We start from the raw sequence: 288,358 nt of genomic DNA, 5'->3' as shown, positions 1-288,358 counted from the left end.
AAGTACCTGGTATCAATCTGGGAAGATGTTCCTTTGAGTTTCTACGGCAGGATGCGACAGTGCACACTAAAAAGACAATCTGGCCACAGACATGGATCAGAGAGTCATAGAATTATACAATTATAGAATCACAGAACAGTCTGGGTTGGAATGGACCTTCAAAAATGATTTAGTCCTGCTGGCCCTCAACATCCATCCACTCATGGCTGGTATAATTCCTGGCTTTACCCTTAATATCCATAAAGCAAAGAAGAATCCTACAATTAAGAATAAGTGCAATTATGATGAATGATGACAGCATTGAAACCTGCCCACTCAAAGTCTGGTTGGAAAACACACATCACAGACCCCTTGAGTACTTATTTCTTCGAGAAAATCTTTTCCTACCTGAGATTCCTGCTCTTTAACCGGACGTGTCGGATGCACTTTGTCACATTATGTGGGGCTTCTCTTCCCAGCACTTCAAGATTAATGAGTAACAGGAACGGGTTCCCAGTTCCGCCGTGTTCTGCTATAGATCACCCTGAGAATGTCCCCAGATCTGTGTGACAAGCTGCACATTCAATTGCTCCTCTTCAAAGTATTTGCATCTTTGAAAGCAAATATATTGTGCATAGCAGGAGAAAACCCAACTTTTCTGGCAAGACATGCACACTTCATTCCATCAACAGAGGCAATTTAATCAAGAATGTCGGCTATTTATTGCAATATACACCTTCTCTGGAGTACAATTCCATTAAATATCTGAGTCCCCACCTCTCTAACTTTGTTAGTGACTATTCTGGATTGTATTGCGACCACAGTTTGGTGCAGATGGAAAATGGAGAGTTCTGCGATTAGATAAAAGCTGGATCTAAAAGAAAAGAAATGTGGATAAGATAAAGCAAAATGTGCACCTGGATAAGAGAATGAAAAACGTGCAGCAAGAGGATCAATAAGGGAATTTGCACAAAAACACTCCGGGTAAATTAGTGCCCAATGCGAAACAGGCCCCACTTGCCCCAGCGCCTCTTCAGCTCTACTTAAGCCCTTAAATCTTAAGCTTTCCCAAAAACCTCGTTTTTTTCCTCAAACGCCGAATGGGATTTGGAGCGATCCTCTATGCAAAACTGAATTTCACCCTCTAATAAATAAGAGGGGACCAGACTCATCTCACTCATAGCGGTGAAAATCCAGGACAACCGCCTGGATAATTATAATTTTCTCCTGGTTTTAGGATCCGCGGGATCAGAATTGAGCCTTTTAATCATCACATAACTGCAGCGAGGGTACGTTCGCATGTCACATCTTATCTTCGTATCTGTCTTTAGATCTATAAATGGTTCTGATGCAACTAATAATTCAATACGTTCATCAGAGTAAAAAAGGAAAAAAATAGTATCATCTTAATGACTCTGTCCCAGTGATAATTATGGATTCAAGTAGCGTCTGTCAACTAAGAAATACTTTATCTTCTCAAGGCGTTATTTGTTTCTTCTGGGAAGGGCACAAGCTCACGGGCCAATGTTTCTCTGGAGAGAACAATGACAATATTTTCACAATTGGCCGTAGTGGTGAAATGTATCCTCATTTCTCCATAAAAACCCCCAGAAAATAACGAAACACCAGCATCGACAGATGGACAAGCCAGCAGGAGGATCTAAAAGAGCCACCTGAACTACGCTGAGCTGATAGAATTTGGCACTTCTATCAAAACAGATCTGGAGCAAAAGCTTCTAAATTCAGCGTGACACACGTTTACATTTCTTTGACAAGGTTTTTTTCAGTCCATTGCTGCACCTGAACAATAATATAAAAACAACGTATTGTTATAGCCAGGATGGGACCGTGCAAAGCGTCAGTCAGCGCTCAGCCCACCCAAACCCAAATTAATAGCTTATATATTAAATAATGTCAGCTTGGGGTACTACACCATGTGGTATATGAAGACACTGGGTCCTACCATAAGCTCCCCCCCAAAATATGGCCCTGTGGTAGGAATTGTGGATTCTATACATCTGGAACATCCTGGATTAGTAACCGCTCAACTTCCTCATCTACAGACAACAACCAAGCTCCAATTTCTTTTTGATTAGGGCCTTTCAAAGAATCAAAAGGGAAGAATATAACATTATTCTCTGGCAATTCCAGCATAAAAGCTGCAATATTAGACTGTTTAAAACAAAAAGGAGTTGCCTTTTTTCTTCTTTTTCCTCATTCCAGAATAGAAAGCAGCTTATAAATATCAGAAAACCCAACCATCTCCTGATGATAACGACCGAGCCAATTCATCGTAACAAAAGGCCAATGTCACCCATAGAATAATCAGGCAAGAATATTTCAAAAACAAGAAGAAAGAGGACAAAAAAAGAAATGTACCCATTTCTGGTACGACTGTAGGGGTTGCTTAGGAAAACGATGAAAGTCAGGGACTCAAGTGATTAAGTCAAATATATGGCTCATTCATTTGCAATTTGATTTTAACCAGGGACAAGATGAGTGAAAACAAGAACGGGAGCGTCTGCATCATAATATTAATAAAACATAATTAGGAAAAGATTAGCATAGGAGAAAGAAAAGCATCTTAATACACCTTCCCTTTGCCTGCCAACGTGTCTCTTGCTGTTGATCATTATTTTCAGGGAGCTGTTGTTTACAAAGGTTTGATTAGATTGGAAGAATGCAAATTAAGATGGAACTTGCTGACAACGTATTTCCCTCTGTGTGCAAGATGGTTCTTATAAATCGCAGCAGAAACCGCTGCCAATAGCCCTGGACTATCCGGAGAACATGGACGGTGCTGGATGTTGTGCAGTTCCATGGCCAAGTCCCAGCTCAGAGACCTTCGTTGGGTTTTAAGGTTTTAGGCTCAGTCATTAAACATCGATTTTCTCTTGGAGATCATGGAATAGTTTGGGTTGAAAGGACCTTCCAAGCTCATCTAGGCCATGGGAAGGGACATCTTGACCCAGATTTCTTCTGTCTCCTGGCAAATGAAGGACAATACAAACATCTACAGACACCTGGGATCTACACATCTGCCAACAAACTACCAACCACATGCAGTTCCCATCACACAGTTCCACGCAAAGGCCACTCGGGAAGAGGTTTCGGGCTCTTTCAGAAACACCAAACAGGGAGAAATAATGTGGGCAGTGCTGGAGAGGGAAGAAGATGCAGATACAGCAATGGGAAGAGGCCACAAAGCCCGGTCAGACGTGGCAAAGCTGAGCAAAGCAACCATAGGAGGGAAAAGACAATATATTTATCACAGAGAGAATTAGAATAAAAATGAGGGGACGCATCGTGTGTTTTCGCTGTTTCCTCAAGGGGAAAACACGCTTTTCCTGCCTGCATTTATTTAAACACTTGTACGCAATTTGCCTTTGGTAATACGGTTTAGTTTCCATTTAAAATACTGTTCCTAGAACAAAAAGTGTTTCCTGGGCTTCCCGTAGCCACTTGAGGGGCTGGGGAGAAAAGCAGCTTTCAAGTCCAACAACAGCCTTAGTGAATAATGAAAGGGGCTTTTTTCTCCAGCGAGCGGCAAGAGCAGAAGGGCTGGAAACGATCTGGACTTGTGCACAATGGCACAAACTCAAAAAACCCACTGGGATAAGGGGTTTAGAGAGTGGCAGTTCAGGTTCCTTTATCCGTCCGGATTCCTCCTCTGCTCTAACACTCAATTCTTTATTCCCGCGTGGATTCAGCAAAACCTTCAAGGACAGAAGAAAGAAGACAAAAAGAAAACATTCTTCTCCAGACTCTACCCTGCATCTTTTGTTACAATATAAAGGCACATCATCTGTAAAAATCATTTACTCTCTCCAACCGAGACTGGCAAACCGATAGCTTAGAGAGGAAGCCACTTGCACATTTTATTCAGATAATATTTTTAAATTATACAAGCTCTGTTCGAGTCTCAACATCGAACACAGCCTGAGCCAGTCAAGGAAGAAATCTCGCTTTTCGTACCTGCTCCAAATAACTTGGGCATTTGCTGCAGAGACGTCATAACAAAGAGCATCAAATGGTTATTTTTACACCTAATCTAGAGCACACATTCCATATGAAAATGAAGATTAAACTAGTTTACACACCAAAACTGTTTACAAAGATTAACAGCCATCTTTGACCTCAGTCTAGAGAGCAAATCCAAGCCATTAAAATTAGAAATCTGACCTTTACGGTACCTAGGTTGTTATATCCTCCTTCTGACCTGCTGCGAGCAACAGTACAGATAATTACTCTGTTATCCACCCCACCACGTTTTCTCTTTTCCAATCAAACACATGGACGAGTTCTTTCCCTGCAATAAAACTACGGCTTAATGAACAGTCCCCCCTCTATTCATACATGATATTCCTTTTGTTTGAAAAATTCATCTCCCACAAGTATTTTCACCTGGCTTGCACAATTCCTTCGGGTGGGCATTTCGGATCGGCAGAACTCACTTGTGCTTAATCACACCCATCATTTGAAACGTTAAAAGAGCTTGAGAGAGGAAACAGCAAGCGAAGCTCCAGTGGGTTCATCATTACTAATCCTTTTTGGTACCACTTTGAGTTGGCCATCGTTTAAATTGCAATTTTTCAGTATGTTTAGGAGGCAATGAGAATGACAAAGCTCCGGCCAGCCCGATGCTGAGGAAGGAACAGCTCCCCATGTGAATCCTATGGGCAAAATGGAGCAATTAATGGCGCCCACGGGGAAGGATGGAACCGGTTGCTTCGCGTCTGCCAGGACGTGTCGGCACTGTGGAATGTCTGAAATGAAGCGCGGCATAGATACAAGACACACATTTGATCTGCAAGTCAGGGATGACTGATAAACACGCCAGGTTAGAAAAACACATAAAGCAAATTAATACCCCTCCAGGGATTAACATGCAACGAGGCAACCTTTGATGTTAACGAGCTTCTCTATCGGCCCCAATGCGTCAGGTAGACTCAAACACATACGAGCTTTAAAAAGATGTGTTCTGTGTTTGATGTGCTGCCAGGATGACGTTCGGTGTCCTCCCTGGAGGGCATTGCCACAGGTGGGATCCCTGCTCAGATATTCCTAGGATGCTCCAACACGGGCAGGTCCCACCAGGTAAACCACCTCTGCATCCATCGCTCGCCAAGCAACTCCTGCCTGTCAGCACCTCGTGGGACCATAAAACAAAGAAGTAATCCTTCACAGACCTCAAAATTGGACCAGGGATCCTGGTATTCCATGGAATCAGAGAATCATTTTGGTGAAAAGCCCCTCAAGATCATGGAGTCCAACCATAACCCACCCCAGCACTGCCCCATGTCCTGAGAACCTCATGTCCGTCTGTCCAACCCTCCAGGGATGGTGACTCCAGCACTGCCCTGGGCAGCCTGTTCCTATGCCCCACAGCCCTTTGGGGAAGAAATGATCCCAAATTTCCAACCTCAACCTCTGCAACGCGACAAACGCTCCTGGTTGAGCTGCCAGAGCTTCCCCCAGCTGAAGGATGCTCGGTGCTGGGAACAGCAGCAAAAATTACACCCAAAGCTGAGAGGTTTTAGCAGCAGTTTATCATCAAATCATAACTTCTCGATATCAAATTTGCACACAAATTTAACAGGACAATTACTGTCAGGAACTTTACTGGAAGGGCCTAAATTTGTAGCTGCTGCTGCCTATAAAAGAAATAAATACATGAGACAGCGGCTACTGTCCCTGTCTCGCACATGCCGGCCAAGGCCTGGTATTAGCACTGAAAAGTCACTTTCTGTAGGGATGGGCAAGGTGGGGAGAGCAGCAATTCCAAGGGGCACAGTTTCAAGATCCAAATGTTATGTGTGTGTAGGCAACAGAGGTCTCTGCACCTGGGAACAGGGCGTTTCATCCTAACAGGCTTGGATGATGTTGCCCAAAATTAAACCACAGCATTAACAAGATCTGCAACGGAGCAGATGGGAAATATTACAACAGGAGCCGAAACGCTGGCAACTCCAACGCTGATTCCTTGCGTTACCCAGTGAGACATAAGTTTACCTACAGCCCCAGAGGTAATAAAACACCATGTCATCCGCGAGGTATGATAAATGAGGTCCCCTTTTCCAGTAGCTGTGTTGCCAGTTGCTGTATTTAATGAGAAATACGCCTCGCTACACTTGTCTTACTCGCGTCTTCGCTCCGCTCGTGGGTGTGCGTGCGAGGTGGGGGATGTTTGTTAACCCTCCGCTCCTCCAGCAGCATCGTGATGCTGATTGTGTTGGTGATGCAGACAAAGCTCCAAATGCAGCGTGACCGGAATGAGAGGATCACGTAGGACTCAGGGCGTAGGGACATCGCTCTGAACCAAGAAATGTTTTCTTCCTAAATCCTATGTTGGGACTGCCAGCCAGGAGAGCAAGACATTTAACAGCATAGAACAGTTGGAAAAGAGCTTTAAGATCATTAAGTCCAACCACTGGCCCAGCACTGGCAAGTCCAGCACTAAACCGTGTCCCCTAAGAACCTCTCCTTAACCCTGGAAAAGGATTTACATGCGTGTAAACTCTACAGTAACACTTCATTTCTCCCCTGCCACCAGCAGCAGGACACTAACGAGCAACAGAAATGATGGCATTAACTTTGGGCTTTGTTTCACATTTAATTAGGCCATAGAATGGAACAGTTTGGGTTGAAGGGACCTTCCAAGCTCATCCAGGCCATGAGCAGGGACATCTTCACCAGCTCAGGGTGCTCAGACCCCGTCCAGCCTGGCCTGGGATGTCCCAGGGATGGTTCATCCACCACCTCTCTGGGCAACCTGGGCCAGGCTCTCACCACCCTCAGGGGCAAAAAATTCTCATATCTGGCCTGAATCTCCCCTCTTTTAGTTTAAAACCATCACGCCTTGTCCTATCGCACCAGGCCCTGCTGAAAAGTCCATCCTCATCTTTCTCATCATCCCCTTTTAAGTATAGTAAGGTCACAATAAGGCCTCCCCAGAGCCCTCTCCAGGCTGAACACCCCCAGCTCTCTCAGCCTTTACCTTTTTTATAGGTCTGCTATAGGCTTAATTAATTAGAGCCATACCAGTTGAGATGTGATGGATGTTACGTGGTGATGCTCGAGCAGGAATGAGCTACGGCTGCATAAGAAAGCGGCTCATCCCAAGTGGTCTGAGTCCTCTGAAGAAAGAGAAGAAGAAAGAAAGAAAGAAAGAGGTCCTGCCCGCTGGAGAGGAACGCTCCGCAGGCTGCAATCTCCCCAGCACAACCTTCCTCGGAATAATGAGGCAGGTGAAGGATGGATGACTGCGGCTTCAGAGAGAGCCAGAGATGATGGATGGGCCTGGAGAGAAAGATATGATCCCTTGATTAAAACAGAAACTAATTGATGGGCCTGGAGATGCAGATGATGGCTCTAAGCTTCCGACCGGTGACACTGAATGGAGAGCCAGGAAACGCTGGTTCAGCAAAAAAGGTGAAAGAAAATGAGAAACCGGGGTGTCATGGGTGTCAAACGGCAGCAGGAGACCAGAGTCAGCAGCGCTTCTTCCAAACGTCCTGAGGGACTTGGTGATCGCATGAAAGGACTGAACAAAGACTCTTCGAGGATGCTCAACACTTCAGGTTACCAGAATTTATGGCGTGTTCGGCAAGGACAAGAGAGGCCGAGGGGAGGAAGGTGCAAGATGTGTTGGGGGGGAGGGATGAGTTTACAGCCAAAGCTACGCCTGAAAAAGCTTCTCTGCTTGTCTTACTTCATGTGTGTGAGCAGAAAACGGATTTTGAAAGAAATTCTGCACTTACAACCGCCCCAGCTCCCGAATGAGCCAAAATCTCAGTCTCTGCACACAGGAATTAATGTCCTGCCATCTTCCACCATCTCCTCCACCACCATGGTTTTCTGGCCTTCTCCACGCCAGATCACAACGACCCAGTACAGTCACACTTGTTTTGCCCAATTTAAGCCAGTGGTGCCTAAAGGTACAAGGTTAGACTTGGTCTAAGGTGATAATCCTGCTCCGACAGCTCTCGGGCACTTGGCTGGGATGCTGGAGGCTCCAATTTTCAGTCTGGCGCAACATCCCCTTGGCAAAACATTCCAGTTCCTCAGGCACAGTTAGAAACTACGAATAATATTCCCTTTTTCTTCGTTATTTAGATGATTGAATGACTCTCCTTGAGCCGGTTCAGCAGCCTGCACAATAGCGTCCTGATCTTCAACACACAACTAACATAAATATTAAACTAAATTACCCCTTCATTAACACAACGCATCCAGAAAACTTCCTGCAATTTCTGCTGAAGAAGGTCCCGTGTGTTTTTATAGCTCTCATCATTTATCCCCAATGGCTGTAATTTTGAAACTATTAACAAACGTAATGCCAAAATAAGGATTTACTAAAGTTTCACTGAGTTCGCTCACAAATTCGGCTCCAAGAAACTTCAATTTAGGTCTAAGACAGATAGTCTACAAAAGCTTTTGGAAACCTCAGTGGGGGGAAAATCCATTATGGACTCGGAATTAATCTCAACAATCTTACCTATTGATTTTTTGCCTCTTATCAATTGAACTTCCTGTTCCTGAATAACTCATTTACAGGTAATAGACTGAAATAACAAAGTCCTACACAGTTATAATTGACACCATTTCCTAGAACATGTTCATCAGAAATTATTGGTCTAATAACGATTCTTTCAGATACCAGGGTAGGCTAAACAAACTCCAGGCTGCCATAAAGAAGCAGAAAGCTTAATTAAATCTCATTTCAGACATCAGACTCCTGCATCTTTCTTCTTGATCCTCTTTAAGAATAAGGCAAAGCCCTGAATCATGTGCATGGAATGAAATGACCAATTATAGAATATTATAGAATCATTTTGGTTGGAAAAGCCCCTCAAGACCATTGAGTCCAACCATAACCCACCCCTGGCACTGCCCCATGTCCTGAGAACCTCATCTACACGACGATGTAATTAACAGAGAAACGCTGCTTTTGAAGCCAGAGTTTGCACAACCACCATTCTGTAAAACACCATTTTAGATAGCGGTAAATAGCAAAGAGCGGACAGTTTAAAACCCGGATTTTCTGCCTATGAAAACATCCCTCTGGGTCAAAGTTTCTCGGTTTTGAATTTTAAATAAGGACTTCTGAGATTATAAAAAACCACCATGAATAAGAATTCTCTATTTAGGTAAAAAGGGTTCCTAATTGATTATAATAAATTCAGTGTGTTCGGCTATTGTCATTAGATATAAGTCTGGAATATATGTAGCAAAGAGTAATTGCCGCTGATGAATGCATAAAAAGGTAGCCCGTGTTTCACTTGCACCGTGTCCTTTTTATTTGCATGAAACATTATGAAACTAGACAATCATTAAAGAAATATGAAAATCACCAAATGGACTCTCTGCATTAGAGGCTCATTTTCCTTTATTTCTCCCCATTTTCCCAGAGCTTGTCCTTAGCTTTGCATTCCTATTCAGCAAAAGGCGTTTCATGTCAGTCTCTGCCACCAAACGGAGTGACGGCAGAAAAAAAGGATGAATTAATAATAAGAAGAGGTGTTTATTCATTTAACAGAGACAAGGTGAGAGGTGACTACACAAATAATTCAGGTCCTGACTGATGCTGCCTGGGGCAATGATCTCTTGGGTTTAGCTCATTCTAAAGGAAACGCGAGATTAAACTTTGGAGAATGCTTCCCACCCATCTGCTTGTTTAACCCATCGCCAGCTCCCCAGAAAACAAAATAAATACAAATATGTATCATCTCAGCAGCCCTGCTTCTTATTCCGTTGCCGACAATACCTAATGAAGTGGATAAATGATTAATTAAGAAACAATATTTCTTTATAGAAACAAGCTCTTGGGGAAAAAGGCAGAAAGAATCCCTTGATGCTATTGTTCACCGCTCTGTTATCCGCTGGTTTTAGAAAGCGGAGAAGCCGAAGCGGCACGAAGGGACCGTGTTTGATCAGTGGGAGCAATAAACAACCCTCCAAACACATCTCCGGGCGTTGTTTAATGCATCGCTCCCCGGCTACGTAATTAACTCCTCTGCCACTCCTGATAAACACGGAGCCCCGGGAATGGCAGAATAATTCACTATTAATGGCAGACTCTGGAAAAACGATAAATCTAAGAGGGGGGAGAAGAAAAGGGGTCACTTTTTGTCATCTATGTACAATATTGAACCTTTCTCTCAAAGAAAATAACTTTACAGCCTTCCCATACCAATATCCACCAGACTGCTCCTGTGCCAATTGCATCTCTTAAGGTATATTTTTTCCTGAAAAAGTCCTGATTATTATTAAAAGACACTCAATTAACAGCTTGAAAAGATGCACGTGAAAGTTGTGGTTACTTTTATTCCAGTTCCCCCCGTTAGTCATCTGTAGCGCTCCATCATCTCTTTTAATTAAGATATTCATAATAGCGCTAGGCGAGTATTTTGGAGAAAGACATTTTAGGCTTCTCATTCCTATTTAGGAAGGAGATGGTCAAAGGCAGTAGTACAGCTATTAAGAGCTCAATTAACTGTTGCTTTCTGATATCCAGCCTTGCTTCTCTGTTCCAGCAAAGTAATTATTAAAAATATAACTCATACGTCAAGCTGCGATAATAGGAATACTAATAGAAAGGTCAAATCAACCCAGCAACGGAAAACAAAACATTGGATGTTAGCTTGGGATTTTTGACCCTTAAGTCTTGAATATTTTCATTAAGTTTGGCAGACTAGCACCAAAGCAGAAAAAGCAATGAAATGTCTCAAAGAAACATTGATGCTAGTTAGTTCAGTTTTTATCTAAAAACCCTGATCAACCTCTGATCATTTTCCCATTCCTGACGCTCTTTTTAGAGATGCTCTTCTTCAAAAACGCACGCTCGCGTTTATCCCATTGCAGCTTAACCTCTGCGACATCCTCATGAAAAATATATTGCAAATATATCTATTTTCCCTTTATGTTTTAAGAACTTTTAATATGCCATGACGTGCTGCCTGTACGTGCTTAAGGTGTCCCCTGGCAGCATCGATTCATCCGAGTTTTGCTTTTGGAATCGTTCCACTTCCATTTTCTCCGGGCGAAAGCGCAGAAACCAACCTGCCTTGGCCGTTTTTCCTCCCTCCTTTCTCATTTCTCTTTCCTTTCTTCCCAGAGATGGAAAACGCCATTATTTTGGGATGACTTTACACTTGGTATTCCCTCCTCGCCTCGCCGGTGCTGCCATACCCAGCTGCCTCCCAGCTCCCCGCCCCACAAAGCTGCTTATATTTTGAAGATACCTACTCCAAAATTAACACATATTCTTTGCTCTTACATCGCTACTGAACCTCAGTGGCCTTTATCGCTTTTCTCCCCGCTGGGACCCAACAGAGATGAATTCCTGTCGCATCCTCGTCCTCCAGCGCTCGTTCATCTTTCGCTTTGCTGGAACCTATTTCCCAAACCACAGTTTGACTCCTAAGCACAAATCCTTGGGGTTCTTCTATTTCTCCCCAGCCACCCATCCGGGCTGTTTCCCTGTGTGTATTTTCATCCTAAGAGTTCCGAAGCCAACAGCTCTGGATAGGGATCATTAAGCCTTAAACGACCTATAAATTCCTATTAGAAGAAAGTGATATTTAATCCATTTCCCAAATGTCCACCCGGAATCGCCTCTGACTGTGTCAAACTCCGTAAGGATCGATAACTCCAAACCTGGTTGCTATCACCTCCCTGCACAGGAACAATTAATGTTTATCTTGGGATTTTACGCTATCTCATTGCTATAGTTTTGAATGTTTTCTGCATCAAATCAACCACAACAATAAAGTCCTCGGAGGATATGAGAGACTCCCACAGCTCTGCCCTTTGTAGAGCAGTTTCTGCTTGAAATTTGTTTGTGGAAATAGGAAGAAATAGGTAAGCAAAAATTTCTCTTGAGAAAAACATGCAACGTCAATAAAACACACATTTCCCCCTCAGGTTTTAAGCAACATAACCCCTTGCCAACTCTTGGAAAGTAGAGATTTTCCTTCTCAATCACCATCTGTGAAGTTTTTATTTGCATCATCGTCCTTTTGCTCGTTGCTTCTTGTGTTCCTTATGGACGTGGGTCACTCAAGAACAGCCACCAGCGATGACACCCCATTTAAAAATCCTGTACCCTCTACACCTTCCCCAGGGGGATTTATTAAGGGATGTTTAATCAGCTCAAAGAAAATCTCTGCAATAAAATGTACTGGGGTTCCCTCAGTTAATACTATCGTACCTCTGCTTTCTGCCACTGCCCTGGTTCAACACGGGGCTTATTCACGGGAACACAGGAGAGCTGCTCGTCTCATCCATGGACGATCAGGGCCCTGGAAATCCCCTCTGCTGCACCGAGCGCCATCGGTGCGGAAAGTCGTAACTCAAAACCGAACACAACAAGCTCTGCGGGACTTTATCGGTGTCCAGCACCGCTCAGAGGAGCCCACCCTGAGCAACAGAATCACAGATTATAGAATCATTTTGGTTGGAAAAGCCCCTCAAGATCATGGAGCCCAACCATAACCCACCCCAGCACTGCCCCATGTCCTGAGAACCTCATCTCCGTCTGTCCAACCCTCCAGGGATGGTGACTCCAGCACTGCCCTGGGCAGCCTGTTCCAATGCCCGAAAGCCCTTTGGGGAAGAAATTATCCCAAATTTCCAACCTCAACCTCCCCCAGCGCAACTTGAGGCTGGTTTCTCTAAACCTAAAATGCCACCGACTCCAACAGTTCCTTCTGCCAACAAGTGCCAAGGACCAGACCTCAGCGCAGCCCTCACAGCTCCAGCCCCACCACCACTGGAGACCAGCGGTTTTGCAAATCCTAATCCCAGATGCCGGTTTGCTAAGCCCTGGATTAATATTTTGGATGCCTGCACCGGATCGTCCGCCCTGCTGTGGGTTACCCTTGGCCACGGCCGAGCAGCGGGAAGGACAGTTGCTCATTTGCTTTGCGCCTGCAAACACAAACCCATTCACCCGTCAGGCAGATGCAATTCCCAGCACGTCCTCTCCCCGCCTTGCTCTGAATCACCCGTGTCCACAGCTCCCAGCAAAACATCTACCTGCAAATAGCTCTGGCGAGCTGACAGCAGCCCGGGCTGGCACGATGTCTACTGGAATATAAGTAAATATAAAATAATACATATAAAATACTGGCCCAGAGAGGCGGTGGATGCCCCGTCCCTGGAGACATCCCAGGCCAGGCTGGACGGGGCTCTGAGCAGCCTGAGCTGGTGAAGATGTCCCTGCCCATGGCCCGGATGAGCTTGGAAGGTCCCTTCAACCCAAATTATTCTGTGATTTTATGATACAACTCCTGAGCCTGTCCCTACATTATTACAGACGCCAAACCGGCTGCTTCCGTGGGTCAGTTTAAAGTGTTTTCCCCCATTAACTGCACATTAAAAGCCGCCAGTTTTTCCATCGGAAAGAAAAAGAAACAAATGAAATAATAATATATTCCATGTGGAATTCTGTCTTGGGGGGTGGTTGTGGGGGGTGGGAACCACACAGGCAGCACAAGAATGCAATACAAGTGCGGAACGGATCATCTGTTCTCTCAGTTCAATGAGCAGCAGCGGCCCATTAGTCAAAAGAAAGCTTTTATATGTTTCATTATTGTTAAACATCTGAGACAAAGCAATGTTGACGTGGCGTAGATAACCTCCCATTCCTGCTAGCACATTAGATTCACGCTTTATTACTCAGGATCTTCCCTACCACCTCCAAAACGCCTGGGGAAAACATTAAGAGATTAAAAGAAAAGCTATTGCTCAATATTAGAATGAAATGGATCCAAACTCACTTGCTGTTTATGTAATAATAATTACAGCTGGGTGCGTCGAGCCCGGGAGAGCCCCAAGTCCTCAAGCAGGTTTGTCTTTCTAAATGAATTTGTCCCTAAACATGTTTAGTGATCTCATTACCAGTCTTGTATTGTTAATAAAAGTCATTAAATACGACACGGCCAAGAAGAGTTTGGGAAGAAGGTTTAAGCTCAGGTTTGAAGTTCAAGTTCCTGCGCTGCTGAGGTGACCTTATCCATATTGTAACATATTGGGGGAAGAAAAACCTAAGAAATCCTCAATCCTGACTTGTACAAACCTGGTTTTGGGGGAAATGTAATTAAATGCTTAGTGTTTTCATCCATCGCTGTGTTTTATCACCACGTCACTTCCATCTCCTCCCTTCCAGTCTGGTCCCCGGGACTTCACTGCACAGAGAGACTGGAATAAATGTATTGTTTACCTGCGCTTGGACCAGAAACACCTAAATCTTTCACAGTTCTTCAAGGGGGCCTGGAAATATTTGCAGCCAGGCATCCATCTGATCTAGTTTGCTCTGGGCTGACTCTGAGCCATCTTGAAAATTTAATGTAATTGGAAAGGCAGGAGGTGGTTGCTCTGTGATGAAATGTCAGGATTGCACTGGAGACAACAGCCCTGTAAACGCCGTCCTCAAGGATGCCTTTGCTTTTCCTTCCATAAAAAAAGTGGGGAGGCAGGAAAAGGGAAAAGAAACAGATGATTTGTGTCGGATGATCATTTTGATGCTGCATTCAAGAATGTTTCGTTAGAAGGAGAAGCCAATTAATTTGATCCTTCCCTTGCTGTGCTCTGGGTGTACGCAGATTTATTCAAGTAGAAAGACCTCTGACAGATGACGTGCTAGCACCGATTCTCAAGGCTTTTGGGCTTGATTTAAGACAGGACTAAATGCAGTTGCTGCGGATGGAAGCAGAGGCTGCGTAAAGGACACACTTCAGTACTCACATTATCTAAATGTCTCTGCGGATAAACGAGCAGAAGCAGCATCTTGCGGCTGAGGTGCGAGGGCAGGAGGGATGCGGCTCAGTCCGTGGTTCTGTCGCTCACACTCCGCAGGACATCTGGCAAATATCATAATTACGCTGTGTCTCAGTTTGCGAGGCTGAAGATGATTTCTCACCCATTTGGATCAGAGCTCTTCAGAGCAAGGACTGGAAAAGATACAATACATCTGGAGATAGCCCGGGTTTTGACACAGACCACTGATGAGCTGCAAATCGGGAAGTGCCGTGGAGGGGAAGACACAAATCTTGAAATAATGGACCTAACTAAAACCATCGCTGCCAGGAGCCGCTCAAATTTGTCCTTAGTTCTGGATTTCGCGATGAAAACACTCGGCTTTTTATATAAAGCTTGACAATGGATTTGGGCATCACTTCACAGGTGGGGAAACGGAGACACAAAGAGGTGCAGAGGTTTGATCTCCAGAGGTCCCTTCCAACCCCAACCATTCTGCAATTCTGTGCCCACTGAAGATAAAGTAGGGATAGAAACAAAGACTGAGCACCGGTCCACGCTGTCCTACCTCCCACTAAGCCAAGCTTAGGAACACTGGGCTCACGTTGGGCATGCCAAAATACTAAGGAAAGATTGCTTTAGCCAAATATTACGTCAAGGCTCTCAGGGATAATCTCAAGTAGAGGTCTTAAATTCTGCAGCACAACTCGCTGTAGCAGTAGGAGGAAAGATGCGTTTACACCTGACATGGGCACAGATTTGTACGTCATGCTCGGTGAATCCCCTCCAGCTTCACCCCATGCGGAGGGGGCCCCAAAACCACTGAGAGAAGCACAGAAACATCTGCGAGGTCGCTTTGTGCTTGCTTTAAAAAGGTACAAATTTCCTCCAAGCAGAGGACTTGTATTGCTCAAGTGTCTGAGAATGCCACAAACGTTTATCAGGTCCGCCTTTCCAAGTCAGCATCGCTTCTGCGTGACTTTGTGCTGCTTAAAAACACACTCGAAGATAATCCTTGTTGTCAAGAATTCATCCACAAGACACTCAAAGGGGACAGAGAATGTTAATATTTTATATTTCTACAGACTATCCACAAGGAAAGCAAATGTCTGCTGGGGATGAAGAGCAGGGCAGGAGTTCAGGGCTGCGCTAAAGATCTTGGGCGATTGGCTTTTCCTCTGGATGCCTCATTCCCCGCATTGTGTTCTCTTCCACGAGGATCTGATGTGAATTAAAAGCTTTGAGCTGCTGCACTGAAACGTGAAATGTTATTTATCGTATTAATGGTTTTGCCTTTGACCATTACTGCAATCTTGTCAAAGCTAAACCTGAAGATAGATGTTGCGTCGTATATTTATACGAGTGTAACGACATGCACTGGAGGTCTATGATACCCGTGTATTGTCTACGGAACATAAAAAGATAGATCTAGATGCAAGGCAGATGTCTTTTGGGTTGCACGATTTCAGGTTTTTACGGTTAATTAACGGCGCTCATAATGAGCCTGATATTTTTGCGGATCGAAATGATCCTACCACTTTAGCAGATGATGTAGCACATTAATTTTTATCTCCACAAATCGAGGTTTCTGTTTTGCGAGCGAAACTGCCGTCCCAAGCAACAGTAAACGTGGTGTTTGGTATTTAAAGTACCTGGAGTTCAAATGGATTAATAGATTTCTGACCTGCTTCTAAATGCAAAAAGGAGGATGATGCACCCGGAGCTGCCTGCGGGTCTATCACAATTTCAAGCATTCCTGGTATTCCTATTAAATAGCCTCAATTTATCCTAAGAAACATTCCTTGTTAAAAGAAACCCCAAAAAATCCAAGTCAACCATATGAAATGTCCTCAGAGTGTTAGTGACACCAAAACCTCGTCACAGTTTCCTCCGACTCCCTCCTGACTCTAGAAATGGGCAATTTTAATGCAATTACAATGAGGAGCCCAGATCTTCTTTCTAAGTGAACAGCAGGAAGTTCAGTCAAATGAAACAAATGGGCCAGAGCCTCCCAGATCTAAGTTTAGGTAAAATTTTAGCTAAATTATGTAGTTTTATAACCCTTAGGATGCCGGTTGTGTCACTGTTAAGTAGTTTCTGTTACTCTTGATGCCTCTGAACAAAACGATTGAAACAGCCAGTTCTTTTCCTTCTCTGGGCCCCATCCAGAGCCATTCGTTGCTGTTCACACCTGGTTCGTACCTTTACAATTTTAGAGGCACGTTTTGTTTCCCACCTGCCCAATTTAGTATTGAACTCCCGAGTCCCACAGCCTCCCCAAATAGCCACCAACTTCTACACTAAGAAATGGGGTACGGTGAAACTCCTCTGAAGAAAAAAACCAAGCCAGGACTAGGATATTACAGAGTTCACGTGATGCAAGCAGTATATACAATTTAAATCCCTAACTCCCTGCTCAAAGGCAGGTCTGAGTTTTACGAGATCCGACCACAGGTTTATGACATAAAGAGACTTTCTGATTAAAATCCCCACTTGTAAAGCAAAGTGCGAGTTGGATCTGAAGCCAGTTCTGCTGCCCGTCCCCATTGCTGTGCCCACCTCTGCAAGCTGCTCATTTTCTGCACCACTTTTGTCGGGGACTCGTGTGCAATTAGTGTCAAAAAGTCAATAAATAATACAGAATAATTAGGATAGAGTATCAAATCATCCACGCTGGAGTTTCAAAAACCCAACAGAGGTTGGTAAAGGCACAGAGCGATTTAAGAATCCTATGATTTTGAAGCAGAAATGACCCCAAGCCGCAGTGTTTTACATCCTTGTCTTCCATTTTCACCTGGTTTGTGCAGCTGGGTTTGCAATGCTGCTCAAGTCTCCTTTCATCCGTTATATTTCTTCCCTTGCTTTTCACTAAGAAGTAATAAACTCTCTTAAAGTGACAAGGGTGTCGGAGCTTTGTCTGGGAAGAGGCTCATCCAAGACTGACAAATGTTCTCAGCCTTCGTGTACCTTGTCCGGCGCATCGATGAATTCACACCATCAATTGCCCGCTACTCCAGGACTGATAACAAGTGTCTAATCCAGAAGAAATGCTCCTCTGACGTACTTTTGACAGCACCGAACGGTACCGACTCATCCAAATGATGGAGAAGATCTCTCGGAGCCGGCTTTCTATAGTCCATCCATCTGACAATGAGAGAACACTCTCAAGAGCATTCTTTATATCATTGTCTGGTCCAAATCCCACGGGAGACTATTTCAGACCTCGCTTCTTTGAGATCTTCCTGGTAAAACAATCCAATTCCTTTGTTTACTGCCATCTCGTCAGCGTTCTGGACGCTTTCTCGACTGAAAGTTGCATTTTGTGGTGTTTGGAGCCTTCAAATTTACAGGCTGCCATCAGATGATATGGAACCCGAATCTCGAGGAAAAGCAATAACATAACATTCATTCCTAGATATTTATTTTCCTGCGCTAACCTCACATAGTATCCACGGCAGCTTCAAGGGCCCAGGTTCATGATTAATTTATGACACCTTAGCAGCATCAACTGACCAGGAAAGGTGCTCCAGACCCCCCCGGTGCCCTTGACACCAGACCTAAGTGATACTACAAGTTTTGCATCTGATTCAGTTTTGTCCCATTTTAACACTTAGGGACGAAGAACTGTGCTGATTTGCCTAAACCAGACAGCATGTTTTCCCTCCTTATCACACCAAGCAGCCCTTTGGAAGGACTGTTTCCCAAGTCAAACTCTCTTCTAGGAAACCACAAGCCTATTGTCAGACCAATTTTTTCAATATCTTACTCCATAAAGACAAAAGTTCTATGTAGAGACACATCAGACAGGAGGAAACTGCCTAAAATAACCACCAGGATGTTCTCAGTCATAGCAAAAAATTCCTGGAACACGGTTTGGGCCGCAGAGGTGAGTCCTCCGGCTGACACCCCACCACCATTTGAAGAGTTCTGATGAAAAATTCCACCTACGCTCGCTCTGTTGAGAAAGATCTAGAGTATATTTTTGAGTTTTTTTTCCAGGCGGGATGCCTCCCCATCTTTTTGTCACGTCGGATGGGTGTGAGTCACCCGAGCGCGCCTGACGCGCCTCCCCCGGGATGGTGGCAGCTCGGGCGGGCGATGGCGCCAGCCGGGTTGTGTTGGCAGCTCCGCCTCTGAGCGCCGATGCCAACCGTGCTCCTTCCTCCTCCTCCTGCCTCTCGTCTGCCTGCCAAGCGGAGCCTGAGCTTTTCAGGACGGGAACAGCTCCCTCTCGGTGGGTGCGAGACGTGATGAGGTGAAGACGCTGGGTGCTACATGCTGGTAGAACAGGAGCTTTCCCTGTGCTCCGTGTGACAGAAGATTGATGGAATAGAAGAGATTGTGTTGGAAGGGACCTTCAAAGCTCATCTGGGCCATGGGCAGGGACATCTTCACCAGCTCAGGTTGCTCAGAGCCCCGTCCAGCCTGGCCTGGGATGTCTCAGGGATGGTTCATCCACCACCTCTCTGGCCAACCCGGGCCAGGCTCTCACCACCCTCAGGGGCAACAATTCCTTCCTCATATCCAGCCTAAATCTCCTCTCCTTTAGTTTTAATCCATCAGACCTCGTCCTGTCACAACAGGCCCTGCTGAAAGGTCTGTCCCCATCTTTCTTATCAGCCCCTTTAAGTATCGAAAGGAATCAAAATGCCTAAATTCAGGTGTTCCCATCTGAAGGGGAAGGCAGCAGAACAGAGTTCACCAGCAAAGCACGTGCATAAGAACTTGTACATGGATAAGAACTTGTACATGGATAAGAACTCCCACATGGATAAGAATTCCCACATGGATAAGAACTTCCATATGGACAAGAACTTCCCCATGGACAAGAACTTCCAGGCTTCCTGAAACAGCAATAGGTTTAGACTTTAAGCTACACAGAAATGGAATAGTTTGGCTGCCCAAAGAACATCCCTTCTATCCTCCAGACTTTTGGCAATCATCTTAATTTATTTCTAGCCATTGTTGGCTCTTTTTCAGTCTTGCTGAGTGGTGTTCAACTTCGCATCTAACAGAATGCAGAGAACAAATAAGAGAGGAGTAACTTGCTACGACTTTCCTCATAGCAGAACCAGAGCAATCTATTCACTACGACACTTTTAATATTGCAGAATCCCGTCAGAATCACATCTCCAGTCCATCCCGCATTGAGAGTTTTCTCAAATTACACCTATTGAAAACCCAACTTTCTTTTGCGCTCAGCCTAACAAATGGCAGAGTGTGCGCGGAGAATAAATAAACACACATCTAAAAAAAATGGTGAACCATGTCAGAAAGCCCACAGTATTCTATCTTAAATCTCTCCCTTTGACAGACAGTGGATTAAACAGAAAATGAGTTACATCTCCCCAAACCATATAAATGTGAGTCCCACATTGCAAGGTAGCATGACAAATAGCTGCTGATATATAAGAATAAAAATAAAGCATGTCTGAGATCAGTGCGGGCGTCTCTGCTTGTATCTGCCATGAAAATCAACTCAAAACCTTGGATAAGAATTTGAAGTGTGTGGTTTCAATGGCATAAAAACTATGAAAACTTAAAGAATAAGTAATTCTAAAAGGAGATGTGGACTTCTTATACGGCACTTCGAAACACAGCCTGTGCCTCCCAGATCATTCAAAGCCAGGGATGGAATGATCTTCTCATGATGACAAACATTAAGCAATGATAAATCACATCACCCAGCAATAGAAATAGCGAAGTAGAACTTGGGGCTCCTGAATGTGAGATGCTGCGCAAGGGGCTGGTGGTGAGGATGCAATGAGATTGTCTTAAAGCACCTTAAATTAGGTAGCTAAGAAACGGCATCGCTTTTGATATCAATTTAGTTGAAATACACTCATTTTCTTTGCAGAAGAAAATACCTGCAGTATCAAGCAGCAGAACCTTTGCAATTTTATGATTAAAAAAAATTATATATATACATATATATATATATATATATTTAAAATGTAAACTTTACTAACAAGGCAGTTCTGTGATGCAGAAAGCAGTGGCACAGTGGGCTTAACCGTCATCTCTGGCCACCAGCAATCTTTTTCTTAATTCCATGTCATCTTCCCTCTTCTAATCTCCTCTGACAGGTGCGAGCTAAGCGCCCGAGCAGGGAGAAGAATCCAAACGACAGTTTTCAGTGCTGGAAAGATCCTTCTCATGGTGCGACTTCTCACCCCCTGCTCGCTGCTGAGCTTTGGCAGCTCCCCCTGCCCGCTGCTGGGCCACAGAAGAGCATTTGACACCTGGCAGGATCAGGCCCTTATGGTCACACCCAAGTACTGTGTTCATTTCATTGGGGTATCTGTAATGCGTTAGAGCGTAAATAATGTTTATAGCCCGTTTGCAGAAATCTCAGTGTAACGCTCAGGGTGTTTTAGGCAAAAGGCTGTTTGTTGTTTTCTGAGATGACCTGAGATTCGCAAGACAATGCCATGCCCAGGAAAAGCCCAAATTTCTCCTTTTTCCAAACAGTAGATCCTTTTACAATTCCCAAGTAACTCAAAAAGGAGTGAAGTTATTAAAGGTACCGTAGGCACAGCACAATTATCCCCAGTTACGGGAGGGCATCCTTTCCCCCCCCGAATAATTAAGCCACTTTCCATCTCTGAGAGAAGGGGATGGGATTTGGGGAGAAACGTTTGGAGGCAGAACAGCAAATCCTCCGTTTCTCATTCCCCTCCGTTATTGCAATCTCCTCTTGCTATCTATCTGGGGATGCTGCTAAATGAAAAGGTTTATGACAGCTCTTCAGCACTCAATCATATGGAACACTCTCTCAAAGATGTTCAGTAAGTCAAAGGAACTGCCAAAATCATAGATTGGGACTTTCAGAGAAGTAAAGAAAGTTTACATGCCTAAATTCCGCCGGGTGTCAATGGGATTTGGGCTCCTAACTTGCTCAGTCTTGCTCTGGATTTGCATTTCATCTGAGGAAAGAATAGCTCGCGGTTAACGCGCCGAAATAAGGTTACGAATGTTTCTAAATGAGCGAGGATTTGAAAGTCAATGAGTTACTCCCAGTTTACACCGTGGTGTCTAAAAGCAGAATTTGCATACCCCTTTTTTTTACATTTTTTCCCAATAAAATGAAGTTTCTGTTAGAGAAGCCAGCTGACATTTCTATGGAGCTCGCTCTCCGGCAGAGACTGGTTTTGTCTAAGCAAAAATAACTCTTCTGGAGCAAATCCTCCTCCCACATCAGCCACTGGAAACCTGCAGAGACTGCAGTGCGGTTGCTCTGGATTTATCTGGATTTACCTGCCCTGATCCCTGATGATGAAGGGAGGAATTTCACATTCCTGGGACAAAGAGACGGTCTCTCCGCGTGGCTGCTCTTGCCCTTCGCGTAGTAGTGAGGAAGCGGCCCCAGCAGCTGCACGGGCTCAAGAACACAAACCCCTACTAAGAGCTGATGTGAAAACAGCCATTTCCCATGGCATTTCAGCTCAGCAAACAAGGTGGGGAAGCATCTCTGTGAGATGCTCCTGGTTTCAGCAAGAAATCGGGAATTAAAGAATAAAAATACAGCAGGGTTTCTAACTCATTTTCAGCACAAGATGGAGAAATCGTAGGTTTTCTTCTCTCCAAGACAGGTCTCTGGGGGCTGAACTCTCACATTTACACTTGTATCAACCTGGAGTCATTTGTTTAAGTCACTATTTAATCTGTAGGTTCTTCCAGGAAGAGGATCTGATCTACGGAAAATCTAAATCAATATCAGCTGGCTTTAGGTCAAAGACCTCGAGCATTAAGTATACCTGTCAGCTAGATATATACAGCCATATATCACAGCCCGCGTGATAATTACCACTCATTCCCCCAAGGAAACGAGTGGATAAGTAAAATATCATTAATTATTGTATTTTTCTGGCCTTTGCTAACAAAGGGAGCCAAGGCATTTATTTGTGCTCGGCATCCCTACTTCATGAAGAAAGCAAAATTGCTTTGTTTTCTTTGCACGGTCGGGTTTATTCGCACAGAACGGGGAACGGCTCCGGCGGACGCGACCAACCGCAAGAGACACGGCGGCCTGTCACAGATCTAGAGAACATCCTGAGCTGTCACGCACCTCCTGCTCTCCCATCCGACGTGTTTTCCTCGACGCTGAAGGAGATGCTGAATTAACTTCATCAGCTTGGAAATGCACAGAGTTTTGAAGGCCTGTCAATGGGAGGATGTTAGAAGCGGTGCCTTGGTCTCTGAGATCTCCCCTCTGTGCTGCTGTGTGGCTGTAACTCGGTGTCTTTTCTATAGGTTAGATCTGGTAGTTTTACATATTTACACCAATATTACCCAGGAAACGTCTCAGAACTACGTCCTAATGATTAATATATGAGCCAGGGACATGAAAGAGTCCAGGTTTGGTTGCTGCCATGCCAAGAATTTCCTCTGTCAATCTGGGAAAGGCTTCAAACAACACAAATATAAACCCATCGTTTGCCCTCAGTGGAGCCTCCGTCATCTTTAGCATGGGTATAAAAACTTCTGCCTGTGTCAGACAGTTATTTTGTTGGAGGAAAAGCACACCGGAGCAAAAGATGAGTCAGATAATGGCAACACAAATACCTTTGTCAGATAGTTTTTGGCTCTGCTCAGTGCTTTGAACACAATCCGCCGGATTATACCAGCGTCCAACCGTGACTCTTTGCATTCCAGCTCTGCCGTGGAGTTACGCGAGGGATTCCATTTGGCTTTTTGGTCGCGAAACACGCCTGGTTGTGTTTTACGACTCGTTTCGCGTCCCGGTTTGGAACGGGAGGCTGGGGGCAGCGGGGCTTTGCACCTGGCGCTGACGAGTCCAGAGCACCGTGTGCCAAGAGGAAGAATGTATTTTGTTGACGATTGTTTCTGACTTTCACGTCCCCCAACTGGCTAGAGATGCAATTCGCAGAGCTGCCCGAGGCGATCCTCTTTATTTAGAGCAACAACAATAAAAATCCCCCATGCAAACTTAACTGGTATATACGAGCTAGTTCTGGGAGCGCGTATGACTTGCGACTAATGCAGTTTTAGGGAGCTCGTTGACTAATTATTTTCAGAAGCTAGCAAGGTTCATTAGCTAAAACGGACAGCGGTAATAAAGACTTGGAGACTGCTCACGCAACATTTGGAGAGGGGAAAGAACATCTCCGACAGTTTCTGGACAGCTAACAAAAAGCTTGAATTTATTCTGTTCTTTTTGGATTTTACTGTGGGGGTTATGGAGCTGGGATGGGACTGGATTGTCACCGAATCATAACAAAGGGCTGAGGTTGGATGGGACCCTCTGGACATCGTCTCCATCCAACCCACCAGCTCAAAGCAACGTCAACCACTCCAACCCTTTAATCATCTTTGTTTGCCCCACTATGGCCATGTCTCTGTTGTACTGGGAAGCCCAGGACTGAACACAAGGCTCCGAATGAGTCTCACCGGCGCTGAGATAACAGGAATAATCATTCAGCCACCTCTACCTCTGCAATCACGCTTCAGGGTGCAGCGTCTGCAGCTCATTTCCCCAGCAAACAATCCCCAGGCAGTTTCTGTCATTAAAAGTCCTGCAGAAGATTCATTTTCTGCCCGTCGGGAGCTCAATCTCGCACCTTCTCATCTGCCGCGGGACCACGGCGCACAACATGCTGAACCATCACAAGGGGATTGGATCTCAGAGAAGGTTCCGGAAAGATTACTGCCTGCTTGGGCTATTTTCACTGCATATTTCCACCAAACCATTAGTCACCATCACAATTCCCATGCCTGCGGAGATGTCCATATTTTAGCGCATTATCTAATTCGCAGAGGTCTATCGATTCCCAGTTTTGCTCTGAAGGGCAGTGACTCATCTTTCGGTGCAGACAATACAAGAGCTGCTAATAAAAAAAACATTTAACATTTAGATGCAGAGTCTCTGGATGAGAAATGCTCCTCCGCTGCAGACATCCAGGCATCGTGAGCTGGGTTCAGAAGCAGATGGTTTCTTCCCCCTGCCCCAATGCTCAATGTGCTCCTGATAGTCTCATTTTTCTGGGGAGCTGGATTTATCTCGGATTTATAGGAATGAACTTTGTGTGTGCGAATGTTGAGGGTTTTTGGAGGGGGAAATTCTTCCTTGCTCACAAAAGGACACGACCACACTGATTTTATTCCCCCTAAACATTCCAACTGGGATGTGAACAAGAACCACACAGATCTCATACCAGACTGATTCCTCCAGAGTGAATCCAACCTCTTAAACCTCCAGAACCAATTTTCTTTTAAAGCCAAAAGGATGAGAAACGGATCGGAGAGAGAAAATTTCCTACACAAAAGGGAGATACCGCTGCCGAAAAACACAAGACTCATCTATCAGTCGCTAATCAATAATGCCCGAGAAGCGTCACTCGCTAAACTCTCATTGATTTCAATAGGAATCTTTATTCAAAGAGACTCAGTGCCACCTATTGTGATGATTTCTCAGACTCAGGGCATTTTTTCTTAATAATTATTAAAATATCTTTCATTCTTTTTTTTTTTAAAGGAACCATGAGATCAGGTGAGAAAAACCTCAGAGGACTCGCAATAAAACTGCATAGGGCTCAACCTGGAAAGCAAACTATGTAAGAAACAGCTATAATTCCTAAAAAATATGTATATACACCTCTTTTTTTTCTTCCCATGACCTCATAAGCTCTTCTGCCCAACCTCCAATCCCGCCCTGATGCACACAATATGAATTAAAAGAGATTAAACACGTAGGTGCGGTGACGGGGAACGCAGAATTGCTTCTCTCTGTTGCAAGCAGAAACAAATAATTTGACTCATGTGGCACCTCAAATCATCAAAAAAAACAGAAGTAAACTGGTTTGGTACATTGTAGGAGATGGAGACCACAGCTTGATGTGTAATTCATCATTTCCTTTTGTCTTGATATTTTTTCAGCTAGCGCAGCTCATTGGAGAGCCACACAAATGTAAGTACAAGGTAAGGATTGGTGCTTTTGCAGCTGTTCAAACATTTCTCTATTATAGTTATAGCAACTTAGTCTCCACTTTGACCTCCCAATAGTGCTGGGGAGGTTTAAGACTTTAAGACCTGCCTACTAACGGTGACTTTCTATCTGAGAGCACAACGCGCTTAATAGGCAGGGTTTAAGTGATGCACAAAAGTTCTGAAGAGGCTACGACCAGTTCAACCTGATCTGGGAAAGAAGGGAAAAACAAAGAAGAGTAGGAAGGCAGGGAAGCAATTTTGCTCGTTTTTCCGCAGGACTGAATTGTGTGAATGATAAATTATATATTACAACGCCGATGCTAACGCATCCAGTTGAGGACAAGGGGTGATGGGTTCAAACTGGAACACAAGAGGTTCCACTTAAATTTGAGAAGAAACTTGTTCCTGGTGAGGGTGGCAGAGCCTGGCCCAGGCTGCCCAGGGGGTTGTGGAGTCTCCTTCTGTGCAGACATTCCAACCCGCCTGGACACCTTCCTGTGTAACCTCATCTGGGTGTTCCTGCTCCATGGGGGATTGCACTGGATGAGCTTTCCAGGTCCCTTCCAACCCCTCACATTCTGGGAATCTGTGCAGAATCTCACCCTCTTGCCATCCCCTTCCCAAAATACCACAGAATTTGTGCAGACAGCTGGGGGACAGCGTTTGCTTCCAAGTTATCGGGTGGATCCGTAAGCCATTCCGCAAAGCTCATTTTCCAGCCAGCGGAGCGAACTAAACATCTCCGCATCTTTAGTTCTGACACTTGGTTGTGCTTCACATGCTGTCAAACGGAAGCCTCTGTCACGAATAAACCAAGATTTGTTAAAGGAAATGAACCTTGATAGGGTGAATGTGCTGTCTCAATCCTTCAAATATTTCTCCTGTTCTCATTTCCTTTGCAGAAATCTTGCTGCTCTAGTAGACTTTTGATTCTTCTCGACTGTAAAAAAGTGACGTTTACAAAAATACCAGCTCCACTAAAACTGTAATAAACCAAAGTGCAATACCGACCAAGGCTTCTTGTTCTAATAGAGGATGTTAAGTGGAGTTTTTAAGAGTCAAATCAGCTCAGTAAACTGGGGACCATTATGCAAAATTTTCCCAATAGCTCCACCTTATTTAATCAAATACTTAACTCCACGCCTCTCCAGGCCAGTAATTAAGCGTGGCAGGAACAGAATTAAGCATGGGCTTCAATACATTTTTTAATGAGGTTGTTTTCCAGTTTTGGGGCCAAACAAGCCAAAATTCATCACTGCTTAGAGGTAAGCATAGTGCCATACAAGGGAAAGCAGAATCATGACGTTTCCTATCTGGACTAAACCTGAAGCATTAATTAGGGCATTAATTTAATTTCCTGTCCTATGTCAGCTTTTAATTAAGCGTTAATTTACTCTTCCCTATGCTGGCTTTGGGGATTGCGTGGAATTGCAATGGATTCCGTGGGCAGAGGGAAACAGGACCTTCCATCCCCAGGGCTGGATGTTCGGGCAGAAGGAGAATGGAGTCTCCAAGGCCTTAATCTGGCTCCATATCCGAACGCATATTCCACTGGCATCAATCTCTGCAGATGCACAAATTTAACTCCTGTTTCAGATCTGGCTTTAAAATAAACGCAGAAAAAAACCCAAGTACTAATAGTGTCTTCGTTAAATTACCTCTCACTTAAATTCAGCTCTTTAAAATGTAATATTAAACTAACAGTGTCTGGTGGCTCTTAATTCATTACTCCTCTATTTCAACTTTTTAAGACTTTCTTTTCATTTCAGGTTATTAGATTTGATATAACAACAATGGACTTATTAGAGGAAAAAAAACTTTGTCCTAAATAATCTTGTAGGGCTGCAGAGCGATAGCTTTTCATGATATTCATTTTCATTGTACGCTCGATTCCATTACTCGTTTCCATTATGCATTAGAGTTCAATGAATAGCCACAGCTACTCAGAAATACAGAACGACCTCTCGTTTAGAGGCTTTTAGGGAATTAAGACCTTGCTGTGGATAAGGAACAAAATTGGGTTGGGTAATCTGGACTGTAATCCTGTTTCTGCCGTTGTTTCCCTGGATGAGCCATTTCATGGCTTCAAAGAGGATCCATCCGCAATCCTTGTGGAATGTTGGAAATAGTTCTGCCTCTTACACAAAACTATCAGTGCAATCAGGAAACAGAGAGGACGCCGTATGATCTAAGAGAAAAGGTTTGAGAATTGGGAAATGGATCAACGTCGCCGTTCCTACAGCGTTACTGCCGGAGTCGGTGCGATGTGCTGGAGGGATCGCCGCCCTCGTTTTTATGGGCTGATTTGTGCCTAAATTCATCATGAAAACAGTTCAATCAACCTTATTTACGTGGTGAGAACAGGATATGGGTTTCAGAAGGACAGAGGGCAGGCAGGAATGCAGAACGGGCCTGTTGGGATGTGCAAATCCCTGCAGGATTGCAGCCTGAGGCCTACTGGGAACAATCCACAGGATTACATTTCACCACAGAAATTACCAAAAAGCCTCTTTGCAGCCAGCAGAATAAGCTCCAGAGCACAAAAACATCGCTCACATTACTAAAAACTACTCTTTTCATCCCAGAAGAAATCAGTCGATCGTTACTGAGGTGTTTTGTCGCCCCGTTCAAATAATCAGGAATCCGTTTCTGAATTTAACGGGGCTGGAATTTCTCTCGTCACATCTCCACGGTTTTAGCAAAGAAACCATTGAAGTGCAAAGTCCCTCCCCATCGCCACCCTATTTCCAGCCAATATGGCCAAACACAAACTTTGGCAGGGGGGTTCGGGAGGATATTCAAGTGAATTATATTTTGTCGTATTAAATTAGGAGAAGAATCAGTTAAAAATCATTTTAATCAAGGAAATAAATGGGAAAAGAAATGGAATGATCCCTTGTAGACTGCTTTTGACATTTGTGGATTTGTTTTGTGTTCCCTCTCACTCAATAAACTGAAGGATGACTGAATTCATTTCACAGAAGATGGATTGTATTTTCTTCCCTCAGCTCTCTCATGTCCATCCAATTCAACCAGAAAAAAATATCACTGTGCTTTAAAAACTCATGATTCCTACATTATTAAAGTCAAACTGCACACCTGGGGCAAGGGGAGGAAGCGAACGCAACCTCCATGTATGAGATCAGTGATTATCTAATAACGGTGGTTAATATTTGGGGGAACTTTTCATGCAAACATGCACCAAGACGTATTGACGACGCCAAAACTAAAAAGCTTAGTTTATATATAAACCGTCACCCAGCGCAAATTATTGATTATTTTGGGTGAGTCGGTTTGAGACTGGGCTCTATGGCTTTGGTTTGAAGAGGCTATTAGAATAAGTATTCTGGGGAAACTGGTTTTCACTATGTTTCGACATCCTCTACTGGCACAGCAGCTCCTATCAAACCTCTGCGGCGACGTGTATCTGCTGAGCATCTGCCTTGGTATTTTCACAGCAGAGAAGGGAGGTGAAATTAAGAGAGAAAAAAGCAAAATAAAGAACAAAAAAAGGAAAAAAACACATAATGCTACAAGCGAAACCTGCCTATTCATGTCAGGGACTGAAAGCAGAGAGAGGGAGAGGTTGCTCCTACACCCGGGAGGTCCTTGTGTGTAGTAGCACCTGTTTACAACGCCCAGTAAATCTGCAGCCTGGATAAGAGATGTGCAACGCAGATTGTACGAGACGCGTTTTCCCTTGAGGATTTGGGCCTTCTTTTTGGTAAATGCACAAGATAAACCTTAACCCTCTATCGGCAGAACAATGCTATCTCCTGGTTTTAAGCTTGTGTGCTTGTTATATTATTTTAAGTCCTCTGCTGTTTCCAAGATTTCTTTATTATCTCATAGGTGACAAGTGACCACCTACGGCCGGGTCGTACCCTACAATGCACACGCAATCCCTCATATAGGAATCTGCAAATTGGCTTCACTACTCAATAGGAGGGAAGGTGCTTAAAGATTTAGTGGGTCTGGTGCCAAAAAACTACTCTGGGAAATTGGTGGTTTGTTTTTTTATCCAGTCTGCCTTCCATAAAGTCTCATTTGAATGCTGTTAACACACATCACAGACACTGATGGCGATGAATTATTTAATGCTACACACCTATCGTAAATGAAATGTTGTAAAGCAAAAGGAAATGTTTACTTCAGTTGGGTGCAGTTTCTTTATACACAATATATGGTGATGAGACGGGCACTTGAAAACATTACAGGAACCACGTATTAGGAAATGAGCACGAATTCCTTTCAGCTGCTGAACTGAAGGTTCAGCTGGTTTTAACTCCAGCATTGTACAAACACTTGTGACCCTCTCAATTCATTCTTCGGGCAGATAAAAAACACGACAACAACGTCCACGCAAAAAGTAAATGGGAACTGTATCCTTTGACGCGCCATCTCAGATCTTCAAACAGAGGAGTTTCAGAAGGGATGCTACAGTGTGGGAGAAACCCAGTTTTGAGATCGCAACAAACGCATTTCCTGATGAAAAATGCAGACAAGTGAGCTCCAAAGACTTGAACAATTAATAATTTCAGTACTCCAGGCCATGCTTTTAAAAAAATTAGGATTATGTATTCCCAAAGGACACACTTTTCACTGCAAACAGCCATTTGCAGAAGTATTCGACAGCTGCCGCAGCGACATAGTGAGAAATCTAACGTTCTTTTGTTGGTGTGAAATTAAGCTGGAGACCTTGGCTCCAACATCTTCATGAAGGCAGATGCGAGACCAATAGACTGACGCACACAGGGATGAGTGTTAAATATTCATCCTCATTGTCCACAGTTGAAAAGCATCTGTAGAACACACGTTTGCACGAAGGAGCCGCTTTTATATGTTTTGCGAAAAACTACTATCATATGGCCTATCTTTGGATGGCTCGTATCATCGAGCAGAATCCATGTAAAGCCAATTAAAACCTATTTGTCAAAGGGCAGAGCTGACATCATAATACGCATGGTCTGCTTGCAGCTCACTAGCAGTTACTCCAAGTCACAAATCACAATAACTCTTCTGTTGAAATTGTAAAAGAGAAGCTAGAAATCCTGCTAAACTCAATGAGCCATTAAATAGTTGACAATATTCTTTATAGGAACCTAGAATAGTTAATTAGTCTCAAAATACAAATGGTGAGCATGAGTAATTACCGCCATAGATTCCAATCAAGATATCCAAGGCTAGATCTGCAGCTAGCATCAATTGACGTTGCTTCATGTGCGATGCCAGCTCACCGCAGCTGTGAGACTGGCCCTAAATTGCGCTTAAAATATAGGGGTCCTAGTTAAAAAATGCGTTGGTTCTGTTCCCAACGCTGCCATTGACTTTCCATGAAATCGTCACTTTTTTTCCCATTGGCTCCCCTGCTCGCGGTGCTTTTGGCAGCACAGTTCTCACCAAATCCTCATTTGTTCATTCCTTCATCTTCCTCGCGACAAGAGCTGCTCTCTGGTTATTCCTTCACCTCTGCTACTCAAGGTGCTCCATTCCCTTCCCTCTTCTGTCCCCTCATTTGGGGATTTCCAGTATCAAACCAGTAAGGCTGAGCTTATTGATGGGTAGAACATCCCCCTCAATTTTTGTCCTGATGAGATTCCAAAGTTATTACATTATATAAAGAAAGAAATCAAGTTGAGTGCAGGGAATTTCTCAAGCAATCAATATTTGCATATCCTTGGCCGAAAGACATCAGCAGTATTATTATTATTAACATTTAGATGCGACTGCTCAACGACCTGTCGTGCATCTTTGTCTTCCGAAACGAAAACAGGTGCTTGCGCAGGGAATATTTGAGGACTCATAAACTTCTTCTTTTGCTGCCGCGGTGTCCGCAGAGAACCAAGCGCCAGAATGTGCTTGTACAAATAGCTTTGCTCCAGTAAACAGCCCGAGGCCATTTGCTGCACCCAAGGTCCTCACGTTGCTGCCGCACCGTCCCTTGGAGGATTCGCTCCTCCTCGCACATTTAAACACGTGAACCTGGGAGGGACCAGAACCTTGTTCCTGTACATTTGCTGGCCTGGGGGCAGCCATGCAAAATGGATTAATAGACGCTGACGATTTTCTACGACTGCGCCAAAAAGCCACCCAGAGTGATGAAAACATCTAAAGCAAATAATACAGGAAGAAAATGGGAAAAAGGACCAAATGTTATTCCTTTTCAGGGGTGCCCTATAGCATCACGCTCTAAGAAAGACAATTTGGTGAATATTTGAGGAAATTATTATGAAAAAATAATCTGCAGCAGCACTGACTTACTGCCCTTAACTTGGAGCACACGGTTCTCAGTCATTTCAATAGGAGTATTCATGTAAAGAGGGGAAAAAAAGCCCTCCCACTCCACAAGAAAAATGCACTTAATTAGGTAGCACAAATCTAATGCCTCCAGCGCTCTTTGGTTTAATCTTCCCAGTTGTCCACTTTTGATGGAAAATTTGTGCTGATTTCATGGTGGCTGCCTGGAGAAAAGTCACCGCACTTCATGGTTATTTCACGGCTTGGGGGGAGGGAAGTGGGAACAATGATTTAATTCACTTTCTGTAATAACATCTCCATTTCCAAACGGCTGCCCAGATGTATTAACAGGGAATGATCTCCATTACTGTATTTTTTTGCATCCACGTGCAAAAACTGTGGCCGTATCTAATCAGTGCAAACACTGATATCAGATACAAGGCTGCTGGATCAAGCCCCTCGTTAGGATCACAACCCCAAAGAAAGGAGTATCCTGATGCACGGACCAGTTCAGATAATTGAGCTTGCAGACTAAAGAAAACCTCAGCCAAAAACCTTGTGGTATCCCGTCATTTTTGTGTAGACGGTGTATTTTCACTGCGAATTTCAGGAGACGGCGCATGTACAATTTAACAAGTCTTGTGGGTCTATCTTGTTCATAGGACTGGGTCAGACTTTATAGATGTGTTACTGTTGACATAAATAACAGGGCAAATATAATAAAACATAACTAGACCCCAAAGAAAAACCCAATCAGTAGCGTCTGCCTTCTAATTCCTCATTAGATAGAGTGTCAAAGCCTTGGCTAATCTCATCTTACTGTACAATCACTCCATCTGTTCCAGTCTCTAATTTCAATATGAATTGAAATAACCATAATTCCTGAAAATGCGAAAAAAGCATCTCAGATTTCCAAGCTCCTTTTGTCTCTTTGCGAATTTTACGCCCCTCTGTTTGGCACGGGGAGCTTTTCAAGTGCTACCGAGCGGGTTGTATTAGAGAAGACGACAAATGGGATCACTCCGAACCCTCCTCGAGAGCTCTCGCATCACCCCACGGTTGGATGGAAACGGGAACAGATGGGCGAGCTCCGCCAGGCGCGATATTAACCCCGCTGCTCGCTGACTGGTGGCCAACGACACATTCAAACAGTACCGATCTAAAAATACAAGTCTCCGAAACACGGGATGATCCCAAGCTTTTCGTACACGACGGCAAGACGGATGACCGCTTGGTGACATGCTTTCGCTGTGATTGCAAACAACTTCTTCCACGGAAATACAAGCATTTCGGCATCTCGATGTCTAAAAGAGAGCAAGTATTGAAAAGGGAAAGCGTGTTGCAAGGCAAATTTGTGGCCATTTGCCCAACGGCAGCTGAAATACTTCAACCATCACCTCGTTACATACAGAGTAACAGCAAAGAGAGCGCGCCGAGAGCGGTCATTGGAGAAATGGAGCAGGAGACTCGCGATGCTCCACGCCACTCTATGAAAATACCTCTGGTTTTGCTGCTGAGTACACAAATTCCCATTAGACTCCAAAGGAGCTTTGGGTGCCCAGAGCCTTTGAATCTCAGCCCATCTGAAGTTTTAAATACCCATTTTTTCCTCCGTATCACCAGTGAGCTGAATGACACATTTTCACGGTCGGTCTGTGAGTTCTCAGATACCAAAGGGTGAAGATTTCACAGATGTCCGAGGAATTCGGGCAACCCCAAGGTGCTCTGAAGGGGTTTGATGTGGAAAATGAGGCCTAGTCCCAGGGCAGGGGAACCACACTGCTGAAAAATCCATTTAAAAATCTATTGCTTTTCCCTCATTAGGTATCAAAAAGCCTCATCCAAACGAGCAGATCCCTGCACTTGTTTGTAGGGTGATCATTCCCCCAAATGAACAAAACAAGCTCTATTCTTCGTTCTTGATGCCGACGGGCAGGAGGGCTAATTGTTTCGAATTGCATTTCAAATGTCCCAGATGAGCTAAGTGCCAGGAGGTAGAGTTAAATCACACAACTACCCACTTGCTGCCTCAGAGTTTAAATAAATAGAAATTCGGGGCTAATTAATATTTAGGAAATGCAAAACTTGTCATCTTAAATCAGGCCGAAACACAATAATCACATTAAGTGCTTACTTCAGCAAAACACCGCTGAAATGCTAAGTGTTAGTGAACTATGTGCCTATTTATCCACTTAATTGACTCCTGGCTCTGACAGAACTCTATTACCCAGGAGTTAGGAGGAAATCTAATTCTGATCTGCATGTTTGCACTCAAGGACTTCTGTTTGACTTCAGCTTCTTTTCGGTGGCAGAACCGAAGGGCTACATTTCTACAGCTGTAATACGACTAAGTGGAGCAACAAATGTGACATTTAGCCTTTTGTGTGACGACCATCCATTCATATTCGGGACATTTTTCATCCTGCTCTACTTCAGTTTCACTTCCAGATGTCCTTTAAATAAAGAAGCCACTCGGTGCTTGAGCAGACAGAGTCTGATAGGAAGTACTGAGGCAAATCGCCAACTAGAGCCGCTAAATAAGCAGCGCTGCTGTTATTTGATACCTACATTTTGTAATATATTGTGCCACTGACATACAGACATCACCTTGTTCTGCACAACTTATAAAGGCCGCACGGAATAAAATCAAAAGCGTTACAGACCTACACAATAACTGAGTGTTTGAGCATCATTTCCCGCACAGGCCGCAGTTATAAAAAGCTAAAAGCCTTTGTTTTTTTGCAGGGTGGATGGCGGCTCTTGTGCGGACGCCTTCGAAAGCCACAGCTCAGTGAGAGCCTGACACAGCAGATCCTGCTCTCAAAAGCCAGGCTTAATAAAGGAAATGTGATAATCTCTCTGCTGTACCAGGGTGAAGCGCGATCGCATCTGACGGCCACGCGTTTGCTGGGGTTTCACGGCAAACCGGGAGCCCAGTTTGCAGCAGCAAAGGTTCGCACGTCAGTGCTGGGAGCGCTGGGCAGTGCCCAGGGGGGTTTTCCACTTTCGTCCTGCACATGATCTGAAAATCTGGTTGGTTTTCCCCACGAGCACTGAGTTTGAAGGGCTGTGCTGCTCCTTTCACTTCTCCTACATGCGACACATTTACGTCTTTACCAAGTTCACAAGGTATTTGTCCTCACCTTTCCTGTGCTAATACAGCACTATGAGAATGTTCACATTTCACCTTTCAACACGAACCGACACCAGTCAAGCTAATTACACCTCTCAGAGTGAAAGCCGATTCCAAGAGACATAATGCTGAGATTTACTGGAGCTGGGATTAAGCAGAGGAATGTAAATAAACTTACCCGTCTGTCAGCACTTCACAGATTAAAGAGAGCATCTCGAATCGCATCAGGAAACAAAACAGAAACTCACGGAGAATCAATGTTGACTGTTCCATGCAAAGAAACCTCATTGACATCAATGGGGCTCCTTTTGCAGACACAGTGTTTGTTGAACCAGGTCTTATTTTAGCATCTGTAGCCAGTTGCTGAATGTTTTCAGTGAGATAACCTGGTCTAGAGGTAAGAAAGTTGAGAGCAGATCAACATTGACAATTTCCAGCTCAGGTAATGGTGTTAAATACCAATGGCAGCCCTTGGGTCAAGAGAATCCCCTATAAATGAGAAAAGCCTGTGGGTGCTGGAGAAGCAGCAGGCGATGGGGACAGCAGGACCACACTGACAGCGAGCGTGTGTGCCCAGATGTGGAGTAAGGGATTCCTTGTCCAGCTCCAAAGCCCCCAGACAAGCCAACTGCAACAAACCTGCTCTCCTGCCCCGCCGCAAGGAAATGAAATAAAATACAGGGGAACTGTTCTTTTTTTTTCCTGCTCAATAAGGAAACTGAGATAAGGTTTGTGCACAAAGCCAAAGTGACACTCCTGCTTCACTTGACAACAGAAATCGATGTTTTCAGATCCCTTTTAGAGACCTTCAGATAAAGGGAGCGCCTTTGATTTCCACTCTGCAAGGACAGGTATTGGAACAACGGCTTTGATGGATGGGATGCTCCAGGCCGTGCCAGCGCCTGCTCCTTCCTGCAGCACCGAGAGGGCTTTGCTGGCACCATCCCGAGGACAAACGCATCCTCTAAATGCGGTGTTTTCGGCTCTGGCGGCCTGTAGCAGACAAAGCAATCACCAGGATGCTGGGGAGAAAGAGCAGAACGGGCTCTGTCCTTGTTTTGTGCTCTCGCGCGGAAGGTGATGAGTGCTGGTGTTGGCCAAAGCTGGGAAACGTTGGGGTAGCGAAGGTCTGGCAGAGGGGAGGAACCACAGAATCACATTAGAGAATCATTTCGTTTGGAAGAAACCCTTAAGATCATCGTGTCCAACCATAATCCAACTCTAGCGCTAAACTATGTCCCTAAGAACACATCTATACATCTTTTAAGCCCCTTTGGGGTGTCACCCTTCCAGCGGTGGAGATGCAGCCACCAACGGAGGCACCTCGGTGAACTGGACTGCACTGGAGAAGCAACTGTTTGTAACTCCACCAGTGTCCCTTGCTGGTGTGTCTTCCAGAGACGGGTGTGGAGCAACGCAGGCACTAAAGCACCGCTTCAATAATCTTGCTCAACGTGCTTGATCTTTTTGGTTTTCATAAAAAATAAGGCGCAGAAAGAGCCTCGTGGAGTCGCAACCTGGAAAAAGCTCATTAAAGGCAAAGCCTGGCTAAGCCATTATTATGGATATGTCAAGCTTAATTCTGCAAAGAAACAAAACGCCATTAGTGCTCTCTCCAAGTAATCAATACGCACCTTGTATCTGCCTAGGACATGGAACACGAACCAATGCGGGGGACAGCGCTGAACAAAGCACCCCACACGTTCACGAAGTCTGAGTACTCAGGCTCCTTTATTTCCATACCATTCCTACTTGAGTCATTACGAGACATGTTGTACTGTTCTCCGCCACGAGGACTCGCCGCAGGCCAGGATTAATGAGTCTGACTTCTATTGACTCCCTTGCACCCGGATCAGAAACGCTGGAGCTACAGAAGTTGCAGACAACACTCAAATAAAAGCTCTTGGCAACGGGAGAGAGGACCAGACCCACGAGATGCGAGCTACCCAGGGCCCCATCATTTATTTCTGTCTGTCGCCAACCAGCTGTGTGACCCCATGAAAATAGCTCTGTGCTTTTGTTCTGCAGCTCAGAATGATTCACAGGAGGATGAACAACACAATTCCACTTTTTTATACTCAGATATGCACGTGTGAATGTATAGAAACACAAACAAAATTTATATATCTCTCTGTAAGCCTGTGCTGAATTATACGCACATGGAAGAGAGGGGGAATGGAAAATAACAAAGCGCTTGTTCGTTCTGTAACATCAATTCCAAAACACACCCACCCACGCCACCTTGTTTGCTACAGGTTCGCTCTTACAAAGCAACCAAAACTCCTACAGTGCCAAGGAGGGGCTGCAATTCCCGGATTGCCAGTTAGTCCCTCTGTTCTTGTTTTCTTCAAATCAACAAATGCTCACCCACCTCAGCAGGTAAAAAGAGTTGCCCCAAGTTAAGGGCACCAGTCTGGGATTGGGGATCAAGTCTTTGCTAAAATCTCCTGTGGGAGCTAATAGGAACTTTGTCCTGTGTGCCTCAGTTTCCCTGTAAAGCTGAGCTAATTCTTCCCTATGTACACAGACACTGTGAACATTCATGTACTGCGTAGTGGCTATGAACGGGTAATATACCCTATGTTTAACATATGCTACTAATAACCATTGTTCTTTTAACTGCACATGCCTGGGAACACCTGATTTTATTCCTTTGTTCTAAATCGCATGTTCTAATACTTTCAGTTCAAAAACTCTTACCTGCAACTCAATTCATCAGTGAAGGAAACGCAGTTGGCTTCATCCCAACAGAAGTTCCTGCCAAACAAGGGAAGCTGCCTGCTCGCTCTATACCTCTCCTTTTCAAGAGTCAAAAACTGCCTCTGAAGGTAATTAAACTGAATGAGCTTGATTATAAACATGACATCATTCCACACTGGATCTCAGATGAGCTCCAGACAAAACCCCTTGCACAGTAACTGCCTCGTTCCACGCACCTGTGCACTTTGTAAATGGCTCCATATGCTTAATCGAAAAGAAATCTAATTACCTTAATTTACTTCGTCCAAAAGTAGAAGAATAAACTATATGTTTAATTATAAACTTTCCACTTTGGGCAGCTATAATTAATGAGTCAAGGAATCATGCAATATGCCTAGAGCAACCTTTATTACTCCTGAGGTACTCGTGGTTTAGAGCAAGTCACTTCCTATTAGTATTAGGAGCTCAAGTGCCTACCTAAAGCATTAATCACGGAGCGCTACAGCCCTAAGACTTTTAATTACATGCAGCGGGTATGCTATACATGGATCGCAGACATAGTGTGATGTTAATAAATAGCATTCCCTGGGCTGTCGAGGGCCGCCGTTCGCTTCAGCGCACGTTGTGAAGTTTGATGCGGACACGGACAAGGCTCTTGGAAAAAGGAGACGGGGATTTTTGAGCCCAAGGGTGGTGAGAGCCTGTCCCATGTCACCCAGAGAGGTGGTGGATGAACCATCCCTGGAGACACCCCAGGCCAGGCTGGACGGGGCTCTGAGCACCCTGAGCTGGTGAAGATGTCCCTGCTCATGGCCCGGATGAGCTTGGAAGGTCCCTTCAACCCAAACTACTTTGTGACCTTATGATTTCTATCACAGGTCCAGTACAAGCCATAGATCACAAATACCTTAGAGTATGGAGAGCGGGGTGCTCGTGGAGGGTGAGGGAACTCGAGCACCGTTCCCTCTTAATTAACCAACTTTCTCCCCTCTCTGAGGAAGCTTTGCCTCCAATTCCCCTCGGCGACGGACTCCTCTGGAAATATCTCCTGCCCCCCAAAATTTCAGGATCATTTTATCCCTTGTTCCAGTTAACATGTCAGATAGCACCAAGATAACGGCGTCAAGCAAATTAAAATTCCCTCCGTGCTCGAAGGAAAACGCTACAGAGGAGACGAGATGGGTTCCCAGTTTCACCGCTTTTTGTCCCTGGATGGATGGCTTTTACTGAGGTCATTTTTCTCCAGTGCTCGGGCTCTGCTTGAGCACATCTAGGAAGGCTGAACTCTCCAAAGCTATCGGCATGGAGAAAATAAAAATCTTTAACAGTATAGACACAAACAGAATGGATAGGAAAAGGGATAATTGCATGGTTTGTATTGCTGCCAAATGGGAAAAGTCAGGGTGATAATAGCTGAGGTTATTGCTAGTCCAGAAGAGAAATAAAGCGCCTTTGGTAGCCATCTTTGAACATGGAAAACAAACATGATTTAAAAAAAATCTGCAAGATGAATCGGTTCAATATCTTCCCTTAGTAAAATAAAACAAATTAAAAGAATCTCGAGAGTGCACGTTGCCTTCCTGTCCTGCTGTTTCTGCTGGATTGTGGTTGTCCTACGCAGCTTGAGGACAGACAAACGCTGCGCTGAGATGAGGAGCCAAACAGCCCAGGTCCCCAGCTGGGAGCCGTTGATGCTCAGGGCACGTTCACCTGCGTGACTGCGGATGCTGAAATCAGTGGGAAATAGGTTTCCAGGCTTGTAAGAACCACCAGGACCCATCGGCATCTGGGCACAAGCCGACTATAAACATGGGACATGAGCCTTTAAAAATTTAAACACAAGTCTCTCCATTTGCTTTTAAAATGCTACACAGGTGTTATTGGTCCCCATTTATGCCTGTTGCTGCTGTAACACTCCCTGCAATGTCTGCCTAAGCATGCGTTAACCTATACTGTATAGAATTAATTACAAAAAAAATCTGAATCTGCATGTTTAAGAGTGGCCTGGACTAATCCTCAAGTCTTGTTTCATCAGGGCATGACAATACGTACAAGAGCTCAAAGGATCCCTTTGTAATATTTATACCCTGCTCCTCCTCCTTGCCCAGGGCTGCTGAAATTTTCATTTAAGGACGAGACAGTAAAAGCAAAGAGTTTTGTAAACTGGGAGACTGTGCACTGAAAAGGAAAGGGGGGACTTAACTCATTTTGGTCTTGTTGGAGCCTCAGCATAGAAATAGACACAATTCTTCTCCTCTCCACAGGTTCCTGAACAAAACAGTCGATCAGTCATTCGCTCCGACGCTGGAACCTGCCTATAGACTGTCCCACAAGTGGCTGCGACTGGAAAAATCTCCCCTTTGAAACTCTGGAGATTAAGTCCCTTTGTTCTACAAGTGCATCATGTGCTATTCCCAGGTTCAGGACAAATGCCTCTGAAGAAAACCTCTCCAAAATGCGCCGTCGCACCGCTGATGCTCTGAAGAGCTCTTCAAGTATTCATACAATCATGTAGAGCATTTCTCAGGCAGCCTTTACATATCTGCTACTCGAGGCCACCCATTTTGTTTCAATTATATTAAGTTCCTCAGGTTTTAGGTGCAATACTACCTCTCGTTTTCTTGTGCATTCAGGACATACAGTCCCTCAAACTGAGATGGGAATGGAACGACATGGTATCATTACAGCTGCCAGGAACAAACCTGCATCACTTACATCTGTCCTTGGCTACTCCCAATACAAAAATAATAATTGCAGATACTCCTGTCGTTATCACAAGCACAGGATGCAAATCCTCCTGTGAAAAGGGGGATATTTTCATCCCTCTTGCAAGAAAAGAACTAAATGACTTACCCAACATCACAGAAGAAATCTGCGGGAAAGCCTGAAGCAGCGTCTCACATTTAGGACAGTCCTGCGCACACCTTTGCTTTGTGTCACTTTGGGAGTGCCGAGGGACACCTTTGCAACAGCCAAGAACCGTGTTCGTCCTCCTTGAGCAGCAGGACTCATTTTGATGAGCTTGGACCCCGTTGAGCTCTCAACAGGAGCTCCCTGCTCCCCAAATCTCCTGCATGAGCAGCCACAAAACCACCCTGACTCCTGTTTTCCCCCTTTATGCGCTCAGCTGCCTCTGTTCTCAGCTAATTAGGCAGCTGTGAACCCTCCTGCCATGGAGCAGCAGAGGGCCCGTTCGCAGGATCGGGTCCCTTTTCCTGTAAAAGCATCCAGACAGGCAACTGGTTTATAGCTGCAATATACAGTAATTCACATAATAACTCTCAGGAAAGACTTGGTGCCAGGAAAAATGACTACCACTGGCAGAAAAAATAAAGTAATAAGCTAAAGAAGACGTTTCGCAGGTGATCTTTATGAGATGGGTAGTCTAGAGAAGCCCATTAAAGAGAACTCGAGTGTCTGTCTGTACTAACACGCCTGAAATCTTTCCATCTCAGAGTCTTTTACTGGCTGGCAATTTGTTCCAAGCTCAGTCTAACTGTGCTGGCCTCAGCTTGCCCTTTGCAAGGAAAGCTTTGCTGGCTGTGAAGTGAGAATATCAGCCCCCTCGGGCTTTGCTTTGGGGTGACCCCGCTCACCCTCGGTCCGATGAGCTGTCACCGTTGTGCTCCTATAACACGTCGCTCACCCCAATTGTTTGAGCGCTGAGAAATTGTGTTACAACAACGGTCGGGGTCACTCACCGCTTTCCGTGGGACGTGGAAAACGATCTTCTGGTTTTATAGCTTCATTTCCAGTGCTCCAGGCTGCTTTTCCTGCCAGCCAGGGTGTTGCTGGAGTTGGAAATCTCAGCTGGGATAGCGCACAAACTCAGGGATGGTCCCTATTCCAAAAAATTAACTAAATAAGACAGCTAAACAGTGTGAGGAAGGATTCTTCTCGCTTGAGGGGACTCAAGGTGGGACGGAGAGACTCAGGCGCAGTCGCAATGAGTCGTGTGACAGATCCAAGGGCTGAGCTCAGACCCCAACACGTCTCCATCAACCAAATCATGGAAAAGCCCATCAAGGGGTCCAAGCCAAACAGGTAAAGCAAAAAACCAGAATGACTTGAGGAAGAGAAACCTCAAACAAGCGAGATCACCGTGTTTCATCCAAATGGAAAGGGGGGCTGAGCACCAAACACCCGGACACCCCCAAAAGCTGGTGTAGGGAAGAACCAGACGCACCATCGTGTTCCCAACACGGCTCCACAGGCTGAATCGTCTGCTTGAAGCAACCAACATGGACTACAAACTTCAAAGGGAGATACGCTACATCGGATGAATTGAGACTTCAGTTATTTCCAGGCTGAAACAGAGAAGTTTCCAAGTATTTCTTAAGTGCCGGGCATCGCTCCTCTGCTGGGAGCATCTCCAAAATGACGCTCGCCAAAATCCAGCCCTCGCCCCTCGGATGGGTGCTCACGTCTAGCAGCTATTGCTGAAAATACAAGCACTTCAGTGGGGCAAATGTCAGTGTAAACTGGTGCAACTCCTGCAAAATCAATCAGGCTGCTCAGACCTCCATCAGCCGTGCTCCCTCCCACGCTTCTTTCCCACTTCCAGGAACAGACCGACGTAATGACAGTCTATAAATGTAAATTAGCACTTAAACGCTAATTATTATAATACTATATTTGATCGTCTATAAGGAGCTACAGTTATATTTCTGGGTCTTGATGCAAAGGAAAGAGAGAGAAAGATCTTTTTATGCACAGTTCTTCCTTGCTAAATTTATCAGAGACTTTAAGGTTGCAGAGAGAATATTTGGAATAGGAAAACTTGATAATTCTTGATAAATCTTGATTAACTACGTCCATTTACGATATTTACAGGGGTGGGGGGGATTGTGACGGTGATTCTCTGACATATTAAAATACATCCTCTGCCTTCTAAAAAAAGCCGTACTTCAAAATGACACTTAATCCTTCTCCTTCACCAAATGTGCTCAATCCAAGCAGGATCAGGACAGCCCTTTCCACCGGCTTTCTACGCTGTCTCATCTTCACCCCCTCCCGAAAAATCCGACTTAGATTCTTCACGGCCCGTAAAATCCGTCTCAGTTGAACGAGTACATTTCCACCTAAGGAACCATCTCACCAACACTTTGCTGTTAAAAAACCCATAGGCAATAACTGATTATACGCCAACCGCAGCATGCTGGTTTGTTGGTTTGCAGAAGACAGGCCCTGGTTGACTTTTCTGCTCATTTAGAAATGTTACAAATGCAGAAGAATGAAGCAAAAAAATAAGAAAAGGACAGGGAATGTGGAGATGAAGATATGAAGATTAATTTTGCATCCTAAGGTAGAACACGGAATGATAGTGATTTTATCTCAGGGGGCTGTGCTGCAAACACCTCAAATGGGGCCAGGGTGTTGCAGCAAGTTTCCAAAGCAGAGCAGCAAACTCAGCTCACAAGTGTTAGAAAAGCCTTGGTCATGTTTTATCAACCTCCTTGATTCTGCCCAAAGGGAACGCACAGGGAGAGGAGGATGGTCTGAAGTTATCGGGCGGTTACTCACAAGAACTGGACTCAGAACCGTATTTGATAAATTCAGACATATAACAGACTGCTCACACCGCTTCACCTTCAAAGCCTAAACCAGCCAAACGCTCCCCCAGACCCTCTAGAATTCCTCTTTGCCATCCTCTCCATCATCTTTTTAATTAGACTTCAGGGTCTTAGGCAGAAGTTCTGCACCTCCTGCTCATATCTGAGCTAAAGACGACATGCACAATATTTATTGACTGTAGAATCTATTTAAAAATACTTTTATTAAAGGCTGAGCCTCAAGTGAGTGCTCGGTGCCTTTGTGCTGGGCTTTGCGCGCTTGCATTCATTTCACCGGGGCCAGAGATTAATTCCCTTCGCATTATCATTGCAGTGGTGACCTGCAGTAAATGCTGAGTTATGGCCCAACTTATCACCAGCCACTGTTGCTGTTCATCACACCTCGCCATAATTCTCATTCCTACTCAACAGCTCCACGCGGGGAAGCGGCGAGATTCCTACAGTAAATCTCACAAGATATTGTCTGTTAACATTTAACGCACGTCACCGCGGGGCAGTAAATAATTCGTTCCGTAAAAAACCTCAAACTTAGCCCGTTTTGTTATTCTCTGAACACTGGCAAAGACCAAACCAAAATCCAACCTTAAGAAAAAGGTTGTGATTCTATCAAATTAGCATCCTCCATCTGAAAAGCGTTAGCGCTGAGGGATTTTCGGCTCAAGAATGTGCATCACTCGGCGCCAGGGATGGAAGATCCACCACCCTGGTTTATGGGGATGTGTTTGGTGGGGAAAAAGAAGCTGCAAGAGAAGGGTGACTCAGCCTTTTGCGTCGTTTTTACAAGCTGAAAGGCATCATTTTAATGATTTTACGGAGCTATCGTATCATATACCTTAATGGCTCTTTTGGGGAGATATGGGTTTGTTATTTTCACTTTAGGATCAAATCGCCCCCTCCCAACTATAACAACACACTTCTGCTCAAGTCGTTATTTGCTCCTACGACAGTTTTTCCCACAACATTTTCACGTGTGCGTTTTTTAAAAATACATTTATAGAGATGAACCAAATTATCTATATTGAGACATATCCCAGAGACAAAACTTGACACAACACCCCCGGTCCAGTGGCAGCGACCGGTTCTGCCTCTGATGGCAGTAAAAGATGCTTATTTAGGCAGAGCTTCCAAATTAAGCCACTTCTGGTCTGTGCCCTCGTATTTCCAGAGCATCCAGGACTCCGTACCCGCTCCCTATGAATTCGGCATTAGCAAATTCAAGTGTTTACTTCACCAAGTCAATTATGCCGCTTCCTTTTAGTCATACCCGACAAAACAAACACCCTTCAAGCATTTTAAGAATGAACTGTTGCTTCTTATATAATTTCAGACAGAAAAATGAAAACCAATGGAAAGGCATATAACTGGAAGTCGGGTACGACACAAACTGCAACCGAAGTCTGATTGGGAAGGTTTGAGGGGAAAAAATGGTATGGAAAAGGAGCATCAACATGGAATTCAGTAACTAAAGTCACACAAAGTGTCTGTTTTACAAGTAAAGTGAGGGCAGGAGGGAACAGGACACAACGGAACCAAACCAAGCATCAAAAATCACGCTCCAGCACAGACTGGTGATGTGCATCTTCCTTTTCTTTGGGCCTTTGCTCCTTTAAAACCAGATAAATATATATTGTGCTAAATGCACACACAATGACTATGCTGTGTGCTGCTTTTAGCCACGTTTTCTTGTTCTCCGTGTAGCACTCCAGGTCCCATCTCATATTTGAACATACATTTGCTTCATTAGCACTTGCATGGGAGTGAGACTGAATGCAATCTCTGTGAATATTGCGAGAGATGGATGCCAATATATATGAAAATACTAATGCCCTGTGGTGACAAATCACTGTCTTATGCTAATCTCAAACTTCTTTATGATAGATTGAAATAATCCAATTATATGTGAAAGATACCCAGGCGCATACAGATCTAATCAGCATAATTGGCCAGAATAATTTTGTTGGAAGGATGTGTAAAGACTGATCAATAAGAAATCCTCACGGTAGGCCGCAAACCAACCGGTAGCAGCAGGAAATTCCCATCCTAAAAAGCTTAGGACCTAAGGATGAACATGTCAGTGATGGATCCAAAATAGGAAAAAGACCCCACCAAACTGGAGCCAGATGGGCCCTGCAGTGAGAATTCCGGAAAGGAATCAAACCCCCACAACACCGGCAACTTGAAAATGCCGCTGCTTTCGAAGTTAAACGTTTGGAAATGGATACGACTTGCTCTCCTTGATATCATAATGTTCACCAACAGAACACCGAGGCGTCCAAAACCACAGCAAATTTATCGGTAATAAACCTCGATAAAGAAGTTCTCGGAATGCATATGGAGGGACCGGACCTTCGCGAGATGAGAACAGAAAATAGGAAAAAAGACTCTAGGAAATTGGAAAGGACTTTAGTGGAACATTTTCCTGAGAAATTAGATAGTTATGCAGAAAAATATCAACCAAAACCACCAAAACTGAAAAATTCAGTTGAGCCGAGATGAACCCAAGAGGTCTCCCAGTGCCTGAAAAACTTCTGTTCCTTGCTAGAAAACAATCACAGGTGGACCTTCCACAGCTCTAATGGAAAGTCAAAGGCTGAAAGGCCTAAAGTTCCGTCTGCATTTTTGGAAGCGTTGCCCCAATGCTTTGTGTTGGCCTCCGATCCCATAACGCAACCCCAGACCTCCCGTGAGCTTCCTAATCCTTCCGCAATCACGACTACAAGTTGCCAATGTAATTTTACTCTTGATCCCCCTTGCTCTCCAAATGAACTCGGGCGGCGCTGACCATGAAATCGCTCGCTGCCATTTGTTTGCATATATATTGAAAAATCGAGCGATGTTCGGTCGGATTTGTGAAGAAGCGGGTGGGGAAAATATCTCAGTCGCCTACAATTCATAAACTGAATAACCTGCTGCTTAACGCTGCGGGGGCTCTTGTTCTTTCTTCACACCTCGTGCCTAGTGATGGTTCACATGGCAATATCTTGTAAAGCGAGGGGAACTTGGAGCTAATGCAGTGGCGAGTTTATTACAGGAATAAACAAAACGGTCAGAGAATAGGTCAAAGAAACACAACGAATGGCATAATTGAATTTTAATCTGAATGGGAAGAAAACCACAAAACCCGATGCTTTTGCACGTGACCCTTGTTGTTTAATCCCTTCTACTCACGGGATGTTTTTCTATACAAAGGGCCCAGATTGCTGGTGTAAATCAGCATTAGCTACGCTGGCGATGCCAACCGACGGTCTGGCACGAACATCCTAATATGAGGCCAGGAACGACAAACGCTAAGGAGGACAAAAGAATTCAATCCAGGAGAAAATGAGAAATCAGTATTGCCTGCACCAGCTGATCCTTCCAGTGCCATGGAGAATAAACTCTGGCCTCAGCAGAGTCCTTGTAAATCCAGACTGCACCCAGCTGTGTTTATTTTGTGTTTTGGAGTGGTCCTAGCAAAGGATTGAAATGGTAGGACTTGGTCACTGAGGCATCCAAACCCACCGCAAATTTACCAGTAATAAACCTCAATACAGAAGTGCTCAGAATGCATATGGAGGAACTGGACGTTCCCAAGATGAGAAAGCACAAAAAAAGGACTCTAAGCAATTGAAGAGGACATAATGGAAAGCGTCCCCAAGAAATTAAATAGTTATCCAGATAAAACATCCACGTCAAACCAACCAAAATGGAAAAACTCAGTCAAGCTGAGACAAATTCAAGAGGCATCTCGCTGCCTGCAAACTTGTATTTCTTACTAGAAATAAACCACAGGTGGAAAACCAGTCTGGTCACAGTGCTACAGCTTAAGTCTAACACTAAGGTTGGGCTCAAAAGCACTTACATGGTTTCATAAAATACCAGGTTGGATGGGCCACGAAAGCCCAGTCTAGACAAGACGGCCCAGCACCCTGTCCGGCTGAATCTTAAACTTGTCCTAAATTCTCCAGTTTGTCAGCTCTGAGTGACTAAACTACGGGTAAGAATTAGGAGGAGGCAAGGTGCAAAGACGGAATCGAGGCAGCAAAATGGCCGTGAAACCTTGTAGGTGCTACAGGGCTCCAGACGGGATGTTTTTCAGCTGCCTTCTCTCGCTCGGAGTCCAAAAGCTCAGAATTAAAAAGCACCGTAGCTGCGAAGGGTAATAATTGACAACGGCCAGTAAAGAGGAGCTCAGCCATCTCGTTGGAAGTCAACGATGCTGAACGCATAATTGTCCGGTACAGCTCTATTTGTTTCGGAGAGAGTGCAGAACATTTTCTCATGCCCAAGGTATTATTCTCCTGCGATCGCAGGAATATCTGAGCCAGATCAGCCTGCAAATGCTTCTTGAGGAAATTGGGTTTCTCTGCTCTATTAGGAGCATTTCATTTTTATGATTAAAATCAGAAAACAATGTTCTTCCCAGTTAAAGCGAAATGTGCAAAATATGACTTTCCCATAACTAGGTTTCCAAATACTTATCTAAAGTGCTCGGGAAAGGCATTAATAAATAAGGATGAAAAATGAAAACTGCATAGCTAACATGTTTCATAATCTATATTTGCTGTGAGTTATGGACAACTTACTTTAGAGAAATAATAATCATACTTTACACTTTGGTACAGCACCTTTCAGTAGAGAAACTTCCATAAATAAAACACCAAATCTTAATCAGAAAAGGCAGCATCAGTTTCTCCATCACACAAAATTAGGTAAATCAAGGCAAAGACTAATGAGCAACCAACAGTTAAAATCACAGCAGGCAAATTTCTGTGTAGGCCCTTATTGACCAAAGTACTGTGATGTGCGCTCACGATCCACTCAAATCAGAGCTATATCGGACTACGGCTAAAATTAAAATATCCACAGAATTTGGTGTGGTTGTGACTCATTGAGCACACGGTGGGGACGAAAAACTCTGTTTTCACTCTACTATGTGAGCTCAGATTGTACAACGGCAGAAAAAACCATCCAAAGCAAAGTACGTGCAGAAAATGTGACGCAACAGACAAATGGAGGTAACCGAGAGGCCTTTTCTTCAACGCAACCAAAAAACGCCTGGATTCCAAGGCTTTACGCCTTCCGGACCGTACAAAGGGGGAAAAGCAGCAGGTTTTCGCAGGTTACAAAGGTCTAAAAATGTGCCCCTTTGCTTGTGCTGAAGGACAGCTGAGAAGAAAGGAGTAGAGTGGAATTTTGATTAAAAAACAATGATAATAATGAAAGTCCTTGAGGCAAGAATTAAGAAAAAACAAAAGAAGGATTCCTCGGCATCTAGAGGTATGTGGAAAGTTCTGAAAGACCAGAATCAAAACATAACCATTTGTAAAAAGTACCTTTTCTTCCCTGCTCAGGTTGTCGCCTTTTGTTCCATCTCATTTCGGTCACCATCAACGCATCTGTCTTCTCCCTTCTCCGCTGGACGAGGTTGACAGTAATCCAATTGGATCTAAGCCCAGATGCATTTCTTTCTCTCTTCCTTGTGATCTGTATAAAAAACAAAATCCACAGAAGACAAGCATTACTTACAGTTCAAAGTCAACCTCTATTTCAAACTGAGCCCCCACCTTAAGCAGCAAGAAAAAGAAAAATCAGAGGAAATTCATTACAGAAATTAACCTGATAAGAATTATTTCCTTGCGCCGTGATGCCTGTACTCTTTTAGCATTGCAGGGCGACTTGACTTGGATAATCTAATCCACTAAATATAATGCAAAATATAGTTCTGAGGCATCTTTAATTAGGTAAGGACATGGAACTCAACGGTGACAGGGTGGACGACTTCACAGAATCACAGAGAATGGTTGAGGTTGGAAGGGCTCCACTGGAGATCATCTAGTCCAACCCCTACCCAAATCAAGGCCAGATGAAGCCAGGGCTCATACAACCACAGAATCACTTTGGTTGGAAAAGCCCCTCAGGATCATCAAGTCCAACCATAACCCACCCCCAGCACTGCCCCTTATCCTGAGAACCTCATGTCCGTCTGTCCAACCCCCCAGCGATGGTGACTCCAGCACCGCCCTGGGCAGCCTGTTCCAATGCCCCACAGCCCTTTGGGGAAGAAATTGTTCCTAAATCCAACCTCAACCTCCTGTGGCACAATCAGGATCAGACTCCACAAACCCTCTCTGGGCAACGCCGGTGTCACAGCACCGCTGAGCACACGGATATCGGCTCCTGGGCCCTGACCCTTGCAGTTGACCCTCGCTTTGATTAACGGCTTTTGCAAATCTTTCTTCCTATGATCATATTTCTCTGTTCAAGAGAGGAAACTTCAATGGTGCAGTTTTAGAAAAGGGCAAAGGACAAGCAAAGGGATCAGAAGCGGACCCCTGAGAGGAGCTTTCTGAGCTGCTGTACAGTCTCAGCCCCCGCTGCAGATGCTTTTGAAGGCACAGTGAACTATCTGGGGGCAAAGGCCACCAAGCTATTCCTGATTGCCTCCTGAGGGTTCCTCACATTCAGTAGCTGCCTTGCCAATTCAATACGGCCACGTTTGGTGCCTAACGAAGTATTGTTGAGGATCCCACCCCCTCTTTTTCTTTTTAGATAAACACTGGCTGCTAAGTCTGTGGAGAAAAAGGCTGAAAATGTAATTTTAAGTGTACCTTAAGTGTCAAAAAACATTTCTCCCCCCCTGCTCCTTTCTCTTTTAGCACACCCGACTGCAGATTGGTGACTACTCTTCATTGACAATGCTCTTGGATGCTTTTCAGCGTAGGGTACACAATCCTACTAGATTTTCTTGACATACTCGTACTAGGTTTTAATAACGACTGGCCATAGACAAGTTATCAGCCCAGTAGAACCTTCCGGATTTTCCTGAGCATCTTTGCTGTGCCGTGTAGCAGCTGCAGAGCCCCGGGGACATGGGGACACGGGAGCTTTGCATTCGGGAATTGTTCGCATTTTGTTTTCCTCAAGTCTGCGGCACTTGGCACTGATGTGAAAGGAGTTCAGACAGAATTTAAAACCTCTGGCTCTGCCTCCTGTCCATTTAATCCACCCTGTTCTTGTGCTCTGTCTGCAGGACATCGCTCTGGCCTCGCAAACATCAGGTAGTTGCAAAAACATTTTATATACATCTCCTCCTCTAGCATATGTATTACAAAATGCATCACTTTGTGCTCTGCAGAGCCAGGTAGCAGCTCTTGTTACAGAATATTGGTCAGAGAGGGCAATACTTGTTGAATTTATTCCTCTCCAGGAGCTCAAGTTGACCGAGGTTTCCAGTTCTTCCTTCTCTAATTGTGTCTCACTTGAATTTACCCTGAAACATGGGAGGCCAGAGCGGTCCAAGCAGGAGAGCTGAGGATGACAAAATGGTCTTGGGTAAAAGGAAGAACTCAAAACAAGCTTAGGAATCGGAAACTGAATCTCCATTTCTTCCACAGATACATTCTCATGGCTTGAAAGGAATCACACAATCTTTTTACACACTATATTCTCACAAGTAGTTTTCCATCACTGTCCATCAGTTTTGCCTCCAACACAGGTTTGGTCAACGCTTGTTCTTGCTCAGGGCCTGACAACATCCCAGCTCTGTTGCTAATGAAGAAGAAACCAGGAAACTCCACCATTAGGTTCTCATCACCTCAAGTTCATTGATCTTCTCGCCAGGACCTGTAACCAGCAAGAAATTCCCTTCCCCAATTTTCCGGTATCCTTTAGTAACCACTAATGTATGTGACCTGCCAGCTACCACAACCACAATTAATAAGTCTGCTCATTTTCCACCTCGACAACACTTAAACCCAAATATTTTAATCAGAGATGGTTAAAACCCAACCTGATTATTTATGAAGCTGTTATTTTCCCCTCTCCTGTTGCCTCTTTTGCTCCGCTTAATCACCGCGGTTATTAATTTTAAATAGCACTATTTAAATAATAGCCCATCTTTTGGCCTTTCGAAGCGCATCTCGCCCATCTGCACTGGCAAGACCTCAACACAATCAATAATAAAACCAAGAAAACAAACCAGGGCTTGAGTCTTGTCAAAGCCAGGGAGAATGTGCCAAGATACAGCCAAGCTGGTGAAGAGGAGGTGTAAAAGACACCATCTGGATATCCCGCAGCGCAGGGTGGGTTTGCTCAAAATCAGGATAGACAGCGTTGAAATGGCAATATTCTTACCCGGCCATGTTTAATTTTAGTGCTTTGGCCAGCTATTCAATGGCTATATCGGGTCAAAAGGTCCATCCAGCCCCACATTACCACGTTGGTTCAGGAAATACAATAAAGAGCAGATGAAGCAAAGCTTCTCCATGTACCCTCTCCCAGCCTCCGGCACCGCAGCTTTCAAATGTCGCATCCTATCTGATTAGATATGAATAAGCACCCGCTCTGCAGCTCTCCTAAAGACCCCCATGCAAAAAGAGCTTTTGTTTTCACTGTTCTGCAAACATTCTGCAAATGTGCCTATTTCCAGGCGGCAACCTGAACTAAGAAAGCCTAGTAGATGCTTCTCTATGGAGACAGACGCGCTGAAATAAAGATATAACATCCAGTTAGAGGCCAAGGTGGGTAACAAGCGGGTAATGTCCCATCTCAGTTATTCTTATTTGAGGGGAACGGAGCCCAACATATTGTAAGACAAAATCCCCTGCCCAAAGTCAGCTGGACTCTGGCTCACGCTAAATTAATACAATTTAGGCTAAAAAGGAATTATTAGGTCCCCTAATGTGACGTGCTGTGGAGTTGCTCAGTATCCGGGCCAAGCGAAACCAATCCAGCCACAGGCTCAGGAGTCAAACCCAAACCAAAATGGACTTTGAATCGTGTCTTTGTGCCTGTGTCAAGTTTCTCCTTTTCACCTTTGGTCATTTCTTTGTGCCAATTAGTTCTAAACGAGGGAAGGGGTAGAAAACGGCAAGAATCTGTCTTCTGTTAAATTTACAGCTCCGTTTTATACACCTCAAAAACTGTCACACTTCGAGCAAGCCAAGGACAAACTCGAATATCTGAAATGAACCTCCAAACCTTTGGAATCCTCCCCAGCATATGCAAAAGGCGGCAGCTGCCAATCTCAGTATACATCTAGTTAGGCTGCTATTCAGAAATATATAGTAACTATTTTACAACACAGCCTTGCTATGATTCAACTTCAGCTTGAGTTGCCACATTCTGTGACTAAATATTGGTTACACAAGAAAGATTTTGGCCCAGTTTTCCCAATGCTGCTCATGGCGTCTATTTGCTCCATCACCTAATAGTGATGATTTGTCTTTCGTTTCCTCATCTGTTTCATTCATAAGATTGCTCGGAGAAGCTGAAGTGTGTTTGAAAAACACCTAATCCTGCTTTTACTTACGCTGGTGGGATAAATGAAGTTTGGGACGAGATCAACTCCAGTCCTGACTATTTTTTGGTCTTAAGACCTTTGCTTTGTTGCAAAGCTTTTCCTAGTGAAATTCAAGCTCAGCTGAAGGAACAACGCAGCTTTTCTCCTTGTGTTTCTCTGCACAGGGCACCTCTGCAAATAAACATTTCAGAACCACAATCCTCCTCCCTCTCCCTCTGTTCCTACTGCTGTGATTTACAAGGTGAAATTAAAAATACACGCATCCCGGTGCTCGGGGTTTTACATCTTGGGTCACTGATTTATAAAAGCTGCCAGTGAATTTTAAACGCTGCGTTTTGCTTTAGAAATCATGGCTGGAAAGTCGCGTTTATCTCGAATATTCAGCTCTATTGCACGTGACTGAAAAGCTGATCTACGGATTGCAAAATGCATGCAGATAGACTTCAAAATGTACTTAGAGATCGCTCCCTCTGATAATAATATATGCAGCTCACCCACGCAAAAGATACACATGTATTCATACATGCGTATATGTAGATATATCTGACGTATTTATATTAAAACCTTCTCTCCCTAACCACACTTTTGATGGCAAAAGCAGGTAGCATGTCAGTATATAACGAGAGGCTCTGTGATGTCTTCCTTCCACCCCCAAACCTTATCGCTGCCGCTAACACGTGGAACATTCAGCTTTTAGCTCAATTTCCAGCTCCCCAGGTGCCTCTTTCTCCCGCTGCCGCTGTCAAAGGATCCCAGCACGAGAAACTGCAGTCGCCGATCGCAAAACTGATCAAATGAAGGATAAAGGGACCGGATCCTTCATCCCATCCCTTCGGTGATGGGGTGGGATTGCTGCCGGTGTCCTCTGTCTTCCCACCGGGCTAAAAAGAGATTAGAGATACAATGGAACCATGGGGGCATCGCTTTCCTTAAAACTGAAAGGAAAAGACCTGCTCGTCCTTCCCAACTCATCCCACGAGCACTGGAAGAGGAGGAGGAAGGTCGGAACGACCCCGAGACGAACACGTTTCACAACAGCTTCATTTTCTTTGCCCAATTTCACGTCTTTAAAAGCCAGCGATTCCCGGTCTTTCATACACAAAGCGCATCCTCTGCTAATGGCATCACACAATGCCTCATCACCTGCTGATTTTTATTAAATAAGCCCAACGGCTGTAAGAAGTTGGGTCCTATTGTGCGAGACGCTCTGAAAAGCTCTTTTCCACCGAACGCTCTCCATCTAAATAACCGTTTGCAGGTAATGGGGCACGGGAAGCAACGACATAGTTAAAAACAATGCATAAAGTAGATAGACGTGCTATTTTAGTCAGTCATTAGCACTTATTACAAGCTTTCCCACCTCCCTTTGCATCTCCTGCCCGATTGCCACAAATTGACCAATAGTTCATTAGCGAAAACACTCCTGAGGTTTTATCCCTGGTCTTGAATCTATGTCATATATGGGAACAGAGCAGAAATAAATCCACCACAAATCTACCTTCATATTTTTCAAGCTCTTCCCAGCTGTTAGAAACTTGGATCTAAACTAAGGAGGAGGTTTCGTTGTCCTCACTCCAGAGCTGTCACAGGGAAGCACAGTTAAGTTCCTAAATAGCAGATTTTAAGTGATTTTAAGGATGAGCCGGCAGGGCACGACGTGGTCTGTCCCCTAAGGAATTTGTAGGATTAAAATTGGGTTCGTCTTTTCTATAGGCTAAAGAGATGGGGCTTATTCATGGCTAAGGTGTGGTATTCATAGTTCTCAGTGCCGTCAGCCTTAGAGTTTCCTCCATACGTGAGAGCTGAAAAGGCTGAAGAAGTCGTGGAGTTTGGGACAATCTTTAAAAAACCTGATATTGAACCTCTCTGGATGCAAATCCAGAAGTTTCTATGGACCACACAACCATCGGTGTCTTCTCCATTCTCTTCTAACAGAGCTGTGCAGAACACAGGTTACTAATTGCAAAATATGGGTGTCAATGACTATAGAGATGTCAGGGAACACTACAAACCGTTCCAGAGAGAAAACACACACATGGAGGGAAGGACGGTGAAACAGACATTTCCAACAGCTATTTGCTCAACTTTCTGTACAAATGCATGACGTACGCTATGTTTAGAGAGCATTAATAGGTGTTTCTTCAGCCAGAAGGCAGGTTTATGAAGATACTCTATAAAATTACAACATTGGACAGAGATAAATAACAATAATGAAAATATAATATACATGAATCCATCATCTGACTTAAATCGGGGTAATTAAAAGCTACATATTTCAGCTGCCAAAAGTGGTAATTCAAGTCATACAGCAGCTTTACAGACACATTTCCATTAAGGCCATCAGTTATGAGTAATGTAATTTCCTCTTTGCTGAGCATTGCTTACCTAATTTCACCTTTTCCTTAATAATATACATGACTTCATTCTCCAAACAGCTGTGTGATTTAACCAGGCGTGGTAAAACCCACTGATTAGCCTGCCTGCAATTCCCAACATGCAAAGCAATCTACAGAATATGATTCTTCAAAAAAGGTTTCAAATTTAGGACAACAACAGGATTCGGGGCAACACTAAAAGGTGCAATTAGGACAATATGCGAGGAAGGCAATAGATTTTCATTATTCTGTAACATTTGTAATATTTTATTGCCAATAACCACACAGGTCTCTTTTCTATTTTCACTGCCTCAACATCTCCCAGGTTAATGATGTTGTCAAGATTGTGTCAAAAAGTCACCACTAAAATGATGATTCTCATTACACCACGATCTAATCAATTTGGTGTGGTCGTTTTGGTCCAACCTATTCTACCAACATACACATCCTGTACATGGAAAAATCTATTTCTCTGTCACACTGTATTATACTGTTGTTCTTGCGCCACGACAGCGAGGAGACTGTCAGCAGTTCTGCTACAACCTCTTATATCCATGGTTTATAATATAGACATTTTAAAAAAATATAATTATTTCTGGATGACATTTGATAGGCATTTTCATTATGGAGGACAATTAGATATATTTGGAATTTTGGTTGCATTTGAGTAGAGTCTTGAGTCTTACCTGGTACCCAAAGAGCTGTTAAAACAAGGGACTGAGCCACGAAACAGAACCACAAATCTAAACCATTTGTGAAAAATAGAGAGTTCAGCCATAGGTGAGAACATGAAACCACAGAATGTTTTGGGTTGGACGGGACCTTCGAAGCTCATCAGGTTGCTCAGAGCCCCATCCTGGGATGTGACCAAGGATGGAACATCCACCACCTCTCTGGGCAACTGGAAATAAAAATACAGAAGGAAATGGGAGAGGCTGGAGGTGGCCAACCCAACAGAGGCAACGCCAAAGGAACTCTTCATAGAACACTTTCTCATCGCCATTGGTTAACAGATACGTTTTGGTCCTGCCTGCGCGCCCACATCTTATGTTTGCTTCCTACAGGCGTTGCAGTGATTGGCTTTCGCTGCCAAAAATGTCGCGGGGAGGGGAATTTTACAACAGTGTGTGTGAATAGGCACAGCGGGAATGTTTGCAAACATCTCCACGCTCGAGTTCTTGCTCCAGAACAGCTCGCACGGTCCGTACTCAAAAACGATGCCGAGTGGTTTTCCAGGTTTAGAGCAAAATGAGTGACAGAACTTGTGTCACAGACTCAAAAAATAAGAGGGATGTACCTAATCCACTGGAGAAAATCAAACAGTGCTCATGGAACGGAGCTGCTCCTAGTAGTAGTGAGGCTGAATTTCATCCGTACTCAACATCCAAAGCGTCACTGCAGCCCCACCAAGATCCGAGCTCAGCAAACTGCACAGAGAATTTGTGCCACTTCAACTGAATTATTCAGCACAAAAGTATTTTCCAAGATGTAATTACCTTGGCACGCTTTGTTCAGAGAGGGATGCGGGCGGAGGAGACATTAAAACCCTCAGCTCTTTGATCACGATGCGCGAGGCTCTCACAATCCCTGAACAGCACGCGGAACAATTGAAAACACGTGTGATTTCAAAGCAGAATTCAATATATATACAAATAAGAAATCAGGTGGTACCATTAAAGAGATGGGTCAGATCTGCTCAGAGCGGCGCAGCTCAAATGAATTCAGCACAAATATCAATATTAGCCAAGGATCAGGCACAACTAGAAATGAGTTCTAGTGCTGGCAAGACACAGATTTTAAATGGGCTTTGCATTTAATAACACATTTGAACTCTGCTATGAAAACAAAGGCATTCCCTCCTTGTACCACTCAGAATGATAAAAAATCAACTTTATTCACCACCTGCTCTGAATTCTTCCAACCTGCATCGCCATTTATGTAAAAAAATAGGAAAAACTGGTCATTGGAAAGAGTAACAAATCATTGCCTGTTCATTTTTAAGTCGTGCACATGATATGGGCTGAGAGACCGACCACCTCCCGACCTCCTAAAAGCCAGAAGCCGAACTTTAACTCCGCTGAGGTTTGACACAGGTGATAACTGTGCTCCATGCAAACAAGCCAATGGTATTTTTTTTCTGTTTAGCCAATGCCTCTAATTTTTCAACTGATTGACAGTCACCAGCGAAGTGTAAATAGGTTGCTATGCGGATTGGCTAAGCTACCTATTAATCAACCAGATTAAAAAGATGATGGCAAATCTCCAATAATTATGAGGCATAATTAAAAGGATGGGAAGCCTGATTTAGGGCTTATTAGCCCTCTAAGTCCTTCATTAGCCATATTAGTTTCCTGCCTCAGATCCCTAAGGGAAAATATTACTGTTGTACCACGAGTCACAAATGTCTGACCAGTACATTTAAATATTACACTGACTCCTGATTTTTCTGATTTTTGGAATGTCAGTGTATAAAATTAAATTTTTTTTGCCCTCCTCTTACACTCTCTAAGTGGCTGACACGCCAGAGGATGTGCACAGTCCCTATTAGCATGGTTCTGCTCGTTAGTTGTTAATGAACTTTGCTGTTACAATCCCGATCTTGTTTGCGTTTGGTGAGAAAAACCTCACTTACATGATCAGATAGAGGGATGCTCTCCTGATAGAACCAGCCAAAACGGCTGAGGATAATCACCCAAGTCCATCTCTGCCATCTAAATCAGGGCAGGATCCATCCCCACGGCATCACACTTACAGAATCACTGCCTGTCCTCCAGCACCTGTAAAACAAGAAGTTCCTCCTGCCTTCCTCTTTAACGGAGCTTTCCAAACCCTAGGAATTATTATTTTGGCTGGGCTGGCAATAAGCTAATCAGAGCTGCTTGTTTCTAAAAGCCTCTAAAAAGCAAAATCCAGATTGCTCCTTGTCTCCACGGTGCTGAGGCACCACTCTTCCAGCACTACGCGTGATGCTTTTCTACAAAACAACATCCCTGCTGCAAAACGTGAAGGGATCTGCTAATTAAGTCCGATTGCCAGCGGCTCCTGGCGGGGAGGCAGCTGCACCGCATGTCCCAGGGTTTTAAAAGCATCCCGGTGCTCGAGAACATAGTCATTCTTTTCTGTACGGCATCCTCTGAACACCATTAAACACAGCGAAGCGACGCGTTTGCTCGTATATCACGTTGCAGGTGATGAGGTTTCAGTGGAAGAAGACTGCGCATCGCCTCTGCTTTGCACGCATCCTGCCCTCCCGCTCCTCCCAGTGGTTTTAAAGACCTTACAGCCTAAATGCGTGAAAAGAGGAGGTAACATCAACAGCGAGAAGCACAAGGTAACAACCGGAGATTATTTTCAGTGTTTCGAGCAGACGCAGCCGGCTGCTCCGTCATTACTCACACTCTCACACTACAGCTTCATCCCCTTTTACTGATGCACGAAAAGGTCAACCCCCAAAATAAAAAGCCCCTGAAGCCACCAGTTCCAGCTGTAGAAGAATCGTTGCCAACGTCATCGTGGAAAATAGTTGAAGATTGTGTGAAGAAAAAAATTTCACAAGTCTGGCCAGGCTATAGGGTTTTGTGGGGGGAGTCGGGGATTGCAAAACCACATCGGTTCTAAGCAGCAAAGCCCAAAAGGGTCTAAATTTGCTCCTCGTCCTCTGGCTGAGCAAATGCACTAACTGTGCATCGAGAGAACACTGGCAACTCACCCTGACCTGGTCAAAGTGGTGGGAACAGGGAGCTGAGAGCTCCGATAACGACCTGAGAGCTCCAATAACGACCTGAGAGCTCCGATTACAACCCAAGAGCTCCGATTATAACCTGAGAGCTCTGGCAATGACCCAAGAGCTCAGATTACAACCCAAGAGCTCAGATTACAACCCAAGAGCTCCAACAACCTGAGAGCTCCGATTACAACCCAAGAGCTCCGATTACAACCCAAGAGCTCCGATTACAACCTGAGAGCTCTGGCAACGACCCAAGAGCTCAGATAACAATCCAAGAGCTCCAACAACAACCCGAGAGCTCCGATTACAACCTGAGAGCTTTGGCAATGACCCAAGAGCTCAGATTACAACCCAAGAGCTCCAACAACAATCTGAGAGCTCCGATAACAACCCAAGAGCTCAGATTACAACCCAAGAGCTCTGGCAACGACCCAGGAGCTCAGATTACAACCCAAGAGCTCCAACAACAACCTGAGAGCTCTGATTACAACACAAGAGCTCAGATTACAACCCAAGAGCTCCGGCAACAACTTCCCGAGCTGCTGGAAACCAGAGAGGTGCGAAAAGTTGGGCCAAAGTCTTTCTCACCCACCTGGGGATTGTAAATGTGAGAACAACGACGCATGCACCATCCCAAGAGCTGTTGAGAGCGAGTGGAAGGTGGAGCGGAGTTTTAGGCGGATGGATGACTGGGCGCAGCATAAGAGATGACAGAACAAGCAGGACCAAGTCGCAAAGACCTTTGAAAATAAGGACAAGTAGTTCCCATCACGGGGTATCCACAGCCCGGAGCGGAAGCCTGATCATTCTGCTCTGGTTTACGTCAGTAATGGCAAAACACGCCTGCCCAGCTGTTGAAAAGACAAAAACCAGGTTCACTTAATGTCTTCACAATTGCAGAGATAACAACAGATCTCTTGGAGCACCTCATTAGGATCCATTGCTTTCAGTTTGCCTGATGAAAGTGACACCAGGGCGCAGGTAATTCCAGTTTTATCTTAGTGAGACTGCTGTGAATTTGAAATGATGTGTATATATGATGGGAATAAATACACCTCCTTCAGCTTCCAGTCAACAGAGGAAAAACCACATGCGAGAGCTTTTAAAAAACCACACAAACAGCTGCACCTTAATGAATCCTCATCTAACTAAGCCCTTTAAAGCTTTAAACAGACAATCACCTATATAAACTAAAAATCCCAAGTATGATTGGGTTCTTACACATTCTGGGATTCTATATTAAGCAGGACAAAGAGCTGAAGGCAGCTCAATGATACGGTTAAACCAGGGCTCCTTTCTTACGCCATCCACTAGAAAGGACGAGGTTAATCCGCACGGCGACAGTGAATCATAGAATCATTTTGGTTCATGGAATCACAGAATCATTTTGGTCACGAGACATGAAATCTGGCACCAAATAATAAGGATCCCTCTGGCTAAATAGAGGGTAACGCAGGAAAAGCTGCTTCTGCTTATCCCAGGCCTATTCTAGGCAGAGCACCTGAGTTTTCAATTAATAAAGCAGGGCCAAGAGATAACTGCTACTATCACAAATAATTGCCAGGGAAAAATAATGCATTAGGGCAAGAAAACACAGAGCACATAAAAGCACTCGTTAACATTCTTTATACATGCTTATCATGAATTTTATACAGGGTTAAAATATATTTTCTGGTGACTAACACTGCAAGGCTGAGGATTAAAAAGGATAATGTACAATGTGATTTATGAAGTTTTAATGGAAAATCCCCATGGGTTGTGTATAAATCTTATTTATAGCTTTAAAAGTATGTAATATACTTATTGAATATTTTAAAAACTGTGGGAGTGCAGTCCCTGTCATAGTTAATCCATTAAAAAAAGCAACTCCTAGGGGGCTCCTAGGGATAAAGCATTTGATATTTTAGAGACTATCAGTGTGTTCAGCGTGAAATGTCCAATATGATTTAGTTAGTGGGGGAGAAAAGGGGAATAAAAGAACCCAAACTGTCTTGAAGGAAGGAACAGAAGGGCTGTTTTGGAAGTAAGTTCAAACCATTTGATAAAGGTGATGAGTCTGGGGGGGATTAAATAACTCGCCGTGGGCTCTGTCCTGATGCCTTTGCAAGCTAATCTCTGCCAGAGGCCTGAACTTTGAGCTCCGCCTTTGTTTTTAGATTACAAAAGCCACTACAGGGCCTTGGATCTTAGTTGTCAAACGACGCACATCCTCCTAGATAATCGTGTGAAATCGAACCCGCAGGAGCTGTATTTGGGGAGGGAAGGTGTGGTATTGTCTACCTGCTTTTGTTAAGTTGCTTCATCACATCCTTGTGAAAGTGATTTTCTTTCTTTTCCTACAGGTTATGGAATCAATCTTTTCATCAATTCGGGATATTAGCTCATGGGCTCTGTGCTTTAGACTTAAAGGGAGGCGGGGAAAAGGGACTCCTGTCTGGAAAACAACCTGTTGCTCCAACGTGGATAAGCCTAACTAACAAACAAAGACTAACTAAAGGACTAACTAACAAATTTGCTGATTCAGACCGCGCAGGTTTGTTCTTCTCAGTGGTGAATGTCCGTCCTTTGGGCATCAGCCCAAAATAGCCGTGTAGCTCCTAATGAAGAAGTAGAATTATCATGCAAGATCAAATCTGGCTTTATGAAAGATCCTGACATATACTGCGTTAGGCTCTTGTTGTTAGGCACATTTCCAGTGTGCCAAAATGAGCTAGCGTGGTACTTTGGATGAGAATATTCCAAGAAATATGATTTTTTAAATGATATTTCTGAGAAATGATGATTCTTGTCTCCTAACACACTCCACGCAAATTTGTTTTAATTATGTCATGTTGCTCAACGTTACTGCTGGTGCCTCAATAACAACGTGAGGTGTTCAGACATATTTTCAACCTACTCAAGAAATAAAAGAGAAGCATGTGCTAGACACGCTTACCTTTTGAAAGGGACATATTGCTGCGTCTTACATCAGGTCAGCTGCTCATTTTCTACTTCAAATGAGGATACAAAAGGACTTGCTGCTGTGGAAATTATAATAAACACCCTCGCAAAACTGGATGTTTGATGAAATCCATTATTTTGTGCAGTTGTAATTAATCTGGTCTTCAATGGAGCGTAGACATTGCGGGGAAGACTGGGGCCCCCCGACGCCAAACACACCCCATGGGAAGAAACAGTCCCCACCTGAATCAGCCTCCAAGCTAAATCAACTGGGTAAATAGGAAACATACAGATAATGAATTATAGAAAGAACACAAGTCTTCCCGGTCTTACAGCGCTGCGTCTTATCAGTGCGTCCCACCTTTGTATCCCAAGGTAAGATTCTGATCCCAATCTCTCTTCTCCCTTTCAAGTTCACACATACAGATATGAATCATCTCTTCTATGCAAAAAAAAAAAACCTGTTGATGATGCCAAGATCGGGAGCATCAGATGGAGTTCCTATCTCCACTAAATGGACTGGAATCGTATAGGCTTGTCCTCACCTTTCTCCTCAGGGAATAAGCCAGAATGATGGGAATATTACGGAGTTATTCCCTCTTGGAAAAATAAGTTGTCCAGATCGTTCTCCACCATCCCTTTCCATGGTGTCTTCATTGCCACTGTTTTTAACCTTGATAAATTGGCAGGCGCAGTCTGCTGCTTCTTCGCACAGTAAATTACCTGCTCCAGCGACGGTGCCACATCCCAGCTGCGCTCGACATATGGCACAGGGAGGGCGCCCAGCCAGCCCCTCATCTCCTGATGTTCGCTTCGTTCGTGTGGTGTGAGCCCAGACAGAACCCGCCGCCTTCAAGCTGTGATTGCTGGAGGAGGCTTCCACATCGTGGATACCTCCGGCATCTAATGTAGGTGAAACCTGGGGGATTTGGGCAAAGAGCCTCAGGTGATGCTGCTGAAGGAATGAGTCAGGGAACAGAGCTGGGGAAAGGGCTGGAGAACAAGTGTGATGGGAGCAGCTGAGGGACCTGGAATAGGATCAGAGGAACCGGCCTCAAGTTGCACCAGGGGAGGTTGAGGTTGGATGTGGGGAACAATTTCTTCCCCAAAGGGCTGTGGGGCATTGGAACAGGCTGCCCAGGGCAGTGCTGGAGTCACCATCCCTGGAGGGCTGGACAGACGGACATGAGGTTCTCAGGACATGGGGCAGTGCTGGGGGTGCGTTATGGTTGGATACAACCTTAAAGCTATTTTCCAACTAAAATGATTCTCTGATTCTATGATTTAAGATAGATCTAAAGCAGTCTACATGGATCCTGACCCCATTTCCACAGCTTGGGGCACTTTGAAGCTTGAGAAAGAGGTTACATCAAGCCCTTTGCTACCAAAAGAAAAGGGATCGACCAGAACTTGCACCACAGCAAGGAAAATAGCAAAAGTCACCACCTTCACCACCTATGGAAACACCTCATTCAAGGGATAATTCAGGCCACCACTCTGAAACACAACATAAAGCAAATTTCCATTGGATGCTGCGCCTGTTTCCGCACCAGAAAGGCAGATGTGAACGCAGAACCATCGTGCTGGTACAGTAAACGACAACGTTTTATCAACCTGGCCCAAAAGGTTCTAGGGGACTTCAAGAAGTGCTAATTTATTGGAAAGCCAAATCATCACCTCTAAAATATTTACCCTTCTGACAGCCTTATAATCTGAAAATTCAGAGAGAGAGATCTCATCATTTTTCAGAACGGGAAAGACAGCTGAAAATTAAAGAAGGGGGATGAGGTTTTACCGGATAATTGCGAAAAAGCAAGCTTGAAACCAGCCCAGCCGAAGATACATTACCTAGCAAAATGGTCTCTTGATGTTATCAGAATAATCCTCAGGGGCATCTTCAGTCCTACAGAATTGAACAGGAATGAAGCCCAACGGGATTTTGCAGAAAGTGCATTAAAAGTCAGTATTTGTTATAGAAAATGATAACCTTTCTATAGGGTTTTAGAAGCTCTCCAGCAGAACTATTAATATATAGCACAGTCGACATTTTCTGTTACATTTTATAGGATGATTTTAAGTTGTGGGTTTTTTTAATGCCAGTGATACAGTTAATGAAAAGATCACTACTGGTTATCGTACAAAGGAGGAAAATACCTACTCACAGAAGAAAAGCACAATGAAATAAACCCCAGAGAACACAAGATTAACATTCCTGTACACCCCTTAATAAAGTATTAGGACAAAGTCAGGGTTTTCCTTAGTATTTAATAGGAAGCTCTGCGACCCCAGAAAGTTCTTGTGTGTACCAAGACGTGCCCCAAATACCATTGAACTGGGAGGGTTAAAACCCGCCAGAGCCTAAAACATTGGCATGAATGGGAAAATGGCCCCCAAAAGCACAAAATTCCTCCTTTCTTACTAGTATATTGTTACTACATTAGCTCCGGGGGAGTTGTTTCTGATTTGTGGCAGAGAATAGGAAAAGTGAGACCTATTTATCTCGCTGTTGGAAACTCTCTCCTACATTAAAGAAAATCTTCTTAGCCCTTTGCTTTTCTATTGAGTTTGCAAAAGCAGAACAACTAGAAAAGCATTGCACTCACAACTGAGGGGTTTTTTCAGTCTTTCTCACACGATCATCATTAAAGCAGCAACAAATTAGGTTTGAGGATTAAGGAATGGCAAAGATTGAAGGGTGCTGTGATTTCTCCCCAATTTGCGCCTCAGAGATTTCACTTCACAACCTTGTGCAAGTGGTGGAGATTCAAGCTGGAGGTTTGTATGTATATTATTCCAGCATCAACAGCAGAAATGTTATGTAGGAGGAGCCTCCCCACCCCAGTTTCCTCCCATTCTCAAGATTCAGGCAGGGAGAAGAGGAGAAAAAAATGCTTAAACTCAATTAAGTGCAGGTATTTGCTTCGTAAAAATAAGATCCCGCTTTCTTGTAGCGCTGACTGCGCCTAAGCAAAACTGAGACCAAACACATCTCCATAGGGGCAGTTACCGAGTCTGTAAATCTCAGTTCAGGCCACCCCTGCCTTCTCACCTCTGGTTGAGCTGGACTTGAAGCCTAAAAGCGCTGAAAGTACTAGAACTACAACCAGTATCAAACCATTTGAAAGTCAAAATAATTCCAGAAGCAAATTAAGACTACTTAATCCTGAATTAGGGGGTCTAGGCAGAAGTTCAATATAATTGAACTTGGGTCACGTTAAACGAGGTCAACTTAAATTCACGTTTACCTGAGAGTCCCCAATAAAGAAACCCATTGACTAATTTAGCTATCAAGGAGGTGACTTTCCAACAGCAGGTTTATTAAAGCATGCCACTCAAAAATCTAAATGAACTGTTCAGAAAATGTCCCGATTGTACCAGCTGCCTGATTCCTCTGCCTGCCATTAACTCCTTGTCATTGTCCAACGTGCGCAGCCAAAAGCCGGTAACTCGGCGTTCTTATTAATGGCAGCTGTAGAACGGGGTCACGCCTGCATTTCTTACTGCAAACAAGTTCTAAACCGCAAAGGAAAGGGGCTTTTGAACAGGATAATAGATACAGAAGTCCCAGCTAAACAGTCACCTGGACATGGGCTGCAATCCGCAAACTGAAGAGCTGGAGATGCCCAGATGTGCAGAAGGGTCGGGGGTTGGGGATGTTTGTGCATTTAGGCAGCAGGAAGATTTTCATTGACTCTTGACAACAATCTATCCCGATAATTTGTTCCAGATGTCCTCCAATCTGCACACGCGGCCCCTCCTGCCATCTCGTTTTGGATGGGGCGCAACACCAGCCGTCTGAGCGCTTGGGATCATTAAGAGATCTGATGGCGTTTAACGGCCCCAGAATCGTTGCCAGGCTCCAATTTGCTTTATCACCTCCTGCCTAACTAGAGTCTTTTGCACGTAAAACCGGCGGATGGTTTTTGACGCGACGCCAAGTGAAACCCGAACTGCAAAGTTGTGCAGACTCTGGACCGTTCTCAAAGAAATAAAATGAATCGATACCAGGGAAATCCCAGGCTCCAACAGCATATTAATAAAAACAGAGTGAAGGAAGAGCCGTTTCTCTCTAAAATCAGTGCAACAAAGACTAAGATAAAGAGGATTCTGATATATTTGTCAAGGCAAAATCCACCAGGAATGGAGCCAGATGTTCAGAATCGGTCATCTTAACCACAAACTAGCCACGTGCAATTAGTGTTGTAGCCATGAAAATAATTCAGTAGCCAGAAGGTCAGCCCAGATTACCCCAATTTTAGGGCCAGCCTAAGCAGGACAAGTTTCTTGTACAAGCTGACGGGTGTCACGAAATTTCCTGATGGTGCCTGTTCCGATATCAGGCCTCAAATTCCTGCGCTGAGCTGAGCTTTACACCACAACATCTCTGCAGCACCGGTGCCCACGTTAGCGCTGAGCTGAGCACCATCCGCAGGCAAGCCCGGCCTAGCTGAGTCAGCATTGTGTGGCAACCGGCCTAATTACCCATGTTAAGAAGATAATTATCCCAGGCAAAGTACCGTAACGATGCTGCTTCTGGGACTGGAGCTGCTATTGCTGAGATGGGTAATGCTGGTTCGTGTCAGGCCGGATAAACGTGCTCTGTGCCCTGCTGGAAGGGAGGAGAAGGTGGGGACAGCATTTCCACCCTCATCAGAGTATTTACAAAATTAATTTGCTAAGAAGGGGACTGGCAATGAAGTTCCAGCAAGTTCTGCAGCCACGTAGAGCTCCCGGATTAAAAAAGTCCCATCTAACTGGCGGGGACCGGCAGTCTGGGTTGGTGCTCATGGCCGGTCCCCACGTGAAACTAAATAGAACAGCAGCTTTAAACAAGAAAACAGCAGCAGCGACTCTTTCTCTCTGCATTAACGTTCCAGAACCTGCAGAGAGACCCGTGGTTGTGTGTCTGCATCCATTAACTTTTGCTTTATGGGTCCTTTTTACTCATTACGACTTCATTCTTCCAAAATCTCTATCAAAGGCGTTTTAATTTTTGTTTTTAAGCAGATCAGCAACTTACGGCAACAATCAGATGCAAGAATCCACGGAGAGGAATAAAGTGGATACGTGGGGGTGGAGAGGAGAATGGAAATGATGCTGCTTTGTGGGCGGCTTTTATCTAAGAAAGGAAAGTGGGTCACGGTGGCAAAACTCAGCGAGCGAGAGTTTGAGATCCATGTTAACGAGCCATCCTTGATAAAATACGGGAGCAGAACTTCACTGTCAAACTGTCCAAACCAGCTGGGAAACAAGCAGAGGAGTCAACGATCGCAGATGTGACAATGACAACAATGTCACAAACGGCAGCAGGGGCCTCTCCTGATGTTTTCAAATGGGGAAACTGAGGCAGGGGTGCGAAGCGACTTACAGCTCAGAGACAGCAACAGCTCGTGGATCTCGGCTCCTTCTGCTCTTTACATTGAGTTCGTTGCCAAAAATGAAGCAAACCGGCTACGGGATTTTGGTGCATCTTTCAAGGGATGGATAAACCGCAACCGTAGCAATTTCTCCAAATAGTTCCTCACTTTGTAAGAGTTTGCACCTGATTTCTAGCACAAGATGGGGTTTTTTTTCTTCCTAACTATCCAAAATTGTTAATTCATTATCTCTCAGCATAAGAAGCCCTTTTTAATCACATAACACCTCCCCGGGGGGACAGACTGTGATGGAGCTTCCTTTAGCAGTATTTTGATTAACTTATAAACTGAACTCCTTAATACTTTTGTTGCGAGGGGTATTTCCACCTCTTTTCTCTCAACCCGACCCTCAGAAATGGTGATATCCCTGAAGAATAAAAACCCGGTTTGCTCTCAATCACGGGAGGATGATGACAAAGAAAAACCCGTTACTATTTGTGCTGCACATTTTACCTGGAGAGAGACGCACAAAACCCACCAGTGCCAGCAGAATGAGAAAAAATAGAAGAAATTCAAAGCTGAGATGCTCCGGGAAAAATAAACCAACAACCAGTTTTATCAGCAGGGGAATTTTCCTTACAGATCTCAAAGTTTGCCAGGGATCTGTGTTGCTTTTGTGCTTATTTGTTTTGGTCAGCAAATGTGCGGCTCCTCAACTTGGTGTCATCCTGTAATTGAATAATGGTATTTTAATGACCTCCTTTTTGATCCACAGACTGCAGCTAATCCCAGAGCTGCTAATTCCGAGGTCGCTCGCTGCGACAGCAAAGAGAACAGGAATGGTTAGAAATCGCACCGTTAAAATCTGAGTTTTCCCTTCTTAGGTTTAACGTTTTCTTTCCTTGGGCTGATTCAGTGAACCGCTCAGATTGCACAGGGTTGTGTTCTCACGTGGTTCGCAAGTACAATGACTTTCCTGTTCTCATTCTTTGTATTGGAAAGTAATAATCACCTGATACAAATAATAATTAAAACAAACAGAGAAAACCAAAACACCCCCCCCCCCCCGCCCCGAATAATAATTAAACCCCCAAACAAACGAATCACTGCCATTGACTCGGAATGCTAAAAAGACATTTAAAGGGGAAGGTTTTTCCAGCCCGTTTCACGGGATGCAGAAGCCGATTATCAAATCGATCCCTTCTAGGATAAAGGAAGAGCTCTGAATAAGAAGCCACAGACGAATAAAACCCAGAAAAGAAGCTTCTTTCAGGAATTGGAGAAAGACAGCCTGAAAATCCACATCTTGAGGTAAATCACGACACGACTCAGAGTTCATGAACAAACCATTGAGTTGCAGGTTGAAAAAATCAGATCACAATGCCAACCCTTGGGGGAGCACAGTGCAGCCAAATTCCTTTTAGTTTGAAAAACATGTTGGCTAAGGGCTTTTCTTTATATTTTTATTAAGATCTTGGTGGCATATACTAAAATAACCAGATTTAGGATGTTCCAAAGAACATCCTAAAAGAACGAGCGCTGTAGAGCTCTCCCCAATTACCACAGATCCACGAGGAACTATATTAATAGGAATCTTTTATAAATAATAAGCATACTGTGTACTTAATATTTTGCCTGGTTTCTAGGTGCCGCTTATTGCCCAACAATGTCCCGGCTGTCAAGACGCATCCACAGAACTACTCATTAGCGCTACTGAAGGATGGTTTATAGAAGGTCAAATAATGGGCCATGACAACGCAATTATGTTCCCTGCTATAAAAGGTCACTTTTACTCATCATACTAATTATCTTGACAGGACTACATTCACTTCTGCTGATTTCAATGCAGAAACTTCTTCGGTACCTTGGCCTTTCTGGTTTCAACACAGCGTTTGCCCTTATTGCTCTTTTTAATGCAAGACAGATAATAAAAACAGTCTCCTAGGAAAAAAATAAACCCCACGACAACAACAACAACCAGGAAGCACCATAATTAAAAGCGAAATAAAAAGTTAGCTTGCAGTTTGAAGGAGAGACATTTCACACATTTAGCCTTTGGAATCATTACGGTGCAAAAGGCAAGACACAGAATCACAAATAACTTGGAAAATGTGGGCAGTTTCATTTTTGTGATCCAGAGGATGTTGCAAGAAAGGTTTGGAGAACTGCTGTAAGACACGTTCTCAGACTCTACACATGTAAGTCCCACATTCTTTAAAAAAAAAAAATTATTAAAAAAACCATCAATCAGTATCACAGAATCACAGAATCCCAGCATGTCAGGGGTTGGAAGGGCCCTGGAAAGCTCACCCAGTGCAATCCCCCCATGGAGCAGGAACACCCAGATGAGGTTACACAGGAAGGTGTCCAGGCGGGTTGGAATGTCTGCACAGAAGGAGACTCCACAACCCCCTGGGCAGCCTGGGCCAGGCTCTGCCACCCTCACCGGGAACAAGTTTCTTCTCAAATTTAAGTGGAACCAAAGAGAAGTCACTTCACGTAATCTGTCAATTACAATATTCATATTACTTTGCAAAGCACTTCAAGGCCACATATGTAACGAAAAGTATTATTAATGAGCCGATAACCATCTCTTTTAGGCAATAAACCTTTTCTCTCTGAATTAGAAGCTGACTTGCCCGTATTAAAACGCGTGGAATAGGGCAAAAATGCAAAGAGCCCCCCCAGACACAGTGATGATATGAGCATCATCCTCAGCATCCTTCATCCTGCCGGGGGATCTGACATCAATCCATCAGAGGAGCCCCCAGGTCAATGGTTACACACCCATTGAAAGGTCAATTATTTGTTTACAGCCTTCCTGGCACCGCACCATAAGACAAAGGGGAAAAATGGTTATATGTAGGGCTGGTATAAATCATCTTAACTAAATTACTGGCCTGCTTTATTCCATACATCACGAAGTAGACTTTATTGAAAGGAGAGCCCACTCTCATTTACCGAGGGAAAAAAATGAAGGAAACAAGCTCCTTCTCATATCGGAGTAATATGGTCATGATCCCATAAATATGTCATATTTCAGATTGTTTTTAAAGTAAACTTTATAGGGAGTTCACCCCCTGATTTATGGCTGTGCACAAAAGGGAAAAGGTGGCAACGTTTCTCCTGATGCTTCATAGAGCAACAACAGAACTGGGTCAGAATAGATAAGCAGGTTATTCAGGAGAAACGAGACAATCAGAAATAGCCCGTCTTGTACATTTTGAGCAATGTATAATTAAAGCAGCCAATTCCCAGCTGGGCATTAAAAAGGCCAAATTAAAAAAACAAATAAGATATGAAACGCAACCAACCCCAAGTCCAGCAATCTGAAAATGTGGCTGCAGATACCATCAAGGGGATTTTTGAGGATTGATTTTAGAAAATCCATTACTAGGTTGTCACCAGAACCTTTTAAGACGCACTGTTGGTCACTATGAGATAAGCACTTGCCGTCCATCCTCCCTTGGGGGTACAGAGGTGGGAGAGGGTCCCATTTCCTAAGAGCTAAAAACCTTCCATAGGAACAAACGAGGCACTTTGAAATCCACCCGGCAGGGAAAGAACTTCAGAACAAAAGCAGCACGTCAGGGGAAAACATCCCGTTTTGATTTTTCAATGAGTACTAAAAATCAAAGAGACTTTAAAGGGGAAAAAATGGGTAATAAATACTGCTTTCACACAAATACCCAGCCACCCATTTCATTCCAGCGCTGTGTTCCCCGTCTTTCCTTAACTATTATTACCTCGATGAACACATTCAATCATTCCGCTGAAAACTCTTCCCCACACACGCACGTATTTTTAGCTGAGAGGGAAGAAAATCTATCCGATTTATCATTACCTATTTCTGAGTCTCCATCAATTTGCATTTAATGCCAACTATAAAAGGGGCCTGAGGAATATGGAAGGCTGTGTAGTCATCAGTTTAAATCTGCTTTGTATTTTTTTTTTTATATATAAAATCGGTGTTTTAAACGGTAGCAAATGTAGGACACTTTCCTACCAAAATTAACAGACCTTACAGTTAATTTCACCAAAGCAGCGCGGCTCTTAAGTATTAATTAAATCTTGAATTGCTTTCTGGGCTAGAATCACTGGTCTAGTTTAGGGCCACAGAAGCGTCACCGAAAAGTGACTCCGATGTGCCCAAAGCCATTCGGTGAACAAACGAGATCCAGGAGAAACGATGAAGAATCGAAGAGTCCCCTGCAAACACTCCAAACTTGACAATGAAAAGACTGAAGCAGCCAGAGACAGCAAAGTGGGGACAAGACAAAAGCCCAGAGCTCACACTGAGAGGGCAAATTATTGTTTGTCCAATTATTTGAACTCGGGGAAAATGAGATGGGAACATAGTATGAAAAGGATGAGAATGATAACAGATAATGAGCCTGTTTTTCATCTACACCAAGACCTCCCTGGAACACTTTAAGCCTGAAAATGACAGAAAAATAGGCTCCAATGATTTATTTTTTGCAGCTCATGTAAGGACCGGCCTCTTGGCACTGTTCCCGCTTTCAAGGTGAAGTGAGGAGCAAACCAAAGACACGTTGACAAATTCATTTCAAAGGATGGAATGTGCGTCCATTGTTTTCTGAGCCCAACGCCAACCCCAGTTCATTACAAAATTCCACGGCCTTGAACTACGGGAAGCACAACGATGTCTCAAAGTCACCTTTGATCTTTCCAAACAAGTGCTAGAACAGTACCTGGAGATGGGGCCAAATACCATTCCAGCTACGACACCAGCCTCCCAACAAAGGGCCAAGGAATACATTGTGGAGCAGATGTCTGGCAGATATTTTTCAGCTTTGCCTGAATAAATACCATTTCCTAGCACTGAAGGACAGGCCCGCTTTCGAGACCACAATCAGATCTCCCCCCGGACAGCAGACTCGTATTTACATGCTAATTAGGACGCAAAAAAGAGAAACAAAGCCACTTTTGTTTCCGATCATACACGCCACCAGCGACCTCCTGGCCACGCTCCTTTGTCACCCGTGTCCTGCTACACAGACAGGAGGAGTTTGACACATTCAGAATTAGCCCACTCGAGCATCTTTCCAAAGGCACTTGCAGAAAACCCAAGAACTCACCTCATCTTCACTCATCTCCAGGCTTCCAGCAACCTCATCGTCATGGTATTTCTTAATCGGAGCTTATTTCCCAGGTCATCAATTCAATTTCTCAAATTCTTCTAGGTTTTGGTACTCTTTGTTAAATAATGTCAGGTCAATCAATCATTATCTCTAGGGCTTCAATTTTTCTTTCCAACTGCCATTTAAAACCCAGTTTTCCGTCCCCCTTTTTTACTCCTCGCCTTAAATTCACCTGCTTCAACTACTCGGTATCTTCACTTGTCACCTTTTTGATGTTATTTTATCTCTGCATGCTTGGTTGGCAGCGATAACGTGCACACAAGACTGGATATAATAAATCCCACCTGTACCTCTGGGCATTCTGCTTCTAACGACTTATTAAAGGTCCAGAAACAAAAAAAGAGAGACTAAAAGTAATAATTGCTTTCCAAACAAACAGAAATGCTTGATTCAAACACTTGAAGTGTGAGGAAAGGAAGAATATGCTTGAAATAAAGCCTCAAATTCCATCAGGCTTCAAATGTAGGACTTGGTTAAACTCAGCTCTTGCCTACGAGCTTCAAAGTACTTCAAAGAAAGACTCCTCGAGAGCACACGGACACATTTTCAAAGCCTCTGGAAAACATATTGACCGATGAAAGCCGATGAAAACGTCCCTAAGTGCAATGACGGGACATGGGCACTGCATTTTGAGGCTTTTCTCAGCTGCCAGACGGACACAAATCGCAGCATTCGCTCCAGAAAACCTCCCAACAGCGGTGGGTGAGATTCGGACTCTAGAAATAAAGGGACTGAGTCAAACTGCAAGGGGCTGAATATCTGCGTTACAGATACGTGCACGTTTTTCAGAAAGATTAGCTTTGAAAAATCCCACCAACCTGTGAGTTCGCTACGTTTCAAAGGGCTGTGGGGGCCTTTTTATTTCGGTCTTTCACCAGAGATTGGGGGAAATTTGGTGGACTGAGAAGGACCCACGTTTGCCTGGTGAAAACTCCATGGAGCCACTCAATAAGCAATGAAAACCAAGTTAAATGGAAAACACTGTTTGAACAATAACCGACAGCAAGAGACTGCTATTTAGCAATACCCGAGATAATTAACCCATACGTCATTAATACTTGGAGGCTTTTGGTGTATCTAAACTTCCAACATGTATCTTTCTCCCATCATCAACAATCACTTCACGTGATGTACATCACACCATGCTCCAATTTTTGCCTGGTAACATGGAATCGAGTGGCTGATGCTTCAAGTTTGATCCACAAGCACACAGAAAACCCTCAATTTGTACAAAATAGTTAGTCAAGAAACCAGGCCTAAGCTATGTCAGCAAACCAAAGAAATGTAACACCTGCATTAGGGAGGAAAGAAACCAAAACGATCTAAATATTCTCTGCCTTCCTCCAACCTTCCCTCCCCAAATCACCTTGATTTAATATTTCAGTGGTTTCAATGGATCCTGAAACCAGGGATTAACTTGAAAGTAACGTGTCTGAATTAGACTGAAATGCATGAGTGCTGCCACTGCTCTTTTAAGCGAACATTGTTTTGTTCGCTGCATCATAAGGGTGTTTTATTCAGAGCTATTGCAGCTTCCTTGAAATACACAGCCTTGCCATTAATAGCTTCAAAATTCTCAGAAGATTTTGGGGTCCACAAGAACTCCAAGTATTAAGTGGTTTTCAGAAAGATGGTGGGTGAATTATTACATCGGATAGAGCGTTTTATCATCTTTATCCATCGGGAGAGAATTCAAGAGTACATAATAACCTTTGCAAAAGAAAACCTGCAATGATAAAAAGCATTTCTAAGGCTCAAATAAAACGCCGGTAAGTATTTAATTGATTGCACGCTGTTCCAAATGGGATGGATTTGTATGTGTTCTGCTGAGCTGCTCCTTTCCTATAGTCTGCAAGACATGAATTGCACGAGGAGGAACCTGGAAATATTCCAACACCGCGCAGGGCAAACACAAAGTTCACCCATTTGTTAGTGAGCTGCTGCTATTATGTTTCAAGTTGATTAGCAGCAAAAATTAACATTTCATTAAACCCTCTGACAGGAGACAGGACCCTTTCATTAAACACAAAGCATATAATTAGCAATAATAACTGTACCTGGGGGTTCTTTGTACCGAGTTCCTTATATTTGAGACGCAACAGAAAAAAAACAGTTTGGACCCATCATTGTGAGCTGGAAGACACCAGTGCATTAAAAATTACAACCTATTTTGTAACTGGTACTGATTTTCTTTCCTTTTAACATTCACAAGGATGAAAAAATAATCAGTTTAGGTCTGAGCTACATGTATCTTTTGTCCTTAAACAACTCCAGGGCAGAAGGGCTTTTTAATTGATGCGGTTCTAACGGTGAGACTTAGCAGTGTGTGTGTGAAGTGACAGAAAGGCTCTGTAATTCAATGTGTTTTAATGAACTCACAAAATAAACCCCACACTGAGTTTATCGGTGAGGCTGCACACTGTTTAGGATTGCTGAGACTCTTCATTGATTTAAAGCAGGAGGTTTAAACAGGTAAATCCAGCAGTGTTTCATAAGGGGAAACCCATGCTGCCTTCAGTATAACCCAGGATGTCTTTGCCTGCACTCAGAGGGCCCTAAATAATTCCAAAATTTAAACAAAAATTTATTGGCAGAGGCCAAACCTCGTCAGGGTGGTGGGCTCAACAATCCAGTCCATACCCAGCCACCCAGAGGCTCCATTTCTTGATGTCAATGTTCTCCGAGCGATGCCTCAGGAACGGGATGTCAAGGAGACACGTTATCCATCTGCCCAGTTGAAAACGAGTGTGTGTTAGCAGGTGTCTCCCTTTTTATCCAATTCTTCCCCACAAGGGCTTATCAATTTCGTACCAGATTCAGTCACAGTTCATTCCCGTCACCGACTTATCAACACGGTAATTCAAATTTTGCAGGTGCGGTCGCACCCACGTGAATACCGATGAGCTCCAAGCCTGGGAAGAGTTGAAAGATGTGGACTGGTTGCAAACTGCTGGAACTACTCGGTGTTTCTTGGCAAATTTAACATGCGACAGGCACCATTTCAGAGAGGGAGGGCAGAAAAAGGTACATCAAGTACGAATTTTCATTTAGGACATGGACTTGATTTTTGTTAGATGGCAAATAACAAACCAGTTGCAATTCCAATTCATTTGGAATGATGGGATGCCCGGTGTTGCTGGCAATCCTGTCATAAGGTTTGATTTTGGAGATGATGTAAATAAAAACAAGACCTCGGTGCCAAGTTTTAATGAGTCCCAGAGAATATAATGCCATCCAGCGTTTGCGATTCATCAATCATCTGTCTGATCCAGGGTAAATGAGAAAGGAAACAAGGCTAGAATTCAAATTTCTCTGAAATCCTGGAGCTGTGGAATTGAAAAGTTCATATTTTTCCATGCCAAACAGAAAACTGTTATAATAATAAAATGAGGGATAGTATGAGAGTAGGATTTGTTTGGTTCCTCTCACAACAGATACTTTGCAGAGCAGGAGTCAATAGCAGAGATTTCCAAATGAAAACCACTGAAACACTTTGTTATCATCGCACGTAACACAAACACCATTTTTCTTTCTCTTGCTGATCCCAGGGAGCGTTACCAGCGTAACTGCTGTCTCACTATTTAGACACAGTGCCTTATAACAGAACCATTCGACAGTTGTTCTCACCAAAAAATGCTGGTTATGGGTCTATTTTTCACACCCTAGACACAGAAACCCCACCAGTGACCTCAACAGAAGCTCTAAACCTTCAACCGGTCGGATCCAGAAGCGATCGCTGCCCAACTTCTGACAGCAATACCTGTATTTCTCTCACAGGAGACCTTGGCTGGGACAGCTGACCTGAAAATTAATCCTTCTGCACCAAAATTTATTTATTCAGGTTATTTAACCGGTAGAGATTGTAAGATGGTCACCTCATGCATCTCCGCGCTGTCTTAAGGGAAAGCTGAGGCGAGTAACCAGGTGAAAACGCTGCCTGGATTCCTAGGAATTGAGCTCTGACGTCCTCCGCTGCTTCGTCCTTCGCAGCTGGATGCTCCCAAAACCAGGAGCCCACAAAACGAAGCTGGTCCCACAAATTCCAGGAGGAACCTCCCCTTGACTGCACCGTTCTCCTCCGCGTTTGCCTTTATTGGCTTAGTTAAGGATTCGCCGCACGACTCCGGCTGCTCTTCCAGAAACCTGTTGAGCAGCAAGGGAACGAGATTTTTGCCAATGTTTTCTCTGCGCTGACTGACAGCTTCCCAAGCTCACAAAAGACAGATGATGGGACTGGCTTACAAAACAATCCCAGCACTTCTCTTGTTTCGCCCTAAATCCCATTGATGTGCGGCAGGAGCCATCGCCACGACGCGCGCAGCAAAGCGACCGATCCGCGGGAGGGAAGCGCTTATTTCAAAACACGGATGCAGGGATAATGAGGCAAAAAACCCCACAGGACAACGGAATAATAACGGCAAGTGGATGCAGCATTCAAGCGATGGGTCTCTAGCTGGGGGTACATAAAGCTCGTGGCAAGTTCACGTGCCAACCAGGTCTTGGCAACACTCGAGTAGGTTTATAGCTCCAGGAGACGCTGGCGCTAACCTGACATAGAAAGAAACTCCCCCTTCATTTCTTTAGGACAGGAGCCTGTCTCAAGTCTGATTACGCTCTCTTGTCTAACGAGAAATCATAAAGCATCATGTCCTTCAAAACCGCACTCCTCCGACGGTCTCTCAGTCCACCTTTTCCACAAAATAGGCACCCTTGCTATATATATATATATAAAATAGGCTCTGCATCATGTCAGGTTAACAAGGTACCTCCAGATCGTCCTTTAACAGCTTCTCTCAAGGATACTGGCTACACATATTTCAAGACAATCCAGTGTAGCTATTAATTCCCAGCAATGTCCTGTGTTTGCTTCACCTTGTCCTCCCAGCACCGCGACCCAACCGCACTCACCGCGGCCGCAATCAGCGCCGCCAACTCCCCCAGGACTCGCTGCCTTTATTCTCCAGCTGATGGATACGTGGAAATATGGAATAAAACTGAGGCTTGATTTTTAGTCTCTGCTTTTCATGGTTTAGCAGGTGAGAAAGATGACCTGAGAGGACTGAAAAGGCAAATAATAAGTTAAGCATCTGAGTTTTCCATTCCACCTAGATGGGATCAAGCCGCATCTTTTGCTTTAAGCAGTTAAAACAACAGGGAACACAATCCCAAGCAGAATTAATATATTAGGAATATGTGAGAAATGGAATTTGTTTTAGGCTACCAGAAATAAAACCCATCGTCCCTGAAAAGCCTCTGGGGAGGAGAGGAGAGGCTGTTCTGGGGTTAATCACTGGCTAAAGAAAAGCCACACAAGTGAACAAAGAAACAGTCCCCTGCCGCTTGATTCCTTCTGTACTAAGGGAAACAGAAGTTCAAGTATATACTGTAATAAGGACAGAATCCAAAGGATATCTGACCTCAAAACTGATTTTTTGTCTGAATTAAAATAACCTACTAGACCTCAAATTCCAGTTTTTAGCTCCCGACAAGCAGGGTACAAGTAAATCTTAATTTATCTTGTCTATTAACTTATACTCAAATGACCTTTTCTGAATGTGCATCATTTAGGTTTCATTTCATGCAGTCACAAAAACACATCCTTGAGAAAATGTTCCATGGTAAATAGGTTTTGTCTACAGGGAGACTCCACAGGTTTTCACACCTGCCGGTGAGCCTGCCCAAAGTTCTCATTTTTGCTTCTAACATATTGTACGGCATAAATTGCTTAAATATCTCATTACCAGGATGGCTCCATCAAACAATTTTCTTGTCATTAAGTGCTCCGGAGATGCACTTAATGGGCAGCACTCAGATGCGAGTAGAGAAAGAAAACCAAACCCTTCTGAAAACTAATCCCAAACTAGTTATTCATTAACTTAAACCACCTCTGCAATAGGCAGTTATTGAAAGAGCATTATCTAATGCTGGGTGTATTTTCACCCAAAGAAATAATAACTAATTGAGAACGGTGGTGTTGCTAATATTTGTCTCTGGAAGCTTCACTGATTATTCACCTTTTACACCATCTCTTTCCCTTGAACGACTCGAGCAGCAGAGAAAAAGCTGTTGAGCTCCCTGAGGTTTTCCATAGGGATCACAAATTTGGGTTCCTGCTCATCCAGCATCCATTTGAGAATCCAAACAGAAATACTACAGCAAATACAGTTTTTCCTGTGACGTTGCTTCTGCAGTTAAAGATGAGCAAGGTCTTTACTTTACTTTTCATTAGGCTGTTCAGTAAAAGCTTTACGTTCAGAAAAAGCTTTAAATGAAAAAGGAAACCAAACAAATAGAAAAAGCATCTGTAGGAATAGCAAAGATTCCCAGGTGGGAGCATTGTATTACCCAAATGGAGTTGGGTAGGAGGTTGTGAGCCATGGAGATTTACCTGTATTAACCCCTGGAAATGATGTGCGACTCGGCTTAAACGCCTTTCTGTTTAAATAAAACAAGTGTTGGGATCTCTCCATTTCCATTACATTTGTGTCAACTCCTCTCTCCAACACCACTTTACATTTATCACTAGATTTGCCTAAGAGCGCTGTATAACATATTTTGTGTGAAGAAATTTTGCCTCAATCACTTAAAAATTAGTCCTTTCTTCCCCTTGAACACTTATCTGCTCATGTTTATGAATAAGTTACAGCTATAAAGAATTTACCGGCATTGGCGAGCACATGTTGTTATTCTTTTCAGCTCTTAGTATTCTATTTGAAACGTTTGTTCTGTAGATTTGCAGCTTGCAAGGGCATAAATAGGAGGGAACGTAAGCAGATAAATATACGTGTTAGTAAATACTGACCATTAGAAAGGGAATTGCAAAAGTTACTTTTCGGAAAAGACAGATAAGGACTCGATAGCGGAGACAAGGAAACCCAAACTGTTCTATCACTGTAGCACCGTGCTGATGTTCTGAACTCCCTTTCAAAACTTTAACCCATTTGCATTTCATTTTTCAATATTAAATACATGCAAGAATGGCAAAATTAATGCTGTTCTAGTTTCTTAGCTAATACGCTCTTAATCTTTTTGGAACTTTTGCTCACAGCTCAGTTATGGGGTAACCGGCACATCAGCTTCCAACTTGCTTTGACCAACACATGCAAAAAGATCCTCACATGTGGCAACGCTCCAAAAGGGTCAATTACCTCAATTTACTTCATTAGAGACCTACTAATTCATGGCAACCAACAGCCCAGGCTGTATTTGGGGAGATTATCGTCCAGGAATCACATGTATGATGGTCTGTCACAGGCATGAGGATAATTTTCAACTGTTTGCTTCAAAAATGCAGAATTTAAACCTAATTAAAATAACTGAGACTGTCAACCTGAAGTTTGGCTCTTTATGTATCTTGTATTCTGACAGAAGCGCAAAAATGAAGCCAAACAAAGACGACTCAGCTCAGTAGCTTCAGAAGTTATAATCATTTCAGTTTGCCAGTTTTACTGGTATATATTAGGTATGTTCCATAACATTTAATAATTCATATTTTTGGGTTCCATTTATCAGCATGTCAAAAGGTAACGGGTTGAATTCATCACGGTGCGAGCCTGACACCTGAGTGAGAACGCTCAAGGATTCAGCCCTTTAAAACTTCCAGGAAAACAGCAGCGCATTAGAACTGACAGATGTTACTTTGATGTGACAATCATGACTGTAACTCACGTTGAATACTGAATATCAGCTCCCTTTCAGTTCCAAGAAGAGCGGATACGCACAATGCGGTTTGCGCATCTCGTCGTGTAACAACTGACAACGCCAATAAGCTTTCTGGAAGTCGAGTGTTTGGAAGAACTCCGGATTATTTTGCTTTATTTTGACACCCACATACTCAACAGAATATATCTGAAGATATATTAAGCGTCACATGCATGGGCAAAGATGCCAATCTGTCACTCACCACGAGAACTGTATCTTCTCTATAAATACTTCTCTTGCTGATGCAACAAAGGGAAGGGGGTTGAAGCAAGAAGAATTTTCCATTTGCAGGTTCTATACTCTGTGTGGTTTAGACCGGATTGTTTTCAGTTAACAGACAAGTGAAAACTCTATGCAGTGTTACATTAGCAGACACTGAAATGCCATTTTCTTATTAATAAACGTCCTGAAATCAGCTCTCCTGCCCCGCTGAGTGGCGGAAAAATGTTACCATTAGAACTACCACCGTTTCAGGGACTAAAACAAGCAAGCAAGCTTTCGGATATTAAATTCTTCCTAAGTAGGAGTGAGATGATATTTTGGAAATGACATTTTGGTGTCCTCGATCCAACAGAAACAGCACTGCTGCGATTTACGCTTTCTTGCTACTGCAAGGCCACATTTAAGCTATTCGTGGTGTCACCTCTACACAGCCCTTTCAAACCATGATGCTTAAATCCATCTGAACATAAGAAAACACTTGTTTTTTACCATGCGGATGGCTGAACATTGGAATAGGTGGCCCAGAGCAGTTGTGGAATCTCCATTCGTGGACATGTTGACCGGACACGTTCACAGACAAACTGCTCCACCTGACCCTGCCCGAGCAGCTGAACATGGTGACTTCAACAGGTCTTATCAAGCACTGGACATGAAAATGATGTTTCCATTCACAAGCTACACAGACAACATGAAATGTCCCTTTAAATACGTTAAGTCAGAGCAAACTTTATGAATTAAACAGGCAGCACTGAGATCATTACAGGGTTTCTTGACCTGAAGATGTATGGGGCTCTAAACACAACACTGAGCACTTCCAGACGCAACATTTAGACCTTCCAGCATTTGTTCTTCTCTTCCTGGTGCTTCTCAAGAAACACCATCATCTTCCATTTGCAACACACAACAACCAGTTATCCACATGGGGTAATTTATGTCTTTATTTCTTACTTTTTGATAATTACATCCTTCACACCCAGCAGTGGCATGGTAGGTTCTCCCAGCCCACGTCGACCTCACGCTTTGAAGTACAAGCCTTAGGAGTCCTGTATCTCCCCATAGTGCCTGCTTGACTTACTGGATGATGACCTGCTAAACCAACCACATTCTGACCTGCTAAACCAACCACATTCTGACCTGCTAAACCAACCACATTCTGACCTGCTAAACCAACCACGTTCTGACCTGCTACACCGACCACATTCTGACCTGCTGAACCGACCACATTCTGACCTCCTAAACTGACCACATTCTGACCTGCTGAACTGACCACATTCTGACCTGCTGAACTGACCACATTCTGACCTGCTACTGCTGCCAACGAGTGGATTCTCTTTGCACCTAATGGTTTGGAACGCGCAGGATTCAGAACTTTCACAGCAAAAAACTCATGGAGATCCTCGCCCAAGGCACGGTCCTTTGTGTTGACTATGTAGGCTACAGAAAACGCTCCCAAAAAGTCAATTTTGGAGGCAAAGAACTGAAAAAGCTGGGAAATATCAGCTTTGCTCTTGCCCGTTCTGAGGTATAGCTGCATTGCTCCGACGCAGATTGGTTCCATCTTTCACGATCATATTCTTCTTTCATCTCAGCCTTACTCTCCCCAGACGGAGGGTCCATGATGTACAAAATCAGGTTCTCCTCGCTTAACCAACAGCTATTCAATACTTTGTCATGTCCTTTATTGTTCACTGAGAGGTCCTATATCTTATTTACAGCATATTACTCTAAACCTTCCCTGAAGATACAATTAAGCTCCTCACTGGGCTTTTTATTGCTCTCAGCACTCTATTTTTGAGATTTTTCAGAAACAATTTATTCTTCGCAGCATCTCTAAGAGATAAAAGACATAATGTCCAGAAGATAAACGGCAAACGAAGAGAAAAAGGGGCCTTTATGGTCAGGGGAGACCACTAACTTCAGGTGTTTAATTTCCAGCACCCTCCAATCTGACACAGAGAGTAACACACGTTTGGATGGGGGTTTTCCATCACTCCCAAGCCCGGCTCTGACCGCTCAGCACTTCTGTGCCTAAATACGCAAACTAGGCAAATTTTTGCTGTGATAATTGTGAGCGTATGAATCAAACTACATACACCAGGAGAGGAATCCCGTGTAATATTAGTTATCCCCCAACAAGTGTGTTTGCTTCCAGGCACGCCAGCTCCCCAAAGCAATTTATTTCAATCAGGACGGGCATTGCTCTAAGATGAAATTTATCCCTATAATGACTATGAACAACTTAGATCCCGTTTTGAGGCATTAAACAGTACCCAGGCCACATGATGACAGTTAAGGCAGTGAATTTCATCTCCATTATGCTATTTTCCGTTCAGTGTTACCACATTTCCTATTGTCCCTCAATACAAAACAACAATGCTCTTAAACATTTCCTAATTTAGTGCATATTTAGACTATAACCTTCTGAATTGTTTGCCTTCCCGGTGCATATAATCATATAAAACCAACCTGAAAACGCAGGTATACAGATTACACCACTTCTAAAAGCGAAGGAAAGCACTAAAACTCATCCGTTGGTACCAACTAGAGATATAAAAAGGCTGGGAAAAGGAAGCAGCCATTAATCACATTAATAACCCCTCACAATTAGTAAAACTTGGATTTCTATTGCACTGAATGGAGCTTTACAGACTGTCAGCAGGGAAGAATTATCTGCATGAAACTCACTTTCTGTAGCTTAAGTTCGCTGTTCACACACATCCCAATTGCAAAGACCTGGCAGGAGACAGAGCAGCAGCCCTGAGTTCCAGTAATAAACAGCTTCTTTTTCATCTCCCTTCGCAGGGCTTTCTACAATTTTCCATATCTGTTCATAAATATGGAGTTTATTCAGATGTGTGTATGAGACTCACTTTTGCAATCTAGTGCTTCATTGAGCTATAACCAGGCAGCGCTTTTCTATCCATTTCTGACACTCTCTCCACCCAAACCGGGAATTCACTTTATTAACATCCCAGGTTCTCATCACAAGGATGCGCCTGTTTACTCTGACCCATCCATCCCTAGAGAAAAGATTTCCCTGCTTTTTCATTCCATGTGGATCACACACGGGCACATGTGTGTTCCACAAAACCCACCCGCCAGCTGGCTTAGCAGGGGAGCTAAACAACAGTTTTGGCCACTAAGGCGGGGCTTAAGGTACTTGATTCAGGGGATAACAGATGACTCGAGGGCTTTATTAACCCCCTCCACCTACCAGCACCTCCCACCACAGCCCTCCCCTCTGCATCTCAGCTTCCTCCAGCTTTTGACATTCCTTTTATTCAGATCAACACACTGCTTTAGCCAAGTTGGTCTAAAATACGGCTGAAAGCTCAATTCTGGTATTTTTTCAGTTCTTCTTCCAGTCCTGGTTCTCCTCCTCTCCCCAGCCACCTCCACTGCTCTCCCACCTCTTTCCTCTTTTGGCTGCTCTGCTGATAAAACCAAATGGTTATTCTGAGTTCGCCAGCTGAGAGCTCTTAACCATTTATTGCGGAGGTGGGAGGGAGGGGAAGACCCAGGCATTTGCAGCGCTAACTGTTCAGCTCACAGCATCAGAAGCATCATTTTTGTCCCCACAGCCACGGGCACAAACAGCCCAGCCCGGACTCCCGTCCTCCTCATCCCCAGTGGAATTTGGGATGGAATTTCCAAGCCTTGCCACGTCCCTTCTTGTGATTTCCTTGCAATTTTCAGTCTTCTAACACCATGGAGTTTTGGTTTGGAGAGATTAGCTCAGAATACGCTGCTGAGATAAACCCAAATGCTTTGCCAGGAGCAGCGGCTTTGATTTCCACGTGCCATGCGAGGCTATGGAGATTAATCATGAATATACAACAACGCAAGTGTGTTTTTCTAAAAAATATAAATTAAAAAAATAATTTCAAAGCAAGCAGAGACACAAGCAAATATCAAAGCACAAATTCAAGAGTCCTCGTGCTCTCAAGGGAGACAACTCAATCTCAAGTGTCCTTTAGGTAGAGCCTGATGTCTTTGATAGTTCACCATATTTGATCAAGTAAAGCTATTGATCCTTAGCATGAAAGTTCAATACAGGCTATCAGTGCTGTAAGAGTAGTACAATAAAATCCTTGGTCTTTTTGATCTCTGCTGAAGCATTTCATCTTGACATTTGTTAAATGTATCAGTAGATTGCTTAAAATGAGAATAGGGTTTTAAAAGCTTACTGGAAAAGCAAAGCTCACATAAAAAATTCAACTTTTACATTGGGTAACTTTCACATTCGGTGCTTTTCATTAACTGTATTGCCCAGGCAGGTATTATTATCCAATTCCATTTTAAGCAAGATGGTGAGACCTAAATGGATTTCTAAATATATATTCTTGACTTCATTCTTACAAGTGTTTTTTATGAGGGGTTATCTGCTGCTGCACCTTTGCAGTTAATCATTCCTTCAGACCACCTTCTGACCCCAATCCAGCAAAAGAAACAGGGGGTTTGTATCAGAATATCCCTGAGCAAGATAGAAGCCAAATGGCAATGTTAGCAAGCAAATAAAGAAGAGAGAGGAACGAAAAGAACGTTTTCAATCATCTGCTCCTCCGGAATAGTCAGGACAGATTGCCATCTCCACGACAGCAGTGCAAACCCAAAGCAAATGGCAAAACCACGGATTTTATTACTGTTGCTCAGGGCAGGATCTTGTGAAACTGGGTATACACGTATAACCCCGCGCAGGGCATGGAGGTAACGTGTTCTGAATCATAAAGATTTCTTTATCATTTGGAGTTCCTAAGTTCTAGAACAGGTTCTGCATCGTAGTTACTGCATCTGCCTCCTTCAAGGAGGATTTTAAGAACAGCAGAGGAGGCCTTTGCCAAGCTAACCCAGCTTTAAGATGAGCTCTGGTCTGAGGATAAAGCTGGATTAATTGACGTGCAAAGGCCTAACCTTCTACAAGCTCCTGTCTTAAAACTCTAAAGACATTACAATGGTCACAACGCAGCATTAAGTCGCTGCAAATTTCTCACTCCTTACCTCAGCACCTGTCCAGAAGCCAGAGGATAAAGTCCACGTCTCAGATATCTGGCCTAGGCTGTGCCAGATTTGAGGATAATCTTCTTCGTAGGGCCAGGCTGCTGGGAAATATGGAGCCAAGTCCAGCATTTACTTACTGTCTGGCTTCTAAAGTTGTATAGAAAATGAAATGTTCACACATAAAAATGGCCTATGTATCCTCAATTACAGAGGCATAGGAGCAGCAGTATATATTTGGTATATTATCTCATATATAGTCTTCCTACAAGTTGTTCTCTGCTGAGGTGATCTCAAATGTTCCAAAGCTGGTTTGTTATTCACAGATGCACACGCTGCTTCTTTCCATTAAAGCACAGATCACACACACAAAAAAGGTCAGAGCATCTCCCGACCCGGCGTTCAGTTCTGCCTGTAATTCACCCCAGAATATCAAACCTTGAGTCCGTCATGAATCCTGAAGGCTGGGAATACACAAACTCAGGGTTGGAGTCTCAGCTGGAGTAAACCGATGTAAATACACACAGGTTTATTAATTTATACTCCTTAAGGCGCTGACACCTAATCTGTATCTTTTGAGAGGATTGAGATGTCAGAGATGTCTTTTTGTTTGATTTTAAACCCAGTCAAAGTGCTGTATCTGACATTTTGATCCCGGCTGCATCATCCCTGAGGAAGGCAAGGTGAAAGTATTCCGGAAGAACGGGAAAAATAAATGGAGATGGGAAAAAAACAGAAGACAGCAATGATGTTCTTCTGAGAAATCAATATTATTAACTTGATTCTTCAATGATTAACCTGATTCTTCCCTGCCACACCAGGCCCAAATCACACACCAGGCCCAAATCACACACCAGGCCCAAATCACACACCAGGCCCAAATCAAAGAACACCTGGTGAAGGAACAGTTTTAACCTATGATTACCACATCCACAAACATGCTGTAGTAACAAATGGGTTTTGCTGTGGAGAACAATACAGCCTGATGACCTCTAATGCTGTTTCGTATGTTAAATTAGCAAAAAAAAAGACTTAAATGTTTGTTTCAAGCACACGCTTGCAGCTGCTGCCTTCCTTGAGAGGAGTCACCTTTGCAAGTAAATGGTTTAGAATTACTAGTAGGTCTGTGTGGATCGGTCTGTGTGATTTCAAACACTATTTCAAAGCCTCCAGAAGCATTCAAAGCCGCACATACGCAACCTCGAGCTCCTGATGTTCCCTCGCCATTAGGCAATTTTCTGAGGCGATGGAGAGAAAAAGTTCGTGAGTAACTTCAACTCAAAGCGTTTCTTTCTGTTCTTTGTGGTCAGCATCCGAGATGCCCTGCTGAACAGAGATCAGGCTGAACACTGAAAACAGAAGCACTCAGGGGAGCAGACCAAAAAAAAGGCTAAAAGAAAGCTCTTTTCCCCTTCCCTTTAAGCTAAGTTTATAACTGTGTTGGAAAGAACAATCAAGACATTCCTTTTGAGATGAGAGGGCAGGGAACTAAGGGAGAAAGGGGCCAGAGTATTTCTTTAAGGGCTTTCTTTTTCCTCCAGTAATATTAGTATCAAAGAAACCATTGTTAGATTTGCTTAAATGCTGGGAACTGGACTGAAATTTGCTACTAGTCAAAGGCGGATAAGTGCACCTCCTGAAGTAGGAACGGAAGAATTCTGCAGTTAATGAGGTTTATCTGATACAAGAGTCCAGTAAAACCTGATGACAAGCTGTATAAGATTTCTGCACAGACCTAAAACATCCATATATGGGCCCAAGTTCTTCTCCGAGATCATGTAAGTCCTGTGCTCGTATAGATGACACGAGGGGAGAACTCTGCTGCTGTTTGGCAAAGAGACAGGCAGTTGTCAAGTTAATATTGGTTAGTGTCTTCTGTTACTGGAATGGAAGGGCATCTCAACAAAAATGGTATCTGGGTACCAAATAGTCTTTCCTAGTGAAATGAAGGACACACCATAGTCAAACAAAAAGGGGGAAACTCAGAGATGGGCAGGAAAACACGTGTGGAACCACACAATGCATCCAAGTCCTCTTCAAAGAGAGCACACTGCCTGGAGGTAACACAGTCTGCACCACAGGGAAAAAAACAAACACAGGAAGACCAGCTGAAGCAGAAAAACACAAATCCAGGGGAAAGAATCTGCTTTGCTTTGTTTTACAGTGTTTTTTGCACAAGAGGAAACAAGGCTGGACCAGATCATCCAGCTGCGGATGCCCCATCTCTGGAAGGGTTCAAGTTCAGGTTGGCTCTGAGCAACCTGGTCTGGGTGAAGATGTCCCTGCTCATGGAACTAAACACCACAAACCATTCTATGAAACAAACCTCCCTGCAACTGTAGTTCTATGGAAAGGAACACTGAGCATCAGTCTCTGCTCTGGAATGAACTGGACCTAATGCGATTGCTGAGCAGCCCCGAGCGCAACGGCAGCAGAATCAGCAGGAAGGAGTGAGTGTCTGGAGGCTGCTTTATAGGATTCGATAAGCTCTACTGCATGTATTAATAGTACAGCATCGCCTAGAGAGGACATCCGAGATGCTCACAGGGGATGGTAGAAACAGAACGACCAAAAAAGATTATCTGCGCTCCCCAAACTTCCAGATAAGTGGGGAAAAGAGGGAGATAAATGAACCAGAGTGTTTCCACAGCCCAGTAACAAAGCAAGAAATATACCCCAGAAGGCCCTACCCCAGTCCTCAGCCTCTTCTTAACAATCGCTTTGTGAGAGAATAAGCTGAACCAAACTAACTAAATGTGCCATTTTTTTGCACTGGGCTTTTCTGCGGCTTTAACCTCTCTCCATTCTTGCCTGGCCGGTTTTGAAAAGCTTAATCAGAGATGATACTCTAAATCTCTTCTTGGCAATGTTACTAATCTGTTTATTATTTTCCTGCAAAAGCACAGCCCTGATATGGAGCCGAACACAAGTAAAATGCTTAATTACATTCTTTCCCTTGGGATGGGGAAACCATTTCTGCCTATGTGAAAAGCTGGGGAAAACACCTTTATTAGAGAAAATGGAACAGCACATTCCGGGAGAAAAAAATGGAATGCAGCCTTTAATCTACCATCATCCCTCAAAACAAGGTGGTATATGAAAGATGAAGTCTTCTATAAAACTGATAACGTACTTGTTAAATGTCAGTTTTGGCTGCAAATTTTTAATGTTCGAGCTATTTAATGAGTTCTCTGTTTACTTGTTTTCTTTTAAACAAGTAAATGAGAAACCGCACCGCAAAGTTAATAATCATAATAGATTTCTTCCAAGCGCCTGCAGGAAGATGAAGGATTCCGTGTGGAAAACCTGTCGAGAGGAACCATACAGGGATCCCCAGACGAGCCTCCAACTCCTGCGCACTGACAGCCTCAGGAACTGCTTTTGTCTCTCCCCTGGCCACACATGCACCATAAGGCAATTTTACTGCCCCAAATGAGACGTGGGGCATCTCTGGAAGTTTTCGTACAGCTACTCACACACGAGATGTGTGGTGGAACAGAGAATTCAATCCAGGCTTCCCAAGTTGGTATTGCAACCACGTAATTTTACTACCCAGTGTAGCCGTTGGCCACGATCTCACTCCTGTGATTCAACCCTGGGATAGGTGTTTGTTTTCAAACACTCCAGAGCTCCCTACGGCTGCTCCTGCAAAAGGAATGGATAAAAATTCCCCATGTTTTGGATATTCCTCCCTTCCTTTGTAATAACAAACACCCTGGGGCCCGGTTCTGTCTTAAAAGCATCGTATACTCCAAGCCACTTTCTTATTTACTTCAAGTATTAAGTGGATTAACAAACCAAGAGGATATTAACTGTATCTACATACCTGTTATAACTATTAATTTGTGTGCCATTGTGCAGTGTAGAACAAGCCGATATTAAATAAAATGAGGAGCTAATCCCCCAAAGGGCATAAACCTTTAATAGCCCTGTCCCCTTTCCTGGAAACGTGCCACGTGCATCACTCATTTTTCCTTCCAGGTGTCACAGTTTTGCCAGATCCAGCTCAGAAAAACCCTCTGCCTCAATAAAAGGGATAAAAGGCAAGAGAGCACCTTTGGGACTACGCTGCAACAACAGAAGGTCCATTAAAGCCCCTCGGTTGACAGCGCAGGGCAAAAAGATGTAAGATATCGAGCATGCTATTAAAGGAGTTAGAACTGCGCTTTGCCAGGCCGCGGGTACCGCCAGCATCGCTCATTACCAACGCGACGGGGGGAACAAGGACCTCGTTCACACCCGCATAAACCGGGAGTAAAAGCACAATTATACCAAAGTCAATGAAGTTAAGATGAGAACAGGTTCAGTCTCTTTGAAGAAGGCATTTGGATATATTACACAGGAACCTTTACGATGTGATATTCGGCCTTGGAGATGACACTGGAATTTCATCAGATAATTAAAAGGCTGAACCAAATGCTGCTTTAGAAGACACTAAAAAGATGCCCCTGCACCTCAATGGTACTAATGTTAGCATTGAAATAACATTAAAGGGAGAGATTTATTCTGACCTTACTTTAACTAATTGAGAAAACGTTCACCAGATGGTTTTATTAGGCAACCAAAGGTAGAAACTGCTGCATCAGCCGTCCCTATATAACTTAATTAAACAATGCGCACAACTCCGACGGACTGTAGAGAGTCTTTGGGGAGAGGGAAGGAGGAAAAGGCCACGGATAACAAAGGTTAATCACATTTCCTAATGTACTCGCATGCTCCAGCGGCCAGGAGGACAGCAACAATAAATAATAACCCCGACAGCAAATAGACATCGCGGATCAATGCAGGACAGATGCAGTGGAGTCAGTCAGATGGTAACAACTGCTTTGTGGATTCCATATGGAACCACTGGATTGCCTTCTAAAAGACATTAATGTCTTTAGATACTGGGGTTCCAGGAAGATAATTTAGACAAGCAATTGAGTTTATGGAGCAGAAAGACTGTTTATGATGAACTGCAGCCAGTCAGCTTGAAAACAAATCAGGACGAGAAAGCTGGGATTAAGACAAAAAAAGTCCATGAATATTAGTAATATCAAGGAGAAGCCTTAAATACAGATTATTATGCTTATTATTTTAAAATCAGTGGCCACTCAATGACACCTGAAATGAACAGGAGCAAGGTGGGCGGGTAAGAGGGACTGGACTGGGAATCGCACCTGGGGATGGAATTGTAGGGGCTGTGCACCAGTCCAAAGTATCCCTGTGTACAGCTGGACATGGACTGTGCCCTCAGCCTCACCAAATTCCTTAAGACCGACATTTTCTTCAACTTTCCAGAGTTTGAAATATATCCCACTAACCCTAATGGGCCCAATTTTCCAGTAGTTACAGCGGCGCGTAGTAAGGCTTGTGCAAAGTAACATCTAAGTGGATGAAAAGCTATTACCGTCATTTGGCAGCATTTTACATTCATTTAGCACTAAGTCTGCATGGGTTTAAATGGCTATGCTGGGTGTGAGGCAGGAAAAAACCCAAAACCACAACCATACTGAAGTCAATACAGTTATTTCTGACTCCAAGAGGATTGAGTTTGGATGGCAGAACTACTCCCAGCTTCCCATCCACCCCCTTGGAACACCAGGAGACGGGGAACTACAGAAAAACCCACTACCCAGGAGTAAATCCTGATCAATATTAGACACGTTTCCTTAGCAACAGGTGCAAATATTCATCTGACGGCAAATAATTGTTGGGTCTTTCCAACCCCCCCACAGTGAATCACTGAACTTCAGAGAAACCAAGTCCGTCAGAGACAGATATGATCCCAGTCAACCCCAGTTTTTGCTGCGCTGAAGGCACTAAAGTCGAGAGTTCCCTGTCTCCAAATGTCGCTCAAAAATGCATCTTTGAGATGGCAGGAATTCATCCCAGCCTGGATATTCTGGATGGGGGGGTGTGTTAAAGATATTCTCTTTATTTTTTGGTGAGTGGCTGCAAACCCAAATGAGAAGCATGGGGATGCACACAGCTCCCACATCCAAACCAGGCATGAATCTTAACCAGTAAAGTTATATAGGAAAAGAGTTACAGCTCTGAATCAAGTCTAAACTTATGACCCTCATTCTTTGCTGCACTTTATGGAGTAATTCATGTTGAAGCACAAAGAGTGCTAAATGCTACCAAGTCAGCACGGTGGCTTTTTGTTCTAATGGATGAATATTACTCCAGGGAAGCAAAAGATGCAGCTCTGCCATGGTTCTTAGATACCCTGGAGCATCCTCATCCTTTTAAAGTAAAGAATGCGAATGAAGAGCAATGAATTTGGCTGCGGGTTGAATTAAGAGCACATATGCAACGAGATGAAGTATGTAGAAAATTAAGTACAGATCATCTTTCTCTGGGCATTTGCTTTTCGAGGACATTAAATATCCCCTTGTCCTGTCAAAATGATTCTCCTTCCACAGTTATTAACCCGTTCGGCAACTATTTTATTAACAATTTCCATAGGTCTCCATGACCTACAGAATCAGGAATGGCTGCCCAGGGAGGTGCTGGACTCACCGGTCCTGGAGGTTTTTAAACTGAGATTGGACATGGCACTTAGTGCCATGATCTAGTAAACAGACTGGAGTTGGACCAAGGGTTGGACTTGACGATCTCTGAGGTCTTTTCCAACCCAGTCGATTCTGTGATTCTGTGATTTAAGCCTTGATCCAGCAGCATTGGAATAGAAGCCTTAAAAATTACATCCATATATGTAAGACAAAATAATAACTATGTGCGTAACCATCTCCTTCCAACCTCAGAGTAATGAATTTTTTAAACTATCCAACCACTGTTATAGTGTCTGCTGGAGTTTTGAAATATGGAGAAAATTAACACAAAATTACAAGGAAAAAAAAAAATCAAGGTTTGAATAAACGTCTAGTAACTTCTAATATTTGCAGTAATAGGATTTGGTGCAGTAATTTATAATTTTTGTACAAGCAACAGCTAAGATTAATGTTGCTAGTTATTATATGCAATAATTACAGGGTTTTTCGAAGCTGCCTGGCTGGAGGGACACTGCCTGTTTGTACTAAAGATAATTATGGGACAAATTTAATTTTCCCATTCCCCTAGTTAGGCAGCAGATAAACACATACGTCATGTTCGAGTGCTTGTTCCTTATCGCTGCTTTAAAGTGTCACAACCCTCATCAAAAACTGAATTTTTAGCTGCTGCCCAAATTGAGCCGAGTTTATCGCGGTACTCGCACAACTCCTATCATTAGCCTTACGTTAGTACGTTATAACCTGGGAGATTGTTAGCCTGAAAATCCCCTTTTTAAAATAAAGGGTCGCTCCTACCAATTTTCTAAAGCCTTGTAGGAAATATAGCGCTGATGTCTGGCTACGACAACTTATTTGCCAACACGGCCTTTAAGCCCAACTCAGACCAAGAGCAGAACAACAGGAAAAGATGAAGTTATGAGTAACCATCATTCTTTTTCAAACAGAAATCAGGGTGGACACAAAAGCTGCTGGGTAGGGTAAGGGTAGGGTAAGGGTAGGGTAAGGGTAGAGTGGAGTAGGGTGGAGTAGAGTGGAGTAGGGTGGAGTAGAGTGGAGTAGGGTGGAGTAGGGTGGAGTAGAGTAGAGTAGAGTGGAGTAGGGTGGAGTAGGGTGGAGTAGGGTGGAGTAGGGTGGAGTAGGGTGGAGTAGGGTGGAGTAGGGTGGAGTAGAGTAGAGTAGAGTGGAGTAGGGTGGAGTAGAGTAGAGTGGAGTAGGGTGGAGTAGGGTGGAGTAGGGTGGAGTAGGGTGGAGTAGGGTGGAGTAGGGTGGGGTAGAGTAGAGTAGAGTAGAGTGGAGTAGGGTGGAGTAGAGTAGAGTAGGGTGGAGTAGGGTGGAGTAGGGTGGAGTAGGGTGGAGTAGGGTAGATGATGCTAGTGCTGCGTTCTATATAGAAGCATCTGGAAGACCATCATTTGCTGTTTTAAATCACAAGGAAGACCAGAGAGTAAACCACGAATGTCACATTTTAGTGAACTCGGGAAGAGCACAAAGCACTTGCTGGATTTGGGTCTTTAATTTATCGATATGTCCCAAATGGGAAGGGACCTGCAAGGACCATCCAAGCCCAACCCCAACCGTGGTTTATAACCCAGAAGAATCTTGAAGGAAAGACCTTTTTGCACCATTTGCTCAGCTGGTTTGATTTCGCAATCCATCTCAAGCATCTCCCCTCGCAGAACTCCATTCTCTCATCAAAAGCCAAAGAGTTTTGCCATTGATTTCTTGGATTAAAAGCCGGACGAGGCTTTCAGCCCAGAACTCTGCTGGCTGCTGCAAGAAAAGCCTCCAAACATCCCTCTTGCTGCTACACAATTAATTTCTTTTCCCGCAGGCTTTCAGAGCCTATTGAATGTTACTTTTCTTTTGTTTCCCCTCTGCTGACTCTTCCCCCCTCTCTGGAAAGTGCTGCTCAGACGTTCACAGGCACAAAGAGCATTAACGAGATGAAAACAAAGAGACTCCAAACCGTTTCCTCCTTCCGAGCAAACTCCATCCTGCACAGGGTTGCCCATTTCCCGGAGTCAAAATCAATTGTTAGCAAAAAAGTAGCCTTTGAAACCACTAATTTCCTGCTATCTTCCTTTTTGTGTCAAAATATTTACTTTCCTTATTTTTTCCTTTAATTTTTCTCCAGTACCATCACCCCGATTCCGCTCTTGCTGTTCACATTTACAGCTCATTTTGGAATGAAAACCACCTCTTTAGCTCAACTTCCCTTGAGCCCTGTTGGTTTAAAACCACGAGCTGCCAATAACTCCCAATTTCATCGCCAAGATATTTAATTCCCCGCTCTGGTTCTGCCCCCTTTGCCAAACACGCGTGACATTTCGGTGGTTTTTTCCTTAGCTTTTCTCTATGTTGCTGAGGCGGTTCCCGTACCAAAGGCTGGTTCTCACCAAATTTCTACAACGCCAACATATTGAGATATTTGTTTGAAACAAGAGCTCGAAATTACAATCCAATTAGTTTCCAGGGTATGAATATAAATAGCTGGGACCTGTTACATGGGAGTTAATCATGACGTGCTCTCCGTGGCTTTTCCTCCCAGGAAAACATCTGTTCCCAGGAAGGAACCAAACCCAATTTCCATGGGTGTTCTTGTTTATTTGCTTCCTCGGCCGTTTCACAGCACAGAGGAGCTACAGCCGATTTACCCTTCTGAAGATTGTTCTATGTACATTTATCCTTGAACTTACTTTAAATAACATACACTCCAAACTATGCGCTAAATTTGTCCTTCGAGTTAACAAATCTATAATTTGGAGGCGGTTCAGAGGAAGATAAAGAACATTAAAGCAGCTGGCAAGAACAAAAATTCAAGAACAAAACTAGTCTCGATATCAAAACCACATTTCAGTATAATGGACCATATAATTAATCCATGAACGAGATGACAAAGTCCCTAATCATAGAGAGACTCAGCTGTTTCTTTCTCGATTTGGTTACTAACTCAACTGTTTCATTTAATACTCTGAGTTAATGAGGGGTCTCATATCCTAACAAGCCGAACATTAGTGGATTTCTACACTGAACCGAAGAACTTGAGAAGGTTTAGTGACAAACAGAAGCGCTAATTATTAAAATTAAAAGGTGACAATGATGTTGGGAGTTTGTGTGAGTTCACGGCATGTTCGGAATAGGACTCACTGACTTGGAAGTTGGTTTAACTTGGAGATTTATTTAGTGAGAAGATGAAACTCATTAGAAACTGATGTCAGTGCAGAAAATGAAGACTCAGGTGACTGTGGTGGGAAAATCCCTCCCTGGGAAATACTTGATATAAAACAAAGTGAACACCTGGAAACGCTTTTCAGCAAAGGCCTTGGCATGTTTCTTTTTCTTTGCCCATAATAAGTCTTCCCATAGAACTGACTCCTGCACAGATTAATGACCGGGAAGCATTAAAATGTTGTTTAACGTTCCCAATTAAAAGCCCTTTTTGTAATATCCATTTGCATAATTACACTGGATGTTCCAGGGCCCAATTCTCCTTTACTCTGGAGTCTCTATACATCATCTTGCTAGCACAAAGCTTTACACCAAAGCGTTACACCTGAACAGCTTTTCATTTACACATTTTAACTATGGCCTTTGTTTCCACGCTTTTCATTCCCCGTCTTCAGCTGCTGCTGTTTGAGATGCGGAAAAGTCGATAATTTACACTAATATTGGTGAGAAAAACAAACCAGCAAAATGTGTAGCCGTGCGGAATGTAAATCTAAGGAAAGGATAGGGACAGCTGTCCTTGCGATGTGTTGTTATTTGGGATTTGCTAAAACATCATTAGTTTAATTGAATATATATTTAAATGGAGTGGCTCAACGGTTATTCTGAATGTACAGCTAGTTGGAGAAAATTAACACAATCTATTTACTTCAAAAGGCTTTGGAATGAGTAAATCAGCATCATTTACAAATTATATTATAGCACTTGTAACAATTTATGTCATTGAATTCGTGCTGCAGGGAGCACTTTGGTTGCAAATGGTTTGGGAAAGAGCTGGTTTAGGACTTGGGGAGCTCGGCGAACGCCGGATAAATTCTAACGACAGCTCCAGCACGTGGCCTTCAAAACACATCGATCCTTAGGGAACCGGGACATCATCCACCATCTGCTGAGGGTCGCAGCCCTTCGGATTTGAGGGCAAAGGAGAAGAGTTGACATTGTGGCCATTCAAAAGTCACTGTGTGCCAACCATTGCCACGCTGCGGTAGCCGCGACAACCGGAATCCGTCTCTGCGTTGGCCTGAGAAATGACAGCGGCAGTTGGGCGATTTATTTTAAATAACCACCAGCACGCAAAGAAAACCACGCACGTGGGTTTTCAAGTCAAAAGCGATGGGTGGGAGAGGAAAAAATAAAGGAAACTTTCTTTTTTTAATAGCAGTTAAATGTCACCATATTAATTCTTGCAGGGTTGAGAACACCCCGCAGGCTTAACCTTTAGGATTACTTAATTCCTGAAAGCAATAATAACAACCCTCTGCGTCTGCCAGATAACCAGGAGAATGAAATCCCTGTTTATATGTTTGGTATCGAGACGTATCACTTGGATTGGGTTGCAATGCCACCGTCCCGAGCTTTTTCACCCAAAAATGGAGACGAGCATCGCAAACGATGCCCCGAAAGCGAGTTGGGTGAAACCTGAGGTCCCCACCAGTCGTCTCATGATTGAGCTGACACAAGAACGGCATGTGAACCGAAATAATTCTGCTGTGCGCCGGTCCAAGAATGTCACGGTCCAACACTCGCTTTCCAACACACATCAGTGTCACCCCCATCACGCCGAGGCCGGTGACGAAGCCAAGATCCCGCTCCACCTCTCGCTGTCAGGCCAATTCGTCTGGCCGCTTTGTGCGCTGTGTTTGCCAACAGAGCGGCTGGAAAAGCCCGCGGCAAACGGCACCAGGGACGAGCAGAAATTCCTCCCTCACGTTTGCTCCTCAACAGGTTGTGGGAAGGAAACGCGCCAGATGCTCCACTAACGCTAAGTTACATCCCATTTATACAGCTGAGCATCTGCTTTAGTACCTTTTAAGATTTCTTTAGGTGGAGCATACTGAAAAAGGCCATTATTAACCTAAACACGTGCAAATCAACAGAGCTTCAAGGTGTCTTTCTGCCTGCACACGTCCGGGATGGTTAACGCTAATTAAACGTCTAACCCAACAGCAGCTAATCAACCTATGAAGAGACCAGTGAATCAGATAATGCTGCTGCTTTGCAGGAGCTCTGACACAAATATAAGAGCTAGTGCAACATTTTTGGCCTTTGGGTCACGCAAAACATGGGATTACTACAGACTGTACAAACCATGCAACTCCGGCATTGCTTTATTATCTTTTCTGCATGCCCATTATTCTTTTATATAAGACTTATATCCATGGGACAGGACTAGTTTTTAAACATCCTGTATAGAATAAGAGAAAAGAAGGCGATAACTCCGAGCTATACGGAGAATATAGGGGAATGGAGAAAGCTTCGTATCATTTACTACACCCTGTTGAGGGCCGTACCCTGTAACCATCTAATTAGTGACCCAGTTGGTCCAGAGGGGTCAGAAAAAGAGATTATAGGCACATTTTGCCTTTTTCCTAGTGACACTGAATCCCCGAGGGCAGAACAGATGAGCACCTGCTGTTATTCCGCAAGTTTAAGTCATTATAGCGCTGCCCTAGAGCAAAAGAATGATTTATTACTGCTGCTCACCGGCATAAGAGATGGTCTAAATTTAATCCTAAACTGAAATTAAGAAGTGGTTGATCTCAGCAAGACGTCAGACTGACAGGAGAGCAGATATCATATAAAATAAAAGGCTATTTTAGAGGAATTTTATATAGTAGCTATGCACACGAGCTTCCTCCCGGAGCCCAATGCCTCTGGAGCTGCACGTTTATTAATACTCACACGTTTACTATAATAACATATTATATTTGCACGAGTATCTTGCTGCACAAGTGAGGATACGCGTTTCCACCTGGTTCTATAGGGGACTAGTCCGTTCATACACACTCAGTTCACCAGCCGCATTTTTAAGGCACCAACACTGACTTCTCAAGAGCTCCATGCGCTTCATCTAAACCGACATTAATCCACCAGGAATAGACACTAAATCCCAAAAAAGCCTTTAGTTTCTGAGCAAATCTGAAAACGAAGGGGACAAGAACCGAGGTGGGATGGTTATTTGGTCAAAGGGCCTGTAGCTCGGCTCTCGCCCCCATCGCAAACACGTTAATCAACCAGATGCAAAATCCAGGGGATGGATTTGAACGTGCCAGGGTAACTCCTGTTTTTGCAGGGTTCCTTGAGTTTCTTTTTCAATTCATTCTGGTAATGCAGTCAATAGACGTACTGCAAACAGACCACAGCGTTAAGAGACCATTTGATTTCCTAATTCCAGAGCTTTTTGCTGCCGCAATTTTGTTGATTACTGTTATAAACCAGAAACATTTGATCTATTATAAATGCTATACACACGACAGGTTTTTCTCCTGCGTGTTTTTTTAAGTGCTAAACGACTGATTCAGGGACTCCTCATGAAGTGCCTGTCTGCCCCATCTTTTTGATTTATTGCTCTTATACAACAAGATTGAAATCGCTCAATGTTTTCGCGACTCAAAGATTCTCATTAGGAGTTATCAACAGAAAACTTGAAAAAGTGGCTTATTTTGCTCCTCGGTATTTGAAAGACAGATCAGTGTTTAGCAACGACTGTTTCTTTCCAATTCTCTTTGGGGAGATATGTTTATCACAGACAGTGTATCTATATTCATTCATAACCGTTTGGAGAATCAGCATAATATTCCCTTCCCTCCATTATCTTTTCTTAATAACTTTTTTTCTGCTTAGCGCTTTTTTTTTTACTTAGGCGGTAGTTTAATATTCTCTTTGGACAGTAAGAAATAACATCCCTGAATAATGATTGCCATTTACTAACTTTGTCCCTTTATCCTTGACTCCATTATTATTCATTCTGGATTGACTCCTAGTACTTGCAGTGAACATTTCTATAGTTTGGGGGGGAAATTGCACCAATTGCTGTTACGGTTGCAGAAGCCGCTAACGGGGCGACCTCGGCTCTACATCTTTTATCAGGTTGAGCTTTCTCTACCCAACTCTTCCCATATTTCAAGGTCAAACAATCCGAGAGCTTCTTCCTGTACGTGCATGGATTTATCATCAGCCTTTTTACAGCATGCAAAAGTGATTATTTCTCACCCAAGCAGGGAAAAGGTGGAAGACGCTGGTCCGGAATACGCAATCACCGGGAGGCTTATGTCCAACTTCTATTCAAACCCGAGACTTCCAGACTGATAAGGGGTAAAGCTAATTGAGGACAGGTTGAAAATTGGATGGCAACCTCCCAGCTTTAAGCCTTGAAAAGGTTTCTGCGGCTTGTCCGCGCCTCAACTCATCTCCCAAATGGACTCGCAGCCCGTTTCCAGCCAGCGCTTTGTCTGGGGTTTCTATTTAGAAGGAACAGAGTCGCTTTTCCTACGGGCTGCAATGCAAATTTCAGTTACCAGGTTGCGGCCGCCTGCTGCCGTGAGCGGGGAGCAGCAAAGCGACACCCTAGGAACTAGTTAAGGGCACATTTGGGGATGCAGGAGCATCAGCAAGTGTTATGAGCTGCCACTTGGCATCTTTTTCCAGCTCACTTTGAGTAACCGCAGCCTCCCGCGCCATGAATTTCTCCGCTGATTTAACCAGAGGTGTTTCTCGCATCTTAAAAATATTTGCATTCTAAAAATTACCTTTCATCCCAAAGCGACACATTTTTGGGGCAAGAAATGACGTGCCTGGATGCTAAAAGAAGTAGAGTTTCTTAGGGAATGCAAGACTGATCATCTGAATGGTCCAACTTCAGCGTTTAGCGTTGACCCTGCCTCGAGTAAAGCAAAATACAGACAAATTACAGAACGCTCCAGTGCTTTATCAGTTATACGCAGGCGGACTATGGAAACAACAGGAAAAAATCTGCCCAAATATATATATTCAGGGGGAATTGAGGTGCACTTGTGGTGTTTTAGCTGTGATGTGTGAAAAGGGGGTTTTTCAGTGATCTGCTGCTACCCTGACCAAGCCAAAGGAGCCTGGACTATGGGCACTGGCCAGATGTTGAAACCAGCAGCCGAATGGAAGGTCTGGATGTCACACCAAGCGTTGAGATGGGAGAAGTTTCAAGGTCTGACTAAGGAAAGAAGCCTTTAAAGGGAATATCTGGGCATGCTTCCTGTGCCCCTGCTATGTGGACATAGAAATGGCAGGTGGGAAGGCAGATCTGTATTGTCTCGAGAAAAAGTCTAAAAGAAATATCTGCTTGTTCCAGCATCCGCTGCCTTATCTGAGACGAGATGCGGGCTGACGTGGACCCAGCCTGGCTGCCCGGTGACGGCAGAAGCTGAAGAGATGAGAAAACAGCTGTAGTCAAACCGTAACAGCTCCAAAAGGAGACGTCGGAATAGCTCAAGACAAGCTGTAAACTAAACAGAAGCAACGGCAGGGAAGATATTTCAACAGCTTCCTTGGACCAAGCGCAATGTGATTCCGTCAGGGGGGAAAAAACCCTTCTGTTTTCACCAACCAGGGCACCGGTTCTCAACGACGCGGTGTGATGAAAAGGATACAAGTTTAATGCGTTAAGTAAGTGAGCACAGAACGGTCTGTGGCTATTTATGATATTTATGATAAAGCCACGTGAGAAAGAACCATTTGGAGAAGTGATGGGGCACTGATCACCAGGATATCGGGGAATAAACAACAGCAGAACGCTCTCATTCGTCTCTGGATATTTACTGTGGCCCTTAAATTCCCAGTTTTAGCAAAGACTACGGAGAATAAGCTACGTAACCTCATTAATTAACTTCTGCTAATGGGCCCAATTAACCTTAAGGAAAAAGGTTAAAAATCTCCTCAAACCAAAGTACACTGGGTATTTTTCTCCCATTCTGCAGTGATAGGGCAATGATTAGATAGAGAACTTGGAAGGTTTGGTGAAGGAGGTTTTATTAATGAAAAGCTCGTGCGTTAAGAGTCCCAATATTCCATGGAGGGGTCAAAAGAAAAGCACTAACGTTTGTTCCTGAGCACCCCAGGAGACGCCTTCGCATCTGCAAGCAGAGAAATCAATATTAAGAAAATCTCTGCAGCCACAAATATCCTTTCTGGTTGTAGTTTGGGTCATAGGATGAAAGAAAACAGGCCCGAATTACAAAGATATGATTTATCTGCTGCAAGAGAAAATTGGGAGATAGGAGCTTGCGAGTCATGTGGCTCCAATACTAATTAACCCAGAACACCCACAGAATAAACTCAACCAAATAAAGGTACTTTTACCCACCCAACTGTTAAATAAGCACAATGCTGATTATCAGCTAAAGCCAATATATTATTGCCACTTTCAGCACAAATTGAGACCACGCTTACGAACATTCACGTCTATCTACGGAGCAAAAGGACGGGGAGACTCTTTTATTTTTAAAGCTTCTTTAGCGTTATCTGCTGCCATTTTAATTGCACTTATTATTTATTAAAATTCCCAATTCTAAAGTCACACGATGATGTCAAAAGCGCCACATTTTTCAGCCTCCCAGCCATAAGGAATGAAAAGCAGCAAAATCTGTCCTAGAGGGCTCCACATTTATTTTTCATGATTTCCAGGGGACAGGGGAAAGTGAAGATGATTTATGATTTTTCAATGCTTAAGTTGTCACAGCTGCTTCACTTTCCTCTGTTATTTGGTAACAAAATAGAGTGATCCATTCTTAACGCCTGGCTACAACGCGGATTTCCATGTTCTGCTGTATAATCCAGAGCGACAGCCTCGGGAAAGGAACCAAGAAACTTCTCCTCAACTTTTAACGTGTTCCAACCTTTTTAGTGCGTAAAGGGGGAGGATCGAGAGCCAAACCTGCGTCATCCAGGCAGCCACCACGCACAACGCAATTACAAATGGAACAGAAGAAAGCAAAGCCATTGCGGTTGCCTCCAGCTGAGCTCCTGGCAAAACAACCCGGTTTCTCACGTCGCTTTGGCAAATTATATTCTCCTTGTACAACGAGGTGGAGATGGAGGTTCTCCTGTGTGTTTATTCTTGATGTTCATGATGAAAACCATGATGAGTTTCTGTTTGGTGTGAAGCATAACCAGGAAATTCACCCTAAAGATGTTTGTAGTCTGATGGGAGTGAGGCACAAGATGCATCAGGTGGGAGGTTTGGTGTATAAAACCCACCCAAATAGGCGGATTTCTTCTGAGTCAGTAAAAGCACAGATACCCCCTTAGCAGGGTTTCCCCATACCCCCCTTAGCTGGGCACAATTCAATATTTGGACTATTTATTTGGACTAACATCCCAATATACACTCACAGCTACACCATCCTTTCAACCTTCCATCGAATCTCCTTCATCAAACCTGCTTTAATTCTATTATTTCTGGCAGCAATAAAGTCAAATCTGAGTATAGAAAAAAGGGAAAAATCCCCACAAAAAGGGCCAACCTGTCCCTTTATAATGTGGTTAAATGGTTAAAGAACAGCACCGGGCGCAGAAGCCGGCGGTGACTTTCCCGTTGTGTTGTAAGGTCAAGGGGGGAGCGCTCGCGGGGTTTCCAGCTCAAAAGTCGACGTCGGTGTCAAACTACAGCAGCAATCGGAAAAAGAATTAGAGAGACACGGTCCCCGCGGAGCTGGTGCGAGGAACAGACGTTGCAAATTCCATTTATCGGGATTACGGCAACGCTTTCCGCTCTCATCGTGATACGTGTTGAATTCACAGCGCCTGTTCCACTCCAGCGCTTCGTCGTCTGTTTCGAAACCAACGGGACTTGTGGGGAGCGATGGGAACTGTTCTGCTAAACTGGTTTCTGCTCTCAGGAACACAAAACCTGTGCGAGAGGATCAGCGGCAAGTGGCACCTTTTTCTTTTGTAAAATTAACAGCGTGGGCAGCTCCTTATGAAGCCAAATGCAGATGGAAAACCAGGCTCGTCGCAGAGCAAAAAGACACTTGGAGCTCTACAAGAAGCCATCAAAAGGTACCACACTGTTCCTTTTTGAGAAGCTTCCCACACCCTTTTCAACAGCATCAGACGCTCGTTGCTGTTAGATATAGGATGCAAGGCGATGGTCCATCAATGTTCGGGTCTGACTGCCATAGCAACCCGGCTGGTCCCGAGCACAGAAATTCGGCACGGACCCAAAGAAAGGCTGAAGAACCATTCCCAACACCATTTCCCATCTCCCGGGCAATCTGCACAGACATCTTTTGGATCTGTGAGCAGAGAAAACGTGATCCGGGAGTCTTGGAGAGAGCAAAATTTACGGCGCTCTCCAGGTCATTTATTTTTCCATCGCATCGTTTTTCTGACCTTAACTAAGTTTTAAACGGCAACAGCAGAGAGCCACTGAAGTTTCTAAATTAAAATGAAAAAGCCCCATGGTTTCTTTCTCCTTCACTGAATAAACATATTTAAAAGCAGAAGTGAGCTAGAAATCACGGGTAACAAAGCACTTTCATCGCCGCTTATTTGTGGTATCTCCAAACAATACGATACCATCTGTACCTCTCTGATCTCAGAAAGCAGCCGTGAGTAATAGCATTTGGTTGTCCGTAGGAGTTGGGAGGAGGAGGAATGAACACTGTTCCACCACTAAACTCCTTGTTTTATAAAGATCAAGGAGCCTCATTTTCCTCCTATTTACAAACCAGTATTAAACTGACTCCCAGTGTAAGCTCTGCTGGGAATTAGGCTGCTGTGGATGCCCAAGAGCCTGATATGGGGAAGAGCTGATCTAAATTTTCATTGAGAAAGTGGGATTCTTTTCTCCTACTGTCTCATTCCTGACTCAGGTCTTGCAGATCCTCTAAAATACATTCTTGCACACATTGTAAAAAATCCTCAGTGTAGTTTTGCCAGTGATATATTTCCAAAAACCTTGAGTAAACCTTAGAATTAAACATTCCTTGTGCTTATTCCATTTCCTCCCACCAGCTCCAAGGCTTCCCAGCTCCTCTTCTGCATTCACCACGTGCATTAATACCAGCTTTTTGTTCGAGAACCTTATCATCAGTGATAACCAGCCCTACAATTCTTTCTCGATGAGCTAATAAACCATCCCTGCTCCCTGTTGCCTTTCTCCTTCTGGCACTAAGCAGCATCAATTCCCATGGAGCAGAAACGGCGCAGAAAAGCAGCAGGAAGAGCTCGGTGGCGACGCGGCCGGTTCCTTTGGGAGCGCGGAATTAAACACCCGCGTGCTCTGCAAAGCCGCGCTTTGGATCAGAAAGAAAAGCTGGGAGCAGATTGTCTTCAACAAACCTCTTGCAGTGGGAAGAGCTGCTCCCGCTTCACAGATGTGCTGAATTGCAACTGGCGACTGAACGAGCGAGTCTGGTTGGCTTTAAGTCACCTATCGATGGATCTTAGTGTGTTTAGGGGATGCAGAAACAGCCAGGAATTCACCTCAAAGAGTTAAATTCAGCGAGCAGAACCAGAAAAGCAGCTGCCACCTTTGCCTTTAGGCAAGGAAGCAATCAAAGATCGCTAACTGGACTTTAAATGGTCAGGGCTGAAATCGGGCGCTGCAGCTGATTTAGAAGCATGTTCGCTTACCTACCTAAAGCCAGAGTGGTTTAACCTCCCTGTGTAAATCCAGAGGTTAAAGAGCGATAGGCGCAGGCAACGCAGCGACTGTAAATCAAGCGACGGAGGGAAGGAAGCCACACAAAACGCCGCCCGTGCGGTCCCTCTCTGCAGAGCTATGATCCCAGGTGGGTACAGAGAGTTTATACACTGCCTTCCATTCGGTATAACCAGAGAAGTGCTTTCCTGATTATATACAGATAAAGGTCGGTCAGCTCCAAATCAAACCAGCCACGGATGCAGCGGAACGCGGCAGCGGCTCTTAGCAAAGCAAGTCAAGTGCTTCTGAAAAGCCAAAACAAAGAAGAAATTATCTTAAAATGCATTTCTTTGCGTTTTGGAGATGCGGAGTAACATCAGCTCGGCAAACACTGAGCTAAGGCAGCGCGATCAGAGCTCCAGGGACACAGCGAGGGGCAGAGGGAATGTGGCTTTACAGCCCTTGTTTTCAAGGTACCCACCTCAGCTTCATACAGCATCAGACCGCGTGTTTCGGGCCAAGAAAACAAACCCAGACCTCAAACAAAACCAACCTGTAGGAAAATGGATCCACAGGATCTAAGCCACTTGAAGTTCTTTGGAAAATTAACAGTCCAAGCCAGCAGCAGATCTCTTTTTAGCTGCCAGATGTCATCCCTGGTGGCCGGGAGGTGGATGGAGGACACCAGGGTTACATCTTGAGCATCAGTCTGTATTTCAAAGGTACAGAAGGGGCTTGAAGAGGAGAGAGCATCTGAGGTATCACTTTACCAACTAATATAGCTGCTTTCCCTTCTGTCCCTGCCACTTGTCGTTCTTCTAGGATGCACACTTTTCTTCCCTAAAACCAATTTCTACAGCAAAAATCCTTAAACCTAAAGGAGTATCAAGGAAAGAAGTGACTGTGACAAGGTTGACTGGCTCCTGGTACAGTCTGTGGCAGGAGTCATATATTTTGCTTAATTAAGATAAGGCTGTTGCTTCTTTGCAGATTTCACTAATACAGAATTTATTGATGCAGCATTACACAGCATTTTAAGGTGATAAAATACAGCTGACACAGAAGCCAAAGGCACCCTGAACTGAAAAGCAGAGCACACGCTAATGGAGACAGATCTCGGTGCTCTGGCCGAGCATGAGCGCTCTCCACCAAATCCAATATCTGGTCCCGATTCAAGGAAGCAAGTACTTCAAGTACTGATTTAAAATTCATCCCTGCCGGTTTTAACTCAAGCACAAGTGTCTGTACTTAGTCCGGGTGTTCAGCCACATCCCTACACACCGTTTGAGTTGGAAAAGACCTTGCAAATCACCAAATCCAACTGTTAACCCAGCACTGCCAAGTCCACCGCTAAAAACATCCCTGAGAACCTCATGTCTGTCTGTCCAACCCATCGATGGGTGGCGACTCCAGCACTGCCCTGGGCAGCCTGTTCCAATGCCCCACAGCCCTTTGGGGATGAAATGATCCCAAATTTCCAACTTCAACCTCCCCTCTTACAACCTGAAGCCGTTTTGTCGCGGCCCGACCCGCACACAGAACCACGGTCACCTCGGGGTTCAGGTTCCCCATTACCGGGACAATGAGCCTTTATAAGGCGACGATTGATTATAGCGGTGAGATAAGTGTCTTCAGAACTGTGTATTAACAAGTCACGCAGAGGTTTTGCTCCGAAGAACTTCAAATGCAACGCGCAGTTCCACAAACCTTCCTCCAATTAATGAAAAGGGTAAAAGAACCTCACAAGCCAAATCATTAGTTTCTCAAGCAATGCTTAATAACAGAAACCAGTTCCAGTGCCCGTTGCAGAAAGGCAGTGATTGCTCTATAACGACCACCTGAACTAGCAGCACCTGCATCCAGAAACCTCAAGCTTTGCAGAAGCCCACACGGGCATTCAGATGTCAAAGCAAGGGCTTGTTTCTCCATTTATCCACCCTGTAGCCCAGGGGAGAGCTGAAACAGATGCAAACATGCTCGTTAACAGAATTATTAGAAGACACCGCACTTCCAAACACACCGTTCACATCGCGTCGTGCCCAGTTTAAACCTGACACGCTGTGCTACCAGACACAGCTCAACAGAGCAGGCTCGTGTTTAATCCAGTCTCCATTTGCTGATTATCTCTGAGATTCAGGAAAACAACTGTGATAAATTACTTGACAAACAAGATTAAAATCCCTGAAGTTCTTTATTGCTCCTGCTAGCTTCCAGGCACTAAAAGTGCTATGTCACATTAATCGAAATCCCTTTTTATTCTCTTAGACTTCGAATGTCAAATCTATCGTGTTACGATTATTTTCTGATGAGTGTATTATTCTATATATGCACATCTCGCAATCCCTCAAACCATTCTCAGGGGAAAGACATTTCTTTCCAGTTTGACAAACCTTCCCGAACCCCAGTATCTGCTCTGCATGTTGTGGCATTAGGGGTGAGCGACCACACACAAATAACCTCAAATAACCACAAATCACCTGCTGAAAGCTCTGCAGAAATGCTCCTGCTCCCTGGGTTCCCTTCATGTTAGTGCTGCTCAAGGTGGGCAATGGACAAACACCACGGCAATGAGATAATAATATTAATTATTATTACTACACTAACAGCTCCGAGTTATTGTTCTAATTATTTACTAGTTAGATGCTATTAAATATACTATTAACAGACTTGTAGGTAAAGTGTTAATTAAAAAAAATAGTAACGTGCTACTATTCACAAAGGATAAGGAAAAAAATAGGGCATTCATCAGCCTTGTAAATAAACTAATAGCTCTGGGAATTTGGGGAGGAAATGAGAAATCAGCTGGGGATTCAAACTCTAATGCCATCCTGAATAAATTTATAGCCCTCTTTACAAATATGTATATGATTTACCATGCAAAATAGAAAAACAATAAAATGTATAAATGAAGATAAAAATACTGCTTAGGATGCCAAGTCCCAACATATATATATATATATATATGTATACATACCGGATTAAAATACACTATAAACCCTTATAAATTAACACAATCCATGAATCTGTGAGCTGCTCCTGGCAGAGCTGGGTCAGATTCCGGATCCCCAAGGGGTGTAAAGACACTGGACACGCACAAATAAACCAGAAAGGTGTTCCCAACGGGTCCTGCTCTGAAACAAGAAACCAGTCTCAAGAATCCAGACTCTGAAAAGTTATTATTAGAGGAGCATTATTACTATTATTACTATTAGAGGATCTACGTTCTGCAGGTCTCAGAAGCGGTTGTGTCACTTGGAACAAACTTCTCTTGCAAACAGCTTCTAGAATTTTAAACAATACCATATACACACCTCAATTTTAATCTTCGTTTTGATCAAACCCAGGAAGCCAACCAACTAAAAAGAGATTCGTTATGATGGGGTCCTCACCTGTATGTACAAATTTAAATGGAAATCAAATCAGTCATCTTGGCTGAGAGTGAACGCAAGTCAAGAAGCATAATCAAGGTTTTCTTGTTCAGCTGACGCTTTGCAACTAGTCTATTGCAATCTCAACAACGCCAAATACATCGTGCCAGCAGATCCCCAGCAATGAGGGACACACGGCATAGGATGAGATCAAGATACGATCTTAGAAAACACAACTTATTATTAAAAACTGGCTAAAAATCATTCTGAGTTTGAGAGAGACGCTTTTTCAGCAGCGTTAACCACACCAGAGCTTTCTCCTCCTTCTAAAATCCTTCTGGTACCTGCTATAAATTCACCATATACCTGCAGCAGATTCAGCTGACGTAGCACAGGCCTATTCCTGGAGGCCGCAATAAACATGATGAACAATAGTTTGGCTAAGCTGCGTTTCCTGAACCACCAACACGCATTGGGAATTACCCTGGAGGGCTCCCATCCCATTTCCGAACATTCCAATGTTGCTGTGGGCAGCACTATGTGCTCAGACCCTGGGGAAGAGGGGGGTTGTGTCCAAAATATTCACTTTATTTCAGAGAACTAGGCCTGGCATGAATTTGAGAGCAAACAAACAAGAAAAGCCGTGTTTTCATTTTCGCTAATTCAAACTGTGTTTTTTCACCTCATTTCGGGTAGCAAATTGTTGTTTGCCAGCTTAACAATAGCTGTTATTGGACAGAAATCCATCTCGGGGTCATACAGCAGGGTACAAAGCATCGCAAAACGATCTCCTTGAACGGGAGAGTCTATCGTACCAACATCACTCCACATGCTTTATACATCTTCTATAAGTTCATGTAAAGTCCAGGTTCAAGAGGGGAAGAAGAAGAACTGCTGTGGGCTGCTTAGAAGGCTCTGGATGGCTGGTATGTTAAGAAAATGGAAATAACACCCATATTCTCCAGTAGAAAATGATGAAAAATGATGCAAGGATGGGAAACACCTGCTCGCACCTCCCTAATGTGAAGTTGCCGGGCTCTGAGGTGAGTTCTACACCCAACGATGAGATACGTGCGTGGGTACACCCAGCAGCAATGAGAAAAGATCCCTCAGATCTGCTTTAATTCAACCTTCTCCTGGATTTATACCTGGGAACATAAGCCTGAGCTGCCCCTTGCCCCGGGGGGCACAGATCAGTCCCCGAAAGCATCTGCCCAACATTAATAACCTTTCCAAACTGTGCCCTTTCCAGTGCTTTATGTGGTTGGGCCCCCGAATGGGAACGGAAAATAGCGGAGATGATGCTGTGTAACCTCACGGCCCCCCCGCACCCCCTTTAACCCAGGTTTTCTGAGGATTATTCCAAAGCACACAGCGCGTCTCTAATTACTGGATCAAAGCTGCGTAGCAAATGATGGGAGCGCCTTCAGGAAACAATAAAATAAGATCCAGTTTAAGAGGAGAGAGGGGAAAAGGAGGATGGTCTGCACGCCTACGGTCCGCTGCACAGGGGCTGGAGGGATGTAACGCGGAGCAGGCTCGTTTGAAGGTGTTACTGCCCTGGTTTGTGTGAGAATTCCCCAGGCTTCACCCACGCACGCTTGCAGAGGATTCTGGCTTCTCTGTACGAATGTATTTTCACCCGGGTTTGCTGCGCTTCTAATGGGCTGGATCCTCGGCAGATGGAAAGCGGCATCGCCGCACTGACGTCAAGAGCCGCAGCTTGTGAGGAATCCCCGAGACGAGGGTTTATCCTGAATTAATCTCCCCTTTCTCTTTACTTGCATTGGAGGATGCAGCTCGTGCCCACAAAACCATCGCGGCGACACCCAGCGACCCTGCCCTGAAACACAGAACCGCTCGTGCACCTGCAAAGCAGCGCTCAAAACATGCCAAAGATCACCTGCTAATAACGTGGATTTTCATATAACTCCTCACCACATTACAAGTTTGTTCCCTAAGGAAAAACTGTAATTTTGGAGCGGTTTTGATTTGTTTTCTAGCTACGAACACAATATACTCAGGGGATACTCAGTTCCATTCCCTGGAGCTACAAGCAGCAAGCGGAGGCCTCTGCATACGCACAAGATACCCCAAAAATCAGCTTTGAGAAGATGGCAAGTGCTGAATCTGCCACAGAGTTATATCACGGGTGAAAAAAACAGCAATAAAAGAAGATAAGACAGAACGAGGCTTAATTACTTATCTCTTAATTACTTATCACTAGGTGACCACGAGCTCATCGTTTCTGAGCGATTGCTGAATAACACACCAACAACCCATCCACAAGATTCCTGCGAATTGCTATCATTCTATTACATGAAGCCATTGCTATGTAATTAAGAATATTTAATAGCCTGGACAACACGTGGCAACCAGCACAAAAATAACTGGGTTTCGTTTTGGAGCAGAAAGCCCGACTTAGAAAAACTTGTGGTATTAACAATGTATGTTTAACTACCCCAGTGCAACCAAGTTATCACTTAAAGAGTGAGTAATGGGGACGGGCGGGTTTTAAACCATCCCCAGCAAGTCCCTGACCCTCTTGTTTCCAGCCATTAACGCGTTTCTGAAGCCTTTGAGCAGTTTCATTTGTTCTCAATCACCAGGAGCTTTAACTATGGAATTTAAATGATTCTCTCCCAGACAGACCTAATTTTAAGAGCCATTCAAGTGACATCCCTCTGAGCTATGGCACTTGGAGAAGACACTCCACGAACATCCACCGGAGCAAAGCAGAATAAATACCATTTATTAGAAGCGGGGTGTGATCTCTGGGATAGAACCAAGGAGCTACGAGCAAAGGGCGGTATGTGCAAAAAGACCCCCCGGCAAATTTGGCACCTGAATTTGCAGGTTTGAGGACCTGCAGCCCCTGATGGCTCCACAGAAAGATCTTCAGCTCTTCTGAAAGATCCATGAGATGAGGAGAGACACGAGTGTTCATACTGAGTTAAAAATGCTTATAAACCAGTCTTCATCTCTTCGGCTCGAGTTCCGATCCAAGCCGGCGTTTCCTTTGCAGACACTAAGATAACGTTGCATAAAGCCTCGTGTACGCGAGGCACACGCTGCGGAGGAACCGCGTGGGAGCTCTCTGCAAAGCGCCGAAAAGAAAATAAGCTATTTTATTAAATATCAGGCCCATTACTGCATCCCCAATACGTTCTTTCATATCACTGGTATATGAGTTTATAAAGTGGACTCGCTTCAAGCAGGTGCGTAGTGGTGTGTTTAACTGACTGAGACAAAGAAGTTGGGATTTATATATATATATATATATATATATATATATATATATTTATATATACATACACACACAGAGCAAGTGAGCTGTAAGAACCGAGCCCTACTGACAATACTGCTTCTTTCCTTTCTGCCTTGGACTGAAAATGAGGAGAGCGCTGGTAGGGACAGAACAAGCCCTACCGACCTCCTAGGAGACATTATAAATGTGATTTTCAAGAAGAACACGGCTGCAGGTCGGGAGAAATGGGCAACAATAAGATTGAGCGAGTGGGAAGAAACGAAATGTGTTTTGTCTTCATTTGTTCACAATGCAGATACTTACGTTTTGCAGTAAGTTTTTTGGTCATATGAATCCACAGACTTGCTGATTTTCAGGATTCGGTCGTTTGCAATGGATCTTCATCGGTTGTCACAAAATGAGCTTAATCACATTAGCAGTGAAAAGATGTTTGCGGTGCAACGCCTCCTGTGCAATGTTCCCCCCTTATTCTCAGAGCAGCGTTTCATAGCGAGGGGATACGCAGCATAAACCAGCCCAGAATATGGCATTTTCTGAGCAATTCTGTCCCAAGTCTCCCAGGACACCCTAGTCAAGGATGAACAATTCACTAAAAGCCCTACAGAACAGCCAAGAAATTAATCATGCATTTTTAAGTGTTTCAAACCTCCTCGTAGGGTTTAATGAAGAACTCTGTTGAGTTTTTAAAGGCAGAGGGGAAAAAAAGTCTTGCCTGGTCTACAATCAAATTCTCAGTGTAAATTAAATACATTAACATAAGAGGAGATATGTTCTATCAATTCGGAGGCAACCCTTGGTTTCTTAGCGGACTTTGTGATTTTTACTTTATTACCTACACGATTGCATCCATTTCCGCACAAGTCAACAGCAAAGGTGCCATTAACCCGGGACCAAATCACTTCCCAACGCTCGTTCCGTTTTTAATGCTCCAAGAGTGGAAGTCATCCGCCGGGCTACTACATAAGCTGCAAATTTTTAGCATCATTAAAAAATAAATGGTTTCCCTACATAAAGCACTGAGTGGTTTGCTTGGGAAATAAACCCTTTCATTTTCTTTCATTTAACGGGTAAAATTGAAAGCAGGTATGGAGTGTTTCATACCTTCCCTGCTGAGTGCGGCGGGTCCAGGCTGTTAAGAACTTTATGAAGTGGCTGAGAAATCGCCTGTACCTTCGGATAAATGTGATTTGCTTTAAAATACCCCAGGCACTTGCATACGACACTAAACCACAGCAAATATCACTGCCTGAGGTTATCATTTCAAGAGGAGAGTTGAGCCAAGGTCACAAATAGGGCTAAAAAACTACCCGGAATTGATGCATATAAAAGCCCAGCCCCAAACAACCTCATTTTCGAAATCATAAACTCCCGTCTTACTTCAAGAAACAGCCTCTAATTAATTGATGCCGGGAGGAAAGTTTCCCTCGAGGGTACTTAATTTTATGACTGCAAACAGGGTATTTTTTGCTGTCAAAAAGAGGATATTGGAACAGCCTGTGACGCGGGTGCTCAGGAAAGCACAGAACAAAGAGCTGCTGCCCACAGTACAGGTGAAACTCCGGCTTTTGAGTCATTATCTTAATTTTTTTTAATGGCATGCAAAGCCTGTGTCAGTAGCACTTTTCATTATCCACTTCAGCAGTCCAGAACTCCCCGGTAATTGTGCCCATCCACTCTCCTTTGACAGGGCTAACGAACAGAACAAGAGCTTCGGATAATACACAAGCTGCTTGGAAAGAACTCGTGTACGAAGGCAATAATGTAAATGGCCAAGCTGATGAGTTTGCACAGCGCCTTGCTCTGGGGAATATGCGTTTTCTCTGGTACGGAGCAAATATCTGATACCTGGGGAGCAAAGAGAGGAACTAAGATATAACTCCTTTAAAAGAGATTAAAATCACAGAATCACACAATGTCAGGGGTTGGAAGGGCCCTGGAAAGCTCACCCAGTGCAATCCCCCCATGGAGCAGGAACACCCAGATGAGGTTACACACTCCCTCAGTTTAGCAATAGAGCTCAGGCAGCCAAACGCGCAATCCAGGCTGTCAACAGAACTAGAGAAATACCCCCAAATAAAAAAAATAATTATTTCAACCTCAAACAATGTATTTTTTGACCTCAAATAATGTATTTTCTGCATTGTTTTTAGATCCTCCACAGAACAGGGAAAACCAAATAAATCTACTATTGACATTGATAGAGAATCCTCTCCCTTGTAACACAGCCCAGATACCTTAAGGGGCGATGGTGGTAGCCTAAGGATGCTTAAATGGGACACTGAATTGGAACGTGTTTAGGAAAAGATGTTCCTGTCCCCTCCAGCCCAGCTCCCGTGTACCTCTTATTTTCCCCTTTATTCTTTAAACCAACAACAGGGCTCCAAAAATCACCCCCTCTACATAAATCTCCCTGCTAGCAGCTAAAAATCCCATTTGCTCACCTTTCCTCCGCCCGTTCTTACAGGAAACATCTCACAAAATGCAATTAAAAACATGTCAAGATAATCTTAAATCTACAAAGTCTCAGGCGCGGCGTTCCCTGCTGGCAATAAAATTAATTTAAAATATGAAAAATATTCTTAGAGCCTTCATTTGTTTCATTATAATCTAAGGCACTCCTTTAAGATTAGCACAAAATCTATAGGAGCTTCAAGGCATTTTCTGCTGCATTTCTAGAAGACAACTTCAGTAAGTTAATTGAACTTGCCAGCTCAGAGATCATCACCATAGCAGCAAAACAGAGAGAGTTCAGACTCGACAAACCGCTGTATCAATCCGTCTCAGTCCTTGTAAGATATCTGAAGATTAAGATTCTTGGCTAGATCAAATACACTAGATTAGCAATAATGACATATTTTAGGCTTTTTCAACCTAGATTCATAGCCCAATCTGCTCAGTGGTGCAGATAAAGCTGCCTCATTAGACAGTTCTCCATACAAAGGCTTCTAATATTTCACTTTTTCATCTTCCTCGTACCTTTAAGCCAAAAAAGAGAGAGATACCTTATTAAAAAAAGAAGGAAAAGGAAGTATTTCAGCTCTTCACTGACACACCTGACAGGATTCTGCACATACGACTTACAGAGACCATAAAGAATTTGTAAGAACCAAAGACTCAGCCTCCTGAAAAGATTTTATGGGCAAAATATCAAGTTCTAATTTTTATACTGTAAACGCTTGTGAAGACTTATTTCCTAATCCATCCATTCACAAAGAAATACAAATCTGTTTTACTCCAAGAACAACTTTGGGGGGTTATCCATATTTTGTCATTGTCTCTAAAAACGACACTGAGTTGTCCCATTATTTAATATGCACCAGTTCATCCCAGTTCATCCCAGCAAACACCAGCGCTTATACCGAGCCCAAGTTCTTCTGCCTGGTGTCAAGGAGAATTCTTTGGTTTCAAATTGTTCACTTCGTTATGGAATATTAATTTTCAGAAAGCAAGTGGGAGACAATACAAAGTTGTGGTTTTGCTTCTTGCCCTGGATGTCTGTCTGTCTCAACTGGTAAGAGAAATAGGGAGAGAATCCAAACCTGAGACAAGCCCAGAGGCTGAGCATCGCTCTGGGTTCCACCAGGTGAGAACATCCTTAATTTCAATTGTCATTTACCTCTGGGGATCCAGCCTTCACTTAAAACCACACCCCGGCACCTTTCTGTTAGTCATCCACATACTTATATCCCTCTTGTACGTTTTATACCATTAGAAGAGTTATAAAGAAATAAATTAGAATCGCAACACATCTCCGGCTTGTTCTGAAAGAGACTCTTAGCACTTGACTCACCTACTCAGGTGTCGATTTAGCACTCTTAGCAGGATTTAAATGGAGTTAAAACCGATCTGCTAAAGACAGAATCTGCATCTGTCCTATCGACACTCAACAGGATTAGAATGAAAAAGAAATAAGTGGAATATTACTACAACCTGGGAACATTCAACCGTTCTGAGTTGAACTCCCCTGCCCCATGGGATCACTGAGTTCATTTTAGATACGGTTCTTTTGATGCAACGTGACCACTAGTTTAAATATAGACTCTATTTAACCCTCATTACCAGTTAGTAATACCAGCTTTTCTAAGTTACGGGTGTCTGAGTTTCAGATATGCCTAAGAAAGTAAGATCTTCCAAAGCAGTCAATGATTATGTCTATGTTCTTTTATTCAATCAAATACCACAACAGAGAAGCCTTAAGATCCTGGTTTTCCAAGCATATCCAACGATTTCCCAAACCAGGCTCTCGCTCTCATCCAGTTTTGAAAGTTGGTCTATGTGTTTAATTATTTGTCCAACAAAAAGCCCGAGCAATCCAATACACGCGTGCAATGTGATGTCTTCAAGGAGAAAAGTGCTGCCCCAGCTTCTCGGAACGCATCAATTCCGTAATTAGGTGTATTAAGAGCTGTGGCTGTCGCATTTCACTCATTTCCACAGACATAAGAAGTCACATTTATAAGTCATTAAGCTGAAATAAAATCTTTGCCGGGCTTAATTAATTTAAATATTCATGGAAACAGGATAGCAGGGGAAAGTGTTGCTCTTAATCAAAACAGACATTGCTGTTCTATAATGCAAATTGCTATTTCTTATGTGGACAATGCCAAGTACCTACAACGAAAGGGAGCAGAACATTAATGGTGAGCATATAGAAAATGCAGCTAAAAAGGATGCACATTGTCCTTTACCTCTTGAATTTGCTGATCCAAACATATGCTTAATAATAATGTCGCGCCTAATACAGTGGTTACTTCCAGGGTGATTTATCACACTTTACTCGAGCTGAACTCAACACCCTCCCCATCGCGCTTTCTAAAGGGAGTTATTCATTCACGTCTCAAGGCCTCAGTACGTTCACAGCTCCCGAGTTGTTCTCCTTTGGTTAGAGCCCTGGTTCCAATCTACAAAGCCATCAACAAAGCCAGTTCCTCACGTATCACGTCTCTGGTGGCCGCACTTAAAATTCCAGCCCCCAACACCACGACCGAGCTTATTCCCTGTCCTCTGCTACATCAGGTCCTTCTGGGACCCCACGGACAAGCAAGTCCTCTCCTTACCCAACACCTTTTCCTGCGCAGGCCTTGTCCAACCCCCCCAGTGTCCTCAGAGGTTAATTCTGAATGTTGCGTCTCAATTAAGCCGAGCTCAAGACTGGATTGAGCTTTATCCAACCGCCTACGTTAACACGGCTCCTCCCTTGCGTACACGTAGACCCAGGACGGGTTTCTAAACCCGTCTTAGCTCCTCCATGGAGCTGTTGGGATGGGTTTCCAGCTTCCTGAGCTGCAGGTCTGAGAAGGATGTTGCAGTTGAAGCAAGTTGAAAGAGGCAGAATTTCTCCTCCTGGGAGCTCCTCCAGCAAAGCCACCAGACGCCCACGGGGACACGCTCAACTGGACAGGATTTGCCTTTGAAGATCCAGCAGAAATAGCAGCGATGGCGCCTCTTCCTACAAACCTTTGTAGTGCGGGCACATGCCCGAGAGGTGGGAGATCAAAGCTCCTTCTTGTCTGCCAGCGGGAAACCCGTTAAACCCCGTTGCTCTGGATGGAAGTTCTCCCTCCTACGGCTGAGCTGTGCTGCTCAGCGGAACAAAATGACGCTACATTTGCTGGTGACGCAGCAGATTGCTGCGCTTTGCAGAAAAACTACTTGAATTTAAAAAAAAGTAGGAAGAAAATACAGTTTCTAATCTTTGCCTGTTAATAGCAGCTTTGGTTTCATTATCTGCCGTCCCTGCGTTCGGCTGTGGATGCAATTAACATCACAGAAATAAAATACTAGATGGAAATAGCAACATGTTTACTGGTAATGAAATGTTTATGGATCAATTTGGTACACTAGTAAAGAGTGAATGAATTTACTTCAGGATGAGAGAAAACAAAGTGTAGATAAGCGCTGAAAATCACTTGAACTCCAGACAGTCACGAAACATTATTATTCCCCCCAGAAAAGATAATATTGATCGCTGAGAATCATTTAGGCAACGACAACAATGTGTTTTCCTGATAGGACGCAACGACCCGTTTAGTAGGTGTCTGCACAGAAAACAGCGCTGACCGAAATCCAAATTTCCAATGTCCTTTGATAAATACCCACAAGAGGAAACCTTGATGCCACCTTCTCACTCCTCCACGTTGTTCTCTCTCCAGGAGAAAAAGCATCAGGTTATTGCTTGATGTGTGACCAATTTTGTCTGTCGCTACTTTATTTTCTGCTTTTAGTATGTAGCGTTTGTATATTTACCCAAAAATATGAAGTTCCTAAGGGTAGGAGCAGATTTACTGCGTAGAATAACAAAAGCTACTGAGAATTTTGCTGCTTTTAACAAGGATTAAGTGCTCTATATTCTTCTGGGTTCAGCCGCTATTAGGAACAGCGACGCATCAGCATCCTACAAATGAATAACAAAGGTTTAGGTGGAACCAGCGGGATTCCCTCGCTACTATTTTTACAATGGCTGGCAAAAGAAGATATTTCTCTAATGTGATGGAAAATAAAGAGTTTCATGCAAATTGCCAGGATTGGAATTGTTGTAATAAAGGTGCAGAGGAGCCACAGCTCCGAAAAGTGTCAGAAACGGGGGAAAACAGGGCAAGGAAAGAAAGGGAGAGAAAGGAGACGCGGCTCGAAACGCGGGGGAGCTGGAGGAGCTTCATTCATCTCGGCAGAACAAAAGGTGATGAATAATAACATCAGATCCCAAAGAGACCTCAGCACAGCGGGCGGTCCCCGTATTCCTGGAAATCGGGCGGCACCAGCCCAACAGCTTTTGCAAAAGCTCAAAAAAGGCTCAAAAAAATCAGTTTATCACACGCTATTTCTGTTGGAGGTGGCAGGTTAACCCCAACTTTTTCATCCATCATGTATAATCCAAACCATCGGATTCTGCTAAAGGCTTCACCGAGACCCCCTGCACCTCACCCCTCCGCTTCAGAACAGGGAAAAGCAAAGTCCTAACGCCCCCCCGACGTTTCTGTGCGACCTGCGAGGCACAAAATGGCTTTGTTAAAATGCCGCTGCACCGCCAAGTCACCGGGGTTTCGTTTCCATTGCAAGCGACAGCGGGGTCAGGTCTCCAAAGAGAAAATAACTCATCCCAATTTTGATCGCAAAGCGCGTTCGCCAACAAAAACGCTTTTGAAAATCCAATACCTGACCTGCCACGGGAGAAAGCAGCACCTCCCAAAGAAACAAATACAGCGAATCTGCTTTTTTTCCCTCCCTGAAGCGGAATAAAGTTGAAAAGTCACGATTCAAACTAACCGGCGACACTTCGGTGCAAGAGCCAAACTCCCCCAAGAATCCTGACGAGCAACAAATGGTGTAAAATACGCAAGGGAAGACTCATCTCCGCCTCAGGACGGGAAAAGATGCTCAATCCCAGCCCACGCACCTCAAAGGAGGTTTGTTGCAAGAGAATCGATGCTGCAGGACTCTGAGCAATGTGGGTCCAGACTCCACAGAGGTTAATGCTCAACACCCAAAAATGGAACTGAAACAGCCCATTAATTAAGTGTTTACCTACAAGTTCATTTAAGTTTCCAGTTTTAGGTGAACTTTTCGGATGATCCCAGAAACATAAGACTTGAGGGGGCTCCGTGCTTGAGCACCCCAGCTGAAATACTTGAATCATACCCAGTTTTCAAAAAATACGCTATTTCAGTTTCCTTTTTAAGGGGTTGTAAACCAACTTACCCAAAGGCCTGTTGTATCTAATATATTGGACTTCTGTACCGCGAGCTGAATCATACGGTAGCGTTTCAGTTCCTGGGGAGTAATGCATAAAAATATTTCGGGTAATAATCCATTAAATCTTTGCTTATGCACAATCTTTTGTTATTTTAAGGATATTTGAGCCTAAACAGTTTACAATTTATTGTTTTTTTCAGTCTGTGAAGAATTATAAAGTAACCACGTCACACAAGCAGGAGCATCCAGCATTTCCTCCAGCAAATGAGATAAACCATCCCATAAACCTTCAATATCATATAGACTTTCAATGATGAAATTTCCACAGACCTTGTTCCCTGGATTAAAACGGAAGCCTAAATTTGCCAGTATCAATTTCTCTATTTTCTATTTATTTTCCATTTGTTCCATTGCCTTCAGGGCAACAAGTTTGATCCTATGAAGAGCGTTGTACCTCTCGAAGAATTTATCAGCCTGTTTATTCATTACTCACTTGATTTGACCTGTACTGGCTCACCCGCCACTTCAAATCATCTTCAGGGGATTTAATTAGTCACCACACTGAAGAAAAGCTCTTAAACCAGGTTTCAACGCAACTCCCACCTTTCCCAAGTGCTTCTTCACGTCCAAACTCTTATATTAATACAAGAAGCTCGAAGTACCCAACAGCTTCAAACCAACTGGGCTCAGGTCATGTTGCGAATTCCAGATCCAGCTGCAAAATTCACTAATAAAGCTGTTACAGAGGGAAAATGCAACACAGAAAGAGGCGGAAAAGATAACCGCTCAGAAAAAACACGCCCAAAATTTCAAAGTCTTCCAAAATATTCGATTTACTCTTCATAGAGTTTTTCCATCAATAAGTCAGAAGAGACTTCAGACTATTTGCACAAAGGTTTCTATTTTATAGCAGTGGAATTGCAAAGTACAAGTTGCATCCATGTGATACTAATCAAACTTTTCCCCCCCCTCCTTTATATTTTGTATCTCCAGCCTGACGCTATTTTACTGAGAGCCCAACAGATGCAAAATGTGCATTGACTTGACAACAAAACGTGTTAATTTTTGCAATAGTAGGAAAGCAAATGCATGCATATGGAAGTAAAAAGGTATTTTACTTAGATTTTTGGGGGTCTTTTTTGTTCCTCGCCACCACCAGCAGGAATATCTGTCCAGCAAATGCAGATTGCACCGTTAACTGCTTTTAAGTGCTCCCACCTTCTCCTAATAAACTCATTTAACTTCCACACCATCCCCTGCACTATTACAAGGGCTATTCAGACACTGGCTCCAGCTTAACCGGGTTAATCTACTCTATCTACAGCTAATGAGAGGAAAAAAAGATCCTTTCAAGAATAACAACACAGTTCCCAATGGTTATTCCCGTTGCTGTGAAATGCCACAGCCAGCACAAACAATTCTGTCCTTCTTTAAAGCCAAGCTCAATCCTTCTGTTCCATCGTGGTTTAAAATAAACCATAACGCTGCAGAAGACGCCCCAGTTACCATTAAACCGAGGCCAAGCTGACACCCCAAAAGCATCTTCACAATTTGTGTGTTTTCCATCCCGTCACATTCTTGACAGGTCAACCCCAGCCTCTCAAGCTGGTTCCATCCCATGCAACAGATGCTTCATCCACCCAACTCAGTTGAGCCTATTGGCGGGGAATTGCTTCCCACCCATCTTTACCTGCTGAAAACAGACAGTAATCCTCCAATTTAGACTGAATTTTGCGTTCAACTATGACAATGAACAAGTAGCGACAAGTTTCAGGAAAAGGAGCGAGTCGACTACAGCTCATGTGTAAGAACACGGAGTTGGCTCTGCTGAAATCGATAAAGCCACAACGTATTTGTGCCAGCCAGGGATACGATTTCTTAATGAGGACCCTAAAATACACAAAGAAATTCCCAACTAATTCCTCCTTCCATCGCCCCAGCTCACAAAAGAACTAATAGCTTAACATCGAAAGAGCACTTGAGCTCCAAGGAGGAGTAATCTCTAGCAAAATACTTTTAATAGAGTAATTTCATGGAATTGGTTCAGGAAACCTGTCAATTCTGGTAGAATCTCGGAATGGGAATTCATTTCCAGGGCAACGCTGGTAGGAGGTGAAACATAAAAGTGAGTGATGGCTTAATGAAAATAAATGGTCTGAAATAACGCTAGTACAGTAAAGCAGATATTTATCGTGTTATCCGAGTTGGCTACATGAGAGTTATTAAGTTAAATCAGCCCTCCTAGAAGCGGAATAAACGGAGACAATTCTGATGATCCCAATGCTTTAATCTCACCGTTCAGGGTATATTAGTCAGGGACAGAAAGAGCAAGAAACTGTTTTAACAAAACCAGGACAAAAGAAATACCTTAATTTTTAATGCAAACCTTTTGCAGAAAAGTCACTTTAAAACAGGTCTATCTCTTCCATTTCTAATTAGGACACATTAAAGTTATTAGGAAAGGAATAACTTAATCTTTCCAGAACCTACTTGCCACTCAATACTTGATCGCGTGGGCAAAGAGGAAAAGCTACATATCAAAATTCTGCTGTTTGCTCCTTATCTTCCAAGGACATGGATCCTCTGTTATCATCAACATCATTAAGTATCAAAATAAATCAGCTTGCCCAGCAACAGGGAAAAGCTGATGGCTGTACGAGCGAATAACGTCGGGAACTTTGGATCTTGAGAGATCGGTCCTGCGACTATCGCAGGAATAAATCAATCAAATCTCCATTTCGGCTCGTGTTTTTATGAAGGTGTGTTACAGGAATGCTCATCTGATCAAGCTACCGTGTCAAGATTAAAGGAGCTATGATATCAAGATTGAGGGAGGGCTGTGAGTTGGAAAGGTATCAGTCACTGTGCTTGCTTAAAAAATAAGAGGAAAAAAAGGAGAAAAAAGAGAAAAAAAGGGCAAAGAACAAAAAAGCCCCCACACCTTTTCATCCCCCCGCAGCTCACTGAGAGCTCAAAATACACGCACAGGTTCTGACTGAAAGCTCTGAAGGAAAAGAGTAAAGATCGTCACCTCCATTCCCCAAATGAGCACGTTTCACCGCCACGACACGAGAGCGTTTCGCCCGTCCCAGCTCAGCGCTGCCTTCCACACACACGAGATCTGGTGGATGATTTGTAAAGGTGTGTGAGCAACGCAACGATTCATCCCTTATTTTCACGCACCCTTCCAATTTCCGCAGATAGAGCAACCTGTGAATTTTTGAAGCCAGAAGAACTTACATTATCATCTTTGTTTATTGGTCCCCAGAGGCTGTTCTTTTCTCCGTATATCTTCTTTTCTCCCTCTATTTATTTGAAGCTTTTCCTCCAAAACACCCTGTGGCTGTGAGTTCCACCATTGGATAACATGCCACAGGGGAAAAAACTAACCCAAAACCTCCTTTTTCAAAAAAACAAACCCAAACCTGCTGATGAGTTTTTAAAGACCCTGGAAATGCTTTTAAATATGAAAGAAAAATAAGTCGCTCCTGTAAATCAAGAGGAACCAAGTGCACCTTCCATCTGGGAGAAGCACCTGTGGGGATCATCAGCCTTGTGCATTTAGTTCAGAGTCTATTTATACCCAAAAGACTTCACTGAGAGGGTATGCTGGCTCTCAGACTTAAAAAGTCTTTTTAGTGGCAATTCCACCGCAAAATATAATGGCGGTTACAGAGGTCATAAGAAGTATTTTCATAAAATATTACCTTCTGCTGACACTGGCCTCTGTCAGAGCCTTGGTCAAGCGCTTGGGACTGATCTCAGCATTTCCGTCCCTCCTCCATTTGTTGCTTTAGTGCTGCGATATTACAACCTCATAAAGATTCTAAAGGTCAGGCTTGAGCTCCGAAGAACGCGTCAGCAAGAAGTAAAACCTGAGCTACGTCGCAACCGGCTGCACAAACACTAAATATCAAATTAATGCTCAACAGCTGTGTTTTCACCTAAACCCGCAAAGCAAAACCAAGTCAAGGTGAACCTGTCCTATGAGATAAACATCTCATTTCTCGCTCCTTTTCTCTCTCGTTAAGGCATTGCAACGATCTCTTTTTGGAGTGTTGCAGTCAACAGTAGCAGGCAATACCTACAAAATAGTTAAGCCTTATATAAACACGATCACCCTATAACTTAGTAATGATACATTAATCGACTGGAGGATACTGCCGGTCTCATTTTTGATCTGAAATTCCATCCTGATGCAGGTTTAAGTAAAACCTGCATTTCACTGGATTAAAGACGAGTTGTCCAAGTGTTTCAACGAGCTCGGCAGACGCATCAGATCCAACATTCAGCCTCTAACCATCTCAAAGAGCTTTGAGCTCGCTGTGCAACTTCGGATGAAGAAAAAAGGGAGTTCAAGTTACACCAGTCTCACCAACCTTTGCCCTGTTCCTACCCCATCTTTAGTCGGCGGCCCCGAGAGTGCACGCACCTGCTGTTGACGAGGAGGATCTGACAATAGGGTAAATCTCATTATTGCATCTTCTGCCCTCCAGAGCTCCCGAGGTCAGCCGGCTTCTCCTTCTTGTGGCTTTCCACGGTTGATCTAGATAAGCCTGAGGATGAGCACAAAGCCGCAGAACATCTACCGAAGGGTGTGTTGTGCACTCGCTCTCTGAAGCATCAACTTCTGAGCCGCGAGTACCTTTCATCGCGGCGACTTTTAGGTTCTCTCTGTAGTGGCCTCTTCAAGGCCCCTCGCCAAGCCTTTTCATCCAAGTCAGACAGTCACATCTGCTTGCTTGGGCAGCTTTCAACGGGCTGTTGCAGCGGAAGGAAAGGCTCCGTTGTTCTGGACCTCAGCTCTGTTTCATTTATTGTGGCTTTCACAGCTGCACAGCACCCAGTTTTGAGAGGCAGGTCAGGAGGTGAAGGAAATACAGGCACGAAATATAAAGCTTATCTCCCCAAGATAGAAATTAGTGCTCACAGGGGAAAGAAATATTATAGGATAAAACTGGCTACACACACTCCAGGGGCGGCAGTGACTTCTTTTAGTACAAGGCCCATTGAAACTACCTGCAATTGAATTAGCACTCCATGACCAGAAGAAAAGGCAAAACTTTGCCATATGAGTAGTGAAAATTAGGGCTAAAAGTCAGCGCAACTCGTATTTATGACCTCCAGTAACAGAGCTTTGCGCAAAAAGAATAAAATAAAATAAAAAGTCTGGTAAACAAATCCAAAAATACCGCATGTTGGGACACAGCATAAAGCACGTTAATTGTCCAGAGCGCCTAATGAGATTTGGAGTCTGCAGCAGTAACTGAATGAGCGCTGCCCCATCTCTAAAACAAACTTATTCTGTCACCTTCCCCATCTCTCTTTATACTCACACCCTATTAATGCAGGCACCTAAAAATCACTGAAAACCCAGAGTAGAAACTGATTTCCTGTTAGTCCGTGGCCAGCAGGTCTCTGCTCGGTGGTTTCGTTAAGCACCGAGGGATTTCTCAAGGCTTTCCCAAAGCCTGAGCCCTTGTCACTCGGAAGAGATCAGGCAGGGTTTCCATCGCCTGAACACGGCCCTGGAGGCACAGACTGTCCCAAACTTCTGTTACGCTCCGGCTGCATCACCAATGAGCAGCGCTTCTGGAAGTTGGGTCACGGGAGCGTCAAACTTGGATAGACTGACAATTCAGAGCAGGTTCCACGGTGAGATGACCCCTGTTAAAGGGCTCAGACATCAAGACGAAACCATTGCCTCCGACAAGTCAGAGCTTTTCCGTGTTGGGACTGGTTTTACTGCCCCTGAAAGAATCCCCTTTCAGGGTTTTGCAGAAGGCAGGAGCTCATTTTCTTCTTTTCAGTACCTCTGTTGAATGTTAATGCTCACAGACGCTCCGGCGAGACTCGGAACGCGAAGGATCAAGAGCTCCTGCTCTGGAAGCGACAAGATGGTTTTGAAAGTCTTACCCTCCATCTACAATATGTCACGCTGCCTATTTGTAAAGTGTGGGGATAGGGAAAGATTTCACTTTTCAAAGGGTCTTTCCTAAGAACTACAGTCGTAAAATAAAACCAACCTAAAGTTAAAACCCCAATCTACAAATCCCACGTACGACACAATTAACAAAGCTGAGTTTTGAGTTGGTTTTAAAGGTACCTACATTAAAACTGTGCAGCAATCGATGAGTAGTTTGTTTTTTTGGGGGGGGTTGTTTGTTTTTAAATACACTTGCAGAAAAATTAACTATTAGAGAAAGTGCTTAAATAGGTAGATTCTGTTTGCCATCAGAACCGACCGAGAAAGGTCATCCAAGTCCCGCACGTTAAAGCTTTTCATCCCCAGGGTGAGACGAGGGCAAAGCCAATTGGGAGCCTGTGGAGAGCCCGGTTTGTCTTGCTGCTCCTGTGCCAGGTGCATGGGGACAAAGCAGGAATATCGCAGCACAGACGGGCTGGAGGAAAGAAAGGAAACCAGGAGAAGACGCAGAGCAAGGCAGAGAGCAGGACGCCCCGACTGATCTTATTCCCATCTCCCTGCGGGCAGGGCAGCCCTGCGTCCGTCACATTCAGCTCTCTATTCTGGTCCCTTCTCGGCGCTCGGACAGGGGCACGGCGCACACTGGGCACTTGTGTCACGCTTACGCCAGCCGGTTCTCTAGGCTCGGCTCAGCCCCTCGGATCCCCACGGCTAAGTCCAGCCTTAAACACAACGGGCAACCTCAGAATCTCAGGCTATTAATATATAGAAAACCCCCAAATACACTCAAATCTATTCCTTTTTATGCTCCTTAGCTCCACATTATCGTAAAACAATATCGAAATGAATAGATGCTCGGCCAGAGGGAAGGTAACAGGATTAAATTATTACAATGTTTGTTAATTTTACCTGAAGTTGCTCAGTAACTTCCAAATTCAGAGGCTGCTCTCAAATGGAAAGAAGTTTCAAAGGCTGCTATATCTCCCATCACCTTTAACGTATGCTTTGAATTAGAAATAAATTACTATCAGCAGCATCCTGTTGGTCCTGTAATAATGTGCAAGTGTGGGAAAGAAAAGGCTAAAAATGACCTTTTGGAGAGAAAACAAGCAGTGGTACCACAGAATCCTTCACTGTGATGTCTAAACCAAAACCAGAACAGCTTCACCAGGCTCCTTGGAAGTGAAAAATGCGTCCAGCCTCTAAGATAACAGCAGCTTTAAGGCTGCTGGGATATGGGGAACATATTTTCTCTAACAGTTATTTCCAAAGATGTGTAACCACAGCCAGTGTAAGAACAGATAAAAGTCCAGATTTTCAGCAGAGCTCAGCACGTTGACACCAAATGCTTCTGACAACATTGTTCACAGACCAAACGCAAAGCGCAAGCGACACGCTGAGCTATTTGGCAAATCAAGCCCAAAAGGAGAACGCGGCTTTAAAATTATATTGACCCCCAGTTCGGAACGCACGTATCCCGGTAACTGGAGCCATTTACAACTGCCGGTAATGTAGATACATATAGAAGATGAACATACCCTGGACCTGCTTTGCATGTTTTAATCCTGCGGGAAACATAAAGATAACTGGCCATATGGAAATCAACGTTTGATCAACATCTTGTATCTGCTGGCTTGACACAGCTCTGCGGTCTTGACATTTTCATGGACACAGAAGACATGCAACACGAGGAGCCAGTCAACAAGGGGCAGGGAACAACTTCTGCTGCTGGAAAATGTCATTCTGTTGAAATATGCAGCTCTGTAAGAATCAGAACGGTTGGCAATAGAATTTCAACTTGAAACAGAAGAAAGAAACGCAGCAGATATTCATTCTCAAATGGAAGACGTGCAGACGCTCGGCTTTTGTCAATAACTACAGTGTCCATATAGGAATGGTCTCAGTAGTTTGTCTCAGCACAAACCAGACACTCCCCATCTCCATTTCATCTCAGGTCCCCCCACCATTCACAGGAGCAGACAACACCCTGGCCAACAAAAGAGCATATGACCCATTATTTCACTTCATCCATTACACGCATAGATACTCAAAACTCCCCCGCATTCGCATAAACCTAAAAAGGGTCTGAAACCAGAACAACCGACTCCTAATTTATGGGAGACCGCTGACGTCAACCAGCTTACATCCCAAAGATGAACACGGCTCTCTGCAAGTTAAATTTACATGATGTGTTAACAGGCACCGATTTTCCACACTGTATTAATAGATCTGGTTGCTGCAGCGTCCCCGGAGGTGGGGGCGGCCAGATGATGGAACTGAATACAACAACGTCACCGATATTGTTTGGGCACACGTCACCTCCCAGGAGCACGGGGGAGCAGCCAAGAGCGTGAGGCTGGAGCAGCAACTGCTTTCCTGCAAAACAACAGAAGTTTGCAAGAAAAAAGCGACGTCCCAAGGGTTTAAGCGAAACAAGGATTGCGTTGCCATCGCCGAGCACCACTTGAGCAGAAGCACATTTGTCAGGGTAAAATTAATCCATCACAAAAGCGTTCTCAGTATCGGGTGTAGAGACGTGCAGCATATTCGTGAAGCCACGTGAAACAAATCCATTAGATCCAAACACAAAACCCAACCTCTGGTCTTGGAAGGTGTGGGATCTAACGTGGCAGTTTGAGCTCAGGAGGACATTTCAAAACCCAGGTCTAAAGTGGAAATATTGCGCCCGTATGTTGTCAGCAACAAATCTAATGTGGGATGAGTTGGCTCTAGAAACAGCAGCGTGGAACATGGAAATAACACAGACAAGTTTGAAATGACTTCCAGTGCCACCCCACGACTGCAGAAACGTCACAGCAGCAGCTCAGACCCCACACGCTGCCATCTCTCAGGATAGTTCTAGAAAGCATCAATGCAAAGGCTTGTGTGACACACGCTGTCGACCTTCCTGCGCACCCCTCTCCTCTCTGCGTACTTTCTACAGAAACAGAACAAAAGAGAAATATTTCCAACCTTTTTCAAGTCAAGGCAATGAAGCAGTGAAACAACAGAGCAGGTTCCCGACGAGCGCTCTGTGCGTTTCTGGGAAGCCAAGGACCGTATTTGTCGGCTCCACTGGAAAACTAAACTTGACTTTGAGCTGGTGCCATTCCAGAGCGTTGGCTTTCGGCGTGCGCTGCCTTTCCGCATTAGCGAACCTGGCGCTGCCGCTCCAGCGAGACTGACATGCAAGAAATCAACCCTCAGCATCCATAGAATTGATACGGAGGGGATGGAGCGACTTCTCCCAAGGTGCCCATTCCGCAGGCACCCCAGGGCAGTTCCCTGCGATCCGTCCGTTCCTTTTCTGCCCACAAGGCTAAGAAATGTGCCAATTAGCAGGAGGAGAGTCAGACTGAAGTGACAAGGCTGAAGTGACAACCTCAATTAAATGGGGATGGTGTGTAGGTCTCCTACTGCACTTCTGGAAGAGAAGGGTATTTGTCCCCTAAAAACAATACAACACAATTTAAAGGATCATGGTATCTTATCCATGTTGAAGGACTTCAGCGAAATTTATCTTCGATCCTTTTGGCTGCAGGAGGAAAAGCAGAGCCAAACGGGGACAGAAACACACATTTCAGTGGTGAAGTGACACCCATGTCAGGAATTTGATCTCTGAAACGGGTTGGGCGGTTCAAAGAGACAGAACCGTGCAATATCTTAATTTGATAATTCAAAATTGCAATTTTAATTATTAAAATACTTTTTGTTGTAATGTAAAAAAGAGTCTTAAGAAAACTCAAAGTACCTTGATCTGTGCGAAAATAAACTTTGAATCAAAGCAACCGAAGCCGCTGGCAAAACAAAGCGCGTGTTTATCTCCTCACCCACACGGTTCTGCTGCTGGTTAATATCTCCCTGACTTCAGAGGGGCTTTTGAAGACCCATCTAATCGACTTGCACACAGACTCCATTTCATGGGTTTTCATCTACATTGCTTGGATTACACAGAGAACTCTCCAACGCTACATGCACAGACAGGCAAATACTTTCTTATTGACCAATGCAGAAAAATAAGTACATGTTTCTCAAGTTTCCCCTCAAAATGTATTGAGAAAATATTTGCAGCTTCAGCAGAGGTTCCACACAAGCTATGAGGAAGCTCAAGGGAGAACTGGGCACCAATCGCGGGATTTATGAACATCTCAGTCTCAAACAAGTCCTGAAAATTTCTTACATCAAGACCTGTTAGCTTAGTGGAAAAAAAGAAATAAAACAAACCAAAAAGCTTCTGTTTCAGCACGGAGAATCATCACATTTATCTGGACAAACCTGAACTAAGTGCTAAAGAAAAGCTGTTCGAGTTGTCCATATGCTCGAGCTAATCCTGGGAGCGCCCACACCGCGCGCTCTGCCCAAGCGCAGCAGATGCTCCGCACGGCCGCGCAGCTGCTGCTGCCTCCGAGCTGCTTGGTGTGCTTTGGGATCTGAAGGATCCTTTCTGTCAAACCAACCTGTCACGGCAGCCGGAGAGCACACGAGGAGATGGAGACGGCGATGTGAACCCAAGGGAAAATGCTTGCTCCCCGTTCCTCTCGGATTTCGGAGAGCCAAGCCCTGAGCCCCATCCTAATCTTGGCCTGAATCATGGACACAAGTGCTTAGTTTGAGCCACAGTTAAGCATAAAACCATCTGTTCCCGCTGGCACCAGCCACTCCAAGCTCCAGCAGCTTGGTGAGTTGAATCACTACATTTACCTCTTTTTTCCAGAGAACACTCCAGAATGGGGCATCCTCACCTTCAGCTGAACGTGACACACAAAATTATGAGCTCTTCTTAAATTTTTCTAGTTATTTCAAACAAAACGATTAAAATTCTTGACTGGTACAAGGTTTCCAGCGAGCGCAGCCGTTGGCGTTGCCCTGGGGATTCGAGCTCACAGCACGTTACCAAACAAAGATTGTCTTATTTCTCAAGTTTTTCCTTCAAACCCAGTGACCTTTAGGAAAAAAAGAAAACATTCTATGGTTTGAATTTATTAACGCTCGCATTTATGTACTGATACGCTTTGAAACCTTTGGTTCCCCAGATCCACCTGTCCTACCTATAAATTACAGATACCAAAGCAGAACCTACACACTTGGATTCCATCTCTATAAAACTCATCAGGAAAATTCATGGGGTTCAGTGGCAACTGGATCAGATGCCTTGAATGAAAGTTGATTCTTATTTTGTTTTATTGTTATTGCTGCATCAGCTCATCCCTTCTGGTTCCACCCACACGGCACCGATGTCACCCCGAGATAACAGACCAAAGACCTGAGCCTGAATTTACTCCTTCGGGTTCACCAAATTGCCAAGATACAGCATCAAGAGGCAGAAAATACACTCCAGCTGACTCTGGAATCAACTTTCAGTTGAGTAGCTTAAAGCTGCATCCCTGCCCTCACCATGTGGCACTGGATTAAAGTCTTTAGCTCTGAGGAGCATCATCTCATCTCCTCCTGAATTCCTAAACAACCCTTTTTCGGCTCAGCATATTAAGTCAGCCAGGGGACGTGGAGACTGTTGTCCCAACCCACTGGGATGTGGCAGACCCAGATCAGCCAAGGGACACGTGTGTCAATTCAATCACAAGAATTCCAGCTGTGTTTTGTGTTGCTGTTATTCAGCTCTGACGCTTTTCAGGGCTGTTGGTGATGGGATGTGAGTGGCAGGACCAGATGAGACAGATGTGCCATCCCAGTAACAACTGCGTTAGAAAAGCCGCGCGAAACGGTGTCCTGGTTTTGTTAAAAACAAGCTTTTCTTCTAGTGAATTTGCCTGTCAGCTAAAGCTTCATTTTAGCTGCGTTTTCCTGAAGATAAATGTTTTGGTAGACATAGCAATGGAACGCGAGGTCATTGCTAAGGATGGAGGAGAATGGATGCACAGCTCGCGAGAGGGGCAACACAAAACAGGTGACCAAAAAACTGACCGACTGAAGCATTCCATCCCATTCACGTCTTACTTCATATAAAAGTGGGAGATGACGAGGATCTCGTCCCTTTTCCCTATGGCCGACATTAGGAGAGGACCTTGCGAGCCGTCCCCGGGAACTGAGGCCAGTGACAGACCGAATCCAGCTCCGGTTGGCTGCAGAGTCCAGTCCAGGACTTCAGGTGCCGGCTCTGCAGTTGCTGAGACTTTCAAGATTGGTTTTGTATATTTTGTATTATTTTCTCTATTCTTAGTAGTAGCATTAGTAAAACATCTCTAATTTTTCCAACTCTCTCCTCTTCTTTCCCTCCCAACTGCCTGTCCATAGCGAGAACGGGGGGAGAGGGGGCTAACAATACATCTTCCACGGTTCTATTGTCACCCCGCAATCAAACCCCTCGACAAACAGCCATTTCTCCTGCCCTCCCCACAACCGCTTATTGTTTCGCTCCCCATACCAAGATCTTCCGGCCCAATGACAAACAGTCACTCCCTAACAGACCAGAGTGTGTCAAAATGAAATAAATAGACGCTTAAAAAATAAAACACCCTGCTATTTAAGACACTTGAAGTAACCTGGAAAAGGGAAACAGTGCGCATCATTACGAACTACAACAAATATTTTCCCTGCGAAGGGTTTGTCTTCCTGGCGCACTCAGATCTCATCTTTTGCCTCCCTGCATCCACACATGAGGAGGTTTCAAATCAGGAGACGCTTTCTCCCCAGGATAGTCAGTCATCCTTGGAGAGACGCTGCAACGCAAAAACAAAGCTGTCATTTCAACTGCGAACCTGCTCTCCTGGCAGCCAGGACGGCAGCTCCGCTCTTCGGGGTGTTGAGAGTCTTCCCTGTGGGTTGGTTGGCAAAAACACAATAAAACAAGTTATATTTCAGGCAAAAAAAAAGTCATGGTTTGCAACTTATTTCCATAGCACGGCAAAACAAACCGAGACCTTATGACAGGGTTTGAAAAAGAAAAGCGAACAAGCCAGAGAAGGCACCTGAAGTGATAAGGATTGAAGTTCAAATTGTCTTCTCTCTGGTACGGTGCAAGGTGGTGAAGCTGAATCACCGCTGTCCCAGGGGAACGTCCTGTTCCTACAGATTCGCCTTTGGAAACCGGTCCACACACAATGCAGAAGCAGCTCAGAACAACGCGGTGTCTGACCTGACAGTTTGGGATGGAAAACGCTCCTCTGGGCCGTGGGGAGCGAGCGGAGCGGGAACCGGGTACCCAGCTCAGCCCGTGCAGGGGGATTCTCCACCAACCGCCCGCTGCTTTGTGCTCAGTCTGCCCGCCTCAGCCTGCAAATTTGGGCAAGAAAAGTCATAAACACCACGCTTCACCGAAAAGCTTTGTTTTTGAAAGACAAATACTCTGCAAGCAGCACATTTTCCTAAGAAAACTGCCTCCCTCGGGTCTCCAAGTCTGAGACGTGCGGCGTCCATGTGCGCACAAGACAGACAAATACCCTGGAAAAGACTCAAAAACCAGCACAGGGAAGCACAGGCAAAACACAGGCAAATATATCACAAGTGAGAACATAGTAAAATCTCAAATTGCTTTGCAAGGTGGTAATTTATAGCCGGGCTGAGGCCGCGGTTCCACATTAGTAGCCGAGTTTAACACATTCGCTCTCCCGCAGGCTCTGGTTCCCCGTCCCCACCTGAGCATCACTGTCTGCCGCCTCGCACCCACGCGCCACGAAAACCTGACGCTTCTATTCGAGCGGCACTCAACCTGTTGTACAACGAAGACGTGCTCAGCTGAAGCATCTCCGGCTCTGAGCAGACCCCGCCAAACTTCCCGCAGCACATCCAAGACACTTGGGACGCTCCCGTCCCAAACCCCAGCGTATTGCCCCAAAGCGGCACCGCCGAGCTTTATCTACATCAAACAACCACTTTTGCAGAGGCATCCAGGTTACTCTAATCTCATTAGGCCCACTCGCTATTTGCCATCAGTTCTGCAAACCTACAGCATCTCCTCCCTGCACCCACACGCATCTGGTCACAATCATTTTCCTTCCTAAATAAACTTCAGAGCACAAAGCGAAGTTTCTAGGGCTTTTCTATTTTTTTCTATCATCTCTACACTTCAGCTGCTTATATCCCATTAAGCGTGGCTGTTCCACATCTGGATATGCCCTGTCAGGTGTAGCAAATGCTACAGAAGAGATAAGCAGCGTTCAGGCCCCTCTGTTTTGCACTGAAGGATACACACAAGCAGCCCAAGGCAGCAAACGTCAGCTCCAATGAATCACCGCTGTGACTCCACCGGCAGCGGAGCCTTTACAGGATCAGAGCTCTTCCTATCTCCAAACACAAAGGAAATGCTGGTAGCTACATTCTCAGTCCGGCTCTTTACTTAGTCTATAATCCACTTCTCACCTCGATACATCAGAGCCGCGCTCCTCCCTTGGAGATTTACCCCCGTTCAAGCCAGCAGCAGCTGAAAAGCGCAACGCCGGTGCGAGAACTGGGTAAAAACGCTGTAATGCTTAAAAACACTAAATCGCAGAGATGAAACTGGGCTCAGTTTCAAGCAGCAGCGAGTCGCCGTGTGAAAAGCGGTGCCTGCTTCACCTGGGGGGATCTCCCCGCTCCCCTCTGGCTGGAAGCATCATTTCAAATCAGCAGCGGGTCCCAGGTGACTCCTCTCCAAGGAAAGATGGGCGGTTGTTCTCCTGCACCCCAGTCTGCCCACGCTCACCCCGCAGAACGAGCCTTATTGATTTCAAGTAAGTCAATTAGGGTTGAAGAACAAGACGGCTACAGCAAAAGCCCAGGAACTACGGTATGATTTATGCAACATCACAGATTGCAAGTGGCATGGCAATTCAATCCCAATTTCCAGTTATTTGCTTAACAGAAACAGGGCTACGATCAAAGCCCAGTTTATTCTCTTCAGATGCTGCGTTTGCATTTCTGGGTGCTGAGCAAATGCTTGTCAAGGTGTTTAATGGCCTCAAGTTGCACCAGGGGAGGCTGAGGTTGGAAATTTGGGATCATTTCTTCCCCAAAGGGCTGTGGGGCATTGGAACAGGCTGCCCAGGGCAGTGCTGGAGTCACCATCCCTGGAGGGTTGGACAGACGGACATGAGGTTCTCAGGGACAAGGGTTAGTGCTGGATTTAGGTTATGGTTGGACTCGATCTTAAGGGTCTCTTCCAACCAAAACAATTCTGCAATTCTACAGATGTGCAGAACAGCCCCTTCTGAACCTTTGGGTACCTGCCCGTGGGGCGCCTTTCTGCTCCCCAGCACCCATTTCCACTCATTTGTAGGCATTTAATACTTTTCAGGACTGTTGTCAGATGCGACTGGAACTGGTCACTGGGTCCAAACGCACAGAGCGCCATTGCCTGCGTCTTGTTTCCTTAGGAAAGCAAAAGACTATTGTATTTTTTAATGCTTCCCGTCAGTGTGCGGCTTCAGGCAACCCATTCTCCTTCTGCTTATCCAGCTGTGAACGTGAGGGAGCATCCACCTTCCCCACGGTGCCAGATGCTTCATTAATTCCACGGGTGAAACTCGCCCCTCTGCAGACCCACCCGCACCCCATTCTGAGGCTTTTGGTGCAAAGGGAAGAGTGTGCGAGTAGCAGCACATGGGGAGGTTACGGATGTGAAATCCCGCTCTGCTTCTGAAGTCAAGTGAGGCGGGTGCATCTGTTATCGAGCCGCAGGAGGAGCATCCCCATCGCTCGGGGGAACGGCTGAAGTGCAGCCACCATTTCTCATGTTTAACGGAGCTGTTGCTTCATTTCCACCGGCCGCACGCTAGTGCTTTTTAAAAACCACCCGCTGCCATCTCTCTCGCCCTCCTCAGATATATATATATATATATTATTTTCAACATTTCTAAGTTTTTGCAATACCTCATCCAATCCCAGCGCCCTAAGACTCTTCTCTAACACGGCAATGACCCCGAAGGCTCCAACTCAAGCTCAGGTATATGCTTTGTGGATACTAATCCAAGCTTGTTTTACAAGCATATTCACGAGCAAATGCTTCCCTAACATCATCCACTATTTGCTGTACTCCACAGGACTATTGAAACACTTTCCTCCAGAGAGCAGATGCCATATGGGTATGTAGGCTCAATTAGCACATGCTGACAGATAGCAAGACACTTAAAAAAAAAGGAAAATCAAAGTCTTGGCAAGCTTGAAAAGTTCCTGTATCGATTATGTCATATTGCATCTTGCGGTGCCTTAACTTCTGAGCTTTCTATGCTGGGAAAAGAAGGAAAAGAATCGAAGAAGCAACAGCAAAGATGAAAAGGAAGAAGACGGAGGGGGCTCTTTAAGCTTGGGAGCGATCGGCAAGCGACACGGCAAAGAGCATCTTGCCAGCGTCCCTTGCCAAGGGTGGGCAAAGGCCCTTCCAGAGCAGACGTTTTATTACTCACACGTCTCTGACTACCCAAACTGATCTTAAAGCGCTCTGGCATGTCCCAAGGGTCATTAGAGATGACCTCCTCCCTGCATTCAGAACGAAACGGCTCTTAACCAAAATTAAACCGGGGCGGCTTAATAGCATTTCAAAATTGACAAATCTGAAACAGCTAATTTCTTATTCCCCTCTTGCCCGTGCAATTAGCAGCGGGAGAAAACTTCAAGGTTTTCTCTCTTAAGAAGCACTGAAGAATCTTCAAAACCACATGAGACAGAAGAAAGCAGCAGCCCCCCCGCGATTAAAGGATCTGACACCACCCTCGGTGCTGCGCGGGGACTCGGCCAAAGCTCAGGCAAACGTGCCGAAGCAAAGGCAGAAACAGCGGCTGGTTTTCCCAAGTGGAAAATGGATGTTACGGTGAGATGGGGGCTCATCCTCTGCTCTTATCGCAGAGGGATGACTCACTGAACCCCTCCCGACCGGGCGGCGTACGTGTTTGTGTACCTGCTGCTACATCCCGCAACCGCAGCACGCAGGGAGGACCAGCTGGACCCAGCGCTCGACCCTTCGCCTCCTGGTAAACGACCATCTGCACCTACAGACACAGTTACACACTTAAATAACGACAAAAAGAAAGAAATAGCAAAGAACGATACTTCCCAAGCCCACCTACGTGGCTTAGAAGCTGCTTTCAATTTGTAAAATAGAGCAGGAGTTTCGGTATCTGTAGCAACCAGGTAAAGCTCCTGAGTGCTGTGATGATTTTTGAAACATGATTTAGGCTTTTCGTTGGGATAATATTGTCACAAGAAGCGTGGTGGCCTTTGCTGTGAGAGCCCTGTGCCCTGCTTCTCAGCACGTGAATTTACAGCGTGCGAATTCAAAATTCAGAGAGGGGGAAAAGAAGCCACTCAACTAAACACGGAGCAGCTGATGCAGCAAGTCAGAGCAGACCACGGATGCTCTACAACAATTCAGGCTTCTCCATTTCTGATTGACTCATCCGGCAAGAGCAAATGAAGAAAAAGCGACTGCGACAACCAGGGAGGAATCAAATTGCCATCGCGGTGATTTGTGATGAGCTCCAGAAAGAGCATCCAGCTCCGCAATGGTTTTGCTGCAGCGTCTATTCCATCGAGACTCCAACACAACGAACATCTCATCCGGAGAAGTGTGAGAATAGGAGAGGGACAAAAAGGTTCTCCCTCTTGTCTCTGTGTCAAACACAGGAAATAAAGGATGGAAGCAGCTCTTCCATGTAAAAACTAAACCTGATAGAAAACCAAAACAAACATGGGTCATCCCATGCAAGAGTCTGGTGAACAATACGCCAGAATAAGCAAGCACTTGGATGTGTTAATTGCTTTCTGATGAGATCTGTGTGTGCCAGCATGGAGCAGAGGAGGACCTGGGTGGGAAAGAGCACTTACAGCCTTTCAAACAGACCTTCCCGACATGTCAACAACCAGCCCATCCAGCTCAGCTTCCAAAGAATGATGGCACATTTAATTTATTTATATATATTTAATATATCCTGGATGGAAACAAGCTCCGCGGTCAAGACTCAGCACTGAGTTTACAGCGAGAACTCTGCACTAGGGGACGTGGCACCTGCAGGTCTGGTTTAGAGGGTGCTGGGCCCTTCTTGGTTTCATCCCAATTGTTAAATATGGAGCTGGAGGGTGGCACCTCAAAGCTCCAAGTTCAGTGTCCCCAGACAAAGGTGCTGTTAAAACTACAAAGACTCAACCACTTGTTGCCCCAGTACTTTAGGGAAATACATGGGGACTTGCTGATTGAACAGCACCAGCGAGCAACCCACTGCTCTGCTCCCAAAATCACACCGAGAGCCTCCCTCGTTCACCTTTAGGAGCATCAACTCGAGGGAAAAGACTTGAAGATCACGGAACGGTCTCACATCTGAAGGTGGGGACAAATTACCTCCTCCAGTTGGGGACAAATTACCTCCTCCAGTTGATGAACCAGCAAAGGGGAAACATCCTTGGCTGGTTTGAAGGGGGAAAAAGGCACAGTTACGCACAGAAATAGATTTAGACAAGCAGACAAGCATGTTGCAAAGCACACTTCCAGAGTGTTTGCAGAAACCTGCTGCAAACCCGTGGCAAGAACTTGAGCCGTCGACAAGACGCCGGCTGGCAGCCCGCAAGCCATCTATTGCCGTCCCGGTGCTCTCGCTAACGTATTTCACCAGCCGGTTCCATCACGCAGTGCTTGGTTTGCTCACAGCCCTTGGCCGCCGCTGGCCCTGCTGCTTCGCTCGCCTGTCCGAACAAACGGACCCAAACGGGGGCACAAAAAGGAGCAGTTGTTCATCCCAGAGCGGCGCCGCGATCTTGATTCCCCGCCAGCTCCTCTCCCTCTTCCCACCTTGGTTTCTAAAGCGCACAGATGTTCAGCTCCAAGTGCCTCGGTGCAGCAGCTGCTCCCCTGAGACAGGTTTTGCTCCCCGGCTCTCCCGTCTGTCACGGGCAGAAGGACATGGGCTCTCATTTGGGATCGCTGAACCCTCCGCTGCCACACTGACCGCAAAAACCTCGACAAAGAAGGTTGTTTGCCTCCCTTCTCTGGACTTTTTGCCCTCCCAGGCTTCATGTCACTCAGACACCAAAGTCCACTCCGCAGCAAGAATTGCAACACATTGTGATTGCTCACACTGAATATAACTGAACGAGGGCTGAGATTTGGTGTAACACCAGTTACCTCCAGAAGACAAAAGCTACAGGGAACGGAGCGAGGAATAAGGAGAGAAATGGTGCGGTGGTGTCTACGGCACAAGGTAAGACGTGAGATAATTCACATCTCTCCCCGTTAGGCCCAATCACAAAGACTTCGGGCTGCGGTATCCAAGCGATAACGTAATTTAAAGGTAGTGATTTTTTCTCTTCTCCGGGAGAATATTAACGGAGATACAAAGAAGGAATGTTGATTTAAGCCGCTATCCAAAAAACCCCTCTGCTGTTCTTCTGCATTAATAACTTCTGGATAAACTGAACTTTTCTGCCAGGTTAAGTTAAATTTAAGTCCTATTCCAGAAATATCAAATTTCTTCAATTTTATTAAAATTGAAAAGCAGTTTATCAGGGGTGTATTTTCACGACAGACAGTTCTCGGGCACTATATTTTATATGGATGTAATTATTCCAGCTATTCATCACAGAGCCACAAATCCAACCTCCCAAAGTATTGCTGCGCAAGGCTCATTGAATCCAGCTGATATTAAATATCAACAGGGCTCCACTATCAGTTTCTGTATCTGAACGCTGCAATATCAGCTATTACTCTTCTATATTAAAGTTGTATCTCTGGAAAAGAATCACTTCCCTCGGCAACAATGCTAAATGTTAACTACCTTGAATATTTCAGTCACACATACATTATGTATAAGATTGCGATCTGCTAAACAATAATAGAGAAAAACAGAAAGCGACAAAAAGATTTGCTTTGTGAAAGATTTCTTGCTGTTCTCAAAGCACGCGCTATACAAGCAAAAAAATATTTGGAATAATGTGTCAAGTCTCCTCCTTTTTTTCAGCAGAAAGCTGGGTTAGTGTTTCCGAGAGAAGAGAGCTCTGCAAGCACAACAAAGCATTGAAATAAAGTGGTTAATGCTATTTGTAGGACAGAAACGCCTATGGACTCCGAGCGATGCTGTGAGTTATGGATGGCGCTATATGTGCAAACCAGAAGAGCTTCTTGCCTTTCCTATGCGGCTGGATTGTAAACTCTTCACAGAAACAGTGCATACATAGATTAAAGCACTATCATATATATATTATAGTGCCTTGATCCCACTGCTTCCCAGCAGCATATTGCTGGGTTATTCCCAGGATCATGGGGTTTAGGAAAACTCACCAGACAATCTGATTTGGATACCTGTGACTACACCATGCAAATTATTGACCACACTGTCAAGTTACACAAACCAGCGTTAGCATCAGGTTTAAATTAATGTTTACATTGGTAAGGCAATGGAAAATTACATTGTTGCGTGGGTTCCGCAAGCTAATTCCACAACCCTACCTGCAAATATTTGCAAAGCTCCAACTCAAGTCATTAGGCTGGATACTTACAAATCATTTGGAAACTCCCAGTTCCTGTCAATAAACAGTGAAATTAGGCATTAACGGGTGAAACTCCCCGTCGTTCCTTGTTCAGATTCGCAAGGTGGTTCTTGATGCTGTGGCTGAAGAGTTAACTCTGGTTCCAGTTACGCCAGGTTAAGATGCACGTCTGTATTAATCATTGTGTGATGTGATTTTAAAGTGGTTTAAAGTACCGAGGATGCTGCAGAAAAACCCGTGAGGATGTGACTTTTAGGGACAGCGTATCTATTCCCTCCCGGAGTAAGATCAGGACGCCCTTGCTTACCATAAGTACTGCTTGACTTTTTATATGTTCCAACTAATCCCACCGAGAGCACTCGTGCTGTTCGGTGCCGGCATCTGCGCTGCAATCCACAATTCCAGAGCTTCCACAATGAACTTTTAAGCATATAGAACTTTAATATAGATTCTATAGTCACAGGTGGCAACCCTTGCTCATTTATAAACCCATTTTATAAAAGGCAACTATTATGGATCAGTGTGAAATGTTACAGGTGTTCTCAAAACCCTAAAGGTCAGACGATCTTTAGCAATATTATAATTATTGAATGATATACTCAATGATAGAGATTATTTCAGAAAGAAGGGCTATTCTTTAGCTGCAAAAGCATCTGTAAGCATCGTAAAATGGTATCAGAAATGACAAAAGGTCTCTGCAAATTCATTACTGAGGATAAAATCCATGAAGTGCGGCTCCTCCAGGAATGTTCAGTATAAAACCAACCACAAAGCCAACAGTGACAAATCATTTCAAAAGGGAGCTCCAACCACTTCATGGGCACCATAGAAACAGCACAGAAAAGAATTGTTGACGTTTCTTTAGGATCCTTGCAGAGTAAAACTTGCAATAGCTATTGATTTTTTGTTTTCTTCACAAGTATATATATACATTATTTAATATAACTGAACAGTTTATAAACCAGCCTGCTTGTGCTTTTGAAATATTGATGCCTTTCAGAAGGTTGAAACCTCTACTGAAATCTCAATTCCACATATGAAGCCTGAAGTACTGTAGTTTAATCCACACAAAAGCAAAAACTAAGTATTTTTCTTAATTGACGGGCTGCTCTTTATGGTTTTTCAAAGCACATGTTTGTGCTCCGCTTCTCCCTTTCTCTCCTTTTCCTTGTTCAGAAAGGACTTGTTATCTTTGCCAAACCTTCATGTCTTGCAAGCTCAAACATTTCCACGTTAGGCCAGCAACCTTTTCAATTAGCACCATCACTCCTGCTACGGCCGCGGAATCAACTACTTCAGAGAAGAAAATTCCATATAAACAAGTATCAAATAATATCCACAGACAATAGTCAGCTTACCCTAAAAGGCTTTAATAATATTTACATACCTTAATAGGAGTATAGGTGGCTTTTACTGGGGAGAATTCACCCGCGCTGTTGTAATTCACACTAAAACAACCAATATTTCAGGATAAATACTCATAGCCAGCGTGCCAGTCTCCCCTACGCCGCATCATTCTACGACTGAGATGCGCAAGAGATACAACCAAGAGCAAGTATTTGAATCTAAGGACAATCTCCACCCACTGCTGTTACCAACTAGCATTTCTTAAAGGCTTTTCTGCACACACTTTGAGACTAGTGCTGCAAATATGCCAAAATCCTGCATGCTCTGCTAATGCAAACTAGAGGTAAAAGCTTTTAATGTTTGCTACGTGTTATTTCCACAGCAGTTTAACTCGGGCAGGCACTTACAAAAGGGAAACTGAGGCACAGAGCGCTGAAGAGGCAGAGCTCAGAGGAAAACGCAGTTCAATGCATTGATACACTCACAACGATCTTACAAACTCTATGGATTTAGACTATAGAAGGAGGAGAAGATGAAACAGCTTACCCAACAGCACAGATCACAGTTGCTTCCTACCTCTCCATGTTACAGGATCCATCGCAGTTGTTAACAACAAAGTGTATTTTAGCGGTGGTAGAGACGGGTGGGTACCTGTGTGATCACCCACACCTGGGGAGGGCTGAGCACAAACACCTGCTGGATTACACCCACCTGGCAGGAACAACAGCCAACAGTCTGACTGCATTCACACACACACTCTGCGCAGCCCCAGGCCATGTCTGCCCGGCACCGCAACCTCTGCTGCCCAAAACCAACCCTGGACGTACAAGAGACACAGAAGCGCCACGTGAGGTTCCCGCTGCGGTGAAATCTCAGATCCCTCCTTTGGTTTGACTCCCCATCCCAACCCTCTCGAGGTGGAGCTGCGCTTTCCTCTTGCTCTGCTCTTAGCCCCGGTTCAGCCTTCCCCTCCACGCTCTGGTGGAGCTTGAGGCCTGTGTGTGTATTTTTATGTACTTATTAAGCTACCAAGCGTGAATAAAGATACAAATTCACTGTGCATGGCAGAAATGCACAACCGAAGCCTTCAGAAGTTCACACGAGCGCAGCTTTCACCAGCATCCCTTTCTACCCTCTGCATCAGCTCATTTACCTCTGCACTTGCAGATGCCACGACACCCACTAGTTCATCTACATCTCTATCAACCTGGCTTAACCGTCTGGCGTTTCCATTACTTATCAAATAGTGTAAAAGCGCTCCATGAAAAACACGCTAAAGCAGCTGGGCCTTGCCTGGATGAGCTTGTCACCGAAAAGGGACAATAAGGGACATGAGAGGAGAGCCAGGTGTGCACAGAACATCTGCCAAAGGGACCGGACAAGACAAATTCCCTTCCAAATGTATCATACTAATAAGCACAATAAGTAATCAGATAGTCCCATGTAGCTCAGACACAGTTCTACCAGCGCAGAGCCCCTCTCCACAAGCCTGTTTGCAAAGTGAAAGAACAACACAGAGCGACACAAATCCTACCCCAAATTGCCAAAAAAACTGCAATTAGGATCCCTTTACTCAGCTATTTCAGTGTGCCATAATTATTCACCAAAATCTTATTGAATGGGAATAAAACATATCAATTAACTAACCACCGTCAACCAAAAGATGCTGGAGTACCTAGATTGGTAGCTCTGTATTCCTCTTGTTGATAGCAGTTAATACGTTTTATACTTAGTTAATATGTTTATACTTAGATGTTTCCAACACCATCAAAAAAGCTGATTCTACACTCATTTAAGAATAACTTCTTGTCCATTAAGAAGGCTGTTTTATCTATGTAAATAAGCACAGAAGTAGACGAGGATACACACTCTATTAGTACAAGTTATTTTTATTTCTACAGTTCTAAAACCAACTACATTTTCAAACTCAACGAGTTTAAGCAAAAAGACGACTCCATGCTGATCTACCGGACCAGAATGAATTTCAAGCACTACTTCAAAACTTATTTGCATAGATAAATACAAGCTAGCGTGCATTTGCATCTCAACGGGTGCAATTTCAGCTCTTCAAAGACTCAGGCCTCCTTATTTCGGTGTATTTTAAGAGTTATATGCTTTAAGTACTTACTTGGAGTGCACAGAAGGAAGTTCACTGCTGAGATCTGCTCCTACAAAGCCCCTCAGAGCAACTGAATCGGAATGAGGTGCCCAAAACCCCTTCAGGTGAAGGAATTCAACCCTAAACCCGACCTAACCCTTCCCTCAGCTGTGTCTCACCTTCCAGCTGCTGCAAATTACTTTGTTCTTTTTAAATCAAGGTGAAAACTCTTTGCTGAAGCACCAAGTAACTGTAGATGTTCTTTCAAACATGATTCCTTAGTCTGTTGTTTCTACAAAGTGTTTTTTAAGGCCTCTCACCCGCTCTAGAACGCGTCGGACAAGCTTATAAAACGCTTTGTTTTTCAGAAGGCTTAGCACCCCTGTTATTTTAACTTTGAGGCTTTCACCCTGATTCTTTCCAATTCTTCAGAGTGATTAGAACAGGGACAGATTCGGTTCCAGACCGACCCGTGAAGCAGCGGTAGGTCCAGCGCATCGCCTGAGCCAGACCGGGAGCCCAGCGAGAACGTGAGCTGTAAATCATTCCCAAAGCACCTGCACATAAACTGGAAACTAATTAATATCGGAATTATCGATGCACCGCAAATCTTGCCCAAATACTTTATCCGAAAGTCTGTCACCGCTTTACACTTCACAGCACTGATATATAAACCATCGAGCAAACAGCGGCATGTCCAATAAATACTTTATGAGTGTTTGCCAACAATTTATCTTACATAATGTGATATAAATACACTGCAAACACTGCAATGTTTGAGTGTGCTGCTTATAAATTATAACCTGTGTACCATCAAATACAGCTTATAGAAACATTTGTTCCTTTGCTCAATACAAGGAATTTAAACAGGAGTCTTGGGGTTCAGCAGTAAGAAGTACAAGCCTATTTCCAACCCTTTTCACAGCCGATATTCTGCTCACGTGCTCTTTTACACGTTTGCATCCATCTGTTTTGCCTCGAATGACCCTCAGATAAAAAGTTCTCCAGGCAAAATTACCTTTTTCTTACATTATTTACAGCAGCCAGGTCCCAAATCCAGGACGGGCTCACGTGTGCGCCGAGCGCAGCTATTAACACCAAATCATTTTCTTACTACGTCTCTTAAATTCCCAGTATTCCGGTCTGTCAAGCTTCAGAGAATACATGCGAAATATGCCTAAATGAGCCAAATTTTCCTCATGTCTGCCACAACCTCAAAAACATCCTCTAGGGACAGATGTATCCAGAGGAAAGCGCAGATCCCAGGGGTTTACGGTGAGAAGATGCTGCTGTGCTCAGCTGGTGTGAGCTCCTGCCAACGCGCGACCCCGGGGACACCGAAACCACAGGAATTTCCCCAGAAACATGCTGGGCAGCCAGAAAAACCAGGTTGTGAGCAACCCCAACCTCCATGACCTCCAGAGGACCTTTCCAACCCAGGTTGGATATCCTACCATTTAATTTGGCCAGGCCTCTTGCTTTTAATGAATTAAATGTCCGCATGGAGTTAAGTTCAATCTCACCCTAAAAATTCAGCCTGAATAAACAAGCAAGCCGCAAAATATATTTTGTTCTAAATTGTTGGGACGTGCATTTTTTATTTTTCCCAGCAAAACACTAATCGTGTTGCATACGTGAGCCTGCTCGCTTTTTCCATCTCTAAATCCCCAGATGACTTTGGAGGAAAGCGCTTTCTTTTCCCTCCTTCATCAGCCCATCAAGATCCCCTCGCTCCCGCTGTTCTGAGAACACACTTTGGGCAAACGAGAGTTCTTCAGATCACCGGGGAGTCCCGAGCGCTGATTGAAAGTCACGACCTACCGTCGGTTTTTTGCCTTATCAACTTGATTCCGCTTGACTTTTGAATATAACCAATAGCGCCGGGGGGTGGCAGGGAAGCGGGCAGACACAGAGGGCTTTTTGGACTTGATAATTGCTGTTTAAGCGCACCTACAACAAGGCTTTTCTCTGTAGTGTGCAGAGGAATGGACACAGGAATGCAACAGGAATAAGATCTATTATTATACCTGGCTCATCATCTGCATGGTGCCCTCCTGAGAGGCAGAAACTCCTCAGTTACTCAAGGCTGCCCTGCAGATACACGATGTTGCAGCTGCTTCTGAGTCTGGACGCACTCTCCTCCAATTTTGAATACTTCCTAGAGGAAAAAATAAATACAATAAAATCACTAAGAGCAGCATGAATATGTTTAGCAGCTTATTTGTAGCTATTCAGAACACTTGTCTTCTCTGTAGTTCGATCACACAAACAAAAATAAATAAGAAATTATATATATATTGCTTGCTTAATTTTTAAAGTCACCTAAATAATTGTCTAAGGTGATGTACCTAGAGGATACTGAAGCTCATCACGTCTTCAAAACAAGCGGATAATGTTCCCATTCATCTCCGCAGGCCACCAAAAACCTCGCAAGTGCTGAACCAGCGACTCCATTGCCTTCCTGCTTCAAATGTGGGTTTATTTTTGCCACATTAAAATACATCTTAGCACAGTAACGACCAACGTGTAACGTACCCCTTGACTCCAGTCATGACGGATATAATTCTCTTCTGTAGACTAATTTACTTTAACGTGCCTACGTGTTATTCAAATGCCAACCACCGGGGTTTCAAAGCAAATAAAGGGCGCTAAGTACTAGTGCACGAGAAATGAATGCAGGGTTTTTTGGTACCCAACACTGTGTTTTTAAGTTTCCTTATTCTGCATTTGACCTGCCTGCTTAAGTCTTTCTGTTTAGCTCTCTTACCAGTGCAGTCAGGTTGGTCGGGTTTTTGAGGAAAGAGCTGCTTTAATCTTATTTGCCACTGATAATTACACTTGCTAACATAACGCTAATCAAACCTCATCTTTCTGGTGACGAGCAGGACTCCGTGGTGAGGAGGAAGAACATTTCCTGCTCTCGCTGGGCGCTAAGAAGCGCATGTTGTGTGCCCCCCAAGTCTTTCCCCCTGTTTTCTGGGGAAAAAATGAGAGATTTCTTGCCCTCTAACAAGCCCAAACTCAACCCAATCTGTCAGAGCCCTCTTCATTGCTCTTAATGTTATGAGGAATGCTGTGTGTGACCAATAATAGCCGACAGGTAATTTATTTTTCTTAATTTAAGGTGATGTTCCAGCTTGATGGACTCTCAGCCTCATCAACTCCCCTTTGCAGAGGTTTAGAAAAGCAACTAGTGACATTTAAAGGAGCCCGAATGCGAGAGCCACCTAAAAACTTATAGGTAGTACATTAGACTCTCGAATCTATAAAAACTCTAGATTCCCCACATACAACGTGCCAAATTCCTTCAGGGACTCTTTCCAGTGGGGAGTGGTGATCAAATTGTGTTGATCAATCTTCAGGACGCTTGTAATTCATTCCGGAAAAGGGCAGCTCGTTCCAAAAGACTCTGAAATCTCACAGCAAAATATTGCCAGCCCTGGAAATGATTCCGTTCGTTTTCACAGGCTCTTTTTCCTCACTTGCAGCTCCCACTCGCAGCATTATGAGGACAGAATAGTATCAGCGCCCTACTGACATTCGCCAGACAATTATTAACTTCCAGAACCTGTTATTTGGTCGCATCGCTTGTTGCCTTTTGCACAGCACAAAGTTCAAGAGCTCTGGGCTGAAGGTCAATCTGGTTCTTTATTTTTCTTGCTTTTCCGGATACCGCGGCGCTCTGGGGCGCTCGGACACTGCGTGATGACCAGGAAGATGTCACCACAAGCAAATATTCATTTCTCTTTAGCAAGGCCCTGTTTACTAGGAGAGGAATCATTAGGGAGACGGTAGAAAAATGGTATTTTTGGGGTCTTACCTGGGTAGCCAGTGAGTTGCTGCGTCCTCCCTTTCAGAGCACAGTCCCTTCCATCACAAGAACTGTATCAAGAGCAGGAGAAAGACCTTCCCTAAGAAGAGTTTAGACATACTGTTAAGCTGAAGTTGTAATATAATCACACGATTCCAGGAACTGACACTTTAAACCAAAAAACAATATGAAACTCGTACCACAAGACCGGAGATGAAAGTATTACAGTTCTGATTTTTTGGCATTATGGCCAAAGGGCAAGTTTTTCATCACATTTCTTTGTCTTTAATTGCAGCCACGGTAGTTTAAGTTACAATTTCTATTCTATCTAGAGTCCCGGATAGGTTGGTATGGAGCCCTTTTAGTTCGATCACCATGACCAACTATATGAATTAGTTCAAGAGACCGTGCACACAGCTGCATGTTCTGTTCTCCTTGGGCAGCACGATTCCCAAAAATTGCCAAGAAAACCCCCCAAATCACTGCTAATCTGATTTTAGATCAGGAAATGAAAAAAAGGGAGTCTATTGAATCTGACCTTCCCTTTCAGCAGTCACAAAGTTGCTCTTCCCAGAACAATGGGGGAAAGTTACAATGAAGATGATTATAAATCGAATTAAAAACTAAACAGCTCCTCTCCAATAGACACATAACCCCAGCAAGCTTGGGGTTTATCATAGATAGATATATATATATATATATATATATAAAGATTATAAGTAGAATAAGTACAATAAGTACAACAAGTACTTCTGCTTGACATTTCCCTCTCTGGTTTTGCTACAATAGGATAGCAGATACATAACTGCTCTCTTCAAAATGGAACCAGAATTACCCAACAGTCTTTAACGAACCTTATAATAATAACATTACCTTCCTCGTCATTCAGGAGCACGGGGATGCCGTTACACTTCTGAAGCTCATTGAAATGGATCCCAGCGCTGATCCGGAGCCCACAGGAAGCACCGGGAGTTCTTCCATTTTCAGCTCGATGGGCTGTGGGTCAATGTTTTAAACTCGATTTAAAGGAAAGCAGCGTTCCGAGCAGCTCTCTCCCTCTGGCCGCAGCGGCGCTGAAGCTGACGGATATCAAGCTATCGGAGCCGGTGTAAACTCATCACCTGGCCTCTCACTCCATTTTCTTTTCATTTCCTACCCAACGCTGAATTCTAAGTGCATTACCTTTGATGCATCGAGTTGACTTCGTAGGGCCGTGTTTCCCTGCCTAGCGCACACAACGCGGCCATCCATACACACTCCTCCTTTCCTTTCAAAGAAAAATAGATCAGTTTGTCAGGCGAGAAACACATTAGACAATATAACACCATACATGTGATACAAGGCTCAACACCTCCAGGAATTCATTAAGCCCTTAACTTGTGGCCAAGTGTATTTCTCATAAAAACATCCAATATAAGCGCTTGAAACAAGCGTTAAATTCATTATGTCCTAAACCCCGCTGTTATATTATTCACCCTCCAGTTAAAAACTTACACCTTATGTTCCTAGTCTGAATTGGTTTAGCTTCAGCTCAGGTCTGTATCTGAAAAGCCTTCTGAAAGAAGAAACAAAAAATACCTTTAGGAAAATAAATAAGTTATTTCTCCCTTATCCCCCCTCCAGGTTCTGATAAAATCACCTCTTAACCTTTTCTGAGACGAAGTCAAAGAGATTGAGCTGCTTCTGGCTCAGGGTATTTGTTAAACCTCACAACAATCCTTGAGCTCCTTTGTAAGGGGTGAAACGGGACCGAGCGTCGGTCCGTCCGTCCGTCCTCGAGCCGCCCTGTCGCACAGCGAGAGAAATCATTCAAACGGCAGCTCGGCTGTGGTGTCCCAACCACAAAATAATAGCTTTATTTCTTTTGTTTCCACCACTTTTTTGTTGTTGTTGTCATTTTATTGATAAAAACTACACAAAAACTAACTGATCATCATAATTAATTAAAAAAAATAATAATAAAACAAAGCAAAAACCAATGTTACACATTCTCCTGTGGTTTAGAAATTGTGTCAGCCAGTGAGTTTCACCGAATACTCTTGCTTTGTAAGATTTTCCTTCTGCTCCGTTTCAAGCACATCGCTTCCATTTTGGTTCCCAAACGTCCATTAAATTTGCTCACAGCGCCGCTGGATGGTCAAATCTGAGAGTCGTTACTGCGCTGCATGTTCTCCCCTTTTTTAGAGCCCAAAAAGTAATTATAGTGTCAACGATGAAGCACAATGAAGATAGTAAAAATCAGAAGCACCCTCCATAGTGTACAGCCTGTGTCTTAAATGTACATGCACCCGAGTTTCTTTGTTTCTGCTGCATCAATTGCCAATGTCCTTTTGGTTCAACATAAGCTTTAATGCCCATGGCTGGAGTTTGAAATATTAGCGCTTGACCATTAAAATAAAAAGAGGGAAAAAAAATAAATCAAACCAACAGAAAAACAGCCCCCCCAAAAAAGAAAATAGATCTCTATCTTTTGTTTGGTTAAAAAGAACAAAAAATATTAAGCAAATCTGTGAAGGATAATAAACACTTAAGAAGGAAACATGGCTGACCCACCCCCCAAACGTCGCCCTCCCCATCCCCTTCACCTTTTACCTGTGGTTCTCTGTCCCTGGAACCGTGCAATGTAGAAAAATCAAATATACAAACAAAACTCTTAATCCATCCCTTTATGTAGCTAGAGTGAAATCTATTTTTGTTTTTTTTTTTAATAAGAACTTGACAATCTCTCTTTAATATTTACATTGAGGAATTTGTTGGAAAGTTTAAAGCAAAGAAAATCCTGAAGTTCTCAGCGTGTACTGCCAGCCAGCACTTCCACAGTCCGCGGCGTCCAGCCCCCTTCCCTTGGTCTGAGTTGGAACGTTTGCAACCGGAATGGTAGATTGATTTAGTTTCTTGCCTTGGTCTCTTCCGAGATGAAAGGTCCCTCGCAAGAACCGCCGCTCCGCCGCCTGAAGAAGCCGTCCCGGCGTTAGTTTGGTATTCTCTCGATGTAGATGGCCGGGGCGGCCGACCGCGCGATGGTGGCGATGAAGCTGTGGTCTCGGCTCAGGTCCAGGTTGGTGGTCTCGGCCTGGTCCCGGCCCACGGCCTCGTACCCCTTGTTGACATGGAGGGGCTTGTGGGCCTGGCAGTACCCGATCACCGGCTGGTCGTAGCTGTAATAGGGTAAAGTCTTCATGTGGTGAGGAACCTGCGCCGGAGAGCGAGAAAGAGAAAAATACGTTAATAATGGGGTTAGGCGTGCGTTTGTACAGCATTATCTGTGTTCATCGCACAGTTTTTGCAGCAAGATACACCAGTGAGGATTCTGGGCCATCCGCAGCACACACTGACCCCTCGGGAACAGGACTGTGTGTCGGTCCCCATGTGGGGATGGATGTTCCACCTGCCCGAGGCTACGGGATCACAGACCCGCGCTGGATCTGGGTCAGAGGGGGCTGCTCTCCATTTCAACACCGATATTTGAGGGTGGGTTTTCAAAAGGGACTCACGTGCTGAGTTCTGACAACCTGGCTATGGAGGGTGACCTGCAAGCTGCTGGTAACGCAAGCTTTTAAAAATCATAGAAAAGAATCATTTCAGTTGGAAGAGACCCTCAGGATCGAGTCCAACCATAACCCAACTCTAGTACTAACCCATGTCACCAAGAACCTCGTCTAAACGCCTTTTCAACCCCTCCAGGGATGGTGACTCCAGCACTGCCCTGGGCAGCCTGTTCCAATGCCCCACAGCCCTTTGGGGAAGAAATTGTTCCTAATATCCAATCTAAACCTTGCCCAAGGTCACCATTTCCTGGGTTCTCCACCTTCCCACCTCACCAAAACGCTATAGGAGCTGCCTGAGTGATGCTCGCTGGAGCTCAGCAGACCCACAGCCTGGAAAATGCTCACGGACTTGAAGAGTCTGCGAGATCCACCCTGAATCAACATGATTCTGTGATTCTTTACATAAATACCCAGGAGCTGCCAACCCCCCCATCTTCTTTTTTTTTTTTTCCCCCCTTTCCATAAATGTTCTATGCTTGCAAATGTTAATCCTGCAACTAAATATGATTTATGGTGCAACATCAGATACAAATCTTTGCAGATAATTTTATCATCTGCAAGAGATGAGCTGATGGAGTCGAAAGAAATAGGCTCTTAGGGAGACAAACCACGCGCTGCAGGAGATAGAGACAAGAGTTTATTCTACCGCCGCTCGAAAACCTGAGCTCATTACAGCTGGAGATGGCCTACACATAATTCAATCTTGTAACAAACGCCCCTTTATTTTCCACATTGAACTTCAAGTGAAGACTACAGAGCTAATTTATCATAGATTTCCCTTGCAGGGCACACTTCATTCAAAAAGGCATTAAAAAGCAAAGGCATTAGGATAATTGTTAAATTTTGCAGGGTTAGGGTTCCTCTTGCATTCGATTCCTCCCCTGCTTCTCTGCAGAAGGCTGGAGAGATTCCAAACCTCTTCCACCAGCGAGAATTCAGCTGAAAATGTCATTTGACGTGACAGCTGAATGGCAAGATCGCTGAAGACAAGCTGCTCGGGAGAATGTGATGGGACAACTGTGCTCGCCTGTGGATCAAATTCAGCCTTTGCGCAAGAAACTCTAACTCCCTTTGGATACAGCGATATCCGCGCCAATTCGTATCACGGCTGGAATTTGTCCTCAGCCTTTAAGGCGGCTCTTGATGGTTCTATAAAAGCCAAGGGCTGGTTGTGTTCTGGAGAGCGGAGAGATTGAGGTCCCGGCTCTACCGCAATAAAACACAGTCCATTACCCACCCGGGTTTGCTTGTTCTCTCCCCTTCTCCAAACGGGAGTCAAAAGGATCAGGATCTCAACAACAACCCTAAATGGTGGGTAAACACTCTGCTTTTTCAACTCTTTCACAGTAGTTCTATAGAATCTCTCGCTTGTTCAGACAACCTGAAATTCAGGCTAAGGTTTGACACTTGTCTACCAAGTAATGGCAAGAGAATTAACAGAAACCCAAGTTCTTCGTGTTGATCTCAACTCCTGCTTCAGTGTTTCCTCCTGTACCCGCAGCAACAGACTCATTGCAGGGGAGACTCGTCGCGGATCAGACAGAGATTAACTCTCTGTCTCGCTCAGAATCACTTGCAGTTCAGCAAAACCTCATTGCTAGCAGTCCCGGGTTGAAATAATTTCCTGGTGAACCGTTAAATCAGATTTTGGAAAGGCAGGTTTGCAGAACAGATCTAGTTCGTGGCGGAATTATTACGAGTTTCTTTCTTTCTACTCGGTTTTGAAGAAAGATCTCGTACCATGCGTTAACCCGCAGAGAAGGCAGCTCTTCCTTGGGAAACATGAATGGCTGTGGATGTCTAAGCGACTCACGGGACCAGAATTATCAGCCAGTGGACAATAATATAATATTCTGCAAAGCAAAACTAAAGCATGAACCTTATCTGGTTTCACATTTGCTGGTAGTCTATGATCCAGGTAAAGTGATTTATGTGTAAATACTTGCCTAGTTAATGATGACATGATTAAATTACACGCAACTTTAGAAGTCGTCCATAAGGAGTGGAAACTCAGAGTTACAAAATACAGAAGCTATGTTTTCTCATTAGTGCTAATATTTAGACTCATAACACCACGACTCCATCGCTGAATTAGCATCATAGCTGTTGATAAATCAAGTTCCGAGTTCATTTTAAACCCTAGCATAATTTAGAGTAAAAATAAGCAAGATATACTATCACAGCGATAGATTCATCAGGCAGATATAGCCAGTATAAACAATTTCAGCGGATTCCACGCTGCTGCAAACTCACAGTTAACAACGCTGGAACATCCTTTTGGAGCCGCTCGGAAGAACATTCCTATTCAGGAAAATTCACAACCATATACTTCCGATTAAACCCATTAAAAGGAACGAACGCAGACACCAAAGTCAGCTCTGCAATACGAATGGGTACGTGTCGTCTTCTGTTTCCAACTGGAGCGAACACAAAAGCGCCCGGCTGTGTTTTAAAATAAGCCTCTTGTTCTGACATGAGTGGTTCCTGAGGTAATTCTCATATTGACAAAAAGAAAAACCAAACCTCATTTGTTAAGAAATGGAGAACTCAGGAGCCTGAGTGTTGTGTCACTGGGTGCTACGAGGTTTTGACAAGCTCCATTTTCGCTGAGGTTGTCTGTGCGACATCTGAGCTGATCAGGAAACCCCTCAAATTGATTTTCATGTGAAGGTCTTAAAAAACCCCTTTAATTAGCGCAGGATTTCTAAGAAGCACAGATCCCACCTGGGGTTGGGGCGCTGATGTTACGCATGAAGCATCGAGCAAGACTCTTCTGGTCCCACAACCAATTTCGCGCAATTTCATGTTCAATTTCCTTCCCACTTTTTGCCTCCTCTATTTCCCACCAAATCAGATTAACGGTCTCTGCAGCTCCCGCGGGGAGACCACAGAGACAAGACAGAGCTTCAGGCTGTAGCGAAAGGTCCCACCCCACGTGGTGTGAACTGAAAATCAGCAGCGTCGCAACGAGAACCCCAAATCCACATCTACCGGTTCTCCCCAAGAAATCGAGGACATGCTGCTAAACATACACAGGGGGCTGATGTTCCGCAGGGATGTGACTCCATCTCTCGCACACACACATAGAAAATTGCCTATTTCTTAAGTCAAAGTGCTGTACCATCTATGTTTTTCTTCTCAATAAAGCCCAATATCTGCTTTGATCCTATCTCTGCAGTCTTTTCCCTTGCCTTATGTTATGTGATAGTCCCACGAACTGGTCTTAGGAGCACCGTACATCCATTTAGAGCTGGATCTATCGGTCCAGCGGGTTTGTGGCTAATGCAGAGTCACTGAACTATGCTGACGAACATGATTTGGACCAAATCAGACCAGATTTGGACCAGACCGCAGGTTCCTCAGCAAAACACGCAATGAGTGGCCCCAACAAAGCTGGGCCTACCAGAGCTGAGGATTAAATCAAGGTCTTTAGAACCAGGGCTGACATCTTCTGAAGGATGGAGGGGTTGGAGGAGGACGCAGGATGACTCCTTCAATACACAGAAGCTTTTTCTTTGCCAAAAATTAACCTGGAAATAAAAAGTTGTGGCTGGCAGGTTTCAGACCATTTCCTAGTAAAAAAAGAAGCTGGTATCAGTAGAAATTTGGAGCCTAAATACTACAAATCACTGACAGGTGGGTCATTCATCTTACTCAATTCTTGTCCTCCTGGCTGGGAAAATGAGATCCCCAAATCGACACGGACTGTCAGAAGAGAGGCCTTACTATGAAAAATCAGAGAGTTATAGAACCATTTTGGCTGGGAAAGACATTTAAGGCCATTGTGTCCAACTGTTAAGCCAGGACTGCCAAGTCCACGGCTAAACTGGAGGCGCAGGGCAGATTATGGTTTCACGTCCTATTGAAGGTCCATTTATAGCTCATAAAAAGTTACCTGATAATTAATAACTACAGGAATTAAACAAACATCACTGTATTAGATACGATTATAAGCATATTAACCTTATAAATTATATGCTGTGTTCATAAGAAGCTTATGGGACTATATAATACTCTACAAAATTGATTGATTTAATATAAAACAAAGTGAAAGTATATCTATTAATTTCTTATGTGGTATATTCACCGATTTCTTAGACCATCTCTGAGCTTTACAGGGTATACCGTAAAGCCAAAATTTTATGATTTATCGGGTCATGTTTTAAACCCCATCACCTGTCGGTTCTGCTGACACTGTGAACTGGATTTTAAGCTACAGAGAACTTCCTAATCCTTCTCTCTCCTACCACACAAACTCCTTTCCCTTTAAAACCAAACCTCTCCATGGACGGTTTAACTAAGCGTGTTTTTCTAGAGATCAAGAGCAGAAATCACGCGCACCCCACTGCTCCCTCTATGGGCCAATTTGATCTTTCAATCAGCAAATGAAAAGCTCTCCCTGAAGGAAACTCCCAGAAAGAAGAAACCTCTTCCAAGCCTTGTTATTGTTCCTTGGGCAAAATATTTCTTTTCAATTGCTTTCTCTGGTTTTATGGAGTATCTGGCTCCTGACAAAAAGGTCCACTGATGAAAAACTTCAAGCGAGATTCACAGTCGCCTTCGATTTTCCGCTCTGGAGATCCGATAAAATAAACAAACTATCCAGATATTCTCATTGGAAAGCCATTAATATTGCTTTCAGCGCTATTAGGATAATTTCCTATAGAATTCAATAGGAATGGAAGCCTGGTGGGTCAAAAAAAGCTTTTACGTTGCTTGGGGACAGAAGATGAGTTTTCAAAAGCGATGCGGAAGGTTGTAGTAATACCCATCTAGATGCAAAGAAACCCTTTGGGCGCCTCTCCCCATCTTTGGGTGCCTAAATACATATATTTTCCAAAATGCTGTATTTTTTAAGGCAACTCAGTAGTTATTTAATACTTTAACAAGCTATATTCTCCCCGGGAACTTCTGCTCCCTCCGCATCGCGTTAAGAGCCGCAAAGTGTAGATCGTTTGTACTTCATCTGTCAGGACGAGTCAAAGGTCCGTTGGCCGAGTCTCCAAGGGATGGAGAAGAAAGAGCAGAGCACAGGTCAATGATGGGGTAATAACGTCGGCAGAGCATCCTCCTGACCTCCAACGCGCTGAATTCCCAGCATTTCGGGCCTGAAATACCACAGATTGGAACATTCCTGTGTGTTTCGGAGCATCCTCACACACCCCGGGTCCAGAGCGATATTAGGGACATGAAACACGTTGCATCTGTCGAAAAGAAATCCTGACGCTAAGGGAAATGTGGAGTTTTTTAGATGGTAACGAGCTCCATCCATTACTCACAATAAATATGTACAGTATTTGATATGAACATCTGATAATGTTGCTGCCACTGTGACAAATGAAGGTGCTGGAGAATGAGTGAAATAAGTCTTTGTCTCATATTAAAATACGGCTTTTCATTAGATCTGCTTAGAATTTATAGGGTGCAAAAGAGCTATCCAGAAATTAATGGCTTCTCTGAGGATTTTTAAATGCTGTTCGAAGCTGTACATGGGTTCTGTACATCAAGATACCAGAAATGTACTTCCTAAAGCTCAATTTTTGCACAATATTTTGTTCTCAAGACATGAGGATGTATAACCAAGGCAACATGATGGCTCATGATTAAAACCCACAGCAGTGCCGGAAGAAAAGGGATACTGGGTGTCTTATCAGACTGATAAAAGAAATAGAAGGTTTTCTTCTATGTCATCTAGTTATACTGTACCCAAATGGTTTTGTCTGGAATCAGATGACAGACTAACTCATTTTTGCCCCAAAAAACGCTTAGAGCCACATTTATAATTGTGACTAATTCCATTTAATATGGCGATATTAAATACACAGATGGCATCCAGCCCTGCATTGCCAACAAGCTACAACACAAGAGTCCTCTTCTGCCATCATTTAAAACCCAATGCTCAACTTTATGGCGTTCACCTATGAGAGGAGATCATTTGTTTTATTTTTCAGACATCTCAAGACAATTTGAAGGTGTCCTTGACAGAAAATGGGTGCAAAGAATAACTGGCGGAAAAGAAGAAAGAAAAGAGATGCTCGTGGTACTGTGGTTTCAGCGGATCAGATGGTCCCCATCAGACCATCAACATCCAGAGCTGTTTGACGGGATTGTCTTAAACGACAAGGAGAGGAGCGAGCAAAGCATCGCGACTGTAAACTGAGCATGAGTTCAAGGATTTATTCATTTCTCCTGAGAGAACAGTGAGATAAATTCACTCCAGTAAGAGAGAAGAAAGAAACCGCTGGCACTACAGACCTTCTCGGACACGGGAGGGAGCTCCTATTATAGCGAATGTCTCAGCAGGATTCTATTCATGAGAAATTACAAGATTTTAATTGCCTCCGCTGTCTCCCAGCAGAGGAATCGGTGTGGACAGTGCTGCAAACGTGCTGGCGAGACCATTAATCCGGTTGCAGAAGGGACGGGTTTCTCCTCCCGACGTGACTTTGTCACCTCCACGGGCACCGATGGGAACAGGTACCGATAGGGGATTCATATCGGGGCGAGGATTTATAATCCCCATCTTCCCAGAAAGGCTCGGGAACAATCTCCGCACATCACAGGGCAGCGTAGGGCAGAGCTGGAGGGAAATGGTTCATTTAGGTTGAGGCAATAGAAGGATTTTGGGATGAGGAATTGGCAGGAGGGTGCTCAGCTATAAATACATTACTAGTAGGTTCAGCTGTGTCGTTCACCTCCCACCAAACTGCGTCCAAACAAGACGCTACAGAATAACGAGAGGACTTTAATTAAAGCTCATAAAATGCCTTGAGACCCTTGAATTGCTCCAACTCACTGCATTCCCAAACGCATTCTGCCCGTGTTCACCTCTGAGTGTGTGATGTGCAAAGGAGGGAGGACCAGCAGCAGCGTTCCTGCTTTTTGGAATAAAACTGGCGAACAGGGGGGACGGAGAAGGCAGGGGAGGGACTGGCACAGCATTAGGAAATTAATAACAAACACGGGTTCATGCTTCAGTCATGTTCTAGAGAATCTTTGTCCATCAGAGATTAAGCAAGCAGAAAATGAATGCAAGACTGGCCAGCATTGCAGGCAAGGGCATTTCACAATGATAGCATTATTTTTTAATAGTCTACAGGGAACAAATGACTTTTTCATTCCTCTGGGCAAGTTTTGTAATATGCAGGGAAATCATCAGGAAAGACATACTCAGAATCCCTGAGAAAACCGGGAGAAAGTTGGGTTCGAAAATATCCTTGGCTTAGCAACCTTTGCTGCCACAAAACCACGTGGATCTATTCAATTACTCCGTGAAAGCAAAAAGAATGGAAAGAATTATTGAGCAACAGTAGTTTAGTGACACTTGTAAAGCAGAAAGGAATGTCTGGATGACATTCAAAAAACCAAAACTCCAAACATACCACATGCTGAATCCTCAAAACAGCCGCCGTGTAACATGAGAGAGCAGCGACTCCGCAGAAGAACCAGCCAGAAACTAAGGTTGAGTGGTCAACCCACTGAGAACTGGCACGAACTACATGGTCAAGATGATGAAGAAGCAGATGACAGATGCTCCAAGCTGGTTTTTCTCTGGGGAGATGGAAATGAGCGAGTTGTGTTAATTGTGTCCCATTTTAAGTGCCAGGGAGCCGGTGCGACGGAGGGTTGGGTGAGAGCAGCTTTGGGAGGTCTCTATGTCAACATCACCATCCTCCCCTTCCAAACAGCTGCCAAGAGCGAGCGCTAGAATTACCGGCAAAGTGCTCGTGATGTGTAAATCTGAGACCGGCTCTGAAAAACAAAAAGCGTCCAGCCACATTCCAACAGAAATAAAGCGCTCTGGTGAGCACTGTTGAATCCGGCCAGGAGAGGGCTGTCGAGTACACGGACTCTGCTTCCTGGAGCTGTTTAATATTTGCTCTGTACAGACTCTGGCATTTCAGGAAAGCCAAACGAAGCGGTTTTCATACTTATTCTGATGCAACCAACATTAATAAGCAAAAATAGTCATTGCTGCCTTGCACCATCGCTGTGCTCGAGCACAGCGGTAGCGACGGAGTGTAAATGAAAAGAATCGGGTTCAAAGAATCCTGCTGGAGAAGAAAATCTGCCCTGTGAGCGAGATTTTGGAAACCAAAGGAGCTGCTGTTAGAAATCCCCGCGGCTCATGTCGACAAGAGGCGGGATGCCCGAACAATCGCTCAACCAGCCAAAAGGCTTTCGGCTACTCGGAGTTTTATGTAAACTTGTCCTGTTTGGCAAAGGTAACACCGGTGTGTCAGAAGGGATTCAGCTTTTTCTGAGGGTGATATTACTTTGGTGCATGGGATCTTTCCCTTTGACGGGTCTCTACAATCACACAGAATAAACACTCAACATCTTCATCTGTGAGACCCAGGTGATATCACCACCAGATCCCCAACCACGCAAGGGTGAAACGGATTGGGAGAAGAAATACGAAGAGATAAAGAAGCCTCTCAACATGCAAAATCTGTTGTTTATTTGCAGTGCCTAGAGGCCTCGCCAAAAATGCGACCGCACCGTGGTAACCAATGCTCATGTGTTTAGTAAGTCCTTGCCCTGAAGAGCTTGTACTCCAGACAGGCGTGACAGATGAAGGGTGGGAGAAAGGAAAATAGCAACCGAGGTCTCTCAAGTGATGCGCAGACTGAGGGACAGATTTTTCCACGAGCTAAATACATGAATACAGATCTTTTATCCCCAAATGACTTCCCTCGTCATGCGGCCGCTGTGACTGTGTGTATTTGTAAGCAATGCAGCTCAGTATGAGCAAATCTGCAGAGCGCAGGGGTTGGTGTCGAGTACACAGCGTCCACAACATACACACTGCAGAGGATTTACAGCAAACTACCACCAGGCCGGTCCCATAAACCCTCAGAGCGGATCCAGTTCAGCTTCAGCGCAAAAGGATTCAGTCTCTGATCTCTGTGGCTGTGCTGAAGCACCTTAAGGGGGGACAATCTTGAGACTCGTGTCAAAAGTACAATCCTGATCTGAACTAAACCACCAATGTATTAATAAATTATTAATAAATACATCCTTTGGGGACCAGAGAAGTGATTCAGCTCTCTAATATCCCAAGACAGCACAACAGAACTCAAACCTTCCAGTTTAAGGGTGTTTTTTTCCTTTGACATCCACAATTTAAGCTGATGCTGCAGACCTCCACAGAAAGGCTTTGCCTACTGCTATTTTTGAGAGCCCTCTCTCCTTTGGCGCAGTTAATCCGAGATCAACAAAGCCTCTGCAGAGCTGAGCGCTTGCAGAGCCGGATGCTCACACACTGGGTTTCTTCGAGAGGCAGCGCAGCCATCTCGCTGCATCCCGCAACGCCGGGACAACAGCTCTTTGCAGAATCCCCCCAAATTGGGTTTGCGGCCCAAAAAGATGAAGATAACCCATGCGAAGCAGAGCCCCGCACGCACCTCTGGCGGGAACCGGGGGCTGTTCGGAGCCCTCTGCTCCTTTCCTGTCTCTTCGCTCCTAACTCGAAAGAGAACAAAGGAGACATTGTGACTCCAGGCCACTTCTCCGCTGGAGAGACAGAAAGAGGAAGGCTGAAATAAATGACCCCGCAGTAATTGCGGCAGGAAAGAGAGAAAAGATTGTGGAAAAGAGGCTGGATTTCTATTGCACTGGGGCTTCTCAAGAGCGCAGAGCCTGCTCTCCAGGACACGCGCTGCACCGGGGGTTGCGCCACCCTCAGAACCTCGAGGAGAACAAGGCATCGGATCAAATAATGCTGTCCACGGGGTCTCCGGAAAGCAAAGCCAATCATAATATCTCTGAGAAGGTTTTCATTCTCTCCAGGGACCAGAGAAGCTTCCTGAAATACAGAGCAGACTGTTTAAGGTACACTCTTTATCTTCCGTCTGCCCCGAAACAAGGATGGAGCAAATGAGGGATAGCAATAGGTGTATGAAGATGAATGTGGAATGCAAGAAAGGCAATTTATCTCAATGATCTGAGCTCTGTAAAAAAGAGCTTAAAGCACTGGCCATTTCTCCATATCCTTTAACGTTATACATAACAGTGTTTTTCAATCACTAACAGAATGGGTTCATGAGATTACTGGGTATTTCAGGAGCCATATGATCCCGCATCCTCTTCACACCGGTGGAATAGTTCAGGTCTGGCAACCAGAAATAATTCAGATTTGGACGACACGACATCTAATGCGTATGTATCTTCCACAGAGTGAAATGTGGATAATAGTCCTAATAAGCCGTGATCCACAGCAAGGGCCCTGCAGTCCCACCAGGGCTCTGTGAAACCGCAAACCGTTAGGTACCAACATCAAAGGGTTTAACAAAGACTGACACGACTATTCCTACCAAAAAGAAAAGGAAACAGAGATGAGCTGAAGCTGTTAGTCCCCCATCAGATAACTGGCTCTGGATCTTTGGTCTCTAAGGTAACTCCACCTGAGAGTTGCCTCCCAATTTAACAACTAGTATCAGTTCTATGTAGAAACAACCATCATAATTTATTGCATCTTAACGCACCCCCGTGCTTGCTTATTGCTTCAAACAAAGCGAGTGGTGAGTTTTCGACACTAATTAACCATTCAGCTGGAGTTTCTGGTTGCTGTTTCTCACCGGTTTTTGGCACAGTTTCCCTGGGGTCTCACTTCTGCCACAATGTTCCTTGCGGCCTTTTCTGCTCTGCTGCATCTTGCCTGGCCCCAATGTTGAAGATCAAGGGCCATTAAATCAACTAGAGATGATCTTCCAATTCAGCAAAGCGAAGCTATGATATTACTTCTGCAGCCCTTTTATTTCATCTCCATCACATTCAACCGGTTCTATCCTTTCTCAAACCGACAGGACTTTCCTACGAGGTGCTCTACGTGTTCTGGTGACCGACTCTTCCTTAACCGCAGCTCCACACGCTGCAATCACAGCAAAGCTCACGGCACCTCCTATAATCCACCAATAATCACAACACTTAACAGAAGGGACACAAACAATGGGGTTCTTGGGGAAAACTGAATCCTCTGGGTGCCACCTCAGTTTAAATACCAAACACAGGCTTTTTCTTTGGCCTGTGTGTTCTCCCGCTCATATAAACAAAAACATGGGAAGGCTGCTTAATTATCCATTAGTTCCCCAGGAATTATATTGTTCCCCTCTCTATTCTTTACCCTAGAATAAAGCACTTACATCAAAACACAAAACAATGAGCAACACCAACATAGATGGTGATTATAACCAGCTACTCACTGCCTTGACACAATACTCGCTGCTTCGAGGAGGAGCATCAGAACCTTCATCTCATTATAAACAATTAATCGAGGTAAGACGGGCTACGAGGACCATAGTACTGGCTGCCAGCTGGACAAGCGTTGACGTGGTTGCCCTTTTTATTTTATCCTACAGGTATTTAGTAAGTCCACCTTCAAAACCTTAGTACGACGTAGCACAATGCGGCGCAGCCTCTTCCCATGGCCACGGAAGAGAAGAAAGTGCCATTGACAGAGCGCTGCGGCCTTTGAAAGCAGAACAGCTCAGCCATCAAAGCTCCCAGCACTCCTCCGCAATCGCTATTCACCGCGGCTTCGTGGGCAGGAACTAAACCGGTTCTATGAAGTTCTAAGGGGAGGGGAAAAAAAGAAATTAGCTCCTGAAAATGAGTCTCTTGTAGTAAGTGCTGCAAATAATGAACAGCTGCAGCACTTCCTTTGGAAGGTGAAACGAAGGAAACGCAGCCTTAATGGGCATTTAAAGCGGGAACGGGTCAGTCTCCACGATGTTTATTGGGCATAATGGAAGCATTCGGTTGTCAAAGGAAGCATTAAAAAAAAATGGACAGAGGTAGGTAGGACGCATTATTTAAACACATATTTATCCATCAGAAAGAAAACGGCTGCAGATTAGAGGCGAGTGAGATCAACCGCAGCTCAGCTGTAGCCTTGACCATATGGTTTGGTCTGGCAAATCAAGAAACTACCTCTCTTTTCCTGTTACCCTTCACTCTTCCCTTCGAGGGACTGGTCCTCATCCTTTTCCTTCATTATCAAGCCAATGGGTGTTTCATTCCCAAAACCCTTGGTTTCCAGGTCATTTCTACACCTTTTGCTGCAGCACACTCCGCCTGGCCTGCTCTCCATTTATTAATGCTCCGATATTCCTTTTTCCAACAAGTTCCACCCAAGATATCTGGAAAAACAACCACTCCAACTGAACTGCAGCCTGAGCCTACTTAAAGTATAACCTTCCCTTTCTCTTATATACGGTTGCTACAACTTTATGATTTTGGGGAAGAGAAGTTTACAACACAACAAAATAATAAACATTAGGATTTGACACCAATTCGGGACAGAACAGAAGGACCAACATGTATAAAACACCTTATCAGACAGACCCTATTACTGCAGGCTAAACACTGCACAAATAGACAAGTGCATCAGGTAGAAACGACAACAGACAAATACATGGAAAAGCACTTTTGTTACATTTCTGGCTGTGCACCAAGGGAGCGGAGGGACCGCTGACCATTAACTCACGTATATCCATGGAACTGCCTGGTTTGTTGGAATCGTGGTTACGCTGTTTAGGTCAGGCTCAGCAAAGCCCAGATTGGGTGCTCTGAACACCGAGGCCGCCCCGTCAGAGCTCTGATCCAAGCCTGAGACCTCTGGGTAATACAAACCAATTAATTCTGGTCCTGTTGAAGACTAATAGAACCTGTGCAATCGATGTGCCGGGCGACGGGATGCCCTCTCAGGCAAGAAACAAGAACAAATTACTTTTCCCTTTCATTTGACGGAAATCAGACCCTTCAAGGAGAGGTAAATGTAATTATCAAGCTACAGTCTCTCCTGTTCTGACAAGCTGTGCTTTACCCAACCCAGATGGGAGGCAAGATCCTTATTCTGCGACCTTCACGCTTCCCAGAACCGGAATATTCATTTGATGAGCAACCTTAACGATGGGATACGACAGAAACTTCTCTTCCCCCTGCCCATTTATATGCTCTCAGAAGCCAGGAATAATTGTCAATATATTTTGTATAAAAACAGCAGTCCAAAAACGCATCCAGGGAAACCGTGTCCCATCCAGTGTTCACTAGGGAAACAAACTACTGCAACTATCTCCTGTCCCCGACTCGCTTTGTGTCTCTGTTTTCGCTGATATAATTAGTACAGTTGTGGAACCAGAGTTCTGTTGTCTAGCAAACTCACTCCACGGCGATTTTAGCCTGTGCTGGATTATTTTGACTCCACAAACCCCAATCTAAGCAGCGTGTGGAGTCCATAGCAAGATGATGGAGCCTCCGTCTTCTCAAAACCTACAGAAAACACCCTGCTGTTGAAATCTGGTTTTGCATGGACTTTTTCCTGGAGCTGGATAACGTGAGCTCACCCACAGTGAGAAACGCTGGGTAACCCTTCCCTGGCTACTTTGTAAGTGCATTTTATAACGTTAAGAGATTCCATCCCATGTGCCCCTTGGCCATCTCTCTTGAGCTGTGGGGTGTTGTCCATTCCATTATGAATTCTATCTATTAGAGCCCTATTAAAAAATATAATAATAAAAATATATTGGCTACTTCTGTTATTCAGCGACTGATCTAAGGAACAGGCGTTTCCATCGAACATCACTACTGATCTGCAGCTTGGACTGGATCCGGCAATTCCTTTCGACATGTTTCATCCCACCTCGAGTTGGGTAATCCGTTTATCTTTATTTAAAGGAAAGTAGCGTCACTAAAGTAAATTGAGATAACACTTCCCGCAGCACGCAGACCTATTTCCACACATAATATTAAACATGTGTTTACTAATTAAAACCAAACAAGCTCTGACAGCCCAATCTTTCGTGGCACTGAAAAAACGATTTATGTAATCCAACCCATTTAACAGCAACTTTTTGGCACAGTGTGCCGAAAGAAGGCGGGAGATGCCCCTGTTCCTAAACCAACTTTGTACCATTTGATCTCAAACTACTAGTAACAGTTATTTGTTCCCCTTAATGAAAATCCACTACTTTAAATTTGTCCCTAAAAGTAATACTGGCTTTATTTTTTGGGGGGAGGCAAAGGTGAATTTCTTTTTGTTTTAGTTGCTTTTTCCACATAAGTCATCAAACTTAATTGTATTCGAAACAGCAAAAGCAGTTTTAAATCCTGCACCTTTACTAAATCTATGAAACTAGAAATAAATCATATCTCCATATAAATATGTAAAATGCACCTATACTACCCTCTACACACAGGTAGAAGGAAGGATATGTGGCTTATACTCCTTTTAGTGATGTTACTTCTGGTGGTGGCAGTAGATTTACTCCTTCTTTCTATAACTACCAAGAGGACCGTTATTCCTATTTTGATTTGTACAGGGAAAACTGCAAGCAGCGTTAGGTTTCCATCAGGAAAATCCCATGTCTCGAGAAATCCAGTACTGATGGTAAGAAACGGTGTAACCGCTGAAAAAAGAGGCACTGCTATGAAATCTCTTTTCACTCACTACAACCAGCCTCATTGCGTTGCTTTGTTCTTTGCCATGGTAACATGATATTGCTTTCACAGAGCTGATTTTTAACATTGGTTTTTTAAATGCAAAAACATGTCGAAAGGTTGTTCATTCTAAAAATAAACCAAGAGTCCTTTATGTCAGAAGGTTGGTCATTCTAAACCCCAGTCCTTTATCACACAACTACTGTGCCAGAATTTAGCTCATCTCCACCCTTTGTCTCCTATAATAATTTGATTCCCATTCATTTGTGTTCTTTTGATGTCGTCAAACCCACTGAACCCAAGACACCCACCTGTCCTTTATCATTTTAACATCTATGTCCCCACAGCTGCCCTGTGTCCCCTCCCCACGTCTGTGTCCCCTCCCCACGTCTGTGTCCCCAGGCCTTGATCCAAGCTCAAGAATGAGCAAAGTAACTCCAGCCCCAATGCCCTAAACAACCCTGGGAAGAGCTCTGAGGTTTGAGACGGGCAGAATTTAATGCAAGTGGACCACAAGTCATTTAAAGGCTTTCCAAAATTCGATATTCATGGATACCGCACTTCTCAATCCAGCAGCAGCCCCAGCACAGCAAGGCAGTTCCTTATATCTACATTTAGCTCATTTTAACATATAGATGGGAAATACATTTCTGGTTTTGAGGAAATAAAACCAAACTACTAACTCATTGCAAACTGACGCCATTAGTAACTCTTCACTGTAACTTTGACCAGCACAGAAAACCTTGCAGCAAAATCTTTTTTGGAATTTCAGAATGATTTTTTGAAAACTGAAAGGTGTTTTGCATCACAGTTTGTGCTCAAAACTGTTAAAGCGCTTAGTAATTCCTGCCTAAACCTGGCACTGTCTTAGACTTGATCTTAGGCTCGATGCCTGTTCTGGGGCAGCACAATGAGCCGTTCTAAGCAGCAGGGACAGAAGACATCGCTACAACTGTCTTACAGGTGTCAGGACCACATCGCCGCATCCAAAACCAGAGATAAACCACGGCATCCTCTATCACCAAGCACTTGATCTCTAGGGTACGTTACCAAGGACGATAAGCTCGGGTCTCCAGCTCAGGCTGGTCTCAGTCACAGTTTCCTACACGCAGGTGCTCTAACTCCTCTCTCAACCAAGTCTCTCACTGGGATTAGTGACTGTATTCCTGAAAAAGGGGTTATGTGAAGACTTTGTAAGAATATTCTGTAGTGTATAAACAGACCAAGATGAAAACCGCTACCTTCAACTGTTCTGCATCTTTGATTTTCTTCAGTAGAGGAGTCGAAGAACTACATTCCTGCTATGGAGCTGTCAGACTTTTGCTGCCTGTTGAATGACCATCCCATGGGTCACGTTACAAAGGCCGCAAATGTAAAACACCCTGCTCCTGTCCAGCCCCACTCCTGAGGAAAGTGGCTCTACATTGAGCTTCCTGCCAACAGCAGCAAATAACACGCCTAGAAGAAAACCCAAGTGCAATTAAAGAAACCAGCGTGAGACCTTCCCTTATGGCAAACATCGCTAAGTGAAACAGCAGCAGGCGTCCCGCAACCCGGCGCCGAGTACAGCGACGAGCATCGGCCAATCTGTTAGCGAATTAATTCCGTTCTGCTCCTGCGAAGGCAAAACGACGCCGAGCGCAGGCGACTGCTGCCCCGCCAGAGATGGACCCGTTCTGCTCCCGGCACGGCAGGAGCTGATGGGGGCGAATGGAGACCGCGGGGACGCGGCTTCTCTGGATGTTGGAAGCTGCTGCTTCACCAACGCGGCGCGATCGGCTTCTCCGGGTGATGCTGGAGCACGTGGGAGTGACAGGATGGTTCCCGGCGGAGCTGGGCTCCATCTGTGTCGGGCCATCACCGCATCTCACTGAACAGCACTTGGAGAACCAACGCACAGCTCTCGTTTAATTAAGTGAAGCCTCTTACGTTCATCTGCTCCCTAGATTTCACCTCTGAGGGCCTTCGCGAGCTTAGAAAAAGATACATAAAATGAAATCATTAAAGACCAATCTCCTCTATAGGAACTGCTGGCTGTGAGGGCCTAACTTGAAAAACAGGTCTGTTTTTCAGAAAACTGATATTAATTTCTCTCAGTCGCACTTCTGTCGTGCAGCTGGTGCCTGAAGGCCCCGATTCACAAGTCACCGATAAAAACTCAAGAAGAACTTGTATAAGAAAAAGCAGCGGCTCTGCAGCGATGGATGGATTTCCTAAGCAGTGTTGCATAGACCACAAAAGGAAATTATTTCCAGAATTAAAACCACCTTGAAAGTTTAAAACCTGATCCTAGAATTTCTTATTAAAAAGTACAACCTTTTCAAATATGGAATTCTTGAAACAGTAAGTGCACTGAGTTGGACTCAATGATCCTTGTGGGTCCTTTCCAACTCAGGACATTCTGTGATTCTACATTTGAAGGTTTCTGTTTAATTTCTGCTTTCCTGCTTTGAACAAACGGTTTCTCATGGCAGCGCTACCTAGAAATGGTGACGGGGCCTCAGGAGACCTGCCTTGTGTGTCCATATTGCCGAGCAGCTTTGGACAGGTCGGTTCTTTCCCCTCTTTTTCAGTTCGGAGATTTTCAAAACAGCACAATTTTTCACTGAGTGCTTTGGGATATCCAGGTGAGATGATACACATATATACATATACATATATATATATATATATACAGACATATATACACAGTCAGCAGTGCTGGCTGCCTGGAGACTGATATTCATGCAACAGGCACATCCCTCCATCCAACAATGGCTTCTCGACGAACAATCTCCCAACAACAACCACTTTGAGTATAATTAAGTAATTAATTATATTTTCTAATCTATTAAGCCGTGATTGCTTATCAAAGCATTCAGCTGGATCATTTTCCTCTTGTCATTTCCAATTAATTTTGCCTTTATTTTTTTTAAGCAAAGGAAAAAGTCTCTCAAACTTCATGGGCAATCAGGGCTTCAGTGGAGCAGAAAGAGTAGTTGCTATATGTTTTTTACAAGCTATATCTTACTAACAGAGAGTGATGGAACCCTGATTCCATATAGGTGAAGTACCTGAGTGCTAGAAAGTATGAAGTGCTTAATCTTTCGCATCAGTAAAAAACTCATCAAGCCAGTAATGCTTTTATGGCTCTACTAATCCCTGAAGCGACGCGGTTGCATTCGCCACGGTGCAGGATGAAACGCAGCAGCATGGGGTAATTAGCGCCATCAGGAATTAAACTCGTCTGGCATCGCATCTGCAAATCGATACGGACTGATATGTGATGTTCCTAAGTGCTAACTAACCAAAATTTAAAAGACCAAGACGTCGTCAGACGGTTGAAATGCGCACAGTTCCATCATGGGGTGACCTTGCTTCACACAGCGCCGTCTTGATTGTTCAAAAGAGTTAAAACTCTGCAGTTTTAGCCCAAAACAAGGTGGTTAAAGTTATACTGAAGCTGGGAGAACAGGACTGGAAAATCACCCAGCTGGGTACTGATATATCACATAAAAAGTACAGTCAAATGGAATAAACCAGACAAAATTAACTGCATTCACTTCTGAGGATAATGATTTGAAAAGATGCTCCATAAAATAAAACGTAACGCTAATTATGCTTTTATGGAACATGATTATTTAGCCTTACTAGCTATAGGGAGTGGACCATCAAAGCAAATACTCACTGAAGACACGAGCTCTGTTCCAAACCGGCGCTTTTCAGACCTTTTCGAGTCAGCTGCTCTCAACCCTGACGCACCGTCGTGACATATTCACATCAGCTCAGCCACATCTGTAACCTCTTCTACCTGCGTGATTCCACAAATCGTTCAGAAAGGCTGTTGTGTAGCCCTGAGTTTTCCATGCGGACCATTTCTGCCCCCGGGAAAAGAAACACCGGGCAAAATATATAAAAGAGGGAGAACTTCAACATTTTGAGAGGGCAATTTTCCATTGAAACCCACCATTTCTCCAAAAATCCAAGCCTTTCATAGGAACATGCTAATCCTGATTGATTTCTTAATCAGTAAAGTTCAGAATTTTATTTCAATTATATGGTTCTGTTGTAGATATGAAGAAAAAGATACTTGCATTGGCTTTCTTGATATACTAACTGAGTCAAAAACTCTAATTTCTTTTTAGGAGTCTCAGATCTTGCACATGGGAACAATCTTTCCCCTTAAGTGACAGTCACATTTTGGCTGCTAATGACACCGAGATTGGCCCCGTGCCATTCACAAGAAAGGGATACAGAACATATACATCTTTTAAATTGCTTCTTCTAGGATCAACAGTGGAAACTTTACAATCGCAACAAAAAACTTCCTTAAGAAAACTAATCAAATCTATGTCTGAGATGGAACTTGGCGGAGAAATTCATTTCTCTGTCAATAGTATCTGTCTTACCCTTCTCCTTGGGTACTGAAAGTCACTCATTTAAAAATAGATATATAGATGTATTGCCTTTTTTGACTGCTGAAACAATGTGCTAGAAAGACAGTTAACCGCCTCTGGATAGTAAATAAATTTCCTGCCTTATTGAGTGAGATGAATACAAAGAGATGAAGCACTAAATCCTGCCCGTGGCATGCCAGCAAAAATTATATCTAACTCAGCTCAAGTAATTGTTGTCTCAGAAATATTCTTATTAAATACATTGGGGAGGATTTGTGATGGTTATATCTGTCTGAATTCTTAAGCCTGGGTCTGGATCCAGAGTTTAAGGTGTTCTAAAGAGGGGAAGTTCAGCTGATGGCCTGAGCAGCTTCCAATGAGCAACGTCAGCATCGGAGCGAGAGAATCCGTGTGAGCAACTCGGGATGTATCACTTGAACTCTCCCAGGTCATTGTACAAGAGAAAGCAGTTTTAAAAACATGGTTTCAGAGAGTTATAATCCTAAGTGCATTAAATAAATCATAATCACTTTGATACCTGGTATGTCTCTCTACAGATTCGTTCCACTAGGCCTCTCCATCCTCAACATCTGCTGCCAGGCGCACACAAGACTCGCAGCTGCCTTGGACTATACGTATAAAGTAAAACCTGAAAACAGCAATAAATGAACAGAATAATGGTGGATTTTAGGTAGCTGCAAAATAGAACAGGCCCGAATCCAAGTGCATCCAGTCGTAACCAACACATCTTTCCTCCTCACCTCAGCCCATCGCCCGTTCTGCCGCTCCAGCGTGGCATTAAACAGCGCAACCTGATGTTTTCCCTTTTAAAAACAATATGTATTTATATATAAGCGCACACACACCATTTTGAAGAGACTGGACTTGCTCCTGGGAGAACAGCGATGGGCTATTTGGATTTATGTCGCGGAATGGCAGAGTTTTTCAATCACATCAGCTAAGAGCTAGAGATAAGATAGGGCCCGGAAGGGAATTACATGGGATAGACCCGCTGTAATTTGGCTTTATGCCTGGGGAGGAAAAAATCAGAGGCAGCCACAAAAAGCACTAGCGATTGTAAGATTTCATCTTTAAAACAACTTATTTACTGGGAGTCAAAATTGGGATAACGTTTTGAAAACCGACTCTGTGGCTTAAAAGCTCAAATCTGGTTGTCAGACCCGACTTAAGCACTCAAACTCCAGTTTAAATTTTGAGTGCCTTGGAGCATGAAAGCAGCTGAGACTTTTAGGGTTTGGGAGTTCAGAGTGGTTTTGGTTGTTTCTTACAAAGGAGGCTACGAACTGCCTGCGCCACATCTGGAAAGGAACGTTTATCATCCTGAACACTTTGAAACTTACGTTAGGAGAGAATTTCTAAAAGCTCGAGAGCTTTTCTTCCCAAAAAGCTCTGACTTTTCTGAAACAGGCAGGGAAGAATACTCATGGTAGAACCCGACAGAGCCCAACAGGGCCCAACAAAGCCTGAGAGAGCCCAAGAGGGCCCAACAAAGCCAGAGAGAGTCCAACACGGCTCAACAAAGCCTGACAGAGCCTGACAGGGCCCAACAAAGCCCGAGAGAGCCCAATACGGCTCAACAAAGCCTCACAGGGCCTAACAAAGTTTTACAGAGCCTGACAGAGCTCGGTAAAGCCCGACAGGGCCCAATAAGGCCCAACAAAGAGTTTCCTCAGACCTACTCTCTCCAAGTCCCATCCTCTAACCATCAATGTGACAGTTGCCTCCGGCTCAATGACATTTTGGGCGTAGGAAGCGAAAGAAAAGTTATTCACAGCCATCGAAAACACTGAGTCATGGTAGCAGCTCCAAAAATAATCCTTCCACTACTCCCGGCTCCCGGTGCTTCAAGGAAACGCTTTGTTCCCTCTGGCCTTCCCTGACTGGGTGTCGGGAGGTTTGCAGCAGATTGCCAGACTGCAATCAGACAGAAACCTGGAGCAGCACCTGCTACAAGCTAATTAGTTCTTCCCCGCTCCAGAACAGCTGTTGAATTTGGTGTGGGTTTTGTCTTTATTTCGTTTTTTAACTGTTTGCTCAGTGGAGCAGGAGAGCGGGGATGCCCTGAGCATTTGGTGCTCAGGATGTTTGCGAGGTCAGCTCCGAAACCTCCGTCTCAGCTACAAGAAACGTTCCCAAGCGGGACCGTGTCTGAGCAACCAACAATGAAAAGAGAAACCGTACGCTCAGGCTGGTTACTATGGAGAAGATAGAATCTGATTTAATACATACGGAGTGTGCCTGTAGCTCTCGGTTTTGTTTCGGGGTTTCTGAAAAGCGCTTTTCCCTCTTCAACTCCCACACAACCTCACCTAAGCCCGAGTTTATCCAAAGATTTAAGTCCCTTAGCCCACCTGTAAAGCCTTCAACAGAGAAATGGGATGAGCTTATACATACTTATACAAACAGCTGGATCACTAAATGGGAATAATGCATGGTACAGAGGACTGGATTCATGTGTCCCTACCAAATGGAGCCACATCCTTTCCGTGCAAAAAAAAGAGGAGCAGAATATTTTGCACCTAAATAAGCTGCGTCCTCCTGTTAGGAGCTACCAGGTGTCTCCTGTACCTGGCGAGTTACACAACATAGTTGAATGCATATGTACGGTGACTCATAAAACCAGAGCAATCGTAATTACGGCTGATCAAGAGCAAATTCCCGACTAATGCGCTGCCTCTAGTCCACTAAAATCAGCCCCTTTTTAAAGAGTAGTACAGACGTCTTCAGAGTGCACGCTCAGAAAAGTAGCCAAATTAAAACCATCTGATGATTTCATCTGCCTTGGCAATCTAATTTACATAGAGACTAATACAGTTATGTGTTGTCTCCAAGATGAGTTGAATGATGAAACTGATAACGAGTACATGACCATCTACGATTAAAAACCTGAAGCTTTATACAAACAGCAAACCAATCAGCAGATGGCAAACAGATGGATACAAGAGTCAGAGATGTGTACATACAAACCTTAATTGAAATTAAAACTATTATTCATTGCAATAAATTCAGCTTAGGTGGATAAAAGGCAACATCCTTAAGTCTGGGGGAAAGCGGTTTTAAATAATTAAGGCTCTCTTTATGAATGTCTCTTGAAGTATTCATGAGAATCTCTTCACAGGGATAATAAAGAATATATTGCTTCCACATGATGAGTAAAGGTATTTTCTGAGCTGTAACTCCTGCAGATGAAAGGAGCACCCGCCAGGTTTAAGAGACGAGAGGACAGGTACGAAATCCCAGCTCGTGGGGTGGGACAGCACGTTCATGTACCTTTGGTAAAACTGCTGCGGCTCAAACTGCTGTTCAACCAGCAAGCAGCAGAAGCAACATCTTTGACTCCCCCTGTTCGTTTGCCTCGTCAGGCTTTTAAAAAAGGTCACATCATACACATTGCTAACTATCATGCTAATCACTCTTTGCAAATGTTAATTAACAGTAAACAAAGAATTATTTCCTGCGTTTTAGCAGAGTGCTCATTTAGGTAATTGTAGCATTGTTCTGTGTTTTTTTATGCGAGCACAAAGAGCTCAAACTTGGAAGCCAACAGCTGCATGGCACCTTCCAGCCACGCCAAACCGGCTGCCTGGGACCAGGCTCAGTAAAATCACCCAAACTCCCTTTGGTCCAACACAAGCTGTGCGATCCTGGCAACTCGTAGGATGTTTTTCAGCATGTGGGTTCTGGGGTTCTCAGGGGCTGTGCTGGAGGCTGCGAACCCTCAGGGGTTTCGGTGCTCGGCCCCAGGGACGGTCTGTCCTTGGGATGATCCCCACGCAGCCATAAGTGACAAAACCTGGCACCGAACGCCCAAGAGGGCACGAAAAAGCACCCAAAATACCGTCACTCATTTGGGGTTGGTTCTGTTAGTCTGGAAGCCACCTACATACAGATTTGTCCAACCACGAAGCCCTCGTCTCCATCAGGAGATACTTTAGCCCTTCCTCTAGCAATTGAAGGCAAACAATCAGATTTTATTTTCCAATTGAAACTGCAAGCAGGGAAGAAGCTGCAATATTATTACCTGGAACATGCCCAAAAGCAGATTCCCCCCCTTTCTCTTGAAAGAATAAAGCAGGTGCTCATTTTGGAGATGCATATAATGGAGGAGAACTAAATTAGAAATAATTTGAAGACAATGTTCATCTCCTGGATCTTCAGAAGGATACAACAGGTCTCAAACTGCAGGCGGGCAGATATTTCCCTTCCTGCAGGTGGCTGCTGTTGTTGTTGAATCAGGGGAGCTGCATTCCAGTCTGCTACCTAGACGCTGTCTCATTTTAATGAATTGATACCACAAACTCATTTGCCTGCAAGCACAATTCAGCCCTCGGATAAACAAGCCTGAGCTCAGGCTGGAAAAAAAGCAGCTGTTTATTGTAAAACTGGAACCAAAGGAGCTGCCCGCAGAGGAGGCCCCAGGACAGAGCAACACCCCTGGCCTCTTTCACACAAGGAATTTTAGGTCTTAATGGACCGATCTCTTTCTGTTTGGATAATTTAAAAAAAATGGACAACCCGCACGCAGGCTACTGAGTGTGCCTGCCATCCACAAACCCAATTTCACACCGTGACAGCCTAATTAATCTTCTTTTATTTCAATAGCATACAGTCTCCTCTCAACTGTGGAATCTGGTGGAATCTTGCTGCGAACACATCTGTCAGGATTGCGGTGTGAATAAAGGAATACGGCGGGCTTTTGTGGGATTATATCTGTATTTATATAGCTACAGAGTGCTCCCTATACACGTAGGACAGAACAACACATATAGTAACGTCGTGAAGTTCAAGAAACGCCTGTGAGCCCTGATCCTTCAGCTAAAAATGCAACAGGGAAGCTGCTGAGAGTGAAGTGGTAAAACTGAGAGACTTGGTCTCTTGCTGATGACACCAAGTTGGGAGGAGTGAAGACACTGGAGGCTGTGCTGCCATCAGAGACCTGGACAGGATGGAGAGTTGGGCGGGAAAAATGTAATGAAATAGAACAAGGGCAAGTGTAGAGTCTTGAATCTGGGCAGGAACAACCCCAGGGTCCAGTGTAAGTTGGGGAATGACCTATTAGAGAGCAGCGTAGGGGAAAGGGACCTGGGGGTCCTGGGGACAGCAGGGTGACCATGAGCCAGCACTGGGCCCTTGTGGCCAGGAAGCCAATGGGACCTGGGGTGGGTTAGAAGGGGGTGGTCAGTAGGTCAGAGAGGTTCTCCTGCCCCTCTGCTCTGCCCTGGGGAGACCACACCTGGAATCTTGTGTCCAGTTGTGGCCCCTCAGTTCCAGCAGGACAGGGAACTGCTGCAGAGAGTCCAGCGCAGGGCAACAAAGATGCTGAAGGGAGTGGAGCATCTCCCGGGTGAGGAAAGGCTGAGGGAGCTGGGGCTCTGGAGCTGGACAAGAGGAGACTGAGGGGGGACTCATTCATGTTTACAGATATCTAAAGGGGGAGTGTCAGGAGGATGGAGCCAGGCTCTTCTCGGTGACAACCAGTGACAGGACAAGGGGTAATGGGTTCAAAATGGAACACAGGAGGTTCCACTTAAATTTGAGAAGCAACTTCTTCCTGGTGAGGGTGGCAGAGCCTGGCCCAGGCTGCCCAGGGGGTTGTGGAGTCTCCTTCTGTGCGGACATTCCAACCCGCCTGGACACCTTCCTGTGTAACCTCATCTGGGTGTTCCTGCTCCATGGGGGGATTGCACTGGATGAGCTTTCCAGGGCCCTTCAACCCCTGACATTCTGGGATTCTGTGGATCTTGCATTTACACCAACAGAGAACATTACCTGCATCTGGGCATTTTCTAAAGGCAAATGCTCTGCTTTGAACTACAAATTTTTTTTTCTGAATCGGCTGCCTAAATTTCTGATAATTGCTCAAGAAATTATTTGGCTAATGAGCAGCAATACCAACCGTTTTTATTGGGAGCTAGAGCGATAATTAGGAAGACAAAAAAGGGGGAGGGGAGGAGGAAGAACCTTCAGGTTCTTTCGGATAATTATAATTTGTGTCAAGTAAGACAAATATTTCAATATCGGGCAACATGTACCTTCGGAATAAACGTGGGCTGGTTTAGTCACAACATGTCACGGGAAGTTGTCTGATCCGATATTTGCAGTCATGCAATTAAACCTGGCATGTAGTAATTAGGAAGGCAGGTGTACTCCATAGATACTACAAGGTTTCTTACTAGCTGTTGCCTTCCATTAGCCCATCCTTGGTAAAGCGATCGTGGAGACAGAACCGAACTGCTCAGAGGTACCCAAAGGATATAAAATAAGACGTTGGAGAACAATTATTTATGGTAGGTATGATGAAGAGCAATGAGAAGTGACTGGAAGGAACTGGAAACGGTAAGTGAGGAAAACCTCCCTGCCAAAGACCGGGGGATCAAGATACTTTTTCAAACACAATTACAAGCCCTGATACAATTAAGCACCCTGAAAGTGGAGAACGATCTACAGAAAAGCTGTGAGAATACATCGGATGTAGAGCATTCCAGTACATTTCCAAAACGTCACCATGTCTTAAAAGGGATTTTTGCAGAGAGTAAAGTTGAGGTTTTGTAAATCCTCCTGACTCTGAACAGAAAACGCTGAATACCATGACCACTGAAGTCTCTTGAAAGTCTGATGCCTGATAATCCTCAAAAAATATCAGTCAAAGAACAGTTATTACTAAGAGTCATAAACATCCATTAGTGCCAGCTTAGAGAAAATTCATTCCCCTGTTGAGCAAGTTCCAGTATCAGTAAAGCTGGTGCTAATGAGAGCTGTAGTTCACGTGTCAGCGCAGAGTGAACAATTAGGAGTTTTGTCCTACTTCATAAATACCAATATTGATGAAGTAGCAGAACCTTAAAATGCCATTAGAGAGTTTTACAGTTCCTAAGAACTTCCTGAGTTATGTTAAATGGGCCAAGGAGTTAAAAAGGAGCATAAACTTCTGAGCTTTAAGCCAACAACAAAGTGCTCAGAGTCAGGAAGAAAATGTCACCCCCAGAGCGTGTCATTGTACAACTGTCTGTAACAGGAGTTTTTATCATGTTATTGTCAAGTATCTACCCCTAACGAGCGCCATACACAATTCAACTAATTCCAAATGGTTACTTTTATGCCTCCTACTAAAAGAGAAGATTTTTCAAAGCTACCCAGGGCATTTAGATGCTAAATTCTCATAAAAATCAATGGGAGCTGAGCCTCCTAATTCCCTAAGCAGTTTGGAAAATCTCAGACCAAACGTATATCCAAGTTCTATTCATTCTGAAGGCTCCTACAAGTGTTAGTGGTTCTCTACATCTCACTGCAATGTCGCTGCCTCTGTGATGAACACAGGAACCCGACATAAAAGTTTAAAGGCTGGAAGTGAAGAATTACCCAGGGGTACGTGGGTGGAACTTGAGGGTCTGTGTTCCACACAACGACACCAACAATTAGAATAATTACATTCACAGTTTTCCATAGTTACTTATTATCAGACTACTATGAAAAAGTGCAATTGGTGCTCGCAGCCTTGACAGCAAAGGACAAAACGCCTTGACAGGACAAAACGCTTCTCTAAGAATAATTAAAGCAAAGTATGGTGTAAATCCCAAGGGTGCCTCTCCATTGGTAGCATTTCTAGCCAGAATCTTCAAAACCTTCAAGCCAATATGTAAAATGTATGGGTTTCACCAATGGTTTCAAGGTGAAAAGCAACGCTTTGGTCTGTCTCATCTTTTCTTTCAGTCCAATAAGGGAAAATAGAAGAACAAAACTCTCACCATACATAATTTCTACTGGAACAAACACAAGTAAGAGTATTACGAATAAAATACCCCCATAAGCCTGATGGGTAAACATAAATATAGTATCAACATAATTGTCTATACTGCAAACTAAAAGTTATATAAATAGGAGCAAGGTAAGGAACATGTATTAGGAGACATCACAAATAGACAGGTAGAACAGAATGCTCATTATCTTTGCTTAAAAATAGAGAACTGATGCACAAAAAGGCTCAGCAAATTGCCCCCAAATTATCCAGGTTTGTGCCAGAGAACCAGCCAAGTACTGCAACTAAACACCCTCCGTTCAGACTCAAATCAAATATAATTGAAACAAAGATGAGACACAAGAAAAGACAAATTTATCCTCCCAGCTACAGCAACCAGTTAAAAGAAGCTATTCCTACCTGAGCAAAAAGAAGGGAAAAAAGAGGATTTTCAGGAAAATCTGATCGGTTCCTTTAATCACTCTGGAATCATTAATTGATAAGGGCAGGACTGTGGATGCCAGTGTTTGATCAGAAGAGGTTCTGGTTTAGTCCGAAGCACTAACATCCCACACAAAGACACCGATCCTTCGAACAACCTACATTCAAACCTTGAGTTTTGTTTTGACGTGAAGCATTTGCGCATTCTGCTGAATTCTGAACCTCTTTGGGTTCAGCTGTTAATAGCACTGAGAAGAAACCTGGTATCGGGAGCTTTGGGATAAATGCTGGATCTAAGAAACACAACAATTGTTTTCCTGTGCTCACAGTCATTATTCTATTAACCTCTCCCACTTGGATTTCCCTTCATCTGTACATGCAACTTGGAGCCCTTTAAAACGTTTCCTCTGCCCCTCCTGTTCTTTTAAAAGCTCAAGTTGTGCTATGATCTTTGCTTAAGAGAAGTTACCGAAGCGATGGATTCTAAATGTTATAATCCAAATGGTCATGGCTGGATGAAAATCCAGTTTATTCGGTAATGCCACCAGCCCGGCATGGAATCGTGTTCATTTACGAGACCGTTGCTGCCTGATGGGTTGAATAATAAAACCGCGGTAACACCAGCTCTGGAGACGAAGAACACCGGGGCACCAGTTTTGCTGGTTTTAATACAGTATCTGGGACATCATTTAGGAGCAAACCAGCTCCTTTAAGGCAGTCTAGACTAACAACTAAACTTGATTTTCACCTTCAAAGATCAACTCTGGTAGCATGCCGAGACAGTAATTGCTTTTAGACCTTGTCATGTTGGGATTTTGGTTCCCAAAGGCAAACCCCCAGGGACACGGGCTCTGGGGTCACAGTTCTTTGGGGACCATTCAAGCCCAGGTTCTCAGTGTACAAATACTGTGCATTTATCTATACGCACAACCACAGTTTGTAAACTGGGAGTCCAGTCCGTTTGTACGCTGGAACAGTTCAGAGAGACTGGGAGAACACCGGCCTCATCCCAGTAAGCTTTACTGGTAATCCAGTGCATCAAATTTGATTCGGAAGGCAAGATAACACCCTGATTTAATCCATGCTGACGCACAGCACCAGCTCTCTGCCATTCCCCAACTACCTGGGGACTGCGGCTGAGCTCGAAGTCTTATTTTCAACCTCACAGAAGTCAACGGAGAAAACGCAGGAGCAGAAATAAAGCAAATAGTGGAGGAAAAAAGGTTTTGCTCTTCCCCACAAAAGCTTGTAGGTCACCTTGGCTGGGCCCCTGTTTTTTCAGCTTTGTCGGAGCACACGAGGCACCGCGGTCGGGACCGAAGCACCTTGGGTGAAATACCCACGGAAAGATCATACGGCAGCAATTCGAGTAAATTAAATCCCAGAAATGCTGACCAAGCTGAAAGTAATGAGGTATCGTATTTGTAACTATTTAGCAGACACACTAAGACAATTACAGTGATGAAAGCCACACAGGCAGGACCGTGCATCAGACTTGTTTTGCACACGTCCATAAATAAGTAATCTGACTTGGTAAAGCACTCTGGGATGGCTTGGGCTTTGCAAAATGATATAGAAAAAAGAATCCATGTCTGCACATGCGACTTATTATACTGTAGTGCAAGCAATTTCATACTTTCCTTGATGCATTTACATTGCAATACAATACGAAGCAGGCTAGAAATGAATGGTTGATGCCCCCTACCACTTATTATTTGAATAGAGAATACTGTTATTGTCTAAGCAAAAATACCTGTGTTGAGATGGAGCCACGTTCAGAGTCATTCTGAGAACTGTAGGCTCAGTTCTGAAACCATTTCAAAAGGTCGCATGGACTCAGAGAAGCAGCCTACTAGATAATGTAATATATAACATTCAGAATGTCGAATCTAAAGTAAACTTCCAGAAGTCGTTCCATAGGGGATGCCGAACTAGGAAGATGAAAGGATGAACTGACATGTAAATCAAATAAAATCAGGTGCAGGTGATGTTAAAAGTATCTCCTTAAAAGATTACTAAAACACATTAAAATGCCCAGGAGGCATTATAGGAGGTATCTGTAAAGAATCTAAACATCGTTAGAATGTGCTTATCAAAAACTTAAGGGACATGTAGTTTTTGAGAGTGTGTTAAGAAAGCATGTCTGTGTATAGATAAAACACTACCACAGAAACAGCACTAACATCTAATGATCACTCCCTAATCTTTTATACCTATTAATAGATGACCTCTTAATAGAGCCTGTGATCCCAAAACCCAGATAAGAAATACCTTGGGAACTGCTGCAACTCTCAGGTTATCTGTTAATATTCCGTTCACTTTTCTCTCCTCACATCCAAAATATTCCAGAAAGCACAGGCTTGATCCAGAGCTCACTGAGGAAATCAAGGGGCAATTTTTAATCCTCTTTGGTACCAAGGGGGTTGAAGAAAAGACTGACAGAGAACATGATCATGCTCAGAGATGAAAAAGACGTTATATTCCTCAGATCTCCTTTTTTTTTTCCAAGGAGATAACCCTGCGATAGGGAACTTATCGTATGTTCAAATGCTGCTGCACTGAACAAAGTCAAAAGGCCAAATGGCCGAGTGATGCTCTCCCGGGTGAGCTCGTTGGGAGTAACAGCGGCATTTACAGGCTCTGACCGCACACAACACAAAAGAGAAACTCACGCTATTTGTAGCAGGCCCGGGAGAGCCGTTTGTAAGGACAATGCGGTTATTTCCACATTCCTTAGTTACTGGCAGCCAGGGTCACTGTGTGAATGGTAGTCTCTCATTAATTAATAGTTTTACATTATTTAAAAAAAAAAAAAAGATCATGGTAAAGTGACCCAAATTATTCCCAGGTAATGGGACATTCCAACCCGCCTGGACACCTTCCTGTGTAACCTCATCTGGGTGTTCCTGCTCCATGGGGGGATTGCACTGGGTGAGCTTTCCAGGGCCCTTCAACCCCTGACAACCTGACATCCCTAAACCTGCACTGACTAACAGATCCAGTCCCTTTGGAGGGACCCGCCCTGGACTAAGCATCCCTGATGTCACATTTTGGTACTACAGACTACAGCTAAAAGCACGGCTATACATACGTCAGTTAGAAAAGTCCAAGGTTATGTTAGGGAAAAATTAATTAACAAAAGCTACATTAAGATAAAACTGAGATGCTGTATTCAACAATAGTCTACAAGGACATAAAATGATAAATTAAGCAACTTTGAAACAGAAATTGCACATGGTAATGACATGATTTATATTACGTAAATAATGAATTAATATTAATTCATTCCAGAGATCTGGATTCTGTTCACAGTTAAGGCAGCACAGTTCCTATGCAAAAAAGATCTGAATCACTCCATCAAGAAAATAACTTTCTTTTACTAGTAACTGTATAGTGACTTCAGATCGCAAACTTTTAAGGACAAAGACATTTCCTTCCTCTCTGAACTAGCGAAATTCAGAAATGAAATTTTCCATGATGCTGCTGCTGTAATTTGGAAGAAAATGTTGTCAGGTGTGTATATAGAAGAGTCGCGTTTCAAGGTTTCTATAAGAAGTCGGTACAGAGGGGAGGATGTGGATGAGGGATGTGTAAGACCCTCAACAACTCGAGCTGTTTGCAGTTCTAGCAGAAAAACACACACAGCCTGAAATTGCTTTCATATTCACTAAAGCAATACCAAAATTACAAGGATTCTGTTTTCATATTCACTAAAGCAACACCAAAATTACAGAGATTCCCATTTTCTCTTCAGAGGAAGCTCTAACCCTGCCACCCGCTCAACTCGGGCCTGGGGAGGGGCACTGGCGAGGCTCCGCTGAAACGCCAGAGCAGGAGACACTGAGCGCCTTGCACTTGGATTCCTTCTCTCAACAACAATGTGCAAGCACAACTACACTTGTAGGGCCCTTTTTTTTCCAGGAACGGTGGAAAACCTCCACAAGGAATTCAAATTCCACGAGGGCGGCCTGCAGCACCGCGCTCCTCTCGCCCACCGCGCCAGGCCCGACCCCGGGTGCACCCGGGGCCCCGCGTCCCCTCTGATCACTCATCCATTAAATTGGATATCGCTGCCTCTTGGCATCGCTTTTTCTATGCAAAGCATCGATTACCTGCAAAGAAAGTTCAGGGCCAACGGTTTCAACAGCTCATAGTAAGTTTTGGTCTGGAACTCCAGTCACAAAGTTACATTAGAAAATAACAACCAGGATTCGGGTTCTTTTCGTTTCTTGAAAGGCATTAATACAAGCACGCTGTAACTATTCCAAATATGTGATCAATAAGGTACTAGACATCAGTTTTCCAAGTGAATACGCAAGTTATTTACCCAAAATTAAACATTTAAACATCCAATAACAGCACATTCCTCAGCAGGCCTGGGAAGTTGTGACTCTGACCCCAGTTCATATGCAGAGCTCCCCTAAAAACCACAGCACAGAACTTCCAGATTACAAGTCTAATGCCCACTTTGCTGAGAATTAAAGTATTTGAATAAAAACTACAAGAGAAAATTTGCATGTACTAGAGCCCTCAAATTTGTGGAACTTTAATCTAGGGAGATTATGCCTGTCCCACTTCAGACGGTTAATGATACAGACAGAAAAACCTTAAATGCAATCTTTGTGCTTGAGAATCCTTCAAAGCCCAAAGTAACCACTGTAAAGTTAATTTTCTCATTAAAAAGCTATAATTTCATACGTCTCTTTTTCCCCCCCCTTCTGTAGGATTTACAGTGATACAGCTATGCACTCGTGTATATCCAAGGGATAACTTTAGAGATAACAAAAGAATTCCTGTAGCTCATGTGAGATTTATTTTGCTAAGGAATAATGTGAATTTGGCAGCAAAATGCAGGATCAGGATGATGTTGATAGCTGCCTGAGAAAAATTACCAGTGGAAACTTAATTTTACCACTGGAAGCAGATATTAGCAATGAGATGAATAACTGGAAAACCAAGTTTCCATTAAAAACAGCTCCATGGGGTAGTTTTCAACCATCCAAATGATATCTACGTATACACATATGTTCATAAATCAAGTACGTTGAGACAAATACCAAGTATGAAATAAAATGCAAACCCGCAGCACATACACATCAGGATATATGGATAAATACACGAGTTCTGCTTCATGGAAGAACTTTGGAGAAAACTCTGTTTCCATTCAAATATACCTCTATTCTAATTTAAAGAAGAAAAAGGTTATTTTCTAACAAGTGCTTAATTTTGCAAAGAGGTATCTGGCCTTAAAAATCAAACACAGGGCACTTTTCAATGTTCTAATGTGGCTCTAATGGGTTTTTAACACTGGTTTATGCATGTCAAGGTCTTATACTTTTATCAGTAAAGAGACACAATCTAATTTATCTTTCTCCTCCATTGCTTTCAAGTTTGAATGCCTTTGTCTGCTATGAAAGGGAAAAAAGCAAAGGAAGTAAATCCATCATAGAGAAGGATAGCCTGAAGTAAGATATAATACACACGCCATCCGTGATTTAGAGGATTCTGGCATAAGAACTGAACAGCAAGGCTCTGCATGCAGATTCATCGATAATGCGGTAATTTATGTGACAACATTTATGAAAAAAACCCAAAATTATGAAGGAGGAATACACCAAAATAAATTTCCTTCAACGCAGCCTAAATTTAATAAAGCAATCTAGCAACTGCCAGCCAATATCAGAACTCCAGAGCGATTAAATGAGGAGGAGCATAAATTATGCAGCCCGGTTAATCAACGTGTGTGTGGTTTGGATGAGCTCTTCTGCACAGCAATGCCGTGTTCAGGAAGGAGACGTGCCCATCTTATATATATATTTATAGATATATAGAGAGAGATATCGCAGGGGAGTTTTCCCCTTTCCAACAGCACCCATTGCTGGGCACAGGCTTGTGCAGCCCTGCCAAAATGATGCAGTTATTTGAAGAGCCAAAATGCGTTTCCTTCCCCCGCTCCCTCCTCCTTTTGGAAGATTAAGGCTAATCCGAGTAGAAGTCTTGGATTTATTTTCCCCACTCAACTTTTTCCAGTTAAAAGCACCGGCTTGAATTCACGACACGTTTATCGCCGTGTTTAGCACCGCTGACTGGCTCTATTAATAGATTTCCCTATTTCTAATGTTAACATCGGTTTCTGCACATACCTACATGCACTCATTTTTTTTCCTTTGCCATTTTAAAGGCATAAATTTATGCTGGCAATTTCAAACGCGTGTAAATGGCGTTAAAATGGCATTTGGATGAGCCAAGCGGCTCCGTCGCTCCTTCACCCACCTAAGATGCAGGAGATTTAGGCTGGTTTCAGTCTGTCCAAAACTTGGATTTAGCTCCCATCGGCCCTTATGTTCGCAGGTATTTCCACGTTATTCCGTTATAAAAGCACAGAGACTTACATAACTATAATCCTTCAAACACCTGAGCCCGGAAATTACTTTCATCTTCTTTAAAATTCACGTTAGTGAGTCCTAAATTCATCAAGATAATGAAGGATGTGCATGCTAGAAATCATGAGGTGTTAGGATAATTTTAATCGAGCTGAGACTGATAACTCTAAGGCTCCTTTGAAAATCACAGGTTTAAAAATAAAGTCTGTATTATTAACAATTCTGGGTGTGAAGGAATCAGAGCGCTATAATCAAAGCCCTTATTTTCTATTAATTGATCCTGCGCCGCTGCCGTTAACATGAAAAGGATTCAAATACCCTTTATACCAAACTATTATAGATTTATAAGTCCTTAATTCAGGGGTTCTTGCCTTTTTTTAAATTATTATTATTTATTTTAATTCAGTACCAAATAGTTGAATTGCTGAACTAATCCCCACACCGGAACACACAAATTACATCACAAATTATCTCACACCTTTCTTTAGGTTCTGGAAACGAGTGCCCTACAGTTGCTGCTCAGTCCCTAGTTTATCAATTTCCAGTCTTCCTGTTGGGATCTATTAATTATGCAACATGCACAAACAAACAAACAAGCAGTTTACACACAAGATTGCTTTTAAACAGCCACGCGTTACCTTCAGAAACAACCAAGACACGCAGCGGAATTTATCTGTGTGACCTTGAGCGATAATTAATCAGATCTGCTGTGAATCATGACTGATTTATTGCAGGTGACCTTCCGAGACTCCGCTGTCTGAGACGTTTTGCAGGGAGGTGATTAAAGCCAGACCCAACAGCATTCGGGGCTGCGTTCCACAAAGCGTTTTCCTTCTCTTTGGCAGAGGTGAGACTAAAATGATGAAGGGACTGGAAAATCTGCTGTATGAGAGGACGATGAGCTGGGGCTGCTCTGCTCGGAGATCCCATCGGCGTGTGGGTTCATCCAATGGGCTGCTGGAGAGAGGGGGTTTGGTGAAGACAAAGTCTGGAGCCACACACTCCGGTTTGAACGGACAAGAGGCAAAGGGCATAAACTGAAACAGAGATGCTCTCCAGAGGTGCCCAAGCACACTCAATGAGATGTTTCTAAAAGACAGGAGAGCCTGGTGCTACCTACACATGGGTTTTAATGAAAATCATACGGTGTTTGCACCTTTTCTCCAGGAAACACTGCTGTTCTGTGCAAAATGGTCACTACAGAGCATGTGCTGGAGCATAAACTGAGCTACAACTCGCTGCTTACGCACATATCTTACTGTAAGGCCTCCATCTGCTCCTCTGTGCTTCAACTTCGGAAGAGTTGAAGTGTTTCCCTTTACCCTTCGCTACTGAAATTCAGATCCATGCGATAATCAGAGCTTTATTTTGTTCGGTATCGCAGAAAGCCGCGTGTAACTCTCACTGGCAGTTTCCATCCAGTTCGCAGAGCAATCTTCCTAATCACCGTCTGAAGCAAAATCCAATTACAGGCCCACTCTTCTGTCCATTAGATTACTATTAGCAAAGATAAAAGCTATTGCTTGTAGCACTGCCCTCCCTCTCCGCTCTCCTAAAACCTCCCACTTAGACAGCTCTAGAAATAATAGCAACACACGTCGCTATGGAAGGAGCCATCAAGAGGAATATCTTCCTTTCTGCTTAGCAGAAATGAAGGGACCAGCTGCTTTTGTAGCCGATGCTGCGTGTGAATCACGCTCATTACGGCCAGATTTGAGACGAGCTCCGCGCCCGCTCGCTGTCTCCTTTAGACACCTACCAGGGCTTTTCAGACCCCGCAGCTCCCACAAAAGTATTCTGGGGTTTCATGCTTGGTGCTGAGTGCTTTTGATTAGAAACACCATATCCCGCTCACAACCGCGGCTGTTGGAAACTCTGGCCAAGCGTTAACAAGTTGTCGTGGTTTAACTCGAGCTGTGATACAACCACACGGCCGCTCGCTCAGCCCAACACGGGAGAGAATCAAAAGGGAAGGGAGAAACTTGGACTGATCAACATAGTTTAATAAAATAACAGAATACTACCATACTACTAGTAAATATAGATATAAAATAGAAATAAAAGATGCTCAAGGCAATTCATCAGTGTCCTTGGCTCTCTGAACAGTGCGATTAAAAACATTAACTCTGTGCTGGGGTGTTATCTGCTTGGTCTCAAACTAAGTCCAAATAATGGCTGTGCTAGCTATGGAAATAAAGGTTTCTAACTGCACAGAGAAAATGAACTAATTTTCAGTCAAACCAGCACACAAGCACATCCAGGAACGCTCTTCTTGTGCACGTCGCTGACCTTCACCGCTATGAAAACAGAGCGGAATGGATTCACTGCAACCGAGGGACAGTCCCGCAAACACCACAAATACAGACAAAGGAGCCAGCACGGGTGCTGGACGGGGCGCGGGTGACAGCAAAGGGACAGCAACTTCACACCAAAGGCCACAAGCGGCTCCTGAAAGCCGGGGAGCACGTTTGCAGGTGTGCGGCAGGAGCTCCTCGCGCCTGGGCTCTGGCTTTGAGCAGGAGTTCACTCCGTGCCCTTTCAGCCACGCTCCAGCGCACACGACACATAGGAGCTTGCTGCAGGAACGGAGACAAGGGACCGGGCAGCTAATTAAAATGTTAAGCCTGGCCTTGCCACTTATTTCTTGTGGGATCTATCCCTTCAGCCGTCTGTACCGCTCTCCTCTCTGACTCGTCTGTTCGGAGCATTCTCATTAAGCAGCTCTGCCTTAACATCAGGACACCTCAGCATTCCTCTGATATCATTAATAATATGCTTAATTCTATATGTTGATAGACTGAAAAGATTAGATAAACACATTTTACACAACCCCAGCAGTGAATCTGCTGCTTTGAGAGCTTAGAGACTCTCTCGAATGTCTGGTGGTGAATCTGACCCTCTGTATCTGGACTCCCTTGGAAGTTTCCTGATCCTTTCCAATGGAGAGGTGCCTGAGCACTGGAGGAAAGCAAATGTCACTCTGGTCTTCAAAAAGGGCAAGAAGGAGGACCCGGGGAACTCTAGACCGGTCAGCCTCACCTCCATCCCTGGGAAACTGATGGAACAACTTCTCCTTGGTGCCATCTCAAGGCATATCAGGGGTAAGAGGGTCATTAGGGGCAGTCAATTTAATTGTAACTGTATAGCTCAGATACATCCATGGGAAACCCTTTAGTTCACTAAGGTGTCTTTTATTTTCTGTACCTGTCATCACATCCAAAGTGTATAAGAGATGCAGCTCCCTGAGACCTCGTTACACCTGCACAGATGATCCTGGTTTGAGGATCTTAACTAATTTTGCTTGACAAAGATGTCTGGGGTGATATTTGTCCTCAACAGACATATAAGTTCACCCTCTAACAACAGAGAGGTTTGAAGTAGCTCGTTTCTTTTCTTATGATCCTCCACAGGTTACAGTTACTGGGTAAAATAATTTCCTGTCGAAGTGAAACAAAAAGAAATGAAAGAAAAGGACTCACAAGGAAAACTCGAATCCTCATTTAAGAGCAGGTTTTCATGTGCTTAATCAAGCTGTAGGTTTCTGTGTTTAGCTTTGATGCTCCTCCAGAAACTTCAAACTGCCAGAGGTACAAGTCCAATGAAAATCAGGAGCGGCCCTTGGATTTTAAAGCTGCCATGTGAATACAGGCTCGTTTGGGTTTAGGTATTTACTACCTCTTGCAGGATTAAATGTGACATCGCTTCTCATCGCCAACTCACGCCGCTTTTTTCCACCCATGAAACAAAGCGCTGGATGAAATCTCAGTGTCGCTCTGCAGAGTTGTGCTAAATTGCACGTGTTCAGCAAATCCCTGGGCATTATTTTGTCCATTTGCCTACAGCACTTTTACTGTACCCACCACCCAAGGAAATTCCTACACTGGTCAGACTGAAGAATTCATTTCTGCACAGGGAAAAAAGCCATTTCCAAACGGCCTCTTTTTACAGCACATCAGTGTTTTGTGTTGCTCCACTCGGGTATTTTCCTTATTGTATTTTTATGTAAATGTTCATATGCTTTGACAGAATGGGGATTGATAATTTTTTTTCAGCAAAACAAATCTTTAATGAATATACTTGTATATATATATAGTACTATTTAATACACATGCAACTTCATAATAGGGAAGAAATTGCAAAGGATTCTCAACATGCTGTAGGAATTATTCAAGGTTTTAGAACCCTGTCTTATAACAACTCAGCTGAGCAGCTCATTCCATTCAATGGGGACGGGAGGGATTTTTTCAGTTAAAAATAAGGCTAATTTGTTCAAACAAACATTCCTTTACATGCAAGAACACTTGAATTTCTCATTTCAAAGCAGTGTGCAAGGCTCAGACTGTTAGCAATTGATTTCAAGGGCAGGATTAACCTCATCCAATTTTAGAACATACACGTTTGCGGATGCGTGTGTGTATGTCTAAATGCCTAAAATCAGCTTTCGCAAATATTCACTAATACAATTTTGGAAGCCCACGCCAGTGCTGGACTGTGCGCTCTGCCTGCCTGCATCCTTCTACTGTTTGCTAAATAATAAGGAATGATAACGGTGGGATAAAAGGTTATGGTGATCTTCTGAAGTCAGGGAACAAGAAATCAAAGTGGGGGGGTTTGGTTTTGCCTCGGTTGTTTTTCCTTTGACTCTCAATGCGTTCTAACCAGTAGGTTGCTCTTTTATGCTAACTATGTCTGCGAGAGAATGGAAGGGCTTGCTGAGAGAGAGGCATAAATAGCTCGCATATGAAAGGCACTGAAAAGCTTTATTTACATTGACTCTGTGTGCAAACCAGCTCCATATGGTCAAAGCCGTGGATTACAGCTCTGTGGGGGAAGGTGAATAGGTTATCTAGGGCTTCTTGTACAAATTGTAGTCTAGCAGCAAATAATACAGTTCTCAGCTTCTTCTGTTTTAATGGAGCTATCGGAGCTACTTTATCATTCAAATCCATTGTGAGCTCAAGTAATGTGGAGTTGCTCTAAACTAAGTCTATAAAACTGAAAAAAAAAGAGAGTGGAGAAGATTGCGCTGCTCTTCAAGATCATTATGACAAGTGTGTTTTCTCTCCAGTGGGGATTAATGGAGGGGACTATTACAAACAGAAACAACAAGGAGTAGAAAACCACTTCATAGTCCTCGCTCCCAACCTTCTCCTGTGCCGTTGTAACACTACAGAGAGATATGGTGTCATCGGAGAATCATAGAGTCATTGTGGTTGGGAGAGACCCTTCAGATCATCAACTCCAACCGTAACATAATACTAAATAATACTGAAGAGCAGCTGACTGAGAGCAATGAAGGTTCTGCCGCTGTTGGAGTGAAGAACAGCTGCTTTAGTGGAGATACAACACGGCATCACGTGCACCGTAAGAAAGATTTTCTGCTAGACTATAACGGTATTAAATACACAGAAAATTCTCTCATCTATGTATGATGGGACACTCCAAATACCTATCCCAGAGATAAAGATTTAAAAACTAGATGCCTGCAGACTGTCGGTGCCTTCAGAAAAACAAGGAGCTGTCAGGATCCTGGTGGACAGCAGGGTGACCATGAGCCAGCACTGGGCCCTTGTGGCCAGGAAGCCAATGGGACCTGGGGTGGGTTAGAAGGGGGTGGTCAGTAGGTCAGAGAGGTTCTCCTGCCCCTCTGCTCTGCCCTGGGGAGACCACACCTGGAATCTTGTGTCCAGTTGTGGCCCCTCAGTTCCAGCAGGACAGGGAACTGCTGCAGAGAGTCCAGCGCAGGGCAACAAAGATGCTGGAGGGAGTGGAGCATCTCCCGGGTGAGGAAAGGCTGAGGGAGCTGGGGCTCTGGAGCTGGACAAGAGGAGACTGAGGGGGGACTCATTCATGTTTCCAGATATCTAAAGGGGGAGTGTCAGGAGGATGGAGCCAGGCTCTTCTCGGTGACAACCAGTGACAGGACAAGGGGTAATGGGTTCAAACTGGAACACAAAAAAAATTTGAGAAGAAACTTGTTCCCGGTGAGGGTGGCAGAGCCTGGCCCAGGCTGCCCAGGGGGTTGTGGAGTCTCCTTCTGTGCAGACATTCCAACCCGCCTGGACACCTTCCTGTGTAACCTCATCTGGGTGTTCCTGCTCCATGGGGGGATTGCACTGGATGAGCTTTCCAGGTCCCTTCTAATCCCTAGCATTCTACGATTCTATGAATACATACTGGGAACATCTCAACAGCCTTAAGAAATCCACTGGTCTGACAGGGCAATATCAAACATTAAAGCCTCTTTATTTTCTGTAAATTCACATAGTTTTATAATTCACTGATCCTACACATACTAAAAATACCTCATCCTTCCACCAGAACCTTCAACGCCTTATTTACAGACAGAAGGAGCTTTGCTTTGCTTCCATTGGGTGATCAGGCAAAACTCAACCCCAATTATTTCCGTGCCTGTCCGGTTTCCCTCATCTGTCGCCTTGGAAAGGCTGAAGGAATGAACTGCAGAGAATTCAAGCTTTACTTTCTTCAGCAAAACAATCAGCTCGTGGGCTCCTTACAGATAAATGCTTCCAAGTGTCATTCTGAATAACGGCTCCCTCTATGGAGCATCCACACAATAAAATGTGTGGATTGGCAGCGTGTTACTACTCAGCCTCAGGCCAAAGGGAACAATACAGCTTTGGACAGGGACTGCTCAGGTCAGAATCACAGAGCTGAGAGGAGCAGGTGACACGGACAGGGGTAGGACTCGCATTTATTTCGCTTAATCTCTAGTTTAGGAGGTTAACTTAGTCCTAAGGCATAATCGGAAAGCAGATCTCATCTATTCACTGAAAATCTAAGCAATAAAGCAACTATACTCCTAATTTTAAGCCTTTCGTGGACTAAGAATCCAGAGTTTCCTTCAACATGTGTCATTAAGCTCATACTGGAGTCATATTTTATTAACACGGTGCTTTGCAACTGTGAGAAACAGAAACAAAATACACACATAGAATATCTTTTTTCAACTCACTGTTTTTCAGTCAATCCAATAATAACTCCTAATTATTACAGCCTTGAGATTGGCATCGCTGGGAAAAGGATGTTTTTCTGTGCTCTACTAAATACTTGAGTAGCAATTGTCTATTAACCCGGGGACTTCTCCAGCAAAGCAGCCCAACAGCTGATTGCCGAGCAGCTGCGTGATCGCCGCAAATTACCCACAGCTGGGTGATGGAAAAGGATCAGCGACATAGGGGATCAACCGGTGCGGGGATGGAGAGGAGAGGGCAGCAAGAGATATTCCAAAAATGCCAGCTGGGGAAATATGGAAATATGGGACAGGAGGCACAAAGAAGAGAAAAATGGGATCAAAGAGCCAAGATTGACTTGGTCGATTTTCTGAAAGGAAATCCCTTGGTAACGAAGAAAATGAATGAAACCGCTACCCGTTCTAACGTTTCCAAACAAAGAGCTGAAGTTTCATTTTGAGACGCTTCCCAGTTGCCAGTCCAGAGGATAAACCTCAGTGAGAGCAGATGCTATGTGCCAAAGCCACTTTCAAAAACCAGTTTTCACCTTTCCTGTTGCTTTGTTCTGGAAAACCATCTCTAGAAGCTGAGCTGTGTTAACAATTAACTGAAATCATCTTCCAATATAACCCACTGTGAGAAATATCAGAGATCGGCAGAAAACACACACACATATCACATCTATTCATCCATATGCACCATTCTTTGAGTTGCTTTAATAGCTGAAATTCACTGGAAAAACAACCAAACCCATCTTTAAGATAATTTGAAATGGTTGTTCAAGTTGGACTCTGAAGATCCCAAGGTTCTTCAAGACTCTTCCCTTCACCAGAGCAAGAGAACGGTGCCCAATAACTTGTTATCAGAAACAACAACGTCCTAAGATCCTTTTTCAAGCGGATCTGGCTCATTGGGTCCTCTCAAAATGAGCCATTTTCTTTTGTCTCTAATGCTCTAAACACGACGCTTGGATGCAAACAGACACAGCCCTTCACTCCCAGAGAGAAATCCACTGCAATTACGAATTCTCCATTGTTGTTATGACTTTAAACTGGTCTTTAAAGCCACCGTGATCTCTTTCATGCAGTGGAGAAAAAGAGCACTTTAATCACTAAAAGTGCAGTAAAAATTCAACGCTTGAATCCTGCCTAATAGATTCATATTTCCCATGAGCTGTCGGGGGAAGTTTCGCTATTCAAAATTCACTTGTCCACAGGCACGTTTAATCTACCTGAAATGGAGCTCTGCTTCTTTTCCTGCTTCTATCTTCATAGAGATGCCCAAATTCCGATCTATTCGCTATTTAAATAAATCTGATCAATTTATTTCTGTCTTTTTAATAGGTTTTAAGACTAATTTCTGGCCCAAAAGCCAGCAGACGCTCGCTCCTGCTTGTCCTTTCCAAAGTCTCAATGCCGTCTCAACGTCTGTACCGCACCCTTGATAAAGACCATGGGGTGAACATTATTGCACTGAGCTCTATGTTGAGTGTCTTAAACTCCCCAAAGTCTGCTTTTCCACTCCCTTTTTCCACTGGCTGCGATGAGGCCTGAAGGAGAAAAGAGACACGAACATCTGCAGAGAATCAAGAAACCAAACTAAAGCTGAGCTCAGGCAGACCGAGGTTGTATCGATCAGCATGGGACGCAGTCACAACACGTTGTTGAGATCTTTTCTTTGTCTTGTCTTTTGCCCCATAAAAAGGGAAAGAACGCGAATGCCTTGTATCCTGACAATGTTGGACATCTTGTTGCTATCTGGTCATAAATAACTAACGCACCAAATTTAATTTAGAGGAAAAGCTGAACCGTGTTTGCTGTTCTAAGTGGATTCTCCTCTGCCTGAGATTGCACGGATCGCTGTTTCATTTCATGGTATTTCTACCACCAGAAACCACACTGCGAACAATTTGGGATTGAATAGAAAATGATCGTGTCTAGACAGCAACTATGCCTCAAGTATTGTGGAGGAATATAAAAAACAAGCATTACCATCAGCTCTAATAGCCAGAAGCTGATAATGATAATGTTAATTTTAACTGATTCAACGTAGGTATTTAAAAAAAACCCAAAACAAAATCAATGACCTGGAATTGGAATTCTAATTTTTGAAGCTGGACGATTATTAATCATTTATATTATTCAATTAATACTGACATCTCTAATGAATAGTATACTTTATGTCCCCATCTGGTATTCAAACACATCATTCATTTTGATTTTTAAGAAATAAACGGAGCTGCAAAGGGTTTTGCTGCACAACTGGAGGGACAGTAAAATCACGCATCACTTTTTGTTTGTGCTTTTCAATGTGTTAGACTTTTAAATTAATAAAACTGCTTTCTTCTTCAATGGCACACAATGGATAATGAGAACAATCAGCTGGAATCCGTAAAATATTCTAGGACACTCAATAAACTGATACAGTGCATGCAGGACCATGATTTGCAGGGGAAAAGCAGCACGTGTTTCATATTTAACCACTGCAATTGTCAACTCTGCGCACATGCACCACTGAAAGAATAAGTGAAGGAGAGAAAAATACGAAACCACTAAACGTATTTATTTCCAGCAGAACACCAGGAATTCACATAGGCAGCACTGCCTTAATGTAATATGGAATTTAAAGCTTGGGCTGTTATACTATCCCAGAATGTCATCCTAATGCTCCCAACTCTGCTGTTGGCACCCGAGGAACCGAATCCATGCGGTGGATCATTGGCCATGTGGAGAACGTTGTCCCAGAATTAACTGATGCCTTGGGACCACTCGCAAGCAGTCAGCTGGAAAAGGACAGAGGGAAATTGCTATTTTTGCCCTGCTTTTTCTTCCTTCCGCCTCCTTTTCAAAGCCGCGCTGCTCAGAACTTCACAATCTAACTATGAAAAGAAATGCTGCTGCTAAACATAAACCCAAAGACGAATTAGCAAGCCAGCAGAATAACACTAATAATGGGGAGCTGCAAGCTCTTTCCAGGCACGGCACTGACTTGAACGGAACGTCTGTCTGTCCCCGACACCAGTTTTAACATTGTTGAGCCCCACATTGGGCACCATAAAACATTAACATTTGGCACTATTTAGTTTCTGATCTCAAAGCACAACACCTGCATAAGAAACAACAAAAAGATGGTCCGATTTTCCCGCTCAAACGCTGTCGGATGTCAGAGCCTCTGCTGCACATCTCACAGAATGAAGGTTTTCTCTCCCAGGGGTGCGACGCTGCTCCAGTGCAGCTGTAGTTTCAATGTCTCCGTCACACAGAGCAGGGACCCATCTGATGGCAGTGTGCACCCAAAGCCCTTTCAGATGGTTGTATCTACCCTATCTTCACATACAGAAAACAGATTAAATCGCTATAACCCATGTACAAAGCCACCATTAGCACAGATGAACAAAATTATCTATGTTACAGGGTCTAAACTTCATAATAATGATGATAATTCGACTCAGGTTTCTGGCTTTTTCAATACAGGAAAAGCTCCCAAGATCTCACTTCCAAAGTGTTTACAGCCCAGAGTTATTCACCATTCTTATGATTTCAATAATTATCGCTATTGATCGAATCTATTGATCTGCGACTTCTAGCGATGCCAAGTTTCCTTTTTGCCACATTACGGCCAATGGAAATATAAGATTTACAAATGCGTGTAGACAGCGTGTGTATAGATATACAAACAGATTCAGGAGCAAGTACTGAGAACAAGTAATTTTGTTTTTAAAAGCATGGCAGGGAAGCCAAGGCAGTTCAAAGTGAGACAACTGCGGCATCCAATGCACTTCACTTGTTAGGAGATTTACGGTTTGCAGTGCAATTAAAGCTATTAACATCAGTCTTTTAGCTACTTGATAAGCCAAGAAAAGTGACAAGAATACCTTAACTCTAATACAGCTCAGTACATCTCAAGGCACTTTTTAAACTGTTCCCAAATGCAGGGGAGACACTTTCTGTCCTACATCACGCTATTCCACTTGTATCTCCAAATCAATCCAGTGAGCATTAAAAGTATATTCTAGGGAAACAATTCTTGGCACATGAAGATACGTGAGCTGCCAAAAGAGTTTCCAATTTGTTCATTGCTAGAACAAAAGCATTTCCCTGAACTGGAAATGAAATGGTTTAAGACCGCACTTGCCTATCATTTGAAATGAAGGGGAGAACCTCATCAACACAAGAAACAGCCCATCTGTGATCCCCACCGGGAGCTTATGCAGATTTAACTCCTCGAGTGTGCAAACATTTACTCACACGTGTGCTACCCGAGTTACTCAGGTGCCAGCAACAGCCGCAATGTCAATGCTACTAAACGGCAAGTGAAGTGATTTTCAGAGATGCTGGGAATGGAAACCTTTACGAATAAAGAAAGAAATAAAAAGAGCGAGCTGTTGGAAGGGCAAGGGATGCAAACTCAAGATCTGATTTTATTCCAAGCTTTCGCCAGCGACTTAATGAACAATCACAGACAAGCCACTTCATGTTGCTTCTCAATACATTAATTATGAACAACACCACTCGTCTCACATACAGTTCCACAGCCAAAAGGTGTGATGTGGCAAAGATTCCATTTTTGTTTCATTTAAAAAAACCCCAGCAACTGGAGATAGAAACAATTTGCCAGAACCCTCCGTACCAAAACAAACTGCAACTCTCCAAGAAGGCCAAACGCAATAACAACGAGCCTTCTGAACACCGAGTGCCACCGTGCTGAGCAAAACTCATCTGCCATCAAAAGCTACATCTCTAGGGCTACGCTCTACTGAATCAGAAGGAAAAAAGCCTCTGAAAATTCAGTAGGAAATGTTTTCCCATGCCTAACTATCTATCTTGGAAGAGTAGATCCTACACAAAAACTTCAGAGTTGCCGATGCTCCCAATTCTTTCCGAAGGTGATTTGCTCTCCGGGCCCCTACGAGATGCGAAGGGAAGAGTCTCAGAAGCCCAAACCATCTTGTCCTGGGGACACGACACAACAGTTGGCCCTCGTCCACATCTTACAAACCAATTAGCGTACTCATCAGCATGTTTACAAAGGCCTTAATTGAGTATGTCAGTCCAAGGAAGGGATCTGCTTCGGTTCTGTACCGTACATGACGGGTACAGAAAGACGGTTTCACATTTTGCATGGAGCACACAACAGATCTCAAACTGTTTTCCATTCGAGTGTATGTTTTAAAGACAAAGTAAACATCATTTAATTACTGCTACAGTTTTGGTTTGTATACTCCATTGCTGAATATGGTATCTGTTGTAATTTAAGGAATACAACAGCTATAGTTTAACTGGCTCAGCGTAAAGAAAACCGCATTTAAAAGCGCATCTTTCACTGAACAACATCGCCGATATTTAGCAATCAAAACTTTCACCAAATATACATTGTGTCCAATCTATGTTCTGAAAGCATCATCTTTGTTCAAACTGAAGCCCATCCCATTATTTGCATCAACTCCAAAATAACCCATCAGGATGATGTAACATTTCGGCTAAGGAAGGAAAATCTCCTTAGAGGTACCAAACTAAGCCGTAAGCTCCAAAACTCTTCCAAGACAACAAAGCTGCAAAAGAACTCCGTCCTGTCCCCGAAGAAATCAACACTTTGCACATTCATTAGTAATAAGGCTGAATTTTTGAGACGCCCACTCACCATTGCCGGCCGCAGAAGAGCTGGAGCAGAGAGTTCCAAGCCTTTGTGTAAAATCTCAGCGCTGCTCGGCAGAGCCTGCAACGAAAACAGAGGTTCCTCTGCTCTAACCGCTCAACCACACGCGTCAAGTGATGTTAGTTCGGCTACAAAGCAACAGCAACTGCCCCGTTTGCTTTGCTAACCCACAGGTGGCTGCTGCTTTGAGTAGCTGGGTCTGTTCACCGTTACAAGAGCCACCAGGTGCTGTTAATATCGGAGAGGCTGCACTATCGCTAGAACACACACGCCATTGCAGGTGTGTAAAATTATATGGAAACATAAAAGAGAAAATGAATATGTTATTAAAATGTCTCACAGATATAATGTAAAAAGTCAGAGTTTAATCTTAAAAGTCATCATCTTTGATCAGCTGAAGAACTCTTTAACATCCCTCTCTTGAAACAGTGTAATTATATCTAATTATACCTGCAATCTGGAATTTTGGGCATGGAGCACTATGAACCTCTGGAAATCACCGCTGCCACGCGTATCATGGTCACTGGTTATGTATTTGGTTATGTATTGCGGTTACATATTTTCTAGATAAATGGATAAATGAAGAAAAGCCACTAAACGGGAAGGAAATTTGATCACTCAAACAACTGGGGGGCTGCAGGTGATTCATAACTGCACTCGATCTTTCCACGTGGAAAGTATATTCTGTTCTGCAACCGACTGCTCATCTGATGCCGTCCCACCCCCATCTGGTGGGGTAAAACCTGTTTCAGAGCAGATATTTGTTAGTCCAAGCCTGACGTGTTCAGCCTTCTTTAGTTCGGTGCTGTTGTCGCGTTCTTTAAGTGAGCAAAAGCAGGAATTTGCTTTCAGCGTTAAATCTTTTAGTGGGTTAAAATGAGCTGCTCTCCTGATTAAACACTGGACTCTTTTACTCCACCGTTTTCAGGATTATCACCAAGAAGAAACACATAAAAGCCTCACTGTAAATGAGCAAAGTTAATGAAAAAGAGCCACGTGAGGCTTGTAAAGCATCTCCCTGGTTCAGGTCTCACTACAACCTATTGCTCCTGCTCTCCACCTCACTGCGAGAAAAAGTGCTGCAATGGAACCGGACCCGTAAATTATCTGTGTCTAACTCAGGTAATTGGGAATGGTCGGGATGAAGAAAGCACCTTAGTTGGAATGATCTCCGGGAAGAACAGAGAAGGCACCGAGAGGAGGAACTGGCCTGGAATTTGAATGTTCAAGGCCCGATTCTCCGTGTGTCCTGGTCTGTCAGACACTCACTGGGCTTTGGATCCGGCTCCTACACCAAAACAGCCATTACCCAGCGTCGTCAGCGAGGTCTCTGCTTTCTCAGAACTGAATACTCATTCAAAGAGAACAGCCAACAGACACAAAAGGAAGAATAGAATGAAACAGTACATGACTCAACAACAAATCGCCCCCTTGAACCTGTTTACACACGCAGAACAAGCCTCAAAGGAACCAGGCGCAGCCTGTGTGCAAACCGCCTCCAAAGCCAGCTACCTGCCTCAGCTAATTACTCTCCACTTCCCAATTATTCAAAGCAGATTTATTAATTGCATGGGAAAAAAAGCCTACCATGTCCTTGCGTATTTCCTTTTATTAATTTTTAATTCATGCTCTTTTAATTATTAGGACCTACTCTACGATGTCCTGGATGAACGCTAATAATTAAAGTCCAGCTATTTGTTTGCAATTCAATCCGACCTCAGCTCCTGGGGGAGGGTGGTGGGGTTTTTTCTCTCTTGAATAAGGAAAATTGAGGAGACGCATTTGTTTATGACACAACACAATAGCTGGTTCTTAACAAGACAAATACTACACCGAGTTAATTTGGCAGTAGTATACATAATGCAGCGTATCAATTTTTGTATGACATATGGGCTTCTGCCTGCATAATAACAACTTAAAAACAACATTGTGTTACCAGTGACAATTACTAGACTGTAAAGCATTTAAGTGGGGCACACATTAATTCAAGGCGCTGCAGCAGGCAGGTTGGCACGCACACGCACCGCGAGGGAGAACTGCAAAATGACAAATGCTTTACATTGCACGACATAAATACTTCCCTCAGCGCTACAAACCCTGTCATGACACAGGCACCTTCTGGCCTGACTCCAATTTATCAAGTCAGCCCCATGGCAACAAAAAAAAACCAACATGCAAACATGAGAATCATCACCAAATCCGCTTTACTCTGGCCCTCGTACGGATGCAACGGTGGGGAAAGCATCCAGGAGTTTTCATCTCAAAATTGTGAAGAGTACTATGAAATATAAACCTAGAGGCACTGCCCTTCTTTCCTCTTGTAGCCAAGAAGTCACCTGTGAAAAAGCCCTGAAAATCCACGACTCGAGACACATTTCACGGGCTGTTGTGGGCAGCACGCTCAGCTGGGGAGCTCAGAAGAGCTGGATTCATCTCCGTTTGACAGAGACATGCTCTAACCCCATCAAACGGTCGTGGCAATTCTCCCAGCGATGCTAACAGAATAATGGAGAACTCCATTTGTTTCTGTGAAGCTAAAGCCCGTACCGGAGAATATATATATATATACACACATATGTGTCTGTAATACTGCTCGTTCCTCATGTCAATCCTGCAATACCACGTGGCCATTCCGCTGCTGATCCCAAATGTCACCAAGAACGCGTCATTTAAACAGGGAGTCTCAGGCATGCAAATGTATGGCATCCAAACATAGCGTGACCGTATGTTGCTGCGCTAATTTAACCTGACCAGCGCGCGTGAGAGGAGAATATGGACAGTTCCGAGGCCAATATGCTGCTATCACCAAGGGCTTCTTCAGGATGAACGTGCAATTTACATCTCTGGTCTTAGCGGTGACCGTCGAGCTTAATCAGTGTCTTCCAGCTGCTTCACAAGGGTGGGGAGGAACAGCAAAATTAGTCTGTTCAATGAACAATTCAAAACTCCTCTTCTTATTTCTATCTCCATGTGAAATTGGAAGGGACTGTATCACACGCCAACTATTTTTCAAATATACCGGGGAGACATTTGACAGCGTAAAGGCTCTTGCTTCGTGTTTGAAAGCAATGGAAAAGTCAGGAAAATAATAAATAAAATCCCAAATCACAAGGTCTTAAGCCAAAACACCTGGGGGGAGTGGGAGGAACTCAGATTACCTGTGTTACAAATAAATTGTGAATGCCAAGCAACTTTCTACATGCTCTATTGCTCCAGACAAGCTACCGTCTTTCTCGGCCTTTCTATCAACTATTTTAAGCCATTTTATCTGTGCTGGCGTCAGTTGCCGCTAACCATAGTAATCTCCTTTTACATAAAAGTAAAAAGGCTTCACGAGATTATGTAAAATCAACCGAGAATAGAAGTGAATATAAATACCAAGGACTATATCGGCTGTTAACGTTCAAGACAAGATGTAATCTTTGGGAAGGAACAACGGTGAGATGTCTTTAGCAGCATTTACCCATTGTGTAAGATTCACAACAGCCTGAACTCATCTATTCAGGGTTTCAAGAGAGGCCGGTGCGGGAACAACGTGGGCAGTTATATCACAATCCGGCCTTCATGGGGAGTTTACAGGCAGGAGAACCAACCCTGCTCCTGTTACTGCAGGTACCCAGGGCTGCCAATTCTCTTTTGGCTGCAGATCCCAGAGGTTTAATTGCCATCTTTGTGGTACCTTTTCTCCCAGCTGCTGCTGGACATGATGAGGAGGTTGTGAAGAAAATGGAAGTGAAAGGGGCAGAAATGTTGGGTGATGCGGCTCCACAACGCTGGGGAGTTCACGGATTTCCCCTCGGCATTCTGCAAGGCTGAAAAGGTAAATTTTAACATTCTGAAATTGTATTTCCGCTCATCTATTACAACGTTTGGCAACTTTTCTGTAGGAAAAGCTTACAAAAAGAGAATAGCACGACTGACAAACCATTCCACCACCCTCAAAACCTTCAAAAACCAAGCAGTGAATAAGCGCATCTGACAAACAGTTGGATTTCAGGGAGAGGAATGATTAGCACTAATAGCAGATCATGCGAACAGGGCACACGAACGCCTTCCTACCACGCATTATAATGAAACTTGCAATGAAAATTGTTCGCAACGCTTTTTTTCCTCTCTCAATCCTGAGTACATGAACTCCTCTGTAGCTTCCACAATGATATTTCTGAGCATGCGGAGGTTGTACCGCTATTCTCAATGCGGTAACAGGTTTCTGCAACAAAAGATCTCCAATACCGGCCACAGGGCAAGGTATAAAACACAAGATGGGAACAGCAATGCAGAAGATTAAGCAAAATATAGATACGTGCTCCTTAGAACAGCAGCAGTTTCTGGAATGCCGGCCTTAGCGCACAATCTCCTTAGAGCAGACGAAGCTGCGGAGAGGACTCACCTGGCTTTAGCTCCTCAAAATCAGGGTAAAAAACCAAACCAAACTAAAATATTTAGGCACTTGGAGCCCCTGGCTTGTCAGTTAATGGCTCCTATGAACACCGAGTCATATTTGCCGTATTGAATAATACAGATTGCTAGACAACCACAAGCATGTCCGAAAGCAGTCAATGTGAACGAGAAATGAATTTTATATCTATTTTGTTTAGCACTGGATACTTGAGCATTTTCAAATTTGGCCATAAGTCACAACTGAAAATATTACCTTTTATCCCTCCCAAATCCCTTTCTGTCCATTAGATCAACTCAGAAATTCAGAATACTGACTATAAAAAGCCAACGATGTAAATGCCGATGCTAACCCAGCGTCTGACACCGGGGTGGAATTATCCTAAGCCTCACACATGGAAGAGAATAAAGTTTAAACTAGATTTCAAGTCACCATGATGAAGAAAGTTGTGACAATACCCTCTTTGAACATGAAAAGCCAAAGACGCTCTTCCATTTTTAATTCATGCCACTAGTTACAAACAATATAGATGCTTCAGCGCAGTGAATTACAGTCTCTCTCATACTCTGCACACGGCAATGAGAATGAACAACGAGATGTGACTGTGATGGAAAACCAGCCTTTACGTCTCTATTTCAACCCAGCATTTCTGCATCCCCTCCCTCACTTGTAGCACCGCAAACTGCAAGTACAATGCTATCTGGAAAGTAATTAATCATTTCGCTCCTCAGTCTCTCATCTACCAAACTATTATGAAAAACTCCTTGTACCTCTGTAGGATAAGATGCCTCCAAGTTTAAAGCTTCTAATGATTTCCTTTATGAAATAAATCTGTGGGGCTGATAAAAGCGCTGCTCCTGGCAGACGGCGGCTCTATCATCATGTGCAATACACACGACAGAAAAGTGGGTTATACCCTTATGTTTTGCCACATCTGGAGTTGATTCACGGTCCTTCAGTGATTTCAGCAGGAAACTGAAATAAATACATCTGAAATGTGTGTAGGTCTATACTATACATTGAAATCAGCAGGGCTTGCAAGTTTTTTATTAAGAAAGCACAGATAATGACTGAAAGAAAATGGTAATTTTATTTGGTGACTCTCCATTCAACTTCACTGACCAGACAGACAAATTAAGAACGATAGTGTGCTTACCCAGAAGCCATTTGTTAGACATCTTCAAAAATCGATGCCTGACACAACCGAGTATCTTTTTGCAATAGAATTTTATTTGTCATGTTGGGCTAGAAGCGTCAAGTTAATAATTCACTCCACAGTTCCATAAACCTCGATTGCTATCTTTCACACAACCTTGCGGTTTCACAGGCTGTTGTTAAGAGTAGCTTAAAATAGTCTGTTATCAGTCCTGACCCTCACTGTTATAACTCAAACAGATGCACTATCTGTGATCATTCTGACAAGGAAACAAAATCAACAACCCAGTAACTTTGAAAAGGACATATACACACTGAATACATACACGTTTAATGGCTCCCCACTCCAGAGCTCGGGCCGTAAGCAATGGAAAGGTCAAATGGGCGACACACAACAGCTGTATGTGTGTTACTGGGAGCTGGGGACGGCACAGCCGCTCAGTTTTGACTTGGATTTTTCATTTTCCCAAGTTTTTGGATGCTGCACACATGCATCTGGTTTGAACAACAGAGTTCCTAAAGCCGAGCTGCAGGGCAAGGTGGCTGGAATTAGTATGATTGGAGTACACAGGTAAATAGTAGCCAGGTTTAGCGATCTGTGATGTGTCAAAAACATGCAATAAAAATACTAAGTAGGCAAACTAGTTTGGAAATGGAACCTCCAGAGCCGAACACGCTGCTGTTAACTCTGCAGCGTGGAGACACTTCCACCTTCAGTCCCAAACCTGGCTGAGTTCACCTGCCTGATTTTCAAGCTCATACAAGAGTGCGTCAGCTCCAAGTGTTGGCCTGACCTCCACGGCACTGTAAAGGCTACAACTTATACATGTCCTAAGTCCAACAACTAATATTTTTTGTCTGGTAATAGACAAACACACATAGAGAGAGAATCGCTTCCCTCAGCCGTGACACGGAGTCGCAGGCCTGTCCACAGGCCTGTTCGCAGGCCCCTCGCACACACCAAACCCTGTCACGTCCCTCCTGAACACTCAGACCTGCCACAGAAGTTTCTGGATGAAACTATTCCACGTGCTACTCTAGGAAATGGAGAATTTCTGGTACAGGAAAACAAACAATCCGGGGCAGCGCGCAGCAGCCATTTATAAATGCAGAGGGTAGGCCGCTGCTAATGCAACTGAACTTTTAACACAACAGGAGCTCCTCGGATCCCCGACTTTGATGGATTTTATACAAGCACGTGAATACACCTGTAAATTTGACGCCAGCAAGGAGCCTGTTTTGGTGCTACCATGTTTATAGTCTGAAGAAACAAAACCTGGTAGAGTGAAGAAACACTGAGCAAACAGGCCAACCCAAATCCATGATCTCACTATTGTGCTCTGCCTTGGAGACGCAGGATCCGCAGACAGATGGGACTCGGGAGCAGAATCCATATGCTTCCTTGAAAAAGTCTCACAGAAAACTCCCCGAACTGTGTTTGTGGAATAAATCAGATGAGTGGCAAACATTAAAGATTTGTCATGTGCATAAGCAGTGTTGCTATAGCTAACACTGAATTGTTCCATTACAAACTCTGATGTTATGGGTTTAATACTCCGAGCTGTGAAAATAAACACCTTGGGCTGAACGCGTTGGGAATCATATAGAAAAAGTACCTCTCTAGATTCAAACTTTGTGGCACTAACAAAGAACATATTTACTACTGTGCTAAAAATCAATAGGGCGAGAAAGGGGACAACACATTCCCGATCTATGCAAAAATTAAATTAAACACCTATTCATTCCAATTAGTTTATAAGAATATAATTAAAAATTCTAAACGCTGAGAACAACCTGCTGGCAGCGCAAACAAGCCTGGACAGAGAATTAATTACAACTGTCAGCACCACTTCAGAAAAAGATGTATCTCTAGTTTTAAAGCTTTTCAAATTTGTAAATAACCAGATATTCTCAAAGAAGGGAAAGTTAATAGCGTAATTCTGAGAACTACTGGCAAACAGATGTTGCTACGATTAGGATAGAAATTAAAAAGGAATATGTTGGGAACTTTTTTCCCACTGTAATGGAGATGATACTCAACGGCATCTCTAGTTCCAGTGAGGCTCTCAGGGATAAGTGAATGGTGGCTGAACGACAGAAGGTGTCTGGTCCCACACTTCACAGAATAAATGCCCGCGTGTTCTGTACTTAAGCCCCAGGACAGCTATGTTTCCCCATTTAAAGAGTAAAGGAAATCAACTCCGGCAGCTGACTTTTACATACATCTTTATCTGCTGTGAACTAGCTACCTGGGTGTGGAATACCAGGATCGCAGCGGTTGCTCGTTACCGTTGCCTCATTTCCTCTCCCATTGCCTAAAGCGGGTTGCAGCCAGAGGTGGTTCTGTGGGGAGGAAACTATCAAAAAATTAGCCCTAGGAAGGGAGGGACAAAAACACTACTAGTCTGTCAACACACTATTTTTAATCTTCATGTATTATACTAAAATCTCTACTACAGGAAACACCTTTTATCCTAGCAACCACCAATTCTTTATATTGATCAGTGCTTCCTAAACGAGCTCTATCAGAGAACAGTCGCTGTAATTTTACGGTGCTGCCTATGGAAGAGACTCGCAAAACTTCCACCGCAGACACAGCGCCGTGTATAGAACTTGTGCAACAAATAAAACACTTCATAAAGAACACACAGAAAAGCTCCGCGCTCAGCTCCTTCTCATTATATAAAAGCTTTTAATGTATTACCAGTTTTAAACAAATCTGCGGAGGGGATATTGTCTGTGCATAACGGGAATGGATTTAGATGACGCCATCGCCAGGAATCTCCGGGTTTGTGACTGAGGCTTAATGCCTGGAAAGAGGGTTGACCTCACTGATTTCTGAGGCCTGAACATAATTAAGCATCCTCTCATTTACTGTGAAACTCGTGGCTTAAAATGTACATAACATGGTCCTCAGTGGTTCTCTGTTTTATATACAAACATATATAAGACCCATTATACCTGTGTATGTACATTATGATGAAAATCTCAACTGAAAGGATGACAAGCAAATATGTATCATGAGAACTTGGGTACAAGAGGCCTCTCCATTTTCCTCGTTGTTAACTAACTGCTCACCATAGCATTAAAGGCTAAAAAGACTCTCCACAGGACATGCTATGTGGTTATATAAAAGCATTTCAAATGTCAGCAAGTGCCTGATATGATACAATAGCATAATTGGGGAGGAAACGTAAAGTTGAAAGCCAAATCCCCCAATTCTTTCTCCTCATACAAGCAGGGTACCATATGGAAATAAATGCAAGGCCATCCCAGCAAAGAGGGATCTTAAAAAATGAGGGAATGAGTAAGAGCAGACACTTGCCTGTACAGTATACAAGTAAATGAATAGTGAAGACCAGGTGTGGCACGCTACTTACATTGCTTTGTCAGTTAAATTTAATTAATGTCATTATTCCTGGCTGTGTAGTATATCAGATCTGTAATTAAGCAAATGCTCTTTCCTGATTAAAAAATTATTGTAACTAAAGGTTTGAAACAAAGATCACTATAGCTGACAATAGCAGACATTGTAAGTCTGTACTCGAGCTCTGAAGAGACATTATTCCCAGTATCCCAGTCCATAACTGGGCCGTGATTTCCCCACAAGAATATTTATCTATCGAGGGTTGCATGTAATATGAAGAGGTAATAATTTCCCTCCCCTTCCCAGGGGAAGGGTTTGTATCCATCTTTTCCTTCAAGCGTAATCACATTTAGCCTGAAAACCAGAGTTTATCACACTGTACCGCAGCACATACTTTTATTTCTAACATTCTAGAAACTATCAAGGTCAAAACGAGCAGAAACCATTTTAATCTTCATCCCTTTTATGCCGGAGTAGTTTGATCACCTTAAGGGGATTCCAAACAAAGGTCTGAAAGCCATATGGGCCAACACAACCATTAATCTAGTTTGCCCTCCTCGCTCCCTCCCATCTGCCCAGGGATGCGCTGGATTTGCCGTGGTCGGACACGTCAGGACGGAACCGTCTCGCTCGCTTTAATGTTCCCGTGGATTATCCCAAATGGTGAGATTAGAGCAGCGCAGGCAGCTGGAAACGTCTCCCCGTCTCTCCCCCTTGATCCACTGCACATACTCCAGAAATACTCCAGAAATACTCCTAGACATCCCCAGGCTTTCAGGGGGGCCTCATTTGGAGTGTTTAAACTTGACCCCGGGGGCTTCTCTCCTTTTGAAGAGACATGAAACAACCGGATCCTCGGGTGCAAGACGTCAGAATTGGCTCGAAAAAGACCCCCGGGCTCCATCTAGGGTTAACAAGGGAGATATTTCAGCTAGAGAGGAGACTAAACTGGATTATCTAAAGGTTCCTTCTGGCTTTAAAAAAAATACATAGAGAAATCTGTGAAAGGCAGCTGATTTTCTGGCTCAGGATCCTAAGCCTGAACCCTGGGTTACTGGAGAAACAAGTGCAAAACACCAGCTTACGAAAGGAAAGGAAATGGAAATACAACAGTACGTGCAAGGTTTCTAATTGTTCGGTTTTTGCACTGCCAGACAAGCTCTGTCCTGTACGTGTCTGTACGTCCCGCTGGCTCTGCACCCCACGGACATCTGCAGGGCAGCAAAATTCAGTCCCGCAGGTTTAATAAGAGCAGAATGCACTGTGCATCCAGTCTGGGGACCGGCGTGATCAGCTTCTACTGTATTTTAGCTATTTTTTATGAAAAATAAAATCCTCTATGCATATCCATCTGGTATTACAAGTTCTTAGGAAGCTGGAGTTGTGTTCTTGCTACGTGGAACGGGTACAAAAAGCTGGTGAAGCAGAGAAGGAACGTGCGTTTCCCATCCCAGTTGCACAGGAGCGATGGACACGAGAACCCCGGGATAACACGCAGGAAAAGCCACTCAAAGCCCTCGGTACCCACGGAAAACAGCGACGGTATGAATTGTCATCTGTCCGGGGAGATGAGACACTTGGCAACATGGATCTGACACACATAAAAACACTCAGAAGCAGGAATTCCAGCACTGAGAAAGGAGAGAGAGAATAATTCCACTAGACAATGAGATGGATTTCCTTAAATTAAAATATAAAGCACAAGCAGGCTTGTAGAATTTCCTTATTAGCTTTGAAAAACTACTGTGTATTAAAAAGCCCACGGAATGTATTTCATTTTCCAGGCCTAGCAGAGGAATCAACTGCCACGCTGCCATTTGTTCATTTACAGCAAATATTAACATGGAACACAATTTTCTGCCTGACACAATCATTTTAATTTTTACCAAGACAAATGTTTTGAACGGCGACGAATAATTAAATCATGTCGTACCACCAAAAGAAGCCTCGCGGTCTCACTGCGCGCTTGCACCGTTCTGTAAATCATCTAATGATTTTCTGCTAGTTTAAGTCTTACCGCCCCATACCAAACGGATTAGATAACGTGAAATACACAGGGCAGAGGGACTTTCAGAGGCACCAAGTTCCTAAATCATCTCAAGATGCAGGAGAAATTTCACCTCGAATTTCAAATTGTCGTATTAACTCTCCAGTCACCATAAAAACACCTCTTGGTTTGCTCAAGATACTTCCTCTCTAATCCAAACAAATGAGCCGTAATATAATCTTGATGAGGACAAACAGAAAAGCTTATCTGTAGACATAAAATGATATTTTAAGATAATTCAAATCTGATGTACAAGGGTCATAAAAAAGCGAGGAGCTGATGTTCCCTCTTTTTAAAATGTTCGGTGAGCAATGAGTAGCTCTTTTCTTTGTAAATAATATAGTCTGTATTTCGCTTAAAGTGAGAATCATTTTACCTGCGGGATCTACAGATCAGGCCTCTTATTCTTCGTCTTGCTCAAGAAAAGAAGGATTAAGGTGCTCATCTCAAACACAAAGAACCCAACAGGAAAGAGACTGAAGTGCTGGAGCGGGTCCAGAGAAGAGCAACAAGACTGGGGAAGGGACTGGAACACAAGCCCGATGGGGAGAGGCTGAGGGAGCTGGGCTTGTTCAGTCTGGAGAAGAGGAGGCTCAGAGCTGAGCTCAGCACTCTCTAGAACTACCTGAAGGGCAGTTCTAGCCAAGTGGGGATTGGGCTCTTCTCCCAGGCATCAGCAATAGGACAAGGGGCCATGGGCTTCAACTCTGCCAGGGGAAATTGAGGCTGGCAGATGTATTGTTAACCTCCTCTCCCCCTTTTACCCCTCTCTCTCCCCCCTTCCCACTCAGGGAGGGAAAGAAGGACAGAGAGAAGAGAGTTGGAAAAATTAAAAATGTTTCACTAATGCTACTAATAAGAATAGAGAAAATAATACAAAATATACAAAACCAATCTTGAAAGTCCCAGCAACTGCGGAGCCGGCACCCAAAGTCCTGGACTGGACTCTGCAGCCAAGCGGAGCTGGATTCAGTCTGTCACTAGGCCTCAGTTCACAGGGACGACTCGCAAGGTCCTCTCCTAATGTCGCCATAAGGAAAAGGGACAAAAAAAGGGGCGAGATCCTCGTGATCCCACTTTTATATGCAGTATCCACATGAATGGGATGTTATACACAGTTGGTCAGTTTCTTGGTCACCTGTTTCTCGTTGCCCCTCTCGCCAGATGTCCATCCGTGCTTATCAATAACTACGCATTCCATTGCTATGTTACCAAAACACGTATCTGGTTCTCCAGGAAAATGCAGCTGATATCAAGCTTTAGCTGACAGGCAAATTCACTACAAGAGAAACCTGTTTTTTAACAAAACCAGGACAGTGGGTAATTTTTATCAGCAACTAGAGAGCAGGCCCAAAGATTCATTTAACATCAATACAACGATTTCTTTTTCTTGCCATAGTGAAGCTGGTATTCAAGTTTGCTCAATGATAAAAAACTGAATTTTAAAAGCGTGAGGCTAATACGCACACACTGAATTCTTCAACTATTGGGGTTCTTTTTCTGAGGGGGTTAAGGGAGAGTATGACAAGTTAACAATGGTTGCAAATTATATTAGAGTCTTATTGAAAAGAAAAGAGGACTTGCTTGCATTTACATGCAGCAAAACTGTAACCTTCTCTGCCCACGCGTCTCCAAAAGCATCAGCGCTCTTTTCTGCTGGTAAAATGACAAAAAAATAACCCTCCGCCCCGAGAGCTAATGCAATTTATTAGCATTTCAGTGCTGAATGCGCTTGTCAAATATTTAATCATCTGATTCTTTACATTAAAAGCTGTGCAGGGGGAGTGTGCCACCGGGGAATAGTTAACAATCCGCAGAGGTGGGAATATTTTTGGAAGACACTTATCAAGAAGAAATGGAGATATCGATAGGAAAGATGGTACTGCTGCTATTGTATGCCGAGGAAAACATTAGGGGCGGCTGGGGAATAGAAGCTGTGAGAACAGCAGGCTTGTCCATGCCTTGATTCGCTAAATGCACACTTGAGGAAAGCGGATAGGAACGACGTGCACGCCACCACCGAGGAACGGCTGCGCACGCAGAAACGCTGGGATTGCCTTTAAAGGGGCATGGAAGAGACTACGGTGTCCCCCCTAAAGTCTGCTGGTTGTAGGGATCCCAGCAAGGCGGGGATGGGTTATGTGGGACAGGACGGGGGACGAGGTCACTGAAGCGACAGTGAAACAGGACAGGGCGAAAGCTTCAGTCGCACTCCTATGTTTCCCTTTGGCTCCCTCGTCACAACAGCACGAGGTGACAGAACCAACAGAACGGAGCATCGCTCAGAACTGAACGGAGCTGACACTTGTTTAACTGTCTCTTCTTTCCCACCTAATTCTTTCAGTACTTTTGTCGTGTTGCCTCTTTTCTCAGCTTGACCGTCCCCACTTTCCCTACAACATTACCCATGAAAATCATGAGTACACAGAAAATCCAAGGGATAAAATAACTGCTCACGTAGGAACGACACCAAATCCTGAGAACTGACCCATCCAACTCAACCCGTTTGCGCTGTAAAGAATTTCAACTCTGCCTCGTATGAGGAACTGAGCTGGGTTGTATCTACAGGTTTACGTCTACATTCTAGATATTTATCTTATGAACAATCTTCATGTTTTTCCTCACTGTGTAACGGATCATTTTCAATAATCAAAAGTCTTTCTTCAGTTTGAAGCTGGTTACATTTGTTTACATTGGTCATTTCATGTGAATCTATCTCAGCACTGCTTACTTAGCATTTACATTCAATCAGGATCTCAGCCTCCATTTGCACATCAGGATCTATAGATATTGTATGGACAGGTCAGAACGCTGATTCCTCGACAGACCAGCCACAAGACATGAATCAGGAGATAAAAAACAAACCAGAGAATAAAGGAAAACACAAACCAACCTGTATTACAGCTGCTCCCAGAAGATGGAATTTTCCTCCCAGGGAAATTCTGCTGGTTGCAAATTTAATTTTCCTCTAACAAAGGAAGAAGAAAACACCTGCTGCACTCTGCCAAAAAAAGATCCACAGAATCCCAGAGTGTCAGGGGTTGGAAGGGCCCTGGAAAGCTCACCCAGTGCAATCCCCCCATGGAGCAGGAACACCCAGATGAGGTTACACAGGAAGGTGTCCAGGCGGGTTGGAATGTCTGCACAGAAGGAGACTCCACAACCCCCCTGGGCAGCCTGGGCCAGGCTCTGCCACCCTCACCGGGAACAAGTTTCTTCTCAAATTTAAGTGGAACCTCTCCTGTTCCAGTTTGAACCCATTGCCCCTTGTCCTGTCACCGAGAAGAGCCTGGCTCCATCCTCCTGACACTCCCCCTTTAGATATCTGTGAACATGAATGAGGTCCCCCCTCAGTGTCCTCTTGTCCAGCTCCAGAGCCCCAGCTCCCTCAGCCTTTCCTCACACGGGAGATGCTCCACTCCCTTCAGCATCTTGGTTGCCCTGCGCTGGACTCTCTGCAGCAGTTCCCTGTCCTGCTGGAACTGAGGGGCCACAACTGGACACAAGATTCCAGGTGTGGTCTCCCCAGGGCAGAGCAGAGGGGCAGGAGAACCTCTCTGACCTACTGACCACCCCCTTCTAACCCACCCCAGGTCCCATTGGCTTCCTGGCCACAAGGGCCCAGTGCTGGCTCATGGTCACCCTGCTGTCCCCAGGACCCCCCTCGACAGTCACAGCGCTCAGCATCTTATCAAACCATCACTTTCTGATAGTCACACGGGTGCTAAATTTCCTTTAATTAGATATGTATGATCCAAATCAGCTTGACTGTGACTACTCACACATTACTAAGGAAGCGCATGACCCCTAAATATACCGTATCTTTTAGCAGAGATCCTGACTCATCCTGCCCACTCCACACACATTATTAGCAATATACACTGGCAGCACCAAGACTCAACTATTCTTTTAAAATCATCTTATTTTATCAGTTAGTTTAACATTCAGAGTCCCTCACTGCAATTGTAGCCCAAATGCAGAACACAGGGACTGTCACATGAGATTTATCTCCTTAAAATCTGAGAGATTAAACTGCCACAGGCTTCCAATGGACATGGATAGAAGAGGAATAAATAAAAGGAAGGTATGTAGGCTACATATGTGGTGTCTCAGGTAGTAAAATGGTAATATTAATATGAAATTAAGCCAAGTCACTTTATTATGATGACTACAGTATTACTTATATAGTAATAAGGGGAGGGAGGAAGGAAGGTGACAAAAACTGACAATAAAGGCACAGATAATTCTGAGGTATCAGCTAATGGAACTGAAGGGGGAAAGTCAGACACTTCTCTTCCATATTTCCTTTACCATAATCATGGTTTTGATCTATGTTACTGGCATTTACCGTGCTGAAAAGGCCATTAAAACTCACCTGGCTAATTGCACAAAGCCATTGCAAGCAGGACCCTCAAGTGCCCTTTGTGCAGGAGTGCACGGGTCACAAAATGTAAGAACAACAACAACACCTGATGATAATTAATTTCAACTTCATTTGCCTCATGCCAGCCTATCAAATCTCTCCGTGAGAACAGAAGTTAACCAGTTAACAGCTGCACATCTGGCGTGCTGCACAGGCTGTCGGGCAGGGTGTGCTAAGCCGGGCTTAAGGCTTGCTGCACAAGCCAGCTTGGGTTTAGAATTCCAACGGCTGCCACGCTAAGTGCTCTTTGGATATGAGCTCTTTATTTGTGACTACAGATAAATCACATTATAGCCCTCGATTGCATTTTGAACGTGCAGAAGAAGGCAGCAGTTATGTTCTAGTGACTTTTAGTTCTCTTTAGACTCACAATTCTGCCTGGCAATTGTGAACAGCAATTCTGGGATTTCCAAAGTGGGCACCTTTAGCACAAGGGAGATAAGTGACACAATTACATAGCGAGTCGACGATCAAAGCCCTGATGCTGTTTCACAGTTCCAGTCCCACATCAAAGGAGCCTTGTCCTGACACAGCCCCACGTGTGCGGTGATGCAGTTCCTATAAATAGCGAGACGTGAACCTCGGTGGTTGGCACAGGTGACAGGATATTGACTCTTGTGGTTTTATACGGGTTGTAAGTACAGCCAGAGCCGCTACAGATATCCATCCAGGCTAATAAACAGCACTGCACCTGCCTGAAGCCACTGAGAGTAAATCTTAGTCACTCTCCCAACACAAAAGGAAATCAGTGCCTGCCATTCGGAGGGTACAGTCCTCATGTCTGTGTCATATATCTAATTAATATATTTGTCTGATTGCATTCAGGACTCCAATGTTACCTCAAATCCACGCCAGAGTTACTGCGAGCGTTGTGTGAAGGCAGCACTGGGATCGGATTCCTACACAAACCACTTCTCTTCCCCTGATGTTTTCTATAGGATGCACTAAGTTTCTTCTTTGCTGAAGTTCTTTCCTTGTCACGCCCCGATCGCTGTTTCCTTGTACTTCTGCACAGTGTATCTTGCCACGCTTCTTTTAATCTCCGTGAAAATATGTTGTCATATTTTTAATGAATAATGAAACATAAAAATAACAATTCATTTTGTAGTGAGATTTCCCTCCCTAAATTAAACACCCTAATTACTCCCTACTGTCATTAAATAAGTCATTTTTATTAGGCTGTTTTACAATATACCCGATGTGACTTGGCTCCCAACCATTCTGAGCCCAATTATAGAAAAAGGGACCATCTTTATGGCATTCAGTCCATATTATGGAGGACTCTCCTGAGAAGAGTTTTCTGGTTGCAAGAATGGAAATCAGCATTTCTATTCAACCACTGAATCTGGCTAGAAAACCCCAAACCTTTCACCGAGTAACAGGTAAACTGAGCCAGGGGGCGACCCCGGACTTGGGACCTAAATGGGTCTATTTTGTACCCAAAAGGGAAATAATTTCCTCGAAGTTACCACAGATGGGCAATGGCAGAACTAGGAATAAAACCTCATGACATGTTTTAGAACAAAGGACCAGTGAGAATTCTGAAAGTTGATGCTTAAAGCAGAAAAATAGAGATGGATTTCCAAGCTCTGGAAGCACTGGAAGGACCCCCAGGTCCTTTCCCCTACGCTGCTCTCTAATAGGTCATTCCCCAACTTATACTGGAACCTGGGGTTGTTCCTGCCCAGATTCAAGACTCTACACTTGCCCTTGTTCTATTTCATTCAATGTTTCCCTGCCCAACTCTCCAGCCTGTCCAGGTCTCTGATGGCAGCACAGCTTCCAGTGTCACCACTCCTCCAGCTTGGTGTCACCAGCAAACTTGCTGACAGTCACTCTATTCCCTCATCCAAATCGTTGATGAATATATTGAATAACAGCGGCCCCAGCACTGCCCCCTGAGGCTCTGCACTGGATACAGGCCTCAATGGACTCTGCCCACTGACCACGACTCTCTGGCTTCTTCCCTTCAGCCAGTTCACAGTCACCTCACTGCCCGCTCATCCAAATGGTTGCACTGAGGATGATGGAAACCACAAGGATGGCGGGGAAGCATCAGTAGCCACATGATGAACTGTCAGCATCAAGCAAATACCATTTCAGACTTTTTCCAGCCAGCAAGTTGAAAGGAGTTTTGAAAGAGCAATCAGGGTTATTTTGCAAATTACCACGGAAAATCTGCAAGCCCATGGGGAGAAGGCATAAAGCGCTCGTAAATTTAACATAAAGAAACAAACACAATTACCCAAGGCAGAGCCACTCGAATTGCTGCAATACTTCTAAACACCATAACGTGATGTTAATCACTCGGAGTCGGGTGCAGTTGGATAATAACACCTCCCGCAACGCGCTCATTGCTCCACGATGCCAACAGGAACCGCTCCGCAGAGCTGCCAATGTGCGATGCCGTAGTGGGGAAGCGCTACCTGCTCCTCGTTCTGCCCGCGCTCATTGATTTAGTGCAAACACCCTCGCTCGGCCCGTCCCCAGCCAAACTCCAGCTATTCAGCTCGCTGGGCTGTTCCTTAATCCCTTTGCACCTTTACGACAGGTTTGACACTTTACAGCCCTTCTGCACTGCATATGGACGTTTTTTTTCAGAAGAAAGTTGAGAAAAACAATTGGGGAATGGGTAACTTTTTGGAGGATGAGAAATCTTGCTCCTGTGTTGAAGTGGATGGTTATGGGAAGCAGCCACGGTCTGATCAGGTCTCCTGGGGAAAGGTAACTATGGAGATCGTCAGCAAAACCATCAGCGTAACGGGTTTCATTAGCGCCTGATACGGAGCCGCAGACCCCGGGCAGCCTCAGGAACCTTCTTTCTTCTCTTAATTATTGAAAGGACGTTGCTTTGATCTCAAACTGCTAAACTGAACAGTTTGGGTTTTATAGCGTGCACTTGAAAGAAAACTATTCCAAGTATCCCAACCCTGGCTCTTCAGAGGATGAGCACACGTGGTTCAGGAACAGCTTCTTGTCAGAATGTACAATGTCATTAAACTGAAAACACTTCAAGGAAACACGTCTGTACTGGCAGAGCGATTGCATAAGCGAAAATGTTTGGTTCGAGGCTTCCCGCTTCATCGGGAGAATATCCAGACACTTGGGGTTGTTGAGATGAAATGATTTGGTTTTAGCGCTCGCAACACATTCATTTCGGTATTTATATTACGTGAGAACATTGGTCTCATTAGGTGGGATTTTTCTTTTGAAGGTTTGCTCCATAAAAACACAACATACCGTGAATATCCCTTAACGATTTGCTGTATCAACGTTGGGTTTGAGAAGGGTGACGCTGCAGTAAGCAGCGCTGGATTTGTTACAAAGAGAATTATTAGGGGTATATTGCGCGACAAGGCACAAGCGCAATGTTTCTAAATGGCCGTCTCTCCATTCCCCGGCATGAACACAGTCAGAAAAGGGTTATTTGCTTTCCTGATGTGCTCTTAAACAGTAAGAAGCGATAACAAAAGCGCTTCTGCTGGCTCAGACAGGGAGGGAAGCCTAAAGATAGACTCAAAGGAACAGGATGACACACTGAAGGATAAACTTTAAAGATGCTGACAAGAAGGCTAAAGCAATTTGTGCCTTTTACTTCCCATTGCACTGCATTCAGTTCAGGCCGCGTTTTGTATCTTAGACCAGAAAACACGAGAGTTGAAACCCTCTGTAATATTTGGGCCTCCTCCTTGTCCCGCACTCGTGACGGACACAACCAACCAACTCCAGAACCTTCAGGAAACCCAATAGGTTTTGAATATTCTCAGTATTTTTGACACTCCCCTCAGCCAGGGTGGAAAAACCTGAAGCACAACCCGTTTATAGCACCAGACAACTCAAAAACGCCACCACTAACCCCTAATATCACCAACGAATATGAAAGGGCACAACGTTTGCAACTACAAGAAGCTTTCAAACCCAAAACCATTTCAGAAAGAGAGCAGCAAATCTCCGGATAATTAACAACTGTGAACGTTTAGCCTACGGAAAAGGAATGAATTCTAAACAGATGGCCAGAAACACCGAGCACCCTTCCATTTGTAAAGCGCTCACCCAATTTTTAACAATTTCTTCATTATCACCCCTCCCGGAGGTATTATTGGTGAGGATGCCATCAGTGCCGTTTCAGATCTGTCACATATAATCTTCTAATCTGCCACACGTTTCCCAAGGCGGAGATGAGCTCATGTACCGACTGACAAGCCGTGCGGAGAAGTCTGGGCTTTCTCGAAGCTGCTAAAAGTTTCAGTTCCCCCATTGTGTGAATCCTGTCAAAGTTGGCCCTGCAATTTTCATAATGACAGCTGCTGTCAGTTTAAAAGGGTAAATTATTCAGTTCAACTGGGAACATTGACAGAACTGTAAAAAGGGCCTCAGCAGTGGAGAAATGAAAAAGGTTCCAGGTATCTAAGGAAAGATGTAGTAAATTCACTAAGACGCCTTAGAAACGCTCAACTTGAGCTGTTTTCTAATCTCCTGCCAGAAACCTGGGAAGCCATTTACTTTGGCAAGAAAAGAATAATGGAAAATTAAACCACATCAGTAATAAAGTTTAAGAGACCTACGGTCAAGTTTACAAGGATGTTTCAGTGTCTGTAATCGCACATCTTTACACCGCTCACAAGGACACCGTGCAATTCAAACTGTCCAGCTCCTGTGTGCTTGCAATGGCAGATCTGCACTTATTGGAGATATTTTTTTGGTTTTAAAAGCACCATTAGGTGCCTATCTGAATTTTTTGAATTTTTTCCGCTACATCCTATGCTGAAGCGTTACCATATATACTATGAAATTTCTTCTCTGCCCTACAGCAGAACTAGAGATCCACCTTCAGCAAATGCCTTTTGAGGTCAATCCATTTTGGAGATGGACAGCGAGGAATAAGCTGCAATTCTGTCATTCTACTTGTTTGAATGAAAATGAGGAAAACCAACAGAAAACAACGACTTGTGAGCCCGGCCATGGGCACCACTGATGCTTTGTGAACACCAACTATTCCCATCCAAGATCTTCCATCTGCTCTTTCCAGAAATTGTGCGGGTATAAAGGATGAGAAGTGGTAGCAAGAAGTGGAAAACGTCCTCTCTGCCATCTACAATTGCATCTCGCCGTCTCTTTTCTGGCATTGGTGAAGCAGGTATTGGAACTTCTTTGTGCTTTTGCTGGTTGACGTGGCCGAACTCGAAGCCTGAAGCTCGCTGGGATCTTTGAAATACAAAATGCCTGTTGTAATAGATACTGAGTGTTTGCCATGCTCTGTTAATATATGTCTGATTCCTAGCGGTCAAAAAAGGTATAAACCACGGGGGATGTGGCTCTTTGAAAAACTGAAGTTAGTTTAAACTGAGATGCATTAAGTCAGTCTGGAATAAGATAAAATAATATCATTCCTACACCCCATCCTGGAGAGAGCACTATCTAAATCCATTCCAGCTCGCACCATCTATTCTCAATTACAACAGACACTGTGATACTTGTACACGAGCTATCAGAAGCATTAAATTAACTATGAAGTGATACCATCTCCCTCAGTAATCGTAGTCATCATCTTTCTGCTCTAAAGAAACAAGTAATTGCATGAGAGTTCAGAGCATCTCTGCTCACCTGTGTTCCTGCTAATTCCATGCTCTGTTATCCCTGTCTCAGCAGACTCATCTGCCTATTGGGAAATAGGATTTCAGCCTCTAGAAGAACATAAATTCTCTGCTCTGCACATCCTTGCAGAAGCAGACACGCTTTTACGTGCTTCGTAAGGCTACGAGAGGTAAATTACAGAATCCCAGCATCCCAGAATGTCAGGGGTTGGAAGGGCCCTGGAAAGCTCATCCAGTGCAATCCCCCCATGGAGCAGGAACACCCAGATGAGGTTACACAGGAAGGTGTCCAGGCGGGTTGGAATGTCTGCACAGAAGGAGACTCCACAACCCCTGGGCAGCCTGGGCCAGGCTCTGCCACCCTCACCATGAAGAAGCTTCTTCTCAAATTTAAGTGGAACCTCTTGTGTTCCAGTTTGAACCCATTGCCCCTTGTCCTATCACTGGTTGTCACCGAGAAGAGCCTGGCTCCATCCTCCTGACACGCCCCCTTTAGATATCTGGAAGCATGAATGAGTCCCCCCTCAGTCTCCTCCACAGAGATCTGCTACAAACCTTCCAAAATCTGCAGCACGTTCTCCTTCTGAAACCACAACTCTCATAAATCTTCAGAAAATGATTCTGAGTTCAGAAAAGTTTCAGAATGGGCCTGAATTCCAGTTTTGTTTCTCCCTACAGCCAGTACTGAACAGGACTGTGATTTACTGAGAATATCAGCACAGAGCATCCAAACATTCGGAGCAACCAAACCAAAGACACTATTCCCACTTCTTTCTCTTACCAGTGGTTCAGTGGTTTTATATTTTATTCAGATGGCGACTCAGTTTGCACTGTCAGAAAGATTAAGAGACTGATCTTTGACCAGGATTAGAGTGAGGCTTTTAGTATCTTCTTCTTTAGTATCTTCCCCTTCTCTCAGCTGTGACAGCATTAGGAACCATTCTGCTCCTTCTTTCACAATCCTCCAGCCGCTCCTCTTGGGGATGATCAGATGACAGTGCTACATATACAGCACTTGCTTGTGGAGTGATGTTAAGAAGGTATCTGAGATAAACACAGTTCTATGTCTGGAGTATTGTTGCTCCAAATAAGGAGGAGGAGCTGATCTTACACAACAGCGATCTCGCCACGAACCATCGGTGACCTACAAATCACAATTTAGGAAGCTCTGTGTTGTAAAGAGTACAAAATAAGAGCGATGTTTGTATTTTGTCTGTAATGATACCCGTAACTCGGGGCCATTGCACAGCAGATTCTTCTGTATTGCAGACAGAGCTGGAAAACGCCAATATTACCCGCAATGGAGGCACTGCGAATAGAGCCAGGCTCACAGGATCTTGCAAGAAAGTATTATTGCCACTTATCACTTTACAGCATCATTATACATCAGAACGAGCAATTTATGGCTGGGAAAACCAAACAGAAACCCCTCTGTACGCGCCAACACTTCAGATGACTGAAGAACTGATGGGAGTTGAAAACCTCCCCACTGAGAAAACCAGAAGGAAAACTAAAAGTGCTGGTTTTGTAAAACAATCGTAAGTGGTCAGTGCCTTTGAAGTCAGTTCTCTGGTGCCCCGATTCACTGCTTTCGGTCCAAGAGCAGATCCTGGACTTTGATTTCCACCCCTTACCATCGCATGAGCGCGATATTTCATTTAGAGCAAGATTTGCAGACAAAACCCATTTGGTTTTCACTTCCTGCTGCTCTAATTCAAGTCGCTGAGAATAGCGATTGTCAACTTCAGGCGGAGGAGAGCAAGAGCAAAGTGGGATTTCGGAAATCCCCTCTTCAATATGTTCACTATCATGCCTGGCCATCTTATGGAGGTGTTGAGAACATTTAATTAAAGCTGATCCAACTCGGAGGTCCCAGTTGTGAGAGGCAGTAGATGGAGACAAAAGTTAGTTAATTAAAGGCCTTCTATTCAGATAGCTTTCAACAATTTGTCCTCGGAAGAGGACAACAAACAAAAAGTTGCAAAACCTCATTTTTCGAACTAATTTTATCAGTGAACTACTGTAAAGTTCTTTACCTGTACCAGCTTTTCCAAAACATAATTGACTATTAGATTCTTACACTAGCACAGATAAACACTTTGTAAAGATCTATAGAAAATCCAAACAATGAATAAAACCCCAAAGGTAAAATTCTGAAAGAACAGACCCATTTTCAGTGGAACTCACCCTGCAGCATCCCAATACTGAAAGAATCCCGGGCAAGTCTCAGTAGCAACGAGCAACCACAGGATTGGCAAAACTGTTCCTGAGCATTTGTGTTTCCCTTGAGGCATCGAGGCTGTTACACGCATGTCAAATAAAGGTTTTATGGAGGCACTGATACCAAAGCAGACGCTTCTGTGCAAGGGCAATTCCTGCCCTGCCGAGGGCTGGGAACTCCTCATGTGAACGCCACGCCGCACACTTACCTTCCTATATCCAAATAAATACACCTGATATAAACTAAAGGACAATCTGGGGTGTGGGGGTTGTATTGGGTTTTGTTTGTTTTCCCCCAAATGGTTTCCACTTCTCATTTAGCCAGTTTAAAAGCAGACAGGCAAAATGCATTTAGGATACATATGCGCACACTGGAAGCCTTGTTAGCATCCTCCTTTATTGGGTGAGAACAAAGCAAGTATGATTTAAGCTACAACTTCAATAAAAAGAAAAGAAGAAAAGAAGAAATGTTATTACGGTTAGCGGGATAAAACCCTCTGCAAGGGCTTGACAGCTGAGAGAAATAATGTATGTCGGCTCAGAGTAATGGAAATAATTAAAGGGGGAAAACATCAGAAGGCAACAGTGCTGTAAATAAAACCCAGCGGATGCGGCAGTAAGCTCCTGTATATGTCAAAAAGCTCAGAGGTGACATAATGAGCAAAGGGAAATATATTCGAAGGAATTTAAGAATTGTTGGCATAGCATAAAGGTCTGGGCTACACTGAGCATCGTTATCCAGGCCGGACATACCCGACGTGTGAGTGATGCTGAAAGCAGCTGGGGGACCAAGATCCCGAGTGAAGAGATGCTGAGATACATGAAGTGGCACTGGGGGGGCAGGAACGGGATTAGGAAGATGGGAATAAAAGGTAAAAAGTCAATAACACTCCTCTCGCTTTCTCCTCATTGTCCCCCCTCTCCTGCTTTTGCTGAACACCCAGATATGCCAAAGCCAGCGTTCCCAAAGCGGGGATCAGTACATCAGTACCGACTCGCACCCCAAACGGAACAGCCTTTGCTGCAATTCCCACCGTGATGTCCATGTACCAGCCACTGCCACATCTCTGCTGGAGCGGGACACCTCCTCCACACCGGCTTATCATGTAAAACACTGAACCTTCATGCCTGAAAAGCACACAGCCTTCAGGACATATCAAAACAACACTGATAATTAAAGCCCGGAAAAAAAAAAAAAAAGAGGAAAAATTAAGATCAAATTGATCAGCTAATATTGGATGTTTGACAAGAGTTTCTGACCAAAGAACCAATATTAAGTGACTTGTTTTCCCATGGAAAGACGGACTAGAGGAAGCTGAAGTGACAGGAGGGAGAACGAATCGTTCTTCGATATGAAGTGACACAGACAACACCAAGGGTCGCTGTTTTACTCTGCTACTGTGATTAACAATGTTGTCCACAAAGACTGAAACTTAATTAACATTTTTAAATTGCGCTTTGACATTTCTAGCTGGTCCTGTGGAAGCGCTTGTGCAGCTGTGTCACTGAAGCAGAGGAGCTTCACGGTGTGAACTGTTTGAACCACTCACCCGCTGGAGGCTGAGGGCGGGTTTAGACTTTGATGACAGAAAAACATGTGGAATCCAGATGTTAAACTCCTGAACACACATCAGCATTTGAAGAACAAGCTACTGAGGTAATTCAGTGACTACCACAGGACCCCTCCTTCTGGAACAAGATTAAATCACGCAAAAATATGGTATTAATTTGGGTAAAGAGTTTAATAAAATTCACCCTACTGGGCAAAAGAAGTTCTACACAGTGCAACAGATAAACGCTGCCATGTGTCCATGGACCAACTAAGACATGCTACAGTGAGCAAGTGCCATTTGTTCAACTGAATATTTAACAGCTCCATTTAGAAAACAGAGCTATTTTACCTTTTGTATGTGCACTAGGTGTCAAGACACAATCGCATATCAATCTATTCAAATCAAACCTAAACCAGAGCCTCTTACATAAATACACAATGCAATTAGAAGGAAATGGTCATCTCGATATTGCCACGCTAATGAGAACTGCCTCTATGAAATGACTATATTCATTTAATTAAAAAGCTCATTATGGATCCCATTCAAAATGCTGTTCATTGAACTCTTTCATATAAATCTAATTTGCTTTTGTACAATGTTAGGAGTATTACATTGATTTGTACAAACAGGTTCTGAAGAGCGAAGTCTTAGGAACACACAGTCGGCCTCTCAGGAAAGGGCTTTAGGAGAGCGAGTGGTGGATATGAACCCTAGAGATTATTCTCTAAACCACTCGAGACTCGTGAACACTATGGATTCCGAGCTACTCGCATGCAGAACGATGAAAAATGCATCAGGGATGATGAATTAGGGATTAGAATTAGGAATGGATACGAGAGGAAATGACATTTTCCACTGGCTGTGTCCAGTGGTTTGGGTCTTCACTGTAAAAACAGTAGGAGTTGAAGATGAAAGATGCAAAAGAATATGAACCATTGGGGGAAAGCACTGCCATTTTATCTCCTTTACCCCAGAGGTGTAAGTACCAGGGAATAAACCCACCTTCAATGTGCAGAATGGCCACTCCAACAGCCAAGGGAACAGAAAGGAAACCCCAGCACAGGACTATCTGCGAGATATTCGCCCCACATCTGCAGCTCCGGCTGCCCCAGCTTTACAACCACACGCACCTACAGCACAAACCTTTGCGCTTTGCTTAGTACAGAATGATTAATATCCCCACGTCCTTCACCCACCAGGCAAAGGTGGGAGGGGGAGAAGCAAATCTGACACGCACATCTGATCCGTGTAGCTTTTCAGGGCTTTGGAATCCACTATTGCCTGTGCAATGAGTGTCCAAACAGGCCGGGACTCTAGTTTTGGGTAATATCTCTGAGTTCAAGAGGAACATTGGAAAAGCGATGGCCAACACGTTAAAGAGGTACTCAATCACCAGGCCGAATTGTAGATTCCAACATTAAACTTCGGTTCAGACATCACAACACTTGAATTATTTATGTGATTGCTACTGTTAAGACCCAGCGTTTGAAACAAATGCCTCATGGCCCAGGCTCTGGCACACGCGTTTACTGCTAATGAAGGCACGGCGTGCCAACCGGCTCCATTCCGCAGCTCAGCTACACTTCACATTTAGTGCGCTGGAGCCTGAAAATCATGGGCTGCCTGCTCTTCCATCCCATGCAATCCTCTTGAAATTAATAGAGTTCTGTAGCATACAGAGCTGGCAATTTGGCCCAGAGTAAGCAGAAGGCAAAATTTCAGCTTTTAGTGCAGACCATGGCACATTTTGTTAAGCTGTCGAGCACCTCTGGTAAACGGGGGCTAAAAGAATGACAAGCCACAAGTGCTGCCCTTTAGCGCTTCACATTTTGAAGCATTATTCGTTTCCACAGCCCCTCGGAAAACAGGAATTTGGGAGAGCCTCATTAGTCGTAATGTCTACTTGATGTTCCAGCAGATGTTGCGTGGTGTTTTGGATACTTTCCTCTAACCTACAAGTTATACCAGCCCAGGGTTTTGTTGTGTATCACACAGATGTCGATGAGGATAACATGAGGTCTCATGGATAGTTCTGCTTGGGCGTTGCTACTGAATAAGATTTGGACCTTTTCTGAAAGTAGTAAAAAAAAAATAAAGGCAGAGAGAATACAAAATAGTCATAAAAAGGATCATTCTGAATGGAAGGCTTTGTCATAGCAAGAACCATTTGACCATCATTAACAAATACTGCCCGAATTTAGATATGGCCAGATATGCTCCTCCGGACAGCCCCCGGCAGAGCAGACAGAGACAAAGAAGCATTCAGTAACTCTGCCTTCTCTGTATCTTCTGTCAGCAGGGCACCCACCTCGTTCATCAGTGGGCCTACATTGCCTCTGCTGTTAGTTTTATCTGCCATGTATTGGAAAAGGCTATTCCTGTTGTCCTTGAGCCCTCTCGCCAGGTTTAATTCTAAGGAGGCCTCAGCTTTCCTGGTTGCCTCCCCACACCCTCTGACAACAGGCTGATATTCTCCCCAAGTGCCCAGCCCCTCCTTCCATGATCTAGAAACTCTCCTCTTCCACTTGAGCTCACCCAGCAGTTCCTGTTTAACCACGCAGGTCTCCTGGCTCCTTCCTTGACTTCCTACGTGTCGGGATGCTCCGATCTTGTGCCCGGTAGAAACAGTCCCTGAACACCAACCAGCTCTCTTGGGCCCCTTCACCTTCAAGCAGCCTTGCCCATGGCATTTCCCCCAGCAATTGCCTGAAAAGGCCAAAGTTTGCCCTGCTGAAATCCAGGGTTGCAATTCTGCTTGTTATCCTGCTCCTGTCACATGAGATCCCGAACTCCACCATCTCATGGTCACTGGAACCCAGGCAGCCCTCAACCTTTACCGCTTTAAAGGCCTTTCCCAGGAACCCGAGTGCTGAGGCTGCCTTTGTGCGCTTGGCAATCCTGTGTGGACCCGTCTGCGCTGGGATGAAAACCGAGTGGTTTAAAATCGGCTCAAGTGTTTTAAGGGAGCTATTCAGAGGCAAAGGGCTGTTGAAACTGCAGCTGCACTTAGGAGCTATCACCATTGGATTCCAAAATCAACTTGCACTCAAGCAGTTGTCAGTATCAACTCTAAACGGCCTCCACGCTCCGCTCTGTACGGCTCGGACTTCAAATGGCTCTGAAAATAGTAAACACGGAGAATAATTTAACAAAGCCAGAGGGTAGATGGCTTTGCACAGCACCTTTTCGCCTAGAAAGCGCAATCTGTCTGCGAGCAGCACGCAAAGACCAACACACACAAGAAATACTGACCGTTATTTTCTTTCTTTCATTGTTCTAACAGGGCGATAGTCCCACATGAATGGGAACAACCATCTTTTTGTCTGTCTGCCCACTAACAGCATCATTGGTGACTGTATGCAAACGTTGCCAAATGAGCTCCAAGCCTCAACGACTTATTCTGTCTTACAGGTTGTTTCCAAGGAGGTTCAAAGCCTGGGATTCAAAAAGTCAATCAGGAGTTTCGACATGATGCTAATAAGTCCAAATTAAGGTGTGTCAATAGGTTTTGACAGAAAAGTTATTATCTGCATTATATAAAACACATAATTTGATGTGACTATTCCTTAGCATATCATTAAAATACATTGATAATTCAATTTAAAGCATCTTGGATATTGCTGTGACTATCCTTTAAACTACTACTCGTTTTAATAGAGAATATACAGTAGAAGGCAACGAGCTGTGAAAGAACCGTCTCTGTCATCTGCAACACGTTCTATCCAAGGATCACACCGTTCCCAGAAAATTCAGGGATGACTCTGCTTCCTTAACAACTTGATCACTTCCTAAAGACTCTCGTTGACCCTTTGTTGGTGCTGAGTGGTCTTGGAAAAGAAGACGTGGAGGTTATTTCAGGCATTTCCTAAGAGCACATCTGCTTGCTTTTCATTTTCTTTTCTTTACGTACAGCAGACTGAAAAAACAATATAATTCTGCTTATGAATCAGCAACATTTGGTAGCTGAAAATATGACAGACTAATGAAAGCAGCTCCGTTCTGTGTAATTTCTGTGGTTAATGCAGGTTTATAGTTAACGTTGAGACACCAAAACTCATGTTAAAGAGCGATGCTTTACCCTTCCTCTCTGTAACCATTGAGTATCCAGCAGATAACACAAGCAGCTTTCACTTAACGGGCAAAGGAGGAGAAATGACAAGGTCTGGCGTTATATTAATCCGTTGGAAAGCACGTTATTATTGTGTTCAAATGTGCCTTTGGAAAGTCGTTATCAAACTCTGAGGACATGGCCCAAAACCCCATTATTCTCCAGACCAAAGGAATAGCTGCCCAGGAGCTGCATCTGGACATCTGAGTCCTCCCAGCCTGCCACGTTCTATTGTTGAAATACTGCGATATGTGCTTTGTCTTCTGAAACTGTGTTACCCTGGACCCTCGAAGCATGTTAGTGGTACTAACAGGGATCTTCACGAGTGGATCTGGGACTGAAACTGAGGTTGGCACAAGAATTGCAGAGCGGGAAAAGAAAGAATTAAAAATGAAGTCAGCTTAGTGCGACAATCCCGAAGGTTTCAAATGATAAAAGTGTTTCCTCTGTTCCTTGGCGAAATGGATCTTCTGAGTGGCCACTACAAGACGCATTAATGGAGATGCGGATGACACTGTTCTGGTGCTACATGTACACGGAGACTCAAATGTGATGTGAATGACTCCCCCGTGTTTGAATTTATATGCAACTCGGGGACACTGGCTGTAGCGTGTTGCTGCACACAGCTAAAACATTGCAATCCCTGTTGATAAATCCTGGAGAAAAATGCATTTTGCTGAGCTGCAGCTATGGCAACAAGGAGCCCGATATTGAGCCGCGTTGCATAGTGTAATATAGAAAAGATTTTTGTGTTAACTTCTGAAAGAATTTATTGGAAGATCTGGGGCAATTGGACCGCTGTCCATGTGTTTATTCAATATGGATGGCTCTCATATTCTGCAATGTTGTCTAATAAAAAGCGCTGGGTTTTTTTAATCTAAACCCAAACCAAACCAACAAAACCCCGAATTGTCACACATCAAACTTCAAATTCCGAACTTCTGTGAAAATCCGTGATTTCGTAATGGGCGCTAAAGCTTCCAGCTCCTTCAGAAATGAGACGCCTGATTTCATCACCATTCAGAACTTTAGGTAGAACTATTACTATGACACTGTTTTGACACAGCAAGGATGAGGATGAGGTTCTACATTCAGCCAAGGAATCAATATATGCCTCTGCACCTCAATTTGCCCCTTTGTAAAATGAGGATAACTCTGTAAAACGCCTCGAGATCCATGAGAAAAGGTTGGGTATTACTGGCGATATCCAACTGGAACACGAAATCCCTCAGCGTGTCTCCTGCCGGCCCAGGCGGTCACAAAGTAATTGAGAAACCGTCTGCATACAAATAACTAAATAAGGGACTCCAAATGCTTCTGTTTTCTTTTGTTTGCTCCTAACGCTGCTGTAAAAAGCGCAACCTTTCCTGCTTCTGATGTCAAGTACTTCCATTCGCCTTCGCCCCGTGTTTACCCAGCACGTTGTTTTCCCAGCTGCCGAGAACATCATTATCAAAGAAACGACCAGTCTAAATTATTAAGAAAGCGCAACAATTGATGTTTCTATAACACACAGTATCCCCCATCTGAGCCTTGGAATCAATTATGGAAAACATTAGGCACCTCTGTCTTCCCCTGGACCAATTTCAAGCTCCAGTATTTTATCATCATTTGTTCCAACATGCTAATTGTCCATTGACTTTGATGAAGCTCTTTTTAGCCAAAGCTCTTGAGCATGAAGACTCTTTCTGGCCTCTGAATGCATAAAGCAGCTTGATTCCCCACACCCTTTAGTTTTTCTTGCAGCTACATCAGTTATGTTCAAAGTATCCTCTGCAAACTTTGCTCCCATCAGACCCTTTTTCCCCTTTACTCTCAGCCTTTCTAAGCAGAGGTAGGTGCTGTTCTTGCTTAGGTTTCTCTTCCCGGCCAGCAAACCCTCCGAGTTGGAAGCACATCAAAAGACGATGCTCAGCCATCGCACAACCTGCTCTTGGAGCCTCAGACAAGATCCCTTGAACCAAATTACCATCATTATTGACATTCTCTGCCAAGTTACCACTTCCCTGAAATTCTGGGGCTTTCAAACTTTGGTGCAAATTCAGTGTTTTCAATGCAAAGTGCCAACTCATTACTAACAGCCCCAAGCACCCTTTCCACCCACATGTTAAGACAACGTAGGGTGAGCTGAAAACCAGGTTCCAAACCTCCGAGCCCACCTGTTTCCATCACCTGTTGACCTGCCTGCCTCATTGGGCGAGGTATTTAAGCACATACCGTACTCCGAGCAAACCCTTTGGGCGCTATTTGTGCACGCTGAGCAACTTACACAGCGACCATGGACTCTTACCGCGGCGTAACTCTCTGTTCCGAACAAATTAAGTCTATAAAGCTTCAGATGGACGACTGAGAGAGCAAAAAAAGAGCAGGGAAGGCTAAGAGGATTTGGCAGGTTTTGAGGTCTTGTGGGAAACGTTTAGATTAGAGCCCCAAACCAGACTGGCGCGGTGCTGACACAAAACTGCTACAGCTTGGAATTAATGTTGTTTAGCTCCCTTACAAACCTTTTCGCTGGGTGCTGCTGGGAATGAATTGTGGCCACTTGGGTCAGGGCTGGTTTAAAATCGTTACGGCTCCAGCAGAAAGTCCATTATCCATTCAGACATTTGGCCTACTCTTTTTTATATTCTTTTTCCCTTCTTAATACTACGGCACATCAGATGATTGTATTGACTCATCCTCTTACAAAAATAAACATTCTTGGATGTTGAGAGCATATTTGAAATCAATGTCTTGCCTCACTGCTGCAAATATCCAGCTCTTTGGATATTGAGGGTTCTTTCTCAACTAAAAGGCAAAACTCTTATTAGGGATAAATTTATTCCATAAGTCACGCAGATCCCTGAGACTCCATAAGGTCCTGCAGAGGCAACTCCCTTTGCAAACGCCAGTCAAAGCGATGGGAAAAAGGTGAAGAGTTGGTTATTTCATCGGTAATGCACACGTCAGCTTTCTGACAAAGCAGATAGGATGGAAACGGCATGAGCAGAATCGGGGAATGGGTCACCCAGCTGTGCATCCTCACCCTTATTCGTTTTGTTCAACCCACACCCGAGGGATCAGGAGGATATGTAGAAAAAGCATTTATGGAATTGAGGAGAATTCTATAGCAGTGATGGCCAGCTCAGCACTGCAATTTGTAGAGGATATTGGAAAACACGAAAAGTACAGCAACACAGGCAAAAATGACTGGTGGGCTTGAGAAGATGTCCTGCAGCAACACACCTTAGGAGCTCAATCTATTTATCCCATTAAAAAAGAAGAGTGACCAGCTTATCGTGTAGACATCCCTTTTGTAAAGGCAAACGAAGCACAAAAGAGATTTAAAATCTAGTGTAGAAAGATATCAAAAGAACCAGCAGCCAGATGTGAACTGCCAGACTCATACAAATGAGAAGTCCAGATTTATTCAGTTATTTATGCGGTGAGGGTGGTTAATCACCGGAACAAAGTGCCAAGGGAAGCGGAGGCATCTCTGTCCTTTCGAGTGTTCACACCGAGACACAACGACCACCTGGGCAAAGCGCATTCATCAGAGGGAACTTACCGAGTTGAGTAACGCCAGGTGAAATGCACCGCCGCATATTCAGAAAGCACGACGGGATGTTCTAATGGTCCCTTCTGGCCCTGAATGTATTAATTGAGTGCGCAGTGTTAATCATTTTAACAATACATTGTGCTTTCCTGTCCCTTTGTGCATTGCAACAAACAATTCCAAATTCAGTTTAGCTCCCTCTACCTCTAAAATACTGAAAAACGCTCAGTTAGAATAGAATGGATGAAATACAGGTGTAAATCACTACGGATATTCCTATCTTGTGTTAAGAAAGCAACGTTTGAAATACGTGCCATACTAAGGCAACTCTTCCCTTTGTTTTAAATGAGAACCTCATTTCTTAAGAAAAGGTCTCCCTGGGAGGTGCAGATTCATAGAGATGGTATTCGCACTTGTGTTCTGTGCAGCCTTTAGTACACAATATACAGACAGATATACAGAGTTCATGAGAAGAGAAAATAATGTCTTAGAGATGGTAAAAAGCAAAACCAGACTAACTTAACGGTATCAAAGGGCATCTACCTGCTCCTGCACTGTAAATATCAGCTGTTTATCAGCTTTCAAAGTCAGCCAAATAACAGCAGAAATGAGAACAGGAAAACACAGCTCTAAACTGAGGGTCATGCTAGTAAACAACAATTTAAGCCTTTATATTAAAACAAACAAATGAACAAACCACAACTTTCTAGATCATAGGGCTAAGCAAAAAGTTGTACTCCAAAACCTTCTGATCTTTGAAATACTCTGCTTTTCATGGTTATTTTATGATCTTTTCTTCAGTCATCACCTGAGTCTCCCCTACTTGGCCTCTTCTGTCGTCCAGGACCACGCACAAGGGTCAGCAGCAGCCTCAGTAAACCCCAGGAACGCGGATCCTATGGGATACTATTCCCATTTACTTCAATGAGAGTTGGAAGGCATTCAGCAGCCTGTGAAAAGAATCCACACCTCTTTAGGGGGGTCTAATGAGCGGCGTATAATTTACAAAGCAGAACATCCAACCACATCAGCTACAACCGCTGCAGCTACACCGGAGAACGAAAACAAATCAACCCGGCTGTATTGAAGATGTATGTTGGAAAAGAAATAAAGATGCTTTCTTGACCTTGTTCTGCTGGGCGCTGGACATGGTACAAACCCGAATGTAACTCGTGCTCAGAAGGTGGGGGGTAGGAAGCAAGGCTGGAAGAATTAAGATTGTTAATAGCTGCAAAAATACCGTCCCTTGCAAGTGACAAGAAGCTGCCAACCCTCGCAAGCAGGGTGAGGACATCATAACCCAGCAGACGACTCCTTTTACAACTTCTAATGGATCTCTGTCCACTGCAGCCTGATGGAGCCAACGGTGCCGATACCCCAGGGAAATAGGAAACTATTTTATATCTCATTTGCAGGAACGAACACCCAGGAGGTACTTTTCTTGACAGAATACAGAAGACCTACCTGAATGCATTGCATTAGCTCTCTGCGCTGCTCCATACAGCAGATGCTAATATTTTTTATGCTGGACTGGCTTCATTAAACCTCTGGCATTGGAGGGAAACGTAAACCTAATAGAAAATCTTAGTTCTCTTTCGTGTATCATACAAAACACGTTGACTGTGTAGGGGGAAAGCATTAGCAAACAGTAGCAAATAATAAGCTGGGTTTAAGATGAGGAGCAAAGCAGGAGAGTTAAAAATGAGATTACCTAGAAATGTATTGGGAACGGAGAAGAGTATTGTCTGACTTAGCAATGACAGCATAAAAAAGCCTATTCTGTCCCACTCCAGGAAGGAGTTAATGTCTGTCTCAGTCCCAGTTTGTAGGGAAGTCAGCGGAGAGCAAACCAGCTCATTATCAGGCGCTGGTTGGACTTGTTTAGCATAACAACATCACACCTACGGGCAGGGCCTCCAGACATAGAAGACGTAAAGCACATGAACAGGAGATGGCACAGCAGAGGAACCGGAGGGGCCACGGCGAGCACAGCCGAGCTGCGGGGCACCGATGGAGCCCGACGGAGCTGGAGCATCATCCTCTGTCCTTCAGTTGCTTGTTCTCAGATGGTTCTTGGTGTTGAGGACTCTCGTAGGCTCTCACAGTTATTACGTGACCTCTAAGGCACGCGAGAAAGCGGCTCCGGTCCCTAAATCTCTGCATCTTTGCTCCATTGCTATCACAGCGCGGGTTGGACATTAACAGTGCGAGGGCACGCGGGTTGTGTGGGACAGCGAGCTCAAACCCACCTCGGTTCAGCATCTCCAAAGCGGCCACACAGGCGGTGAACTGTTCATTCTGCTCTTCAGCCAAGCTCGGCTGGTTGCGTTGTTACCTCCTCGTGTGTTTCATCTGCTCGCAGCAATTTTGTCGGGTGAGCAGACGGTTCCTGCTCCGGGAAGGGCCCGGATGTTGGTGACAAAGCCAGGAACGCTGGGGCTGCGGCCAGAATGAAAATGTCATATTTGCGTTAACCCAAAATGAACCTACTCTGCACAGCTAAGGGGTTTCGCAAAGCAATCCCAGAGATTTCATAACATGTTCGCACAAAGAAAGGTCCTTGGCTGTGCAGTTTCTTTAGAGGATTGCACATAAATATTTCAGCAAACAAGATTAAAATTCCAGACTGCGCTTCTCAGCCCAAAGGTATCATCTCCACCTCAATAACAAAAACATGCCGAAATGTGAAAGTTTCATTAGGCTGCAAAGTGAGTGTCAAGTTACAATTATTCCAAGGAAAATGTAAGATTGCAAGAATTACCGGAACCATCCTTTTTATTAACATTCCTTGATAAAATGTGAGCGGGATCGTGTTAAAACTATTACATTAATATTCCTTGGAGAGTTGTATTATAATTTTAGCTTCTCTTTCTCACTCTCACTCGCTTTGCCCTGTGAGTCAACACAGGAGGATGGTTGGCAATCAGCTCCTGCAATTATCTTTCTCCCTAGATTTGAATTGTTAACCGTAGCTTCCACTAATAGAGCTGCAAATGAATAGTATCCTTTTCACTTGTATTTACTGGATGAACATTATCCTCAATGACTCTGGTGCTCGAGGCGCGATGCTAAACAGAGGGCAAAAAGGACGAGTTTGATTTCTATTCGCTTGCCTAATGGTGGAAATAAAGACAAGAACAAAGAGCGAAGGGCCAGACTTGTACATCCAAGATGACCCAATGGCTCAGAAAGACTAGAAATGGGTGACATTCCCCACCTGGGGAATTCTTGCACATACAGAGGATTACAAGATGATGTTCTCATCTTTCATTTGCAGGTTACAAGCATAAAAACCGCTCAATCTGGGTCCTCTGCATATAAATCCTTTTGGAAAATTGAATTTATACTCCGAATTTGATTCTGAGAACTGTCACTTGCTGAAATTTCTCTATGAATATAAAATATACATGGTAGCTCTCCACTGGGGGAACTTCAATAAAAGAATTGCATGATCTTTCTAATCTGCCTCCACCCTGCAAGAGCAGCAAAGGATGGAAAGGACTATAAAATGTGCCTCCTCACTCGCTCTTGGACACTCCAGGTACAACATAAAGACCATAACATATAGACAGCAAAAGACATATTGGTAGAAAGCGTGCATCATGTATCTTATTTTCCAGTTTGCTAATAGATGTTTTTAATAATTGGACCTGCAAGCCACAAGTCCATCGATGGGCAGCACCGGAGCTGCTCCCGTGGATCATGAAATTCCACCCAGAAATGAACACTCGGGGTTTCACACCCATATTTTGTTATATATGTTACAGCAGTAATTACATGATCATATGGTTGTGGGATGGTTCTGTTGTTGAATCACGCAACTGAATTCCTGTTTGCAACGCTCTTTGCCGGCACTGGGAATTTGTTCACCAGACAAACACTGCAGGCCCACAAAATATACAAAAGACACCAGCTTTAAACCAGAGACAGCTACAGGACCAAGAATAAGGAGAAGGAGGGTATGAGGATGTAGTTGATGGCACGCTGCTTTCAGAACTCAGGTCATTACCCAGCTCTCAAAAACGTTCCCCAAAGGGAGCCAATGGGACTATAAATCTCTGCGGATCTATGAATTGTACAGCCTATGGAAGTTCTATACCAGAGCTGCCCATCCTATGTCATCGGCTGCTGGGAGACGACACAGCAATTAAAGAGTGTGTTAATGACGTTTTAAAGCTTGGCGCTCACATTATTAACACCGATTCCTGAAGAAAATCCAATCTAATCTGAAAGCAAAATGCTTTTCATTTCCATCCAGATTTTCAGCAGAGGAAAATCATTTCCCTTTCCCCACCTCCTTTCATTTCTGATCAGATCCCCCACAGCGAACTCTGCTGAAAAGCCCACGTGGAGTTACGCGATTCAGCAACTCCAGTCCCATTTGCTTTCAGCCGCCTTCACCCAGAAGATGCTTTTCCCTTTGGAAAATCTGGTGCATAATGACTAAAAACTACCTTCCCTTTCTGCTGTTGGGTTCTATAGCACCCAGGTCTTTCTCCCTTTCAAGATTCCACAAAATTGCATCTATTTCCTACTATTCTCCCCCGACTCTTTCAGTTCCCTACACCAGAGCGTACACGGCCTTTTGTGTTCGTAAAAAAGGAACCGGCGTTTCCCAGATTTACTCATTACTCTGGTATTTAGCAAATCACAGGAGCCACGTTTGCCAAATCGCACCTGAGAAAATGAGCTGATACAATTTAATCCAGAAAAATGATACGCATTGGATCGCGTAATTCCTACCTATAAAGCATTAACAGCAGAATTTGTGCTGTTCATTCAACCAAATCTACATACAGAGCGATGGGGAAGCACCTTCACGGCTTCAAGAGGATGGAGAACAGATCAAACCATGAGAAAAGGTGGCCGGGACTTACACGGTGAGGCCATTGGGTTTAAAGCCGGTTTTCAATTCCGCTTGCTTACTTACAAGGCAAATGTTCAAAGCATCCGAACACTCTGAAAATCCGACGGTTGTTCCAATCTCTGGCTGAGCAGCTCTTTGAACTCCATGTGTGCGTTTGCTACCTCGAAATCACCGCATGTGCTTTGGAGTGTTTCTACCAACACGTCTGCATGCAAGTTCCTGACTTGCTTCTCAAAATAAGACGGACTCCATTTAAACAACAGAAGATGATTGTCACACGTACAATATTCTCTTTTCTATAGCTGTACATACTTCAGCTGCTCTTGTCTATTTAAAATGTACTTCAAGAAGTCTTCATCACTGAGAAAGAGACAGAAACTCTGCTACTAAATGCTCCACCTACTGGTTATGAATTAGTACAAAGCTCAACCGCCGGTGTCCGTCGTGCCAGCAGCTCAGAAATGACGCCAGAACATGATTTAATTCTTGTTCCCTTCCTTCCAATTCTCCTCCCTGTGTCCCCAGGCTAAGTAGTTTACCACTACGTTTACCACTAAGCTACTCGCTGTGCTAAAACGGCTTGGATGGAGTCTGTAAACCGTCAAGGGCAAACTTAGGAAAGCAGGAAATTTCATGTACACGCGGCCCTGACATCATTTAAAACAAGTGCAAATTTAAACACAAAAACCAACCAAGGGCAGAGATGCTTTTACACCACCAGTGACACAGGAACGCAGCCAATATAAAACCAACAGCTCACCAAGTTTCAAATAACGTGGAATTTTGAAGCAGACATTTAAATTCCATGTGAAATACTTGCCTCGTTTTCCACTGCTCGGGTTTCTTACTGCCTTTGCATCATGGTTATCATTGTCTTGCTTTGCTGTTTTTCCATATATTATTAGAACACTAAACCACTAAAGGTCCTGATGGAGCATTCACCAGGTGAAAATGGTGGGGAAAAAAAGAGACATATCAGTGCAACTCAAGGGAGGGAAAGAGCTTTGTGTGTTGTGAGACTACTTCAACACAGGGGTTTTCTTCCAGAAATAACTGGATTTAATACATTACTACTACTCAGAACACCACTTCTCTGCTGACTGGCCCCGCTTTTAGACTTTGCTTGGAATTACCTGATTTTGGCATCGAGCCCATGTGGGGATTTGGGTCAAAAACTGGAGGGTTCGGTGCAATCCGAGTTCAGGAGGATTCTCAAGACTGAGCTTTTGTGGTTTGCTTTGTGAACCAGTTGCACCAGTTCTCAACGGGTTCAGCTCCGGCCCAGAGAACACACGGAATGGTGACACAACGAGTGCTTTTCATGTTGCGTTTCTTCAGCGCCTTTCCCTGCAACACTACCAGGGATTTTACCGGCAGTAATTAAACTGTCACTCCCCTTCCGACCTGTATTTACACTTCATTTAAAGATGCAGCCACTGGGACGTGAACGCACCGGATTATTTATTCAAGGTCGCACAAAGAGCCAGTGACCAAGTCAAAAATAAAAGCAATCCTGCCCCATCAATGCGCACTCTTCTCTTTCTTTACAACACTCCTGTGCTGGATTTCAAAGCTCCGTTAACACAACTTGCCTGTTTTTCTGCTTCCCAGTTTCACGTGTATCCCCGGAATGATCAACACAGTTAAAACTTCAATGTCAATGAGGCATCTTGAAAATCATCCGCATTTTAAGGAATAATTAATAAAGAATGGCATTATTCATTCACAGCGCTAGGAAATCAAGGCTCTGCATTCGGCTGCTGGAGAGATGTATCATTACACAGAAGCCACATAAAGCAGATATTACTATTTACTTGTTCTTGTAACACAAGGAGGAAAAGGAACATTCATTGAAACAAATGCAAACTGGAGAAAATGTAATTTTCTTTTATTATTGATAAATAATACTAATATCTAAAGAGCAAAAGCTCATGTAGCATGAGAGCTACTGTGCAAATTTTTAATAACAGAGCATTTTTTCTCCAGAGAGTTTGGAATCTGAAAGGAATCAGATGAACACATTTGTGAAGGTTTTTTTCCAGGCACATAAGACAGATCAGCAGTAGAATTGGGTACAAACACCCCACTCTTCTTGTACCATCCACTACATTTCCCTCAAGCTTGGGCTTTTTTTAAGTCCTGATTAAAATAGGTATTTGTTTGACCAGCGTAAAACACGAGAGGTTTCCAAAGTCTGCTTAAAATCGCAGGATGTTCCTTCCATACAAACAATACATAAGCAGCAAATGAAACGCATACTTTGGGAAGTTGTGCCTACAATTCTAAACCTTCTGTGTCTCAAACTTCTCCCTCCCCGCTGGCTGAAATCAGAATCAAGACTCTTCCAGGGGATAAACTGTGCTTTGGTGGAGAAACACCAAGGGCCAACACCAAGGCCCCAAATCCCACGGCGGGCACGTGATGCACAGCGACCATTGGTAGGAACTCAGCCTTGTGAGCGCAATTCCATTGCAAAACACCTGATGTTTTCAGCACGCGAGTCTCACGGGCTTTATGCGAGATCAGATACTATCTGTCCTTCCTACCCAGCTTAGGCCAGACTGGCTCCCAGCACATCAGCTGCAATCTGGACTAAGTCCGTGGGCTTTATCTCCAGCTTGACTAAAACACAAACCTGTACCCGCATCTGGTCAAGCACTGTTGATTAAGCAATTGTTTATTTGAAGACACAGATTTCATTTTGCTCCCTAAATGAGTATTTTTATTCCTTTTAATGCAAGCGTTTCTCCCGCAGCTCTGTATTTGGTGAGGACAGCTCTTGTAGCTCAAGTGTTAAACTGCATTCCTGACCCAAATGGACTCCAGAAGGAGGCAGGAGCGCTTGGAACTCCCATGAAGAAAGGTCCTGTAAGTATATTCATGTCACCTTAGAGAAGCTGATTATATGACACTAATACCTTGCAAAGACTCTTCATCCCCCCCAAAAGCTTTCTCCTCTCTGTTGGCACAAACCGCCAACTTAAAGCTTTTCATTTTGTCACTAACAACATTACCATGGCTTAAAAAACCCAATCTGTTTAGCACTTTCTGAATTTCAGTCCTCTCATCATTCTTCTGGCTCTAATTTGTGAAAAGGAAAAAAGAATTACACAGAGTCACCTTGAGAACATATTTGAAATATATGAGAGTGCAAATTAAAATGACTGATGAGAGACTACGGTGCTGTGAACGTGTCATATTTTTAGTGACATCCATCGAATCAATCAGCAATCAAGAAAGATTAAATGATTGCTGGGTAAAATCCCTTTGTTCTGTTTATCTTTCCAAGGATTGGGCCTGGAGTTCTTTGGATACCATGCCCAACGTTCCCTTGAGATTTGTCCGTGCTTGAAGCTGTTTGTTTAGGCCTCAGCATAGAGGTTTGGATAAGAATTAAAGTTCTGTGATGGAGAAGCAGAGCACTGGTTGGATTTACAGCACACCAGATGGCTGGGGACGCCACGTACATCCCAATATCTGACTACAACAAAGAGTCAACTTAAGATTTCCCTCAACGACCTAACACAGGAGAGAGATTACTGGCCATTACTGCATGATCTGTCACCTCTACAACATTTTGTGAAGCCACCACAAATGCAATTGGTTTTCTGCATCATCCGCCTTATTTACAGCGTGCGCTGTTGCGTTGAATTATTTGGCCATTTCCAAAGCAACGGCAGTTCCAGGTGTTTGCGTTTAACGGAGATATAACAAGATCTGGTTAGCTGGTATAACAAGGTCTGGTTACCTGGTATAACAAGATCTGGTTAGCTGGTATAACAAGGTCTGGTTACCTGGTATAACAAGATCTGGTTACCTGGTATAACAAGGTCTGGTTGCCCAAGCAGCAGCTTTGGTAAAATACTTTGCATTTCGGAGGCGTGTGCCCAGTCCACAGGTCCCCTGATGAGATGTCAAAGTTCTGTTCTCTTTATCGCTAATTGTCTTTGCAATTGGGAAAATCCACCTCTCCCTCTCCTTGCTGCTCGTCCATTGGAAGCTGCTTTTCATTAGTGAAGTGTGTGAGCTTCTTGCTACGTGTAACACCATGTACTACACCCTTGGAGAGTCCACAACAACAAAGACTCTTTGAAGTGCTGCAATACAATAATAGATACTGTTTGATAACAGCAGCCAAGTCCTCATTCCCACTATGTCAGTATTCTTATTGCAGTTCACAGATGTTTGCTTTAGCCAGCTGAATCAAATAGCAAACATCTCAAAGCAATAGAAACAACATATAACCTATTAATTAAACATTCAAAGGTCATCTATTTGTGAAGAAAGCGGATTTCCAGTGGATAATTGACCTCAGCTTGCCAACTCCACAGTTTTCAACCAGAACCTACAAGGTAAGACATTCTCAACTCTAAATCAGTGCTGGTTTTTTCCCTTCCAGGACAATTTTGGTGTCTATGAGACAAACGAAAAGAAGAGGAAAATGGATCTCCACAAAATTACCTTTATATTAGAGGTACGACAAACATTTTTCCTGATATGTTGCTGAACACGGGCACAAGCCCATGCCCATGGTAATCTTTATGCTGTCCCGGGTGGGACAACACTAGCCCGAGTGATACGATCACCAACTGTGAACCAGAAAATAGCTTCTAATTTTGCATCTCAAATCAGCTCTTTGCTAGTGGAGCTTTCTCATTTCCCCAACCTATACAATGCAGATATCTTAATAGAAACCTATTTCATGGCTGTGGAGGTTGCTATTCGGTTGCAACATCAGTGAACACAGTATTGCTTTCAGCAAAACACTAAGTCATAGGGTTTTTTCATTAAAACACTTCCAAAATGAAAGAGTATTTTCATTATTAGGTATCAAGGTATCGTTTAAAGCAACAACAAAACTGGAATCTGCACTTTAAAAGAGGCAAATTAACAAAGGGATATGAAAATCTGCAGTTGTGATGAACACTGCGGGATGCATATAAAATGTTCAGGCTTTCTGAAAATACTCCATGTTTCTTTCCTTTTTGGTGGGAGCTGGCTGATGTATAACACCACATTATGTCAACGGATTAAAATCTCGAGGGTATTGGGTTTGGGGTTTAATAGCATTTAGTGAAACAAAAGGCGAGTTTTTCGCACCCTCTGCCCTGTCAGTGCCCAAAATAAATGAATGACGACGTTATTTTCAAAACCTAGAAAGCGCCGGTGAAGTCACAGGCAGGTTCCTATGGATATAGAGAAGATCCGTGCACAGCAATGTATCCCCTTTAGTGGGAACTATGCAAGATCTGTTGTGTTTGTCCCACCAGAGGAACCAGGGGGGCTTCACTCATTACTCAGCGGGGCACCTTAAATCATCTAAACAATGTGTTAATGGATCATCAGAGGAACTGAATGGTTCTTCTAAGTCTGTCATTCTCTATTTGGGTCAAAATCTGTTAAGTTTCTCATCCTTCAGTGTGTCCCGTGTCACCGGAATGACCTTCTGCACGACCTGCGTCCCAACGTGGTGGGTTCTTCCTCCCACTCCCTTGTGGGACTTGGAAAAGCCATGAGAAAATCCTCCAAGATTCATTTCCACATAGTTCGGAGATGGTTCTTGGGCCATCTCTTTGAGCTCTGTCCGTACAGCTTCCACCACAGTGCTTATGATCAGATAATCCCCTTGAGTGCCAACATTGGCATAATAATGAACAACTGACCACTGAGTTGCTGTACAAAGTGTTTTCCATCAGCAACAGCCTATTTCTCCCATGGTTTCAACATCCGATGAACCTTTCCAATTTACTTATATAGTCTCCATTACCATGGTAACCGAACATGTCACAGTCTTCGCTGTACTTATCCTCACAACACAACTGCAAAATATGGGAGCACAAGAATTCTGTGGGTAGATGCTCAGATGACTGGTTTACACTCCAAATCCTGCCGCTTGGAATTCAGTACTACTGTCCTCCAGCTAACTACATTAAAACCCAGTTTGAATGCATATATGGCTCCTGTAAATAGATTTTTTCCCCTTTGTTCTGAAGTCGGTAACTGGGGTACATACTCTGAGGTCCAAGCAAGCTCTTCTAATCCAGACCAAAGTCCAGCTCATGAGAATCCTCTCTTAAAACTGCAATCCGTAAGTACTAGATGGAAGATGAGTGCATGTCTGCCTACCTGCATTCCCATAATAGTCACTTGCTGAGCAGTAATCCCCAATCCGCCCGTCTGCCCCGTGTCCTGCTGCATCTCAAGTCGTTCCGATGCTCAGGCACAACAGGATTTATGCCAAACCAGCCATTCCAGCTCAACTCTGAGCTGGGACAAGAATAGGAAATGACTAATGAACTCTTCTCCAAAACACTGGCTCATTAAGAGTGTGTCCTCATTAAAAGGGGCAAATTTACCATCAACAATCGCATCCCTTCTGCACAGACGTCAGCGGCAGCTGAACAGAACATTCAACATTTCCCCTCCGCTGTGCAGCAGACGGGAACACGGGATGTTCCAGGATTTTGACCGAACACACTATGTGGACAGCGGATCCGAACACAACGGGCTCTTTACCCCTCACTCGGCATGTGGATCACCCCAGCCGTCCATTCTGACATTAGACAATCGGGATACTCGGGTACCTCCACCAGGCAAGCGATCTGAATACTGGAGCACGCTCAATACCATTGAGCAATCAGGCTTCCAAATCCATTTTACGAGTGAGTCGTGGGCACTGAAGTCTCTGCACGGAGTGTCTGAAGCCCCGGACCCCAAAGTCCTTTCCTGTGCTCTACAAACGGCATTCGATGTGCAAATCCATCCGGATTACCGCAATACTACTGACACCACTGTGAGAGGCACTCACCAGTGGATTTATTGTACATTAATATAACAAGGCTTTCAATTATATTCAATCTTTAAGGAAAAGTTAGATTGAGAAGTCAAGCTTACAGAAAGTATTAAAGACAGATAAGTATATAACTCAGTTCCAAAACCCCCTGAAATTAAGACTCTCTTAAATTAATGCTCTATCCACATGATGGCCCTTTTACAAACCGTAACAATATAAGTAATATAAAGGGGCTATTCTATAAGGAAGAATAAACTCCCTTTATTCTTTTTCTTGCCTACTTTAAATGTACATCTTCAGATGATACAGCTCAAAGCTGCTTCATTTCCAGCTTCCCCTTTCTGTACATTATCTGGTTTCTTTTCCTGCAGTTGCCATAAAAAATACGTGACTCAGAAAAAAAAATAGACGGATATATATTCTCTCACCCTACAGTACAAAATAATTATAGCATTCCCTACTGAGTGACGGGCTCAGATAAAAGCCTCAAAGCCTATTTAATCACATCAATTTCTATTAGCTTTTCAACAACAGGTGCCGCTGTGGCCAGATTGGGCTGCCATGCCCGGCCGTGCCACACGGATGTCGGCAGAGATGGAGATGGGCATTAAAAGCTTAACGATGCAGCTCATTTAACTACTGAAGTCAATGAGGCTACTCACATGTGTAAATGCTCACCAGGACCAGTCAAACATCTATAATTTGGCTCCCTATATAGTTATCGCTTTTGTTTCTCACACCCAAATAGAAAGAAACAGATGCAGGTCAACAATTTGTGAAGGGGCCTCCGCTCTGCAGCTTTTCATTATTTCATCCCATACACACCAGTATCCCCATCGCAGTAAAAGCCGATGGACACACAGCACCCCGGCAGATGCAGAAACTACACAAATCCCAGATTTCCTTTTTCCGAGTGCCCCGTTCCAGCTGTTGGGTAACACGAGCACATCTGGACGGGCCTGATTTAGGACAAGTCCCACTGCAGAGCACTTACTAACAACGGGAGGGATTCCAAGACTTCCAGCCTCTTTTGCTCCCGTTTCATTCTTACTCGACATTCCAGCCCCACGCTCCCCACCCAGCACTAAATCCACAGTATGGCCGTGAGTTCACCAGAGGCTCCAGCACCATGAACATCTTGTTTTCAGGGCCAAAAAGAGAATTTAACCTCTTTAAAGCAGTCCAGCTTTTTTGGACCTTCTCCCACTTGGCATAATCACATTCATTCTGCATATGCCTGAGCGATGAATTTTCAGAGAGACGAATAAAACAGGTTTTTATGCAAGTTTTATGCATATCTGAATTTTCTCCCCCCCCACCAAGCCTTCATTCTTCTTCTCCTGAAAGCTCTGCCAAACTCAGGTGCTATTTCTGGTTAGCAATTAGCAAAAGAATCAGTCCCAAAAATACTGCCGTTACCAAGCAGCAGGGTGTAGGGAAGAGGGGAAAAAATAAAATAATAAAATAAAGAAACACATGCCATAGCCCACTGGCATTTGATATTCCTTCAGAGGCAAACAGGATTTCACGCCACATGCGAGCACGTTCTATCTGAAGAACCAGAATGAGTCACTCGAGGTCAGTGGATCGGGGTAGAGACTGATGTGAAACCAAGGATTCCTGAGTTCCAGTTGGACTTTCATAAGGACTTTGTGACAACGCAGTATCAAAACAGACGAAATACAGTCCCTGCTGATTGCAGGAAACTCTGTCCATCTAGCGATACCGTACTGCCTTGGAGAGCCACGCTCGGCCTCTGCCACGGAGGAAAAGGAAAGGGAATATGTGCAGGATGCATGATGTCCAAAACAACAATCAAATTCAGAAGCACTTTGTTGCACTGACAACTTTGTGTAATTCTTCTTTGTTAGCTTATATCACAAGTAAATTGCTCTCTGGTCTAATTCTGGCAAACAGGGATGGAAATGGAGCCCAGAACTGTTTAGTTCATACCTTGGTTGTGCCAGAGATAGATGGCTCTGCCTCCTTCTTCTATGTATTCATTAGCACAGGGAGCAGGTATTCCCAGGCATCCTTTATCTATCCATAGGGTTAAACGGCCTTACAAGCTGGGGGACACTGTCCCTGCAGGCCATGGAGAGCTCTGTGCCAGCTGCACTGCTGCTTTTAGCCTATAGATTTATAAGGAAAAAACCCCTTTGTAAAGATTCTGGAGAACTGTGCTGCATTTCAGCCCCATTCAGACTCATTTCCCTCCTGGAATAATGAGCACACAGGAATCAGCCAGGACATGGGAGGAAAGCAAAGTCCATCAATGAAGGAACTTTAGAGACAACAGTCTGAGAAACTATTAACGAGGTTTAGCAGAGAGGAGGAGACACGAGCCTGATTTGCGGCACACGTGTTTTCTGTATATAGCAGTGGGCATCAACAGGCTGTGGAACCATAGCGCTACCCAGCTGGCTTGAGGGCAGCTGGAGATCCTGGTAACCTCTTCAAATGAAGATCAAGCCATGACTGCTTGCTGACCTGAGATTCTGACCTGCAGATCTCTTCCTAAGATCCAGATCTGGGAATGCCCTGAGGATCCCGCCCAGCTGGTCTCAGACCGATCTGAGTGCCCAACAAATCTTCCAGTGCAAAGGTTCTTGATGCCCCGGCATTGCTGTCACCGTCCACCTCAAATGCACCCTGCCGATCAGCGTCAATCAAAGCAATCCGGGGTGAAGGACAGCAAACAGGATGGTGACAGTTAACCAAGCAAGGTATTGCATGATCAAGGATTAAACTCTGAGACAAAGAGCTGATGGATAGTGGGGTGTTACTGAACCTGCAAAACCAACGACGAGGAAAAACTGTAACATGGCACCACGGAATAAGATAAAGAATAAATAATCATGCATAGGACTGGGGAGAGAACGGTGCATGTGAGGAGGTGACACGGAGGAGCTCTCAGATAGGTCAGGAGTTTCCTTAGACAAGTTAGAAAAGTGAGCCTGCCATCTGTATAGGAAAATAGTTTTAGCCTATTACTCCATACAAACAGACACACAGTACAGACTGCAGGATCTCAGGTGATATCAAAGGTGATGGAAAACCATTAATCCCCGTTCAGCGACTATCTGGATGCTTTTCAACGTCTAGGAACGCTGCTGTTGCTACATGGTGCACTTGACTGCCTCCAAGTATAGGGTGTATGTTGCAGCCACAGCCAGAAAACCATCGGACAAAAGATTTGTTATCGTTCTATATGTAAGTGCAAAAGTGAGAGGATGCATATAGAAGAAAAGTACTCTCAGGACAAACAGAGTCTCTTCTAAAGATATTCTTTCAGAACCATTCGAGGTTAAGTACTTTGTTTTGTTGTTACCGGGCTGGGAGCAGAAAGAGTTTTCAGCATACAAATGACTTCAGAAAAAATCAGACTGTCCCTTCACATTTGCACAGAGGCTGGAGTCACATCGGTTGGAAACTCAGTGCTACTGTAACCTACATTAAGAGCTATAGCAATTCTATTTCAGCTGCTGAAAACCCGACGCAGCTAATCTGTCCTACTGCTTGTGTTCTTTAGGATTTATAGGTTAGACTTTAACTATTTGCGTGAGTAATAACTGATTAAGCGTCACATCTAATAACATATTTTAAGTTGAGGGAGCTCAATGTAGTTTCCAACATAGCGCACGAGCAAAGAACACTCGTATATCCGCAAATGCTGCGGATCCCACCTGCGGAGACCCCCCCAGCTCACACTCCGGGTTCTTTTCGAGAACTAAACCACTTCAGATCCACCGCACGTCCCCAGCAGTTCATCCAGGGGAATTCTTCTGCAACTTGAAAGCGCACGATAAATGAGAGCTACAAAGTATTTTTCAACACCATTAACTAGAATTAGCCCAGTCAAGCCACTGCACATCGACTGCATATATTTTTCATACATAAAAAGCAGAGGGTGGGTAGAAGTAATGCTTGGGATATGCCATGTGGTATAATTTTAGTTGTTTTGATGTAGAAGGCAAAAAAAAAAACCAGAATTAATTCAAAGGCTGATATTTTAGGCTGTGTTGCTGAGCGTGAATCCAAGTGCAGCAAGTTCCTCTAAAAATAAGTCTATGCAGAAGAAATTAAAAGAACAAAAAGGAAAGGTTGGAGGTGTGATGAAATGACTAATGGGGCTATATAATAAGTGAGCAGCTCACTGCTCAGCTTCATCGTACATGTGGCTGTTATTTTTGTCAGTGGATTTTATGCAACCAGCAATGCAGTTGAGAAGCCAACGCCAATTATTAATCTGTGTCTCCAGAACCTTGTTTTGGTTTAGGTATTTCAATTACTACATTTTTATTACTGGAATTACGACGAGTACAAATTATCATTGTATTACCACGTATGCATCAAACAGCTTTGACTTACGTTCCCATTCAAATCTACCTATTGCCTTGGTGAAATATTTTGAAAGTTCGTTCTGCGAGGCAGTTCTGTGTGTGTAAAACACCCACTACAGTGCGGAAAAGGATTGGCCACCGTTCCCAGGACCGGCCGTACAAAAAGGACCGTACCCAAAATGTTCAGAAATGACAGAAAGCAAGTGCAGGCTGTGCAGCACCTGCCTCCTGCGCTGGATGGTTCAGTGGAGAAAGCAAAGCCGATTTAAACGAGGAACAGCAAAACGAGCTCCTCATTATTTCCACCATTCATCAGGTTCGGTCTGAGGCTTTTTGGTGGTTTTGCAGCGCACAGGACACGCGGGTACGCGGAGCGGAGCAGCTCCCTGCAATGTTTGACGCGTTATCTGTTCCAGCGAGCACAGAACACTTATTAACGAGTGCTGTACCTTGAAGGACAGAGATAGCTTCGCTCTTCTTTTAAACTACCTCATTATTTTAAGGCAAGCTTTTTATATGGAGAAGCATTACACGGACAAGATTAGTTTGCAAGGGACTCAATTACAAATCAAGCCTAGAAAGGAAGGATTTCAGCTTAAAACTGGCAAACTGGAATTGTACATATTTCCCAATCGTAGCAAGTGTGTAGTTGAGAGTCCATGTGAGTGTAACACTAGGATTTTTGGGTTCTCCTCACAATGCATAAGTTGGGGAATGACCTATTAGAGAGCAGCGTAGGGGAAAGGGACCTGGGGGTCCTGGGGACAGCAGGGTGACCATGAGCCAGCACTGGGCCCTTGTGGCCAGGAAGCCAATGGGACCTGGGGTGGGTTAGAAGGGGGTGGTCAGTAGGTCAGAGAGGTTCTCCTGCCCCTCTGCTCTGCCCTGGGGAGACCACACCTGGAATCTTGTGTCCAGTTGTGGCCCCTCAGTTCCAGCAGGACAGGGAACTGCTGCAGAGAGTCCAGCGCAGGGCAACAAAGATGCTGGAGGGAGTGGAGCATCTCCCGGGTGAGGAAAGGCTGAGGGAGCTGGGGCTCTGGAGCTGGACAAGAGGAGACTACACTCTGGCCTAGAGCTTAATTCTTTATAATTTTGTAATTTATCATATATCTTGACCTCCCAGACTTCAGCCCTTGTGATCTAGTTTATGTCCTTGACCACCAGACTTGGCACCCCCACCAGAAATCAAGATTCATTGAACAACCATTTTAATCCTGAATATCCTCATTAATCACACACGTCTTTTGAAAACACATTAGTTTTACACCTTGTTGCTTCCTTGATTTCAAAGCCCCGTCGCAGTCATGAGTTCCAAAGAACGCCTTGATGTTACATAACATGAAGAAACCGCAGTGAAAAGCTTTTGTTTTAAATGCTTCTTGTCAGCTCCTCAAAAGGTTCCATTATTCTTTGGGCTTTTAAGTGAAATGCAAGTACTACACAATGCTTTCACTGCCCCCTTGATGAGCGCAGACTCGTTAATTCAGAGCAGCGCAAATTATCTGTCAGCTGAAGAGCTGATTTGGATGCCAGATCTAGAATGTTATCGTTTTTAAAGCAAATTAGACGATACAAAAACCTTTCTATACCCTAGCTGGATTTTATACCTTTTCTATGTTATTTTATACCCTTTCCATGTTATTTTATAAGTGATTTATCATCATTAGCATGTGGCGTTTGTTAAATGTGACTCAGTCTGAACGCAGGATCTCTCAGTGTGCAGGGACAGATGAAGGTACAGCAACACCTCATCTTTTATTTATTGGTGAATAGGAATGAATGTGTGTTGAACTGTAAACGATCAAATTAGGTAATTTCAAATACACCTCTGAACTCAAGCCACCTAGAACACCCCATTTTTGTATTGAGAAGCAATGGCTGATCTCTACCTACGTTTTCCTCTGATTTTTGTGGACAATACCCAACCCAGCAGCTCCACGCTGATGATAACGGATCATTTACAGCCTTCCCTCCAGTGACTAATGGAATCAACTCACTCAGCACCGATAGCGCTGAAAATAAACCGGATCAATGGAGTAGAAAGAATGGAGTTCTATAATCAGATTATCTGACCCCAGGCATCACAGAGAGGCCACTTTGCTTTTAAACCAGACTAAACTTTGGTCACAATCCATCCAAGAAGCAAACGGGGCCAAGGAAACAATCTGCTGCTTCTTTTTCAGAAATAAGCGCTATTGTGATCAAACGGGAAATCACGGGCTCGTCAGGGACATCTCGGGATGGAGAAAAGCATTATTTCTAAAAAAAAAAAATTGTTTCCTTTCAAATAAAAGCAACTGTTTGCCCTTAAAAATGTAATGGGCGACACTGAAAAACAGCGACCCAAGCACAGGCTGGGAAAGAGTCCTTTTCGCTGGATCATTTGATACAACAGCACTTCGATTATATCAGAATTACATCAGATCCAGGTACCAAAGAGCAATAATCCAATTTGGACAAGACAATCTTGCTGTAGCCTCATAAACGCAACTTCGACATCTACCTCTAAATATTTCAACATTTCTATCTCTATGCATTGTATTCTCAGCCATGCAATACAGAATCACAGAGTCACAAAGTGTCAGGGGTTGGAAGGGACCTGGAAAGCTTAAAAATCTTTAAGCTGTGAATGCTGAGCTCACTTTTTTTAATAATAACATTCACGTAGAATAATAAACAACCTTTCAAGTGGAAAAGTATTTTCTTATTAAGTGCAGATTAACAGTGGGATTTTTTTTTCTGTGTTTTGCTTGCCTGGTTAGTGGCGTATCAAGTTAAATATAGTATGTTGTAACAGAAAGCTTTGCTTATGACAAATAAAATATAATCTCTTTGCAATGCTAGCAGCATTAAATATCATTCTCTAAATCACTTCCATGCCAGTGACATTTGGTGACACTGAAGAGGATGTCTCTTCCAAGTTCTATTGAACCTAAGGAGTGACACCTACAATTTCCAGTGCTTGGTGCTAATGTTTGATGTTCCTAATTAACCATGAGAAATCCCCTCGATCAGCCTCTTCGCGTCTCCCAAGCCTGCGTGAGAACATATGGAAAGCTCAGCCCATGCGGCTGGAGGATGGTACTGAACAGATTTCTCGCAAAGCCCGTTGGAGGGTTGTCGTGTTTCCCATCGCTGCTGGAACAGAACGGGAAGGAGAGGAAATTAAAACCCCTGGTAACGACTGCAGTGTTTCCAACACCATCCTGAGGCACCGAGCAGCACATCTGCATCTTCTGGAACGCGGCTTGCCCATTAGAGCAGATTTATAGAGGGTCCCTTTCTGTTCCCTTTTCTTAAAGGGAAAACAGAATTCTAAGTGTTCTTTAAAGGAATTTACAATTCATGTTCACAGCCTTGGAAAGGAACTAATTCCAGAAAGCCTGAATTGACACATGCAAGCTTTCCAACACCATTTGCCTTTTTCTTCATTTAATTCCATTCTCCTCTCCTGCTCGGAGAGACACCGGACTTGCCAGTCTCCATCAACCAAGAGTCCTGCAATGTTAACAGCGCCCATTTTTGGCCCATTATTCAACCGAATTTGACCACAACTGACTCCATTTGTTTCTTCCTCCGGCTCACCCGTGAATGCTACGGATGGTTTGGGGGTTGGGTTTGGTTCGGAGGGGTTTTCTTCCTCGCTTTGTTTTTTTTAAGCTGGCCTAGAACCAAACCACCTCTGACACTGAGCCGGGTACCGACACTGCCAACGCAGAACCCAACACGGGCAAGAAACGCAACCCCAAGGGACATAAAGGGAACCTCACCATTCACAGCTGCATATAGCCACCAATACGTGCTCAAGACTTATTTAATTAGCAACTAGAAGGATATATCCCAACCTCACCAAATACACGAGGACTTTGGCCTCTGCGCTGGCCCGAGTCACCGCGGCAGCAGCCGTGATGATATCTGATTTATTTTATTCATGTTATGCACTGGAATAGACTTTGAGCTCAGTTTTAGCGCTACAAAAACAGGATGTTAATCACTATCTTTCTGACAGAACACATATTTCACCCTTTTTTTCCCCCCTGCTCTGTAAAGGACATCACATCAAGCAAAGGAAAACAAAGAGCGTGTCCTTTACTGGCCGAGTCGAAGCGGCGGTGACTACAAGGTGGGCAAAGCAATGACAGCTCTTGCACCGCAAAGAGCTGCGAGAGGGATGTCAAATCCTGAGCAGGAGCAGGAGCCAGGAGAAGCGAGAAGGCAGAACTAGGCCCTCACTGCTGCCTTCGCGTTACATCGAAATAAATCGCTTCAGACCAAGTTAGGAACCGCGTTCGCTTTGCAATGCGGGTTACAGAGAAATCCGAATCAGGAGTTAGTCTTAATTATAATTACAAGCTAAGTGGTGTGTGCATAAATAATGAATCCTGTGCCACCCGCTGCTCCAGTTGCTGCTCAGAACGTCGCGTTATTTTAAGGCCCAATTACCAGCTGCCCCAATTCCCACTTGAATAACTAAAAACCCTGCCTGGGCACTCTCTGTATACTCAGGTTCACTCAGTTTTGCTGTTTGTAAGCAATCTCACTTCTTTTTCTGTTATGTGATTCAAGATGAGATAGAACCCTGAAATATTAATATAACAGAAGGAATAATTTCATTCACCCCTCAATAAATGATAACCCAGCCCAGGCTTCAGGAAAATATCTATTTTGTTGTGGTGGTTATTATTCCGCTGCCTCCTACTCAAGATGGATGCTTTGTGCTGTTTGCACTCTGATTTTGTAAATGCTCATCCTTTTAGTGATATTTTCTTGATAACGGAATGAAAGAACCAAAAAGAAGCAGCGATGAAGTGAAGGGAATATGAGCTACAAGAGGCACAGGGAGGTGCAAAACCGATGGTCTGACCAATAGCTACAGTCAGCAATGACAAATTATATCTGTGTTTTGGTTAGTAAATGTGTTAACTGGCTCCTCAAGCTTCTGAAATGTAACTTGTTTATCATTTCAACAGCACAGGAGTTTTCTCGTTCATACACCTTGGACACCACATGCAAATGATGGTTTATATTCAGCAAAGAGTTGCTGTAACAGTTCAAGGGCAGCTAGTAGGGAAATCAAGTTTTGCATCTCCTCCTCAAAGGAGGTAAATACAGCTAAAAAACATCCAACAGGTATTGGCTCTGGCTTCAAAAATCACAGAAGCAAGGACAGGCAGGTAATCGATTCCCTTCCACATAAATTCCTTTCACCAAATTCCCTACTGGACTATTAGTGTTCCTCTACTCGCTTCAAATGGAATATTGGTTCCACAAAAAACAACAAAAAAAGCTTCTTCTACACATTATTTCATTTTGTCTTCAGCTTCTGCACACCCAGGAAACACACGTGGATAATATTGTCAAAGGGAAAGCTTCTCTTCAGTCTGTTCCCTGACACACAATCCCAGAATGTCAGGGGTTGGAAGGGCCCTGGAAAGCTCATCCAGTGCAATCCCCCCATGGAGCAGGAACACCCAGATGAGGTTACACAGGAAGGTGTCCAGGCGGGTTGGAATGTCTGCACAGAAGGAGACTCCACAACCCCCTGGGCAGCCTGGGCCAGGCTCTGCCACCCTCACCACGAACAAGTTTCTTCTCAAATTTAAGTGGAACCTCCTGTGTTCCAGTTTGAACCCATCACCCCTTGTCCTATCACTGGTTGTCACCGAGAAGAGCCTGGCTCCATCCTCCTGACACTCCCCCTTTAGATATCTGTGAACATGAATGAGTCCCCCCTCAGTCTCCTCTTGTCCAGCTCCAGAGCCCCAGCTCCCTCAGCCTTTCCTCACCCGGGAGATGCTCCACTCCCTCCAGCATCTTTGTTGCCCTGCGCTGGACTCTCTGCAGCAGTTCCCTGTCCTGCTGGAACTGAGGGGCCACAACTGGACACAAGATTCCAGGTGTGGTCTCCCCAGGGCAGAGCAGAGGGGCAGGAGAACCTCTCTGACCTACTGACCACCCCCTTCTAACCCACCCCAGGTCCCATTGGCTTCCTGGCCACAAGGGCCCAGTGCTGGCTCATGGTCACCCTGCTGTCCCCGGGACCCCCAGGTCCCTTTCCCCTACGCTGCTCTCTAATAGGTCATTCCCCAGCAACTGTGGCATCCAAATTCTAGTCTATTTTAGAGATATTATTAACTTCATATTTGACTAGGAGAGGATAGAAAAAAATGCAAATTATTATCTTTAGCACAAATTTTCATCAAAAGCACAAGTTTTTAACCAGCCCTCATTAGTATCCACGACAGATGCATATAATAGTGAATTTCCATATGTAGAAAAAAAAGAAATAAGCACAATTACTTTCATCTCATAGCTAAGGAAATTAAAAGCATCCATTTCTTTAATTTAACTTGGTCAGAATAAGCCCTTTGTAATGTTCCCATGATCATTTGGAGACTACTGCTGTAAGTGGAAGAAACAAAGCGTGCCTCTGCATACATCAGAACACGAGGAGGTTGTTTCTTGTTACTAATTAGAAGGCACTCGGCTTTAATAGCTACAACAACCGTTAAGGAGCACAAAACTAAGATAAAGTCAATTTAGGTTTAGACGAGACTAGACAGTCTATGCAAAAGCCAGGAACAGGTCTCAGATCTCGAATATCCAATTTGGCACCAGGCTATAAACTGTGCTTAATCTTAAAAATATTTATCAGTTGCCCAATCATCTGTTAGTCTCTGGTTGTCAAGGCAACGGGCAGTTATGAACATCTTCTTCATTTCTGAACAACTTTTGCAGACACACTGTGCCCAAACCAAACCCCCTGACTGCGATGCAGGGCACCCGTCGGCCCGGTGACACTCTGGTGACACTGTTGTCACCACCCCGGCACCGCTCGCGGTTTGCGGGGAATCTGTTCCCCTCCTGATGCAACACACAATTTTCAGCCAGAGCTTCTAGTCCATCCAAACTCGCTCCCTAAATGCACACGAGTTGACGCCTCCGAGCGCTCGTTCGTCACCCTCAAATCCTACTTTTTGGCCGCTAAACAGCAAGTTTTCCACCCACAACCCTCAGAGAACTTGGTGGCGGCCAAAACCTGCCCTGGCTTCTCATTCTGGGATTCCAGAAGTCATTCCTATAGCTTGGAATTTTCATTTTCATTCCTAAAGGAACTACCAGGCGCAGACCCATCCTCATCCTCACTTCCTGACAAGCCTCATGCGTGAGAGCGGCTTTGAGGATTAATTAATGCCTTTTGCTTTGAAATTCTTTGAAGATGAGCCAGCTAACTACACCTGGATGGAGCAAACATGAGTGCTGCAATCGCATCAGACACACTTATTTCGGAGGCATGTCGGCCCTTCCTTTTAGTTTCTCAATAAAATCTATTTTTTTTAATGGAATACCATTCAAATCACTCAGTGTCAAACTGGGGAGAACAATTCTGGAAAGTATGTTCCAGGCAGATATTTATAAATTCACTGCATTTGACAAAAAAACGAGCATTTTCTGATACTCACTGCAAAGAACACAAAACCCCAGCCAGGTGCTGTGGTTCCCCAACCAACCCTGTGCCCACCAGCATAATCCCCGCAGCTTCCACACACTGACATTCTGCATTTGCACCGTATTTGTATTTTCACCTCCTCTTCTTTAAAATAGAGGAGAAAAAAAAATGACAAGATGAAGAAACGAGAGACTTCCTTGCACATCTATTACCCTTCACCTTCTGTTCCATCTGCATTCCACACAGAAAATTCAAGTGGTAATTTTAGTGCGTGGCTTTGAAAAGCAGAGCGAATTAAGAGCAACTGTTAACCACAAGTGTGAATATGGCAGACAGGAGAGGAGGTCCCATAAGAAATACAGATATAGCAGCGTTTTCCATAAAGGGACAACCTCATTTCACACAATGATTTAAGAGCCGGGGCCTTTCAGCTCCATCATACAAATGCGGGTAGATCAGCTGAGGCCACAAGAAACTCTACAAGGAAGAAGATGAAAAATAATGGACCAAACGAGACAGGAAAATTATTCCTCATTATCTGAGACTGCCTTAAATGTGAAGAATGAAATTTTAGATCTGTGCATGTTTTACAACATTACCTATAACATGTTTAGTTATTCTTGGGCAGTCCTCTCTAAAGCAAGGAAACCTCAGTCTACAACTGAGGCACCAACTTTCACAGGTTTCTTTACCTTTCAGTTTCATTATCTTCACATTTTTGAGCACTGAGGTGGAGGAGAAGCTCCAAACAACTCTTCTCCACATCAGTCATTACTGAGAATACTTCAATCACGCCTCATCCTAGTCACCTCTTCCCTGAGACTGAACACTTCCAATCTATCTCATGCTCTAAAAATGCAGGGAAAGCAACAACAATTCAAGAGCAAATACGAATACAGAGCCATTTGCAGAATAAGTAGGGATTATACTTGACTCCTGGTGTACCTATAGATTTACGGATTGTCCGGCACGGAGCCACGGGGGCTATTTGCAAAGAGCTTGTGAAAGCAGCAGCTCGGGGCCTGGACAAGGCCGGGCATGGAGCTCAGTGGGCCCCGCTGTTCCTAAAGTGCTGGGGGTGGGAACAGCCCGTGTCACAGCGGGAAACGTTGACCTGTTTCAGAGAGAAGAGAACAGCAGTTCTGGGGACTTTACGCAGCTACCGTGCCACTGCGATGAATTGTTATGGCCTAATTAGAGCAAAGGCGTTGGCTGAGGGAATGGATTTCAAGAAATGTGCATTTCATTCCAATGCAATCACACGGAATGGATTCGCTCGGCACGCTCCTCGATCACGGGCCTATCGTTTATTCCTTCCCTCTGTATCTATTTCCCTTCTCACCCGTTTGTTCCTTCTCTTTATAGCAATTCCCATTCGGGTCAATGGTATTAACGCACACAACAAAGTCTCCTACGCAACTGGGCCTGGAGGTGCTGCTGCAATATCAATAATAATCACAAACCAGCCTCAAGTGACTAAAGGAATTGATTACGCAGTATATAAAGGATACATTTTACTGTCGTGATGGCAAAAAGAGATCAACTACAACCACAACACCTGGGATTATTTTGCAAACAAATTCACGACAGTAAGGGGGAAAAGGAAAGTTCGCTGGATAATTTATTCACAACGAATAATTCCTCCAGTTTTAACGGTAATACATAATTACATACCATGATGGAGTATTATGTATTAGTTGGGGTACTAATTAGTTAATGTTTGTACAGCTTCCTGAAGATGTAATGTGCTTAAGCATTATTATTAACTGAGGAGCATTGAGTTTTAAATAACTCAGAGCAGTATCACCTACACTCTTCCCAAGAGTTGAACATGGTGTCTGCTGATCCTTTGTCAAGAAGTGAGATTCACGGCACAAATGAGGCACTCGAAGTACTAACAGCTCCCTTGTTGCGGAGCAGATCGGAAGCGAGATGATTTATTGCCGTTTCAAGGGATCATTCTTTGAAATAGAGGCGGGATTTTATCTGACACACGGGAGGTGGCAGAGGGCAAGGCTTATCGGGTAAGATCAGACCGATTCTTGATTTCACAGAGCAGCAGAAGCTTCCAGGGGCTTCCGAGCGTTACAGCAGATGCTCAGTACCTGATAACTCAAGGAACGAAGCCAGACAGGTGCCTCATATTGATATTCCTTAACCACTCAAAAGCCACTAGATAGAGCTGTACTTGCACAAGCCTGAGCAACTTACTATTCAATTCCTGCCAGAAAAAAACACCAAAAACCTATTTGATGTTAAAAGCTTCTGAGACTCAGAAATAAAGAACTCTGAGGAAGTGCAGTACTACCATTAAGAAGGGCTTTTAATTTAATAAAATCTCCACTATACGCAAGACAAATGTAACTTTGCCATAAGCATCACAGGTTAATATGCTCCGAACAACCATGCCTGATAGCGCATTGCTTTTGTTTTTGAGACAAGAAGTAAACCTAGTGGAAATTTGCCATGTCAGAGCAGCCCGCTATCATTTGCAAGACACTATATTGGGATTTATAGCTGCCAAACTCAGCGCAAAGGACACTAATGGAAGCAAACACGCCTGCACTTTGATGCTAAAAGAAAGGAGGATCGGTTCTCATCTGCAAAGGCCAAGCCCTTCACCTCCTGCCTCTGAACTTCTGCAGGAGCATCTCACACTAAGATTCTCGTGGTCTGGACCTCACAGGTGCCTCTGCACATGTTCATGGCCCAAGGAAACGCTGAATAAAGCCAGTTGCTACGCTCAGCTTTTTGGTGCATAAAGGGTTCTGGCGGCCGTTTATGAAGTCAGAAGATTCATTACACAACTCGCAATCACATTCAGTTCCTGACAGTCTATTTGTGTACATACATTACTCTTGACAGATGCTAAAACGAACGCTTCCTAAATCAAGTGCAGTGTGAAAATGAAAATCAAATATTTTACGTTTCGATGAGTCATTGCTATTAACGTGTATCTGGATTGTTCTGGGGGTCTAACTGCACAATCTTATCCCGGTGTAGTTTTATTTGAATCAGATGTGAACCCACCAGAACTGAGTGGTGGATTGTGCTGTTTGGAGTTCAAGTTCAGATGCCAACACAAAGGAACGGGTCTGGTGCAGCTGACGGTGCGGAGCTGTGCAGTTTAAACCATGCAGAGGATGAGTAACAGCCACGAGCTCCAAGATAGAGATGAGCTGGCACATTTTCAAGCCCAAATTAAGAATTTAGGAAATTGCGCTTGCGTAAGTTTGAAGCGAATACATTCCTTTTTCCTCTATATTTTTCATCAAGATGTTACAGCCATTGATGCAGCTTGGTTCATTCAGCAGCAGCGCGGCCACTATGTGCTTAATTCAGTGGTGTAGCACCTTAGCTAAATAACATTTATTGATGAGCGTAAAACATCATTTTAAAGATCCAAGCGACCTCACATTCTCACTAGGACACAATTAACAACAAACTCCTGCATCTGCAGCTCAACAGGCTCTTCCATATGGAACTTCGGTTAAAGACCAGACGCCGTGGACACAGAAACAAGGTTTATTTCTAGGATTATTCTTGAGGATTATTTTTGATGACTCTTTTGACCCAACCTTGCGTTGCCCCAAGACAAGTCGTGCCTTGTGAAGAAACCCAAAGCTCCCGCCCGACGGGCAACAGACACAGCGACTGTGCAGAGATCGCACACGTCTCTCCAGCAGAGATTATGGCACCAAATTAATGAGCTATTTGATTACTCACAATTTTAGGAGCAAAATCACTCCGGAATCCTACACAAACACACAGATGTCGTTCTGCAAGGACTCAGATCGGATGATGCGCATTGCGAGTCACACTTGGCTGCTTCCTAAATTAAATACGAGAAATCCAGAGCATCTCTAAGGAGGTTTCTTATTAATACATTGTCCTGTCACTGCAGGAATACACCAGGTTTAAGGTTGTCCTGTGCCACCTTCTTGCAGTGGTTTCATCTGTTAAATTGGTTAAAAATAATGTCCGGGTCATGCAAATAACTGGCTAAATATATGTACACAAATGCTATAAAACCAGAACACAGCCAACACCGAGACTCTCTTGATGACACAATAACTTAGAGACTTAGCAGGAGACAGGCCTAATTCTAGTACATAAAGTAGAATAAGGTCAATAAAACATACACGATTGTCTTTAAGTGTATTACCTTTCTTTCTCCAAGAAATTTTTCATTAAAGCTTTAATAGCCCAGTCATCCATATAGCAATAACTGAGGGTTTTTTAAATCCTTGGTTAAAAGTTGATGCCCTCTAGCCAAAAATCAACTGCAGCATGTCACTTCTGATAGTATCTATTAGTATTACGAATACTTTGGTGGTTTCCTAGTAGCACTTGTTCACACTTGGTTAAATCAATAAGCAATTTCCCCATTCGGATGTAATATACAGTAGCTGTGACAGGAACCAGATGGCTTATTCTACCTGCAATTGAGTCGAGGATTTTGCAAAAACAATAATAAGAAGAATAAACAGAATGAATTTTGTCTATGGACAAAAAAATTACCCTTTGCTTAACTCCTCTTGTGCTACATATTACAAAACAACCAGTAACACCAGCATGACAAGGTAGTGGAGAACGAGGGACTCTGATGCTCAACCAAGTCTCAGAGCATCTGAAAAGCGGATTTACCTCCCCACTAGTCACCCATTCCAACTCCTAAAGGACTCAGGGGAAGTCACGTTCATTATTTAAAGCCCACACGAGTTTTATTTCTTGAAATCTTTTTATTAAGCATTAAGGAAAACGAGATTTGTTCAATTAAAATATATTGGTCAGCACTTAAAAGAAGAAAGGCCAAAGCCCACCATACAATTACAAATTTAAAAAGCCTTCCTTATCAAGATTCCCTTCTTTTTTCTGTCCTTTCATGACTTTCATAGGCCTGAGCTGTTTTTTATTCTTAAGTGTCTCTTCTTTTCTCCTTAATTTCCCTTTAAACAACCTTGATAGCCCCCTTGTTCAAGAGCGCGTTGGTTTGGTTTCCCTTGTGCCTTTTTCCGAGCCCGTTCCGGCAGCCCCAGCTCCATAATTCCTATTTCCTAGCTGTGTGTTCTTAGCGAGCGTCCCATGAAACCACAGCGAGCACCGGCGAGGTAAATGTTTGCAAATGACATTTTCATATTGTCAGGTGCTGCCTGCTTTGCTAAATGGCAGCAAAAGCTAAAGACTAAAGTGAAAGGGGCAAATTCATTATTATTTTTATTGTGGAGGTGAGACCTCAGAGGGGGAAGCACAGACAGACTTGGGAACATCATTCTCTCCCAACTTTCTTTATGAAATTTGGGGTACTTAAGAGAAAACATCTCTCAGCTGTTGGGCATATGTTGAATAAGTATCAACAGCTTGGGACAGGCTGTAATATTTTGTGTATTCATTTGCATGTAATTTAATAGAGACTGAAATAAACCGCACAGCGTTTCAAACCTGAGCTTGAAGGAATAACTAAGTCTTTAATTCCTGGTATGTCCATCAAAGCTGTTTCTGCACTGGCCTATTTGTGCATATATTGCTTCTTTTTGCTGTTGCGATCCCGTGGATCGGGAACCTCGAGTTCTGAGTGCAACGCAAATGCAGACAAATACTTCCATTCATCCTTTAAGAAACTACCTGAGAATCAGCAAGTGCTTTTCACGTGGCCGGAACACTTGAGCTTTTCTTGTGTAATTAACATAGCTGGATTTAAACTGACAAATTGGAGGTAAGATCTGATACGGTTTTTACCAGATGCCAACGTATTGCAGGAGGTCAGCAACTCACCCCGATACCCTTCCCCTCTGCCTGTACTTTGCTCTTGTTCAGCTCTTTTCTGGGTTGCAATGACCGTTTTGTGAGTTGATCGTACAACACTCAGCACCACACAGCACGGCCAAAATGGGTCAGCACACCCTATACCAGCATTATAAAGAGGTTTTCAAGGTCTCCCTGTAATTTTGGAATGAACGGCACACTCTAATTTTCATTTCTAGGCTCCGTTTCCATAAATAGTTCTTGTGTCCCATTTCTGCTATTGCACATATAAAGCTACAATTTTACGATAAGCCTGTTCTAAAGCAGTTCAAATTGAAGGGGAAGAGGATGTCTGACCCGAACGGCTCGTTCCTCAGATCCTGGGAGCACGCAGATCAACTCCTAATTGACCTGTGCTCGTTAAGAGGATCCTCCTGCACAGGTACCCGAGGGACCAGCGGGGCAGGAGGGACCTGGATTTACAGACCTGGGCACGTTCCTGTGCGTTAATTAAAGAAAACTGGACAGACGTGACAACGTTCTAAAATGGGAACCGGACTAGACGTACTGGGCATGTGGATAAAGAGATAACTTAGTTTAAACCTGGCAAGTCCTGATCCTGTTGTCTGTCTACACGGTTAAAGCACAACGGGCTCCAACATGAGAAAGGAGATTATGAAAATCAATGTATAGGCGAAAGGTCTGGGTAATAGCACAAGAGGAAAACATCGTAGAAAGACACAGTGACTTTACAGCCAAGTCTCTAGCCTAAGAAATCAAAGTAGAGAGATATTTCATAGCCTGGTGACCTGTCTGGCTACCAGACAAATATTCCACCTCATGAACCCACCTGTGTCCAAAGCAACACTTTGGTGCATAGTGCACGAGCTGAGCAGGAGCTTTGACACTGAAAGGACCAAGGGAGAAAACAGCAGTGGGAATGCAGAGTCCTTTCATGCCCCTGTGATGCTATCACAGAATCCCAGAATGTCAGGGATTGAAGGGCCCTGGAAAGCTCATCCAGTGCAATCCCCCCATGGAGCAGGAACACCCAGCTGAGGTTACACAGGAAGGTGTCCAGGCGGGTTGGAATGTCTGCACAGAAGGAGACTCCACAACCCCCTGGGCAGCCTGGGCCAGGCTCTGCCACCCTCACCAGGAACAAGTTTCTTCTCAAATTTAAGTGGAACCTCCTGTGTTCCAGTTTGCACCCATTGCCCCTTGTCCTGTCACTGGTTGTCACCGAGAAGAGCCTGGCTCCATCCTCCTGACACTCCCCCTTTAGATATCTGTAAACATGAATGAGTCCCCCCTCAGTCTCCTCTTGTCCAGCTCCAGAGCCCCAGCTCCCTCAGCCTTTCCTCACCCGGGAGATGCTCCACTCCCTTCAGCATCTTTGTTGCCCTGCGCTGGACTCTCTGCAGCAGTTCCCTGTCCTGCTGGAACTGAGGGGCCACAACTGGACACAAGATTCCAGGTGTGGTCTCCCCAGGGCAGAGCAGAGGGGCAGGAGAACCTCTCTGACCTACTGACCACCCCCTTCTAACCCACCCCAGGTCCCATTGGCTTCCTGGCCACAAGGGCCCAGTGCTGGCTCGTGGTCATGCTATACTCCAATAAATAGAAATTATTACAACAAAAAGGAAAAATGGGAGGAAAATCATGATAAAACTTTTCATGGATGATGTGATTTTTTTTTCCTAGAGAATTTAAGATAGCCTTGTAAAACATGAGGAGGGAAATAACACTTCAAACCGCCTTGAATAAAGGATAAAAATGGACAGCAGCAGAGCAGCAGCCTCTTCTAAGGATCCTCACTGTATAGAAACCTGGCGAGTTCAAGGACCTTCCTTGAAGAAATCAGCTGAGGCTCAGAGGTGGGTGAAGTAAAATAAGGGGGAAGGGAGGAGAGAAACGCTTCAGATGATAGAACATCAAATGGATGAAGAAGTAGAAATAAAATAAGAAATCAAATGAGAACTGACTCACTGGAGACAGGTGGCAAGCGGAGCTTCCACCAGCTCTCTGTTTGATATTCACGCTGTTGTCTGATTCAAAGATGAGGATGAAACGGTCCCAAGCAAACGCTTTTAAAAGGAAACAAAGCAAAGCTTGCATCCACATAATTAGCAATCAACACAGGAGAGAGGAAAACTATCTCAGTGCCTACCTGAAAGAGAATATTGCAGCGTTCTGAAACAAAGGCACGGGGAAAAGCCGCCGGAAACAGCGGCTTGCGAGGAGAGCCGCAGATAGAAAGATTGATGCCGTAAACATAAGCAGAGAGGAAAGGTGGTTTTTCCCTTTTCCCATTTTTGAAAGATCTATAAACACTCTGGAATTCAAAGAACAAATTGTGCGCGTTATCTGTAAGTGCCGTATCCATCCCTAAATGACACATACAGCAGCACACGCTTTGCTCTTCCATAAACACAGCGACTCACAAATGGGGCATTTTTCGCAATAACTGCTTCCATTTGAATCCATCCTGTAGTGAAGCAAACGCCGTGCGGCGTTTCTTCTCTCTGGGAGCGGGAGGACGGTGTTGCGGGTGCGCTGGTTTTGTGGGCTCCAGTTCTAAGGCTTCCTAATTGGAGGGAAATTAAGCCTCATTGCAAGTGATTTCATTGCATTGAAATGTGCGTGCAACATTTGCACAAGGTCAAGCTCTCACCCCCATCTGGAGAACTTGGATATCAGAATATCCAAAATGAGACCTCTAAAAGCGAGCTCATTTTTAAACTGGAACCGCCTGACTGATGGGCCCCAAGTCTCCACTTTTCATCTCAGCATCAAATACCAACAATTATAAATTATGTTTTGTTCACGGAACGTTTCAGCCTCGTTTCCCTGACTCGATAAACTGCTGTTTGGGTGAAGCAGACATGAGTTTTCTGAGGTTTTTATTTGCTTTCTGACTGCAGCTCGTTTGGGTACGTTTCAGATCTGGCGTGCATTTGTAAACAGCTTATCAAGAATGAATGAATAATTAATGCAGGCTGTAAGAAACTATCAGAAATCACATGTGACCTCTTATTTATGTGCTTATCCTGGTTTAAAATTCATCAATGATTAACTAGTACTATTTAATGCTGTTATAAAATGTACATATAGTGAGTAATTAATTGCTGCGTTAAGTCTGAGATGTGGTGAACCAACACCACACATTACCTGCTGCTTTAAGAGTCAAAATAACAATGTATTAAAAAATTAATTAAAATAAAAATGTAAAAAAAGAAAAAAGGTTGTAAACAAAGGTTTAGAGGCTGGAGAAGCAAGCAGCAAACTTTCAATTCTCCAATGGAACACACTTGAAAACCTGTTGTTGGGTCACTGATTCCCTCTGGTCCTCAGATAAACCACCGGTAAGCATCCCATTCTCCACCCTCAATGAGATGTTCCAAACAGCCGGATATTTAAGGCCCACATCAGCTTTCTCTTCTGTTACACTTGTATATCAATAAAAACAAGCATTTTATTCTTAAAAAGAAAAAATGAAGTGTTGGCAGGGGTAGGGAGGATCTGAGGAGAAATCCAGGTTGAAATTCAGTACCTCAAACAACCACCTTGCTGCTACCAGTAATGATGAACAGGAAACGGCGCAAGTCCTGATTAGAAACAAAGCTATTTCTACTTTCTACATATTGGAACGAATGAGGGACAAGTCTCTTTATTCCTTTGAGCTGAGTTCAGTTGGATGCTGCAAGTCTGGATTAATGTTTCATCGTTACTTAAGAGAGGGAACGTGGAATAGTTAAATCATTCAAAGGCACGTGGTATGCAGGATTAAACCCGGCCCACGACTCCCGCTGAAGGCAGAGTTAATACTCACCAGGAACAGAGAGAAATCATTGCCTGACACATTTTCAAAAGGAATATTATTTTTTCCCTTTCGGATCCTGCTATTTCTGCTTAGTGATGATCTAACATGCTGTTATAGCTAAAACTAAAAGATAGACTCTAAGCCCTTTCAGGTAAGGATTTATTTTATAGTAATGTTCTATGTCTATAAGATACATCTCAAAGCAGGACCTTGGCCGTGAACAGGAATTCTAGCTACTGCATATTTAATTCCTAAAACTGTCATTGATTTAAGTGAAAAAAGCATTTTATTTTCAGAAATGAAAGCATCCATAGGAAAATTGGTGACATTCAAGTGAACGCAAACTTACATTACACTGTTCTAGTGATGTGCCTAAAATGGTATTTAACAGTATGATAAGCATGGAACAGGAGGAGGAGAGATGCGCTGAAAATTGCTTATTTCAGCAGGTTGGATAAATAGATATTTCCCTGTAAGGATCCAATTAACACGTCATTTTCCAGTGGGGCTGTGTCAGTCTCGCTGGGTTGTGTCTGAGCGGCTCTTTGCGGAGCTGCAAACATCCCCACATCTCCTCAGCCCCATACTCAACACCAGGTATGTCGTCCTCTCCCATCAACTTCACGTCATTATGGAGAAAGGGATGATTTTCACAGCTGGACAGGGTGGTTTTCACTGGGCAGGTTATTAACCTTTGGAGCAAATCAGCAGCAAAGTGGAAGTTTCTCTCTACGTCCCCAAGCGACGCTCTGAAGCCACTTTTTAGTCCAAATAAACTATCGGTTTTATAAACAGTGGAACTTGGTGAAGTTGTGTGGCTCTTGATACACACAAGGCAAAGCAGATACCACACTTTCTTCTCCAATTCATTTTATGCATATCAGGATTAAATCTCCTCCTTCAATCTTGATTAAGACATGAGAGGAAGTGAAAAACAAGACATTACTCTTACCTATTAGTTATAAACTGTGTGGAAAATTCACTGAAGCAACGTTAATTCAAGTCCCTTGTCTATGACAGAAAAACAAAGCCTGGACCTTGTTCTCACAAGCTAATACAATAAATATTTGGGAGCTAATCACAAATAGAAAAAGGTTAATCAATTCCTCAGACTGTCGAAGCTTCGCACACACTGGGACTCCTAATATATTCAACAAAGAAAAGGCAGCAAAGAAAATACCCATAGATTTTGTTTTCAAATAAAGATTTGTAATAATTCTAAATCACCAGTGGGTTGCAAAAACATACAAACTGCCTTCGCTTCCCCGCTTCACTTTGCGGGCGACACTGATGTGGGTTTTTAAGCCAGAAGCCTAACGTGTGATTTCGAGGCTCTGAGAAGGAAAATGGTAATGCTGGGGGAAAAAAGGGATCAGAAATTTACATTAAAATCATGCAATTTCACTGTGCTGCGGAAAACTACGGGGACAAGGGAACACCTGAGTAGCTGTGAGTCGGGCTCTGTTGCATCTGAATACAGTATAGAGGTTTTAAAAGAACTAAATAGGCATGTGCTAATAGCGGAGCAAGACAAAGCGGACCACTCCAGACTGGCTTTTATGGCAGGAACAAAACAGAGGCAGCGGGAGTCCCTCAAGGCTTCAGACAATACTTTGTTCTTTTATGTGCCAGTAGTCGCTGAAGCCCCAGCCCCATTCTGTTGGGCACCAGGTAGGAGGAGAGGGAAAGGCCGCGGGCCCAGCCGGGCCTGGGTAAGCAGAGGGGAGGGCAAACACTACGAGACACGGGGCATTTTCAAAGGTTTAAGGATTGCTTTCAACGCTCCAATTCTAATCAAAGGCAACGTGACCTTGCTTTCCTTTTTTTCTTTCGACAGCCTGCAATGAAACCGTCTCTCCCAGCTCACACAATAAATTAAAAGCAGAGTTGAGAACGGTTCCTCAATCTTGCGGCCTCCAGCCAGAGCTGCCGGTGGTCGCCTTGCTCCCCAGGTCACATCCTCCAGTCTCGGACCTGCATGGAATCTCTCTCCTATATATATCTGAAGCTTATTTAAGCCTGAATTACGCCCTGACGCATCTCTGTGCTCAAGAGTTCACCTAAGAAAGTGGTAGCTCCTTTGTGTAATGGGAGGAGCAAGGAGGCTCCGGAGCAGCAGAGAGATCGAGCCTCAGGTTCTTCAACAAATTAAAGCCGTAAAGGGTGCACAGACCCATGTTCAATCGCCCGATGGGATCCTGCACAATGCAACCTGGGCATGATGCTCCCAATAGCATCATTTGTGCTCCATCCTCACCCCAGGGGACAGAGCTGCTCTGAAGCCGGGGAAGATCCAGGGGCAAATAGAGAGTTTGGGACAAATTCTTGGTCAACTTCAGTATTTTTAGCATTTTTACTTTCTCAGTACTAAGAATGAAAAGAACTGTAATCAGATTGTTTCCAAACGATGTTCCATCTCCAGTTGTTCCAGCCCAGCAATGATGAACCTTCTCAGGCGGAGACTAAACCTATATTAAGAACACGGAGGCTCCTACTTCCACAAAGTCTTGGATGAGACACGACATTATAGATGGAAATCAACTTATTACTAAAATACATTAATCTTAGGACTTGTTCAGCGTGTTCTGCTGCATGTTGGTGAGCGTGTGTGTATATACAGACACTGAACACCTGCCCTGACCTTCAGTGCTCCTTAATACACATTCCCTTAAATTAAATGGATAATGATGGCTGAGAAAACAGATTTCTCACATGTTCACCTAATGTGAGAAGTGCGTGGTAATTAACCAGCCTTTAAGAATGACACTGTCCATTATTTCAGGACAATCAAATAAGAGGAGAGCAGTGGAGTCTGAATGGGAAGGCCCGTGTCAGATGGACAGTAGAACAATAGCTGGTTTGCCATCACGGACACCAAATTATTGCAGGAGGGGGGAAAGAAAACCTATTTATAACCTGTCAGTCTCAAGAAACCACAATTATGATGATTTAATTAACACATTGAGAGGTTTCAGGCAATCACTTCATTCTGTATTTAAGAACTAGCACGTTTCAGGCCCAAGATGATTTAGAACATTAACAAATGCAAGTTGAACCAGGGCAAGAATTTGATGGCCTTGTTGTTACTTTTAAAGCATCCGTCATGGCACAAAGATAATCCAAATGGATGCGTTAGTGAGAGATGAGAGCAGTGAAGAATCATCGGGGGTTTCAGAGGCCATCACATGGAAGGAGAAGCTGATTTCTAATGTGAACCAACTTTGAAAATGAGCAAAATCACACAACTCAAGTCCATTCATCAAAGACACTCGATTCACTGGAAAAGTCTGGAAAAAAAAACTAAGTAAGGGTGTGCGAGAGCGAGAACGGAAACAGAAGAGGAAATACGGAATCTTTACAGCAAAGAGCTGTTGCATAAGATCATGATGCATGAAACATGGGTGGAGATCTTGCTGTAGCCAGAATATGGGGAGAGATTAGAGCCCATCAGCATTTTCTGGCCTTTCTTGCCTTCCCCATCCTCACATGTGGCACAATTCCCACCCAAGTGCCCATGACAACAGCACGGCTGATAAACCCTTTCTATGTCCTTCTGCCTTCAAAAGGCAAAGACAAATTCATTAGGCCAATAAGCCAATATTCCCATAAAATAACACCCTCTCACGCCATCCCTCAATTTTTGCAGCTAGAAAGAGAGACAACAAGTGCCAGGAAATCCCTCTGAATTGATCCGGGCATCTTTTTAGTGTGGACGGAGAGATCTACAGGCAATCTGAGCCGATCTGGCTGCACAACAGGCAGATGTGATAAAAGCTGATTAGTGTCAAAAACATTCAGTGCTGCGGCCCAGCTGTGTTCAGTCCTGAAATACCTGGATTGAAATGACTGTAACCGGGATGGCGGGAGCGCTATAAACACAAATCGCACAGGAATTGTTCATGTCCGAGCGTTTCCAACGTGGGCAGCGTGATGGGCTCGGAGCTCTGGGTGGTACCAGCCTGTCTAGTTCAGGTCGACATGATTCTGGAGGAGAGTTTGAGGAATATTTCCAGCAGCAGGATACTTAATAAGATCGTTCGCCTCTTTTTGAGCATTTTGTGTGTGTGTTTAAAAGAAAAAAGCAAACTAACCAAACAAAACCAACCATCAAATGAAGGAGTTCAACGGATTCCTTGGCTATTTCTGTCAGCATTATCCCTCCTGGCATGAGCTACATAATGGACTAAGATTGATTTTTGTTCTCCTCCTTAAAATACTGGCAGCACATCACAGAGTCTGAGAAATGCAGAAGGGGGGGGAGAGAAAGGAAAAGAGAGATGGAGAGGGCAAACTGCATCTGTCACAATTCTCCTTCAGAGAGCCAGAGCACTGATTAGAGGAGGAATATAACTACTTGCTTTTCTTTTATAAAGCTTTTGCAATGCAGCATCCCCTCCATTTGAGCAGGAACGTTTGCCCCTGTGCATTTCTTGCTACATCCCTAGCGCTGCTAGAACACGACTTTCTGTACCCTGACATTGTACTTGCAATGACACGCATGCGATGCTGATGGATTCTCTGAATGGTAACAAAGGCAAATTTCTACCTTTGGTCCTAATCCTGAAGACATTTCTAAAATTTACCTTCTCCTCAAGCCTCTCTCTGGCCCTGTGCCTGGAACAGTTCACCTCTGAGCCACTTCTGGCATATTTCTTCCAAATATACTGCAGCGAGGAGCAGCGCTCAGCTCAGCCCTTGCTTACTCTCCCAGGACAAACACGGAGCTTATGACAGAGTTTCATGAGATTGATTCACCCTTCAGTTTCCAACTCAAGCAAGAATTTAAGGTCCATCTATAATCGTGGAGAGGTGGAAAAGGAGAGGCAAAGAGCCATAGCACGGGATGTGAGGAAGCTACGTTAACATTGTCCATCCTACAGCGTTCCAAAACGGTCACGGGCAAGACAACAGAAACGGTGACCATGAGCTCTCTAATTAACAGTTGCTGCTTCCCATACTCCTCACTCATCGTTGCCCATGTTCCTCTCTTCCTAACGCGATCACCTTCCTTTTGCTTTGCTCCAAGCTACGATGAACTTCCATCTCTGCCCCAAGTCCTTGCTGAGTGTTCCTTATAGAAACATGGGGCTGGTGACCAAAGGAATTACAATCACTGCTCTTAAAAAAATCATGAGGAATTCTGCCAAATCACTGCGTGACTTCTCTCCTGAGGCCGCAATATCCCATAAGCTCACGCTTCTTAAATCGAGTCACAGAACCCTGGACCGAACAGTATCTGGGCCATGGAGACTAATATTGGCTTTTCTTTTTGCATCTCGTTCCAAACAACATAGTAATGATATTTAATAAATAAACAATAGACACCAGTGGCGTGTCAAGACTTCCTTTAAAACCAGGCTTAAAAGGAGGAGGCCAGCAACAGCCCACGCGTGTTGTTATCAATCCATCTCTTCCCACTGGGAGGAGGAAGCAGAATTCAAAGCGAAGAGAGTTTTGCATGACTGCTATAGCATGGATGAGTCCAAGTGACAACTGCCCTGGTTTTCAGCCCAATGGCAAACGCGGCAGCGTCACGGCGGAGATGAACGTGTGTGTGAACAGGTGGGCCGGTCTGCCAGGCGCTGGGGTGTAGTGAGACACGGAGATGCTAAAGTGTCAAAAGTAACTCGCAGGGTCTGTGTCAGCTTCTCTCCAAGGGCTGCACATCAGCTGTGCTCGCTTAACACGGAAAAGATGTTCACTTGTTTGGGTGGTTGTTGTTTGTTTAGTAACTGCCAGCCGGAGAAATGCGAGATAAATAACCTTCCAGCGAAAGGAGGAAACGTTTTTGCAGCAATATTCCTTTTCCCCATATACCTTCGTAACGTGCTATATATGGATATTTTGTGTGTGGTATGTATGAAATACATAACATAATAGCTTGGTTTACGAACTCACTTTTTATGGCTCCCAGATCTTCAGCAAATGTACAAATAAATATGAAAGAGAGAGGTAATAAGATGCACATGCACAAAGCAAACACCGAAATGAGATAGCGGCAGACTGCTAACGGGATGGCGAGAGCCAAAATCATAAGCATCCAGTTATTTTAGCAACCCTTGCCAATAGACTAAATAGAATATCGCAGGCCAGGTGTCGGTGATTATAATCCCAGCGATGCCAAGAGATTTGCTCCCATTTACAGCAAGCCTGACTTTGGCGCTCGCGCTGGAGCACAAGGAATAATTCCGAAAGCGGGGAGGTGAAAATGAGCCGCACAAACCGTCCCTGCAACTCCTCAACTTGCAGCACAAGGACCCAGCACAGGGCGAATCTCCTACACGCAGTGCTTTGTTACATGCTACAAATCTCACTGAACTTCAACAACAACAACCCCCCCTCCTGCTCATGTGTGTTGCTGCTGTGAAAACAGAACCTGCGTAAATACCTAAACATGTTGTTTCAAGGCCAGTTCTGCCATGGGAAACAAGTGGTTTATGGATGAGACGAGCTGCACGAATCTGAACACAAAATCATGGCTGTGAACATAACAGGTGTGTTCACGCGGCCCCAGGCCACGCTCAGAAAACATTAATTATTACCAATGACCAGCAACAGAGGACGTTCAGGCACCTTTCCCAGGTGAAAAGGGAACCAAGCCATTCTCTCTTCCCCGAAATACACACAACTTTTGGACATCTTAGCTGGTACAGGTGCGTGTGCGGGTAGACATGTGGAAGTAGACAATAATTAGAAAAATATTCATTTAAAAGGTAAAATCAATGAATTCTGAAGTGCCTTCATTTTGATAACCAGCCACTCTCCTCCTCTCAGGGCTCTTTTTTGGGAGAAACTTCCTGCTGAACACAATGAATGAAAAACCTACAGGATTGGCCTGAGCTCCGTTTCGCTCATCCAAACCATCCTTTACCACAAGTACCTCTGGGTAAATCAGCACATAACGAGATGTTCCCTTCCCCTCACTACCCACCTGCCCAAACAGAAATCCCTTCCACTGCTGAAGACACCAAAGGATTTTTTTCCTACCATTTTTAAGTACTGTACAGTGCATATCTACCCTTTTACAAGTGGAACCTTGTAGCTATGGAGACGAGAACTGTTAAATCCAAGCTGAAGATAGTATTTGAGTGGAGGCTCATGGTTGCTACATGTGCCTCCATGATCTGGGAGGACTCTTCAGCTTTTTATCCGTCATAATCGAAATTACCTGAATTTCAGTCTCCCAAACAACATCACATACTCCCTATCTACCATGCACTACAATCGTGATCCAAACTCCGTTCCAGGTTATGGGTTCAGTACATGGACTTTCAGATTCAGCTGTCTTCCACATCAGCTTGCTGTAAATTAAACAGCGTTTTATTCAAGCTAATGAAACTTCAGCATGAAGAGACAGCCTTTCAAGTCAAATTAATGCTCCTTGTGACAGCCAGTGAATATCCTGAATAACTTTGTTAGCATCAGTTACTTTCTACTTGTGCTGCTACAAGAAAAACCCCAAACCTTCAATCACACGATAGTGGTGGAAATGACAACGGCGTGACAGGTGGTTTTCTTTTTTGCAAATAAAACTGTTCCAGAGGAAACAACCTTGAAACATACACCTTTTTATTTTCTCTTGCCCTCAGGCTCCATGGGCAGCAAGAGATTCCAGGTGTCAAATACGAACCACCTTAAAGATGCTCTATTGTCACAAAGTGAGAATGTCCACTTGGAGGACATGCGGACCCTGGAACTGCCCAGCAGAGACATCGGGCGGAACTCACCCAGTCAACCCCAGTTTTCATCGATGGATAGAAATCCAGGCCCATTCAGCACTCGCAGGTACGATGGACACAACCAGGGAAGCAAAATCAACCGCGGTCCCCTAACACCACGTCACGGGCAGGATGAAGTTCCAAGTACTGAAGTGTCATTGCTCAAATCCCCCTCACCATGCAGAACTAAGCAATGGAATTCACAAGTAAAAATACATAGTAAGTAATTGACAATACAGCAAGGAAAAGAGGTATTTTCTTGCCAAAGCTGAAAAACAGACACAAGAAGCACCGAGAGCTTTTCCTATGCGCACTTCCCACGTTGCTGAGTCAACGTTGTAACATGACCTTAAGCATAGGAAACCATTAACTCCAGTGGAGTTGTCTCTCAAGCTAAACCCTCACTGACCACTAAAACGAAGTAAAAAACACACCCAAGAATCCACCTCTCGCAACGCAGACATTTGCAAATGTGCTGTTTGACTTGGGGCCTAACTCTGGCCTGGCACTGCAGTTCTCTTGGCCTCCGGTTTACTCCTGAAAATGCAGAAAAATCTACGATATTGCCTTTAAATAGGCCACATACCCCTCAAGATTTGCCGTGAGGTCTGGAGCAAAGAGGTTTCTAGATGTATTTTTGAAACAGAAAAGCTTCTCAAACTCCCCTGTTTCTACCAACACATTAAAATGGGACTCACAGCCACTGCTAATAAATGGCTACAAGTAGGAGGAGAATAACACTCCAAATGCCTTTTATCACAGCTGTTTACTTCAACTTAATCTATTTTTAATTTAGTTAAGTCTGAATTGCTCAAAACCATCAACCAGCACCTCCCTGCCCGGCAGCATTTAATGAGATAACCCTTTCTACCGAGCAAACCCAAAAGCGAAAAACTCTCATTCATTTTTTCTAGCGTTTAGAGACACCTCAAGAGCTTCAAACATTTACCTCTCCTTCCCAGCAGCTGAAATGGTTTTAGGAGGATCATGGTTCATACCTCACATTCCCTGGAGCCAGAGATGGTATACGTGCAGGGCCCAGATCCATTAACCGATACATCCATGGTCTCAGAGTTTGTTGGCTTGTAGTCCACGTAATACTCCTGTAAAGGGGAGTTCATTTGCCTTTCAGACTCTCGAGCCTTTTTCCTGCGCCTCTTCATGAGCGAGTGCTGCTGGAGCTGTTTCATGCTGGCCGGGTAGCGCTTCCACGACACGTAGATGACCAAGAGGATCATGGCCACGGAGAGGAAGAGGGCGACGCTCCCGGCGATGATCTTGTGAAAAGAAACGTGCTCGTACTCCGGCTCCAGCCCGGGCGTCGGGAGCTCTGCAGACGGGCTCGGCACTACGGACGTCGGCTGGTTGCTTTCCAGTTTGGAAACGGTAGGTTTAGGAATGAAGATGGGTCTCGGGGGGGTTTTGGGAGCCTGGTACGATCTTTCGGTAACCACCACCGGGATTTCGGCACAGATGTTGTATGTCTCCACAGCATCGCTCACTTTTTCACCCTGGATATGTTTAGGGCCTGCACATATCATAGTGCTCTCTTTATTTCCCTTGAAATTCTTAAGCCAAGTAAACAGAGGGCAAATGCTTCGAGTACACTCCCACATATTTCCGGACAGAGTGATGGAGATGAGCGAGATCCACGTATTGATGGTCTCCTGAGAGATGTTGGTGAGTTTGTTGGAATCCAGGTTGAGCTTTTGCAGGTTGGGGAGGCACTGGAAGGTCCCAGGCTCTACCCCTGTAAGGTCATTTCCTGATAAATCCAAGTTGTGCAAGGAACTCCAAGTCCACGTTAACCCTTGGCTGATAGACCGGATTCTATTCCACTGCAAATAAATCGAGCGAAGGTTGAAGAGGCGTGGAAAGTGGGCAAAATTGATCTTAGAAAACTGGTTGTGCTCCAAGTGGAGCTCTGTCAACTTCAAAAGGCCAGCGAAAGCATTACGGGATAAGCTCCGCAGGCGGTTGTAGCCCAAATCCAGAAAGTCGAGGTTTCGGCAGTCTTGGAAAACTCGGATGGGCACGGTTTTCAGCGAGTTGGACCGCAAATGCAAAATCAAGAGTTTACGAAGGCCCTTGAACTGCTCGGACTGCAACACCTGCAACTTGTTGTAAGAGAGGTCCAGATTGCGGAGGTTGGGGACGGGGTGAAAGGTTTTGTTGTGCAGATGGGTAATTTTGTTGGAGCTTAGAATTAATTCCTTCAGCCTGCGGATGCCCTGAAATGCATCCTCATCCACGGAGCTGATGTAATTATGGTCAAGATAAAGCCATATGAGCTGATTGAGGCCCGCAAACTGATTCGATTTCAGCTTCTGAATGCTGTTGTAGCGTAACGATAAGCCTTGGGACCCTCCAGAAATGTTCTGCGGGATGTCCCTGAACGCGTGGGACTCGCAGTACACGATCTTGCCATCGCACCTGCAGTTCTTGGGGCAGGCTCGCTGAGCCCCCGCCAGCGCCACCAGCAGCACCGTGGGAAGCAGCACTAACGCCACGCTCATGCCTCTCAGCCGCTTCATTAAATGGCAACCTAAAACATTAAAAAGAAAACATGCACGTTGGAAAGCTATTAAAATAAATCGCCGACAGATTACCAAGGTCAATGGGGTTTCTAATGAAGCATTAGTGAAGCGGTGGATGTGGAACGCAACCTGTTTGCCTCCTGTCTTGCACTTTTTGTCGTGTCAATGCCTGTTGGTGGTGTTTCGGCTCTCCTACCGCACCACCACCAGCACCACTCGTGATTCAATGACTTTGGTGTGATTGATGAACCCTCAGGAGGACCAAGAGCCTCTTCTCTCTTCGTCTTTCTCCTGTACATCTTCTCTCAACGTAGCTGGTATATCCTTATCGCTAGATGCTGAGGTTTTCACATAAACATATTTGTCAAGTCACTGTGCTGAATGCTCCACAGTGCTGGAAAGGAAATGAGCCAAAGCTGCTGGTATTTATGTGCTGCTAAACATGCCCTTTAATAAAAGCAATTGCAAGTCCAGTTCCTCTAAAAATTACTGCAAAAAGCGAGGAATCAAGTTGTCATAAAGTTTGATCCATCTTTAAAATGTGGATTCATTGTCAAATTAAACGGTAAGCAAAGGTTTTTACTTTTTGTACAGAAGGGCTTGTTTTGAAGAGTAGGTTTAAGTAGGTTTACTCATTGTTTTTATATACCTAAAATATATCAATAGATGCACAGAAATAAAGTACGACCACATCGAGAAGTGTACCACGTAACGCTAGGATGGGACCTCAATACCAAGATAATGGTAGAAGACATATTTCTTAAAAATGAATCAGTCTTAGCACATATTGAAGTTATCGCCATGATGCTGTGCATACCTAAGCATTTATTTTGTATATACAGTATACGTATGAAGATATCAACACAAATACATGTAAGCACTGCATTAGGAGCAGCAAAACACCAAGTTTAAAGGGGTATATTTGTATTTCAACTCCCCTCTCTCCTCCACAGCTCTACTGGTTTGAAGCTTTTGCCTCTGAGATGTCAGATTTATCATCTGGTAGCGATGATGTTACGTGAGGACAGTCACATTTAACACATGCTTGGAATAATTATGAAAGGGGGTGGACAGGTTGCTAGAAAATCCAACATCTACACGCACGCTTTCCTTAGCCCGTCATCATTTTAGGACTTGTGTCTCTGTCCAGAGTTGCAATCTCACTAAGAATTAAAACGCATTCTTCCAAGAGGAAATATTTTAAGGGCTGATTATCTCCTCGATAAAGAATCACTTTATTATTTGTCACATACACAAAACCACATCCCTGTACTGCAACTGTTTCATCCAATTTTTTCAACCAAGGAGCAATCTGCAAAATAATTCCTCATCTAAAATGCCCCTGACTCTGTGCCTCTGCCGGTCGCTTTAATGGTTTGAATTTTAATGTAAATCCTCATCTTTTGCTCCAGCTACAAATATGTTCTGGCTGGTACAGACCTGGGGGCTGAGGGGGAAGGAGGGAGGGAAATAAACCTGTCACACTTGAAAAAAATAAGACTGGCAAATGACTGCTGGAAATCCAGCAGCAACATGAGGGGTATCTGTTCAAAGAGCAAAGCAGCCTTTACAAAACCACCTATACAACCAAATCCCCCCCTCCCCGCGGCTTCCCACACGCCGCAAAGTGTTAAGGGGCCCTCCTGACAGCCCCAATAATCCCACTACAGCCTCGGCGAATGGGAAGATGAAGGCAGGAGAGATTTTGCGGGAGCGTGGCTCGCGCATCCATGGGTCTGGACGTGTGCAGGTGTGTGGGTGGGCAGGACAGACAGACGGACTCTGGACGGTCCTTCACAGGTTAATTACATATCAAAGCACCGCAGGAGGAAAGGTGTGTGTGTGCGTGGGGGGGGGGTGAATGCATGATCTAAAAATACAATGGCAAGTACAGTGAGTCACCTGGCAAAGGAATGCACTGCTGCCTTTAGGCTGCTTCCCCCTCTCCGCCAGCTAATAATCCAACCGAAAAATCTACCATACAGCTGTGCTAGGAAACAAACACGAAAAGTTCACTTACCCATCCTTCTATCATCAACAAACGTCCTCCTTTTCCTTTCTCCAGCTGTTTTCTTCCCTCTCTCTTCCTTTGCCTCTCTCCCTTTTCAAACCCGGGCTCTTTTCCCTAAACCATCCGAATCTTCTTGGCACGGCAGGGTTGCCACTCGCATCACCAGCAACCCCCCCGAAGTTCCCTAGAGAGGACAAGCGAGAATTTGGGGGCTGAGGAAGGGAAAGGACAGGGAAGGGGCTGGGGGTGGGGAAGACAGGACGGAGGATGGGGGGGGAGTGGGGGGGTAGGGAGGGACTCTAAGCTCTGAGAGCCATTGTGTAAGTCAGCAGAGAACCAGCAGCATTAAGTGGCAATCGGGAAGGAAAAGCGAGAGGAGAGCACGGAGGGAAACCAACTTCTGTGGCAGAAATGGGAAGATCTTTGCCGGCACCCAACGCTTCTCATTCTGCTGCCTTTTGCCATCCCCAGACACAGCAATCCATGCTCCGGCTCCCCGCTCCGGCGCAGACAGGCCTCCCGTGCTCTTTAAAAGCTACGCAGGGTAGGTTTATCCATTTAGCTGGTCGAGTTTAAAGTGTTTTGTAGCTGTGCTGAGAGGCAGCTCTTGTCTAATTCCGAAGGTTTTCCAGAGAGTGATGATGCTTCGGAGCTTGTGGTGCTAATGCTGGAGTTTGTGATACACTGAGTGCCCTCCACTGGAGAAAACAGCTCACACGTTAAAGGCACGAACAAGCGATCCTGTCATTGCTATGCAGACTTTCTTCCTTCAGAAAGAAAATTAAAGACACAGTATTGCCCTGCCCACCATCATCCCTTCCCGGACCGCTCTGCCTTCCCGAGATCATTAAATGTTTAGATAGTGGATTTTCTGGCAGACGGTGTAAAACACCAAACAAAACACCTGCTCCCTGGGTATCTGGCGACCTGATCTTTTTCTAATCTGTCTGACCTGTATATTTTTCTTGGACAAATTCTAAACTGTTTTTCTTTTACAGTATTCACAGGGCGAAAACAGGAAAAGGATCGTTTGCAGATGAAAAACAAAAGTCGTGTGAAAGGGTCGAAGGGGGCAGCAAACAAACAAACTGATCGTCTACACTAAAGGCATTTAATTGCATGCATCAGATCTAACTGTAAACAGCCTGAAAACAGCCCAGTGTTTCTTTTTTCATCGCAGAGAAATCCTGAGTTTGATCAAAACGCAGAACTGAAGCTGCAGAATGAGTGGCACATCTTTTCTCCCCGTTGAGGAGCTGGTCTGGATTTGCGCAGGATGCAGCCCCAGCCCCTGCGCTGGGATCCAGGGGGATGATGATGATGATGATGATGATGCTTGGACACTGTTTCACCTCCTGCTGTTTGGCTGGCCGGCTTACATGAATTCTCCCCCAGGTCAAGAGAAAGATGGCAAAGGATTTGGAGCGAGAGCAGCAGCACCCTGAGCTGCTCCAGGGAGTGCTGGGCACCCCCATTAAGCAGAACCAGCAGAGAAGCCTCAGTGGAGCCCCCAAACACACGCGGATTACCTTTGGTTTCAAAGCAAACGGAGGTTTCTCAGAGGGCAGCACTGTGCTGTTCTCTCTCATTTTTAACCCGGGTTCCTAAAGCTCGTGGATTTGTGCTGTCTGTCCAGCTGCTCCCCGTGCTACACACACAGCAGGTGTTTCGAGAACAGTTCCCTGCCCGAACCTTGAATTTTGATGCCAAAATGGGGAAGTTCTTCACAAAAAGTCCATCATGAGTTAACCATTGTGTGTTAGTTATTTTTTAAAGTATTTTTAAAATATTTGCCCTCTGACTAAAGAGCACCCTGCTCAGCATTTCACAGCCTGTATCTCTTGAGGTTTCTGCCTACTGCTCCTCCTAATTCCGCTGCTATAACCAACATGAAAACTGTATGAAACTCGAGGCTGGATTCTGAGCTATCTTATTTTAGTTCCGTATTCCTGGCTCAGATAACAAGACCATTCCTTGCCCCTGAAATCCATTCCACACCCAGTCCAGTACCTGGCCCTCTGACGCTCTCCATGGGAGCAAAAGCATTGGGACACAGCATGGGCAGAGCAGTTCAACTCCGTTTAAAAGGAAAATCCACGAATGCCAAAGTTTCATCCCCTAAATCCACATCCAGACTGCAACATCTCAAAGCTTCTGAATAAAAAACTGGTTTTCTTTGTCCTGTTCTGAGAATTGGTCGCTATCTATAGATCAGAGATAGATTTCTGTAAGAAAAATACCAGTATTAATCACTATTTTTATTCTCAGTTGGCCAGCAAGACACACACCTCCCTCAAACAAGATCAGAGCTTAATTATTATAAATGATGTCCAAGGTACTTTTTCCCACATCCCTATTAACTCCGTCTGCATTACGGCCAGGATCGCTTTAGCTCGCATTCATATTTATTCATGATATAATTTCCTAATGAAGGTAAAAGCTCAAATGTGCAGTTATTACACCTCGTGTCGATAGTTCTCCAGGAAGAATCCATTTGAAGCTCTGCCAGATGAGCGAGTGAACTGAGGAGAGCGATGGCTGAAGCAACCGCACTGATACGAGACAAAAAGCTCCTAGAAGGGAGGACGAAAACGCCCGTTTGTGGTTGTGTTCCATTTCTTCAGAGCCCGAGAGGTACAAGATGTGAGAGGAACGGCCAATGTTCTGAGTGCTCGGCTGATCCGCAGCCAGCTGGCAACGTTTTCTGCCACCTCACCAACCATCCAATAAGTTTGTGTGGCATGGGATCTGTAGTTTCTCTTCCAGGACAATGTACATGTCTAATTCAGTTTTTATCAATACTAACAGTTGTGGTTATTATATATACGTTAAGTATATATATATATACACACACACATTTTCAAGTATGCTTAGAATTTTGGCCTTGAGCCTTTGAGGCAAACAACTGGTTTCCATTCACAAATAACAACAATAACTAATACTTACATGGTACGTTGATTTTGGCAAACACACCACCAGCTCTCACAACCTGTCCGTGAGGAGGAGAAGAACGTCTCTGTAGGTCCCTGGAGCACCAGCCGTTCCGTCACTGCGGATCTCCAGCCCTGAGAACTCCTCGCAGCATCAGGGGCAGAACTGCTGCTGGACAGAAATGAGCTCAAGCCCTTCGGCCAGTTTCTTATTTTCTGCCTATGGAGTCCTCGAAGGTTTGCACAGTCTGTTCAAAATACTCCTCGGTGAGAAAGACATGAGAAAGAGAAGCAAAACGTACGAGGTGCTTGGGCCGGTCCAAGGTATTGCTGGCACCACCTTTACGATGTTCAGCAAACAGCACTTTGTGTTTCCCTTGATGTTTCCACGATGACAGGTCGCACTCCAGGATGAGCTGGAGCCAACACCAGCCCAAATACAGGGTTTAGATGCTCTCCAGCTTGTTTTCAAACCACTCCTCTCACAAGGGTATCGTCCTCACCAAGATGCATTTCTTCATTCAGTTAAGGTTTTATTTAACTTCTTCTCAGCCATCTAATAAGTATTTTTATTTATAAATGTATCTGCTCAGTGGCAAAGGTCTAATCTCAGCTCTAAAAGCATCTAACAGCCTTAGCAAACCCAATCTAAAAACAAATGGCAGCTCAACAATACAGATCCCCAACAATACACATATTGCATATCCTAAGATTAACTAGAACATCCTCAAATGCAAGCCATGCTTTTCTATCCACCAATTCCTTAATTTATGCTACTAACAAACAGTTTGCAGCATCCCAGATGAGAATTTGTTAGCAGCATGATAGGGCCAAGAGATACTTAATGTGTTTTTTGCTGTCAAATTTGCCAAATAACAACAAATCAAGGAACTGATTGAGCAGTGAGAAAGTAATCAATGAGTAGTATCATAGGTACAATATCAACTCTCATGGCAATCTGCAACAAACAAAAGCAAAGCTGGCCTAGCAAAGAGATAACACAGGCGTGCAAACGCACACAGTAACTAAATGCAACACAAAATCCCTCCGATGAGCTCAAGATTAAACAACTTCTGCTGCTTTGTTGCATTTGGCTGCAATAAACAGTGAAACTCCTGCCCTGCGCTGTGCTTATAGCAAAATGTATATTCCCTCATGTGTGCTCCAGCGAGTGATTCCTCGTGACACGCCGGCAATAACAACAGTCCCAGCGGTTCTAGGCGGCTGGAAGGAGGATTTTTAAGGGTGGGAAATGCAACGGAAACCCAGCAAAGCAAGACTGGAAGGCTGAGCCAACAACATCCAGTGCTGCAGAGTTAAAGCAGCTAAAGCAGAGATGGGCCTGGAGGTGATAACCTCCCACTGCCCCTCCGGCTCCAAAAATCCGCCTGGTCAGACATTCAGATCAGCGGTATCGGCACAGGGAGGAACTCACTAAGCTCTCATCTAACTGAAGACAACACCAAAGTATTGATCGACCACCGGGTTATACCTCGGAGCACAGTTTTTAGACCCCTCTTGTCAAGCAGCTGGGCTTTGGCAAACATTTGAGTGGGCATTTAAGTCAGGTTTCATTCCAGCTTTTAAAAAGTGTTTCATTAAAACAGATAGGATTTAAATAAATGAACTCATCCCAAAGGACATCTGGACATCTGTTCTGTACCAAAGTAAATTTCTATTTAGCTAAATCCTGAGGCTTTATCTATCAGATGGATAATCTTTGGCATTTATATTCCCTCACCATTCTCCTCCCCCGCCAATCATTTGGCACCTGCCAATCTTGCATATACATTCTGAACACAACCAGCCCATGGACAGAGAGGAGACTGCGGGGGAACGAAGCTGATGGACCAAATCCTTGAAGGGATTTTGCCTCCCAACCTCCCTACATGTCAGGATTGGTTCTAAACACCAGCAGATCCCTGCAAGGTGACCTGGCCCACAGCTGGATGAGAAGAACCAACCTGTCCCAGTCTCATGTATTTGTCACAGAAGCAGCACATATTATATCTGAAAGGAACAAGAAGAAAACAGACCAACCACAAACCAAACACACACACCTTTTGTTAGTGAAACACTTCTCCCCCACACTTGAATTTCACTTCTTAAACCGAAGATGCTGCTGAGAGCACGTAATAATGTGCCATTTACCCACATCTCATTGCTCCTTTCCACAGTGATGGTGTTTAAGGTCACCATTTACACTGAAAATCATCCTTGAGTTAGTTAATTGAATAAAAGGAATACAAATGGGGCGATGGTTAATAAATCTGGTTTACCTGCACACTCTCAACAAGACTTCTCTGCAGTTCAACTATCAGTCTCAATTTATTCTACTTCCGTGCAGCCTTAACGAACCTATGGATTTACGTCCTGGAGACTTAATATTCCTGTTCCCTCGCCCCTTTTTTATTAAATCTAATTCAATGATATTATTTGTCAACCGTGGAACAAATCTCACCAAAACTCCTTATTGCAATCTGAAGAAACCCTCCTACTCCATCCAGTTTGACTTTGCGTTTTTGGAAGTTACTGCCACCTCCAATGATCCCGGTTAGATCTTCAAGTCACCATGTTCCAAACGAGCTTGCAAATTCTATAGGCTAAAAATGTGGATAAATTCTCCGTGCTAATCTGGCACATTTTGAATGGAACAGATGTGTCTGCATTTGATGTGTACTAGGAACGTCCATACACAGATAAACAGCATGTATATAAATGGGGGTATGTATTTCGTGAACTAGCTTGCGCATCAGATTTTGCTTACCGCGTACTTTGCACAATGCCACCGAAATGAGAAGAACCGCAGACATCTGGACGAAGGTAATTGGCAAGCCTTTCAAAACACGACTTCCTTCAATGCAATTTACAGGCAAAACAATAATTAGGGGAGCGTGATTTTGTGATTTCTAAGGTATCTATACCCAATTTTTCAATGTATTGGCAAATGAGCGCCGGTGAGGAACAAGAAGGGAATTGGACCCCGCATGGCTGGACTATCTGAGCAGTTTGTGGAACGCTGAGCGCTGGGTGTGTGCACGCACTGCAGGTCTCCAGGGTAACCCACTGGTTTACACTGGAGGGACAGCATGAGTCAAATCCACCCAAAAGCTGCTGCTGCGGTTTCTGCCTCACAAAGATTCCTGAACCTCTGGGTTTCTCCGCTGGGAAGGGCTGTCACAAGCCTGGCGAGGTGACATGTGGGCTCTGATGACAGAGGCAGCCGCTGTCAGAGCTCTACAGCTCAACCGACTTGAAAAATCGTGTTCTTCACTTGTGTTCGTAACTAGGAACACTTTTCTAGAATACACTGGTTAATAAGGGCACAGGAGAAGCCACCATGTCTTGCTTCTCTTCTTATATAGGAGCTACTGTAACTGGTTGGTATTTAGGCGCATCTTTATCTCATCCATACCTTTTAACTCATGGTGAGTGTTTTTGCATTGAGAACAGTCTTAGTGATACGTGAACCTGCCAACAAGAACAACTCCAATCACAGGATTAAATGCTACAAACCCAGGGGTTTTAGGGAAATGAGAACACGTTGCACCGTATCATTTTGAACACGATTGCCTTATTTTTGTTAGCATTGAGCTCCAATGGAACGATTTGGTGACAAGCCCAATATCTGAGCTGTATTCACCTGCTTCCTTTGAGTCCAGTCTCATTCACCAAGGCTGAACTAGATGCATGAGTGAGAAATCAAATAAAGCCAGCATGCAGCTTTGTTTCAAGGGCTACTGAACTCAGACCTTGGGTTTTCCTTTGCCCCTCTCTCCCCACGGCTCGTAGACTATGAATAAATTAGCAATTGGAGTGTAATGGCTGGAGCAACTTCATTAATTTGCTGCCATCCCGCACAGAGGTACAACTTCTGACATTGAGGCTCTAATGTCCTGTGAATTATCGATGGAAATGTACACATTGAGTTCTCTTCTTCGACTCTTCATATGCTAAGTGTTTAATTATCAGCAATTCATGACCAGCGCCATTTGTTCGGTACATTAAAACCAGTATACAACAAAACCATTTCTGGATTCCTCAATGTGTTTCTACACTATTAACGTATTGTCAATTTTAATGCGGCATATACAGTCAGCAATACTGTTTGCCCACTTGTACGCACGGTATCGTATGTACAGGTAACCGAGAATTCAGCAGCTAAACGAAGGTGCAGAAGGAACATCGCTGTCTCCTCATTTGACAGATGAAGAACTGAAATGTCAAACGATTGACATGCCCACAGTCTCACAAAGTATCAGGCTGCCCATGGAGGTTGTGGAATCTCTACCCTTGGAAGTATCTGAAAACCAGGCTGGACACAGGAATGTGGTCCAGCTGAAGTGCTGTGAACAGGAGGGGCTGGACTCGAGATGTCCCAAGGTCCCTTCCACCAGCAATTACTCTATAAAAGCAAACTAAGCACCTGGAACTCATAGGATGAATTAGCTCCGTACCTCAGTGCTTTTGTATGATTCTATCAGGCACCGCTCAGCATGTTCAGCGAGGAAACGACTCTGTTGACCGGGATGATGTTCTCACATCAACGGAGAGGTTTGCCAATGGGAAGTACCCACAACTGGAACCTGAAATGGAAAATGCCCAGAACTCAGTAAGTTTCATTCTTCCAGAGCTCTAAGGACCTTCTATGACAAGCAAGTCTTAGAAGACAAAGCTTCTCTCAAGTTTCCTTGTGAAAAACTTACTTTAGTTGACCGCTTAAGTCATTATGAGCAGGGACATGAACAAAAAGAGCTGAGAAAGATCCCACAGGAGGTATGAAATGTGGAAGAAATACCAAGCGCACCAACAGGCCAATTTTGCCTTGCCGCTTCTCATTATTAGAGCTGTTACGAGCGAGGTGAGAGCCCTGCCCGGAGTGCGCTGAGCATCCTTAAAGCCACTGACAGCAAGGGCACCGCACAAAATCCAGCCTTACTTAGCAGAGCAGCTACCAAAGAAGTCCCTTGGACAAGGAGAGATACTTAAGTAGTTTCTTTTCAACTAAAGATGATTCACAAAGCTACAGTGCTAGAAGGGGCCGGTGGCACCACCCAACACTCCCACTCTTGTGATCTGGGTACAACTCCCAGGCAGCACAAAAACTTTGATCCCCCCCGTTAATTCATTCACTGCAAGTCCCCTGAGTGTTTTCAGACCAAAAATGAAAATAAAACCTAATGCTGATTTCCAGAACCACTCATTTGCATTACTGAATGCTGCTGGCACCTACGACAACTCAAAGACGACTCAGGCCCAATTCTGAGTTATCTAGCAGTAAATCCAGAGCGGCTCATAACAAACCCTGCCCCACGTCCTCAAAAAGCAGCGGAAAAGCACCATTTCTTTCGCTATAACGCTGCCTGTTTCACAACAGGCCTCCCACAATCTCTCCCTCTCATTGCCAAGGGCATTGGTGTGAAGAATCAAGCGTGGTTGGGACACCTGGACAGACGACCTGTGTAAATCACCACCATCTGTTGGTACATGTGCACTAGTTAGAGTTTTACCTTAGAAGGTCCGTGCACAAAAAAATCTTCATCCAACAGATGGGGTGGGACAGAAGAGCGAAGGCGTTTAATGGATGAGAACCTGCACCCCTCTCCTTTCATTGAACCTCCACTTTCTCATGACCCATGAGGACACTGAGCTTCACCCACCTTGTGTTTCCTGCAAAATAACTCACTATGGATCAGACCATTTGGTTTCAGGCTAATATATCACATACAACTCTTCCAATAAATTTGGATAAAATGGGCATGCATAGATACACATTGGAGCACAGAAGAAGTGCAAACTATCAATTCTTTAAGCAGTAGAAATCCAAACCATATAAAAATCTAAAGAGTATAGAAAAAGCGGGATAAAGCCATTTAAAAAATAAAACACATTAGCCAGAAAAGGGAGTCAAAGCACCAGCGATGCTCATCGCTGGTATGTCCGTGGTTGTCAGAGAAATGCTCTGTTATTAAAAACGGTGGGTAACTGGCTGTACGAATTCATCCTCCAGGACTCAGCCTGCGCTAAGTCACAAAGCTGTGCTTGTAAAGAAATGTGTTGTAGGTGGAAAATACCGTCTCCTTTAGTATTCCGCTGCGTGTACTTGTTGGAGTAAAAGCAATCAGAGTCCAAGGGACTGTCACTGATGAACCCTGAAATAGCCACTTAGCACAAACCACAAGCAAAAGCAAAAATAAAGGTCATTTAATTTTCAAATTTACCTCAATCCCTGCACTGTACTAAAGAAGCTGTAAGGGTGGCGATTAATTGAAGTGGATGCACGTCCTGTCCACCATGAAAAAACCCACCTTTTCTTTGCCTCTAACCTTTCTCACGTTCCACGGCAACGTCTGCGTTTTCTCACTTTAAGACACAAACAAGTCAATGTAAGGATGGCTGGAAGGCTGAGATGATTACAGGATAATTCGTGTTTGCAAGAGCAAACAAAATCAATTGCAATTGTTTAGGAACCAAGCACATTAAATGGTGGTGAAAAGATGTTTGCTGGACTTTTACAACATGGCTTTTTAATGGTAACAGTGAGGAGGGACAGACTGACAAAATGCCTTAGAGCTGGTTCAGAGACGGATACACCGAGTTGTCTGGATCTGCTGCAGGTGAAACCAAAGTGGATTTGGACATTACTTAAAAACCAAAGACCCAAATCCTTCCTGAAAAACAATGTCCGAGACAAAAATTGATTCGTTCAGGAAGTCAATTGAATTCTCTGTTATCACAGATTAAATACAGAATTACTCAATTAACTGTAGATTAATTATGCCTTTCAGGTAAACATGATGACTGTCATCTTGGCTAACACGAGGTACTGAATCAACCCTGACAACAAGACCTCGTTAAGAATCTAAAAAGCCCAAATCATTCAACTTTCCATATAAACCAAATGTCAACTGGACACACACACATCCCAATTCCTGCTCTGCCCTCTATAGTTAACTGATTCTTTCTCTAAAGAGCTGTTCATTCTCAGGGAGAGTTGGGGGGTAAATCAAGTACAGCATTGTTCAAGTTTTATACAAATTATATAGATAATGAAGGAAATTCAAGGTGCCCGAGGAAGGGAAAAAGAAAAAGTTCTCGAGTAATGTGTCTTGGTTTAATTATTTATGGCGATGCTTGATGGTCTCATTACCAGGTCATCCATGACCTCTGGGTAGTGTCTTCATCCTTCCAGATTAATAAGTTATTGTGACACAAATAACTTTAGCAATTACTTCTTTCGTGCCACAGCAATGTGTATTTTTTGCTGAGGAAAAAGGTTGATTTTAACACAAGCAAATGTCCTTTCGAAACAGACAGTATCATACTCAAGAGGCCAATTATTCATTCTTTATGCAGTTTTTTATGCTAGTTTCTGCTTTAGAAGACTCGGGCGAGTCGTGAGGGGTTATCTTTACGGAGGATCTTTAGACAGTGCGCAAGAGGCCTAATAGTATTTTAACATGTAAAAAATATTGTCAGGCTGTTGTAAAATATATCAATTGTCAGGATGCATCATTTTTAAGGCACTGGTTCTCATTCTAACTTAATGAATTACTATCTTTCCTTACTTATCTGCAGAACTCGTCCATAATAGAGCAGTACTTGCTGTTTGAGGATTGGAGAACGTCCATTTCCTGGAAATCTGAGTCTTCTGGGGGAAAAGAACAAAAACCAACCCAAAACTCAACAAAATTCAAGTGTCGTAAAGATCAAACTCTGCTTTATTTCAGTACAGAAACACTAAACTGTACTACATATCTACATAAAGACCATGGGAATTAAATACTAGCTCCCATCCTTGCGGCTCTTTGTCAGGCTACAGAAGCCCATCGTTTGGGGTTCAATTCTCACACAGAATGAGGGCGATTCAAGATTATGCCTTGAGGGGAAAAAAAGCAAGAATCCACTCCAGGAAATTACGTGATCCATAACTTTTTGAGTCAACCTTCAGTTGTGATTATAAATGCCCTAAAAATGCTGACCTGCACTTATCTGGAAAAGAAAAAAAATCAGGAAATAAAGCACAGCAAAAGCACCTCATTCAGCAGACAGTGTGGGATGAACCTGGAAATTCGGTTGCTATTTCTGGCTCCGTTTTGACAAGTTCCCTCCCCTGGCTGTTGTCACCTTTCCTCCTAGCGGGACGAGGAGCTGGGTATGATTGACGCTGTGCCGGCAGCCGAAAGATCCGCAGAACCTCAAGAGACGTTCTCTGCTCAAAAGAAAGTGACACAAGACACCCCTGACCTTGCTCGGCCCCAGTTAGCGCTGGCTTAGGGATAAAGTCCTTGAATTGAAGCAAAGCAAGCCCAGTATCATGCTGAGAATTCTGCCCATCAGGGAGCTAGAAAGAATCCCACAAGAATCCAGCAAAGCTCTTCCACAGTGAACAAAATCTAAAAAGTAAATGTTTTCTCACATGAATAAAAATTTATATTTCTGAAATACAAAGCTTCTGAAAAAGCTGCTATTATTTAAATGTAGATTACAGATGTCCAAAAACTACAATGCATAAGGAATTATCTTCTGTTTACACGGTTAATTAACGGAGAGGTTTGAAGTCCTCCTCACAACGGTGTTGGGTTTTACGTGTTTTTAATAAGATCAAATATCAAACCTTGCTTTTATACTTAGGATCTAGTCAACACACTCGCATCCCGTCCCACACTATTCCATCCGAACGCAGTGTTTCCTAAAGGATTACTAACGAGCAGAGCTCAAACAGCTGGATCATCCAAATCGCTACGGGAGCGAGATCTGAAGAAAATGAGTCTCTGGATTCCAGCTTCATCAAAGATTAGGAACACTTGCCAAATTGAGTCCCTGCTTATTTCTGGCTTAACTATATTAAACAGAAATGTAAGCATTCTGAATGTGCTTCTTATTTCAAGAGACACCGATAAAAAGATACTTCGGTTCATCGGCTTGTTGCTGCCACCGGTGCAAAACTCAGCACTAAGCGCCATCCTGCACAGGCCCCTCTGAGCATCTCCCAGGCGAGTGAATACGTTACAATAATCACATCACACTGTAATTTACTCCACACACATCGGCTGCCACCCAGGAGGTTTCAAACCTGTAATAATGGACCACTTGAGTTCAGGGAAATCAGATGTTTGTCAAAAGGTTCCGCGTGTTGTTTGCATTTAGGCCTCAATTCGGCAGAGCGTTTAGAATACGCTTACCTTTAACATATGGTTAAAGCCCATTGAAGCCATTCAGACACACTTAAGTGCTGTCCTGGAGAGGACTGGAAGTGAGGACGTTCGACAAACAGAAATTCCAGGTTTGTATTGAAGGGATCCAGCTTTCTACAGCAATGCAGAGTCATTCACTCTGGTATTATAACCACAGATTACTTGCCGCATTGTTACATAGAATAAATCTGATCTTTTTAAAAACCAGGATTATTTACTTTGTAGAGCTCTTGCAGAGACACTTGAGTCACATCAGCCACAAACTAATTCCTGCCACAACTCAAAGCAACAGTCGTATCAGCGCAACACTGCATCTCTATTAATTAGCTTTGCGGAGAGGCAGAGCTAATTAGCCCGTGCACTGCCCTACTACCACTATAGTGCTTTTAGACACGTCGGCCTGCTCTGAGCAGCTCTGCACAACGCGGACACAGCCTACAAGACGTGGTCCCAAATGCGTTCAGCAAATTGTGCGATGGGGTTCAAGCAGCGTCCTTTCTAGTGCTAACAGGACGACGATTGCGACGTCCCCACCAGCAGGGACAAACAGGAAAAAATGTCCTTGCAATAATTAATGCAGCGGGTAATAACAGCATTGATTGGAGTAGGAAATATTAATTGAGGACATGTGAATTTGGGCCATTTTTAGCACGCCCTCACCTCTGCCATCTCCCGCTGCTCAGCCCGGGTGTTCTGTGCAAGTCTCAGAGCTGCTTTGCTGGACAGATGAAAGGTTCATTTACATGCCTGTAGCAGCTGTAGTGGAATTAATATTGGTCTCATTATCTTAGCTTAGGATGTACAAGCCACCGGTTTTGCAATGCATACTGCTGCAATAAAGAGAGGGGGAGACGGAAAGCAAGCTGGCTGCTTTCACTCCAAACGACAGGGCAAAGAAGTGAGGAAATCCAAGAAAGGAGAGAGTTAATCTGGTGTAATACCCTGAAAGCTAATAGCACCTAATGCAATTTATTAAACGAAATCTGTTGAAATACGCAGTCCATGCCACAGTAGTTTTAATTAAAAGGTGGAAGAAAAGTGAAATCATTTATCCAAATCGCCTCTCCTAAAGTTAGGGCCTAGTTTCGAAATAGCCATTTCCATACATCTACGGTATGGGCATTACCGACTCTTAAGACTTAAAAATTCAAGAGACTATTAAAAAAAAGATTTATTGGTTGCCATTGTTTAATGAGCCGGTAGGATCCATTCAGGTCAGCTTTTTCAAACTTCTGTCCTACGATTATACAGGAAAAAAATCACTGTCTTGGGACAGGGGGATATTAATATGCATTGAGTGGATATTAAGAAAACTACGGAATATCATGAAAGCTCTTTACAACATCAGGAATTGTCAGCACTCAATGACCAAGGGAGAGGGAAGGGAATGGGGGTTTCAGCAGAATTCAGTAGTTAGACCATGATGCTTACTACCTTATAACAAATCTAGACTTTCTCCATCCGCTAATTATGACTCGATAATACCTTTCACAGCATCCCAGGATGTCAGGGGTTGGAAGGGCCCTGGAAAGCTCACCCAGTGCAATCCCCCCATGGAGCAGGAACACCCAGCTGAGGTTACACAGGAAGGTGTCCAGGCGGGTTGGAATGTCTGCACAGAAGGAGACTCCACAACCCCCTGGGCAGCCTGGGCCAGGCTCTGACACCCTCACCGGGACGAAGTTTCTTTTCAAATTTAAGTGGAACCTCCTGTGTTCCAGTTTGAACCCATTACCCCTTGTCCTATCACTGGTTGTCACCGAGAAGAGCCTGGCTCCATCCTCCTGACACTCCCCCTTTAGATATCTGTCAACATGAATGAGTCCCCCCTCAGTCTTCTCTTGTCCAGCTCCAGAGCCCCAGCTCCCTCAGCCTTTCCTCACCCGGGAGATGCTCCACTCCCTTCAGCATCTTTGTTGCCCTGCGCAGCACCTTTGTTGCCCTGCTTCATATGCAGCAGTTCCCTGTCCTGCTGGAACTGAGGGGCCACAACTGGACACAAGATTCCAGGTGTGGTCTCCCCAGGGCAGAGCAGAGGGGCAGGAGAACCTCTCTGACCTACTGACCACCCCCTTCTAACCCACCCCAGGTCCCATTGGCTTCCTGGCCACAAGGGCCCAGTGCTGGCTCATGGTCACCCTGCTGTCCCCAGGACCCCCAGGTCCCTTTCCCCTACGCTGCTCTCTAACAGGTCATTCCCCAACTTATACTGGAACCTGGAAATTATCTGGTACAAAAATACAAGGCCTGATTCAAGTCAGTCTCCTTATTGATTTCAATGGATCCAGCCCAATCCCATCAGTATGCTGTTAAACATCTCACAAAATAGGATTGAAAGCTGACTGCACAATAAAGAAATGTACCAATTGTTTAATGATTGATGAGGGAAACGTCAGATGAATTATTTGCCAAATGATACTAGTCCATCTGTTACAGAATTTTGCATGTAACGACAGAAATGGAATTAATTATATCTATTTCATATATAGAAACATTCTAAATTGTGAATCTCGGCTCTTTTCGCAAACAAGTCCGGCATCATTATCTCCATTATCCAAGTACACAAACTGATGCGTTAGTGGAAGGGTGGGCACAGGCTCTGAGTTTAGAGCCGTACGGCGCTGAAATTGGGCAGCAAGTCTACCAGGGTGCAGACAGTGAGAGGAATGACGGACACAATTCCAAATTCACTCCTTTGCAAGCTGGGAATTACAGAGAAAATTCCCTGTCTCCAGTTGGGAGGGTCTGAAGTGATGTGAATGTCCCCCCAACCTCAAATTACCTTTGCAAACCATCTAGCGCGACACTGGTAGAACCAGCACAACTCAGGTCTGTTGAGCCC

At 44.1% G+C, this 288,358-nt stretch overlaps 1 protein-coding gene across 1 annotated transcript; it reads right to left on the bottom strand.

Moving 5' to 3' along the window:
- Nucleotides 1-149,097: 149,097 nt before the first annotated feature.
- Nucleotides 149,098-273,460, bottom strand: LRRTM4 (leucine rich repeat transmembrane neuronal 4; the record flags this gene model as incomplete). Its single annotated transcript, XM_082072701.1, has 3 exons — nt 273,399-273,460; nt 269,840-271,386; nt 149,098-149,319 (listed from the first exon to the last, which is right to left on the bottom strand). Exons 1-3 carry the CDS (start codon nt 273,400-273,402, stop codon nt 149,098-149,100), a joined length of 1,773 nt encoding a protein of 590 aa, XP_081928827.1. The 5' UTR covers nt 273,403-273,460.
- Nucleotides 273,461-288,358: the final 14,898 nt, after the last annotated feature.

This window comes from Streptopelia decaocto (assembly GCF_964273445.1).
Source record: "Streptopelia decaocto genome assembly, chromosome: 25".
Taxonomy (NCBI): Eukaryota; Metazoa; Chordata; class Aves; order Columbiformes; family Columbidae; genus Streptopelia; species Streptopelia decaocto.
This window is presented reverse-complemented; position numbering and strand designations above follow the sequence as displayed.